Source organism: Callorhinchus milii, unplaced genomic scaffold, assembly GCF_018977255.1.
Source record: "Callorhinchus milii isolate IMCB2004 unplaced genomic scaffold, IMCB_Cmil_1.0 Scaffold21, whole genome shotgun sequence".
In the NCBI taxonomy this organism is placed as follows: domain Eukaryota; kingdom Metazoa; phylum Chordata; class Chondrichthyes; order Chimaeriformes; family Callorhinchidae; genus Callorhinchus; species Callorhinchus milii.
The window spans coordinates 3,964,038-4,244,644 of record NW_024704762.1 but is presented as its reverse complement, the minus strand read 5'-3'; the positions used below and the strand labels follow the sequence as shown (position 1 = coordinate 4,244,644).

Sequence of the window (280,607 nt, the reverse complement as noted above, 5' to 3'; positions counted from 1 at the left end):
ACTTTCTGGAAGGAAAAAGATCTCAAATGTCTAATCATAGCAACGTACAGGACAAGAAAAGACAATTGGCCAACTTACTCAGTCACCTACTTCCCAACTGTTAGTGGGAGTTTTAATGTGTATAAAATAGCTGCCACATTTCCCAACAAGAACCATCATTAGACTTGACATGATATAATAATAATAATAATCCTTGCATTTGATATAGCGCTTTTCACGTCGGGAGGACGTCCCAAAGCGCTTCACAGAGTACACTGTAAAGTGAATTGACTGTATATTTGTGGGCAAACGCGGCAGCCAATTGCGCACAGCAATGAGCTTCGAAAGGTTTCGATGTTTTAGATGGAATAAGGCGATAAATGGGCGTTACCTCTCGCTGGCATTTATCTACAAGTTGCTCCAGGTTACTAATGGTGTGGAGCAGATGGTCTCGCTCCTGCTGCAGAAGGAAGATCTCGTTGCTCAGTTTCTGATCCTCCTGTGAAGCGATCCACACAGACACAAAGAACTTACTCATTGAACATTTCAGGTACAGTATAAAGGTTTACTAGACATTACCTGGTCCCTGTCCTAAACTTGTTCTTCACAAACAAACATGAACGTGCCTTATCCTGCTGCCTATTTGTGTCTGAAAGTTGATCTAGATTTATCTTCTCAATCCCATTTAGAATCTGCCAATCTATCTGTACTTCTATCTGTTCCTCCTCTAAGGACATCTCTCATCAAGGCTGTCCAATAGCTTAAACTCTGCCTTTTTAGCTCAATGGCAATGTTGAAAGTGTTCCCAACGCAACAACACCTGATGTGGTATAATCAGGACATCAATGAAATGACCAACATGTGCCCTTTGGAACTATAGGTTCAAAGGAGACTTTCCTGCCTGTTTGGAACAGCTGGTGTGCTAACAGCAATCAGCAATGCACAGTGCGACTCACGTCTTTCATTAGGAAACATTGGCAACAACCTCTACTGGGGTCAATTTAGCCATGCAGTCGATACTCATTACATTGGAAAATGTGCCACCAACAACACCCCTCCTACCACATGCCCCTCCTCTAGATACCAGTCTCCATTGTAGTAATTGAGCAAATATAATGCCGCAGGCTTGGCTTAACGGACATCACCACTGAGAACGGAATGAAGTGTGGAGAGGAAGGATAAAGATTGGGTAAAGTCCATGAGAGAGTGCTTATACGTGGGTTGAGAAAGATATGGAGCTTGTTGGGCCAAATCGCCTTTACTTTGTGTTTACTGCATTTGCAAGTAGGATTGACCGACTGGGATGCACTGACCTTTGGGGTAAGTGTTTCTGTTGAAGAGTAGGACGGGCTTGTTGATTCACTGGTGGAGAGGATTTCAGACGATTGTGAGGGACTCTGAAATTCACAGGATAGGAAAATAACACGTCAGTTTCAAAGCCTGCAACAGACCACCTCACCAGAGCAGTTTCTTTACTTGTCTCAGTTGGTAGCAATCTCGCCTCTGAGTGAAAAGATTGTTGCTTCAAGTCCCACATTAAGGCCAGAGTTCACTGTCTAGCCCAATACTCCAGTGCAGTACTGGGGAGTAGAACTGTGTTGCATTATCGGAGATGCTAGCCTTGGATGAGACATCAAGGCTGAGACGCCCGGCTGCCCCCCCAAAAAGAAATCTCACAGGCAAAGACTAGATGGAATTTCAGGCATGCAATCTTTATATCAGGCCTCTCTTCCTCCTCCAAAAATAAATAACTAAAAAATAATAATAATTTGGTCACTCAATCCGCGACTGTTTGTGGGACACTGCTGCAATTGGCTGCAGTGTTTTCGCCCCACAAAATATACAGTTAATTCACTTTACCGTATATTCTGTGAAGCACTTTGAGACGTCTCAAAGATGTGATAGGCACTATATCAAAAGGATTATTATTATTATCCACAAAGTTCTCACCACCTTTTACCATGGAAGCTCTGCGATGTATCAGTGAAAGGGTCAGTTACCTGGGTGGACAGGGAGCTGGGTGGTGGGGGAGCTCTCCTCTTTCGGGGTGTCAGGCTCTTCTCTTTTGCCATCATCTGGAGAATAGAAGGACAAGGAGACTCTTAGAACAACGGTACAGCATTTACAACAGAACATCGTAGATTGTTAAATGTCTGTGTAAAGTGACGTATGACACAGCCTCTCCATGTCCCCCGACCTGTCTGCCGCACCATTGGCGGACAGGCTTCTCTGCGCCCACTCTTTGGAACTCCATCCCACAGTGCCTTCGCCTCGCTCCCTCCCTTGTCTCCTTTAAGGCCTGTCTCAAGACTCTCCTCTTTGACCCCGCTTTCATTCACCCTCCTACCCCTACCCTCCCTGTCCTCCACACCCCACTGATGTCAACCCGCAGCTTGGGTCCAAATCCTTGACTGTCCAGTGCCTTGGGATGTCCTCCTGACATGAAAGGCCATTTCCAAATGTAGTTTGTTGTATGTTGCTTGGAGGTGGACAGGGAGAGTTCAACATCAGTTAGTATTAACCAAAAACATGGCTCTTTACCTGTTGCTGTTTTCCAGCTAACTCCAGCTCTGCTAAGGAGTAAAGGGAAAAGGATGTAAGTCACGTACAAGCTACAATATTTTACACTGTGTTTGAACTGTTCTTCCAGCAGCCTGTAGCACACGGGGTGGGAGAGACATAAGGTTGTACCCGTAGCCACTGACTGAGTTCTTCTTCTGAATGAGGATGTGCACAGCGGAGCTTGGCAATGGAGGAAGCATTGAACAATAATAAGGCTCCGCAACTAGTGGCATCCAGTCTGCCCAGATTATGTCAAAGAAGTTTCCTTTAATTCTTCAAGCGGAACCTCTACCATCTTGTGGTTCGAGAAACCAAAGGAGATACATGTCACTCATGTTGGGCTGAAGCTTTCACACAGGAAAAATTCACCTGCCTGCAAATTGTGTCCTTTCACAATGTGTTGGCTAACAGAGGGAATCATTGCCCAGCACCTCATCTCCATGGGTAGATTACATACATATATGGAATTCTCAATTGGCACACAACTTGGCATTATACATATAATAAATAATAATACTTGCATTTTTGATGTAGTGCTTTTTGTGTCTTTCAGACGTCTCAAAGCGCTTCACAGAATATACTGTAAAGTGAATTAATTGTATATTTGTGGGCAAAACGCAGTGGCCAATTGTGCACAGTAGTGTCCCGCAAACAGTTGTGGATTGAGTGACCAAATTATTATTTTTTTTTCTTGAGGGATCATTATCAGGCATGTGGACTAAGGAAACTTGCCCAAGGTTTCGCCCTGCCGGGAATCGAACCCAAGTCTCTCGATTAAAAGAGACCCGTGTCTATAGCTTCTGGTCCTTTTATAATGCTTGCTTTTGATATAGTAGGAGGAGCTTCACAGGATTTACTGTAAAGTGTACACTGTGTATTTTTAGGTGAACCCTGCAGCGAATTTGCACACAACGGTATCCCACAAACAGCCATGAAACAAATATCAATGTTAACTGGGGGATTGCTGGCCAGGACACGGGGGGAAATTCCTTTCTCTTTTTCTTTTGAAATATGGGAGCTTTGAAGTCCACCTGAACTGGCAAACGGGACCTCGGTTTAACATCTCATCCAAAGTACAGCACCACCACCAATGCAGAGCTCCCCCAGCCCTGTACTGGAGTGTCAGCATAGACCATGAGTTTGAAATCCTGAATGTGGGACTTGAACCCACAACCTTCTAACTCGGAAGTGAATGCGCTACCAAATGAGACACAAAAATACTCTAAAGTTAACCTTCTCGAAGCACATTACAAGATATAAATGAATCAGAAGTGAAAATGAATATTGCTATACAGGACAATGAGGGATGTGAACCTAAACAAGAGAAATAAGACGTCAACTAATTTATTAATTAAATATTGATTAATAATTAATTACTAGTCAATCATTAATGGCTAACCAGCGTGAATTATTAATTAATCATTAATAATTAACGATTAATTGATTAGTTGTTGCTTAATTAATATCAATTAATTGTTAATAATGAGTAATTAGTGTCAATTAATGAATTTTGAATTGACCATGAATTCATAGAAACACAGAAATCTGCAGCGCAGAAGAGGCCATTCCGCCCATCGAGTCCGCATCGGCTCACAGAGCAAGGAGATCGATTCAGTCCCACCGTCCACCTTATCCCCACACCCTTACAAGCCACTCTCTTTCATATGCCTGCCCGCTTCTTTCTTGAAAGCTACAATATACTTTGTAGCATCAATTAAATTCATATGAACATAAGGATTGCTCGACAAAAGAAGACCAAGGTCCATCCAGTTTGCCTTCCACCATCCTGGCAGTCGCATGGACATGTCATGTCCCAAACTGTATCCTGTATCCCGAGATATTATTTCCTAAAAGAAATCTATCTCATTTGCTTCTGAAAGAATCAACACTTTCTGCTTCCACCTAGGGAGTCAATAGTGGATCCTAAAATAATTCTTTTGATGCTAGTCTGGATTGTACTGCCTGAAAGGGTGGTGGAAGCAGATTCGATAATAGCTTCCAAAAAGGAATTGATAGATACTTAAAAAGGAACAAATTGCAGGACTATTGGGTAAGGGTCCAGGAGTCGGACTAGTTGGTAGCTCTTTTAAAGAGCCAGCACAGGCACATTGGGCCAAATGGTATCCTTCTGTGCTGTAAGATTTTATGATTCTATGATTTAAAAAAAGTAATACGGTACAAAGGAGATTGGGATGGAAGGAAGGCCACTTACTTTTACTCCAGTAGCGCCTGTGGGGACCCATGTGAAGGAGATGAAGAATCTCTGTGTTGCCGGTGACCATGCTGTAATGCACAGCATCATGCCCCAGAGCATCGACAAGGCCAACGTTAGCCCTGCTCCTCACCAGAACCTCCACTGTCTCCACACTGTCGTTCTCGCACGCCAACATCAAAGCTGTTCTGGACGTAGGAAACAGATTGGACAGCAAGTCAGTTTGTGTATACTTGGCTTACGGATTGTCGGAGTTAAGTTAACCCTTTTATGTTACGCTCTCAATAGTCCAATTCCTGACCCACGCAGGTCCACAGTACCCCAGGGCCTTGCTGATGCCTGACCAGCCAGCTGGGTTCATTGGTAGGATTTGGAAGGGCGGATTTGGAGATCATAAGCAGGGATTCTTCCCAGTCAGCTCCTGCTAACCCTATCAACCAAAGCTCTGGTGATCCTAGCTGGACAAGCAGCAGGAAGCTTGCCAGACGAGCTATGTGATTTTAGCAGGTTAAACTCCAGCAGTACCCTAACCCAAATTTTGGAGTGCCCAAGACTTAGGCTAACACTCTCCAGGATTAGGTAAACAGGGAGAAAGTGCGGATTCCATTCCAGACACGAGGAAATTTCCGTGGGTAGATTACATACATATGTGGAATTCTCAGTTTGGTTTGGATACTCCTAAGGGTGATAGTTTCCACATGAAGCAAAAAAAAATACAGTTTTTTCAAGATGTACCTCTTTTATTGACCAGGCTTTCCCTTCCCCATTGCCTTCAGCTCCCAAACCCAGCTCAGGTAGATATCCACCCAATATGAAAGGTGCTGTTCAAATGTAATGCAAGCAGGTCACTGGGTTACATTACCAAAGCAGCTAAACTACAGGGGGTATTAGACACAGTTTGGGCAAGAGCGAAGTCTTGCCATTGAGAGCACTGTCTGGCAAGCTTCCCGTTGCTTGTCCAGCTAGGACCAACCTACCCGACTGGGCTTTGGCTTGCAGAGTTAATAGGAGCTGAGCTTCAAAAAGAGATATCTCAGAGCTAACCTTATTGAGGCAAATTAAAGACAGATAATAATAATAATCCTTGCATTTGATATAGCGCCTTATCACGTCGTGGAGACGTCTCAAAGTGCTTCACTGAAAATACTGTTCAGTGAATTGACTCTATACTTTCTGGGCAAAATGTATTGTGTTGTGCTTTCCTTCCTGTTGACTATCAGTTGCCTGCCTGCCTGCCCAGATTGCAAGCTCCTCACCTGCCCTGTTTGTCCCTGGTGTTCACATCGGCTCCTCTTACAATCAGCCACCTGCAGATCTCGTGGTTACTCATCTGTGCTGCCAGAATGAGTGGGGAACATCCATCCTGTGAGGCAAGATGGGGAGATAGTTCACTGATCCATTGTCAATCTGACAATAATAATAATGATAATTAATATAATAATAAATATTACAATAATGGGACTGTTAAAATTCAAACATCTCTTGACAGAATGTCTTGTGGACAAGATATCCTCCTGCAAAAAGTAGCTATTTTAGGAAGCTCAAATATATTAAGAAAAGTAACATATATTCATATGTAACATGGCAGTGTTGTTGGTATGGTTGACCCTCACTGAAAAACATTTAAAAATTTACCTCTACAGAGTGATTTAAACTGTAATAACAACATAATAATAATAATAACACTTGCAATTGATATAACGCCCAGAATGTCAAAACAACTCAAAGCACTTCACAATAATTACGTCTGGTAACTGTGTATTTGCAGGTGGACACAGTAACCAATTTGCACAGCAATGTCCCACCAACAGCCATGAATCGTTAGCCTGGACACCAGGCGAAAATCACTCCTCTTTTCGAATAGAATCACCTGATCTTTAACATCCTCTTGAATAAGTAGACAGGACCTCAGTCACCTGAAGGACAGCACCTGCGAATAATGCAGTGCTCACCCAGCACTGAGTGTTGGCCCGCACTGTGCGCTCAAAATCCTGATGTGGAGCTTGAACCAAATTCCTTCTGACCCAGAGATGAAAGAGAGAGAGTGCGTGGCCGACTGAGCCTTTCTGACACCTGGTCTTAAGAGTTAAAACAAGGGTAAAATGTTGGACGCGTTCCTGAGAAATGCATTGTGTGTGGAAATTGGGTGAGAAAAGGTTCTGGTTTAACTCTGATAAGCGGCATGGTCTAACAACCCCTCGTGGCTACCTCATGTAAAGAATGGTCACTTGGATGAGAGACCCGGAGGCAATGCCTTCAGTAGGAGGATAGGAATGGACATCTTACCTCATCGTAGACATTCAAAGAGCCCTTGAAATCACAGATTGTCTGTACACAGCACAGGCTCCCACTTGCAGCTGGAGAGAAAGACAGAGCATAGAGAGTGCAATTGAGAAACATTTCCAAGGTCCAGACTGACTAATGTACCAACTCTACCTGAGATACCACCCAGAGCACTTTACTCTTTGACTTCCATTAATGTCACTCTCAATCAGGCCACTAGGGGCCAAACAGGAGCTGGTGTAACCCTAGAGCTAAAGCCCCAACTCTACAACGAGCAGAGACATGACAGACACACGTTTACGCTCAGTTGTGGGTTATTTTTTCACTTGCAAGCCAAGAAAAAAAATTTTTTTTGCATCAAAACTAAAAGGTGGGATATCTTTGAGTGTGAAACAGAAACATCACCACCTAAAGACCTTCCTTTTTGATCGTGCTTAGGGTCAGACTCCACCACTGTCAAGCGCTCCAGGATGCTACCCCATGCAAAGGGTGCTATATGAATGCAAGCTGTTGCTGTTGAAAGAGAAAGATGGATAATTGGAAAGAGTTGGCCCACAACAACAACAACAATATTACATTTGTATAGCGCCTTTCACATCAGGAGGACATCCTAAGTGTACAGCATTTTAGACTCGAGCTGGGGTCGGGGGGGGGAGAAGCGAGGGGTAGGCGGGTGACCGATGGCATGGTCGAAAAGGAGGATTTTGAGGCGGGACTTGAAGGAGGCTAAGGAGGGAGTGAGGCGGAGTGATCAATGGTGGGGCGGGTGGATCGGGGACGTGAAGCAGGCCGGAGCCGACCGAGCGGAGGGAGCAGGCGGGTTGGTAGGGGGTTAGGAGGTCGCAGAGGTAGGGTGGGGCGAGGCCATGGAGGGCTTCGTAGGTGAGGACCAGGATCTTGAACTGGATCCTCTGAAGGATAGGGAGCCAGTGGAGTCGGGCGAGGGTTGGGGAGATGGGGTCACGGAGTTTGGGGCGGGAGAAGACACGGGCTGCAGAGTTCTGGATTATTTGCAGCCTGTGGAGGGAGGAGTGGGAAGGTCGACAAGCAGGGGGTTTGCATAGTTTGCATAGTCATAAGGCACTGACCTGCATAATGTAGAGCAGTCCTCCCATAACTGTCCATTGTATTTACTGGGCATCTTTCCTGGGGGATGAGGACGTGAGAGAAATGGTGCATTTCTGTTAAAACACTCTTCCTCTATCCCTCCGCCTTGCCCCATCCTTCCCCATCTCGAGGTCACGCCTGAAGACCTTCCTCTTCAACCGTGTCTACGGTCACCTCCCTCCTCCCTATAATTATTATTATTGTTATTATTCTCTGGCCAGCTGAAGAGGGGCAAAATCCACACTCCACGGCCCAGAAATAACTTTTGAGCAATCCCGAGCAATAGGCTGTATGGCAGGCTGATTGCAGGCAAACTTCAGTCATGTGCTCGCTGTCCTGTATCCAGCTCTGTAGTGTTGAGTGTAAATTTGGGTCTATTCCCTGAGGAATGATTACCTGGAGAAGTCTCTTCACACACTGGTGGTGTCCATACCTCGCTGCCAGGTGTAACGCATTCATTCCTAAAGGGAAAAAAGGAAAGTGAATGGGTTTAAGAATAATATTAATTACAATCCTTGAATTCGATGCAGCGTCTCATCACATCGTCGAAACGTCTCAAAGCGCTTCACAGGATACACTGTAAAGTACAGTGACTGTGTACTTCGTGGGAGAAACACGGCAGCCAGTTGTTGTGCACAGCAACGTACCACAAACAGCTGCGGGGTGGGTGACCAATTAGCAGGAAATTCTCAAGTTCTGACTTAATTTGGAGAGCGGTTTTCTGCGGTCCGTAGAAACAGAAAAAGATTCCAAATTACAGCTGGTTTTAAGAATTTTCCACAATTCTGCACAACCTTACATTTGAAGATAAAAATGTTTTTACAGGGCTAAAGGGGCAATCTCACTCAGGGCAAGAAAAGTGTAGAAAATCGGTTTCCGAAGTAGGACTGAATTTGAGGCTCTTTTCGGTAATCTTCTTACAGTGTAAGACACTAATCTTAACAACAACAAAATTACATATGTATAGCGCCTTTCACGTCAGGAGGACGTCCCAAGGCACTGAAAAGACTGAGACGAAGGGAGATTCTGGGATTCGTTCCGCCCTGAGTGGAAATCAAGTTTGTTCGAGAAAACGCTTTGGTTTATTAGCTGAGAAAGCTTTACCTGAGCTGTCCATTGCACTGACATCCACTCCATGAGATAGAATAACCTCCAGGCAATCCACGTACCCCTTCATGGCTGCCAGATGATATCTGCAGGGCAGACAGAGAGAGTCAGACTGGAATAGGTGGCTAAATAGAAAACAGTGGATGTTGGAAAGAGCCTCCAGGTTAACAACTTGCATTTAGATAGCGCCACTCATTGCAGGGAAGCATCCCAGAACGCTTGAATTAAGACTGATAATGAATTAAGGGTTAGAGGCAGTAATAATTAGAATAATAAATAAGAACGATTTTACACTTGATACGAAGTCTATGACATCAAAACACTTCAGAGGCAAAAACAAAATGACTGACTGTGTATTTGCAGATACTTCAGCCAGTTTGCACATGGTAATGCTCCACAAACTAACGTATTGTAAATTCCACGCCACCACTCTTGAACCTGTTATACATAAACCCTGCAATATTCACACAAGGTCACAAGATTGGGATGAAGAAGGCTCCTCAGCTCTCCTGATCCCATCCTTCCAACCATAACAACCCTCTCCTCCTCCCATCACAGCATCAAAGCCATTTCTTAAATGACTCCCTTCCTGGCAATTCTGTTCCGGTTGTTAATTGCCCTCTGGTAAAGAAATGCATCCTGAAGCCTGTCCTGAAATTCCCTTTGCAACCCTGAACCTCTGCCCCCATGTTCTGCTGTATTGGTGATAACTCACATCCCAGAAGCAGGCCATTCACCACCATGTCAGGAGTGGGTATATTAATCATTTCAGTCCCATTTACTTGCCCTCCACCGCCCCCCCCCGCCACCATACCCTGATAGCATGGTTCTGGGATTACATCCTCAGTCCCATCTAAACCCTTCTACACCCTCCATACGGTTCGCTCTCTCTGAGATTTCTTTTCATCGTTAAACAGCCTTAACTTTGCTGAGCGAAATAAAGTGACTCACGCTGATCTCCCATCAGAGTCCTGCTTGGCAGCAAAGAGACTCCTCTTGGTGAGGAGGGAGCCCACTTTCTCAGAGTCATTGTTCTCCACGGCCTGCAGCAACCTCTCGTCATGTTTACTCCAGTCCTGGCTCTGAAATACAAGGGAGACATTAGGTAAGGACGTTCCATTGTACACAGGAGAAATGATGCGTAGGTAGGTTGGAAATGCCCTGATTCAGCACCTGAAAGAGAGAGTCGGGTTAGGATTTCATCAGAAGTGAAATTGGTTGACACTTGAAACTGAAACGGAGAGTGTGGAAAGCGCCATCTCTTGGTTTATTCACCGATTGGCATTGCCACTTGCCGCAAATCCAAGATGGCAGCCTTCACTTTCAGCCATGTTTATTCAGACGTTGGGAGGGGGGTAGCATTTCAACACAAATTTTAACATTATTCCTTAGATAGCAGACAAAATTTGTCTGGGAAAAACAGTTTCAACCCCTTTGGTATTTTTTTAAAAAGAAAAGCAAGGCAATGAGTGATAATAATAGTAATAATCTTTGCATTGATACACAACAACAACTTGGATTTATAGCACATTATCACATCGTCGAGACGTCTCAAAGCACTTCACATGATATACTATGTATTTTGTGGGCAAAATGCAGCAGTTAGTTGCACACAGCAATGCCCTACAAATAGCAATGAAGTCAGTGACCAATTTTAATTGGGGGATTGTTGGCCGGGAGAAACACCCTTCTCTTTTCAAACAGCAGCATGCGATCTTTAACATCCACCTGACAGGCAGACGGGACCTCGGCTTTATGTCTCATCCAAAGGACGGCATCTCCGACAATGCAACACCCCCCCAGTGCCGCATTGGAGTGTCAGCTTAGACGATGTGATTCCAAGTCCTGACGTGGGGCTCGAAACCACAGCCTTCTGACTCAGAGGCGAGAGCGCTATCAACTGCGCCACAGGCTGCAAATGAGTAGTCATTTTCTCTTTTTTTTAACCCATTTCAAAATAATTACAGCGCAGGGGCATGGAGGGCGGTGGAGGTGGTGGTGGGGGAAGAGAGGGTAAGAGGGAGGGTGGGGTTCCTTGACTTGAAATAGACAATGGACAACTGCAAATTGCTGTATAAAATCAGTACAATAATTAAATTGTGCAACACACTCGCCTGCTCACAATCTAACAGCAGATTCTGAAAGGCAGCTTGATTTTATAAGGACGTTGCTGATTACTGAGATGCAATGGGGAGGGAGAGTGTGTGTATGTGTGCAATGCAGATATTCTGCCTTGGTTTAGTGCAGATGAATGGATGGCAGGTATTGCACTGCAGCAAACGATGGAGTGAGAGAGAGAGAGAGAGAGAGAAAGCACACGTACTGACAGAGAGGCAGCACAGAGACAAATGCGCTTCATAACCGATTGCAATAACCTGGCTGCCATACAGCTTCCGTGGTCAACCCAGGCCTCCTCCAGGTCCTGCCGGCTGCTCTTCCCGGTCGGACCCCAGCCAGCCCACCGCGCTCGGACACTTCCCCTTCACCGGCCAGGTGCTCTCCGGCCTCTCCATCCCCCGCAAGTCAGACCGCAGCTCCACGCGGCACCTCCGTCCCCATCGGTCTAGCCCAGTGTCGTTTCCTAAGCCAGCTCGCTGCTAAACACACCGAGTCCACAGCATCGAGCAGGCTGGCCTCCTGATTCTCAGCAGCGGCAGCATTCAGCTCACTGTGTCATCAATCAACGCCTGCTTGCAAATGCGAAGCTAACACTGCCCCCCACCCCCACACTCACACACAGCTCGCAGGGTCACACACAGTGAGGGAGTCTACCAGCCTGATTGCTCCAAAATGCAACAGCAGAAAACAGCAAACAAACAAAACAACACCAAAAAAAAATCCCGTGGATTTAGCATCAAAAATGACAAACCCCAAAATACACAAACACGGAGTTGAAAGTTCTGACACGCGGCAGATTCACCAACGCACGGCAGAGTCGCTCCAGTGTATCCCTTGAGCAAAGCACAAAGTCACCACACTTTACAGGGTATCCCGTAAGGAGCTTTGAGTCGTAATTTAATAATAATGTAAGGATTATTATTAAAATGCAAGGATTATATTTATTATTGACAATGTCCCACATGAAGTGACCACTTTTATCTGAGAGATTGCTGACCAAGCCATTGGGAGAGAGAAAATCCTTGCGTTTGATATAGCGCCTTATCACATCTTCGGACGTCTCAAAGCGCTTCACAGGATACACTGTAAAGTGAATTGACTGTATATTTGTGGGTGTTACGCGGCAGCCAATTGCACACAGCAGTGTTCCACAAACAGTCGCGGTTTGAAGTGACCAATTTTTTTTGAAAGAATGATTACCGCCCGGAAAAGGCGATCTGCCAATTGATCAACAACCGGGTTCCTACTCACTGTAAGGTAAACGGAGGCATGTGGAGTAAAGAAACTTGCCCAACATTTCGCCCTCTGCCGGGAATTGAACCCAGGTCTCTTGCTTGCAAGCCGAGCGCTCCAACCACTGAGCTACAGGACTGCGCATCATCTTTAACAGCCACGCAAATGGGCTGCTCAGCTCGGCCGAAGGCCATCACCTCCCACAATACTACGTTCCCCCAGCACTGTACTGGATGCCGGTCTGGAGCATGAGCTCAAATCCTTGACGGTTCCTCATGCACAGTTTCCAATCTTCACCCCCAACGGCAGGAGTTCTGTGGCCTCAAAGGGCCAGGTTACTTTTGCAGGCGGTTCCAAACAGAGTTTCATTACAGCGTATTGATTTGTTATTAAGTCCGTCACTTCTGATCAGAAACTGGATGCACGGATTTTTATGGACAGTAATCTTACGCGCAGGGAGGCTGTTAACCTTTTGAGAGAAATTTCTCCTCCGCACAGAATCGGATTCCGTTCTGAGGAAAGGTCATCGACCTGAAAGGTTAACCCACTATCCTCTCTCCATAGATGCTGCCTGACCTGCTGAGCGTTCCCAGCGACATCTGATTTTATTAAAGAATCTCTCCTAAGCCCGGGGTCTAAGGTGAAATCACTCCTCCCCGCCCCCCCCCCCCCACCCTTACAACCCCTCCTAAATCGTTGTAAGGTTCACCTACCATTGTGTTCGGCGTTCTGTCCATTTCCCAACTAACCAGGCGTCTGAGGTCACAGAGGGACATGCCGCACAGTTCGGTCTGTGAGCTGGCGGTGGAGACAGGGGTGACATTGCAACGCCCCCTCCCCTGCCCCTACTGAGGTTGGCATCGTCTGTCTCCCACTGGATACTGAGCCGTGCTACGCCTTCTGTCGTTAATGTTCAGCAGCTACACTTTCCCGGGAACAAGCAGCAGCCTTGCTCCCCCTCCAGCTCACTCACTCTCTCACTCACTCACTCACTCCTCAAATATGGCCATAGCTGGCTGGCACCGTGCTCACTGTGCACGCGTGTGGTGTGTGTGTGTGTGTGTGTATGTGATCGAATGTTTAAAGGGACTGTGCCTTCCTGGGGAAAAAGTGGCCCGAAAAAAAACAAACCGTTGGCGTTTGGTTCCGAGAGCGAGCCAGCCGAGCAGAGGAGGTGCCTGGCTACGTTACAATGCGCAGTGCACTATTTTTAAAGTGCCTGGTGCTATCTGGCGCCTAATTTGCAGTATTTCCTAATGAGATTCCTCATAACGAACATGGGAATTCAGCTGATGCTATTTTTGCCTCTTTAACTCACCGTTTTAATCAAACCCGCTTTCCAGCTTTCCCCTCCCCACATCTCTGAATGTTATTACCTTACGCCGACTTGTTCTGAGTTTATCCCCCCTTCAATCGCAGGCCGTGTCCTCTGGTTCTGCTGTTCAGTACGAGATCAAGCAGTTTTCACGGTCGACATTATCTATAATAACCCTTGCATTTGATATAGAGCCTTATTACATCTTCTAAACATCTCTAAGCGCTTCACAGAACATACTGTAAAGTGTAGTGGCTGTATGTTTTGTGGGCGAAATGCTGCAGCTAATTGCGCACAGCACAGTCCAAGTGGATTAAGTGACCAAGATAAAGTTATTATCTTTATATTACCCCCCCGGGGAAAGGGATCCACCAATCGACCAACAACCGTGTTCTTACTTACTGCAAGGTAAACAGAGATGTGTGGAGTAAGGAAAAAGCCCATTGTTTTGCCCTGCTGGGAATCGAACCCAGATCTTCTCGCTTGGCTAACGTCAGGGAATAAGCGAGAGAGGCTGTGACTGAACCCTGGAGGAAATCACAATCCAGGTCACAGACTGTGAAACAGCCTCCCGGAACGAGTGACGGCCACTTCCGCTAGTTAATTGGCCATCACCGCCCGTGGTCTCTAAAATGCTTTTAGTATGTGTCTACCTTATGGTACGCAGGAAGCGTGTTTTACAGTGCCTTGCGCTATCTAGTAATATAGTCTTTGCAGTTGATACAGCGCCTTATCACGGTTTCGAGACATCTCAAGGCGCTTCACAGAATATACTGTGAAGTGAATTGACGGTATATTTGTGGGCGAAACGCGGCAGCCAATTGCGCAGAGCAGCGTCCCACATACAGTCATGGATTAAAAACGACCAATTTATTATTGTTTTGTTTTGGAGGGATTATTATTAGGCTCTGTGTGGAGTAAGGAAACTTGCCCAAGGTTTCGCCCTCTACCTGGAATTGAACCCAGGTGTCTCGCTAATATACTGTAAAGTGAATTGATTGTATATTTTGTGGGTGAAACCCAACAGCCAGTTGCACACAGCAATGTCCCACAAACAGTCATGGATTCATTAAATTAGTTAACTAGGGACTAATCCGCAATATTTCTTAATGGAAATTCCTCATAAAGAAGACGGGCATTCAGCTAATGCTATTACTGCCTCTTTAAATCACCTTTTGATTAAACCCGCTTTCCAGCTTTCTCCCCCGCATCTCTGAATGATACTACTGTTTGCCCACAGAAATACACAGTCACTACACCTTCCAGCAAAGCCAGGGATGATGGGATTTAACTCCCGGCGATGTATAAGAGGATCCCTTCGTAAGGAAAGCAGAATGATATTGGGCTGGGTCGAGGGATTTAATTTGGAAAAGTCCACATTGTGTAACTGGGGGCCGTGGGGCGTGGCAAGGGCGTGGCAAGGCGAGACACGGCGAGTGATGAGGACAAAGGCAGCCCTGAAATCCCGAGTCCTTTGTTCCAGCGTCCGTGTTTTCCCGCCGGAGTCTATATAAAGATCGCTCGGCTCCCTGTGGACTTCGCTGCCTGTGATGTTATCAGGTCAGTTGTCAGCCGCTGATCAGATGCCAAACCTGCAGGTGGCTTACTTTGGAATATGAAATAGTGGAGTCCTGCAGTGTAGTGGTTAGAGCGCTCGCCTCGCAAGTGAGAGGACCCGGGTTCGCTTCCCGGGCAGGGCCAAACCTTACGCAAGTTTCCTTACTCCACACTCCTTTGTTTACTTAGCAGCAAGTTGTTAGTCGATTGGCAAATTACTTTTCCGGGTGTAATAATCCCTCCAACAACAACAACAAAATAAGAATAATTTAGTCACTCAGTCCACAACTGTTTGTGGGACGCTGCTGTGCGCAATTGGCTGTCGCGTTTCGCCCACAAATTACACAGTCACTAAACTTTGTAATATATCCTGTGAAGTACTTTGAGCTGTTTCAACGACAAGGTAAGGCACTATATCCAATGCAATGATCATTATTATTATTGTTATTATTATTATTATAACCCTAGTGTTCTAAAACCCTCTGGAACCCAATCACTAGCAGCAGAGCAGTGGGGATGCTGATGCTAGTGTTTGCTGCTTTGCATTTCGCTGCCAAGGACCGTGAATTTACCGACGACCAATAACCATAGCGTTCATCTGCTGTGATCAAACAGCGCAGAGATCCCGGGCTCCCGAGTGCAGAGTGACAGCAGACAAATGCACTGCTGTTTACGGGCTCGCGGCTCGGTAAAGAGTTTAAGATTCATTGTCGTTGGCGCGAGGCAGCGCTCCTGTATCTCACACGGAAATGAATCCTGGTAATTAGATCATGGGTGGCTCTGTCAATAATTCAGCGGTTTTGCTGCAGCAATAACTGCCAGCGCTACTCAGCCACTACATCACAATAAAACAAGGAACTCTCCTAATAAAGCTCCGCTCGGATGACGTCTCGCTTGCAATGCTGGGGGAGCGTTGTGTTGACAGAGGCGAGTCCTACAGACGTGAGATCCCAGCGGCCTTTTCAAGCAAAGGTTAACAACGTTCAATTTGATTTACACAGCGTCTCCAAGCGCTTGACTTTGTCGGAGCCCCTGGCGGGCAGACTGTGTTGAAGATCCCACAGTGTTGTCGGGGTTAAAAGGACAAGGGAGCTTCTCTCCGTTTGAAATCGATCACTCGTTTCATGGCTGCTTGTGGACATTGCTCTGCGTAATAACTAGGATGCCGCGTTCGCTCATCAACACAGTCACTACACTATGGAGTATGCGTTTTGAGACATTCTCAATGTTGAAGGCGTTGAATCAAATGTAAGGACTATTATTGTTATTGTTGCTCAGGCTCCTCTTTATACACAATTTGGCCCCAAATACAACAAGATTACATTTGCACAGTGCCTTTTGCATCAGAAGGATATCCCGCAGCACTGGACAGTTAAGGGGTTAGTATCAAGAGGGGTGGAGGATGGTGTGGGGGGGGTGGTAGGAGGGTTGGCCAAAGGCACGCTCGAAGAGGAAGGTCTTGAGACGGGCCATGAAGGAGGCAGAGGGAGGGAGCGATTTGGAGGGACTCCGGGATGAGGTTCCAGAAGGTGGGGACAGAGGTCATTGAAGCTCCCATTGAACCTGGGACTCCATCCTGGAGTCATTGCATCTGGCCCCCTTCCTCTCCACATTTAAAGGCATTAACGATCTTTTATTCGCACCCCCTTCTGAGACGTTCTCCTGATGTGACAGGCTCTGTATCAAGGTAAAATTGTTGCTGTTGTGGCTTGGGGCATTGTGTAATTTCTCCACGGATAACCTAGAATTCAGGGTCATTGAGACGATGATTCACAAAGTCAATTTATTCTCCCTCTTTCTTCTGGCAGAACCTAAACTTACCATCCCCTTAATCAGACCGCTCGCCTACCGAGCATCTCAGAGACACACACCGAAACTAGCCGGAATTTAGTGTCCGTTTAATTTATTTTAATGGATAAAAAATGCAGCACCATGTGGGGAACTGGAGATCAAGTCTCCGTAGAGACTGAGTCAAGGACACTGTGCCAGCTAACCATGGAGCCCATCGCCAGGCAGCATCCTGTATGCTACAACCGCAAGTGGCTACAACTGGCCACCAGCACCACGCTACGGTCATGCTAAATGCACGCAAAGATTGCGCTAGGAATCACGCTGATCATTGAATCCCTTTTCTGCGTTGCAAGCTTAAAAAAAAGCTATTCAGCTGTACTGTGACCGCTTTAAAGAACGATTAATACTAAACCATGTGTTTGATCCAGTGCTTTTCATGTCAGGAGGATGGATCACAAGATTGACTGTAAAGTGTAGTGACTGTGTTTTGAAGGGAAATGTAGTATTCGAGCCGTGTATCTGATATTCAGCCCATGTTTAGGAGGCTCCTGAATGTTAATTAACCTTTTCTGGAGGGAGCAGAGCTTACTTTTCACCCACAAAATATGCAGTCATTTCACTTTACAGTATATTCTGTGGAGCACTTATTATTATGTGACACACTTTTGGCTTCATACAAATCTCTAACAATGCTCAGATGGCTCTCAGAGCTTTTATCGGAAATTACTGCCAGGTGTAGAGTTTTGAAGGCAAACCAGGAGCCAGTTTGCACACACTGTAATCAAACAGCTAGGAAACAGACGTGCAATTAAACTGGTGGAAAAACTCCCTACTCTTTTCCAGTAGCGCCAGAGGATGTTTAATACAATCCAATTTAATGCAATTTCCATTTCCATAGAGCCTTTCACTGTTGGGCAAAGCCCCTGACACTGAGGGCTGGGGGTGGGGAGTTGAAGGGGGTGGAAAGGTTCAGTATTAATGCCACAGCAGATGGGAAACACCACACGGTAGCGGGTTTAGTGTTTCAGCCTACGGTTGGCACTGGGTTTGAACCCACAACCTCCTGCCTCAAAGGCGCGAGTGACCGTAAACACACTCACGTCATTTTTCTTGAATTTTGCCTTCAAGCTCTTCATCCTTCTTCACTCTCTGAGCTGCTGCTTCTGGTGATGTGCTGGGAGCTGTGGGCGCGAGGAAGCCAATCGCCAGTCACTATTAACAGATAAACAATGAATTATCCTCGCATTTGATCTAACGCCTATAACATTGAAACACCTCAAAGAGCCACGTGTTTGTCATAGTTATTTGTAGGTAAACGCAGCAGCCAATTTACACACGTTAATGTTTCGCAAACCGGCCAGGAGGTAACTGACTGATTTATGTTGGAGGATTTGTTGGTTGAGACACTGGAAAAAACTCCCTTCTCTTTTCAAACAGCGTCTTTAACGTACACCTAAAGGGGCAGATGGAACCTCAGTTTAACGTGTAGTTTGAAGGAGGGCACCTCCAACACTACAGTGCCCCCCCCCCCCCCCCCCAGCACTGCACTGGAGTGTCAGCCTGGCCTTGGAGCAGAAAGTCCTGACATGGGATTTCAGGACGTATCAGACATCTGACAGCACATGGGTCCTTAGCTTCAAAGATTGGTTTCATGTCTGTAATTGTCTACTAAATCTTCTTACATAACTTTATATTCTTATATAGTTTGGGTCACGACATGTCCAGCGACTGTCAGGATGGTGGAAGGTGAACTAGATGGACCTTAGTCCTCTTTCGTCAGCAAACTCTTATGTTCTTAAGTGCTTGGAATATGCGTCGTGTGGTTTTGTCATCTCAACTCGGTCAAGAACAATGCACTATAGTCGTTCCTGTGTAATGGGAGGATGGATTTTTTTTGAATAAAAAAGTTTATTTTCATATTTTCTCTCCGCAGGCATCTGCTCTCCGCTCCTCAATAATAATAATAATCTTTGCGTTTGACACAGAGCCTCATCATATGTTGTTTAGTCGTCTCGAAGCGCTTCACAGAATGCACTGCATTTTGTGGGCGAAATATACAATCAATTCTTGTGATATCCTCGCAGAGGATCCTCGCGTGATCAGTTCCATGTCTGTCACCAAAGACAATTTCCAGTTGATAAATAGTTCCTTTTTTATTCCTGGGAATACTATTTAGAAATACTGCAATTTAACACTTCCCACTCAATAGTGAGACAACTTTAAGTGCCCTGAAGATACTCTGCAATGTAAAGCGTAAAGGCAAATGAAAAAACAGAACATTTTTGTTTATAACCTTTCAAACAAATCCAAATGACTGAAAGCTTAGCAAAATATTTACTTACTTAGTACTGACTTGGTGAATTCAGTCCTGCTTCCTCATCGCCGACAAACCACACAGTCGCTCAGACTTACAGCAGATCGAGTAAAAGCGATTTGAGACGTCCTCCTGACGTAAAAGGCGCTACATTTAAATGTAAGGAGTATTTATTATTATTACCATTATTATCATCTTAATCCAGTGATGAAAAGTCACGCAGGCCCTTAAATGAAGCTGCTCACCTGTAGCTGAAACCAACACGTCTCTGCGGTGGATCTTCCCTTCCCTTATAGCTTATTCAACACGTGGACACGTTGGTTGAGTCAGTTACAGTGGACCTGCAGGTGCTGCGTATTCTGAGATCTCTCCAATGATTGACAAGACAATGAACTATTCAGGAACGACTGGAAACGTGCCAAGAACGTCCGCCTCCACCAACCAGGTAAGGATGAGGGAGGGACATCGGGCAGGTGTGAGTTGTCAATCTGAGGCTTGACATTCCGCCTAACTTTACTCAAGTGAAAGGTCCCGCCTGTACCTGTTCAGGTGGATGTTAAAGGTCCCGTGGCACTACTCGAAAGTGAAGGGAATCTCTCCCGTTGTCCTGGCCAACCGTCCCCCCAATACAGATTGGTCACTCACTTCATGGCTGTCTGTGGGACATTACTGTGCATAAATTGGCTGCCGCTTTTTCCTAAAGAATACACAGTCACTACACTTCACAGCATAGTTACAATTAAAGCAGCACAGCACACTTAAAAGCACTTTTGAGATGTCCTTGTGTTATAGAGCGAAAGTCTCTCTATCAAATGCTAGGATTGTAATCATAATTATCTTCCAATAAAGCGACAGTTATTTATCAAAGCTTTACTCAATGATTCAGTGATTAAGTAAACCAGTGCACTCATGACGATCTCCGGAAAACACATTCCAACACTACACGCTTCCAGCTCGGAGATCAACGTGTGGGAAAAGAACTGGGAATGGGGATTAGAGCGTCCAGCTCCAGGGCAGGAACTGGCACCAGGGTGGGCTGGATGGGGTTGAATGGCCTCACTCGGTGCCCTCATTTTACCCTAAGTCAACAAAACGTTGCCCCTCACCCTCGGAAAGTAACCTGTCTTTTATTGGTTGCATTGGAGCGTTGACAAGCTGCCACGAGCCTCAAAGGAACCTGTCTCATTGACTCGCTGCCTCCCGTCTGGCTCTTCATACAAGATTAATGGGTCGAAGCGAATCTGAGACAAAGGGAAAAGCAGCCTTGAAAGTGCAAGATTCCTGCAGATCACCAACCCTCTGCTTAACAGCCTAAATGGTTAATCATGTCACTGAAATCCGAGCCCAGGCTCTGAGCGTAAGAGTTTTACGTTGTCTGAACCCAACACTGGGTGAGGCATGAGTTTCAGGGGCTCAATTCACCAACTCGTTCATCACTGTGAGGCATCACTGCGTGTGAGCAATGAACAAGGCACTGGGCTACATTACCAAAGCAGCTGAACTCCAAAAAGTATTAGCCACAGTTTGGCCACGAGCCAAGGCTTGCCGTTGAGAGCGCTGTCTGGCAAGCTTCCTGTTGCTTGCCCAGCTAGGACCAACCTACCCGACTGGGCTTTGGCTTGCAGAGCTAATAGGAGCTCAGCTTCGAAAAGAGATATCTCAGAGGGAACCTTAGAGAGGCAACACTTCACAGAATATACTGTAAAGTGAATTGACTGTATATTTTGTAGACAAAACATCCCAGGAAGTATTTCTTTAGCCAAAGGAACACAGAAAGAGGAAGAAGCCACTCGGCCCACCGAGCCCGTCCTCCCACTTTCCAAAATCCAATGGCCGATCTGCAGCTCAATCCGACCTCCCCACCCTCTCTCTCTCTATATCCCTTGATATTCCTGTCTATCAAGTATTCATCTCTTTAAAAGTTTTCAATCGACTCTGCCTCCATTGGCCGCTGCTGGGGGGAGCGAATTCCTCAGTCCCACCACCTGCTGCTTGAAAAATGGTTCCTCATTTCACTTTTAAAACAGTTTAGCCTCAGGTTTAAGACGATGGCCTCCAGACCTCAATTGTCTCGCCTGAGGAAATACTCGCTCACTACTCAGCCGGTCAAACCTCTTTATAATTACACAGTCAATTCACTTTACAGTGTGTTCTGTGAAGCGCTTTGGGACGTCCTTCCGACGTGAAAAGCGCTATATCAAATGCAAGGATTATTATTATTATTGTCACACATCGATCACATTTTCTTTATGGGTTTGATGGTATCGTAGTGTGTGTGTGTGTGTGTGTGACCACCACAAAGTTAACTGTGACCTATTTATTCCTCAATCCATTGTAATGTCTATTCCTCTCTTGCAAATGTCCTGCTGGAGACTGTCCAACTAAAACCACACCACACAGTTTGCCGTCGAGAGCACAGACTTTTCCACTGTTTATCAGCCCTTTGGAATGTCCTACAGACCTGAAAGGGTAAAACGATGTAATTAATAATAATAATAATAATAATAATAATAATCCTTGCATTTGATATAGCGCTTTTCACGTCGGGAGGACGTCCCAAAGCGTTTCACAGAACACACTGTAAAGTGAATTGACTATATTTGTGGGCGAACGCGGCAGCCAATTGCGCACAGCAATGTCCCACAAACAGTCGTGGATTGAAAATGACCAATTTATTATTGGTTTTTGGTTTTGGAGGGATTATTATTAGGCTCTGTGTGGAGTAAGGAAACTTGCCCAAGGTTTCGCCCTCTGCCTGGAATTGAACTCTGGTCTCTCGCTTGCAAAGCGAGTGCTCTAACCACTGAGCTACAGGACTCCAGGGCACTCACATCCGATCACAGTACAGCCCGGTCTGGGTCATGGGGCAGGACCGGGTTGGACAAACGAGTCACTGGGGACGAGGAGTCATCCCACTCAGCTCCTGCTAACCCCACAAGGGGTGGTCCTCGCTGGACAAGCAACAACAACAACAACAACAACACGATTCCATTTATAGAGCGCCTTTCACGTTGGGAGGACGTCCCAAGGCACTGGACAGTTGGGTCAGGACCCGAGCATTGGGTGGGGGAAATGGTCAGGGTGAGGGGGGGGGGGAAGGGAGGGAGCGAGGAGGGGGGAAATGGTCAGGGTGAGGGGGGGAATGGTCAGGGTGAGGGGGGGGGAAAGGGAGGGAGCGAGGAGGGGGAAATGGTCAGGGTGAGGGGGGAAGGGAGGGAGCGAGGAGGGGGAAATGGTCAGGGTGAGGGGGAATGGTCAGGGTGAGGGGGGGAAAGGGAGGGAGCGAGGAGGGGGTAGAGAGTTGAGAGGGGGGGGGGGTGAAGGCACGGGAACGCTTGGCCAGACAGCGGCATCAGTGGCCAAACTGTGTGTGGGTTTGGCTGTTGGACTCCAGCGGTTACCCCAACGCACGTTCCGGGGTTCCCCCCCAGTCCGGGCTCGGGCCAACCCGGGAATAATATTTTCCGGGATTAGCCATCCAGCGCACGGCCCTCCCCAGAGAGAGAGAGAGAGAGAGAGGGAGAGAGCGCATAGCATTCCAATAATCTATCCCTGGGATTTCCATGTGTAGGAGTGGGATATATGGAATGGTTTGGAGACTCTTAAGCGATGGCGATGGTTGACCACCAACACACACACACACACACACACACACACGGGCTCCCCCGGCGCCACCTGGCGGCAGGGAACGGTAGTGCCGAAGCGGACAGCGCCATCTCGCGGCCGGAGGACAGGGAAGGCGGGAGGGACAGCGCCATCTCGCGGCCGGAGGACAGGGAGGGCGGGAGGGACAGCGCCACCGGGCGGCCGGAGGACAGGGAGGGCGGGAGGGACAGCGCCACCGGGCGGCCGGAGGACAGGGAGTGCGGGAGGGACAGCGCCACCGGGCGGCCGGAGGAGAGGGAAGGGCGGGAGGGACAGCGCCACCGGGCGGCCGGAGGAGAGGCGGCGGCGGCGGCTGCGGTGGCGGGAGAGGAAAGTTGACTGATCGGCGGTTGGAGTCGGTCGTGTTCTCGCTGTGTCTCCGCCGCTGTTGCCCGGGTCCGGCCTCAGGCCGCGCCCCCCCCACCCCCACACACTCCCCACACCCCCACACTCCCCCCACTCCCCCCCAGAGTTATGTCGGTGAATTACGCGGCGGGATTGTCGTCCTACGAGCACAAGGGGAAGTGCGGCCTTCCCGAGGTAGGTCCCCGGCCTTTCCTGAGGGCCCAGGCCGAGGGGAGGGCGCTGGGCGGCGGCTGAGGCCGCCACTGGTTTGGGGGCTGTGGGGGGGGGTACTGCCCTGTGGTGTCCTTTACACAGAAAAAATAATAACACTATTAATAACATAATAGTTCATTGTCTCATATGTTAATAATAATGTACTATTCACACAAAATACAGAATAATATATTATTATGTAATGATGTAGTGAGAGAGTATTTTATACGGAATAATAAGATAATAATACAATAATATTGTTAACTAATATGTTATTAATAATAGAATATTTATAATGATATAATAACAGTGTATTTTGTACATAATAATATATCAATAACCTAATAATACAATGTAATCGTATAATAATAATCAGATGATATCAATATAATAATAGTAATAATAATAATAATAATAATCCCTCCAGACGTCTCAAAGCGCTTCACAGGACCGACTGTAAAGTGTGTGTTGTGGGCGAAACGCGGCAGACGATTGCGCTCAGCGACGTCCCCACAAACCGTCGCGGCTCGAAGTGACCAAATTATTATTGTTATTTTGAAGGGATGAATATCCCCGGACGGTGATCCATTAATCGACCGACAGCCGGGTTCGCTGCTGGTAAACAAAAACTTGTTTGTACTTTAGGAGCAGAAACCAAAAAGAAACCCTCTTCTCAGTCATCCCCGACTCTTATTGTTATTGTTGTGGCACCGAATAATAATAATAATAATTATATAAAATACTGTTTATTGATCCTCACGTTAAACCCAGCGCCTGGACCATCGAAGCGTCCTGAAGTGTTTCACAAAGAGATACTGTGTCGTCAGGTGTAGTGACTGTGAATTCGGTAGTGAGGGGAGAGGGGTTCAGGGGCGAATAGGACTATGTATCCGCATCAGAGTTTGGGGTCGGATGGGGGAGGTAAGCGGGGTCTCCTGGCAAATGATCTGGTGACATGTTTGGCAACCAGTCCGGTTTCCTGAGCCGGGGGGGTCCGCAGTATTCCAGGGCAACTCACTGCTGATGACAGCACAGCTCAGCCTGGCTCGTGGGCAGGACCTGGAAGGGCCGACCAGTCACTGGGGACAGTGAGTCATCCCACTCAGCTCCTGTCAACGTGGCAAAGCCAAAGCCCCAATGGGTAGGGAGGTCCTCACTGGACAAGCAGCGGGAAAGCTCCCAGAACAGTGCACTCAATACAGCTTTAGTTGGTTAGACTCCAGCAGTTACCCCAACGTGCACTCTGGGGTCCCCAAATCTGTACCTAACACTTTCCAGAATTAGGTAAACAGGATGCATCCCTCCAGGGAGAGAGTGTGCGTTCCAACCCAACAAATAACTCCGGAATTTTCACTTGTAGGTGGGATGCACAGAACTCCCAGTTGGCTTTGGATACGCTTAAGCATAGTGATGGCTTTCCACATGTAGTAGTAATAATAATAATCCTTGTATTATTTGACACAGTGCCTTATGTCTTTGAGACGTCTCAAAGCGCTTCACAGAATATACTGTAGAGTGAATTGACTGTGTGTTTGGTGGGTGAAATGCAGCAGCAATTGTGCACAGCAGTATCCCCAAAACAATTTTTTTAATATCCCAAACACATACATGACCAAGGATGTCTGACATGTCCTGTAGCTCAGTGGTTAGAGCACTCGCTTTGCAAGCGAGAGACCTGAGTTCAATTCCAGGCAGAGGGCGAAACCTTGGGCAAGTTTCCTTACTCCACACAGAGCCTAATAATAATCCCTCCAAAACCCAAAACAATAATAAATTGGTCATTTTCAATCTATGACTGTTTGTGGGACATTGCTGTGCGCAATTGGCTGCCGCGTTCGCCCACAAATATACAGTCAATTCACTTTACAGTGTGTTCTGTGAAGCGCTTTGGGACGTCCTCCCGACGTGAAAAGCGCTATATCAAACGCAAGGATTATTATTATATGTTAGACAATCCCCCCAAAAAAATTCCAAGCAGTAGTGTGGATAATGAGTTTTCATTGTAAAAATCCTTCCCAGTATTTGCAAGCTGCTTATAAAAGGATAGCGTTCTGTCTAACTCATTAATCTGGTCTGATATGAACCCAGAGGGGATAGAATAGTGCACTTAATCCCCTTCAGATAAAATTGGACATTCCTTACATAGATGTTTTTAGGCCGTTTTACTGCACACCATTTGGCTGCTCCATTTGCCTGCAAAGTACAGTCATTCCTGTGAAGTGCTGTAAGACGTTTTCATGATGTGATGAAGCGTTTTACCAAATCCAAGGATTATTATTCCTTTGACACACAGTGCATCTCTCCAGCATAGTTTGAGTGTCACTCTGCTTCTTGTTCTTATGGGTACTGAGTTTGGGGAAAGTTAGAACCTTTGTGAGGGTTTAGTGTTTCTCGCAAAGGATGTAAGGAGAGACCTGATCACACTGCTTCTCGGGACAGCCAGCTGAGAGCTGGTCCCTTGTTGCCCGTTGCGGCAGGAGATCTCTAAGCAGGTGCTACGCAAACATAATTTGGTGTTGTTGCAGAGCTTTGATTCCCCCGAAGAGCTGGAGAGGAAAGTGCTGGAGTTTGCGGAGCTGGTTCGGAATGCCTCGTACGCGGTGGCTCACACGGGAGCTGGGATCAGCACGTCCACGGGAATCCCCGACTTCAGGTGCCGGCTCTTTTACTTTCCAAATGGAGCGAACTGCAGCGGGTGAAATCAGGCAGCCTGTGTTCACAGTGTAGACAAATGTGGATCAGTGCGTTAAAAGTTACCCGCTTTCAATGGACGTGTCTCGTGCTCGTGCAGTTCCTTTCTTGAGAGACGACAGCAACTTGTATTTATATAGCGCGGCTCAGGCAGGGTAGCATCCCAGACCGAGGGCCCCGGGTTTGCTCGCTGCCGGGAGAGAGCGTCTGATTTTGGGGGGGAATGGAGATTCCCGGTGTCCAACAGCTTAACGGCCGATTGTTGACAGGGGTCCTCGCGGGGTGTGGACGATGGAAGAACAGGGGCTCGCTCCCAAGTTTGACACCACCTTCGAGGAAGCCAGACCTTCCAAGACACACATGGCGATGCTGGCCCTGCAGCGGGCTGGCTTACTGAAGTACCTCATCAGCCAGAATGTGGACGGACTGCACGTGCGATCAGGATTTCCCAAGTAAGTCCGTACCTTTGTGTTCTTAATGCTTACGTGGGGTTTGGGGTTTCAAGTCTATCAATCCCTGCTTCAAAGCCCCAAGTTTGGACCCTGAGCTCACCATATAGGTGGACCCACCAGTGCAATACTGAGCGAGCATCATTGTGGGAGGTGATGTCTTTCAGGCCGAGTGTTAAACTGAGGTCCTATCTGCCCAATCGTGATCTGGGCATTAAAGATCCTCTGGCACCATTAGGAAAAAGAGAGAGAGAATTTCTCCCAAGTCATCATTCCGCCAAAGAAATTGGTCATTGGCCTCCTGACCGTTTGTGGGATTTACCTGTGCACAAATTGACTCCACATTCGTTTTCGCTTTACCGTAGGTACCGCAAAGCACTTTTTGAGCAAGTTCAAGTGCGATAAAGTACTTTAAAAAAAATTCTTTCTGTTGTCTCAGCTCACTCAAAGCTTCATTGTTCACAGGTCATTCATTCATTGTCACCTGAGATGATGATAATAATCTTCGTTTGATACAGCGCCTAAGTACATCGTTGAGACGTCTCAAAGCGCTTCACAGAATATATTGCAAAGTGGATTGACTGTGTATTTTGGGAGCGAAACAAGGCAGCCAATTGCGCACAGCAGTGTCCCACAAACAGTTGTGAATTGAGTAACGACTCAAACCAAGGATTTTTTTTTGAGGGATTATTACCCCTGGAAAGCGATCCGCCAATCGAGTAACAGCCAGGTTCCTGCTTACTGCCAGGTAAACAGGAGCGTGTGGTAAAGAAACTTGCTTAAGGTGCCTCCCCAACACAAAACATACAGTTAGTTCCTGTTACAGTATATTCTGTGAAGTGCTTTGAGACGTCTCAACGATGAGATCAGTCGCTGCATCAAATGCGAGGACTATTATTATTATTATTATTATGTCTCATTGTCGGGAAACATGGCTCACTTTAGCGTCTCCAAAGCCTGATCACCGCAATGGCTGCAGTTGATCAGCAGGTGGCGCTATCTGCACACCAAGCCACTGCCCCAAACAATACCACGGAACAACGCGGGGGTGGGGGGGGGCGGAGAGCCTATTTGCTTTTATTTCCCGCAGTTTTAAGAAAAATGACAAGCTTTTGTTGATGGAAATTAATTACTGCAAAGCTTCGGTGACGGGAGAGGAGTAATGATCCTTACTTTCAATATTCACCGGTAACAGGAGCGCCTCAAAGCGCTCCCCAGGGTCAGCGACTGTTATATTTTGCAAGAGAACCTGGCAGCTGATTTTGCGCACAGCCACCAAAACCGCTCCGTTAGATAATTCTGAAGCTGGACTCGCTTTCTGATTTTCAACGACGATGGTAAACGCGAGTTGAGCCGAGGCAGTAACCAGGGAAGGTTTTTTTCCCCCCAATTCACTCGCTCCCCCACTCTCCCTATCTCGCCACCCCCCGAAAAAATTTGACTCCTTTTCCTTATTAATGTGAGGTTCTACAATTGTATCTCACCTTAGTAACCAGTGCTTATTGGTGAGCGCTGTCAGCGAGTGATTTGTGCTGCGGATAGAGGAGTGGGGGTGGCATTGCAGAGTAGTCTGGTTATGTTCCCACCAAATGTCCACAAGAATGGTCAAGCAAGGTCAATGGATAGTGATTCTTCATGGAAACTATAGCCAAATGTTTCTCTCTCCTTCCCCCCCCCACACCCCCCAAAAAAATCCAGTGCCCAGCAAACAAACAGCCTGAGATCTTCTTGGTTTGTGTCGTTCACCTGCTGACTGGAAACACTCACTGAGCCATTCGGGACGGGGATGGAATTGTAACATCCCCGAGGACCTCCACTTGTGAACATGGAAAGTCGGTGCTGTGTTGAGTGAGTGCTGAAGCACTGGTGTTTTGAGCTGGGAATTAGGATCAGCACAAACCTCTGACACAGCAAGAGGCCATTCGGACCATTATATTGGTGACAGTCGGCCTTTGATCTTCCAATAAAGCCATCTGTTCTAATCCCAATTTCCTCTACAGGTTCCTATCTAATCCTCTTTTAAATGCCCCAATCAACTGTGCTCCAATAGCAACCCGAAGAAATTTTTAGTACGGTGATAATCTCTTCAAAAAAATAATAATAAATTGGTCACTCAATCCACGATTGTTTGTCGGACACTGCTGTGCGCAATTGGCTGCCACATTTTCACCCACAAAAATATTCGTTCAATTCACTTTACAGGTATATTCTGCGAAGCGCTTTGAGGTGTCGCGAAGACGTGATAAGGCGCTGTATAAAATGCAAAGATTATTATTATAACTTGTAACAAGGAGAAGGAGTTTTCGATTAGTCAAAAGGGATGTTTATGTAAGTCAGCCAATGCTTCGGGACATCCTCCGATGTGAAAGACGCTGTACAAATGTCATTCCTTGTCAGGATACATCTCAGCAACTTTTTGGTTTGAAGTTTCAAAGTTAAGGTCCATTTTATCAAGTGGCTGCACAAGTGATACTTCTAATCTCCTCCCAGCTCACTCAGTTCTCGAGCCCTTCAGAAGCAAGAAACCAATTTATATATTCGTTTAATAGACTTCAATCATCTCACAGCCTCAGGGGTGTTACACAGGGATTCATTGAAAACCTCTCCTCTTTAAAATTCAAGGTTGGAAACAAAACTATTTGAAATTCAATTTGTCGGGCCTTCAGAAGTGCCTTGGGTTTTGATGTATTTAAAATCTACATCGATACGGTATAGACCTGCTGTGCTCTGACAAACTCATGCAAAGGTTGCTGGTGGCAATTTGGTTAATTAAGGTAGTGATAATTATAAGGTGGGATTTGAGGCAAGAAGTTTTAACTGCAATTGTCGGAGTGACCTTTCATTCTAATACAGAACGAGGCCTCATATTTGCACTAAATGGCACTGCCCTGTTGCAGACAGTGTAGATAACGGTGTTTGTCTGTCTATGTCTGTGTCTCGGCCTCTGTGTGTGTCTTTCTCTCTGCCTTGCTGTGTGTGTCTCTCATTTTGTCCTGTGTTCCTCTATCCTGTCGTTTTCGTACCTCGCCAACACATGACTTTTCAAGGCGGTAGAGACCTGCCTTATCAAGAAGGTCTTCATAACACATCACTCTTAACACTGGGGATCAGCCTTGTTGCTCTCCATCTGCGCTGCCTCCAGTGCCTGAGCATCATGAATTCCGACCCAAAGCACTCGTTCCATGAACCTAGCCAAGAAGTCAAAGAATGAAAAAGCAGAGGCTATAGCCGCAGTGTGCCTGATCTAACACTGATCTCAACCCCTAATAAAAAATAGATCTTGCATTTGTTATAGGTTCTTTCAAGTCAAGAGGCCGTTTCACCAGATTTTACTGTAAGGAGTTAGTGACTGCATATCTGTAGATAAACATTGTTCGTGGGAAGTTGCAGACACTGATTGACTATCACTCGTTACCTATGTAAACATCCACAGTGTTTTAAAGTAACTTTCTTACATAAGCGCTGCTGTATTGAATGTAACTTGTTAATGTGGAGAGCCATCTTAATGCATGTTGCGGCTGTTGACGTCCACTGATCACCTGTACACAGGGCGAGCTCGGGTTACCTGTGACCACTGACTCTTTCTCTGTCAACAGGGACAAGCTGTCAGAGCTGCACGGCAACATGTTTGTGGAAGAATGCATGAAATGTGGCAAGTAAGTGATTTCCTCCATTACTGCAAGGTTTATCAGATTGATAAAGGATTTAACTGCAGTTGCTAAGACTTCCTTCTCCCCCGTATGTATTTTCCCACAAACATATCCTGATAAATAAGCCTATGTTCTGAAGTACCCTCTTCTTCTAAGGAGATTTATATTCAGGAATTAATGACGAATGTTAAATAGGAAAAATGTCAACAGTCACCTTTTTCAAACATCAGACATTACCTCAGGGTTCGAATTAATCAGCCCCAAAGAATTAATTACAACAACTTGCACTTACATAGCTCCCTCCGCGCAGGGTTGTGTCTCAGAGCGCTTAACAGTGACAGAGCCTGTCTCCGAGCCGGTGGGGGCTTGGGGGGGTGCATGGGGATGACTAAATGCAGGAAAGTTTTCAGCGGGACTTGACAATCGCGGAACGAAGGGCACGGGGGTCACTGCCCTGGGTGAGGGACGCTATGTAAAGTTGTTGTCAGTTATTGGGAATAGCTTTGCATAGAATTCAACAGGAAAGCAATCAATATATGAGTTTCAAACAATTAAGAAACTGATTCAAGTTCCAGGGGGAAGGACAGGACTCCAGTAAGGTCATCGTGTCAGCGGAGACCCAGGGTGTCAGCCTGGCTCAGTTGGCAGCCTCGGAGTCAGAAGGTTTTGGGTTGAAGATCCCACATCAGAACATTGAACTCTCGCTCCAGGCTGACACTCGAGTGCAGTGCTGAAGGTGCGTTGCATTACTGAGGGTGTCGTCATTCGAATGAGACGTTAGTCTGAGGTTCTGCCGGTCCAGGTGGACATTAGGATCACACGACTCCAAAAGTGAATGGAGTTTCTACGGGTGTCCTGGCCAACAATCCCCCCGGATAAAATTGGTCATTTACAGCTGTTTGTGGGACATTACCACGTGCAAATTGGCTGCCGCATTTACCTAACAAAATACACAGTCGCTATTCTTTACAGTCAATCCTATGAATTGTTTTGAGGCATCCTCTCACCACGGAAGGCACTATATCAAATGCGAGGATTATGATATGTTATTTACAATGTCAATGGGAGCAGTAAATGGCCAGAGTTAAAATTAGAAACATCAATCAATTGAACCCGACATTTGTTCAGTCACTGGAATGAGTCTGAGATAATCATATCTGATAGTGTGACTGATGACAGAAGACAGTGTTCGCTGAACCATAGTCCACTTTTGACTAATTAATGACTGGATAAAGTGGTAAATTTCACGGATTGCCGTGAATCATCCGGGAATTAAGTCACAAGTGCACTGTTGCTCTTTACTGTTCGGGATCCGAATAAACCTCTCCATCCATAAAATTTGGTGGTGGGAGGTGGTCAGTAAAAAGTGGAAAGAAATTCACTGCAGCGAACAAAAGACTGGTAAGCGCTGAACTCCCTAAGTTATGCTGAAAGGCACAGTTAACTGCCTGTACCTGTTTTTCTATAGGCGTGAGTTCCCTCGGCCCGTGCCCCAGCCATTTTACCACCACCAACAAGAATTTGCACCCCTCACGCAGGGTGGTGTCCCAGAGCACTTCACAGTATTGGAGCACAATGTCGAGTCGGTGGGAGGGGAACATTGGCTACAAGATGTGACAGTACGTGCATTTGCTTCAGGGGAGATTGAATCTAGCCGCCTTTGTCTGTGAGCCTGTAAATCTGCTCACTTGACATGTTCTCCTGATAGTGGAATTGATATTCGCTGTATAAAGGAAGGTTGTCCCTGTCTCTGCTATCTCAGTATTCCAGGTGTGGTTTTCTGGTCTCTGCTTTAAACATTCTCTGGTTTGTGTTCCTTTGCAGACAGTATGTCCGAGACACAGTGGTGGGAACAATGGGACTGAAGCTGACCGGCAGATTATGTGACGCTGAAAAGGCCCGAGGCTTGAGAGGGTGCAGGTATGAGCGCCTCGTTTCAAATGAAGAAACTTTCCAAAACAGCAGCAACTTATAATAATAATAATAAAAATCCTTGCATTTGATATAGCGCCTTATCACGTCATTGAGGCGTCTTGAAGCACATCACAGAATACATAAAGTGTATTTTGTAGCCGAAATTTACAATAAAAAATGACATTTGCATAGCGCCTTTCACTTCGGGAGGCGCTGAAACTGGCATTTATATCGTTCATACGGGGCAGTGTCTCGGAGCACTTAACAGGAGCAGAGCTTGATGCCAAACCAGGGAGAGACGGGAGGTGACCATAGGCGCGGTCAAAGGGGAAGGTTTTCAGCTGCGATCCGGAGATGGGCAAGGAGGGAAGGAAGCAAAATAGAAAGAGAAAACATGCACTTTCGCAGAGCATCTAAAGACAAAATGTCATGCTTCCTAATTATCACGTTGAATCTGTTAGGACCCATCATATTTTTCACTCACATTACTATCACAAAGCTATTTTATTCTCATTTATTTTCACCCTAAGTTTGGATTAAAGTTAATTTTCTAAACTTGTTCACATAACCTTTCAAGTCGGGTGGACGTTTCAAATTGTTTCACAGGATTCACGGCGTAGTGTGGTGTAGTGACTGTATTTTGTGGGCGAACGGGGTAGAGACGTCTCAAAGCGCTTTGAGAATATTTTGTGCGCACAACAGTGTCCCACAAACAGTCGTGGATTGAAATGATTTTTTATTGTTGAATAAAATAATTAATAACAAATGACTGAAGTGGGTAAAGTGTCTGTCTGGTCTGTGTGTGTGTGTGCGTGTGCATGCGCGTTTGTCTCTCTATAATGTCTCAATGGACTCAGTGGTCTCAGTTTTCCCTGTCGAGCAAGTATTATCCATAGGTTCCTGTTTGTTGATGTTGTGAACATCGCTGAAGATATTGAATGTCGTTTACAGGGGGAAGTTACGAGATACCATTTTGGATTGGGAGGATGCCTTGCCCGAGCGAGATCTGACGATGGCAGAGGAAGCTTGCAGGTGAATCTCAAAACCGTTCCGTTTCACCAGAAAATCACGCATTATTTCGATTTCATTTGTTTCCTCGGTTTGGAAAGGAGTTATTTTCGGCGTCCCTTTCCCTGATGACCACCGTGAAGGTCACTAACGCAGTAATTCCGATACTCGTTTGCTCGTTCCTGTTCCCTGGACTGTTTTGAACAGACTTAATCTTACGACCTTTAAAAAAAGCAAAGAGAAGCACTGTGTTCATTCGGTTACATTTCTTAGAACTGATGCACTTTTCGTCACTGAGAGCTTTCAGAATCTCCGACTGAACAAAACTTCAATAGAGCAACTGATTGCAGACTCGACTACAGTATATTCTCATCCTCTTTCATATAACTCTCCTGTTGCCTCTGGGCAGAATATGAAACATCTTGTGCAGCGTCCTCTTGACCCACACTGCCTTTTTTGTGTCTCATTCTTGTCCCTTCCCCAGATCTGGCTGGAGGTCTTGTCATTTGCAGGGATTTAATCCTTATTGACAAATCTATTTCTCCACAAGCCTTAATATCCTAATTTGCCAAGCACCTATCCTCGCTTTTGAATGCCCAATCGACTTTGTGCATCTCAGAGAGTAAGGAACTCGGTAAACTGTTGAATTCAACAACGATAACTTGCATTTATATAGCGCCCTTCAGGCTTCGGGAACTAAATAGCCTCTTTTCTTCCCATTGTCTAAGTGCTAAGCACAGAATTTATAAGATAACAGCAAAAGTAAAATTCACATCAGTAGTAGAATTAATTTGCAAAGCCTATTTGATGTAAATTATGCTGATCCAGTGTTTAGGCTTTTGGGATCCTATGACTTGCGATGCTAATTCTTACTTTGATTCTCTACTCTTCCTCCTCTATTTCCCCTCCCAACACACTCTCCAGGAAGTCAGACCTAGCCATTACATTGGGGAGCTCTCTGCAGATCAAACCAAGTAGTAATCTGCCGTTCAACACGAAAAAGAAAGGGGGAAAGCTGGTGATCGTCAATCTGCAAGCCACAAAACTGGTGGGTACTAACTCATCACAGAATTACATAGAACATTACAGCACAGAAACGGGTCAATCAGCCCAACTAGTCTACTGCTGCTATGATAATAATAATAATCGCTGTCTTTGATATAGCATCGTATCAACGTCTTCGAGACGTCTCAAAGCGCTTTACAGGATTACACTGTAAAGTGTAGTGACTGTATTTTGTGGACGAAGTTTATAGTCAATATGAAAAATCTCCTCTGCGCCTTCTCTTTGGTGTGAATTCAGATCGCATTATCACGGCTATTCCTTAGCACTGCACCACCTTACAAAGCAACACAGCAGCTGTGACGTACAGCAACCTACATCCCAGCTGCGGAGCTGAATGTACACAGTTCACATTCTGATGTTTTGAGAGGGTTTAGTTAATTGAACGTGGGGTGTACCAGTGTTTTTTGGTAAAACTAAAGTTGGTTCCCTCTGGTTAAAAGGCTATGTTTAACCTGCCTTGTACTGTGAGGGATACGTTTGTATTAACCCTGAGGTTACCGTTGCCATAGAAACGAGGGCAGACAGGATCCTGTAGAGCATTTATTTAATAATCCAGCAAAAGGACATAGCCATGACACAAATAGAGAACGCAACTAAGTTTAGGCAGTTTTTATAAGCTGTAATGTGTAAGAGCAGTCCTTGGGATTTAATGTCGTGCTGAGAACAGATGTGCTGTACACTACACTTACTCAAAAGTGCTGACAAATGACCTGAATTGTTCTCACATTCTCTTTCTATTGATGATAATAATTATTATTATATCACGTGGCCCGCCGAACATTCGCACTAACCGAGGTAAGTCTGTGCTAAAAGCAGTCAAGAAGCAAGACTTAAAAACTCTTAAAAAGCAAAATAAATAATTTCTAATCATTAATTATTCATCGAACCTCTCTAAGTTTTTATTGAAATCAGTGTTGGCTAAGAAAGAACTTTACGTATAGAATTATAATAAATAATAATAATTTGGTCAATTCACGAATGTTCATGGTACATTGCTGTGCGTAATTTTGCCCACAAAATATACCGTCGATTCACTGAACAGTATATTCTGTGAAGCGCTTTGTGACGTCTCGACATAAGGAACTTTATCAAATACAAGGAATATTATTATATTATAATTAAATAGAGTGAAACGGCACGGAAACAAAACATTCGGCCCAACATTCTTGTGCCAATTTATACTCCATCCGAGTCTCCACCCCTCCTATTCCCCTCTCCCGTTCCTTTTCCTCTTCACTTTAGTGCTTTGCTGATAGGATTGGGAGTTGATGGTTAGATTTCATTTGAGTGACGTAGGTACTGGAGGGTGACCAGTTTCTTTTTATCTGATAGAAGGAAACGGGAGCCACAATGTATTTAGGAGGCGAGGGGATAAATGTCACTCTTGAGCATCTCAAGTCTCTTGTGATCATTAATAATAATAATAATAATAATAATTCTTGCATTTGATATAACGCTTTTCACATTTTCTTGACATCACAAAGCGCTTCACAGAATAGACTGTGAAGTGAATTGACGGTATATTTCTGGGCGAAACGCGGCAGCCAATTGCGCACAGCAATGTCCCACAAACAGACGTGGATTGAAAATGACCAATTTATTTTTGTTTTGGAGGGATTATTATTAGGCTCTGTGTGGAGTAAGGAAACTTGCCCAAGGTTTCGCCCTCTGCCTGGAATTGAACCCAGGTGTCTCGCTTGCAAAGCGAGTGCTCTAACCACTGAGCTACAGGATTCCACAAGATCGGGTTGTTTCCTCCGTCACTCAATGTTGCGCTTGTTTAAATAATATCCTCCTTGTATCACCCAGGACAAGTACGCAGACCTCAGGATCTTCGGCTACGTGGACGACGTCATAACCAAGCTCATGAAGCACCTCGGCATTGAGATCCCAGAGTGGGAAGGGCCGACGGTGGTGGAATATGCCGAAGCTGTTAAACAGGAGGCGGGGTTGCTCCTTCCCACAAAGCTGGAGCTCGAGTGCAAACCCGAAACTCGAGTTAAATATCAAAGCAGGGACACTGAGGAAGACGATAGAGGAGCCCCTCGAAAAGGAATCACACACTCCTCTCAGGAGAATAGCTCTTTCAGACAAGAACCTCACGATGTGGACTGCAGCACATTCGAGACTAAACGTGCAAAGATCGAACCACTCTCTGGATGAAGCGCCGTGAAGTTGTGCGATATCGTGCACTTTTTTTTATACACACCTTTATTTGTAACGTGTGAAGGTGGTTCGCGTTTCTGTTCCACGTAGACTGGATTTTTGATGCTAAAGTCGGAAATAACTGATCGAGGTTTATTTCATCAACTGGCTTGTTCTAAGGGGAGATGTAATTTAAATGTTTTAGATAAAGGTGGTTTCATTTGATGTTGGGCAACTGGTATAGACGGAAACCCATGCTTAAGGGTCTTCAAATCATATTGAGGACACCACATGTCTGTGGCTTCGCTTGGTCGGGTATGGAGTATGCACTCTCTCCTCTTCCCGAGTTGGCAAGACTTGGAGGAGGGGAGAGCCCCCAAATACTGCTGGAGATTAAGCAGCTGAAACTGCACCAACTTGCCCATTGCAAGCACTGGCTGACAAGCTTCCCGTCGGTTCACCTGAGCCGTTGCTGAAACCTTAATAACCAAAGGGTGCGTTTGCACCAGATCATCAACCAACCCAGTCTACAGCTGACAGGAAGGAGCGGGTTTGTCTCTGTATTTTTAAACAATATAAAAAATGGTAATAAACCATTGTAAAAATTGACACTACGCAGAGCTGCCAGAACAATTATTTTGGATGAGTTTAATAGTCATATAGGCACTGCTGTTGGGAGATATAGTTCACCACTCCTCTGTTCTCTGACCCTTCTTCGCTGCAACATCTTTCCCCCTTGTGGTAAAGACTGAGCAGCTCCATTGCCACGATTGCATTTGTATGGAAATGTACAACTCCCGCCTTATTCCCAGTTAGCTTCTGCAGCGAGAAATCGGAAATTGGAGTTGGCAGTAGAAGGAGAATTGCCATGGTTCCTCGGGCTATAATTCAGCAGTCATCCCTTCTGAGATGATTGGCCACATTCACGCCTCGCCAGCGATGGAGCATCAGTCTTGACCTCAGGTGATTTTTCGTTGTCCCGCGCACTGTTTTCACCCACACAGAATCTTGAATAACATCAAAGAGATCTCCGGTTGCTGTGGACTCTCAGGTTTTATACTTGGAATCATTGAAGTGTTCTTAGAGGTTTCCATCACTGTCACTGTGAAGTGCATTGTTATAAATGTAAGTTATTGACGAACACAAGACAGGCATTCGAGTAATAATCTCATGCAAAACATTGGTCGGGCCACAGTCAAAGTACTGGGCTTGGTTCTGGCCACTCAGTTATAGAGCGGAAATCACAGCAGTGAGAATACAGTGTCATCTTGACTCAGTGGTAGCGCTCTCGCCTCTGGTTGTGGGTTGTGGGTTCAAACCCCACGTCGGGACTTGGAATCACACATGCTGATGGACATTAAAGATCACCTGGCACTTCTAAAACAAGGGAGTTTCTCCAGGTGTCCTGGCTAACAATCTCCCAAATAAAATCAGTCAATCTCTCCATGGCTGTTTGTGGGACATTGCTGTGCACAAATTAGCTATCGCGTTCCACCCACAAAAAGCTTGCCAGGCAGCGCTCTCATTGGCAAGCTACGTGGTTTTAACTGTTTAGACTCCAGCAGTTATCCCAACGCACACTCTGGAGTTCCCAAGCCTTGGCTCTTGCCAACCTGCACCTAAAACTTCCTGGAATTAGGTAAGCAGGGTGCGTCCCTCCAGGGAGAAAGAGAGTGCGCATTTCCACTGCAATAAACATCTCTGGGATTTCCATGTGTAGGCGGGATGTGTGGAATTCTCAGTTTGGTTTGGAGACTGTTAAGCACGGTGATGGGTTTCTGCATGTGTCAGACACCACCCGGCTGACCAAAAAAAAACTTTCTGATCTACAGGCAAGATGGGTACCAACTGAGCTAATCTACCGCACAATATCACCCAACCCAAGCGTAGCACTGAATAAGATTAATCGCGGAATATCTGACCCTGTGCGGTGTGCCTGAAAAGGCTCGTGCATTAAAGTTCCTTTCTGCTGCCTGTTTCGGGATCTGGTTAATCCCCTGAGCAAATATATTCCCCGCGTGGTTTGCTAATAAATTGAAAGTGAACTTTTAAGATAATGGATGACTACAGAATGGTTAACTTTTAGTTCATTCATTTCTGGTGACTTCAAGGGTATTGCCTTCAGTCGGTCATCGCAACCAGAGTTGGCAGACGTCACACCTTTCAGATGTTGTGTGCGTGTGCCTCTAGCAAGTTTGGGGAATGATGGACGATAAACATGTTGCTTGCCATTGCCAAAAGGTTAGGCCAGGAGCCGATGGAATTTGACAATACTCGTCCTGAGTCGCGTTCCGTCAAATTCACGCTGAAAGGTGCCCAGGAAACCTGACAGCCTTTCTTAATTGGTGCTAACATTGATTTTCAAGCTGTTTGCTCTGGAGTCTGACTGTGATCACCTTTACCACGCAACAGCTCTTCCAGTTCATTTGAATGTAACATTTCGTAACGTAACATTTAATTGCGCGGTCGGAAATAATTGTTTTGCTACAGGATTAAACTGAAAGTTTTTCTTTCCTCAGTCTTTCTGTGTCGGTGAGCGCGACGGGGAAGTTGGGGAGAAAGAAGAAAGGAAACCACAGTGTTTGAAAAGGCAACTTCTTAAAAAAAAACAGTATCGTTCAATTGATCAATAAAGGATTGATCTTTCTCTCTCGGGGGTGGAGGGGGGGAATAAAAGTGGAGTAGCTCACTTTTGCCCTCTTAATTCTAGCGGTGCTGCTTTTTGATCTGCCTCTGTGTTGGTTTCCAAACTTTCCATTTAATTTAAAGAGAAATCTTGTCTAGTGTAGTTGCTTATTTGTAAACTTATTGATAGACGTGGCATAAAATGTATGGATTTAAATGTCTTTGCTCATTGCTCATACCGTGAGGAATGAATGAATGACTGTGCGATTCCCAACTCGTGACCCTGGAGATTTGACACATCCCTAATTGCAATGTGTCTCATCAACATCACACACATTCACACCGGCCTGAAGGACTGAGGCATCACTTGTTCCCTGTGAAAAGCAATTCCTTCTTTAAAGGATGAGAGAGCTACGGTTAATAATAATCCTTGCATTTGATATGGCTCCTTATCACGCTTTCAAGACATCTCAAAGAACATACTGTAAAGTGAATTAATTGTATATTTTTGTGGGCAAAACGTGGCAGCCGATTGCGCACAGAAGTGTCCCACGAACTGTCGTGGATTGAATGACAACATTTTTTAAAAATGAATTATTACCCCGGAAAAGCGATCCGACAATCGACTAACAACTGGGTTCCTACTTACTACGAGGTAAACAGAGGTGCGTGGAGTAAGGAGACTTGCCTAACATTTTGCCCTGCCCAGGATTCGAACCTCGGTCCTCTCGCTTGCGAAGCGACTGCTCTAACCAATACCCTACAGGACTCCACAATGTGGTTAGAGTAGAGAACTCCAGTTGGGGGGAGCTGGCATCGGCACAGACAGGATGGGGAGCAAGCGTTGGCCTCTGACGTGTATCTTTCCATCTCTCCTGTGTGTTTCCCTGTGATCCAACACTCGGAATGTCTCATGTCCTCTCTTCAAAACACATCAATGCAATTTTAAAAAAACTCAATTTGACGTGAAAGACCCACAGTCCTAATCTCATTTCCATCGACATGTTTTACCAGATGATAAATATTTCAGCAGGTTCTGCTTCTTTAAACTAAGTCTCTGCGTGTAGTTTTTCCCTGAAATAAGCTCCCTGGTGGGTTCAGCAAAAAGCACACCAAGGAGTCTGCGAGGCAGTAAAGAGCACCACTGTCTCTAGCCCTTTATTAATCTCGGTTTTGTGGACGGGCAGATTAAATGTGAAATAGTTTATTCTGTTACAGTAAGGATCTTTGTGGAGTCCTGTAGCTCAGTGGTTAGAGCACTCGCTTTGCAAGTGAGAGACCTGAGTTCAACTCCAGGCAGAGGGCGAAACCTTGGGCAAGTTTCCTTACTCCACACAGAGCCTAATAATAATCCCTCCAAAACCAAAAACAATAATAAATTGGTCATTTTCAATCTACGACTGTTTGTGGGACATTGCTGTGTGCAATTGGCTGCCGCGTTCACCCACAAATATACAGTCAATTCACTTTACAGTGTGTTCTGTGAAGGGCTTTGGGACGTCCTCCCGACGTGAAAAGCGCTATATCAAATGCAAGGATTATTATTATTATCTATTTTTTATTTCAAAAGTCGGTTGATGCGCTGGAAGGCAGATTAACAAACTGGGAGCATTTTATTAAAATGTTTCAGGCATTTTTCTCAACACCGTACCTTTTTTTTTAAAACCGGACAAATAATTTTCATGAAGTGCTCGACAGGAATGAGATATCAGGGGACCTGAAATTCCAATTAGTTTTAGGGTATCCTAGCAGGTCCAAGCAGCGGGAAAGCTTGCCGGACGGACACTGCCCTCACAGGCAAGCTACGTGGTTTTAGCTGGTTAGATGCCAGCAGTTACCCCAATACACACTCTGAGGGTCCCCAAGCCCCAGCTTTTGCAACCTGTGCCTTATACTAACCCGAATTAGTGAAGCAGGATGCATCCCTCCAGGGAGAGAGTGTGTATTCCATTCCAATCCATGGGAAATTCCCCCTCTACGCCTCTGGAACATAAACCTGGACCATGAACTGTCGATCAATCTTTGATTCCGAGGTGAGGTTGGCACCAGTTGAGCCACACTGACACATTAGGAAATTTCTCTCACCAGTTTGATCCCATGCATGTTAAGCAAACGTATTGTGAGCTGTTTTGTCGATAAATACTGTTTTTTTCTGTGCTGAATTGCTTTCAGATGAACGTAACAGCTTAGTGATGTGAAGCGATATGAAATTTATAACCAGTACTTTAGTTTTTGTGCAATGAGATATTGCTATATTATACACATGTTCGCACAGTACTATAAAGTAAACTAAAAGGAAACTGCGAGTTTGCTCCTGTGATTTGCAACATCAGCCGAACGAACATAGGAGCATTCCTGTCGACTCCCAGTCCAACCCTTATGTTTTTAGACAGCAGCTGTGATACAAGATTTATGCATTTATTTTGTAGTTTCTCTTAATGGGTTTCTTAATTAAGAAACCTGGAGTTTCAGAGCATCGGGACGTTCTCCGGATATGAAAAGCGCTATATAAATGCAATTTTTTGTTGATGCTCACTCGATTTTGTTTCTAAGCGGGTTCCCTCGAGTCAGCATGATGTCTTGATACATTTTGTATTCACAAGCACAAAATCACACAAATATACAAGAGCTTCATATGAAAAATGTCCTTCAGCCCATTCGTTCTCATCCTTCCCAAATTCCCAGCCTACCTTCCTCCCATTACAACATCAAGCTGTTTCTTGAATAAGACCAGCGTCCTGGTTTCAACCAGTTTGTTGGGGGTTGTTGGTCAGGACATCGGGAGAAAGTAACTTCTATTTTCAAATAGACCCCATAGGTTCTTTTGCATCTACCTGAACAGGCAGTCAGAACCCCGGTTTAATGTCTCATTCAATGTAACGCTACCCTCTATGTAAATAACTACTCCCTGGTGTCTGTCCTGAAATTGCACGTTGCAATCCTGAACACGTACCCTCTTGTTCTGCTGCCTTGACGTGTCTCAAAGTAACACCACCAAGAACTTGCATTTACATAGCGCTCGTCATGCAGGGTAGCGTCCCAGAGCGCTTGACAGTGGCAGAGCACAACATCAAGCTGGGGGAGGGGTAAGGGGGGAGGTAATTACGGTCGAGGAGTAAGGTCTTCAGGTACAACCTGAAGTTGGGGAACGAAGGCGCAAGGCGGAGGGATAGAGGAAGAGTGTTCCAGAGTTTGGGGGCATAGTGGCTGAAAGTCTAGTTCTGAGTTTACTTTCTCAAACCCATTTAAAATGTTACGTACCTCTGTAAGATCCCCTTTGAGATGGCTCTTTCCAAGGTTCAAGAGCCTTAGTTTATCTACTTGGAGCTCATTCCTCTAAACTGGGTAATCGTTCTTGTTGTCATGACCAGGTGCAGTTCTGCAAGAGTATGACTTCTATGAATCTTAATTCAACTAATATAGCAATGTATCCCGAGTGCCTCGTTTATTGCTACCTCACACTGTTTTGAAATGTTGACGATGAGACAATTAATAATGTACTCCAAGTAAGCTTCAACTTCCCCCTTGGTAAATTCTATCCCATCCATGGAGTACATAATCCCACTTTTACTTCCTAAATATAGTAGCTTGCATTTCTTTGTATCGAATTTCATTTGCCAGTCATCAGCCCATGTGTGTATCTTATCAATCTCTCCGGTTGCTGCCTCCTCTGATTGTACTTTTCCTCTTACTCGGTGTCACCTGAACATGTAACTCTTACTCTGAGTCTGCAAATCCAACTCCTTAATCAATGTAACTTAGGAACAGAAGGAGTCCCAGTACAGACCTGATTCAATTCATTTAAAATCCACATCCACTTTGATACCCAGGACTCTGAGACACCCCACAACATGGAGGGCACTATATAAGTAAGTGCAAGTTGTTGTTGTTGACATCAGTTTGTGAAGAAACTTCCTATGTGGTACTTTGTCAAACATTGGAGTCAAAGTTAGGGTCAAACATCATGTGGTTTCCCACAGTCAATTAAGGATGTCATTTCCTCTTTTAAAAAAAAGTCTGAGGTTGGTCAGACAAGATCTACCATTTCTGAAGCCGTGCTGGCTGTCATTCTTTTTTTAATACAAGCTATCTTCCATTTCTTTCTAATGGATTCAAACCTTGAGGTCAGATTAATGGGTCTGGAGTTGCCAGGCATAGATCAGTCACCTTTCAGGATCATTTCCCCACTCAAATCTCTTCAATATGAAACTTTTTCAGAAATACCACAAAATTAACCCCATTGTGTGACGCATGATATGTGAGGGTGAGCATGTTGGCAGTTGGCCATTTGGCCCATTGAGCCAATTCCACCAAATGTAAAGTGTCTACATGTCCATCTATCTGACGGACAATCCACATTACGATTTCTGAGACACTGTGGAAACTGCGCCCTTAATCCAATGAAATGAATAGTCGGACCCGTATTCGTTGTTCATTCACAAGTTGCATATTTAATCAATAATACATCACTTCTATTTATATTTACAAAGCCCAAGCATGCTGAATAATGTATTATGCTTTCCTGTGTGCACTGAAACAGGGTAAGGGACAATTATCCTCATCAAACACATACAGTTCAATATAACACTGGCTAGATCCAGAGGAAAGCTTCCTGGACACTGCCCCCACAACAATTCATTAATAACAATAACTTTGTTTGATATAGTGCCTGTGATGCTGAACATCTCAAAGCGCTTTATGGGGAATTGCATAAAGTGACTGCACAAATGTGCAGGACGCCTCCATTTACAATTGCGACATTTACTATTTCCAACACTATTGACTCCAACACCTCTCGAGAATTACCAATTTAGTTGTACTTAGTAATAAATCATAGGTCTGTGCTATGCACTGGTATTCTGCTAACAACCATGGACCCCTCAAACTCATTACATCCATATACAGTATTGTCAGTTGGTAGTGCTGTTGCCTCTACGTCAGAAGTGTGTGGGTCCAACAAGCTACATGTTGTGACTTTGAACTCATAGTTCAGGCTGACACTCCAGTGCAGTGGTGGAGAACGCTGAATTGTTGGAAGTGGTATCCTTCAGATGAGATGTTAAGTCATGTTCCCGGTTCAGGCAGACGGGAACATTCTGGTGCGTTCATCTACAAATACCCCAAATTCACTGCGCTTTACAAAAAAAAAACTCCCGAAGTTCTTTGAGAAGTCCTGACATGTAAAATGCAAAGATTATTATTTTCATTAGTATGTATTGTCAAGAGTGAGAGAAGAGACCAACATTGTACCAGTTTGACCTGGAGGCTATCATCACTGCACCAATTTGCTCTCTATTTTGAGTGAGTGAGTGGGCTCCTGGCATCAACAGCATCTAGAGCAGTGCAGATTTGTCCAGATGGCAATGAAACTAGTACATCGATATGTGTTGGTCTCCAAGGAAGTTTTAGGAAGCTGGTACCACCCCTCAGCAAGGAGTTTGATTAACTCCAGTGAGCTGGAGGCAGCGATACCAACCCCAACACATATTCTCCTCCGGACCTGTTGGATCAACAGATAATGAAGGTACGTTCAGTCAGAGTTGGTATTTACCTGTGATAGCTGGCAAAGGAAGCTCCGTAGTGGTTAGTGCGCTCGCCTCAAATGTGAGAGGACCCGGGTTCGATTCTTACTCCACACACCTTTGTTTACCCAGCAATAAGTCGGAACTCGGTTGTTGGTCGATTGGCAAATCACTTTTCTAGGGGTGATAATCCCTTCCACAATAAGTAAATAAAAAGTAATAATAATTCGGTCACTTAATACACGACTTTTTGGGGCACAGTGATGTGCGCAATTGGCTGCAGCGTTTCGCCCCCAAAATATACACTCAATTCACTTTACAGTACATTCTGTGAAGCGCTTTGACACATGTCGACAATGTGATGAGACGCTAATATCAAATGCAAGGATTATTATTATTATTCCTTCTGGACTGGTCTCCTCAGTGGACACAGACCCCAGCTATGCATGGCAAGGTGTGGCCCAATATTGTTTTGTCAAAGTTTGAATGAAATAGTCACAGTGGGAGCAGCAAAATTACTCTGTGCATCTAAAATTAATTTAATGAGCTTTGAAAAAATGTAATATTATAGGATTATTTGGTATTATAGGATTATTGCTAGCTCCTTGGAGTCAGTCATGCTTATGAAACCCAACGTATAAATGTTGGGCAATATAATGGCTTCCAATAGCATGCAGGTCAGTAGTTGCACTGTGCATCATTACACTGGTTTGTAACATGAATTGTTCCTGGCTGAATTAGTGCTGGAAAATAAACTCAGACAAGACACGTTATTGTGGTTTAACTGGCTGCACGACAGAGCACAGACAGGACGTGGAGTCCTGTAGCTCAGTGGTTAGAGCACTCGCTTTGCAAGCGAGAGACCTGAGTTCAATTCCAGGCAGAGGGCGAAACCTTGGGCAAGTTTCCTTACTCCACACAGAGCCTAATAATAGTCCCTCCAAAACCAAAAACAATAATAAATTGGTCATTTTCAATCTACGACTGTTTGTGGGACATTGCTGTGCGCAATTGGCTGCCGCGTTCGCCCACAAATATACAGTCAATTCACTTTACAGTGTGTTCTGTGAAGCACTTTGGGACGTCCTCCCGACGTGAAAAGCGCTATATCAAATGCAAGGATTATTATTATTATTATTATTACCAGAGACAAAAAAATTATGACTTGAGCAATCCGTTCACGCAGACAGACAAAGAGACTGTTATCAACAGCCACAAGATTACGTTTGTGTAGCGCCTTTCACGTTGGGAGGATAAAAGCATATCTTAGTTGTAAATGGCGTAAGTTCTTAACTGGACGTTGTGTCTTGCAAAAGTCAGAAAGGAATTCGTCGATCTGGACGAGGTTCAGTTTTTTGCTCAGCTGAAACCACAGATGTTTTCTGCTGTTAAATAGTGTGCTCTGAGTTCAGAGTATAATAGTGGGGAGCAAAGCAGTAAGTTGTTACAAGACAGCGGTTGAGACATCACGATAGATTTGTGGCTAAATAGCTGGCTTCCCAGGGGTCTCAGGAAGTCCTGTATCTGCTGAGTGGGACACATCACATCAGTTCGCTTGCTGGGCTAGGTACCAGATGTTTCCATCCTCGCCTGGAGCAGATGAGATTTTTTTTTTGCTCCGGAGACAAAGTGGAGTGCGATCGGAGTAACTGTCCTTCCACTTCCCTGCAAACCTGTCTCTGATGGTTAGTCATCCCACTGCAAATGAGTTTGATACCCAAACTCATTCATTCCCAGAGTTACTCCGCTGGTCACACTGCCTTCAGTTTGCACCTCAATTGGGCAATTTGGCTGTACAAACGGTCAACGGTGGGAGGAATTGTGTTTGTATCTGAATGTGGAGGGAAATGTGCCAATGGATGTAACACTCAAAGATACTTTTCATACTTTTCTACCCACTAAAGGCACATTGTAACTGTTCATTATGGCCACTGCTATATCATCTTTGAATTGCTATAAATCACAAGAAAGGTTAGGATTTTAAAAATGTCTGTTTGATCTTATCCTTCCATAATACCATGTTCCAATTAGAGATTCAAGCTGCATCAACTACAGTGTCTAGTGATCTGTTCCAGCTGTTGAATACTCTTTGCAAAGTAATATTTCCTGGTATCTGTCCTAAATGCCGACCTCCTATCCTGTTGCCTTTGATGTATATATGTGATGTTTTCTGCATGTTAAGCTCTTCAAATACTTCTAGGCTTCCTCGTTTACGATAACGAAAAACACTTGATTACCTAAGATTCTCTCATAGCTCATCCCTCTAATAATAATAATCCTTGCATTTGACGTAGCTCCTTATCACGTCGTTGAGACGTCTCAAAGCATTTCACAGAATATACCTTAAGTCACAGTGACTTGTTGATCTTATGGCTTTCCGCTGTCAATTTGGGATATCACTTTCCCACAAAAGATAGGTATGAGGCAGGTAAGGTCTACCTGTTCTGCGGTTATTTAGGCTGTTATTTGTTAGGCTATTTTTATGTAAGCACATTGACTTTATAGTTCTGTCAGTTTTCTGTCAGTGACCTGATCAGCCTCTGAATTTAGCAATCTCATAAGATCTCACAGAACTACACAATGGGCACAGAAAGACAGTCTCATTCCACAGAAGACAACTAATCTTCAGGAAAGATTTAATAACTTTGAAATGAAACTAAAGATAAGAAATTGAAAACATGTAGCAAAACAACATTTAATTGAAAAAACATGGAACAAAATTTTGGTTGTGTGTCCATTGTCAACACCATTATGTTTCTAACATAATAACTCATCAGTAATTAGACGGGGATAACTTCAAATGTTAAATTAATTGCAGTTATTTCAGAAAAGGTTCAGTGGCTTCAATGGTTAACAATTGAATCACTGAAAAAACAACCTTTATCTCAACGTATTTCAACATCAACATCCACGTAGCGTAGCATCTCAGAGCACTTAACAGCGGCAGAGCTTGACTCCGAGCCGAGGGGAGGGAGTAGGTGGCCATAAGCGCAGTCGAAGAGGAACGAATTCAGGCGGGACTTGAAAAAGGGGAGAGAGGGGACAAGGCAGAGGGATTGAGGGAGAGTGTTCCAGAGTTTCGGGGGGTAGTGGCTCAAATCGCGACCTCCGATGGTGGGGCGGAGGGTGCGAGGGACGAGCAGGAGCCTGTTGCCTGTCGAACGGAGGGGCGGGTGGTGGATTGGAGAGTGAGGTGGTCGGAGAGGGAGGGAGGTGCCAGAGTACGAAGGGATTTGAACAGGAGTGCGAGGATGTTGTTATAAAACAACATTTACAGTTGGAGGAGAAAAGTTTAGAATAGGAAGAAAAAAAATCTACGAGTTAAAGAAAAAAAATAGAAGTTTAAATATTTAAATTTAAATATTATTATTATTATTATCAATAATACATACAGCGTCTTTGATCTGATTAGGGTCGGGCAACAAGGGCTGTGCAAAATAAGCTTAACCCCTTCCCCGCCAAGCTCCAACAATTTAATAATTGATATCCCTGATATCCAGCTCCCCAACCCAACCACCCCCCCGCACCCCCCCCCACCACCACCACCACCCCCAGCTATGCAGAGGCATATAGGTTGTCTCTCAGACCCTCATTTCACTGTATATTAAAAAAATGAACAAAATTGGAGTTGCAAAAGAAAACCAGAATCCTACAAACAAAAAGCATCCAATGTTGCTACCAGACTAGTCTACCATTAAGATACGTTTAAGATTTCTGCCCAAAACATGCTCACAAGTGTACACACAAGTTAAAGAGTTGGCGCTCGTGTCCTTTCCTGTACGTTACGTGCACAAGTCTCTGCAGCGAGATCTTCTTCACACATTGTAATAGCCCTTCGCCTGACAGAGCTGATCTCTCAGTGCAGCAACCAACTAACACAAACCTGTCTCGTCAGTGAATAGACAGAAGGGGGAACTGACAACTGGAGGAGAACACAGACACATAGACAAGACAGTCGCGAACACACAACATGGCTACAGACCCCACACAAGTCGCAGTCTCACCTAAAGCTAGATCCGAATGCAAAGCTAACAAGTTATTCTGGTAGGACTGAAAACGGTGTTAAAATAGGAGCATTATTCACCGAATTTCCACCCACCCACAATAAACGAGGTGCTCAGTTGACGTGCTGGATGGAGAGGGCAGGGGCTGGTTTACTTGGACATGGATATGATGACTGGAACCTGTCCTTTTTTCTTACTGGGTGCCATGTTGGCCAACAAGGGACGCATCCTTCTGAGTGGAGAGAATTTCACCAGCAATTCCTTGAGTCCTGTTCTGAATTCCCTTCTCATGAGGCAGTAGAGGATGGGGTTGAGGCAGCTGTTGCTGTGGGCCAGGCAGACAGTGATGGGGAAGACGTAAGCTTGGGTGATGTAGAAAGCTTCTGTGAAGGGCACCAAGTTGAACTTAATGATGATACTCCACGTCGTGATGGCCTGGTTGGGTAGCCAGCAGATGAAGAAGGACAGGACCACAATGGCCACCGATTTGGTGACCTTGGACTTCTTTCTGGGGTTGTTGCTGCTCATTTTCTTGCTGTTGACGAAGCGCAGCAGGAGGAGGTAGCAGACCGAGATGATGACCAAGGGGATGACAAAGCCCAGTAGGACCTTGAGGGTCTGGTAGAGCCCCAGCCAGAGCTGATGGTCGCTGTGGAGGTCCGAGAACCTGACCAGGCACAGCTCCTCGTCTGAAATGGCGACGGTGGTGGAAAAGATGGCGTGGGGAATGGTGGCTACACAAGCCACCACCCAGATGTATAGACACAGGAGCTTATCAGAGCATCCAGCAGATCGCTTCTTCATCTTGAGGGAAGAGACAACCGAGCAATATCTAGTGATGCTCATGACTGTCAGGAAGAAGACACTGGCGTACATGTTCATGAGGGTCACCGAGGTGACAACCTTACACATGACTTTGCCAAAAGGCCAGCTGAAGTCCATGGCTGTGTCCACAGCCCAGAAGGGTAGAGTCAAGACGAACTGGAGATCCGTGACAGCCAAGCCCATGACCATGATGGTGGTGGTGGACTTCTTCTGGGCATACTTGGACCTGAGCAGATACAGGGCCAGGAGGTTGCCCACCAGCCCCAGGACACACACCAGCCAGTACACGATGGAGCTGAGGATCCTGATGACTTTGGTGCCATCGCTTTGGATCTCGGTGTCGGCCGACAGCAAGAAGTTGAGGAAATCGGCCACCGTTTGGTTGGTCTTGTTGTTAAAGCGGAAGAAAAAGATATCGTCGTGAGCACAACAGGTCAGGTCCGACATAGTGGTGGTGGGTTGGGGGGGGAACGGAAGTTTATTCCCCCTTTTTTTTTCTTCGTTTTCCTCTTAATCTTCCCTTCTCTCCTTGCTTCTCTCCTCCTTTCTTTCTTTCTTTCTTTCTTTCTTTCTTTCTTTCTTTCTTTCTTTCTTTCTTTCTTTCTTTCTTTCTTTCTTTCTTTCTTTCTTTCTTTCTTTCTCTTTCCTTCCTTCCTTCCTTCCTTCCTTCTTCCCCCCCTCCCACCCCCTCCTGCTCCTTCTTCTTTCCTTCCAAACAAAGCGCCTCTCTTCAAGTGGTTTGCATGATGTCCCGAGCCTTTACGCGTTGCCAAGGAGCCTTGCGGATGGGGTATTGGGTGACTGGCGCCTGGTATATTATATTATATTATATTATATTATATTATATTATATTATATTATATTATATTATATTATATTATATCTGATCTCCCTTTTTTTTCCTTCCCTTCCCACCCACCATCCCTCCTGCTCTCTCTCTCTCTCTCTCTTTCTCTTTTTCTTTCTACCTCTCCACCTCTCACCACTCACAATTTCAGACCGACTGACTGCAACCCAGTCCCAGATTCCTCACCTCTTTAAAGGGAGGGAGGAGAGGGGGTGGGGGAGTGGGGGGGGGGGGGGGAGAGAGGGGGTGGGGGGGGGGAGAGGGATGTGTTTGGTTGGATGAGTCACTGGTGCATCATCCATCCAAACTGATTATTTTTGATATCTTTTTTATTATAAAGAAGGAAAATTTGGGACGATTTACAAAAATTCATAACTGGGATGTGGGGGGGGGGGGGGGGGTTGGGTGGGGGGGTTCCCACCTCTGTAGTTTGCGAGGTTTTGCCCCACTAATTTATTTAGCACATTGCAAAACAGACAGAGAGCGCATGTTAGTTACTGTGCGCTGTGATACTCTGCATTCGTAAATCCGGACTAAAAAATAAAGCAATCGTAGTTTTTTGGGGGAGAATGAGCCGTTTTTAAACTAATACTTTGAACGAGAAGACAGAACCTGCATTTGGCTGTGAATGAAGGACACCGATGGTTTATACCGAATGTTGTCATTTGATTTGGGTCTATAATGCGACATTGCGAATGGCACCAGTTTCAGTGATAGGACTGACTGTGTGCGGCTGATTTTAACAGTTTATTCCCCCCCACACCCCCCCCCACACCCCCCCACACCCCCCCACACACCCCCCCACCCCCCACACCCCCCCACACACCCCCCCACACCCCCACACCCCCCCACACCCCCACACACCCCCCCACACCCCCACACACCCCCCCACACCACACCCCCCCACACCACACACCCCCACACCCCCCCACACCCCCACACCCCCACACCACACACCCACACCCCCACACCCCCCCACACCCCCACACCACACACCCCCACACACTCCCCCCACACCCCCCACACCACACCCCCCCCACACACACCCCCCCTACACCCCGCATAACCCCCTTACACCCCCACACACTCCCCCACACCCCCCACACACCCCCACACCCTTCCAATACTTTACAAAATACATTTTAAATCGCGTCTGAAATCCTTTTAATGGGGAACATTTACACACGAGAAGAGTTTATCAATGAGATTTACGAACCTGCGCAAAATAGTGGAATTGATCCGATTTTCGCATCGTGGGGTCAACCTGGTGTTTTCTTTATGGGTTCGATGGTATCGTAGTGTGTGTGTGTGTGTGTGTGTGTGTGACCACCACAAAGTTAACTGTGACCTATTTATTCCTCAATCCATTGTAATGTCTATTCCTCTCTTGCAAATGTCCTGCTGGAGACTGTCCAACTAAAACCACACCACACAGTTTGCCATCGAGAGCACAGACTTTTCCACTGTTTATCAGCCCTTTGGAATGTCCTACAGACCTGAAAGGGTAAAACGATGTAATTAATAATAATAATAATAATAATAATCCTCGCATTTGATATAGCGCTTTTCACGTCGGGAGGACGTCCCAAAGCGCTTCACAGAACACACTGTAAAGTGAATTGACTGTATATTTGTGGGCGAACGCAGCAGCCAATTGCGCACAGCAATGTCCCACAAACAGTCGTGGATTGAAAATGACCAATTTATTATTGTTTTTGGTTTTGGAGGGATTATTATTAGGCTCTGTGTGGAGTAAGGAAACTTGCCCAAGGTTTCGCCCTCTGCCTGGAATTGCACTCAGGTCTCTCACTTGCAAAGCGAGTGCTCTAACCACTGAGCTACAGGACTCCACCATCAGGTCTTTGGCTTACAGGATTAAGGGAGATAGATGGACACGTGGGAATGAGGGTTTGGCGAAAAGGATGGAAATAACATTAAACAATCTGCCTCGATTTATTAATCCGATAGGGCAGACTTGATCACTGACTGCATGAGCTTCTCCAGTTCCTATCTTTCTGCCCGTTTCCATAAACGGGCAGAAAGATAGGGGCTGTGATGTGGTGAAAAGTTCTAAGTGCGTTCGTATAAGGAACAGTACAGTGCAGTGTTTCACTTCCCTCTGTGGGAAGAATTGTTTTCTGATTTCATTCTAACTGGCTAAGTTCTAGTTTGAGAAATGACGTCTTCTCTGTTTCCATAAAAATTAATACATAATAATGTTCCTTGCATTTGATATAGCACTGAAATGTCTTGACACGCTTCACGGGATTTACTGTAAAGGGTACAACTGTTGAATTTGTTAGAGATCGCAGCAGCCAAGAAGTCCCCCCAGCACTGCACTGGAGTGGTAGGCTGGACATTAAGCTCAAACCCCCAACATGGAGGCTTGAACCCACAACCTTCTGAATCAGAGGAAAGAGTCCTACCAACCGAGCCTAAACATCCATAAGATCACGCTTCAATTGTCTCTTCTCCTTTGTAAACCTTCCCATATTCTGCAATATCTACTCACTCTGGGCGTACAATCCCATGGATTGATTTAGACACCCTTTGTCGTACTTTTCTCACAGCACAGCACATCCAACTACCGTTCTATAGATCCCAGATTTGGACACAGTCCAGTAGAATACCATAAGGCACTGCAAGTCAACTACTGGCTTGTCCACATCAGGGGCTGTGATGTGGTGAAAAGTTCTAAGTGCGTTCGTATAAGGAACAGTACAGTGCAGTGTTTCACATCCCTCTGTGGGAAGAATTGTTTTCTGATTTCATTCTAACTGGCTAAGTTCTAGTTTGAGAAATGATGTCTTCTCTGTCTGTGACCAGGGCTCTCTATCTCTCTTGGTGCTCCTCGATCTTTCCACCACTGTTTGCACTGTTGACCACTCCACTCTTCTTAGCGATCCCTCTGTTTTGGTCCATCTTCATGGCTCTGGACTTTCCTGTTTTCACCCTTGTCGGTCTCAGGGCCATCAACATGTCTCCTCGAACGGGTTCTCCTCCTTCCCCCAAATGGTCATGTTTGGTATTTCTCAGCACTCTATCCTTGGAACTCTCCTTTTCCCCATCTCAATGGTCCAATTGTTGACATTGGAGTCCTGTAGTCTATTAGTTAGAGCACTTGCCTTGCAAGTGAAAGGATCTGGGTTCGATTCCCAGGCAGGAAGGAACCTTAGGCAAATTTCCGTACTTCACATGCCTCTGTTTGCCGAGCAGTAAGTAGGAATCTGGTTGTTAGTGAATTGGTGGAACACTTTTCCGGGGGTAATAGTCCCTTCAAAAAAAAAATAATAATTTGGTCACTCAATCCACGACTGTTTGTGGGATTACTGCTGTGTGCAATTGGTTGCCGCATTTTACCTACAAAATATACAGTCAATTAAATTTGCAGTATATTCTGTTAAGCACTGTGAGATCTCTCAACAACGTGATAAGGCGCTATATCATTTGCAAGGATTATTATTATCATGGGCAGGCAGTCTACTTCCATATGTACATAGACAGCTACCTTTCTGCACTCACCCTCATTTCCAAGGACAACTACTGACTAATGATCGGAGTGCCATCAAGTCCTGGAAAGCTTCAGCATTCTCCAAGTGAACATCAACTAAACTGGGGTGCTACGCAAGTGTAAATTGTTGTTGTTCTAAGCATCTTAAGCATAAGTTTCAGATGACATCAATTGTTTTGGGCCCCTTTGCCAAAGGAAAGTGTCTTCCACTATCTAGCTTATCAACTGCTTCCAATATTTTAAAAACCCCAATTAGATTACCCTTTAATCTCCTTATTGCTAAGGAGTATAGTTGAATTTTACTCAGCCTTTCATTATAGTTAAGTTGTTTCATCCTATTAACTTCTATCTCCCTCAGAACCTGATTGACCTGCAATACATTTCCAGGATTCTCAGTGTTTCATTTTATCTCCTGGACGTTGACATTGGAGATATATGCATTGTTGAAACAAAAAATTGAACCATACAATCAAATGGAAGTTATGCAACAACAAGAACAACATTTATGTAGCGCCCTTCATGCCGGATGGCATCTCAGAGCACTTATACAGAGATTATTCATTAGAAAGACAGATTATCTGATGTTATTTCCTGCAGAAACCTCAGCCCGGTGTCAAAGTCAGTGAATATCAGTGAAGTTATTGGGTAATGTGGACTGAATAATAGTAATCATTAATAATAATCCGTGCATTTGATATAGAACCTTATCGCATTCTTGAGACATCTCAAAGCGCTTCACAGAATATATTGTAAAATGAAATGACTGTAAAAATGTTCAAATTCCTTAAAAAAATAAGAATAATAATTTGGTCACTCAATCCATGACTGTTTGTTGCCACATTTCGCCCACAAAATATACAAAATATACGGTCAAGTCACTTTACAGTATATTCTCTGAAGCCCTTTGAGATGACGCAAAGACATGATAAGGTGCTATATCAAGTGCAACATGATTATTATCATATTTTGTGGGCGAAAATCCCACAAAGTCGGGAGTCAATCAGTAGTGCTCCAATGCATGAAGGGCACTGTAAAAATGCAACCAATTCAGCCAACTCATTTGCACCCAAAAAAAAGTTTAGGTATAAGTTCAATCTTTATTTATGTACTGCACACATGAAACTCTGACTATGATCAATGGAACAAAGCCTGTATTGATCAAAACCTTAGAATACCATAACAGATTGCACTTTTATAGTGTCTTTCACTTAGATTGAGCATCTCAAAATAGCTGGCAAAGACCATAACAAGACCTGAGCAGGGAGGAAAGATGGGGAACGTTAAGGCACAGTCAAAAAAAAAAGCTTTAAAGAAGTGAAGGAATTTTTGGAGGGGAATTGCGGAGGGCAGAGACATAGTGACTGAAAGCTCAGCTCCCAATAATGGGGTGAGGCAGTAAGGAATGAACCGGAGACCAAAGTTGGCAGAGCAGAGGTCACAGGCAGGAGATTAGGACTGGAGGAGATTGCAGAGGTTGAGATGGGTCAGATCGTGAAGGAATTTGAAGTCGATCTGCTAGGATACCAGGACTCAACCAGGAGCACTCCGATACACTACCTGCGTGAAGGTTGTGTCTCGGAATATACTTCACAAGCGCTTCACAGAAAATACTGTAAAGTGAATTGACTGTGTACTTTGTGGGCGAAACGCGGTAGCCAATTTCGCACAGCAATCTCCCACAAATAGTCATGGGTTGAGTGACCAAATTAATATATATGTATTTTTTGGAGGGATTATTACCCCTGGTTAGCGATCCGCCAATTAACTAACAACCAATTTACTGCTATGTAAACAGAGGCAGGCAGGGTAAGGAAACGTGCCTGAGGTTTCAACCCCTCTGGGAATCGAACCTGGCCAGGTCCTCTCGCTTGCTTTGAATGGTATTTCACTTTCAATGGGGGTAGAAGTCTAATGTACACTGAATGTTTTAAAAAAAAACTGTTCCTCTAACTAGCACTTTAAAGACTTGGGTTAAAAAAATCACTACATGTAGCGATCACAAATATGTGAGACCTGCATGGAGCATTTTGGTAGAAAAGACATCTGCCACTTCCTGCAGAACAGCCTACAGACTATAAACCTGATCAGCAGGATCACCTCCCTTCTCTTCAACCGTGCCTTCACCTCCCTTCTCGACTCTCTACCCCCTCCTCGCTCCCTCCCTTCCCTCCCCTCACCCTCACCATTTCCCCCCTGTTCAGTCCCGACCCAACTGTCCAGCGCCTTGGGACGTCCTCCCGACATGAAAGGCGCTCTATAAATTTCAATCTTGTTGTTGCTGTTGTTGTTGTTGATGTCCCGGGATTTCAGAAGATTAACTTTACAGGGTCATGGAGAAATTTTACTGAACTTTGTCTGTTATTTCATCACACTCTCCCCCATTCGTCCCCAGACTCCTTATTCTCTTGGATTCGCTAACTCGGGTAGAGTCAAAGATAGGGACAAACTGTACGTGGAGCAATTAGACCCATAGTCAATCCGTCGCTTACTGTGGGTTATGGAAAAGACAGCACAGAGTACCGTGAATGTGATGCCCTGTGACGCAGTGCCAAAACAACTTGATACCCTGGTCTAATTGGATTGTCATTGGCTTGCCATGGCCAACAACAGCATAGAACAAATTGTGAACAGAGACAGTACAACTGTGCTGCGTTCGGAACGTTTTTATGATGTAGTGCAGCCCTGCCAATTTCTGTAATGGGTTAGCCTTGGAAGTAAATCTCTCAAAGGTTTACATCTTCATGCCCAGAATTTACCAACACAAAATCAGTGTCCAATTGTAGACATGTTGTATTATTAGGATTGGGGATAAAGTGGTATGTGATCTCATTATATCTCTCCCCCCCCACCACCGTCCAACTGGGAAAAGCCCCGCAAACAGAGTAATGAATGTCGCCATTCATCCCAGGAATGTAATTGTAACAGCGGATATTCATTAGGTTCTTGAGATTTATTGCAATTTCATTCACAGTAACCAATAAGGGGTAAAATTCATTTCAGGCAAGTTCCTTTGATAGGAAAATAAAGTGGCCAGGGATGGAATTGAAACCAGAAAATGCATTTATTTATTTTCTCCACGACTGTCTTAAATGATAATAATTCAATCCAAAAGCTTTTTAAAAATGTATCCAGTTAAAACTCGGCTCGTTTGAAGGAAACAGACTTGGAGAGAGCTACAGTGTAGTTGTTGCTGCTCTTTCAATAGCTAACCCAAGTGTATTTACTTCAAAATAGTTGGCAATTGTATTGCTTTCTTGTTTAATCGATCACTTAAAAATTGCAACTCTTAACAAGGACAACGGAAAGGTTTATAAGGGGATACGCAAGACTTGCAATTGTAAGGAAACAGAAATTGGGGTCTGAATCTTAGTCGTTCTCTCTCTTACTCTGGTAGACTGAACATACTCGGTTTTATACAATCTGATGCTAGAGCCATAGTAATAATCCTTTCATTATATATAGCGTCTTTTGTGGGCAAAAACGCCTGAAAGTGTGGTCAAAGAGGAATGTCTTGAGACGGACTATGAAGGAGGTGAGGGAAGGGGTGAGTCAAAGGCACTTTGGGATGGAGGTCCCAAGAGCTCCCAGACCCACAGCAAAGGGCAACTTGACCTTTCATAGAGCCGTTTACAGCTCTCTGAGAGACTATGCAATTTGAACGGCACTAAACATCCATAAGCTGTTACTCTTGCTTGAGGTAACATACCCTTACGAAGAACTCTACAGAGACGGAATGGGAACCCGAGCGGGGTGGGAGATGGGGGCACGGGAATAGCAGGAAGATGACCAAAAGCATGGTTGAAGAGCAAGACTTTCAGAAGGGCTCTGAAAACAGAGAGGGAGAGTGTGAGAGGCAAGGATTTTGGGGAGAGAGTTCCAGACAGTAGTAACAAAATGGGTAAAACAACAGCCTGCACTTATACGTTAATAATAATTTGAACACAAGTGTGAGGATCTTGAAGTCAATCCATTCGGTGATGGGGAGCCAGTGAAGCCTGGGCCAGAACTGGTGAGATGTGGGTACGGTCAGTATGTGGTTGGCAGAGTTCTGAACGATCCTTGCGTTTGATATAATGCCTTATCACATTTTCGAGACATCTCAAAGTGCTTCACAGAATATACTGTAAGGTGATTGTATGTTGTGGGGGCGAAACGTGACTTGAGTGACCAAATTTGTATTATTTTTTTTAAAAATGTTTGAAGGCATTATTACTCCCCCGAAAAGCGTTACGCCAATCAGTGAATAACCGGGTTCCTACTACTGCTAGGAAAACAGAGGTATGTGGAGTAAGGGAAGCGTGCCTAAAGTTTCACCTCGCCCTGACCGGGAATCAAATCCAGGTCCTCTCGCTTGCGAGGCGAGCATGCTGACCAATACACTACAGGACTCCACATATAGCTGTTATATATACCAGGATTCTAACTTCTAGATTACAACTGATTGCATGTTTCCTACTCTAACTCTTTGCTCGAGACTGTGGGACTCATTTCCTTGGTCGTCTTCAGTTGGCAGCAACCGTCCTGATTTATCTCATCCTCCCCCCAGTCTGTTCAGTCTGGTTTGTGTCCTGCTCCTTGCTCTTTTGTCCAGGTTCCTCAATAAAAATCTTCACTTTACCAAGCCACGTTGCCTCATGTCAGACAAAAAAAAAGTGGGTTTTATCGTCTCCCAATAAATATTGGATAAGCTTTATTTATACTCAACAGCATCCTATGCACTATTTCCACCTCTTTTCTGCAATAACACAGTGCCAGAGGTTGAGAAACAGGCTCTGATGATCAATGCTATGGTTGTCTTCTTCTGCCAATTTTGTCCATTTTTCTCCACTCTTCCACTCGAAGGGTGTTGGCACTCACTGCGGTGCTATGCTACGGGCATGTTAGTTGTCTTTGATAAGGACTTTCGCACTCCTATAGCGTTGGTTAGAGAACTCGCCTCGCAAGCGAGGTGACCCGAGTTCGATTCCCACGCAGAGCGGAAAACCTTAAGCACGATCCAGATACTCTTAAGAAATACCGCAAATTAGATCCCTATATGCTAGGAGAGAGAGAGAGAGAGAGCGCAATATCTTTTAGTTTTCTTTAATAAAGCTTGAACCAGGGACAAGAGGTTGGAACAAGACCATTTTCACAGCAATTGATCTTCTGATGTAAAAAATTTACAATGATGCCCCCCCCCCAAAAAAATAGAAGGCTAAACAACTGTGAAATGGAACAAAAAGTTGCAGGGTTTTTCAATCATTTTTATATCTGCGATTATCAATGATTTACATATAAAGTAGGAAAATGAAAGTGACCTCAAGGTCAGAGAATGAAAAATGAGAGTGACCTGAGTGATTCAGAACCAGAACGCTTTCAGGGTGTATCTTGTGATCTTCTGGCATGGATTCCGTCACATTGTGGGACCAGGGCAGGGATTAATAAACATCACTACTGCAAAGCAAGTCTTTCTCATGTTCTCAATAGCCGTGGCATTTACTCTGCCTCTGAACACTGTTCAGCAGCTGGTGGAATACTTCTTTATAAAAGAGTTTTTTGTTGCTGCTAAAATAGCTTTTCTCCAGCTTTCTCTAGGAACTAGGAACAGGAGGAGGCCATTCAGCCCCTCGAGCCCGTTCCGCCATTCTATCAGATCTGTGCCTCATCTCCAATTAGCTGACTTTTCCCCATATCCCTTGATACCCTGACTTAACAGAAATCGATCCACCTCAGTCTTGAAATTTCAATGGTTCCAGCATCCAAGGCCTTTTGGGAGAGAGAGTTCCAGATTATTTAATATTAATGTGAATCTATTTTAATAGAGGCAGACAGATATTTCAGCTCATCGTCTCTATGCTACCTCTTGCCTCTGTGTTTTCTTTAGTTGCATTTTTTTAATATCATTTCCCAACGGTTTCTTCTTATCCCCACGATGTTTTTCTTCCTGCTCTAGCGCAGTACAGTTAGCCGTTTCTTGAGGCTTAACTACTTTGACCGCTCAGCCAGTGACGCAAAAAATGGGCTTCCATTGCCAAAGGACTCATTAGCCTTACTTGTGGGGAAGAGATTAAGTATTTATCAAGATCATCAACCGCGCACAGCACATTTCGTCGAGAGTTGTTTTGATTTCTCCTCTTTGGACTCCTCTTCGGAGTCCTGTAGCTCAGTGGTTAGAGCACTCGCTTTGCAAGTGAGAGACCTGAGTTCAATTCCAGACAGAGGGCGAAACCTTGGGCAAGTTTCCTTACTCCACACAGAGCCTAATAATAATCCCTCCAAAAAAACAAAACAATAATAAATTGGTCATTTTCAATCTACGACTGTTTGTGGGACATTGCTGTGCGCAATTGGCTGCCGCGTTCGCCCACAAATATACAGTCAATTCACTTTACAGTGTGTTCTGTGAAGCGCTTTGGGACGTCCTCCCGACGTGAAAAGCGCTATATCAAATGCGAGGATTATTATTATTATTATTATTATTATTATTAATTACATCGTTTTACCCTTTCAGGTCTGTAGGACATTCCAAAGGGCTGATAAACAGTGGAAAAGTCTGTGCTCTCGATGGCAAACTGTGTGGTGTGGTTTTAGTTGGACAGTCTCCAGCAGGACATTTGCAAGAGAGGAATAGACATTACAATGGATTGAGGAATAAATAGGTCACAGTTAACTTTGTGGTGGTCACACACACACACACACACACACACACACTACGATACCATCGAACCCATAAAGAAAACACCAGGTTGACCCCACGATGCGAAAATCGGATCAATTCCACTATTTTGCGCAGGTTCGTAAATCTCATTGATAAACTCTTCTCGTGTGTAAATGTTCCCCATTAAAAGGATTTCAGACGCGATTTAAAATGTATTTTGTAAAGTATTGGAAGGGTGTGGGGGTGTGTGGGGGTGTGGGGGGAGTGTGTGGGGGGTGTAAGGGGGTTATGCGGGGTGTAGGGGGGGTGTGTGTGGGGGTGTGTGGTGTGGGGGGTGTGGGGGGGTGTGTGGGGGTGTGTGGGGTGTGGGGGGTGTGGGGGGTGTGGGGGTGTGGGGGGTGTGGGGGGGTGTGGGGGTGTGGGGGTGTGTGGGAGTGTGTGGGGGGTGTGGTGTGGGGGGTGGGGGGTGTGGTGTGGGGGTGTGGGGGGTGTGGGGGGGTGTGGGGGGTGTGGGGATGTGTGGGGGGTGTGTGGGGGTGGGGGGGGGTGTGTGGGGGGTGGGGGGGTGGGGGGGGGGAATAAACTGTTAAAATCAGCCGCACACAGTCAGTCCTATCACTGAAACTGGTGCTATTCGCAATGTCGCATTATAGACCCAAATCAAATGACAACATTCGGTATAAACCATCGGTGTCCTTCATTCACAGCCAAATGCAAGGATTATTATTATTATTATATTATTGTGTTGGATGCTGGTGTTCCTCTACATTTTAATCCAGCTAATGTCACTGTTGTCTTTTCTCCCAGAGCTCTTTGATGCTCCTGTTCGAAAAGAGAACAAAATAGGGATTAAAATGATTTCCCCTTTTTCAGATTCAGCCTTTCTGTGTGCCGGTGACATTCAGTGCAACTGTTTATTCATGCTCCTTGTTGCATATCGGAGGACATCTCAAAGTGCTTCACAGGAATTATTATGAAATAGAGTGACTGTGTATTTGTAGGCAAACACTGCAGCACAATTGCACACATCGATATCCCACAAACAGCCATGAAATGAATGACCAATTCTTTAATTTACTTGTTTATTTTGAGAGATTATTGGCCAGACACCGAGTGAAAACTTCCATCTCTTTTACAATAGTGCCATGGGATCTTTAACATCCACCTGAACAGATAGACAGGACCTTGGTTTAATGTCTCATCCGAAGGACGGCACCTCCGACAATGCAGCAGATTCTCAGCACTGCACTGGATTGACAGCTTGGATGACGTGAGTTCAAAGTCCTGATGTTAAACTGAGGTCCCGTCAGGTTGGACATTAAAGATCCCATTGGTGCTCAGAGTGACCCTTTAAGAGAACTAACGGCAACGAAAGAAGCAGGCTATACTTTCAATTTGATTTTTATTGGATGTACATGAGCTCTGAAAATTGGCCAGATTTATTAGTTTGTGCAGTGATGATAATCTGTGGTAACCTTGATATTAATAATAAAATATTTTGCAGTGGGGGATTTTTACATTAGTTATTTTGAATTGTGTGCTGAACCCTGAACAACAACAACAACAACAAGATTCCATTTATAAAGCGCCTTTCACGTCAGGAGGACGTCCCAAGGCGCTGCACAGTTGGGTCATGACCCGAGCAGGGGGGAAATGGTCAGGGTGAGGGGAGGGAAGGGAGGGAGCGAGGAGGGGGGAAATGGTCAGGGTGAGGGGAGGGAAGGGAGGGAGCGAGGAGGGGGAAGAGAGTCGAGAGGGGAGCTGAAGGTCAAAGAGAAAGGTTTTGAGACCGGCCTTGAAGGAGGAAAGGGAGGAAGCAAGGCGAAGGCACTGGGGGATGGAGTTCCAGAGCCTGGGGGCTGAGAGGCTGAAGGCCCGACCACCGATGGTAGGGAGGTTGGGGCGGGGGACGTGGAGCAGACCAGAGCCAGAGGAACGGAGGGTACGGGCAGGTAGGTAGGGGATAGTAGGTTGGAGAGGTAGGAGGGAGCAAGGCCGTGAATGGCCTTGTAGGTGAGGATGAGGATCTTGAAATCAATCCTCTGGGGGATGGGGAGCCAGTGGAGGCGAGCGAGGGTGGGAGTGATGTGTAAAGATCCCAACTGAAGCAGTTGGACTGGAATACATTGCCAATCCTCAGGCAACAATTTCAGCTTCAATGTTGTATTGAAGCACTGTGCCCTTTGTAGGAAATGAAGTGAATGTGACTTGCTACGTGTCACACAACACTCGGAGTTAGAGACGTCCGATTTTACTGTTGTTTCAATGAAGTGAAATAATAATAATAACCCTTACATTTGATGTAGCGCCTTAGCGAGCCGTCGAGACGTCTCAAAGCCCATCACAGAATGTATTTTGCAGGCGAAATGTGACAACCAATTGCGCACAGCAGTGTCCCTCAAACAGTCGTGGATTGAAGTGACCAAATTATCATTATTTTATTTCTATTTTTACAATACTGTATACCATTAAATTTTGTTATCTTGCTCATATTGTACCAACTCAGGTAAAATGGAGGGTGTTGGATACCACAACCACAGCTAGGAGGAAGGTGAAGATGAGGTGGATGAACAAGCGGAGGAGGAAGATGAGGAGGTGGGCGAAGATGAGGACGCTGTTATGAGGAAGTGGATAATGAAGAGGAGGATGAGAATTGGATAGGTACCTAAGAAGGAAACATTTACAGAGCATTGGGTAAGAGCAAGAGACTGGGACTAGTTGATAGCTCTTTCAAAGAGCTGGCAGAGGCACGAAGGGCCGAATGGCCTCCTTCTATGCTATAAGGTTCTCTGGTTCTATGAGAAAGTTGAGGATGAAGATAAAGATGAAGATGAGGTGAGTGAAGAGGATAATAATATTAATAATAATCCTTGCATTTGATATAGCCCCTTATCACATCTTCGAGACGTCTCAAAGCGCTTCACAGGATATACTGTAAAGTGAATTGACTGTATATTTTGTGGGCGAAACGAGGATGATGAAGATGAGGAGGTGGATGATAAAGAGGCGGATGAGGAAAGCGAGGATGAAGCTGAGGAGGAACAGGGGAAGGTGTGCTGGAGGATATGGAGTAAGAGGAAATAAAGGAGGATACGGGCATAATACATGTGGAGGAACAGTTCAGCTAAACAAAGCAATTTGTTCAGATTAGATGGCTACGTCTCACAGAGGAATCCTGTTCTGTATTTGTTCACAAAAATCATCCACAAACAAATATAGAGAGCCACATGTAAACAATGAGGGAAGAGCATTGATGGAGTCCTGTAGCGCAGTGGTTAGAGCACGCACCTCTAAAGCGAGAGACCTGGGTTCGATTCCCGGCAGGGGGCGAAACCTTGGGCAAGTTTCCTTACTCCACACGCCTAATAATAATCCCTAAGAAAACAATAATAAATTCGTCACTTCAATCCACGACTGTGGGACACTGCTGTGCGCAATTGGCTGCTGCGTTGTGCCTACAAATATACAGTCAATAGACTTTGCAGTATGTTCCGTGAAGTGCTTCGAGACGTCTAGAAGATGTGAAGAGCGCTATATCAAATGCAAAGGTTACATTATTGATGGCACTTAATCATATTTGGAGCTGCTCCTGAGCAGAAAACAACACAGGGAGAAACGAGAAGATTAATTTGTTTCTCAAAGAGATGTCCGCGATTGTCGCATTATGAAAGGTTACAATATTCGGTTCCCTGTTTCAATAGTTCAGCAGCTCATTGATTGGCAACTCATAATTAACACTGGAGGTAAATGATGATCTTCAAGAAAGGTCATAAAAGTGTGCAGGTCCACTAAGCTGCTCTGCTAGCTGCCTGCCCGTCAGACTCCACAGCCTGGGATCGTGGAACACCTCCGTCCCTCCCCTCCACCTCTTCCCTCCCTCCCCCCTCCTCGCTCCCTCCCTCCCTCCCTCCCTCTCCCTCCTCAGTCTTCCCTTCCTCACACACTCCACTCGACTCTTCCCCCTTCCTCCTCCTACTCTGCACCCATCAAAACCCAAAGCTCGGCATCATCTAGCTTCTTCTTTCTTGCCTTGCCTTGTTTTATAGAATCGTTGCATTTTGCAGCACAGAACGAGGCCATTCCCTATTCACGTCCGTAGCCCCCGTCCCCGACCCGTTCCCCCCCCTACTGTCGTGGTTACAAACCGTCCATTTTCTGAATCAGCAAATGATTTTAAAACATCTCCTGATCTCAAGAGGACAATACAGCCTCGAAACCACTGCAACCACTGAAACCACTGTTTAGTTACCCTTTAGTTTTACGTCCTTCGAATGAGACATTAAGGTCCCATCTGTGCCTGTCCAGATGAATGTTAAAAACCCCGTGACTTTATTCAAAAGGAGAAAGGAGCTCATGCGTGTGTCCCGGCCAACAATCCCCCTGATAAAATGAACCATACGTTTCATGCCTAATTGTGCTCAACAAAATGCGGGAGTCACACCACTTTACAGTAAACCCTCTGTAGCAATTTGAGATGTCTTGATGACGTGATAAGTTTTGTATCAAATGCGAGCATTCATAGTGTTCATTATCATCGGCTTCAAATCCCTCACATTTGTGACACTTGCATAGAATACAAAAGTAGGGTATTTTGACGAGTAGCAATGCCTTTGGAATTGAAAGGATTAATGCGGAATAAAGTCACGTACCAAACGGTTGCAAACAGCTTTTGATCAGGGCTTTATTCTCTTTTAAGTGGGTAGAAAAGGAATACAATGAATATCAAGTGAGGGAACATAAAAGAGGAATTGATTGGCGATGGAATAAGGATGATTGTGGTCACAGAGGTCAACCATCGCTGAAAGTATTAAATAAAAATCCACAGAGAGATTTGAACGAAGAAAGAAAATAATAGTGATGACAATAATTATCCTTGCATTCGGTACAGCGTCTTTCATGTCAGGAGGACACCCCGAAAGCATATCACATTGTAAAGTGCAGTGACTGTGTTTTGTGCAGAAAAGCAGCATTGAAAATTAATATGCTTTGATAGCAACTTACAAGCCAATACCTCAGAAGGTTTTGAATTGACGTCCCATTTCTATTCCTGAGCTTCCAGCCCATGCTAACAGTCCAAAGGATCCTTGCATTGTAATAATATTAAGTTAATATGATAATTATTATTGCCCCATGTGAAGGGCGCTATATAAATGCAAGATGTTGTTGTAATAATTGTTTGTGGGATGTTGCTGTGCGCAATTGCCTGCCGTGTTTCGCCCACAAAATATACAGTCAATTCATTTTACAGTATATTCTGTGAAGCGTTTTGAGACATTTTAACGACGTGATAAGGCGCTATATCAAATGCAAGGATTATTATTATTGCGCCTTATCACGAATGTGAGATGTCTCAAAGCGCTTCACAGAATACACTGTAAAGTGAATTGACTGTATATTTCACGGGCAAAATGCAGCAGCCAATTTCACGCCTATTTTAATAATTTAACCTAACAAATTATTATCATTGAGAGAACCTTATTACAATGAGAGATTGTGTTTCTATATATATATATATATATATACAAGGTTGTTAGTCTAGGATTTACAATTTGAAAAAGAGCTTTTTCAACTAGAAGAACAGAGTACACTCTGAAACCTTCTGTTTGCACTTGCGTTGAGATTGTGACTTATTCATACCGACATCTAGGTAACCTGAGACGCAACTGCAAGGCACTGGCCCATTAGCAATGAGAGAACCACAGGTCTCGTCGTATACATTTGGGCTCCCGGTAAAATAGTTCAGTCTGCGAAAAGCATTAAAAAAAATATCATTGACCGCTGAGGTTTAATGTGCCATGTCATTTCACTTCACAGTGCTAAGGCTTGCATTCGTCAGACCATCTAGCATTAAGCAACTAGAGAAAGAAGAAAACTTCCAATTTTATAGCATCTTAAAGCACTTCGCATGGATCACTGTCAGCTGCAGTGACTGGTTTTACAAGGCAAGTGCGACTCATCACATCATTTTGGTGTCTCAAAGCGTTTCACAGGATTTTTTTAACTATGTAGTGACTGTGTACGTTGTCGGTAAATGTGACAGCAAATTTGCACACAGAAGCGTCCCACGCGCAGCCATGAAGTGAGTGACCAGTTTTATTTGGGGAATGGTTGGTCAGGAACCCAGAAGAAACTTCTTTCTCTTTTCGAATAATAATAATAATAATAATAATGATAATAATCCTTGCATTTGATACAGCGCCTTATCACGTCTTGGAGACGTCTCAAAGCGCTTCACACAATATACTGTAAACTGTACATTTTGTGAGCGTAACACAGCAGCCAATTGCGCACAGCAGCGTCCCCACAAACAGTCATGGAATTGAGTGACCAACTTATTATTTTTTTAAAAAGGAATTATTACCTTTCTATTCATTTAATTCAATTATAAATGATTAATTTAAGGAATAAAGACATCTGATCTTTAATATCCATGTGTACAGGAAGACAGGGTGTTAGTTTAACACATATGTAGCACTCTGGCAATTAGATATCGTAAGTTGCCAGTGTGACCGGGTTTAGTGTGGCATGTATTTGATAGAAAGCTGTGGTCCGTCGTCACTTTGAGATATGTGGTCAGAACCGAAGGACAGTCACGTAAAGGAACCTACTGAGTTCGTAATAAATCCCTTCATGGTGGGGAGGGAGAGGATTAGGGGCTTATCTCAGAGTCTATTTATCTAGCGGAAAACCACACGCTCTATGAGTATTTGAACATTGTTCAACGTCTCCTGGTATTCTTTGAATCAAAGTTTTTATTTAACTTAAAGAGCAGAATTTTAAAAAGGTTGGCAGCACAGTCGTCCCTGTGCTTCAGTGAAGCTCCCTCACTGAAGCTCTCTAGTTCTCTTTCCCCATCGTGTCTGTGCCGGTGCTTTGTCCCTCACTGGAGCTCTACAGTACCAGTCGACCGCCCTTTCCCTGATCGTGTCTGTGGTGAAACTCGCTCCTCCCTCAGGAAATCTCTATTTTAATTGCAAAACCCATCTAAATCTTCGCACGTTTTAATAACCGACTTTAATATTTGATTAGAATGAGTAATGTGCAGAGGTGAGAGTGCTTCAATAATTGTGGTGTGTATCCTGCAGATATTATTTGACTTCAATATTCCACTATATTCCATTAGGCACTTTGTTGAGCGTAAACACCATTAACAATGTAAGAGATCAAAGAAAATGGCCGTTGGTTTTGAACCACATCCTTTCCTGTCGAGCTCAAAAAAGCTGCTCTATTTCTTGCTGTTTACTTTGATGAACAGTCACGGCGAATGATGGATTTAGTTGATCCAGTGGATTGTGATAAGCGTTAATAATTGTTCCCTGTCAGCCAGGACACCGGGAGGAACTCCCTTCTCTTTTCAAATAATGCCAGAGATAATTAACGTCCATCTGAACAGCAGAACAGGACCTAGGTTTAACATCTCATGCAAAGGATGGGACCTCCACAATGCAACACTTCCGCCTAGCACTGCACTGGAGGGTACCCTAGACATGGATCTTGAATCCACAACCTTCTACTCCAGAGTCAACATTTTCTTCTCCTCCCTATACTTATCTCTTTTCCTCCCACCCCACCCGCACCCTTCCCCTCTCCTGTATCCTCTCTTGATGTTGCTCTTCTTCCATCATAGTGGTGGTTGGGGAGGGTGGGGGAGGTAGGGAAGGGGCTTCAGTGAATCCAATGCAGAATGGAACCTATCTTCCCACATTGCTCACCTCTGTCATCTCTCACCTTGACAAGAGCACAGACACACGGAAGGACAAACAATGTCAATTTTGCCCTTGGCTTCATACACTTGTGAATTCTGATTAGCTCACGAACTCCAGACTCCAGAAGTATTTATCAAACCAATGCTTAAGTGAAGTGAGTATTGATTCAATTCCGAGTATTGATTCCGTTCTCCAAACCCCTCCCTCCCAACCCCTGTAACTCCCCCCATTGATGATTATTCTTGCGCATACCTCGACAACAGAGCTTGAGAGAGGGAGGGAGTGGACGGAGGGGGAGGGGGCGAGAACCACAGAACAGCAAAATCCTGCCCGTGCTCAATAACGACTTGCATTTATACAACGCCCCTACACATATGGTAGAGTCTCGAAGCACTTTACAAAGAAGAGTAGGACACACACAATGGAGAGGGGGTTGGGGAAGTTGGCCACAAGCCAGGCGAAAGTGTTGATTCCCACGCGGGTCACGGGACACAATCAGCCGTCGTTTCAGATGCACAGACAGACAGGAATTTGGAAGCAGAGTGATGTTTCAAAATTGGCTTCAAGGTGACACCAGGATCTCAGTTGTTTTCCTTCCCAGCTCAACAATTGTAGTGTCCTCAGCTAGCTTGTGCCTTTTTGAGATCAGCAAGCTAGATGTGGACCAGGGATTGGACATAGGAACATAGACAGTATCAGCATAGAGGAACGATGTTCAGCCCATTCCTAGATCCTACACCAAGGCCTTGACATCCTTCCTAAAGTGTGGTGCCCAGAATTTGACATAATACTCCACTGCTTACCCGTGTCGGTAAATCACCCACTTTGTTATGATTCATCCCTTTTTACAGCTGTTGGCTCACATCCCAGCCTGGGCATTTATTATTCCCTTGTGAAGGATTCCATTGATCCAGCCTCAATGGGCAACCTGGCTGACCACCATATTCCAGGATCCATTTAACCACTATGTTGAGTGCGGAGGAAAAAGCGACACAAGTGAGGCTCCAATGAAGAAGGTCCTTTCGGCCCATTTGATCTCATCCTTACAACAACAACAACAACAAATTACATTTGTATAGCGCCTTTCACGTCGGGAGGACATCCAGATTACCAACCCCACCACCACCCTATCCCAACATCAAGCTCAAAATGACTTCGCCTCCACAATGCCTTCCCGCTGTTGACAACCCACTTTGTAGAGCGATAATTCTCAAAGTCTGTTTAAAATTGTGCCACTCATGATGTGCGTCCAAGGCCCAAGGTGGCATGAACAATCCGTGAATATTAAACTGGGGCCAATTTAAGATACTTCATTAATCACAATTGCCAGATTCCTGTCCATTTCTGTACGGTTCAGGACAGGTCAGCGCGATCGAAACAAGCTGAACATTTACCATATCACTGGCTGCTCTTAACACCTTGAGCATTCCTCAGGTATAATGTTGAGAGAATTAAATCTCTCAATTGCAGCCAACTTGTGCACTGAGCAGCTTCTTCTGTGAGCGCTATAAATCAGGTACATTTCCTTCAAGTTCTAAGGTCAATTCTAAACCGTGTTCATGCCCCAAGACAACCTCTCAAGCAATAAAACAATCCATTGCTCTAACCTTTCGAAGCACTCGCCCATTAAAAACTGCGAGTTTAATCCCCATTGGGGTCTAACTTGCTTGGGTCTGAATTAAGAGATTTAGTAAGTAATCAATAATATCTTAAGTAATATTAATAATCATCCTTGCATTTGATATAGCGCCTTATCATATCGAGACCTTGATGTTGGGATGCGATGGTGGTCTAGTTGGTAATCTGGACGTCCTCTCGATGTGAAAGGGGCTTTACAGATGTAATTTTGTTGCTGTTGTTATGGTTGTTATCACGTCTTTGAGACTCAAAGTGCTTCACAAAGTATACTGTGAAGTGAATTGACCATATATATCGTGGGCGAAATAATAATACTGTGTATCATTATATATTATCACGGAGTATGTCAGCCTGGCTCAGTTGGTAGCACACTTGCATCTGAGTCAGAAGGTCATGTTTCAAGCCCCATGTGGGGACATTGAACTCATAGTCTAGGGGTGACACTCCAGTGCAGCGCTGCGGAGTGCTGCAGTCTTTCGGATGAGACGTTAAACTGAGGTCCTTCCTACCTATTCAGTTGGACGTTAAAGATCCCATGGCACTATTTCAAAAGAGAATGAACTTCCTCCCGGTGTGTCCTGGCCAACAATCCCCCAAATAAAATTGGTCACCCAATCCATGGCTGTTAGTGGAGATTGGCTGGCAAAAAATACCCAGTCACTGCACTTTACTGGAGGAATTTGGGCCAGGGATTTATCAAGTAATAACTGATTTCTTGAATAGTAATATATCATAAGATATTATTTCGGAGTGTGTCAGCCTGGCACAGTTGGTAGCACTCTCGCCTCAGAGTCAGAAGCATCGCATCTCATCCATAATTACTATAATATTCCTTGCAAAAAAATGCCATAAATTCAATGACACGATGAATCTGGAGGAATTTGGGATTGTTAAGATTCACCTGACTAGACAGGACCTCAGTTCACGTTCTGAAAACTACACCTCTATCAATACAGTACTTTCTTCAACCTCAGAACCACGTTGGGAGTGCCAGCGCAGACTATGAGCTCCAGTCTAGTCCTTGAACCCTGAGTTGGAAATGTTACCAACTGAGACAAGCTAACAGTGTGAGTGTGGATTGACGACGTTCTGACGAAAGGTCGTGGACCCGAAACATTGACTCACTTTCCTTTCTCCATAGATGCTGCCTGACCTGCTTTGTTTAAAGTGTGGGCTGTAGTTTTGGTACAGTGACAGACTGAAGCAATCTAAATGTTAATCAGGCGCTGTAGGAAGGAGCGATCCAAATAAAGCATCCAAACAATGATTTTCAGTGCGCAAGGAAGACATCACGTCCGTTTTTCTAAGATGACGATCATTGTTACTCCCACTTTCCAGCTATTTCCTCAGAGCTCTTAATATTTCTCCTGTTCAGCTCCATTTTGAATGATTCTGTGGATCAGCCACTCGCAACAATGAATACCAAAAGCTTCGCAAGCGAGAGACCTGGGTTCAATTCCTGAGCGGGACAAGGAAACCTTAGGTAAGTTTTCTTACTTTACAATATATTCTGTGAAGCGCTTTGAGACATCTCAACGAGTGATAAGGCCCTATATCAAATGCAAGGATTATTATATTATTATTATAATGGGGAACCCGAAACAGAATACACAAACTGTTGCCTAACCAATGACCCAAACAATGCCAACACAGCCTACCTACTTTATATTCCATATCCCAGCTTGTACATCCCAGCACAGCATTTCGCAACCTGGACTTTCAAACAACCGGGCTGAGTGAACATGGGAAATTGATGGGAATGAACATGAGGAGAGATATTGTCCGACTGCTGTCATGTACACCAAATCTCCTTCAGAGCTCTTAGAACATAAGCAGAAGTCAATAAAAGGTTTGAGATCTCACTGCTGTCAACTAATGCTTTGTCTGGTTGACCACTAGAGCGTGTGACACAGTTATATACAGACATAGCCAAGGATAGCAAGCGCATTCATCAATCTTCTCACAACTTACTACATTCAGCCTTGTTGTGTCCTGAAAATGCCAATGACCACCTGTCAAAGTCTCTCAATGCGTGGAGTGACTTACCTTCCATATCAGCCACCAATAAGTAGTGCATGTGAGCTATTGGGAACTCAGCTCATAGTCCAGGCTGACGCTCCAGCACAATACATTGGGAGAGGGCTGCAGTGTCGGAGGTGCCGTCCATTGGGTGATGCGTTAAACTGAGTTCCCACCTGCCTGTTCAAATCCTGTGGCGCTATTCGAAAAGAGAAGGGAGTTTCTGCCCGGTGCCCCGGCCGACAATCCTCCATGAAAAATTGATCGTTCACTTCATGGCTGTTTGTGAGACATTGCTGTGCAAACATTGGCTGCCGCTTTCGCCCACAGATAAAACTGGCCACTTCATGTCATGACTGTTTGCGGGACCTTCCTGCGAGCAAAATGGACACTGCACTTGATCGCACCAGACAGTTAAAAAAAAGTTACTGCAAATAAGCGTTTGGAGGTGTTTCGATTGCTATTGGCATTGCAAATAAAAGCAAATTCATCACCATTTACACTATATAGACAGAGTAAAGCAATTCTCCATTAACAAGCAGATGAGATCAGGGCGTATTACAGTTTACTAGGCGACTCAGTTAATAACCTCCAAAATATTCCCAAACATCTCCAAAAATAATTTCCATTTTAAAACCACAGTCGAAGCTGAAAGTCTTCAGGCGCGACCTGAAGATGGGGAAGGAGAAGGCAAGGCGGAGGGATTGAGGGAGAATGTTGCAGGATTTCGCGTGTCATGGCTGAAAGCGCAGCTGCCAATGGTGGAACAGAGGGTGCGTGGGACAACAACAACTTGTACTTATATGGAGCCCTCCAGGCAGGGTAGTGCGTCAGAGCGCTTGAAAAAAGCAGGAGGCCAGAGCCAGTCCAGCGGAGGCAACTGGTAGTTGAGTGGGGAGTAAGCAGTTCGGAGAGGGAGGGAGGTGAAGGGATTTGAAGACAAGTGTGAGAGTCTTGAGGTCACCTTACCAGGTCTTCAAAACGACTCAAAGCATTTCAGAGGATTTGCTATAGAGAACAGTGACTGTATTTTGCAGGCAAATCTGCTTTGAATTTGGTTGACACAGCGCTGAGGCTCTTACTAAAAAAAAACACAAGAAAATCAGGAAAATGTATTTTCTGTACATTCCCGCATCAAAGGAACATCAGACTGATCAGAATGATTGACTCCTGGCAGTGATGAGTAGCTGGGTACCTGGGAGAGATAATTATGAGGTGCGGGTCATTACAGGAACCCAGTGCTCCGTTTACACGAGCTCGCTTTTTTTCCCGATATAATTTCTTTTCATTTGCTTACACACACACACAAACCCAACAGCACAGATGAAAGCCTGGCCACCGATGGCGGAAAGGAGGGCACGAGGGACGTGCAGGAGGCTGGAACCAGTGGAGCGGAGGCAGCGGGTTAGGGGGTAAGCAGGTCGGAGAGGCAGGGAGGTGCCAGGGTATAAAAGGATTTGAAAACGAGTGAGAGGATCTTGAAATCGAGCTCTCCTCCCTGCTGGTGACATCTCTGCCGAAGGAAGAGGCAATACGTGTAGCAACGGTTGTGTTGTTTTCTTTGATATTGTGGGATTGGATTGTGCAGCTCTTTGAGCAATCTGCGATATAAATAAATGTACAGGACACAGTATTTGACCACTCTTCCTGGCCCATTGCTATAGCACTGGTTTAACGCAATTCATATCTGCTTCTTTAGTGCTCCCAAAAGGAAACCATGCAACCATAATGTTCCTCATGATTTTAACAAGGTTTTAATATGACTGTTCTTTGCAAAGCAGCCATCGTTTTGAACCAAGACGCACTTCAGAACCACCACAGCAGATTGCACCAGTGATCCATGTTGATTTCAATTTACTTCACAATAAATTCTGTGAGCGCTTTGAGATGTCTCAACAATATGATAAGGTGCTTTATCAAGGATTATTACTATTATTATGACATGTTATGGAGGGGGAGTAGAGGGTTGGGACATGTAGATACCAAAATAATCCTTACTCATGTGGAGTATAGACACCGGCGTGATGTGGCCAAATTGTTTCAGCGCTACACATTCTTTGTAAATCTTTGTAAGGTTGATGGCCCGTGAAATTATATAAAAGTAAGATGGGCCGGAAAGTATCAGGCCCAGGTGTGCCTGTTCAGATTTCTGTACTGTTCTGATGTGAGTCAAACAAAATTCCAGAATAGTCTATTCTTCCCTCTTGACTGGCTGCACTCTTTGATATGACATTTGTACGTTCTCCGCAGCTCAGAAAGTCTCACCAGCAATCAACTGTATCCTTATGTGCCCCCCTGCCCTGTATTTCGAAGCTGGGCTTACACATGATAACTCTCCTTGCATTTTTATATGGAGCATTTCACATCAGGAGGACGTCTCAAAACTCCTCACAGGATTTACTGTAAAGTGTAGTGACTGTGTGTTTTGTAGGGGAAGGCAGCAGCCAGCTGCCCCACAAAGCAACGCCCCCACAAAACAGCCGAGAGCGCCAATGTCGTTTGCGTGAAGGTTCAATACCTTGGGGGAAGCTATCAGCCATGTGTATGGCATAGAATTTTGTAGGTGAAGGTTTGCAAAGGGTGGTCAGTGGAATGTTAATTCTGTGTCCTGTGGTATTGCTGGAATCGTAAGCCTTGACATTGCTTTTAGTGTTTCTCTTTTAGGAGTTGAGTTCTAGCATTAAGTGAGAGAAGCCTGAATAATGCAGATGGCTCGAATACTCTGTAGCTTGTAGCGAATGTTGATAAATTTAATTTCTCTTCCCCTTTCTCTTACTGCTAGCAACTAACATAACAGCTGAACCCCTGGGCTTTGCACGTAAGATGGTCAATGCTAGTTTCTAACCTCCCCCGCTGAGCCTCAGAAAAGGTGAACCTTTAGTAATACTGTATATCATTATGTAGCATTACAGAATATGTCAGCTTGGCTCATTTGGTAGCACTCTTGCCTCAGAATCAGAAGTTTGTGGGTTCAAGGCCCACATCGGGACTTTAAATTCACAATTTAAGCTGACACCCCAATGTTTCGTCCACAGTCAATTCAATTTACAGTATATTCTGGGAAGCACTTTGAGATGTCTCGAAGACATGATAAGGCGCTATATCAAATGCAAGAATTATTATTATTATTGATGCAGTGCTGTGGGAGCACTGCATAGTGTCAAATGTCTCAAACGAAGGCACCCCCCACCATGCAGTGCTCCCCCACCCTCAGCACTGCAATGGAGTGTCAGCCTACACTATCAGCTCAAAGCCTCAAAAAAAGTACATATATAATGATTTCTTTAAGACTTATTAGACATTGTAATGGTGTCACGACATTTTGGTCACCGTGTACACATAAAAAACTCTTCTAAACCCCTTTTCTCCTTTGGTATCTATCATGCATGAATTCCCTCATTGACTTACAGACCAGGTAAATATTTCTTCACCATTCACTCTATCAAAACCCTTGTAATAATAATAATAATCATTCCATTTGATAGAGCGTCTTATCACGTCTTCGAGACATCTCAAAGCGCTTCACAGAATATACTGTAAAGTGAATTCACTGCATATTTTGTGGGCGAAACACGACAGCCAATTGTGCACAACAGTCGAGTGACCACATTTTTTTTGAACGGATTATTATCCCCGGAAAAAGTGATCCACCAATCGACTAACAACCGGGTTCCTACTTACAGCTAGGTAAACAGAGGAGGGAAAGGAGTAAGGAAACTTGCCCAACATTTCGCCCCACTTGGGAATTGAACCCAGGTTTCTCGCTTGCGAGGCAATTGCTCTAACTACTGAGCTACAGGACTCCAATTGTATACAGACCCTTTGCCACTTTGGAGGTTACCTTATTAAAAATTTAAGGGATTAAATGCAACATGGAATATCACAGTGCTTGTTCATTCTATTTTTTGCTCATTTAATCCATGAGTATCACAGCAGGATGAATGCCAGTTTCTCTCGAAATCAGCACATTTATTCCTGGCTCTACAGTGTAATGTATAAATAGAATAGCCCACCTGGGAGGAAACACAGTTGTAATGTATAAAGAGTTGAGATATTATCATAGACCACGAGAGTACAACTTAAGTAGTTCAACATCATAGCCCCGAGTGTCTGATACAATTGTCTGATCCTCTGCACCAAGAGATGTCTCCTTGTCTCACTTTGGCTATGGGTTCAAGCCCTGTGTTGACACTCGAGCTCACACTCTAGACCAGACTCGCAGATGTATTATCTGAGTTGCCAGATGACATGTTAAAGCCAACTGTCCCCTCTGCCTTATTAAAGATTCCATCGTCGAAGAGGGAAGAGAGTTCCTCCCAGTGTCCTGCTGGCAAACATCCCCTGGCTGTTGGTGGAACAATACAACAGGCAAAATAGTTACTATTGACTGCCTGCAAGAAACAGTCACTACACTTGATAATCGCTGGGAGGAAGAGCTGTGATGATGGGGTCATATCCCTCTAGTTATCTTTAGTTATCGCTGTATGGATTAACACATAATAATCCTTGCATTTGATATAGCGCCTTATCACATCGTTGAAACATCTCCAAGCGCTTCACAGAATATATTGTAAAGTGGATTGACTGTATATTTTGTGGACGAAACACCAGCAGCCAATGGCGCACAGCAGCGTCCCACAAAGAGTTGTGGACATCACAATTTCCATCCGGTACAGCACAGAGCATTCAGCCCATCCAGTCTGTGTTAGTGTTTATCCCCACTGGAACTCACCTCCTCATCTAATCCCAACTCTCCCACTTGCTCCGCACACTTTTTTCACATTCACTTACTCGTTCTCTCGCTCTCTCTCTCTCTGGCTGAATGAGAAGAACATGCCCTCTCGCCCAGCCTGCTTCATTTCAACTTGATAATGAAATCCAATGATCTGCCCCAAAGCCATTATTGCTGGTCCGATCCCCTTTGTCACCTCTTCGTTTCTCTAAAGAGTACTTTGAAACAATTTATTCCTCTCGACCCAGTTAAGGCACCAAATAATCTAGTCCGACGCATTAAATTAATAAGCAAGGCTTCTGCCTAACTTGATTTGAAACCAACAATTAGATTGTTCTTGAGCAACAGAGGAGCTTTGATTGAATATTAAAGTGTAGGTCCTCACACAGGTCATCCACTCGGTTTTATATGAATATCAATTTCTCCTTTATTGTGCTTCCAGCAAAACTATTGCCCCATCCATTTCCTCCGCTCAGCAAACACTGGCCTGGTTAATGTTCCCCTCCCCATCCATTCCCGAGTCCCACCCCCCCTCACTCCATCCTCTCTCTCCCTGCCTTGAAAACACGCACTTAGACTTAGCTCTTGAATTGCTTCATCAAGGTACATTTCTTCATAGAGATGGAGGGGAATCCTGAACAGGGTTCGATGATGGGTAGGGTGGGCGGGGCGGGGGGGTGGCGGAGGGGACGGTTGGCTTGTGAATGAATGCACTGGCAGAGGTTTCCAGACATATTCTGAAAGCAGAGAGAGAGGAGGGAGGTTGCAGATAGTGGCTGGGGTTGGATGGAGGAGTGGGGAGACATGAAGCCAGAGTTAAGCTTGACATTTGACTCTTTGATTTCCTTCTCTCGGGGTACCTCACCCAAATTTAACAATAATAATAATAATTCTTGCATTTGATATCGCGCCTTATTACCTCGTTGAGACATTTCAACGCACTTCACAGAACATACTGTAAAGTGGAATGACTGTGCATTTTGTGAGCGAAATGTGGTAGCCAATTGTCCACCGCTGAGGGCACGATCTAAGTGTGGTTGGTAAAGTGTGGAGTCCTGTAGCTCAGTGGTTAGAGCACTCGCCTTGCAAGTGAGAGACCTGAGTTCAATTCCAGGCAGAGGGCGAAACCTTGGGCAAGTTTCCTTACTCCACACAGAGCCTAATAATTATCCCTCCAAAACCAAAAACAATAATAAATTGGTCATTTTCAATCCACGACTGTTTGTGGGACATTGTTGTGCACAATTGGCTGCCGCGTTCGCCCACAAATATACGGTCAATTTACTTTACAGTCTATTCTGTGAAGTGCTTTGAGACATCGAGAAGACGTGAAAAGCGCTATATCAAATGTAAGGATTATTATATAACACTGCAAACGTGAAATTAAACTGTGTTGTAAGACTGCGTCCCAGCTCTCTATCAGAGGTTAGAGGGCCGCATGGATTTACGTTCTCGATATTCTGCTTGATTGCAAGGCCCAAAATTATTACTTTTTGTAAGAAACTCCAACATCGCCACACAAAGTCCCAGCCCAGACAAAACGAGGTCCAAGTCCCAACGTGTAGCTTGTACCCACAGCGTTCCAAGTCACAGACTCTCCAATGCAGTGCCAGGGGTTGCGTTGCTTTGTTGTAAGTGCTGTCCTTCAAATGAGACGCAACGTTCAGATCCCAGTCTGTTCACAGAAAATACCGTATAGTGAGATTCCTGCGCCTTGGGACGTCCTCCTGACGTGAAAGGTACGATCCGAATCTAATCTTCTTTGTTGTTGTTACTGTGGATGTTTAAAAATTCTGTGCTGTCTTGAAAAAAAAGGCAGTATCTCATGGCAATGTACTATATCAAATGCTAGTATTATTGTAAATGGGCTTGACTCCCTTCCCCTCGCTTCCTCCCCCACAATAAGTATAACAGCTTGGGGGTGGAATAGATGAGAGATAGCACATAAAAGTGTTAACTGTCTCAAACCGCCACTTGACTCACTCATACAGTAAAACGATCAAATCTCTCAGCACCGTTGAACCACTGAGCCAGAAGTTTAAGGGGAAACCAAATGCAGTAAATGGATTTACCGCAGCACTTCAATTATCGTTGATCCCTATATTTAGATTGAAATGAGTTGACATTACACCATGAAACACTGACCAATTGAGAAGTTTTTTTTTTACAGTGTGGGAGAGCGATCTCCTTAAGTGCTTTTGGCCAAAGGGAATGTCTTTGTCACAAAGATCCTGGAATAATAATAATAATCCTGGCATTTGATATAGCGCCTTATCATGTCGATGAGACATCTCAGATTGCTTCAGAGAACATACAGTAAAGTGAATTGACTACATATTTTGTGGGTAAAATGCAGCAGCCAATTGCGAACAGTAGTGTCCCACAAACACTTGTGGATTGAGTGACCAAATTATTATTATTATCTTTTTTTAAAGGGATTATTACCCCTGGAAAGCAATCCGCCAATTTATTGATAACCGAGTTCTTGTTTACTGCGAGGGTAAACAGGTGTGTGGAGTAAGGAAACTTGACTGAGGTTTCAAAATGTGTTGCCCTAGAAGCAGAATCAAGTAGAATCCAGTGGATCATTTTCTTCATGGGATTTACTGCAGAGTGGATGACTATAGATTTTGTTGGCAAACACGGCAGCTTGCCTCGCAAACCCTACAAGTATGTCGGGGGTGTGGGGGGAGAATAGTTAGGCACAACTGTGAGAAACTGCCTTCCTTTACACCACGCCCACGGAATCTTTAACGTCCACTCGAATAGACGGGTTTTACGTCTCATTCGAAGGACGGCGTTACAACAAAGCAGGGCACCCCCAGCACCGTACTGGAGCATCAGATTAGACTCTGAGCTCAAAGCCTCAACTTCGGAGCTTGAACCCACAATATGTTGAGCCAGAGGCGAGAGTGCTCCTGCCGACTGAGCTGGGCAGACACACAGAATAGGCCAGTCGGGAACATGGACTTTCATAGCCTAAATAAAATGGTACAAAATGTCCTTTTCTTTTTTTGTTCAGGGAGCGGCGAGCGGTGCAGGATGGCAAGAGTCAACACTTGAGAACCGCAGAGTGTACACCGGGATAATGCTTGAGTCTAACCACATAAAATCACATATCTTGCCATTTAGAGGACTGTCTTGCAAGCTTCTAACTCCTTGTCTAGGGTCCTGGCCTCAACAACCCTTCCTGGCAACCAGTTCCAGCGGCTGATTCCCCTCTGGGCAAAGACAGATTTGTCGGTGTGTGTCCTACGCTTGCGTTCCACAACTTAATCTGTGACCTCTTGTCACCTTGGCACATCTGAAGTTCCTAGAACTGCATAAATCATCTTCCAAGTAAATGCTGATCTTCAATTTGAAGACAATGATCTTCAAGTTAGGACCATGAGAAGTTGGAAGAGTGTAGTTTGGGATACGTTTTGTCCACAAAATATACAGTCAATTCCCTTTACAGTATATTCTGTGTAGCGCTTTGAGACGTCTCAAAGACGTGATAAGGCACCATATCAAATGCAAGGATTATTATTATAACAAGTGACTGCCAGGATGGTGGAAGCGAAACTATATGGACCTTGGTCTTCTTTCACTAGCAAATTCTTATGTTCTTATGGATGTTTGGAATACGCAGGGACAGATATGTATTGGAATAATGCTGAGGTTGCTTTATATCTTGATCAAGCAAACATTTGTGCTTATGACTAGATCAAATGGTTTACAGAGAAGCCTGATGTGTGACAGATAAATTCTTTTCAAATGTGAATTTGCTGCTGAAAGACCTGGATTCTCTGGACGAATCAAAGGAATGTCAAATGCAAGGATGGTTTTGTCTAAAGTGAAGGAGCCGGGAATCAAAAGAAAACATCTTATGCGAACTTCAGTCAACTTCACTGAATGGGAGGTGCCAATTTGATCTGGGCAGATAGGCAGGCTAGGAGGGAGGAATACCTGGGGTGGAATACAACTAAGGCAAACTGTAATAATAATCCTTGCATTTGTTGTAGCATCTTATCACGTCGTTGGGACCCCTCAATGCGCTTCACAGGATATACCGTAAAATGGAGTGACTGCGTATTTTGTGGGTGAAACAATCTGCAGCATTCACCTTGACCAGAACGATAGGACCTCGGTTTAACGCCTTGTCCAAAGGGCAGACTTGCTAATACGATTGCTAATAGAAATTGTGATTCAGTTGGAACATGATTGCAGCTTTACAGGATCAGATAATTGAGGAGAACACATTCATCGCAGCTTTCTGATGCCCTTACCAGCCTCAATTTCCTGCCCATTATTATTGCTGTAATCCATTCCCTTCCTGTCGCATCAGGTGGATGCTGGATGTCTCTTAGTGACTGTAGGACATCAATCAGATCAAGAGATAGATGTCTACAAGAGCAAAGGAATCCACTAGTTACTGTCCATGTTAAAAAAAAGTCATTCTTTTATGCAAAAGGGAAGCCTAATAATAAATAATCCTTGCATTTGATATAGCGCTTTCCACGTCTTCTAGATGTCTCAAAGCTCTTCACAGAATAGACTGTAACGTGAATTGACTGTATATTTGTGGGTGAAACTCGGCAGCCAATTGCGCACAGCAGCGTCCCACAAACAGTCTTGGATTGAAGTGACCAAATTATTATTGGGGGGTTTTTCTTGAGGGATTATTATCAGGCGTGTGGAGTAAAGAAACTTGCCCAAGGTTTCACCCTGCCGTGAATCGAACTCAGTGCTCTAACCACTGAGCTCCAGGACCCCACAAAGTGTAGGAACATTCCTGTTTTTACAGTGACCTACTGTTGTCTCTGGAGATAAGAGATGTCATGTCCCACGTTGGGATTTGAACTCACAATGTTTAAGCTGACACTCCAATACAGCACTGTGGTTGTGTTGCATTATCAGAGGTGCCGACCTTCAGATGAGACGTTAAACCAAGGTCCCGTCTGCCTGTTCAGGTGGTTAAAGATCCCCACGGTGTTATTTGAAAAGAGAAGGGAGTTTCTCTCTCCCGGTGTCCTGGCTGACAATCCCTCAAATAAAATTGGTCCCTCACTTTATGGTTGTTTATGGGACACTGTTGAGCGCAATTGTACTGCTGCGTTTACTTACAAAATACACAGTCACTTCATTTCGCAGAAAGTACTGTGAAGTGCTTTGAGAGGTAGATCCTGTGAAGCGCTTCCAATGTGATAAAGCACTATACCAAATGGAAGACGATTATTATTATGAGATGTTCAACTAAGGTCCGATCTGCATGTTCAGGTGGGCGCTAAAGTTTCTAACGGCTCGACGCAAAAAGTAAAAGGAGTATCTCCCAGTGTCCTGGCCAACAACCAACCCTAGCTAACCCTGGTCATTCACTCCATGGCTGTTTGTGGGACGTAGCTGTGCGCAAATGGACTGCCAAGTATGCCTGCAATGCACATTCACTACACGTTACAGTGAAATCCTGTGAAAGCACTTTGGGATGTGCTCCAAATGTGAACCAAATACAAAGATTATTTATTTATTAGTATTATTATTCTAAGTGGAAGCCAGTCGAATACTGGGAGAGCTGACTGAATCTTTTTAAATACAACTACGCAGTATCTTAGCACCCTCAGGAAAAATATTCCCTTCTACCCCAGTCCCTCTCCGCCCAACACCTTATACCACACCACTATATGGAGCACATAATATGGTTCTCTTCATTCATCTTTTTGCTTAAGCCCAGTAAAACCCCCATTGAATTGAGCTTTTGAATCTTTCAGGGCATTAAAAGGGGGAAATTGGATGAATATTTGAACAGATTGTTTTTGGAAAGTGAATATACCGAATATATATAAAAGCAGTGGCAAATTGGGTTGCAATGGAGTTGGGTTTAATTTAGAATCTTAATGTGTTATATTAATTTGAATTATACTGTTATTTGGGTATTTTTTATCTTAATATGTTGTATAAACTTATTATAATAATGGATTTATTGTATGAATTAATATTGATTCGTTTATAATAGTTAATTTAGTTAATTAACCCCCATTGGAGCTGTGGCCAGTGTGGCCAGCGTGTGTGGGCTGTAAGTCCTCTAAGCATTTTCCGTGATCTTTTCTGCTTCAAATTCAATTAAAGCAAAATATCATAGCCTATCATTGACGCTATTGTATCAGCTTGATTATGTGGCACAGTGCAGATAGGTTTCATGTTTCCAATGGATTGTAAAGGGCACAATTTGTAAAAAAAAATATATATTTTATTTTTAATCACATGGAGTCTGCGAACAAAGCCAATGACTCACCCTAACAGCGTCAAGGCCCGACAACACTGAGTGCAAAACCCACGTCTGCAATGTACGCGAAGGAAGGTGATGCTTGAAAAAAGGTAAGGCAGGGCTCTCGACGTAGCATTGGGAAGTTAACTTGCTTCGAAGGTCGTTAGAGGTCACACGGAACGGCAACCTAAAACCTCCATTCGGTTCCACTCCATTCCATTGGCAACTTTGATCATTTTTTCATATCAAAAAAATTAATAACTAATATATTTGGTCACTTCAATCCACGACTGTTTGTGGGACGCTGCTCTGCGTAATTGGCTGCCGCGTTTCGCCCACAAATATACATTCAGTCCGCTTTACAGTGTGTTCTGTGAAGCGCTTTGGGACGTCCTCCCACGTGACAAGCGCTATATCAAATGCAAGGATTATTATTATTATTATTCTGTGAAGCGCTTTGAGACGTCTCGAAGCCGCGAAAAGGCGCTGTGTCAACTGCAAGGATTATTAATATTGACACTTTCTCTTCAAGTCCTACAAAGAATCTAACGTGGGTCCAATTTGTGGTGTTTCTTCACAGGGGCCACGGGGAATTCCTTAATAAAGTTGTCGCTCGGGGGAGTTGTGTGTTATGAACAGAACACTTTGCCACAGCAACTTAGAGTCACTTTGTCATATGACAAGTCCCTGTTCCCTTAAGAATCTCGTAAATTGTCCCTGTAAGTCTGAAAGGCACGTGTCGGGTTTGTGACAAGCTTCTTTTCCGGTGGCAGCAGCGTAGTCGAAGCCCACAAAGGACTCTGCTTCTCTCTCGGTCTTTGCACAGAAGAGACACGAGAGATAATTACAGAGATTGATGTCCTGCCCGCTGTAAAACCCGGTGCCTTTGCTCAGCATCGCGCTGCCTGCAAATAATTGATTGATAAGTGTAGCAGAGTCCCAGGCTGCTCAGCTGGTTGTCTTCTGCAGTTAATATGAATGTTTCGCCATCAGTTACTGACAATTAAATATCATCAGACACATTCTAAGCTGCCTCAGGTCCTGATTGACATTAACCCACAGCAGAAAAATTGTTGTGAATCGGTTAGCGCTCGTCACAGGTGGTATTGTGATGGCTGATGCTGTCACAGGGCACTCATTATTCTCCTCTGTTCTTTCCCTCAGATACGGAGCGAGATTTCCATCACCAATGGCGTACCAAGTCACTGTCACTAAGCTTAAACTCTAACCATTCCATGGAGGATCGATTGGAGTAAAAACAGAAGTGGCTGGGAACACTCAGCAGGTTAGGCAGCCTTTTTTTTGAGGGTTTATTACCCCCAGGAAAGCGATCTGCCAATCGACTAACAACCGGGTTCCTACTTACTGCTAGCAAAAGAGGCGTGTGGAGTAAGGAAAGTTTGGAATGGAACGTGCATTCTCTCCTCAGAGCAGCACATGCTGCTTGCCTAATTCCAGAGAGTATTAGGCGCAGGTTGGCAAGAGCCAAGGCTTGAAGCCCCTTAGATAGTGCGGTGGAGGTACCCGCTGGCATTTAACTAGTTAAAAATCACATAACATGCCATTGAGAGCACTCTCTGACAAGCTCCCTGCTGACTGAAGACCTTCCTCTTGAGTGACCACATTTTTTTTATTTGGAGGGATCATTGGGCGGTCCCTTTGTGGGCTAGCAACCAGTGAGTTACTCATCTCTCCAGTTGTAACCACCGCGCAGCTTGAGTTGAGCTTCTCTGTACACGGACCAGCTGTTTATAGGGATGCAGCAAAGTCCTATTCCCTCACTCCCATTAAATGGAAAAGGCGGTTGTGTTCATGTCCCACAGAATATCTTCCAAAGGTTATTTGTTTTCAAAAGAATGAATATACTGGAATCTACACTTGTACGTGACTTGACTCCTAACACATCATTATCTTTGCACATGAATATTTCCTAGCAAGTGCTTGCACTGAGAAATTACTTCACAGTGGCTCAGGCGGTGTAAGATCCTACAAATGCTAAGACAAAGGTATAGCATGTGGTTGAGATCCAAATGTCTATCAGTAATTACTAAGAATAAAGGCCAAATGTGTTCCAAGACCAGTTGCAACATACAGTGCCAATACTATAAGCTTCCAGCTACCACCTTGGCTCAGTTGTTAATCTCTAACTTCTGGATCAGAGATTAAAGGTTCAATCTTCAATTTGGGCCTTGAACTGACAAACTAAACTAGGCTGACACTCCTAGTGTGTTGCTTGGCGAAATTCTGCCTTGTCGGAGATACCATCAATAAAAAAAACTAATAAATTAGTCACTCAGCCCACGACTGTTTGTGGGACGCTGCTGTGAGCAATTGGCTGCCGCGTTTCATCCACAAAATACACAGTCAATTCACTTTACAGTATATCCTGTGAAGCGCTTTGAGACGTCTCGAAGACGTGATAAGGCGCTGTATCAAATGCAAGGATTATTATTATAAATCAAGTTATTAAATCAAGGTCCCATCTGCCCATTATTCAAGTACATATGTTGAGCTCTACCTCGTTTGGAGACTTAAAGCATGGTGCATGTCAGACCAAAACTAACCAAAAGTAAAATTAAGTGAGCACATATTCCACGTTATTGTGTTTCATACGAACCTGTCCTCTCCCTCCACTCGGTAGGTTGTGGTCTGCTCCACGTCCCCGCCCGGCCCACCCCACCATCGGAGGTCGGGTCTTCAGCCTCTCCGCCCCCCACTCTTTGGAAGCCCATCCTGCATTACCCTCGACTCACTCCAGTGCCTTGGGATGTCCTCCCTATCGGCCGGCGTTATACAGATGTAATTTGTTGTTGTTGTTGTACATTCTGTTCTCTGTTTCTCTTCGTCTCCCAGAACATCAGAACGTTGGCCAATGTTCTGTTGGCTTGAATTCTACAAACCTGTCTCATCTCTGGGGTTCTGTTTCAGAAGTAATTTCTACCTAATATATTCCAGCACCAGAACAGTGCTGAATTGAACTAATTAATTACCGTCTTTCCTGCCTTTTGCAACATGAAATCATCTGAAAATGTTCTGTACTTAACTAGGATTCGCAAGCCTATCGAGGTGATCCATAGTCTCAGAATATTTTAATGTAACAGACGGTAATTACACTGGATTTCATTAACAATTACAGCCTCATTTAACTGAGACGTGTTTTTGTGTAAGTGCTCATTAGATTACATAGTGGGAGCGTGATGATCAATTCTAACTGAATTGAAAGCAGATTAAAATATTCAGATGCAATTAAATTGCCCCAACATAACTAGGCTTCTATTTGTAAATTCACAAAACTTTTTAGAAATATATTTCAGGCAGGAGATTAAGAACACAATTATAGGAGCCGCCTCGATGGTTGGCCAGGACATCGGGAGAAATTCTTTCTATTTTATATCGGTTTAAAAGAAAATTCCAAATGTTTCTTTCTTAACTTTTTTTTCAGACCTTTCCCTCTCCACCTGCCCACCCCCCCCCCCCCCCCCCCCCACCCCTGCCCCTCTCTCCCACTCCTCAGCGCTCACCCCCAGCTCGGGTGCCAAACCATGAGTGTCTTCGGACTCCTCCCTCCTGAGATGAAAAGCGCTGGATGAACGAAAACTTGTAATGTTGTAATTGAATCCTTTTTGCAAGGCGTCTATTTCAAACCCTTCTGACCCGGACTCTCCCTTTACACAATAAGCCTTGGCCTGCTCTATGTCCCTGGCTATACCTGTCCTACCATCGGCATCTCCCCTCACTCTCTGGAACGCCATCCCTGAGTCCCCTTCAAGTCGCACCGTAAATCCCACCTTCAGACCTACCTCTCCTCCTCCTGCCTGGCTCAGTGTTCAACCCCCATCACCTCGCAGCTGTCTTGTGTTTTGGCTGAGTTCTTCTTGTAGCTGAAATTATCTGCTTTGATCTTCCGCCAATCCGTCTTAAATCAGTAATAATAATCCTTACATTTGATGTTGATACATCGCGCTTTCATGTTGGGAGGCCATAGCAAAGTGCATCACACGGTTTACCATAAAGTGCAGTGACTGTGTAGTCTCATCCGAAGGATGGTGCCTCTATCAATGCAATGCACCCTCAGCACTGAGCTGGAGTATAAGCCCAACGAGTTCCAAGACCTGATGTGGTGCTCGAACCCACAATCTTCTGACTCGGAGGTGAGAGTGCTACTGACTGAGCCAGGCTGACACATTTAACCCCAATAGCATTTTATTTCAATGAGAAGACATTTTAGAAATGTACAAAGAGCGTGCAGTGACCATCAAGGACATTAGAAGAGTTACCTATGTACAAAAATCCCCTCCGTCCACAGACAGGACAATGACGTACGAAACAAGCAATCAAGAGCAAAGCCCGACCTTGGATCATGGATCTTCTAATTCTCGAGTTGTCCTATTTAACTAATGGCCATTTAGTTGAGTTGCTTCAGATTTCCTCCATCGCCTCTTAAAGCACAAAATATTCTTTTCCAACAACAGCGACCACGTATAGAGTGTCCTTCAAACGGGGCAACATCTCGGAGAGCTTAACAAGGCAGTCTCCATTTTTCGGTCTCCTTTATTCCCAAGTGGCCTGGAACTTTACTGAGCATTTCACTCCTTTGGAGACCGAGGGTATTAAATGCCTTTAACTTGTGCAGCTCAAGCACAACGCTCACTGATCACATTGGAGGAAAGTTGCTCATTTGCTGTCAGGAATCAGTCAGACTAGACGGTGAGCTTACACTAGCGCTGATCAGCCTCACTCTCTGCTCCACATAGCTGACTGCCACAGCGTAGAGCAAAATACCAACTATGGTTTTGCCCACTTACTGGTTTGAAGCTTAATTTGAAGCTAATTATTAATATTAGCATGGAGCGGGGTGGGGTCAAAATTGTGGCATGTGATATTATTACCCATGATGATTATCACATCAACTCTCCACAAAATGTGGCCAAAAGCTAATGTTTTTGTTAGGTATCACATATGGTGGGGTGGGGGGGGGGAAGATGGGGTACTTGTGACACGATAACTGAGCCATGACTGTAAAAAAAAGCCTAAACCACAAATAAAAAAAAATCCCAGAGATTTTACCCATTTCAAATACAAATCTTGTGCATCGCAGTGAATTTGGAGATTGAGGGCCATTTTACCAGTGGTCGGTTCTGGATCCTTTATTTTTCACTCGAAAACGGGCTAGAGTCATTATATTTCATCGCTGTGGTCAGGGAGCAGTTCAGAAGGTCCGTAGTCAGTCTTCACCGAGTGTCCAAGTCCATGTCCCACATCGTGGTCATCGAGGCTGAGGTCCGCCATGGCTTTGACCTCCAGTGCTGTGACCTCCTTAGCGATGGTGGGATCTTCTGGGGAAGAGCTGGTCCTGTTGGTTTGGTGAGGGTTGACTTCCTCGGCAGGCTGTGTGTCCTTGGCTTTCCTGCCCTGTTTGCTGGCTGTGTCGCTCGTCTCTGAGCTCCGTTGGTCACTCCATTCGTCGTCTTCCTCCGCTGGGGGTGGCTTTGAGCATCGGTCGTCACGTGGAGCACTCGGGAATACTCAACGTCATGAAGGGACCTGGAAAACACTGCGAGGAAAAGGCGTACAGTGTGTGGAATTCTATATAAATGGCTCGTAAAACTGGATGCGGTCTAGTGCACTGAAGCACCAATACATTTCGCTCAGTAATAATAATAATAATAATAATAATAATCCTTGCATTTGTTATAGCGTTTGATCACATTGTTAAGATGTCTCAAAGCGCTTCACAGAACATACTGTAAAGTGAATGGACTGTACATTTTGTGGCCAATTAAAGAAATAGCTTGATGTTGAATTCGGAGGATGGTCGGGAGGGTATAGGCTGAGATCCAATGGGATAAAGGGACCTTCTTCATCCCAACGTCTCGTGAAGTTCACTTCCAATTGACCCAACTTGGGTTCAGGCTGTTGCTCTCCACTGCCCTCTGGTGATGCTGTGCCAGTACTGCCCTGTGATGGAGAACCACTTTGCCCACTCGTTCTTACCTCGTAATGGGGTGAAGTCATCTGCTGGGGCGCTCTTACTCTTGCTGAAGGGAGTGATGCTGGGGAAAATAACTAGGCCAAAGGACAGCAGCAGGACCTGGAGAGGAACAAGATCAACAGGACACCATTCAACGCCTCCCAGCAACACATTTAGGGTAAAGAGGCATACAATACAATACAAAATTACATTTGTGCAGTGCCTTTCACGTGGGGAGGACGTCCCAAGGCGCTGGACAGTCAGGGATTTGGACATGTCATGATCTTGGCTAACAGGGAAGTTTATATTTATATCATACAGTAAACCTCATACAAGTCTGATCAGTTGGGACCGTACATTTAATAAGTTAAATTCTAAACTATTGGAACCAACGTGGTTTTGAATGTCTAGTTTATTCTGACAATTGAAGCTTCTGACAGGTTCATAGAAACAGTTAGTAAGAGGTTTGTCAAACTTGCACAGAATATAAATTCTTGAACCGGATTTGGGCAGATGGAAGACTTAGGCGATTGGTTATACGATTGATACAGATCAGAATTATGCGACACAAACTCGTACCATGATGCAGGTTCCTGTCTGCGCAGTTTTGCTCGATGAATGCATGATGAGGGACTGGAGTTTCCTCAGTTGTGCCATTATTGTTCTGCAACGACAAGGCTACATTACTCACACTTCAGCAATGACATTAGTATATATTTTGGGGGCGCCGCTGTGCGCAATTCGCCGCCACGTTTCGCCCACAAAATGCGCAGTCAATTCACTTTACAGTACATTCTGTGAAGGGTTTTGAGACGTCTCGACAACGTGATAAGGCGCTGTATCAAATGCAAGGATCATCATCATTACTAATAATTAGTCCTTGCATTTGATTCAGCTCGTGCAGCATCGAAACATATCAAAGCCGTGGGCATGGTGTGCTGGCAATGGGTGCCAATGGATATGGAGCTGTGTAATTGTTCCAGGGCACTGGCGGTGGGTACAGGGGATGAAGCATGTCAGCACTCACGTGTTGTGCTTCTCAAGCTGAATGACTTTCCTCTGTAGTTCATGGTTGTGGACTGTACAGGCTGCCATCCTGAGAGGCAAAGAGATCATTAGAGAGTCCGGAAACCATTCCCAGACACTTTCAATCCCCTGATATCCTTGGCCCTGGATTTTTGACTGTTACAACAACATCTTGCAATTATATAGCGCCCCTCACGCAGGATAGCGACCCGGAGCGCTTGACAGTGGCGGAGCACGACACCGAGCCGGGGGGAAGTGGTTGGTGACTGTAGGCACGGTCGAAGAGGAAGGTCTTCAGGTGCGATCTGAAGATGGGGAAGGACGGGGTGAAGCGGAGGGAATAGAGGAAGAGTGTTCCAGAGTTTATGGTCGGTGTTCCCATAATGGCAGTGAGGGAGCGAGAAGTCGTCGCGTTTGCTATTCACAAAAATACACATTTTTTCTGCCAAATTGATTGTGCTCTAACCCCAGCGATCTCCCACAGTCTGAGTCAAACACACTGCTTGCTAATGGTTTATTCACATTGTAAGTGTGGAGTGGGTTGCAGTGGATCTTGTTCGGGTGCCATTGCTTGAGGTACATGGGTTTCCCTGCAGGAGAGGCACTGAGGGCCCCAAAATTCCACCTAGTCTGAGCTGCTAGCGCCATTATTCACGTCTCAAATGCTGAATATGCTGAAATTCAGCCTTAGTTTCAAAGCCAGTTGACAGTATCGTTTTTAAAAACTCCAGAAAGGAATTAAGGCCAAATTAAGACTCGATTTAAGAATCTTCCACAATACTCCGTGGGCTGAAATTTTAGGGCAACATTGGGCTTAGATTCATATATTGTATTTGGCGGAATTTCAGGGAGTGCATGTCCTTTTTAGGCACTTTTTCTGGTAGGAACAACGGCAACTTGTGTTTATACAGCATCCTTCACGAAGGGTAAAATCTCGGGAGTGTTTCGAGGGACAGGGTTGGACATCGAGCAAAGGAGACAGGGGAGGAGAGGGAGGTGGCCATTGGTGCTTTCAACGAGGGAGGATTTGAGGTGACACTTAAAGATGGAGAGAGAGGGGGCGAGACGAGGGGAGGCAGTAGAGGGAGAATAGAACCTCCTGCGTGGTTGTGTTGGTGAGCGTGTTTCTAACCTGCTTTCCAGCCCATCGATATACTCCTTCTTCTTCTTGCGACTCTCTTGCGCGGACTGCTTGTTGCGGATTTTCCTCCTGATCTTCTTCAAAACACGCTCCTCGTACTAAGGGAGGAAAGAGCTTGCGTTTTTTTTAAATCGGGTCTTATCACATAATTGCGTCTCCGAGCGCTTCGCAGTGTGAGTTTCACTCTAAAAATGCCACATGCAAGTCACCTACATTGGGTCCCCTCCAAGTGTAGTGACTGTGTGTTTTGTGGATGTCAAAAGATCCCATGGCACTATTCGAAAAGAGAAGGGAGTTTCTCCCGGTTTCCTGGCCAACAATCCCTCAAATAAAATTGGTCACTGACTTCATGGCTGTTTGTAGGACTTTGCTGCACCTTACCATACACAGCCAACACATACACAACCCATACATACACCCATACAACCACACTCAACGCGCGCACACACACAGTACACACACAGACAACACACACAGTACACACACTGACAAAACACACACACAGCCAACGCGCACACACACAGTACGCACACAGCCAACCCACACACACACACAGTACGCACTCATTCAATACATAACAACAACAACAAGATTCCATTTATAGAGCGCCTTTCACGTCGGGAGGACGTCCCAAGGCGCTGTACAGTTGGGTCAGGACCCGAGGGGTGGGGGGGGAAATGGTCAGGGTGAGGGGTGGGAAGGGAGGGAGCGAGGAGGGGGTAGAGAGTCGAGAGGGGAGCTGAAGGCACGGTCAAAGAGAAAGGTCTTGAGACCGGCCTTGAAGGAGGAAAGGGAGGAGGCGGCGGAGGCACTGGGGGATAGAGTTCCAGAGCCTCGGGGCTGAGAGGCTGAAGGCCCGGCCACCGATGGTAGGGCGGTTGGGGCGGTACATACACAACATGCACAAATAACCCTCTAAAGCACGGCAGAGGCAGGGCTGAGTTCACATTTTATCTGGACGTTGTTTTAGGAAGCTATGTTCTGACTACCTGAGAGCGAGGTGGTGCCTGTATGTTGTGTGTGTGTGATAGGTGTGTGTAAGAGTGCGGAGTGTACTTTGGACAGAGGCAGCTGTGAGGGGAGCAGGATTCCCTCCTTCACCAGTAGTTTCTTTTCATCCTCATTGAGGACCAGCTCCTGGAGTTGTTGCTGTTGTTGCTGTTGCTGCTGCTGTGGAAACAGGGAGATGCCCGAGTGAGTGAGAGAGAAATCCATCGTTCTTACACGGTGAGACAGAGCGGGCGAAGAAGTACAGCAGGTCAGAGTTTGTGAGGTGTAGAGAATGGACAAGAGAGTGGGGCTGGAGGAGACCGGGCTGCATTTGGTCAGTCAGGCAGGTGTCTGACACATGTAGAAACCCAACACCATGTTTAAGAGTATCAAAACCAAACTGAAAGTTCCACACATTTACGGCGTTCACACATGGAAATTTCCCGGTATCTGAATGGAATGTGCTCTCTCTCTCTCCCCATAGAGATACACTCTACTTAGCTACTTGTGGAGGTTGAACTATGTAATGTGAATAACATGAGGATAAATCGAGGAGCGGGATAACGGGATTCAAAAAAGCGTGAGATCAAATAGGCTGAAGGACCTTCTTCACCTGGTGCTCTCTTGCAAATTTGTTGATTCTATAAGCCTCAGATGTGATTCGGAGTGAATTCCTAATCCAGGGAAAAAGTCTCACCATTTCGTTGGTGCTGGCCAGCAACAGGTCCTTCACAGTGAGCGGGAAGAGGTTGTTTGCAGCGGATCTTGTGGGAACGCTCCTGGTCTCTTCATCAAAAAGGTCAGAATTCCAGTCACCTGGACAATTAATAATAATTAATAGCAATGCAATATAATTTCATTTATATAGCACCCTGCAAACCATGAGGATTCCTCAAAGCGCTTCACAAGATATACTGTAAAGTGGGGTGACTGTGTGTTTTGTGGGTGAACGTCTACAAAAGTAAATAAGGCCACCTTGGCATTCAGTGAATCACTGATTAAGCAAATCCACTAACCACTGAATGTAACATGTCAGTCTGTGAGTGTATGCATGTAAGTGTATGTTTATGTGCGGTGTATGTGTGTGAATGTGTGTGTGAGTGTGTGTGCAAGGGTGGATGTTTTTGTGTGTGGTGTATGCATGCAGACACAGGTGACAAGGTGTGTGCGCGAACGTGTGTGTTTGTGCAAGAGGTTGTGTGTGCATGTGTACATGACTGTGCGTGTGCACACCCATGCAAATGAATACCTTTAAACATGTTTCAGTAAAATTTGATCCCATGCTCTCTCTCTCTCTCCACTGAGTGCACAACGAATGCTTTTGTGTCATTAGTTCCTACACCCAAGCTTAGACATTTACAGCGTAAAAGAAAGCCATTTGGCTAATTGTGTCCAAACTTCCAGAAGCTTAAAGCTTCCAGGCATCTAACATTTTTTTTTAAATTGTATTAATAATAATAATCCTTGCATTTGATATAGCGCTTTTCACGTCTTCTCGACGTCCCAAAGCACTTCACAGAATACATTGTAAAGTGAATTGACTGTATATTTGTGGGCGAACGCGGCAGCCAATTGCGCACAGCAATGTCCCACAAACAGTGGTGGATTTAAAATGACCGATTTATTATTGCTTTGTTTTATTGTATTATTTTAAAGGGGAAACCCAGGCAATTTAGAGAGATTCAAAACAAGATTATTATTATTATTTCTCATTTTCTTTTGAGCACAAAGCCCCAGAGACTTGTTTTTAGTCTCATTAGGGACTTTGTTTTTCAAAGAAAATCTGGAAACAGAAAGGATGCTGTTCATTTCATGGAGATCTGTGAGTGTGGAAGCAATGCCAATACTCAGTGCAAACAGCGTCTGCTGTCACCATGTGGTCAGACTGAGGTACTGCCCAGTTATAAAAAATAATAATAATAATAATCCTAATCCTTGCATTTGATATAGCGCTTTTCCCGTCGGGAGGACGTCCCAAAGCGCTTCGCAGAACACACTGTAAAGTGAATTTACTGTATATTTGTGGGCGAACGCGGCAGCCAATTGCGCACAGCAATGTCCCACAAACAGTCGTGGATTGAAAATGACCAATTTATCATTGTTTTTGTTTTTTTGGAGGGATTATTATTAGGCTCTGTGTGGAGTAAGGAAACTTGCCCGAGGTTTCGCCCTCTGCCGGGAATTGAACTCAGGTCTCTCACTTGCAAAGCGAGTGCTCTAACCACTGAGCTACAGGACTCCACAGTTACAAACTTGCTCTGAACCATCACAATGACGGTGATTCTTGTATTATTATAATCAGCAAAATAATAATAATAATAATAATAATAATAATAATCCTGGCATTTGATATAGCGCTTTTCACGTCTTCTAGATATCTCAAAGCGCTTCACAGAATACGCTGTAATACGCTGGATTAGGAATTCACTCCGAATCACATCTGAGGCTTATAGAATCAACAAGTTTGCAAGAGAGCACCAGGTGAAGAGGTCCTTCAGCCTATTTGATCTCACGCTTTTTTGAATCCCCGTATCCCACTCCTCGATTTATCCTCATGTTATTCACATTACATAGTTCAACCTCCAAAAGTGACGGTATATTTTGTGGGAAAACGCCCTGTCAGAGTCCTGTAGCTCAGTGGTTAGAGCACTCGCTTTGAAAGCGAGAGACCTGGGTTCGATTCCCGGCAGAGGGCGAAACCTTGGGCAAGTTTCCTTACTCCACACGCCTGATAATAATCCCTCTAAAAAATAATAAATTGGTCATTTCAATCCATGGCTGTTTGTGGGACATTGCTGTGCGCAATTGGCTGCCGCATTTCGCCCACAAATATACAGTCAATTCACTTTACAGTCTATTCTGTGAAGCGCATTCAGACGTCAAGAAGATGTGAAAAGCGCTATATCAAATGCAAGGATTATTATCCAGGGATTTGGGGATAATCTCCTGACGTGAAAGGCGCTCTATAAATGTAATTTTGTTGTTGTTGTTGCAGGGATTCAAACCCAGCTCTCTCGCTTGCGAGGCGAGTGCTCTAATTACTGAGCTACAGGACTGCTAAGCCTATTGTATGTAGCGTTTTATCAATTTATCATTGTGAAAACATCTTAAAAGTGCTTCACAGGATTTTGCTGTAAAGTGTACTGACTGTGTATTTGTAGGAGAATGCGGCAGCCAATTTGCAGATTGCTAAATGCTGCAAAAAGCCATGAATAATTTTATCTGGAGGATTGTTGGCCAGGACACCAAGAGAAACTCCCTGAACCATGCTTCCCGGTAACCTGATCCCAGTTGTTAAATACCCTTGAGATAAAGAAATACTTCCTGGTGTCTGTCCTCCAAATGCTCTTCGCAACTAACCCCGAATTTGTGCCTTGCCGTAGATAAAAGTATTGTTCTCAATTTGCTTTCTCAATCCCATTTAAAACCTTGTAAATCACCGTACTATAATGGCCCACTGAGGCGATGTGTGTCCCAGGCTGCTAATTGCTGGTTTCACTTACCGAGTCCTATGGAGACATCCATATCTGGGAATTCTGCTCCTGTGGGTTTCAGGTTAGTGACTGGGTGACAGGTATCCTGGGGACACATTGCCTCAGGCTGTATTGGCTCACTGAATCTGTCTCTGTCTGAGGGCATGTAGTACGGGGGGCTGTCCATCTGGTCCGAATGGTGATCTTCTGATATTCCGCTGTCGCTGGCCGCTGGGGACCACTGGGGAGAGTCTGGCACAGAATTGGCCAGGATGGAGTTCAGCAATTCCTCATTCCTGCTCTCATTCACGGAATTATTCATGATCTATGTGTGGTGTGGGGGGCGGGTGGGAAGGAAAGTGGGGGAGAGACAAGGAATCTTTGAGTTAGTCGCAACTTGCAAAGGAACCTGAAGGAGCTTTCAGACATATCACATTACACTGCAGGACAGAGCAAAGTAAGAAACGTGTGTGAGGAAGAAAGCAATATCTCAATTAACAGTTTGGTATACTGCCTTTCAACAACAACAACAACAAAATTACATTTTATAGGGTGCCTTTCACGTCGGGAGGACGTCCCAAAGCACTTTCACATTAGGTAGGCATCTCTAAGCGCTTCATAGGATTTAAAGTGAAGTGTAGTGATCGTGTATTTTGTAGGCAAATGTGGCAGCCACTTTGCACACAGCAATGTCCTGTTTTTGTATGACCGAGGTCTCGTCTGCCTGTTCAGGAGGACATTAAAGATCACACGGCGCTATTCAAAAAACCTCTCTCACCCGGTGTCCTGGCCAAGAATCCATCAGATAAAATGAGTCACTCACTCCTGGCTGTTTGTAAGATTTTGCTGTGTGCAAATTGGCTGCTATTTCACCTACAAATACACAGTCATTGCACTTTACCGTCATTCCCTGTAAAGCGCGTTGACATTATGAGCACTGTATCAAATCCAGAGATTATTATTATTATTAGAAACCAACTCAAACAAAAGGCAAGAGGCTGAGAATGAGTGAGAGCAGCAGGTACATTAAGAACATAAGAACTTTCTAGGCGAAAGAGGACCAAGGTCCATCTAGTTCGCCTTCCACCATGCTGGTGGTCGCTTGACATGCCGTGTCCCAAACTATATACTGTATCCCGAGATATTATTTTCTCGCAGAAATCTCTCTGAGTTGAAATAAACGACATGTATCCTTACACTCTGCTCTGCCATCGCCCAGTTGTCTGTGCCCACTCTGCAGCCAGTTTCGAACTCCTGGTTCCAGAGAATCCCTTCCTCCTGGTCAAAGAGCAAGTCCAGCAGATCCACATTGTCCAGGTCAGGAGGCAGGCAGCCCGTCGACATCTGTAGGCAAGACAAAAGCCAGCTCTTACTCACAAGGCAATGGGATTTGAAGGAAATAACAATAATAATAATAATCCTTGCATTTACATAGCGCCTTTTCACGTCATTGAGACATCTCAGAATACACTGTAAAGTGGATTGACTGTACAATTTTTGGGCATTTTAATAATTATATAGATTGTTATAAAATTATTTTATAATTCACTGGTGAGACATGTTTGACGGGCCTTTTCCTGCTTCTATAAATATAAGTGTGTATTAAACATATAATATATAAATATACTATATATACTTAAATTTAAAAGTATATATGATATCCACGAACAGATCTGATGGTATTGACACATCTGATCTGATCTCTTGATCCTCAGTCCAGAGTCTCAGATTCTTTATTTATTGATCTGATTTCAAAATATTACACTCACCTATTGAACCTTGTTCACTGCAGAGTACAAAATAAACACGCCTTCTTTACAATTATATCATCTCAACAAAGAATCTCAGTGACTTTATCACCCACCCCATATTTGGTCTTAAAAAGTCGGGGGCTTTTCTCGCTCGAGCTAAGAAGGTTAGGAAATCCCAAGTTTTTCAAATGGATACAACAATAATAATAATCCTTGCATTTGATATGGCGTCTTATCGCGTCTTCGAGACGTCTCACCCTCCTTTCCCCCCTGCCCTCTACCCTCCCCAATCCCGACTCCCAGTTCAGGTCCGAAACGAAACACTGACTGTCCAGCGTCTTAGGACGTCCTCCCGACGTGAAAGGCGCTATACAAATGTCATTTTGCTTTCTCAAAGCACTTCACGGAATATACTGTAAAGTAAATTGACTATATATTTTGTGGACGAATGGGATAAATGGATAGATTATTTTTATAGAGTATAGAGTAATAGATTATTTCCCACGGTTGGTCTACAACAAGAGGGCACAGAGAATTATCACCAGGACACCGGGAGAAACCCTCTTCTCTTTACAAATTGTGCCGCTGGATCTTTAAAGTTCCATCTGAACAAGCTTAACATCTCATCCGAAGGATGGTTTAAGATTGTGTAAAAACGTGGAAAATTCTTAAATTTGGTCTCAGTTTGGAAGCGTGTCTTCCCCAATTCTTAAAAGAAACTGACTTCCAAATGGAATTTGAGTTTAAGAATGTTCTCGTAATCTTAAATATTAAGGCGGAAAATGGCCGTAGGGGCTAAGACTGGGTGGAATTTGGGGCCTGCGGGTTTTCTATAGATTGAAGAAGCAACACCCAAAACACTGAAAAAACTCACTGTTTTAGACATTTGATATTTGACTCATTTCTTATTAAGAAAAATGTTCAGAAACATGGCAAATTAAGATCATAATGAAAAAAAAAGCTCAGGGTTACCGGAATTTCCCTGGTTTCTTATTAAGAAATATGTTAAGAAACACTGCAAATTAGACCCTAATAAATAAATAGTCCTAGGATACTATAAAATCCCGAACTCTTAAATCAGTCAATGGGTCTGTGCATTGTCAATCTCTGTCTGAACTTTGCCCCAGTTCTTTTTGCAGCTCAATGTTTGAACAACAATGATAAGCGAAGACCAAGGTTGCTTGGTTTTATTTTTTAAGGGAACTTAACTTCAAGGAGCATTTTTTAAAAAGTTAAAAGGCACTCACTTTGCTCGGTGACCACTCGGTTTTGTGAATGGCTGGTGATAAGTACAAAAAGCCCTCTGGTTTGTTTTCCTGGGGGTCTTCAAAAAGCGATTCCGTGTTCGTCCACTCGCTCCGAGGTCTCCCGTTGATTTGATCTGGGACAAAGTTGAAGTCCAACAAAGCAGAAATAACGTCAGCTGTTGCAACATCGGTTCCACTTCCAATTGGACAGAGCCGGGCTGCTCACAAATCCAAAGTGCAATTGGAAAACTCCACTGGCATGTGCTTCCTCGGCTCTCAGTGCCTTGCCATCAAGATAGGAACAGGAGGAGACCATTCAGCCTTCTCCGCCATTTGATAAAATCACGTGTGATTTGCAACTTAATCCCTGCCCTATCACCATACCCCATTATCCCTCTGCCCATCAAATATTTTGTTTTGCCCACAAAATACACAGTCAATTCACTTTACGGTATATCTTGTGAAGCACTTTGAGGCATCTCAACGATGTGATAAGGCGCTATATCAAATGCAAGGATTATTATCATCTAGCTTCCTCCTAAACTTCAGGACTTGGAACCCATATAGTCCAGGCTGACACTCCAATGCACTGGTGAGGCGGTGTTGCATTGTCAGAAGTGCCGTCCTTCAGATGAGACATTAAACCGAGGTCCTGTCTGCCTGTCTAGGTGGACCTTAAAGATCCCATGCCACTATTCGAAAGGAGAAGGGAGTTTCTCTCTCTATCGTCCTAGCGAATATTCCAAATAAAATTGGCCACTCAGTCTTTGTTTGTCAATGGGACATTACTATGTACAAATTGGCTGTCGCATTCACCCAGAATTTTGCTTTACAGTGATGCGTCTCAACAACGTGATAAGGTGCTATGTCAGATGTAAGGATTATTATTACTGTTAATCTTATTTTTATTATTAATAATAATAAATATTTCAGTTGTTTTGGCATCTACAATCTCTCGGAATAACAAACTCCACACTCCCACATCCCACATTTAACTGGTTTAGCTCTGGTTTTAAAATGATGTCCTCATGCTTATGATCATGTACAATAAATAAATCAGCCACTGGGAAAGAGAGAGAGACAGGATTCATTATTCAATTGATGAATATTCACAGACTTACATTCATATTCATCTCTGTGCCTCTGGGATTTTGCCCGAGTTCTTCGTGTATGAGCCTGGACAGTGAGTGTCGACTGCAGAGCCTCACCTGCGCATATTTACAGTTGTCAGCCTGGCTTAGTCGGTAGCATCGAGTCAGATGGTTGTAGAGTGAAGCTCCATATTGTGCACTTGAGCTTATAGCCGAGGCTGGCACTGCAGTTCAGTGCTGTATTGTCAGAGGGGCTATCCTTCGGAAGAAATATTCAACCAAGATGTCTTCTCTCTGTTCCTCAGGTCCAGACTTCTCCATTTCCCAGCTCACCCACTCCTCAGTTCTGCCCTCCACAAGCTCCTGATCATCCAGAACGCCTCATTCTCTGTGACACTATTCTAAATGGCACAGGATGTTTCTCGCAGTATCATCACAAACAATCCTACCAATTAATTGATGATCCACCTCTTGGTTGTGTGTGGGACCTTGCTCTCCTCAAAATGACTGTCACATTTGCTTCCCGAAAACAGTCACTACAGTTGATAATAATTACTCTTAAGTGAATTAGGTGTTTCAATGTATAAGGTGCTGTAAAAAAAAATTTGTGTGGGTCTGTGGACTGCTTTAATTTCTGCTTTGCTATTATTCATTTGGTGGGGGGTTATTCTGATTTGTATGTGGATGAAACACTTGCTTTGATTCTGAAAGGGATTTCAGTGTTTCTCGAGCTTACAAAACACTACCATTTCTCACACTACTCTCTTTGAGGTGGACCCGCAAATCCTGTGAAACCATCAAAAAAGAGGAGGGTCCATGTTCACTTCTTATTCACTATTGCAAAATATGTGTGTCGTTTTGGCATTTTAACAATGATAAGCTGCAATCAAACCACAGGTTTTTTCTTTTTTACACGCTTCATAGGGTGGAGATTTTGGAAGCTCAAAGTACAATGTTCAGATGCAGTTCAATAAATTCATCGCTGATCCTATAACCAAGAGAATTACAGTAAGTGATTCCAATAGGTGCTTACAATGGACCCATTGGTCTGGATATCACTCCCTACAGCACACCAGCATAAACATTTCACCATTTGTTCAAAACATACAGAGATGTTCACAGTGAAGGGAGTTTCTTCCACTGTCCTGGCCAAATATCCCCTAGGTAAAATTGATCATTCACTTCTTGAGTGTTTGTAAGACATTGCTGCGCACACATTGGATGCTGCATTCATGTACAAAATTACAGTCACTACACTGTATACATATTATCTTTGTATATCTTAGAACGTCTGAAAGCAACGTAACCAGGAGACAAGTGGAAAATCAATAGGATTCAGTGACACACTTCAAGAGATTCCAAGCTACTAAACATTTCTTTGTAAATCAATAAATGCTCAGATGGTATTTTGGCTACAAAGGAATTCCCTTTCATCCAGCAGGCTTGTTCATTCTAACATATACAACAATAATACTACATTTTACAGGTTTGTAAATTCATGAAAGGAAGTTTTCTTAGTGTCCCGGCCAACAACCTTCCAGATAAAAGTTAGTCATTTACTTCATGGCTGTTTGTGGGACATGGCTGTGTGCAAATTGGCTGCCTGCCACGTTTGACTATAAAATATTCATTACACTTCATATCAGTTTCATGTGAAACACTTTGAGACATTGCAACACAGTGAACGCTATATCAGATTCAAAGATTATTGTTTTTATTGTTATTAATTTCCCTTCTGACGGTGCAGACTGATACTTCCCCAAGAGCCAATGCCCTATTTCCAAGTCAGTTGAATTTGGTTCCACAGAAGTCATTGCTGATGATGTATCAAACTCTGGTCAGGCTGCACCTGGAGAACCATTACGGTTGCCACAACATAAGAGGCGCTCCAGATCCTAGAGGCTATGCAGAGGATAGCAACAAAGCTGATCTCCAGTGTTGGAGGGATCTGTTGAGAGGAAGGCTTAGATAAGGCTCTTTAGCCCTGTAACGAGAGGAAGGTCTTATAAGGATAATATGATGTTAAATGGAATATAGAAAGTAAGCCAAGAACAAATGGTTCAGGGTTGTGAAAGGCAATTTTAGGACTAACACGAGGGAGTATTTCTTTATTGAGGGTTATAAGGCTCTTGTTACAAAGCTAAAAGAGTCCTATCAACAGTTGGAATTGGTTACCAGAACAGGTGGTCAAGCCCAGGTCACTGAACTGCTTTTTTAAAGTAAAATTTATATTGTAATGGGAGATGGTAGAGTGGAAGCTCGGGAAGGATTGAAATCAAACGGGCTACAACTTGCATCACCAGCTTCATCCGAACCTCTTTGGTGATCTTCAGATTCTGTGCGAGAAAATGAAGTAATTCTGCAAACAGGCTCTAGGATGGAGCTGGTGAGGACTGTATTGAAACAGATGTAAAAATGATAAATAATATATTATTAGATGTAAAAATGATAAAGGTATCAGAGGGCAGGCAGGCACAGCACACAACACAAGTCATCACAGCCATTAATCTAACAAGCTTCTCCAACATCAGGAATTGTGGCGAGTTCAATTTTCTTTAATGTATGAGTCCCCGGATTTGGTTTACAAAATGTGGTCATCTTAGAATGTACGATAATTATTATGTGCTGGTTGTCAACGTAAAGCAATGAAATATTATAATTTTTAATGGCGGAGTGGAGTGGGGGGGGAATGGAAAGAGAGACAAATTGCAACAAATTATCTCTGGAATTTCTGTGTATAGGTGGGATGCATGGTTTAGATATAAAGCATGGTGATGGGTTTCCACATGTGCTGGACACCCGGCTGACCATAAAAACAAGAAGGAAAGGAGAGGGAAAGAAATAGATTTCAAGCCATAATCTAGCCCTCCGTCTGCTTGTGCCCCACCCCAGGGATGTTCACTAACCACAGCCCACAAGCAGACGGAAGGCTAGATTATGGCTTGAAAAAGTGAAAAAGTGGCACCAGAGGACAGCTTACCTTTAACAGATGACCAAGTCTCACAAGAATGAGCAACAGGTGAAATCTCTTTTTATTTGGTAAGCCAGATGTCTGGCACATGCGGAAACTCATCACCTGCTTAAGAGCAATCCAAACTAAACCGAGAATTCCATGCATCTCACCTACACGTGGAAATTCCCGAGATAGATTGTTGGAATGGAATGCGCACTCTCTCCCTGGAGGGACGCATCCTGCTGACCTAATTCCAGAAAGTATTAGGCACAGGTTGGCAAGAGCCAAGGCTTGGGGACCTCAAGAGTGTGTGCCAAAACACTGATTGTCCAGTGACTTGGGACGTCCTCCCGACGTGAAAGGTGCTATACAAATGTAATTTTGTTGTTGCTGTTGTTGTTGAAGTAACTGCTGGAGTCTAACCAGCTAAAACCATATAGCTTGTCTTTGATATTGCTGTCTGGCAAACTTTCCCACTGCTTGTCGAGCTAGGACCACACTATCCGTTAGGGCTTTGGCTTGCAGGGTGAACAGGAACTGAGTGGGATGACCCTTGCCCCCAGTGACCGGTCTGCCATTCCAGGTCCTGCCAATTAGCCAGCCTGGCTATACTGTTATCAGCAGTGCCCTGGAGTACTGCGGACCTGCCTGACTCAGGAACTAGACTACTGAGACCGCCACAGAGGATGGGCTCGAGTCCGGTATTCCATTGCCGGACATGTCAGTTCAGCCCCAAGGAGACCGTTTACCTTTCCCCTGCCACAGGCGGACAGTCACTAGTTGGTCGCTCGACATCCGACAAGCCCGGATTTGAGCCCTGACTAGTTGGTTAGAGAGAAATCCCTGCGAGCTTACACAATAATAATCCTTGCATTTGATATAAAGCCTTATCACGTCTTCGAGACGTCTCAAAGCGCTTCACTGTAAAGTGAATCGACTGTATATTTTGTGGGCGAGACGCGACAGCCAATTGTGCACAGCAGCGGCCCACGAACCGTCGAAGACTGAAGCGACTCAATTTATTATCTTTTTCGAAGGAATCATGACATCTGTTCGGCGCCTTTCACCTCGGGAGGACGTCCCAAGGCGCTGGGCGGTCAGATTTTCGGACCCGAGCTGGGGGTCGGGATTGGGGAGAGCGGGAGGGGGTGTGTGTGTGTGGGTGGGTGGGTGGGGGGGTGTGGGGGGGGCGGGAGCGAAGTGATGGAAAGCACGGCCGGAGAGAGAGGAGGGTCTTGAGATGAAGGGGGCGAGGCAGGGTGGGGGGTGGTGGGTTGGGGGGGTGGCGAGGGGAGGCACTGCGGGATGGACTTCCAGAGGGTGGGTGGGGGTACAGCGGCGTAAGGTCCACCCGCCAACGACGGGGTGGGGGGGGTCGCAGAGGTAGGGGAGCAGCGAGGCCAACGGCACTGATGATGGGCTACGCAGCGCAGCCCGGCTCCTCCTCCTCCTCCTCATCTTCATCGTCATCGTCATCATCTTCATCATCATCATCAGGACCTGGCGGCCACCTGCTGAAATCTCGCGAGAGTCCCGGGGGGGCGGGAGCAGACGCTCGAGCGGGAGATGCTGCGTCACGGCGGCCCGCGGGCCAACCCGAGCCCCTCCCCCTCTCCCTCCCTCCCTGACTGACTGACTGGTCGGCCGCCTCCTCCCTCCTCAGCCCCTCCTCTCCCGCCCCTCCCTCCCTCTCCCTCCCTCCCTTCCCCTCCCACACGCAGAGGCGTTCACTCGCTTACGCTCCGAGTCTTGATAGGCCGCGAAAGCCTCGGACTCGCGTACTCCGCTCCCCCCCCCCCCCCCCGCGCTCCGCCGCAAGAGCCGGTCTTGCACCGCCCGCCCTCAGTCCGTCCTCCAGCCTCAGCGGTAATGCGAGTGTGAACGACGAGCTTCTCCCCCCACCCACCCCACCCCGAGCCCAACACCGGACATTTTGTTTATAAAAGCCGGGCCCTCCCCCTCCCTCACTCCCTCACTCTCTCCTCCCGCTCCCAAAAGAAAAAGCCCACCTCAGGTCTCGGCCCCGGTGAAGAGGCGCAGCAGGTGCCGGGCCGCACGATGTTCGCCAAGCGGAGGCCAGAGCTGCCCGCCCTGAGCATCCCGCCCACGGTGGTGGAGGGGCCGTCACCCACCAGCGACGGTAACGCCGAGTGAGTACCGGGAGCCCCGGCGGCGGTGGCGGTGGGTGTGGAGTGAGTGGGGAGGGGGACGGACACCGCCTTCACACGGTTACTCGGCGGCTTCTCCCCACCGGTTAAGGTCTTGTCCGCTTGGACTTTTAATGCGGCAGAAAATTAGGCGGGTTTTTTGTTTGGGTGGTGGTGGTTTGGGGGGAGTAGTGGGGGGGGAAGGGGGCGCGGGAGGGGTTGGGATTCGTTACACGTTCAATAACGGCTGTTAACGAACCGATCTTTCCTCGGAAAAGGCCATGTGTCACTTCCCCCTCCGAAAGGGGGGGAAACGGCGCCCAACACTTCAGCCGAGCGGCCAACGTGTGTTTCACAAGACTGGGCTTAACAGTTAAGTGGACTATAGACAGAGAGAGAAAGAGAGGGAGAGAGAGAGAGAGAGGGGGGGGTGGATGGAGGGATGAGTGGGTGGGTAGGTAGAGGGAGATAGAGAGAGAGATGGATAGAGAGAGAGATGGATAGAGAGAGAGTTGGATAGAGAGAGAGATGGATAGAGAGAGAGATGGATAGAGAGATGAATAGAGAGAGAGATGGATAGAGAGAGATGGATAGAGAGAGAGATGGAGAGAGAGATGAATAGAGAGAGAGATGGATAGAGAGAGAGAGATAGAGAGAGAAAGAGAGATGGATGAACATAAGATTGTGGGATGTCAAGGAGGAAAACTGGATGTGGTGGAAGTCAGAAATAAAAAAGGAAAGTGCTGGGAATCTACCCCACCTCACCTCTGAAAGGGAAACAACAACAGTTACATTTGCACCGCGCCTTTCACGCCGGGAGGACGTCCCAAGGCGCCGGACAGACAGAGTTACCGACCCGAGCTGGGGGCGGGAGGGTTGGGGGAGGGCAGGGCAGAGGAGGGTCTTGAAGGTGGCGAGAGAGGGGCCGAGACGGAGGGACTGCGGGATGGAGTCCCAGAGGGTGGGGGCAGAGTGGCGGAAGGCCCGCCCTCCAATAGTGGGGCGAGCGAGGCGAGGGACTTGAAAAAGGCCAGAAAAGTATATTATTAAATCTGTTCTCATTCGGGGAGGCGATTGACTTTGTTATGGCCTTCCAGTTCTTTTTATTATATATATATATATTTTAAAGGAAGGTAAAATTGAGTCATGGGTTTCTTGAATTGGGGTCATGCAAGCAAGGGTAAGTTTATATATTAAAAAAAAGTAATTCTGCTTGTATCGTTTCTTAAAAAGAAGTGAAAGTGGAGGGTGGGGGAATCTTGTTGTGGTTTCATTTTCTGAGTGCTCTGCGTTGCACATCATTGGAAAGTGGTTCTAAAAAAAATTCAACTATGAAAGAATGTGGGTGGACAGCATTGAGTCCAAATATTCGTTCAACTTTCATGCGGGCACGTGGGTATGAATAGTTTGTTCAAAACTGGTCTCATTCTGGAAGAATGACTTGCAACTCATTTTTTGTGTTCACTTTTTTGTGTATGATTAAGCTAGAGATGATTCGCTCCATTGAAATTGCCCATGGCTGAAAATGCTTTAGAGAAATTCATTGAATAGATCGTGCTATTTATCTTTTACAACTTTAATTTGTCACAGAGGAAATTTCTGAGAAAAGATTGTCACTATTGTGTATTCTGTGGATATTAGATCTCGGTCATTGGTTCTTGGTTCTTTTGCAGGTTCCATACAGTTGGTAAAGCTGCCAACTGCATCATCCTGTGTGTACCTAATCTTTGGGTTTCCTTCTAGTCTAAATATTTCAAGCAAATCTCCCTGCCGCTGGTTAAAGCTTGCTCATCATCAGGAATACAATTTGTTGAGATTATTCAGGGCATTTGACTAGTAAGAAGTAAAATTTGAACATTAAGGTGGTATTTGAGAAGTATGTTGCAAAGGGCGATTGCATTTGTTCAAACCAAACCAAGATCTATACTGAAAGAGTGCTTTACGACACCAGAGAACCATACTGAATGCCTTCATTCTGAACATTTTTCTTAACTGGCTGATATCTTTCACCTTCCAAATTCTTTTAAGTACTTCCTGCCACATTTATCTCTACGTACTTTAGATATGTCTGTATTTTACATCTATCTGATCAAATATCTCTCCCTTCCAGTTGTACATTTGACTGATAGGATTGCTAGTTGCACTTGATTCTGCCATCACTGTCATGATGTTTAAATTGGTTGAAGTGACCTTCATTTCAGTAACAGAATGAATTTTGTTTTCACACATTTGAAAGCCTGTGGAAAAGTGAAAGTACTTTGTTTAAAAAAAAATGTCAGTTGGTAGGACTCTTGCCTTTTAAGTCAGAAGGTTTGAGTTTAAGCCTCATGGTGAACAACAACAAAATTACATTTGTTTAGTGCCTTTCACGTTGGGAAGACATCCCAAGGCGCTGGACAGACAGTGTTTTGGGCGGAGGGCAGGGAAGGAAACAGGGTGATCGAAGGCACGGTCAAAGAGGAGGTTCTTGAGATGGGTCTTGGAGGGGGCGAGGCTGAGGGACTGTGGGCTGGAGTTCCAGAGGATGGAGGCAACGTGGCAGAAGACCTGCCAAGAGTGTGGCAAGCGAGGTGGGGGATGTGAAGCAGGCCGAAGCCCGCTGAGCGGCGGGAGCAAGCAGGATGGTAGGGGATTAGGATGTCGCAGAGATAGCAGGAGCAAGATCGTGGAGGGCTTTGAAGGCGAGGACCAGGATCTTGAACTGTATTCTCTGTGTGATGGGAAGTCAGTGGAGGACGGTGATAGGTCACGGAGCCTGGTCCGGGACAGGGTGTGGGGAGGAGTTGGGGAGAAGTTTAAGCTATAAACTGGGTGAGTGCTGCATTGTTGGAAATGCTGTCCTTCAGACGAGATACTAAACTAAGGTTCTGTCTACCCTGTTCTAGTGGAAGTTAATGATCCTGATTGGCTCACGTCAGCGCCTCCGCACCTCAGGCGCTGACACCATCAGCATCCAAGGCTGCACTCTCCACCTCTCAAAGCCAGTCAGGAACCTCGGCGTTTTGTTCGACCCTGAGCTGTCCTTTCTCCCTCACATCCGCACTACAACTGGCACCGCCTTCCATCACCTTCGGAACATCGCCAGACTACGGCACTACCTCACCCCTCACGCCGCTGAAACCCTGGTCCACGCCTTTGTCACCTCAAGGCTGGACTATGGGAACTCTCTCCTCGCCGGCCTTCCCGCCACCTCCCTCCACAAGCTGCAGGTCATTCAGAACTCTGCAGCTCGTGTACTGTACCGCACCAGGCTTCGGGACCACATCACTCCCACCCTCGCTCGCCTCCACTGGCTCCCCATCCCCCAGAGGATTAATTTCAAGATCCTCATCCTCACCTACAAGGCCATTCACGGCCTTGCTCCCTCCTACCTCTCCAACCTACTATCCCCCTACCTACCTGCCCGTACCCTCCGTTCCTCTGGCTCTGGTCTGCTCCACGTCCCCCGCCCCAACCGCCCTACCATCGGTGGTCGGGCCTTCAGCCTCTCAGCCCCCAGGCTCTGGAACTCCATCCCCCAGTGCCTTCGCCGCTTCCTCCCTTTCCTCCTTCAAGGCCGGTCTCAAAACCTTTCTCTTTGACCGAGCCTTCAGCTCCCCTCTCGACTCTCTTCCCCTCCTCGCTCCCTCCCTTCCCTCCCCTCACCCTGACCATTTCCCCTCCTTGCTCCCTCCCTTCCCTCACCCTGACCATTTCCCCCTCCTCGCTCCCTCCCTTCCCTCCCCCTGACCATTTCCCCCCTGCTCGGGTCATGACCCAACTGTGCAGCGCCTTGGGACGTCCTCCTGACGTGAAAGGCGCTTTATAAATGGAATCTTGTTGTTGTTGTTGTTCTAGCACTATTCAAAAATAAGAAGTTTCTCCCAGTGTGCTGGCCAACAATCCCTCAATACATTTGGTCATTCACTTAACATTTGTGGGACATTGCTGTGTGAAAATTGGCTGCTGTGTTCGCCTACAAAAGACAGTCACTACACTTTACAGTAATTCATCATGTGAAGCGTAATTCAATCATGTCCTCCCAACATGAAAAGTACTATACAAATGTCATTTGTTGCTGTTGGAGTGTTTTGTGACGTTTCAACAGCGTGATAAAGTGCTATATGAAAAGTAAGGAGTATTATGTAAAACTAGGGACAATTTTTGTATAACATTTGCATCCAGCTTTCTATTCTGCAGACAATTGGTGAAACGCATAAATATTCCAGTTCCAGAAATCCAGTACTGCAATGCTGCAGTTTCCTAAATATTCTTTGGGTTGTTAATTTTGATGCTGGTATTTGCAGCAGGCTTGCTTCTTTCTCCAACCAACCCCTCCCCAAAGCTGTAGCTCCTAGGCTTCATACCAGTGGAATGACATCATATGTCTGTATGTATGTTGATTTTAAACAACTGGTTAGGTTAAAAAGATATAGAGAAGGAATGGGAATGCGTTGCTAACAGTGTGGCCCAGTTCTCTTTTATCTCCTTCATCTGCTGGTTTCAAAAGGTGAAGGATTCTCGTGGCACTTTACCATTTGCTGCCATTTCCCAACCAAGTTTCCAGTTGATCGATTGCACAATCTGCGCTCAGTCTCTGTTTAAAATATCTCAAGTCATTCTACTGTCGTAAACCTACTACAAAGGAAATTAAACAAATACATTTCTGTTAGAATTTCTGCTTGCTGCCAGTAGAAATAGTCTCCATGGCAGAATTGTTCAGTTATACCAGCTGCTGCTTTTTGACAAGCAACCTATTAGAAACCTTTTGTTTTTACTCCATACAATATTATTTGAAATTATTGTTAATGGGAATTGTCAAACCTTGCTCTGTCATTACTTCAACCAGTGTGGGTCAGTGTATACATTGGGTTTGGTTAACCACGTCCTGTCTGCAGGCAGAAGACTGTTCTAGATTAATGTTTAGTTCACTATATTTAAATCTATACCACAGCAAAAATGTACTCCCAATAAATTTAGTGCTGACAGAACGTGATGTTGGTATTACCGCAGGATGGTCATGCACCTTGAATTGCAGGTTGTGATAGTTTTCAGATAACTGTGGTCTTAAATGGCAGTTCTGGTCTAAGTCTGGTGGAGTTGTCCTTCAAAGGACAAGTCGATACTTCAAAGATAAGTTCTTCCTGCACATTTGACTTGTTTTTGCAGTGCAGTATCACTTTTAACTTGAAGAACTGCACCGACTTTTCCTGTGAGATAAATCGCGGAGAGAAGTTAATTACCGTAGGGATTGTTGTATTGTGTTACAAGTTTAATTTTCTCTTTTTAATGGGACTACTCTGAGTCAAAGGTGCTTCCTCTAGACATTAGTTCTTCATTTTAGTTCCCCTTAGCGGATGGTGGAAGGAGTCGCTAGCGTAGTTTTGAATGCACATTATATGTGTGTGTGTGTATATAGTAATATGAAACCGTGCACATGCAAAACAATGGAGTCTATAAGCAATACAATACAAATTTACATTTATATAGCGAATTTCATGTCGGGTGAGTGTCCCAAAATGCTTAACAATCCAGCAGAGGAGGAAGAGGCAAAGGAATTTGCTGTGATGAGTCATTTACTGAAGCTTCCAGTCGACGGAAAACTGCTGTCAATATAGATGATCAAAACATTTCCAGCGTTGTATTGAACACAGGCGAGGCCAAAATTGGCATATTGTGTGACCATTACGATACCTATTAAAAAGGATTCTAAACAATGGACACAATTTCAGAGATTAGCATCCAGGATGGTTCTGGGACTATTAATGATTGAAAGTAGGAGTAGGATGGCTGTTTAGATACATTGAGATTTGGATGGGTTGTGGGGCGAGGGGAGAGAAGTTCAGAGTACTTGATGTTTGAGATCGAATGGGGAGGGGAGAAGTTTGTAAGGGAAAGATATCCAGGTCCAGTTGAAAATTGGTAAAACTTTTTTTTACTCCCAATTTTCACCAATACTCGTACGTTTGGATGAAAATTAATCTTGTTATTTCTAAACTACAACGACTTGCATTTATATAGGGCCCCTCACTCAGGATAGATTATTACTAGCACACTCTGTGAAAGATTTCTTAATTCATGGAGACTCTATCACATTCTGATAATTGAAAAGGATTTCCCCTCAGCAAGCTTGTTTGAAGAGAAAGAACTTTCTCAACTAGTATCACGTAGCAATAACCAAATTAACAGTTGCACTGCCCCTGGCTGCGCACAAACCAAGTCACAGTGGAATATAAAGCTCCATTTCAACTCTTTACCTTCAACTAATTCTTTAACTAATTAACTAACATGTTGTATAAACGGAATGTATTTTTTTTAATTTAAAAATTTAAGGGATGTAAATCAATTCCCAGTGATCTTGATAAAATCTCCCAAAAAAGTGGTCCAACCTGAACTTTAATGTTGATTTTTTTTTCTATTTCTCCCAGCAACTGACAATGCTCCTGAGCTTAGAAGAGTCTGTGACCACTGAACTGATAAAACTTACATTTGATTAAATAAAGCAACTTCTGTCAGTTTCTCAAAGCACTTGTCAGGTTCTTCCAGTTCAGTGTTTGTAGGCAAACACGGTAGTCAGTTTGGGCATTGCAGTATTCGATAAACAGCCATGAAATGAGTGAATGTCCAATTTATCTTGAATATTTTTGGACAGGACATTGGGAGAGACCCCTTCTCATTTCAAATAGTGTCAAGGGATCTTTTAACAATTGCCTGTTCGAAAGTGTTTGTTTCTAGTTCACAGAAAAATGGACCGTGTAGCCAGAAACCACAAATAGCTTTTCTTTTGCAGGGGAGTGTTCTGACTAAAACGGTTGCACTTAGATACTCAATTTAGAGAGGTAGCTACTTCCTGTCTCTACTGTATACAGTGATGAGATAGGCTTATAATGTGCTGTAGCCCGTTAAGAGTTTCTGCACTGACTACACCTAAAACTATTTAAAATAAATTTGTGGTGTGTTGTAAATGGCCTAGCACTCTTCGGCTATAGAATTGTATGAGAATATAATTAGGTTCATCTATGCTCCATTCCCACTAAGATTAAATAGTCTCTTTATTCACCACTAAAACTCATGGTTGCTTATGGTATCTGACTCATGGTTGCTTATGGTATGGTATCTGAAACGTAGCAACTTTAGACCTGTATGTTATTTTCACCGAGGTGTCAAACTGTTTACTGGTGGGAGGAGGTGTGGGGGAAGAGGGGAAAGACCAGATGGTCAGCCACCCACATTCCACACGCCATCATTGTACTTCACATCCAGACTTTGCTGAAAGGGTTTTGTTCTGCAGAGCTAACCTGGAAGCCTTGCAGAAAAAGCTAGAGGAGCTGGAGCTTGATGAACAGCAGAAAAAGAGACTTGAAGCCTTTCTAACCCAGAAGGCCAAAGTTGGTGAACTGAAAGATGATGACTTTGATAAGATCTGTGAGCTGGGTGCTGGGAATGGTGGCGTGGTCACCAAAGTTCGTCACAAACCATCCGGACTTATTATGGCAAGAAAGGTGAGCAGTATTTAGAGATTCGTACAATAGGAACATGCGTGGGAGGTAGTTGCATGTAGTGGTTTGTTGTGTAGTTATATTTCCAGTACTTCTGCTGACAAAACGTTCACTGGATTTTGAATGACCAGTGAACATTTCAAGAGCCCAAACTCTGCAGGAAATGCAGATGTTCCTTCAAATATTATGTACAGTCCAACATTCATCGGCTCTTTTGTTTCTAAACAACGGATTATAAGAGTCCTGGGATCTTAAGAACATAGGAACAAAAGAATTAGGAGCAGGAGTAGGCCATTCGGTCCCTCGAGCCTGCCATTCAATAAGATCATGGCTGATCTATTCTAACTCCACCTACCCGCCTTATCCCTATATCCCTTAATCCCTTTATCCACAAGAAATCTATCAATCTCAGTCTTGAATATGTTCAAGGACTGAGCATCTACAGCCCTTTGGGGTAGAGAATTCCATAAATTCACTACCCTCTGAGTGAAGAAGTCTTTCCTCAACTCAGTATCCCTAATTTTAAGACTGTGACCCCTGGTTATAGTTTCTCCAACCGGGGGGGGAAAGTCTCCCACTATCTATTCTGTCGTGCCCTTTAATAATCGTATAGGTTTCTATAAGATCACCTCTCATTCTTCTATGTTTTAGAGAATATAGGCCTAAATTGCTCAACCTATCCTCATAACTCATCCCCCTCATCCCAGGTACCAACCTAGTGTATCTACGTTGTACCCCCTCCAAGGCGAGTACATCCTTTCTTAAATAAGGAGACAAAACTGCACACAATACTCTCGGTGTGGTCTCACCAGGGCCCTATACAGTTGCAGCAAGACTTCCCTACTCTTATATTCTAACCCTTTTGTAACAAATGCCAACACACCGTTAGCCTTCCTAATTCCTTGCTGTACCCGCAAACTAATTTTTGTGATTGGTGTACAAGGACACCGAAGCCCTCTGAACGCTAACACTATCTAGTCTCTCCCCTTCTAAAAANTAATCTGCTCTACTGTTTTTGCCACCTAGGTGGATGACCTCACACTTCCCTACATTATACTTCATCTGCCACCTATTTGCCCACTCACTGAGCCTATCTCGTTGCATTTTTTCAATGTCGTCCTCGGTGTTTACTCTCCTTCCTAGTTTAGTGTCATCCGCGAATTTGGATATATTAAGTTCGATGTCCTCATCTTGATCGTTGATGTAGATTGTAAATAGTTGAGGCCCAAGCACTGATCCTTGTGGCACTCCACTAGTCACATTCCGCCATTAATCTTGGTAGATTAACACAAATCCATTATCTACCACTGCTTCTAACCTATCTGTGGGTAGGTTGAATTTGGCATTGCAGTATTTTGGGGGATGTGGATAATTGGAGCAGATGCACTGTAGAAATCTGATTATTAAGAACTGTAGAAAGCCATTATAATTAGTTAATTACACCATGGTTCGATTTTTCCATTAATATGGTGGAGTAAAACAGCAATGGGATCATCTAACTCCCTCTTCTTCTTCTGCAGCTGATTCACTTAGAAATAAAGCCAGCTATCCGCAATCAGATCATCCGTGAGCTCCAAGTGTTACATGAATGTAACTCACCATATATTGTGGGCTTCTACGGAGCATTTTACAGTGATGGAGAAATCAGTATATGTATGGAACACATGGTAAGTGCTGATGCTCTTTATAGGAAACAAACTTTTTTAAGTCTTCCAAATCTTAAACTGAAAGCAGCAATTAAGGTAGAACGAGTGGAGAATAGAAATGTAACATTGATGTTCTTTGGATGTTACATTGCCAGCCTGGCCTGTGGGAGATCTGCATTCCATCTGACTTCTGTCATTTGACTTCGATAAGCTCTTGGGTAATTAAAATTGGCAGCTAATCAAGGTCCCACTGTATGTGCAAATATCAAAATATTAACTAGTGCCTATTACTATTCCACTAGTAACCGAATAAATCCATTTATGACCCTTGCTGTGAGGTAAGGTTGCTGTTGTGAGGATTACTATTGCAACACATCATCAGTGGATTAAACAAACATGTCTCTCACCGGGGTCTAAATCTATCTGATGTTACTTGTTAGTGAGTGAATAGTCTGACTCAGTGAATTCTGATTTGCAATGCTAGAAAGAACATAAGAATTAGGAGCAGGAGTCGGCCATTCGGCCCCTCGAGCCCTGCCCCGCCATTCGATAAGATCATGGCTGATCTTCAGACCTAACTCTAATTACCTGCCCTATCCCCATATCCCCTAATCCCTCTGTTTTTTTAAAATCTTATCAGTCTCAGCCTTGAAGATATTCAAGGACTGAGCATCTACAGCCTTCTGGGGTAGTGAATTCCATAAATTCAATGCCCTCTGAGTGAAGAAATGTTTCCTCAACCCTGTTCTAAAAGGCTGACCCTTAATTTTAAGACTGTGACCCCTGGTTATAGATTCTCCTACCGGGGAAACAGACCCTCAGTGTCTACTTTATCAGCGCTTTAAGAATCTTATATGTTTCAATAAGATCTCCTCTAATTCTTCTGTACTCTAGAGAATGTATCCCTAGTTTATTCAGCCTATCCTCATAGGTCATTCCCCTCATCCCAGGAACTAACCGAGTGAATCTACACTGCACCCCCTCGAGGGCAAGTGTGTCCTTTTTTAAATAAGGAAACCAAAACTGCACACAATACTCTAGGTGCGGTCTCACCAGGGCCCTATACAGTTGCAGCAAGAGCCAACGTCGAAGGTTCAAATATCCTGTTGCTGTGAATGTTCGCCTGTCACAAGCCAGCTATCCCTGTGGTAATGTTTCTGACAGCATCTTAAAACCTAAATGGAAGGGGAAGTATTCAAATGAGAAAGTAGCTGTCACTTTTGGCATTGTGACATCGCTGCATGACACAAAACGACAACAACAACTTGATTTATATAGCGCCCTTCACGCCGGACAGCATCTTGGAATGCTTAAAGGTAGGGCATTTATTACCAAAGACCAATGCTGTATTGCACTAGACAGCTTGGTTATCTAAAGAAAATTAAATGTACTGTATTACTCTATGTAAACAACATGCATGTGAGCCTGCGCTCTTGAGAAGAGAAAGCCTGTGTCAAACTCACAATTCACTTCTATTTATTGAACTGTTCAATTCCAGTTTCAAGTGTAACATTTCAAAGATGGTGACAAATGAACTAAAGAGGAGGAATAAAATCTAAACAATGAATATAGTTCCTGTTTTCTCAGTCCTGGTGTGCAGACCCATTACTTTTTAATGCAATTCATTGTGTAAATGTAAACAGCAATATCTATTTGAAAAGCTTTCTGTTAAGTTGGACCATTAATAATGCAGGAACCTTGTTCTGCAGAATTGAATGTAATGATAAATGGGAAGATTAGGCTGGAGGACTGATGTTGTTCTCCTTGTAATATAATACGTGCATTTGATATAGAGCCTTATCACGTCTTGTAGACGTCTCAAAGTGTTACAGAATGTAGTGTAAAGTGAATTGACTGTATATTTTGTGGGTGAAACACGGCAGCCAATTGCCACAGCAGTGTCCCACAAACAGTCGTGGATTGAGTGACCAATTTTTTTTAAGGAGTTATTATCCCCTGAAAAGCGATCCACCAATCGACTAACAATTGGGTTCCTACTTACTGCGAGGCAAATGGAGGCATGTGGAGTAAGGAAACTTGCCCAACGTTTCTCCATGCTGGGATTCAAATCCAGATCCTTCGCTTGCGAGGCGAGTGCTCTAACCACTGACCTACAATACCCAAGTGGGGCATGCTTTCATCTGAGTTCTGTTTTCTAACTTGCGCTTCTATCTTGACAGCAAATGAGAACATCGGTACTTCAAATTGAATTTATATTATAGTATTTATAACAAAAGTATCAAATGTAAAATAGTTTTGAGCTTTAATATTTTGTGTTACTCTTAAAATGTGGAACTAATGTGACAGAAGCTAAAGCAAGGGCTTATTTTGAATGGTTGACCTTCTATACATATCACTTTATACTTTTCAAAAGGGGCACTTGGCCTGCATGTCTGGAGTTAAAGGCTTGAGTGACCATTTTTCATCATAACAACTTTCATTTTCATAGTGCCCTTCACGCAGGGTAGCATCTCGGAGCACCTTGGAAAACAAGTTTTCCCATTATATGTGAACTGAATACAGCACAGCAACAAGCAATAAAATTGGCTTCTGTGTCTGCATGGTAGAGAATGGTGAACTTGAGTCCGGATTCTTGCTCCCGATCACTATGCAGTATGTGTGCACATTGGTTGAGCACAGGAAAAATCTGCCAACATTCGCTCAAACTAGAGTGGCCGATTGGGTGAAGTTCTCAAGATTTGCGAGCGTGTGTGGGTGTCTGGCCCAGCTTTGCTGCCTCTCTTCCTACCTTCAAAACCCTCCTAAAAATGTATCTTTTCAAAAGTGCTTTTGGTTAACATTCTTAAATTTCCCTTCCCCCGCTCCTTAAAATTATAAGAAAAATGTTCATCTTACATGAAAGGCTATAGCAATCTAAGCAGTGTTTTCCACCCATTCCCTCACAATATGAACTTTCTAACCAGCAGAGGGCACACTTCATATACCACAAAACGTCAGCACTTTCGTGAAAGTTTAAGTAACTGTTCGAAATTCTAAAATTCTAATTCTGCACTGAATAAGATACAGTTAAACATTTTGTCTTCTGAAAGGATAATGGGATTGGAGAAGCTTTAATGGAAGAACTAGCAGTAGCTGAACGGCCTCCTTCCTGTGTTGTAACTTTTACAATTATCAACATAGTTTAAAACCAGTGGTGGCCAACCTGTGGTCTGTCTACCCCCACCCCTGTGTTTGACTGTTAGTGATTTAATAATAATCCCTCCAAAGCCAAAAACAATAATAAACATTGGTCATTTTCAATCTACGACTGTTTGTGGGACATTGCTGTGTGCAATTGGCTGCCGCGTTCGCCCACAAATGTACAGTCAATTCACTTTACAGTGTGTTCTGTGAAGCGCTTTGAGGCGTCCTCCCGACGAGAAAAAAGCGCTATATCAAATGCAAGGATTATTATATTATGGCATCATCACAAAATATTCAATCAAGAACATTTTATTTTGTTGGCCAACCATAAAGGTTGTGGGCCTTCTCTCTCCTCCCAGCCCCCGCCTCCACAAAGGTTAGCCACCACTGCTTTAAATTAACATTCATGCAAAAAAGCTGCATTGTCCCATCTTAAGAAAATATTCATACTACAAAATGATCTAATCACGGCGCAAATACCTGAACATTTAATTACCAAATAGGAGATTATAACCGTTATTGCCTAGCCGTGCTCCTAGATAAGGTTGTGAGTGTGGAGGTTCATCTCAGGATAATCTGGCAGAGCACGACTTGTTCCAGTTACTTGTGAAATCGTGACTTGTGGAGCCCTGGAAGAATCCACAGCTCAAATGTAAATTGGCGTCCGTCGTTTTCTTAGTCGTTTAATCATGATTGAATTTTTCTAATGCACTTTCACTTGCATTCAGGATGGTGGTTCTCTGGATCAGGTGCTCAAAGAGGCCAGGAGAATTCCAGAGGAAATCCTGGGTAAAGTCAGCATTGCAGTAAGTATAGTAATGGCTGGGAGCACATAGAGAATGAACACAGAGTTAGAAATGCACTCAGTATCCATAATGGAGCAAAGAGAAATGTTCTGCTTTAATTTAACTAAATGTCATGGTTCAAGAATATTCTACAGTACAATAATTCATAATTTTAACACTACAAAACTTTATAATTTTAACGTCACAGGATTTTTTTTTAGCAATTGCAAATAGTATGTAGTGGTGACAGGAGTCAAGAATGTTGCATCTTCAAATGTTCTGCATTGACTCCTTGGATCTCTCTATGCCACGTGTTATTCCCTGGCTGGAATCTGATTCCCAGACCTCTGCCTGTGCCAGCCTCTCAGTTGAGAATAAGAGTAAAATGCTTTACTGACCTTCTGGTTTCCTCCCTCTTCTTGGCTTGGTACACTACACTCCCCCCACTTTCCCATTCTATTTGTGCTGAATTGTTACGATCCCCCTCCCAAGCCTTCTAAGAGGTTACATCAAATGCAAGAATGATTATTATTCCCATATCCCTTCTTGTGCCCTCTCCTGGAACCAGTCAACTTGACTTCCCTTTTCCTCACCTTACCAGCTCATCCGATTTCCTGTTTCAGCATAGAGCTGCTGAAGATGCATTGGTGACTAAAGTGTCAGCATGGCTCGATTGGTAGGGCTCTTGCCGCTATTGAAATTAACTCCAGAATGATCTCTCATAATTCCTGAACATATTTCCTTAGCAACAAAGAATAGTAATAATATAGCAACAGTGACAGATGCTATTAACATTGATTTAGCAAATACTGCAGCTGAAGCTTAGATGAGATCACATGCAAGTGCTGTATTTTCAGGAATATTTTTGTTTGAAGGGTAATTGATGTAACCCACAACTTAATGTGCCCACTTTAATATCCTATAGCCTAGCTGCACCAAGCTTGTCAGTTCGAATTGCAGTAGACTTTTTTCTGCATACTCATTTATTGTGCTTGTACAGTTACTTACTTATCAGACGGTCCAATAACTAATCCTCAAGTTATATTTACACATCACCTTTCATTTTAAAAGTCTTGAGACACCTAACAAACATAGTGGAGCACCAAGGAAGGAGGCAAGAGATTAAGAATGTGTTGGCCACTTCTACCCTCAGACTTACTATTTTCAGTGTTGTAATACTTTGATCCATTGAAACAGGAGCAGGTCAAGCAGCACATCTAACCTGTTTGTGGAAATGTGTGTTGGAAATATTATGTTGACAAACCAGGAGGACTCCTAATTTATCTGTGGAGATTTTTTTCCAAAACAGTTAAGTCTGTTACGGAAATGCAGTGTTCATTTATAATTCTCACCAATCATTTCCGACCATCATTTAGCAAGCTTTTTTTAAAAAAATTGCCATTTGAACATTTGTCCTGTACCAATTTTGAATGGTGTGAAATTAAAGTGCCTGTTTCAAAGTGCATTTCTTCTTCAGGTTCTTCGAGGGTTGACGTATTTAAGAGAGAAGCACCAAATCATGCACAGAGGTGAGATGGAGATGAGATTTTCCTATATTCCTATATTACGTGACTGCTGCTCTTGAGGATGACTGTGGGATCCGGAGATCAGCATTCTAAGCTTTAATTAAATCTCTAGAATGCTGCTGGGGAATATTTTATTGGTTTTGTCTTTATTTTAGTAACTAATACATTGACTTCGGACACAACAACAAAATTACATTTCTGTGGCGCCTTTCATGTCCCAAGGCGCTGGACAGATAGAGTTATGGACACTCTCGTTTTACCTTAATGATTTTTTGTGAGTTTATAGCACCCTTCTTCACATAGGAAAGCATCTAGGAGCACTTCACAAAGATAGGGGTGGGTGCTGAGAGTCGGAGAGGGTGATGGAGGATGGAGATTTGAACATGACTTGGTTCTAGAAATAGTTTTTTAGAATTTAAAGACCAATAGAGAGGGGGCTAGATGTGAAGCAATATGGAGGGGGGAGACATTAGGTTCACAAACTAATTCATTTTTTATTGTCTTTATTTGTAATACGTAGTTTAACGTCAAAATGCCAAAATAAGAGCAGTAGTCTTTTTTCCCTACTTTGCCTCATTCTTGTTCCTTTTCTTCCAAACTTCAGACGTGAAGCCATCCAACATCTTAGTGAATTCCCGTGGTGAAATTAAACTTTGTGATTTTGGAGTTAGTGGTCAGCTGATCGACTCAATGGCAAACTCCTTTGTGGGGACTCGCTCCTACATGTCTGTAAGTCTTTGTAGCTTCTCTACAGTTTAAAAGCATAGGGCTGAGATCACAGTGACCCACTATTCTTCCCTATGTGTTAACATTCGTTTTTATATTCTTCTGCGTGATGTGTGTGTTGCATTATCAAAGCTGTTCGTTTCTAGCTGTATTGCTCAGATAGCTGTGACGGAAGATGGAAGCATTGCAAAATGTAATGCTCGCCAGATATTTAACCTACTTTGCAGGGTCCTCACCAACCTTCCCCGACCCTCAGAACTTCTTCTGTTCTGAGAACATCACTGTAATTCTAAAATGAGCCTTCTTATTTTTAGTTACCCTTTCAATAACCTACCTTTAGACGGTTTTCAAATGTTATATTTTTATATGGATCCACAATTGTTCCTCCCAAAACTACCAATGTAGATTAGAAAGTAGAACTTGAGAAATGTACAGAAGTACCTCTGTGCTCTCTGAAATTATAGCCATTGTTATATAAAAAGGGTTTAGTACAATTTAATTTGAGAAAATGGTAGTTGCAATCTTTGTAGTACAGACAGGTAGTATTAAGTTGAAATGAAAAGGTTGATGAGGTGCAATTTTAGTGATGATGGGAGCACCAGCAGAATGAAGATGTAATGACAGGCTAAATCAACCCTTTTCTTTTGATGGGAAGATAAAAATCATGTGACCTGGTTGGAATTAGTATTTGCTCCATAATCACTGGACAGGAATCAGCAAAGCCATTGATTGCTGCAATAGCGTTGATTGAGATTTCCATCCAAAAATGAGAGCTGACAGGTTAGTCTAAATCAGGGCAAGGGGTTTGAGTAATTGACAATCTCAAACTTTCTGGTGGGTTAATCGATTCGGTGATTATAGTCATTACATTTTACAGTCATTGCATTTTGGTCATTACATTTTCATTTCAAGACTCTTTAGGGTGAATTCCACTCAGTTAAAAGGGTGCTAATGCGATAAATGATAATTTATTATACAGCAATACAAATGGCATTGAAATATCTTATGAACGGCCACCTCCCCTGCACCATCACATTCAATGTCTTCTCCATTCCGTCACCTCTTTGACAAACCTAGTAAAGTTTCAGCACAAACTCAAATCTATGCAGGATGCATCTGTCTGTCCATAGAGATTTGATAATAGCAACAACAAATTACATGTGTTTAGCAGCTTTCACGTCAGGAGGGCATCCCGAGGCACCTGATGTGGAGTTGTCTAAAAGCAAACCTAAATTTAGAGCAATTCAGATTTAGTACAGATTGCAAACTGTGAATGGTTAATGATATTGAAGCGGTGAAATTCCCTTCTCTTTCCACAACTGGGGTCATTAACTTTGAGAGGGTGAAAAGAAGAAATGTGAAGTTTTTTTGTCTCCCTCTGCTTACATTCCCTGCCAATTCCTATCCTTTTTCTGTCTGTCTGGACATTTCTTGCCTCTCTGGCTTCCCATTACCATTTAATCATTTGCTGCCGTTGCTTTCTTCTGTGGTAACGGTTACTGCTTAGTCATTATCCATTAACATTGAGAGCAGAATTGCCACACAACTAACTGCATTAAGGGCATTCCGTTCTCTTTTGCCAGAGAATGAACCCACCCTACAAATACTGTACCATTACTTTTCATTTCTTTTTAAAAATCTTACCATGTATAGGATATTGCATTGTTGCCATGTGATATCATTTGTGCCTGACATGCTGGGTCTCAGTTTATGTAAGTTGCTACACTTTTTTTTCCTCTTTGGCAGCCTGAGAGATTGCAAGGCACCCATTACTCTGTGCAATCCGATATCTGGAGTATGGGGCTATCCCTGGTGGAGTTGGCCATCGGCAGGTATCCCATCCCCCCTCCTGATACGAAGGAGCTCGAGGCCATCTTTGGGCGGCCTGTGATGGATGGACCAGCAGGAGAACCTCACAGTACGTCACCCAGAGCATGGGCTCCGGGTCGTCCTATCAGTGGTAAGAACAAGACAGATTTGCTTCTTAAGCTTGTTTTTGGAATCTATTTTACTTTAAATCATCTTATTTTGTGCTGTTTGAATCTACTGCCAATCTTTGCTCTACAAACATCAAGTTGGCTGCATCCAATAACTTTTCTTTCACCAGCTTTAGTGATTTCACACATTTCCAGTCATCAGATACCAGATTTTTTAAAAAATGTCACTGCTAGAAACAGTCTATGCTATGCTATTAGTATTCCCACTATTTAAATCCTGACACCATGACTAATCCAGGATCATTCACTTCCCATAATTGAGCTATCGTCCTTTCAGAAATGGGCAAGCACTTTGAGACAAGCTGTCAGTCCAGAGATCTGTATTTACAACAGGGGTTTTATTGAGAAATCTGAATAAAGCTGCCATGAACCAAAGCATAAGATCTCAGTCTTTCCCATCCCATTTTAGCTCCTCTCGTTAACTCCTCTCGTTTCTCTTTTCACCCTGCTCCCTTTGTACTATTGCAAATATTAGTGCTCCATCTTGCTCTCTCAGCAAGAGAAAATTAGTGACCACTATTAGGAGACTTGGGTCTCCTAATTGCTGTGCGTGATTGGCTAGCGTGTTTCGCCCACAAAATAAAGTAAATTCACTTTACATTATATTCCGTGAAGCGCTTTGAGACGTCGTGAAGATGTGATAAGGCGGTATATCAAATACAAGGATTATTATCATTATCGTTGTTATTATTGGGTGCTTCGGACTCTTAACACATAACTACAATCAAGTCAATCTCTTCCAGTGTTCATGCTTCCAGGTGCTAGGAAGATCAAATCTCTCAGTTGTAATAAGCGAAATCTTTGTATTCTTAATAAGTTGTATTGCTAGCAGGCTGTATTAAATCCGATTCTTGCATGTAGCTGTGTGATACAAAAGAAAGGGAAGAATGAATTGCTTCAACTGACTCACTCTCTTTTTATTGTACAGGACACGAGAGTCGGCCAGCCATGGCTATTTTTGAACTTCTGGATTATATTGTTAATGAGGTTTGTGCTTTCCCAGCATCTTTATACTGTGAGGTTCATTAGCAAATCACATGCTGTAATGAAAGAATATCTCCTCCCCTAAAGTGTTTGTACAAAGACATTTTCCATCGACTTTACTTTAGCCCAATTGCAGTCATCACTAATGTACAGTCCATTTTTTTGGTTCTATTCCAAATAGCTTGAGCAAAGTGAAGTCTGCATCTGGGGAAGATTAATCAGATGTGTACACTCTGTTTTTTCAAGATGACTATTTGGAAGAGTTTATTTTCAGTATTGTGTAACTTTTAATAGTTTTACTGTTGAGGTTGGTTGCCTAATAATGCATGTTAAATTTGCTAAAACTTTGCATAAACTGACTCCTTTTTGTCAGAAGTAGCATGTTGCCCTCTGGAAATTGCATATGATCATTCTATGAAACCACCGCTCGTGATCCTCTTCTCCCTCCCCCCCCAACTGTATCTTTCAGCGACTCTTGATGTGTTCTGGAAGGAGACACATGAATTGGCCTGAGTTTTCAGTGCGTGAGACTATCTGGCAACATTGGGCAGGAAGAACTTTTGCCGTCCTCAAGAGAGCAAACTGACTGTTTTATTTTTCATTCCAGTCTCCTCCAAAACTCCCAATTGGTGTCTTTACACATGACTTTCAAGAGTTTGTGAATAAATGGTGAGTTGTACTGGGTTGCTTACAGTAAATTCCATCTTGTGAACATTATGATTCCTGGTAGTGATCCTAATGAGCCTTTCAGGAATGGCAATCAAGCCGATGTTTAATTAGTCATTAAGCAAGCAGCCATTTTGAAGTGGTCAACACAGCGTCAACCGTTCTCTGGTATTCTAGCATTGTGCTGAACCATTGATGCATTTGGGTAGGACAAAGGCAAAGTTGGGATGGGGTCATCAAACAGGACATTAATAAGTTGAGAAGGCTAGCTAACCTTTCTTGTTATTCTTAATTTAGAAATTAAAAATGAAGCTGTGTAGGTGGAGTTAATGTCCACTATTGTTGCACAAAGAGTAGTATGAAGTTGTGAACAAAAAATAGTGCTTTATGCTGTTGCTGGATTGGTGCTGTGTTATTGAAGGGTGTGCGTGCATTGGAGAATTAGGATTTGACCTCTGGAAGGTCTGCTTTTATTTTGTTAGTCATTTATTTACATTTGGGATCTGGAAGCTTTTGTGAGGAGAGGGGGAGTGGGTAGCTGCAAATAATTAATGCTGTTGGCATTGCAAACAACGATGCTGTGGTGAGGAGATTGAGCGGCTTTTTGTAAAAGCTGTGGGATTGATTAAAATGTCTGTGAGGATGGAAATAAACCCTTTCGTTGTGATCTTCGAAACAAAGAGCTGTAGAGATTTGGGTCCTGTTTTTTATATTAATCTTAAAGGTTTGCTGAACACTTTTTTGGTATTGTTCATGCGCTTTCAATTTCACACTCAGCACATGCAACACGTTGGCGTGCGAATGCACGCTCCTCTGAAACCACATGGTGGAGTAATCAACTTATCAGAGTTTGGAGAGGTTTTAAATTGAAGGAAATGTGTTTATATTTGATTGTGGGCCTGCAATGAAATTATGAAAGATCAATATTCACTTTTAGTTGTAGAGAAGAGTTGATTTAGGTGTGTTGAACAGCTCCGATTATCATTGGTGGGGGGGGGGGAGAATTTCTTTTAATGTTTGCTAATAAGATTTTACTTAATTTTAGCTTGTTCAAGAATCCAGCTGAAAGAGCAGACTTGAAACTTCTTATAGTAAGTACAACATTTTCGCTGTTGAGCCCTTTAGAAGTACAGTAGATAGACGATTGTCTTCACTAAAAGACGAGCCCCATTGTGAACCAGCGAATAGCGCAGATTATTGGATATCACACAAGTATAAATACAGTGCAAACTGAAGTTATTCCATAAGGAGTTATTCTGTCATAGCAGTACATACTAAGTTCTTTGTTCTCTCACACATTTTTTAAAATGTTTTTAAGAGCTGTGGGATTGATTCAAATGTAAAATTAAATTACCTTTTAAAAATTAAATTGAATTTTTAAAAAATTAGATCTTGAAGACTGAGGCAGATGGATTTTTGTTAGGTCAGGGTATCAAGGGATATGGGGCAAAGGCGGGTAATTAGAGTTGAGATACAGATCACCCATGATCTAATAGAATGGTGGAGCAGGCTCGAATGGTCTTTCCCCTGTTCATTATTTTTTTCTATTTGAGTCGATCTAATTTTCTATTTTATCCTAAATCATAATACACTTGAATCTTTGTTTAACATCTGCTTGAATTGTTAAATGTAATACGTTATTTCCTTTTGAAATTTTCGAAGTTCTGTTTTCTACTTTGATCTATATTTGTTTTGCAGTTTGGCTGTTTTGGCTTTTTTGGCAGCTTTGCGATGTATAGTTACCAAATATGCAGCAAGTCCATCCCTGTTGTTGGGTGGGGGGGGCAAGAAAGCTCTTTTAATTGACTGCACCATGTGATATAAACAGATCATACCATTTTAACTCTGATAAAATTCCAACATGTTTTGACATTTCCTCAAGTGAAAACCAGAATACTTTTGATATCTGCAAACCTGAGTTACGATTCTTTGCTTACACACAATGCAGCGATGCCCTTGCTGGAACTGTGAATGGTGAAGTGACAATTTGAGGGCACCAGTTATGTATTCAGTCTCATACAGATCATTGGAAATCTCACACTTTTGGTGTAATCATGCTCTTTTGAAATTAGAAACACTATAATTGTGTTTCATTAAGGTTCAAGTCTCTGGTAGCTGTCCTGAGATTTCCTTTGTTGTTCGAGTCTCCAATATAATAATAATAATAATAATCCTTGCATTTGATATAGCGCTTTTCACATCGGGAGGACGTCCCAAAGCGCTTCACAGAACACACTGTAAAGTGAATTGACTGTATATTTGTGGGCGAACGCGGCAGCCAATTGCGCACAGCAGTGTCCCACAAACAGTCGTAGATTGAAAATGACCAATTTATTATTGTTTTGGGTTTTGGAGGGATTATTATTAGGCTCTGTGTGGAGTAAGGAAACTTGCCCAAGGTTTCGCCCTCTGCCTGGAATTGAACTCAGGTCTCTCACTTGCAAAGCGAGTGCTCTAACCACTGAGATTGGAAGAACATGTGACAGTCTACAATAGTATCTTGTAAAATTTCGACTTCTTTTATTCCTTCACAGACTCACACCTTCATTAAACGCTCTGAAATCGAGGAAGTGGATTTTGCTGGTTGGTTGTGTAAAATCATGGGACTGAACCAACCCAGCACCCCAACACGCACCGCTGTGTGAAGAACGACGGACGCCCCCCCCCCCCCCCCTCCCCATTGCTCCCATCCACCTCCACCAACGTCTGTCAAGCGCTGCCATTTTACATACGGCACCAATTGGAACTCTCCATGCACTCAGAAACTACATGAGGAGTTTTGCATCCAGGCAGTGTTGGCTATTTTTTTCCAAAGCAATGTCTTTCTTTAGCTGGATCAATAACTTGGTTATATTTTTGGGTTTCAACCTGGTCAAGTATAAGCTACCCTGAAAGATGTCCTCTCTGAAAAGTAGTACCCAGCCTGTACATGACGGCTTTCCAAAAGATGCAGCAGGCTTATCCCTCGAATAACTGAGCCATGCAGATGAGACAGGTCCTAGTTCAATCCCTGATCTTGCTGAATAGTTGGTGTTCTAGGGATGCTGCTATAGACTTCAGGCCCCCAGATTAGGTAGAGAAAAATCAGCAAAGTTAACTGTTGCCTGATTGTTCAGCCAGCAACTTCTGCTGGAGAGACGTGTGTGTAGATACCGGGTGAGTTCCGTGTTGGGTTCTGCAAGCGTTTATTGCACTTGCACATCAATAGCAGGTATATGGGTGAGGTATCGGAGGCAGTTGTTATTTGTGGACCATTAATCCAGTAGAAAGTACAATCTTCAGTAGAGAAGAAAATAAAATTATAGCTAACGGTACTTTACACTTAAGAGTAACTGAACTTCTGAGAAGCCTCATTAATTCATCCATTTAAAGTGAACAATTCTTTTTCCCTTGAATTCTGCTAATAGTCAAAGTGCACAGGTTCAGTTAAAAATATAACATAGTTCACACCACTGATGTGTCTCAGGGCACAGGATCAGAAAATTGATGTTCCCCTCTTAAATATTGATGATGGCTGTAATGTCTTCCTCCCACCCACCCCCAAAAATTAGCAAGTAGGGTTATGCAAAATTCTGTTATGTCATAAGGGTATACAAATTGGAGTAGCACGCTTACATTTTGTACAGCATACGGGTTTGTTTAGAAAGCAAGGAATTAGCAGGTAGGTTGCCAATCCTTGTCAGTGAATTAACCTCTGGCTGCTCTTGAACTTTAGATGCTGAAATAATTTTCAAAAAGGTAAAGTGGAATAGTGTAACTGAACTTTCCATTGTTGCCGACTGTCTTAGTGCTCTAGAATTCAGCCAGTGATGGACTGGGACAGTAAATTAACATCCAGTACTGTATTCCTTTCTTGATTAATACATGTGCTGATAGCAGAAGGAATGATTTATCTTCTAGAATCTCTTCCAAAGCTGAAATTGGAAAAAAAGGAATTTGTTGATGAGAATCCTATTATTTTTCATAATGACTGGCTGCCCAATATCAGTGCATGCATTCAGTCTGTCAATGATTGAGGTGCACAACAAATGCCCTGGTTTGATCTCCAGTCTGTGCTGAATTAGCTGATATCACTTCAAGTGGCAGTAAGGCTCTGTAGTTGGCCTCTGTATCGTAGACTGAGTGAAAAATCAACTAAGGTTACCACTCCTGATCACTATCCAATGACCCCTCCCTACTGTAAATGCACATGTATTGGGAGAGGACAGGATCAGGTTTGGCATAATACCTCCAACCCACACTCAGATCTGAGGATTCAACACTTAGGTACTTGTGCCTGTGGAACTGTAGCCAGCAGAAAGAAGATAATAAAGGGAGAAAATAAGAATCACAGACTGATCATTATATAGTGAGCAAATTTCAGTTTCACAATCTAACCTCCACAGTTTCACTGCCTATCCAATGTTTAGGTAAATACGTAGGGTAGATAGCTTAATCTATGAAAATGTGCGCTCCAGTTCTGTGCAACATTTTCTTTGGCTTTAGTAAGTGTTTAGTTAGGCTGCTTTGTTTCAACAAACTGGGATAATTTTGTCTTATTTTGCTGGGCAGTTACCTTGCCGACCTGCCCAGGTAAGTGATAAACATTTGTAGAACTCATTTACACACCCTGGTTTAAAACGGTTACAACACTGCAATCGGGCTGCCCTGTATCATCAGTCAATGCATTCCTTCATTCAAAAAACTTTCTAATTCGCTTGTTGACATTTGTGGATTTCTTTCTGTTCATTTTTTTAAAAAAACAAAGTTCCTTCACTCAGCTATTTAGTCTTTAAACAGACTTCAAAAGATTTTTGTCCCCTTTTATATTCCCTGTAAGAATCAGAAGTGCCAAAACTAAATCTGCAGGTCTTATGAACTTCAGTGTATTTTTGAAAGTGGTTACCTCACATCTTTTCAGTATGTACAGAGCACTGGTAAGTTTCAATATACTTGTCCTGCCAGGACAACATTTTCCATTATGGCTTTGGGCTGAGGAGTCTTAGTGAGGAGACAGACTTGTATCTGATAAATGCATTCAAATGACATGACCAGAATTCTTCAGAAACCAGACTGTCTAATCTTCAAATTCAGTTCTGAAAGCTACAGTGGCCTAACTACTCTTCCTAAAAGTGGTTAAAGAATAAATCCAGGGTTGTGATTATGTCTTAGCACTGTACTGTTTAATTGGTAAGTTGAGCTGTAAGAACGTATGGGGTCTACCAATGGCAACTTTAGGTTTGACTGTGTGTGTTAGGAATTGATCTTAAAGAGGGAAGTACTTCCTTTTTAAATTCCACCTAAAGGAAGACATTGCTTTTTTTTATCCAACTGCTTTTCCTTCAGTTATCCAAATTATAGTTGCTTCGTGGGGGGTTTGTACAGAGAATTTTAGCATGATCTCTGTTCCAGTTCTCTTACTATAGGTCACTTTTTTAAAATTTGTTTTACTTTGCTACTTTACTGCTAGCTGGCTTGCAAGCTGGGGGGAATGTGATTTACTTTGGATCAATAGGGATTGATTTTGCAAGTGTTGGCTTTATAAGTGTTCTGTTACTGGTTTCTCATTGCGGGTAAAATGTGTACAACAAACTGTGATGTCCCTCTCGTTATACAGCATTCGTTTTCAAACCGTCTTCTAATTACCTGGCTTACTTTTAAAGATTTTGTGTAATGTATTCAGCTGATGTTTCTGAACTAAAACAATCTGGTTTGTTTTGAAGTATACATTTCACAGAACTCAGTGCTGCTTAAAGTTGTGTGTTTGCGGTGCCTAGTTTGGTTCAAGGATCTTTTATCCCAGATTTCATTCAAAATTCGACCCCTGGTTAATGAATGAATATTTTTGAGGATAAGAATCTAATCATCCATGAAGTGAACAAGCCGCCTCTGTCAACCACTAAACACTCCAGAGGGGCCAGCCCACCAATCTATTGTGCATGTGACTATTGCCTGTATACAGGAAGGGAAAAGTTTAAACATTGTTTCCTGCTGATTTTTGAGAAAATTGTATAGACCGAGAATTATGCCGTGCTTCCCAATTCCATTTGTTTTGTGGGTCGGTGTACGTAATTTTAAGAGGATGCATCCTCCCACTTGAAAATAGTACACGTTAAAATCTAATTTATGTTCAATGTTTCCATTAGAGAAGTAGACTAGACTTATGAAAGACAATAAATGGGAATATAATTGCAATCATGCCATTATAAGAAGTGGGTTGGAATCAGGAACAGAATGCATTTGTGAAACAAATTAGAAAAGGCAAAGTTCCCACAAACCTGTTTCGTGTATTATTTAAAGGGGAACTTACACCCAAATTGTTTTTCCTTATTTTTTTAAAAAAGGCCATTTATGCTTCTGTTACCAAAATATACTGTGTTTTGAGGCAAATTGCGTCTTGAGTGCACTTTGGGGGGAAATGTGATTCCATTTAAAAGTGCCTGGGGGAAAAAATGAACTTTAATTTAAAAAAAAGTTATGAAACCAGTTTCATCTACTGAGGCGTAGAAGGTTAAAGAAACGCACTGTGATTAGAATCATGGAGTTCAGTTTTGTGTTGGGATCTTAGTTTTCTGTGTTGTGCTCCTGCATAGTTCTCCTATGGGATTGTATATGCCTATGCCTTTAAATAAATACATGTATGCTGTTATTGTTAAGGCACTGGTACATATTGGTGTATGTCACTATATCAGGTTTATAATGTGTCTAATGCACTTGTTCCCTTTTGTGAAGCCCGTGGGCATCTTGTGCTACTGGTTGTGGGTTAGAAAAATAAATCACTGTAATGTAAGAAACTGATCTGGCTTATTAAAACAAAGTGAAATATCACCAGTAGCACGAGTACTATACTGATTGTTTTTAAGCTTTTTTTTAAAAAAAGAGGGTTTTGCAGAGCAAATGATGTGGACTGAATGTATAATTTAATCAAATGTTGCAGAAGTTATTGAAGTGGCAATTGTTACATGTAAATTAGCAGCAAAATGTTATACTGTTTTTTGTCTGAGGCAAATGAACCAAGGAGAGCTATTTCTCTTGTTATTTAAGATTAGTACAGACTGTGTTTTATGATGGAATGCTTTTGTTAGGAAATACCTGGGTTTTGCTATAGCTGTGGCGCTTGATCATGAAGTGAAAATGGCTTGTTCACTCTCAGCAGTCTGTCAGTGCATATTTTTAACTTTAAGAAAAAAAATCCATTGTAAATAAATGGCACTTTACATTAAGCTGGCGAACTTTTGTTCTTATGCTTACAACCAATTAAAACTAGTTAAATGCTTGGTGAACTGTTATTGAAGCATTTCCTTTTATTTGTTCACCACCTTAAATATCTCCGTGTTGCACTTCACTGTAAAGTAGATGCTTAAAATTGCAAGGCAAGATAAAAATCTATGCCATGGCTGTCTACAAAATACAGCCACTGCACTTACAGTAAAGCCAGTGAAGTGCTTTTGAGACGTGTTCCCAATGTGAAACGTTGTTGTGTCAAAAGCAAAGATTTTATAGGGTTATTTATTATTTGGGATGTGAAAGAAATCGGCTCCGATTCAGAAACTCGAGTAAGATCTAAAGATAAGATTGTAACTTGGATTTCTGATTTGATGCCCTTGCCGATTTATCTGGAACAAGAAGTCACCTTTTCAAAAGCTGCCTCATATCAAACCACTTGATTTACCTTGTTCTGGGATCTTTCCCTTCACCCCCACCAATACATACACAGCTGTGTATGTAGAAGCAGGTTAATATTTGTGTCGTTTGAAGGATGAATCTAGAGCAGATTGGCTGCTGAATTTGCCTTTTATCAATTTACATATTCTGTATTATACATGTTCATTATTTACAATGTGTCCTTTTTATTCATTGTCAATGGATTTTGGTTCCAGCCACCTTATGATTTAGGTGAATGTTGAGACCACCATTGGCGGTTGGGCTTTCAGCTTTTCTGCCCCCACCCTTTGGAACTCCATCCCACAATCCTTCCCTTCGGTTGTCTCCTTCAAGGCGTCTCAAGACCTTCCTCTTCGACCACACTTTTGGTCACCCTCCTACATCCACCCTCCCTGTCCTCTGCCCCTTTTGATCCAAACCCCCAAACCAGGTGCACATTCTTGACTGTCCAGCGCTTTGGGATGTACTCCTGAAGTGAAAGCACAATATAAATGCTATTTGTTGTTGAGTTATTATTTTCCTAGCCCACTTGCCTTTTCATAGGAACGCAGTTTTTTTCCCCCAATATTTAGATTTAGATTTCCTGCCTCAAATTTTTCGCAAATCTAAGTTAATTGACTAACTTGTCACATTGGTTCTTGAATGCTGCCTGCATAACTTAGCTGCCATGTTTGTCTCTATAACACTCACCTAACATTCCTAATTTATCTTACTTTCTAAGCACTTTTGAGATGTTTCTTTTACATGTAAGGCTGTATAAATGTAAGCAGCCATTATTGCTCTGTGGCACAGCCAAACTAAGGTCTTGCCTTCCCACTCTGATGGTTTAGATGTTTGTTAAAGATCCTAAGACATTATTTCAGAGTAGGGAGTGTCCGGGCAATATTACTCACGTGTACAAATTTACCAAAAACAACTGAATTGGGTCACTTATCTCATTGCTATTTATGGTGTATTGCTGCAATACTTCAACCGCCAGTATTTATTTACATAACAGCCCATTACACTTTAAAGTAATTCACTGTGTGAGGTGTTACGAAACGTGTTGACATGAAGGCACTATTTCAAATGCAAATATATTTTAATTTTGACTTTGTAACACACTTCCAAGATATTAGTGGAGAAACAGAAGATTTAAGTTCTGTGGCTTGAAATTTTTGCAATCCTGGAATTAGGATTACAACGATTCCAGTTCCTTTTGAATAACACATTCTAATGTAATAGATTAAGTATTTAGCCAGAAGCTTCAGCTGCAAGGATAGGCTTCCATTTCCCGGGAACCCAAGTGAGTTCTCCACCGTGCCTTTAAAGAGAGCCTTCATAGATCTTCATTTGCAGATTCCTTCAAGGATAAACATCAGTCGCAGTTCAATCTGCTCTGAAAGCTTTTGCCTTGCACATTCTTGGCACTCTGCTTTGGGTTGTAGCCTGGAAACTCAGATTATTCTGTGAAGTATCCTTCAAAGTTTTTTTTTGGATAGTCACAGCCGTCAGATCTGTAGGTTGAAATCTTCCATAAATTGTATGCGTCTGTTTTATGCCAACCCCATCACCCCCTTAGTCTTTGAGCCTTTCCCTCTACCATTAGTTCATACTGTAATATACCAATAGTTCCAGGGAAGAGTTGGTCAAACATCATTTCAATATCTGAACATAGACCCATTTCAGACCTCTGGCACAGCCATTTCAAAGTAAAACTACCCAGTCCATCTAGTAACAATAAATCTGATATTTTGATCACTGATGGAATAAGCATTGCACTTGAGTACTTCATTCATGTGTAGAGAGAGAATCTTGCTTTTGGATACAAGACCTTTCTTCACACCAAGTCTCTTCTACAGGATTACCAATTTGGAGCTCCTGGTCTCTCTCCCCTCTGTCTACCATCTCTCGCCCCTCTGCCTACCTCCCCACCATCGGTGGTCAGGCCTTCAGCGTCTCTGCCCCCACCCTTTGGAACTCAATCCCAGTCTTTACCTAATCCTCTCCCTTGCTTCCTTCAAGGCCCATCCCAAGACCCTCCTCTTCGACCGCGTCTTTGAGTCACCTTCCTACCGCCACCCTCCCTGCCCTCCACCCCATGTGCTCCCAATATCCTCGGGTTCAAATCCAACTGTCCAGCGCCTTGGGACATCCTCCCGACATAAAAGGTGCTGTGTAAGTAATTTGTTGTTGATATCAGAGCTAAACCAGTTAAAAGTAAAATCAAAATGTTTCCTAATGCAAAGGGTGGTGATAATGTGCAGTGCGTTGCTGCAAAAGGTCTTAAATACAGAATAGATCAGGATTCTTCAAAAATTAAATATATACTTGTGGAGTAAATATACTCTGAGGCACTAGTGGATGTGAAGAGCGAGCTGTTGCTGTTTTAAGGTTATTAAGCGATATGGAGAAAAGGCAGGGAAAAGGGGTAATAAATTTCCTATGATCTCATTAAATGACAGAAGCGATAATGGCAGATTGGATTCCTGTTCCATAGGAGAAAGAAAAACAGGTTGGAAGGCAGTAAGATAATAACACACCACCATGTGTTTCTTGCTCACCCTGCGGTTGACGTCGGCATTTCTCTCGGGAACAGTGGTGTACACAGTTTAGAAGGGTGGTGGTTTTTCACTATTAATTAACTTTAATAACCTGTTAGATCAAAAAATTGTTTTGTTGTTCAGCAAAATAATCCCATAATTGCCTTTTATCATCAGTGTCTTATGTTCTTATTGTCAGTAGACATGGAACAGATGATAACAATAATAATAATAATAATAATCCTTGCATTTGATATAGTGCTTTTCACGTCGGGAGGACGTCCCAAAGCGCTTCATGAATCAATTAAACTGATCAGATCATTGAGAATCGGCAACTGACAGAAAGGTACTTTACATTTACATTGACTTTAATGTGACATTGTTGCTGAGATTTCTTCAGTCCCTTCAGCATATTATAAATACATTTTAAAATTCTTTTTGGTAAGGAATATATGCGCAGTACACTGAATTGGCTTGTTTTAGCAGCACAGCTTTAAATGTAACTCTGAAACCGGGAAGTGTCATAAGAAACCTAACTAAGCACTTCTAGCAGGATTGCACAAATACATATGTTGATGATTGTAACTGTGCTAATTCGATTTAACCCATTTCCTGGAGACCTGATGGCTTTGAGGGCAGAGTGGGCATTGCTGACATCTGAAACCAGGAAGGGAATTAATTTAAGATCATCAAAGCCCCAACCATTTATTTAATCATTCTGATTTAAGCACTTGATCGTTGAAAACCCACTGTATTTGTTAGTGGATTTTAATGATTTGTTCATGTTTACGCTGTGTACACAGAAGCTGTCAGAACTGTGTGTGGCAGACAGCTACCCACCCATCACATGGACTAACAGTTGTATAGGGAATCAAGTACATATACCATCCTGTCTGGGTGGGTCTGGGAGCATTCCCTCCTCAAGCAGAACTTGGAAACAAGTTTCAGTAATAAATGCTCTCGTGAGCAGACATTTCCTGCACTATATTTTCCTTTTAGTAATGTGGACTTGCTTCTCTATGAGCACACACACAGAAAATATTTTAAGACGAGTATGGAAACTATGATAAGTTTCAATATTTTTCTTGGTGTGTGTGTGTGTGCACGGCAACATTTTATCCCAGGATGTTTCTCCTAGGAATTGTTGATATGGCACTAAGTAAGTGAGTCCAAGAGTCACAACCATATTATGCGATTGATTCTTGGTCTCATTCATCTCCAAAATTAATAGATCGCATTTTTTTAATCACAAAATTATAATAATAATCCTTGCATTAGTTATAGCACTTTAAATAAACAATAAGTGAAAATAATTCAGTTTCACTTAAGCACCATAGGAAAACAGCTTAACAGACAAATATTCTTGGGATTGCGGCAGACTGGTCCTTATGCCTCTCTGTATGCCACTATAGGTCATTATGCTCTGTTTTCCTTCAGAGAAAAATAGCCCACCTCCACCACTACCTCGGCCCCCAGTCCTCTCCGGTACAGGCTCCGTTATACCACTGTTCCAAACATTGCTTGGTGCACTGGCTCCCCATCCCCCAGCAGACTGGATCCAAGCCTTGACCCTCCCTACCCATCCGACCCTTCTATCATGGACCCTCCCTCTGCTCAAACACTGGCCTACTTCATATCTGCTCCACCCCACCATAGTTTTCAGTGACTCTGTCCTGCTCCGCAGTCCCTCCTCCATCCCCCCCACCCCCCCTTCAAAGCCTCCTTTATTAACTTATCTCTTCACCTTCACTTTATCACCTCCCCTCCCCATCAAGTTCTGAAGCAATTGTGTGATCACTTTGAGACATCCTCACAATGTGAAAGGCACTATATAAATGTTATTGTTATTATTGTGGTGTGTGACATATAACAATAATAATTATCTTGCACCTGATGCAGTGCATTAGCACATCAAAATGTTTCAAACTACTTCACAGGGCTTCTCTGTGAAGTTAGTGACTATGTATTTGTAGACAAGCGTGACAGCCAATTTTGCATATAGTGGTAACCCAAGAAACAACCATGAAGTGAATGATCATGTTTTTTAATGAGGCTTTGTATTTATAAAAAAGGGAATAACAAAAGAGGGATATAATATTGAGAAGTATGTTGGCCCTAACACTCCGAGAAACTCCCTTCTGTTTCTGAACTAGAGGTGGGACCTTGGTTTAACTTCATCTGAAGGTTAGTTAGACAAGTTTTTATTCAACTTTAGGTTAGTAGTTAGCATAGATTATAAAGATATACTCCAGTTATATTTCCCAGCCACTCCCTGTTGAAATTGACTTTCCTCAGAGTAGGAACAGCTTCTGATTTTCCTATCATGCAAATATGTTCTGTAAATATTTACATTAGTGAACAAAATACTACTGGTGACTAGTCGGTGATCCTCATCTCCTCTCTTCCTTGTCGTTGGAGAAAAGAGATGTGCTAAAATCCCTCTTCCTATCAATAATGTAAATCTTTTTATAAAGCCTGTTCCTGTCCAAGACTTGCTACCTGGAGAGGCTCTCTGACAACTTATGACATTGCCGTCCAAAATGTCTTCCTTCATCTGACAGGCAATCTTCTCGTGCAGTCACCAAGTTGCCCCATCTTTACTGCAACTTGTCTTTTTCTTTTCAATCAATAATCCTGCATCCTAGCTCCTCTGAAATTTATCCTCTCGTGTCTCTCCTAAAATATAAACCCAATAACCTGCGCGTATTGTACTTTTCATGTACAATGAAAGTGTCAAAGATGAGGAGCGCTGGGCAGGAGAAAGAAGGGAGAATTAAAGTCTTTGCCCAAATGTTTGTATTTTTAGGAAGGTTTTGGAGGCAGTGAGAGAGGAAATGAGGCAAAGAGGTTTTGAAAGAGAGTTCCAAGGTGTAGGAGTAAGATGCTGTGACTGAGAAATGAGCAATGAATCAGAACAGTGGGTGGTAAAGACAGGGTGGCTGGGTTGAAGGAGTTTGCACAGCTAAGTGAGACTGTGAAGCAATTTGAAGGTCAGGACCAAGAACTTAGTTGATCCCCTGGGCTACTGTCCTTCGTACTTTTCCTCCTCCCCACATTTCGACCACAAAATATAGTGTCAATTCACTTTACAGTATATTCTATGATGCGCTTTGAGATGTCTCGAAGATGTGATAAGGCGCTATATCAAATGCAAGGATTATTATTATTGCTTTCCATTCTCCTGCCAATGAAGCATTCTCACAGTCCTGCACCAGAGTGTCAACCGAGACTAAACCCAAAGAGATGGGCTTGGATCTAACTGTAGGATTTTGTACCGATTCAAATGTTTGCAAACCCTGCTTTTGTGAAATGTAAGTACCATTATCATCTCATTTCCTAGAAATGTAAATATGTCTGATAAGGAAATATTTCACCTCTCCACCCTGGCAGATAAGACACTTTCTGGAAAAACTCCTGTACCTGAGTAGGTATTCAAAACAATGCATACTTGACTGAAGGTTAGATAAATAATTTACTCCACCCTCTTTGTTCGTCAGTATTCTTTGAGAGATTTGAACTGCAAAGCTTTCAAAGAAGCTAGAAGCTCTCCAGTAACTCACTCAAGCAGCCATGTTTCATGTGTGATCTCTATGGTGAGCATTCCTGATCGTGATGCTCATCCCGTCTTCCCCTATCACTCATGCATGCAGATTTCCAGCAGGGGTCACTGAACAGCCACCAGGAACGGGAAGCCTGGCCAGTTTCCACCCAGCCTGGGAACTCTCGTGCAAGTTGTACTTCTTACCATTGTCATCGCAGTTCTAATTCGGTTGTTACCATTTCCACCTGTTCGTTCCCTGATGGATCAGTGTGTGAAACACTGTCACGGGAGGGAGGAGTACAGAGCAGGAAATTCCAGTGTTGAATTCTGATCTATTTCTGAGTTAAGCACTGTAACCTTAAAATTGATCTGCTAGGAGATAGGGGATCAGTGGAGTGGATGATGTTGATGAGCCAAATACAGAGTTAAAACTACACCTACAAATGAAAATAAGCAATATTTGTGTCCTCCCCTCTTAGGCGTCTCTTCAAAACTGAAGAGCCCATTTTTGTCTTAATTGCATTGTTCATTCCTTATTTTATGGGGATCATCCTTGAGCTCTCCTCTACACTACCTCTAAAGTCTGGGCAACTCCCTTATGTCACCAACAACCAGAATTGTATCTTGGTGTGGTCTGACCAAAGCCATATGAAATGTTGGGCAGGTTTCCTTGCTCCACATGCCTGTCTGGCTAGCAGTGGGTGGAGGCCCGGGTGTTGGTTAATTCGCGGATCACTTTTTCGGGGATAATAATCCTTTTTAAAAATAAATACAATGGCGATTTGGTCGCTCAATCCATGACTGTTTGTGGGACACTATTGTGCACAATTGGCTGCCATGTTTCGCCCACAAATAGTCAATTCACTTTACAGTATATTCTGTAAAGCGTTTTGAGACATGATCTTTGCTGCTTCCGCTGATTTCACTGTTCCTTATCCTCACCTTCAAATGTCTCTCACAGCCTTGCCTTAGTAAAACTCTGCGATCTGCAGTTTTATTACCCAGGCCACTCCTTCCCCTTTGGCAAATCTGGCTTGCTTCATGCCCCCAACCCACTCCACCCTATCATCAGTGAGCCAGCTGTCAGCCAAAACCCCTCCACCTAATCCCCTTCCTCTCTGCTTTAAACCGTCTAACCATCTAAAGACCAATCTGCACCTACACCCTACACATCTCCCCTCCCTGCTTGTTCTGCCATCAATCTCTTTGTCAAATGCTTTGAGACATTCTCTCAACTTGAAATATAGTAATAATAATCCTTGTATTTGATATAGCACACTAACACTTCTGAGGTGACCTAAAGCACTTCACAGAATATATTGTAAAGTGAATTGACTGTATTTTGCGGGTGCAATAACAACAAACAAAAGTGCAAACATTTATATAAGTGCAAAAACAGCTTGTAAGACCGGATTGGAATTTGTTTTCGTTTTCAATTTGAAAATAGGCTCAAACATCTTCTGGCTGGGGCGGGACATCACCATAGTGAAGAGCTGCCAGGATCTGCTGTTTGCAACACAAGTTGTCAGGAAGTCCCACCCTTAGACTGATTCTCCTAGATGATTGGCTCCGAATGATGCCGATCACTAATACCTGTCCTTACGTGACCTTAAGAGCGTAAAGAGAAACGGGGAAACGCACAAAACCAATTATGTGGGTGGATTACGCCCTCAAAACTTTTTGAAACTGCTCATGATTTCTCAACTTTGGGAGCTATGCATCTGCTTAAAACAGCGGGTAAGTTGGTTTCTTACATCGGTGTTTGTACAAAAGTAGGGAGACCATATTCTGTAAAGCAAATCTGGAGACATGTACATAATTTTTTTAAACTCGCCACAATTCTTGTTGCTGGCAGTATTGGATAAGCTAGTTGGCTGTGTTTCTTTGGTGAGTGTAATGTCTTAGAATTTGATTGTGCTTGCTCAGTTTGTTGATGAACTCAAGACACGGCAAATTTGGTCAAGGACCCAATACCGTTTGACTGTCCGCGGAACTGTGTATCAAAATGCTTTATGAAGCAGCGATACGATGTAGGACTGTAAATGAAGTTCCTATCCTCATCGAGTGCCATTGAGTGAGTGCGGGGGTGGGACAGAAGAAAAGCTTTAGCATTTCGGAAAGTTGGCATGTGGACATGGAAGGCGAACAGGTTCAAACTTGATTGAGATTCCTCCTCTCCATCCCCACCCTCAATGTCTCCTTTAACAACTTAAAATTCACCACTTGGACCAGGTCTGAGAATCCACGAGGGACCCATCAATCCATTTCCCCAACAGGTGTCAGTGCTGTCAGGAGAATCCTGGAGAATGGGATGGGGGAGGGGTAAGAGAGAGAACCAAATTCATCAATGCCCTGACAGTAGATAACCTGGTTGAGAAATCATGGAAGAAGGGAAGAAGTCCTCAAGGTAGAGAACAATACCAATAACTTTGAATTAAATAAATTTATCAATTCCTGAAGTCCTGGATGGTGACTTGAAATTATAACATTACATCTAGTCCTGAAACAGATGGGGCTGAAATGAAGTCGAGACATAACTGAAATAGAGATAATTTGTGCTGTGTTAACTTTGGATTTATTAAGATAGATGCATGGATGAGCATTTGGCTTTTTCACAGAACATAGGAAAGCCATTCGACCCATTGTATCGGTGCAGGGTCAACTACTCAAATACCCTCCCCATTGATCTCCCCTGCTCCAATGTTCACAAAATTCAGCTAAACTCATGCCCTGATTACCAAAGTCCTTGTCAAACTCCATTGGTTCCCTGCCACATTGATTACACAATCCTCACTCTTGTATTTAAATCCCTTCATGCCTTGGCATCCCACCTATCTCTCTCCAAACTGTCCTCTCCCTGTACTACTACCTGCTGCCTCCGCTCGACTGGCTCCAGCTTCCTCCTTGTCCCCCCGGACCCTCCCCCGCATACTTTGCCACTACGTTCTGGAGCTGTGGAACTCCTTCCCTCAATCCCTTCGCCTTGCCCTCCCTCTCTCTCCCCCCATTTCAGGTCGCGCTTGAAGACCTTCCTCTTTGAACATGCCTACCGTCACCTTCCTGCGGTTTGGCATTCGGCTCCGCCACTGTTCAGCGTTCTGAGATGCTGTCCGGCATGAAGGGCGCCATATAAATCCAAGTTGTTGTCTTTTAATATAACTCCTTTCAGTCCTATTTATCAGTCCTTTTCTCTCATTCCTGTAATTGACTAAAGCAGTTTAATGATATATGTTCAGCAACACCTTTAAGGAAGAAAGGGATCACACCCATCACACCAGTCCTTACCATGCTCCTTTGACTCCCAATCACTGAATGGAGCAATTTCAAGATCCTTTCATTCGTCTTCAAATCACTTAATTCTCCTGGCCTGTTTACCCTCCGCTTTACCACCCACTGCCTCCGTTCCAGCCTACTATTTGTCCCTCACACTCTCCGTTCCATCAGAAGTGGCTGTGCCTTCAGCAACTACGCCTCAAATTCTCTCCCTCAATCCCTCTGCCTTGCCCTCTCCCTTACCACCTTCAAATCTTCCCTGAAGACCCTCATTTTTGATCATGCTTACAACAACAACAACAACAAGATTCCATTTATAAAGCGCCTTTCACGTCAGGAGGACAGTCACCTACCCCCCCCCCCCTCCCTCCCCCGTTGGCTCATTGTCAGACTCTGCGTGAAGGGCGCTATATAAATGCAAATTGTTGTTGATAGATATCTAGTTATGATTGGGATTGAAAGGATACTTATGGACAAAGATGCAAGGAATAATACTCCTTGCACTTGATATCATTTGCAGTCGTCCGATGCTGCCTTGTGTAAAGGGCGCTTATATAAATGCAGGTTGTTGTCATAGATCATGTTGTCAAAACAGAATTGACAACCCCCTCTCCCCGTCCTCGGCTACAGTTCTGCAGGTAGCCGGATCTTACCCAACCGGTCATCATTCATGTGTGAATAAAGACCGCCAGTGGCATCGGTCTGCGCAAGAGCAGCTATTCTTCCTTTTTGCTTTAAAAAAAATAACAGCAGCAACAACAACTCGCTGACAGTTTACTTGAAACCTTCCCCTTCCCCCAAACTCAGCTCAGCGCTGCGCGGTGACAGGGTTTGTGCCGTACCTCCCCGGGGACTCACAAGCCAGAGACGTCAACATCCAGACAATGTGAAGACTGCAACAGGGCAGTGCCCCTTTAAGACTCATTCCAATGGCTTTAAGTCAGAGGGGACTTTTGGGGGGTGAGGGGGAGAGGGTGGAGGGGGAGAGGGATGCACAACACAGGGAGACTCACTGACTGCTGCAGGAGAGAAAGGCCTTTGCATTCTAGGGCACGAGCAGCTCCCATACCCTATCTTTGGGGGGAGCAGGAAACAGAGAGGGGGGAAGGGGGGCGGTGTGGTGAGGGGGGGGGGTGGGGGGTGTAGGAGAGTCTGGGAGGGGCTAGGACCCCGGCAGTGGGAGGGTACAGCTTTAAGAGGGGGGAGGGCCTGCCCGAACCAGGAAGGGAGTCAGTCACATACGGGCTACTGGTAGATAGTAACAGTGAGAGGGAGGGAGGGAGGGAGTGTGGGGTGACACATCCATAACCCGGGACTGAACCCAACCGTACCAGACGCCGGACCCCCACCAGGGCCACCACCAGCGGCAGGTAAACCCCTCAAACCTTACACCTTTACCTTTTTCCCCCCCAAAAAAACCCGCCCCGGGTGTGAGGCCGGGGCACGCCGTTCGCCGCACGCTGCTGTGCGGAAATCCAGGCGCCGGCCGGCTTCTCCCTCCCTCTCGCTCGCTGTGCCTCGACTGTCCTCCTTTACCACTGGTCTATTTGCTTACGTTTTTTTTTGCCGCCACCCCCCCTTCTTCTCCTTCGACTCGGGAGCGGGAGAGCGCATGCGCTGGCGCGGTGGGCGCTGGGACTTGGCGTCTTTCCCGCCCGCTGGTCTCGGTAGCGGCAGTGGGGGGCGGACTGCAGTTCCCATAGTGCAGCACGCGGACGTTTGGGGGGGGGTCAGAGAGCGAGCGCGAACGTACGCGTGCGCAGACTTCCTCCTGGCTGGCTCGCACTGTCGCCCAGGAACGCGCATGCGCATCGTCGTCCGCCGGCCGATGATGCTGTTGAGCCGCTCTCGCGCGCGGGACTCGGTTGCTCCCCTCCCCCCCCTCTCTCTCTCCCTTCTCTTTTTCAAACCCCAACCGTCGTGCGGGGCGCGAGCGCCCAAGCGAGTGATGGACGCGGGGCGCCGACCAATCAGGGAGTGAGGGGTTGGGGGTGGGGGGGGGGTGGACAGGGCAGAGGGGGCGCGCGGCGAAAGGGGCGGGAATGAATTGGTGGCCGTTGGAGCCGGGGTGAGTCTGCGCACGCGCGCTTCGGCCGAAGGCCACACGAAGCCGCTGAGCGATTGCTGGTGTTTTGAGCGGGAGGAGGGGGGCGGTTATGTGGGCTGAGGGGCATCGCCTCCCCCCTCCTGCCTGGCTGCCATTAGCCGCTCCGAAATGTCCTTCCAAGAGCTTGAAATGGCAGCGGCCGAGGGGCTCGAGGGGAGGGAAGAGGCGGGGGAGGGGGTATGTGGGTGGAGGGGTATTGCCTCCCCTCTTCCTCACCGAATAAACCGCTCTGAAATCCCCTTCAAGAGAGCCTTAAATGGCATCAAAAGCAATTCCTTTTTTTTTAACCTTTATATATATATATATATATTAAAAAAAGCGGTGAACACACCGGACTGGTTTGGGGGTTTCTGTTGGATGGCGGTGAGAGATCAGAGAGGAAGCCTCTGGGGGTGGTGGGGGGGGGTCTGTGACTGTCCTCTCCACCCTTCCCAGTGACCTTCACTAAGTTGTGATGCCCTCTCAGGCTTTGTTCACTACAGCCTCTCCCCCCCCCCCCCCCCCCCACTCTCCCTCGCCAACCAAGGTCCTGAATAGGCAAACCCTGTGGGGTTCAGGAGGAGAAGGGCTCTCTTTAAATTTGAATTGACTTTCGTGTGGACCTTTTACAACATTTACATGTAAATGGGATGTGGTTTTTTTTAATGACTTAAGTTTGGAGGGGTTGGGGCCGCCACTTGCAGAGTCGCAGCACCCCCCCCCCCCCTCTTGCAATGTTATTTTGAATATATAGTCAAATCAGGTTGGTACAGGATCTTTGTGGGCTCCCGAAGTAACTCCTAATAATAATAATCCTTGCATTTGATGTAGCGCTTTTCACGTCGGGAGGACGGCCCAAAGCGCTTCACAGAAGACATTGTAAGGTGAATTGACTGTATATTTGTGGGCGAACGCGGCAGCCAACGGTTAAACACTGGCCTCTCGTTTGATGTTGAAAGGCATTTGGATGAATGATACATTTAGAAACTGTTCAGTTTTTAAAAGATGCGCATTTTGAAATGCCCTTTAAATTGATGCAGTTTAATGGACTTTTAATCTTCAGTGGAGATTTATATAGCTTAAAGAATGAGTTGCAGCCTTGGCTGCTCACTTAAAAATCGAGTTACTGCAGTATATCAATCGTGTTTGCTTCGGTTAGCTACGGGACAAAATAGTTCATTATTTTTGTGGATACCCATCCGATTTAATATTGCGTTTATGCCAGGTACAAGCAATCTTTTTGGAAACAGTTTCTATCAAAGTATGATGATGATGATAATCCTTGCATTTGATAGAGCGCCTAATCACGTTAAGAAGTCTCAAAGCTCTTCGTAGAATATACTGTAAAGTGAATTGACTGTATATTTTGTGGGCAAAACACGGCAGGCAATTGCGCCCAGGGGTATCCCACAAACAGTCATCGATTGAAGTGACCAAATTTATTATGATGTAGGATGATGAAAGAGGAGAAGGTGGCCAACAGCAGAGGTGGTTCTTAAGGCATGTATTGAAGGCAGAGGAATAGAGGTCAGAAACTCTGGTATAGAGTTCCAGGGAGTGTGGGCAGTATTGCTGAAAGCTCAGTAACAATGGTGCGCTTGAATCAGGCGGGAGACATTATACAGGCCAGTGTGGCTGAGTAGAGGGACGGGTAGGGAAGCAGGAGGTTGCAGAAGTAGGATGGGGAATTGCCATGGATGAATTTGAAGGTGAGGAGGATTCTCAATTCGATCCGCTGAGGGATTAAGTTAACTCAGGGAGCCGATGGGATTGATGGGCTGCGGAGCCTGGAGCAGGAGAGGAAACGGGCTGCAGAGTTCTGGATAGTCTGCAGCATGTGTAGAGAGAAGATGGGGTTCTGGTGAGCAGGATGTTGGAAGAATCAAGCCTGGATGTACAGCAGGCATGCTTGAGGGTGCCTAGAAGGAGAGGTAATGGTAGAGGTGGGTAATGTGGTGGAGTTGAGGGAAACTCAAATGAGTCCTCCTAGTGTAAGTTATAACTGTGTTTACCAAAGTTGTGATTAGTTTGAGTGCATTGTTTTAAGTTGTCGAGGATGTGATAATAAGGAAAAGAGTACTCAGGAAAGGAACTTGGAAAGTGAGCCAGGTTTATAAGTTTTGTTATTTTAAAGCGCTCAGATGTTATGCTATGTGAATGGCGCTGTATAAATAGAGGTTGTTTAGCTAATTCGTTTTTTACTGATTGACAATGTATATTATAGTGTGTAACATAGCAAACTAGACTGTAGGGGAAAGTACTTATTCTTCCATTGAATGTTCCAAAGCTTTTATTTTAGTAGATTTACAATAATAATTCTTGGCTGAAGAGGCATTTGCTGCACTCAATGAGGATTTTATCTAACTGGAATCAGACATGTTATGCTGACATTGGATAGATACCTGACTTTAGGGTAATTTGTTTTGCAGACCAATCTACTGCAATAGTATTCTATTCATTTCCTTCTGCACCTGTAGTTGAATGAACGGTTACAATTTGCAAACTGGAAACATAGGCCCCCACCTATGTGTGGCAAGAAAGCATAGTAGTTAACCTTGCGATATCCAAGTATCTGTATGTCACTTGAGCTGTGGAAACACATCATCTATGTAATCTTGCAAGTTTTTTTTAAAGTATGCATTATTCTATAGAACATTCTTGGCCAAAATGTTGGCTGGACATTCATGGTGATAGTACAAGGTGACCAAAACGTCTTTAATTTTTCAGCTACCCAATTATCTAAAAAAATCATCATTTCTTTAAGACTCATTAGACATTGTAATGGTATCGGGACTTTTTAGTCACCCTGTACAGCTAAGCCTTTTTATCTGCATAAGTAAGCTAAAATAGCTGGATTTAATGTATTTGCCGGTATTAGTGGAATAGTTTATGCATTTATAACTGTCATAGAGCTGTAAAACCCAAATTCATTCACTCTGCAATGAGAAAATTGTAGCTGTAAAAGTATATTTTACAGTAGACATTTTGTCTTTTAAAACTTAACTCATTTATGTACAGCAGAGGCTTTGAAAATGAAACATGTTGAAGCATTGAAAAGGCCTAGAAATCTAGAGGTAGGCTTTCATAACTTCTGAACACTACCAGCCTACTTCTAAATAGTCGTATTTAGCTTGATAGTTTCTTCACTTAAATAGCACTGTCTACCAACTCAATCCAAGGCTAGCTGACTACCTGGGAATGATGGGCCTAAGTGACAAGTTGGCCTTATCAGTGGGATGTCTTGGTAGTGTTGTCCTGGTTGAACTGAAGACTGTCTATTTTTCTGATTATTTGATTAATGAAAAAAACATCACGAGGATTAATTGATGCCTGAGAGTTTGTAGTAGCCCAGTAGCTGAGTGTCCTACTAAGACTGCACCAAATCCGAAAGGGTCATTAAATCATAATAATAATAATCACAAATTAACTGTTGAGATATTTTCCGCATTGGCTTTTTGTTTCCAAATTGACATTTCAAAAATAATACTAGTGTTTCCTTGTCTGTCCAAGGCATTAATGGACTTGGAAGGGATAAACAGTCACAAGCAAATAAATATTTCTTATTTCTGACCCTCCCCCCATCAGCACTAGTAGGGATTCCCCCCACACACGCACACACACACTCCCCCACATATTGGGGGAGAAAATCTGAGATTATTTCCCTGCGCCACTTTTGCAGAACCTCTTTAATGTTACCTTGGAGGACATTTGCAGAAATTTGAAGAGATCCATCTGATTGTGCTTTGCAATTTAGAAATGGTCTTTTGGGTAGAGAAGAAATTATAAATGGAGAAGAAAATAGAAGTCTTTGTTCATTACAGCCTCTCCCCCCCCCCCCCCCCCCCCCCACCTCGCCTCTCCCTTGCCAACCAAGGTGAAGTTGGAGATACTCAACTATATTTTACTTAATTGGGACGGTGAATACGAAACTACCAGCTGCCACCACCCAGGCAGTACAACATGTGGTTGAAAGATTTTGTATCCAGAAATCAGGCTGTAATGATGCTAATCCTTGCATTTGATGTAGCGCCTTATCACATTGTTGAGATGTCTCAAAGCGCTTCACAGTGGACATGCTTAGTCGCTGTAAAGTGGATTGACAGTGTATTTTGTGGGCGAACATAGCAGCCAATTTTACAAAGGGCCGCTTAAAGGCCTGTGCTCTAGTTGGGACATTTTGGAAGATCAAGTACTTAAACTGCAGTAACTGCATTCTTCCATGAATTGCTAGCCATTGTGATCCACTTCCAGAGTGGAGATCCCACGGGCAGACATAATAATAATAATAATAATAATAATCCTTGCATTTGATATAGCGCTTTTCACGTCGGGAGGACGTCCCAAAGCGCTTCACAGAACACACTGTAAAGTGAATTGACTGTATATTTGTGGGCGAACGCGGCAGCCAATTGCGCACAGCAATGTCCCACAAACAGTCGTGGATTGAAAATGACCAATTTATTATTGTTTTGGTTTTGGAGGGATTATTATTAGGCTCTGTGTGGAGTAAGGAAACTTGCCCAAGGTTTCGCCCTCTGCCTGGAATTGAACTCAGGTCTCTAGCTTGCAAAGCGAGTGCTCAACCACTGAGCTACAGGACTCCACTTGTACTCTGGTAAAGCCCCTATTGCAGCACAGATCCTTTAGTAAGGAATTTCATTCAGAAATGCTACAATTTGTACCCTGTTAATGTTTCTCCAAGATTGGCAACCTATGTATTTTATTTCCTTCTTCCCACCTATCTCTGAAGGAACTGCCTGAGTATGGTTATGTGGGGGCCAGCTGTGCCATTTTTCTTTTATTAGCCTAAAGACGCAGAGTACAGGATTTTTAATGGTTTTATGGAGCAGACTGTTTGCCACGACACAAGAAAAAAATCTTTTTCTTTAAATAGTACCATTGCATCTTTAACTTCCACAAGCAAGAGAGGACGTAGTTTTAATATTTTATTCGATGGACAGAATTTCTGTCAATGCATTGCTCCTGCTATGTATGCAGTGGCGTTAGTCTGAGTTCAAATCCCAACGTGGGACTTGGAGCCCACAACCTAAGTGGATAAGGACCTCTGCGCAGCTGGCCATATCAAACTGGGCAAAATGATGTGATCCTTCAGATTGGTCAGATCAATGGATGTAGTAGAGCTGCATTCCAAAAAGGTAAAAGTAAGTTTTTCTGGTAGAGTTTACTTAGAGCTGCAAATTGCTGCAGTGTTTCTTAACTAGCAAGACCATAAGAATTGATTAAATCCTAACAACTGCCTTAAACAATGTTGTACACAGTGCATTGAATAGTCTCTGTAAACTGAGGACAAAACCTTGTTCTACTCCTCCATGGGTCATGTGGTTATTTTATTGTAAGATTGTCACAAACTGGTGATCTGTCTTCTTTGAGTTACATGATTCTAGCCCCGTAGGCAAGTTGGGGGTTGAGCCTCTCCTTGGCAAAGGAAAAACGAATATTGGCGCAGCTAAGAATCTCTCCAGCTAAGAAATATGCAGCAATTCTTGTAACTGGTCCTTTCAGCTCTTGACCGGATACATTCCTCACCAGTCCCCATGTTGGTATCAGTGGGGCTGTGTATTTTCAACTACCCCTCGTGGTCTTCTGCATGGCTCTGACTAATCCTTAAGCACGTCAACATGTATAATGCTAGAAAGGAGCAAAGTTTTGTTCTTGGGGTTGATGCTCACCTGAATTTTGTCAATTGGTGAACCGTTCACTTGTCCATTCTAATGTCTATGTGCATTGCGGAAATGCATGACCTGAAGGAATTCTTACTTAAGTATTTTGAATGCTGCTGGGCTGTCTAATAGATTGTATTGAAATGGGTGATCTGCGAGTTGCTAAACTGTGTTTTCCCAATAAGCTTTTGATTGATTTCTCTCCATTTGTTTTTAGCTATTTTCTGGGGTGAGTGACTAGAAACTAAGCTGTTCTTTCCTGAAAGAGAGAGTGGCAGACATCATTACTTTGGTCTTCCCTTTCTCTCCTCCCTGAAAGAGAGAAAAATCTATCCAGCTAAGGATATGCATTTCTCGTTGAGATGAGCTGTTTACATTCTTCTTATTTATTTAGCTTGGTTGCTGGGTATTTATACAGGGTATATCGCCATTTCAGGCAAACGTTGTTGCAGGTCTTAAGAGAGGAAAGGCCTGACTTCACTTGGCCTTGGCCTTTTTGCCAGAAAGTCCAGGGGTGAGATCATCCAACAAGCATGTTGCTTTGTACGACGCAGAACCAATATTAAGAAACGCGGAGCTTGCTCTATAGATATTTTAGCTGCATCATGAAAGCGACTTACAATTTCTTGAGCTATTAACATAATGAGTATGTAAGACTACAACTTTCTGGTTTTTTTTAGATGGGGGGGTGTCAGGGGTTGAAGAAGGAGATCTAGCACAGTGTACTGAAGCCACAGAATGTTGGGTCATGGGTTAGTATTTGCAATACTTGTATATTCTAGTAAACTAGTACTGTACTTTATTTCACATCGTTTTATTAATTAGGAAAATGTAAAAAGTACATGCGAAAGATGTCATTACCATGGTGCATGTAAGGTCTTTTATGTTTCTTACATTGGCCTGTAGACAATTAACATAAGTAGGCTTCTATTTAAAGGTTCATATGAACCATGTTCAGTTGTTGGGATGTGGAATGCCCTTCCAAGTAATGTGGTAAAGGAAGAGTCCATTGTGGGGTTTCAAGAGGAAAGGAGACAGATACATGAAAAATAGAGGCTTGAAGGGTCATAGGGAGAAGGCAAGGCAGTGGGATTGAATGACCACCTTGCTCTGAGATATAGTGCAGAATTGATGGGCTAAATTCTGCGCAGTAAATCTCTGATTCTAGAACTGCATCCTTTTTAGGTAACAAGTGCTTTCCAAATAGCGTGCCTTTTACCATCACAGTTCTTGATAACATATTGTCATGTCTCCCACTATGCAGTCAGTCTCTGTGTGAAAATTACACTCTTTGGCCAGTTAAACCAGAATAAGTTTATTAAGAGTGATTAAATAAAACAGCAATAAAATGCACAAGGCCCTAAGTACTATGAACCAAAAGAATCGAAAAGGTGTCTTAGATTAACTTATCCAAAATGCTTGATAAGGAATGAAGTTCTTGTATTTACTGTTTATATCCAGAAGTGCTTCTTTTGATCTCAGGTGTACAGAGCTTCAAACATGAATTGGGTTTAGACATCAATGCTTCAGTTTGCAAGGCACAATGGGTGCTAACCTTATTCCATTTTGCGAATCAAAGTGCATTGAATTTGAAAAGCCTTGACTTTTCACAATATGGGAGAGCTGTTAATTATTTGCTAATTTTTGTCCATTAAAAGCTTGTATGTATCCCGATTGTCAGTGCAAAAGGTATCTGGTCTTTATGATCTTAATTCAATTAATTCAGACTCATTCATAGCTGATAGTTATATTCACCCTTTCCACCCCAAAATAAATCGGGCTTGTTTCTGTCAGGAACAGCTCTAATGGGAAGATACTCATTGCCTTCCCTAGTTATGTACATTAGGAACCTAGGTCCACTAGTACTAGGATTTTTCTTGAGTTGTATTGTATTGTATCATATGAGGAATCTTGTTCTCATTCCTCCTGGGCTTCTTCCAATTCTATTTTTTTTGTTTTTTTAATGTAATTTTAAAAACTAGGTACAGAGAATCGAAAAAAATGCTTTTCGGAGTAGATATACAATTAGATTTTGTACAAGGCAGAAAATAATAATAATAATAATAATAATCCTTGCATTTGATATAGCGCTTTTCACGTCGGGAGGACGTCCCAAAGCGCATAATAAAATAAACGTGTTACCTGAATAAAAGGAAGGAACTTACATTTTCACAATATCTTCAGCGTTATTGTCTTAAAGTACATTACAACAGTTACTGTCTGGTGTAGTGACTTATTTTTATAGGGGATCTTCCAAGGAGAAAGAATAGTTTGTGGAATCTGGAAGACATATTATCAAAAAGAGAAGACATTCAAATTGCTTCATAATCAGATGAATATGGGTAAAATGGCTGCATGAAAATGGCCATATATTGAAAATCTGATTATCTGAAGTTTAGAGAAAGATTAAGATTATCAACAACAACCTGCACTTGTATAGCACCCTTCAGGAGGGGAGTGGCACCTCGGAGCGCTTGCTGATGGTGGAGTAGTGCGATGAGGGACGTGCAACAGCTTTGAAAATCTTAGCAGCTAAGAGCCAGATGCCCAGACATGTTCAAGACCTGTAAAATGGTCTGCATAAACCAATTATGAATTATGGTCAATTAGCATAATTCATATTTATGTAATTCCCACATAGGACATTCACTGCAAGTTCTACGACTCTTTGCTCTTTAGTTTCTACACCCTTTTCCCATCCCCAACCCTCCCCTCGCAACTTCTGAAGGGTCTGACTCACTCTGGGGTATGGTTCCACGGAGGCCGGCTGCCTCGCCCAAGCAACTATTCTTCATGTGTGATCCTGGGCAGAGTTCTGATTGGCAGCACAGCAGGGTTGGATGGGGGCGGGAGATCACCACAAGATACGTCTCTGAACTGACTCCGTGCAGCCAATTTCTAACAATGGACCACTTGTGCTGAAAGCCCTCATTTGAGAGTTAGCTACAATTCTGTGCGTCCTGTGACTGTGCTTAAGGCGTTGAAGAGGAAAATGTATCGCGTTGTTTAGCTGGGGTGTATCACTGATGTGCAGGGTCTACATTGCGATCCTCTAGGCTATTTTGTGTTCTTTCAGGCTCCTGAAGATTCCTCTGGAATTTGGCACACAAGCTGATTCTCTACCTTTTGGCCGCAATGTTTATGTTTTTGGTTCACTCCTCCATCCTGCTTGCCTTCGATAGCCTCCAGAAAAGATGTGAAAGGCGCTATATCAAATGCAAGGATTATTATTAATAAACATGGCACAACTTTTATCAAAGTCCTTAAGAGATTTGAGGGGGGTGGGGGGCGAGGAAGAAGCTAGACATTGTCGCATACAATGACAGTTGATCTCAGCCGGGCTCTCCCTTGGTTTATAATCTCAACATTTCATTGTATGTTTTACGTTCTCACCCCTCCAATTATCCTTTTATTCATCTTGTTCCTGTTAGCAGGGTGGGGTGGAGGGTGGGGAATTAACATGAATTGACAACCAACTACAGAACTGGTTTAGTATATGAGTCAGTGATACAAAGCTTAAAAGCGGTCTTAATTGAAAAAATAATATTTTCACATTTTTTGGTTCCAAATATTGCAATATTTAAACATTGGTGCCATTACTTGAGGGGTTATCAAAGTATATAAAATATTGAACCTTGAAACCGGAGTAGACCATCAGAACTTCTGCCATCATATTTTTAATCCCCGTTTGTTTTCCTGCTTTTTCTTCATATCCATTAATACCCTTACACGCGCAAGTATATATTGGCGTTTTAATTGCCTCAGTCGATTTGCGTTAATGGCTTTCTGGAACAGTGCTTTCCAATTTTTCACAATCCTCTGTGCGAAGAAATATATATCGGTTTCACTTTGAACCACAAATTATCTGTCTGGCAAGCTATGCAGCGTGTCGGACTGACTCAGACACTCTTGCCGCTGAGTCAGAAAGTTATAGGTTCACACCCCAAGACTGACTTGGAACCTGGGGTGTGCTGCATTGTTGTAGGTGCCGTCCGTCAGATGAGATGTTAAGATGACAAGGTCCTGTCTGCCTGTCCATGTCCAAGTGTATCAGACTCCTGGCTGAACAAAAAAAAAGGTGTGCTGCAAGTCAAATTGCTTTCGGTTTAAAAAAGCAATACTTTTTACCAAACTATAACTGAAGAAATAGGACACATAGTTGCAGGATCAGCTACTGTCACTATGCAAAATTAATTTAAAAGCTTGTTTTTTTTTAAAAAAAGCACAACTGGACATGTAGTATATGCAGTAAAAACAGGCTTGTTACTGAGGGCCTGATGCTCACTGGGGATAAACATCAGAAATCTATTGTAAAAAAAACTCCTCCCGCAGTTAGAGGAGATGGCCTTTTCTGGATGAGATTGCTTTCCCCACGGTTTCCCCATGTGACAGCAAGGTACTGAATTCTTTGGGGAAAAGGAGAAACATTACCCTTGATCTGTTTAAATTGTATTTCCTACCAGGTGATCGTGGAGCAAGGAATTAATGGCAGTTGTAGCAAAGGCCGCTTAGAAAACTAGCTGCAAGTGGGATTCATGCTGACAAGTAGATGAAGATTGAAATAAATTAGATATTGCTTTATCTTGTGGCATGATTTATTTATTTAAATGAAAGTTGCATTTTGCTTTTACAGCATTTGTGTTCATCTTTATTATTGAAGATTAAACCCATTGTCACATTCTTTATTCACGCAGGATAAATGTAATGCTTCTTGTGTTTGAGATTAGATTGTTCTGCCTTCTCCCACCTCCGCAACATCGCCCGGCTCTGCCACTGTCTCACACCGCATGCTGCCCAAAACCTCATACACACATTCAGTACATTGAAGCTTGACTATGCAAACTCTTTGCTTGTCAGCCTCCCCAACTCCTCCCTCCATTGGCTGCAGATCATCCTGAACTCTGCAGCCCGTGTCCTCTCCCGCATCAGGCTCCGTGACCTCACCTCCAACCTGGCCCGACTACTGGCTTCCCATCACGTAGAGGGTACAGTTCAAGATCCTGATCCTCACCTTCAAAGCCCTCCATGGTCTTGCTCCCTCCTATCTCTGAGACCTCGCCCACCCCACCATTGGCGGGCGGATCTTCTGCTACTCTGCCCCCACCCTCTGGAACTCCATCTCGCAGTCCCTCCGCCGCAACCTCGCTTGCCTCCTTCAAGACCCATCTCAAGACCCTCCTATTTGACTGTGTTTTCGATCACTACTTCCTCCACCCTCCCCAATCCCGACTCCCAGCTTGGGTCCGAAACTTACTGTCCGGGGACTTGGGATGTCCTCCCGACATGAAAGGTGCTATATAAATGTAATTTTGTTGTTGTTCAATTAACTTCGAGATTATCTTTAATGGGCACAGACGGGCATCTTGTCCTGCCTCTGGAACCATTTCCTGGACATGATATATGAGCATTTTTAAACCAAAACGGTCTCTTGTACTCAATTACGTCTTCAATACTAAATATTTTTCTTCAGGCACATGTGGTTAGAGATAAATTTATAAAAATCAGAAAATTATCCTATAGTGCTATAATAAATGACTTATTGTCCAAAACTGGATTTATTAAAGAAAGCAGCAGTAGTTCTTACAAAGTACTATAAGAAACTGTGAGCTGGGAGGAGGGAAACACGCTGGGGATGAGGTAGTAAGAGGTGAACACAAAGATAAAGACAAATTTGATTGCCTGCGAAAGCATCACTACACTTAACAGTAATTTCTTGTGCTTTAAGACTTTTCAACATACACTTGTGTAATGAAATATTTGATTACAACGAGTGTATCTGGTTTGAAAGGCTATGGGGTACACCCTGCTAAAACAGCATTTCACGTGGCCATTTGTTTATAGTAGTTTCTGTACAATACTTCTACAGAAGCCAAGGAGCACATTTCAATTCTCTGCGATGAATCAGATGGTTCAGCTGACTGGGAGATTTCCAATAGCTTCACAACCCTGAATCACTATGCAAACCTGATATCAACTACATTGGACCTTGACATTTGACACCTCAGCTTGACATATTTTTACTCCTAGACCCTGATCTGCCTTACCTTGAGTATTGTATGTTCTGTACCTGCTGCTGTTGATCTTAAAATACCATTAAAATCAAAAATATTAAATCCAATGTAGAATGTTTCTTAAATCTGAAACATCCGTTGTAGATAACCACATGATTTGAAATAGGACTGACTGTGTCACACTCAAACCCACATAAGCAAAAAAAAGAGACAGTTCACTACAAGCAAGGGGGTCGACTTATTATTCCAGGTATTTTATCTCGGCCAATTCGTACTATGGTGTCCATTCTGGTCACGTAATACTGTGTCAACATTGACTTTAGATCAACCCAAATTTACTACAGTACTGAATACCAATTGTTGGAAGAGTTTTATTTTGCAACTGTTGTACAGCTTGCCAGAACTCACTGTTGAGGCTCACACAAGCTTGATAGATGAGGGATAAAGAGGTGTGCACATGGATATCTTCCCCAATTGGACAGGGGATGGCAGGTGAGAAAGGAAGGGTGACAGGGATATGAACCAGTTAAAAATTCCTTTAGGAGACCGTCATCCTTTCAGACAGAAGCTAGAGTGTAGAGGTATAGTTTCATTAGAACCACCACTTCTTTTAGGCGAAGAAGAATGGGAGTGGGTTAGACGTGCTCTGTCCACATCGTGCTTTCTCCAGACTCAATAGAAAATTAAAGTCTCTGTCTCCACTGTGTAAATGACCCCATTGAAATCGCTGGCTTAGTTTCACTTCCTAGGCGATGCATATCTACACCACAAAATCATCCATAATGAGGCAATAAATTGGAGCTCCTCCTGTTAAGGCCAGAGGATGTCATCTGTGGGGAGAAAACCAGCAATACTGGTAACATAGGAGCTGCCTCATTATGGGGCAGGGCAGAAGGATTTAGCAAACCCAAGAATTGGGGTTCCCCGATATTGCAAAAGATGGATTTTTGTTGTAATTCAGCCGCGGGTCTCTGACATGTGGAAATCCATCACCGTGCTTAAGAATATCCAAACCTGGATTAAATGTTTCATGCCTCTTCTGTTTGTGCAAGAATACCAACTACATTCAAGTCCCTTCCTTTGGTCAAACCACTGATCTATTGTGGAAAGGCGAGGCTTTCACTTATGGTATTGTAGCTAGGAGATCTGGAGAGGGTACATCAGGGACAGACTTATAGTGTTGGCAATTGCTGTCTTGTCAACCACAAAATCTTGTTCCTCGATTGGTCACTGAAAACAAATGGCTGTAGGAGACATCATGGTTGACTTAATCTACCATTGTCTTCAGAGTTAGGGAGTGATTAAGGGATTGCTATCCAGATACTGGAGACTGTTTTAATAGAATGAATAACCTGCAATTTTATAGTGTCTCATCAAGTCAAAACATCTCAAAGCACTTCACGAGTAATTACGGTGGCGTTTTTTGTTGTCATGACAGCCATTTGCACTAGCAGTCTATCATCAGACATGGGGCATTTGCAACAATTTATCTGATGGGTGGGTGGCACAGACACCAGGAGACACTCTTTCTGGATAGTGTGGAAAGATCTTTCAAGTCCAAGACTGGTCCTTGGTTTCAATATTTTTGCTGAAGGACAGAACCTCTGACAATGCAGCACTCTCAGTATCAGATTGAAGTATTAGCTTAATAATAATAATCCTTGCATTTGATATAGATCCTTATCAGACCTTTGAGACATCTGAAAACGCTTCATAGAATATACTGTAAAGTGAATTGACTATTTTTTGTGTGGCTAAACACAGCAGCCAATTCAGTCGTGAGTGACCAATTTATTATTTATTTGTTTGAAGAAATTATTACCCCCTGGAAAAGTGATTCGCCAATCGACTAACAACCGGGTTCCTACTTACTGCTAGGTAAACAGAGGCATGTGGAGTAAGGAAATTTGCTCAACGTTTCGCCCTACCGGGAATCAAACCCAGGTCTCTCGCTTGTGAGGCGAGTGCTCTAACCACTGAGCTCTAATCCACAATGTAGTCTATAGCTATAAACTCTTAAGTCTGACATAGACTTGAACCCACAATCTTCAGATCCAGAGTGCTACCAAGTGTTGTGCTGAGTTGTCCGAGTGGCAGTGTGGAAAAAATTGCTTGAACACGATAAAGGAGGGTTTCCAGCAAATCTAGAACCACTCACCAGCATGAGTCACCACTGTTGAGAGTGAATTCAAAGAGAAAATGTAAGTTTCAAAATTTTATTTAATATGCATGTGGTGCCTTCAATATCTGATTCATTCAACTTTTTTTTTGTTTGACCTCCCCAGTACCCAATAAAGCAAAGTACATATTTTCCATTCACTGAAAACAACTGGTAATTTTTTAGAGTGACCATTCGATCAACCTAAACCATGAGAGGTTCAGATTAAAGACCATTTAATCTCATCCTTCCTAGAATACAGGGTAACAGAGTAACACAGTCATCTCGGAGGCCGCATGACAAGTGAAACATGAAAAAATTGCCAAATTCTGAGCTCTTGTGCCATTGCCTTGCATGTGCAGGTAGCGCAGCTATCGGCAAGATTTGCTGCTGACAACAACTTGCATTTATATTGCGCCCTTCAAGGAGTCCCAGAAAGCTGAGAAGTTAATGGAGTATTTTATTCCAGTGTTAACAGACAAAATCAGTGATTGTTTAGTCACTGATTGAAACCTGTTTATCATGCACCCGCCCTTATTTTAAGAAGTCCATCTTGACAGTCAACTTTTCCTTAGTACACAACATGCAATATGTCAATGTTAAAGATAGGTTGTGAAGTTTCTACCCAGTATCTGATCTTAATAAATAGAAACCGTAAGCTTTGAAAACCATTGGAATTCCAGATAAATTTAATTTATACCCGTGGAGTATTTTGTGTATTAAATAAAAATGGGTGGAAGACCAGGGTTTTAACTGCACACATAAGAATATAAGACCTCGCAGCCCAATGGCCCTGAGGGAAAGAGTCACTGGATGTTGGGTGAGGACAAGATTGTGTTTGGCTGCGATGTCCTCAACATTTATTCAGAGCAGTGACACTTGTTTAGGCTCCTTCCGATATGACGAATAGTCAGTTGGATAACTACAACCAACACGAGTCATTGGCTTCAGAAAAGGAGGTGGACATAGGGCAAATATTTGTACATGTGAGGAAGAAAGTTATTTTATGTGGTTTTAGTTCTGTTTCTCGTTTGGGTTTGGATTGGTCTGGTTATAACATAATAATAATCCTTGCATTTGATGTAGCGCCTTATCAGGGCCATTGAGACATCTCAAAGTGCTTCACAGAATATACTGTAAATCAAATTGACTATGTTTTGTGGGTGAAACACAGTAACCAATTGCACACAGCAGTTGAGTTGTGAATTCGGCTGTACCTAGTTGGCTGTGGATGCTGGATCCATTCACATCTTCAAGACTGAGGTGCATAGATATTTGTTAGGTCAGGGTATTAATGGATATGGGGCAAGGGCGGGTAATTGGAATTGCGGTACAGATCAGCCATGATCTTATAGAATTGCAGAACAGGCTTGAGGGGCTGAATAGCCTACTCCTGTTTCTATGTTTCTAGTTGGGCAATTGAGATGGTCTTCTTTTCAGGAACAGTCGACAAGCAGTCTTCTTTCTTAACTCCCTCTGCCTCTTTGTCCAGCTCAAGGCTTGGCTTGGCAGGAAAATTAAGCTAACATATGTCACATTCAGCATCTCGCTCTTTCGAATCTGATGGACCAAGCTTGTGCCGAGAGAGGGATTTTTTTCTGTGGGTGTGAGATGGAAAGAAAAGCTTGTATGTGATGCCCTTTGCAATTGAATAGTTTGCCATTGTTCTCTGTCTAAGCTCACACATGAAGATTGGCTGCTTGGATATAGTTTGGGAGAGCTGCCAGCCTCATAGAAGTAAAGTATGAGTCAGCACTTCTGAAGGGAGGGGTACACATTGAAAGAAGAAGAAAAACTGCTGATTTGTGTTTCATCTCCCTCCAATAATTGTAATTATCCTTTTTGGGAGTGGGTAGGAACATAGGAAAGCAGGATGAGACGGCCATTGAGCAGGTTCTACTAATTTGTAGGATCTTGTCATCCCAATGTCTATCCTTTGGTCATTATTCCTTAATGTAGGTCTATCTCTTGTTTAGACACCGCTGTTGATTGTGTCTTTCTAGCTTTTTGGGGGCAGAACATTCCACATCTTCACAAACCTCTGAAGAAATACTTCCCAATGTTGGGCAGCTTTGGTCTCCTTGGGACTGAGCTGGCTCCAAGGTGCCATGCTTGCTTAGAGAATGTCAGAATCTAGTCAACCCTCTGTGGCAGTCACTGTAGTCCGGTTCCTGTGTCAGGTGAGTCCAAAGTATTGCAAGGTGTTGTTGATGACAGACCAGCCAGCTTGGAGCATTTGCAGGACTTAAAGGGACAAACTAATTACTAGAGGTAGGGTTTCTTCCCATTTGGCTCCTGGTAACCCTGCAAGCCAAAACCCTAATCATTAGGATGGTCCTAGCTGGACAAGCAGCGGGGAGCTTGTCAGATGGTGTTTGCAATGGCCAGTTATGTGGTTTTAGATGGATAACTCCAGCACACTCTTAAGTCCTCCCAAACCTTGGTTCTTGCCAACCTGCAGCTAATACTTTCCGGAATTAGGTAAGCAGGATGTGTCCCTCTAGGGAGAGAATACGCATTCCATTCCAGTCAAAGTGAGATTTCCATGCACATGATAGCGTGCATATGAGAAACTCGGTCTGGTTTGGATATTCTTAAGCCCTGCGATGGATTTCCATGCATATCAAATAGCCAGCTGACCCAACCAAATCTGTTCAATCCATTTTTTCCTTCTTTCCTCAAGTTCAGTCACTGCACTTTTATATAACCTATCTATCATCTGGGACCATCCTTGGTAACCTCCAATGGTACTCTGTCTGCCTCTCAGCCTTTGAAGTGGGTTCCAGGTGTGAAGACACTGCGTTGTGACGTCCTATGCGCCTTGGGACGTCCTCCTGACGTGAAAGGCGCTTTATATGGAATCTTGTTGTTGTTGTATGCCAACCTTATTCAGTCCCCCTGGAATTGGATCAGCTTGCAGCTTTTGGCAACTCACCATTCTCAGGGGGTAAAACCTTTTTCCTTTACAGTCTTGTTGACACCCCCACTGTAAGCCGAGTACTTTTCATAATTTAATTATCCCCAGTGTAATAGATCCAACTACATGCCACCTAGAAAGTAATAGATGCCTTTTAGGAAATCCAACAAAAGAAGTCTTATCTATGGGGAGAGAGCGAGGGAGTGGGATTCAATTCGATAACTCTTTTCCAGGAGCCGGCACAGACACAATGGGCCAAATGGCCTCTTCTGTGCTGTATAATTCTGTGATTCTAAGCTATTATAGGAATTGCTGTATTTGATATATGCCTAAGGCAAGTGACCTTTGTACTGTATATGTATTAATGCTTTCAAAACGTGTACAATTAGATTTGGTGACGAGATAATTGTCTGACGTTATTTAAGAAAAATGCCTGGTTGCTATTCACTTGGTTAAAAAGAAATAACAATTTTGGATCTTGTGGGTAGCTCTTCACTTCTGTTGCTAATAGTCTTTTTATAAAACTTCTCATTTTAGAACTTCACACAAAACGTTTGATGTGTAGATTGCCTACAATGATTGTGAGAAGAATATTATTCCTCCTCTTCTAGCTTATTGTGTTTCCAAGCCACTATGCTGAGTGTTCGTGATTTTAAAAACTTTCAGCAGTGCAGTTACATTTCATGTGAATTGCTGTGAAGTTACCTGACTTTCGATTGCACAGTGCAGTTTTTGAGAGTATTGTACTGAGAAAATTCCAAAATGTAAAGTCACCAGGGAAAGCGCCATTGCAGACCTGTTGGGTCTTTTCTGGTGCTATAACATTCTGTGACTCTAAAATGAAGTTCCCCTTACTACTTAGGGTATTGCAGCCTATAATTGTCTGTCATAGATCACAAATTCCGCCCACAAAACACACAGTCGATCCCCTTTACAGTATATTCTGTGAAGCGCTTTGAGACGTCTCAACGACGCGATAAGGCTCTGTATCAAATACAAGGATTATTATTATTAAATTCATAAAGTTTGTCATATTATAAGGATATACATTTTAAGACACTATGTCCCCAGTTCACTTTTAGACTCAGATGAAAGTGATACCCTAATTATCGATTGCTAAGAAACTTAAATTTTTTACCTCTTATTGCTGTTTTGCTGTTTTCGGTACATTGAGCTCATAGTCTAGACTAACATTCTGCTGTAACGCTGGGGGTTGCTGCATTGCCGGAGATGCTATCCTTGAGTTGAGATGTTAAACTGAGACCCTGTTCAGGTGAATGTTAAAGATCCTTTGATATTATTCAAAACAAAGTATTTTCTCCTGGACAACAATCCTCCAGATAAAGTTGGTTATTCACTTTGTCATTGTTTGTAGGACATTGTTGTGTGCAAATTGGCTGCCATTCTTTAAAGCGCTTTGAGTGACAATATGAAAAGCAAGGTTATTAGTTATTATTATTAGCTCACTATTATCATTATTATTCAGATCATTTGTGATAAACTGCCACAGGTTTAGGTTTCCTTCTCTTTCCCTCTCCCCATGTGGTACCTTTCATCAGTTGCACTTCATTAGGTCATAGACCTTGGGAACCACACAGTTTGTATCTGAGCCATGTGAACAAGATTACCTGAAGGGAAATAAGAAAGGAATGTATTTAAGTCACTGACATTTGGCTAGACTGACTCACAGTGTTATCATACAGGTTCAGGTCACCAAGGTTTCTGTTTATTTGAAATCTTAACAGACTAATAGAATTCTTCGAGTAGTTTCCTCGGCAATAAATATCTGCTGTGCTTTTGGAATTTGCTCTACAATTGCCAGAGGTGAAACTCTGTAAGCATGCCATCTGTGGCGTGTTGAAATGGCTTTGAGCGTTTAGGTTGTTCAGGATTCATTGATTTTAAAAATGACAACCTCACGCACACTATTGGATATCTATTTCTTGGCATTATCTTGTTTGTGGGAAACTATTGTGTGCAATTGGCTGCTGGGTTTCTCCCGCAAAATATACAGTCAATTCACTTTACAGTGTATTCTGTGAAGTGCTTTGAGACGTCTCGACGACGTGATAAGGCAGTATGTCAAATGCAAGAATTATTATTATATTATTAGTATTGTGTACACCAAGGTTCATTGTATACATTTCTTTCTTATCTATTCTTGCGTTCTTGCAGACCTTGTGATTTGTGTCGCTAAACCCTTTTGAAATCCATTACTCTACTCTTTTGAGATACAATGCTCGTAAGGATTTGTTATGAGATTTTTACACGGATTTTTATCATGTTAGTAGTGTAAGTTGGCATGAAAATGCTAGCACTGCCATCTGCTTTGATTCTCTTCTCTAAAGCCACTTCCATCAGGACCCATTCCCATTGATAGACTTGCTTTAGAGAAACTCTGTGTCAACAGGCCATTGCAGTGTCCGAAGAGAATAATAATCTTCCCACAACATGCGTGACTATTTACTGGCACGAGTCCACATTGGTAGATTCAACACGTGCTCTGCCACTGTCAAGTGCTCTGGGACGCTGCTCTGCGTGAGGGGGGGGGGGTTAGGGTTAGGAATCTTTCCTGACAATTTTGAGGGGGTGGAGGGGTGGGGGTGCGGTAAATGTACCTTGTGTTCTGCTGGTGTTGAATACTACTGTACATCGCACTAGCTTGTTCTGGCACTGAAATCAGTTGCTAATGTTTAGTTTCAGAAAATTTGAAGTCTGTGCCATAGTACAGTCAGATCCTGCTAAACTGACCAGCGAGTTTACCAAGCACATTTGTGCTATAATTAGGGAATTATAAAGTAGAAATTTTAACACAAAAAGGCGAAGGCAGCATGATGAAAACAAGGGATACTTGCATTTAGTATAACATCTTTTATGTTGTACGGCCATCTCAAAGCGCTTCACAGGTTATATTGTAAAATGTAGTGAATGTATTTTGCAGGCGAATGCCTTAAATACCTATGATTTTGTAGGTGAACAAAGGTAAATAGCATCAGTTTAATTGTTGCTTGGGAGTTGGTGTTTGCTAATAAGTACACAGTGACTACAGTTAACAGCAGTTGCCTATGAAACGCTTCGAGATGTTGCAAGATTATGGGTGTTAAATCAAGTGCAAGAGTTGTTATTTTAAATGCAGCGTCCATCAAGCCAATTAGTTCTTCTACACTTATTTTTCAGTTCAGTTTTTCCTTGAAAGTAATCATTCACATGCACAAGGGTGAAGACTCCTTCAGTCCCAGGCTCCACCACCAACTCCCACTTCCTCCTCCTCAAATCTCAACCAAACATTATTAAAAGAACTGAGACCCTACCACTCAATCCACGACTGTTTGTGGGATCCTGCTGTGCGAAATTGGCTGCCGCGTTTCACCCCCAAAATATACAGTCAATGCACATCACAGTATATTCTGTACATAAGGACATAAGAATTGTTCGACAAAAGAAGACCAAAGTCCATCCAGTTCGCATTCCACCATCCTGGCAGTCGCTTGCACATGTCACGTCCCAAACTGTATACTGTGTAAAGTGCTATGTAATTGTACCCCCAAAATGTAAGGTTGCAAGTTAGTGTTACAAAAGCTGCGTTATGGGGAAGTGCTGTGCTGTTTAGCAAGATCCTTGATCATCTTTAAAACACGGTGCAAACTTGCTTTTGGATCAGATATGATATCTCTAGCCAAGTATGCAGAGCAAACTCTTCCAGGAAGTGAAACGAGGCGGATCTCCCTAATATGGTTAAAAAGTGGCCCTTCACCACTTTGAGATGACCTCCCCTCTCTCTACACCGAGCGTTGTATCTGCCAGAAACGGATGCTTGACTTCCAAAAGGTATCTCTTACTCCTGCGGGCGTGGAAAGCATTCATCTTGATCTCATTGTTTTTCCTGGAGATGGCTGCTGGATATCAAGTGCACTCCTCCTGATAATGCATGCAAAATATCGAGGTCAAATATCCTTTGATTGAGCTTGAAAGGATGGAAAATCTGGCAGACCTGCTTCAAATTATCGTAAACCCGAAAGAGGAAATGCTTTCTAAATTTGATAAAGAGTTTGGGAGGGTTAGGTTTTTTTTTAAGACCGTTTTATGGAACTACATTATACCTTACATTTTGTTTTTTTGACGTAGAAAAATCATTTTTTAAAAAAGCAATCATTTTGACCAGCCCATTGTCGCCCCGGTTTAATATGGATATTAATCAAGAAGGGCTGTTGGCTGAATGACCATCTGTCTAAGCCCTAGTGCTGGTTTGCATTGCTGACCTTGAACTGCGATTTGGAAAGTAATATTTCAGTGGGATTTTCAGCAGCACAAGGTCACTTGTTCTTCAGTCTCGACCCTGAACCAGAACAGCATTATGTCAGGTGTGGCCATAGAAGATACCTATCCCACTTCCCCACCCACTGCCTCTGCTCAGTTTGCTCCGGCCTCCTATTCATCCCTCGTTCCCCCGTGCCACCATCGGTGGCTATGCATTCAGCCACTACGCCTCGAAGCTTTGGAACTCCCTTCTTCAATCCCTCAGCCTTGCCCCCTCCCTCCCCACTTTCAAATTCCACCTAAAGACCTTACTTTTTGATCGTGCTTACGGTCACCTCCCTCTCCCCCTGGCTTGGGGTCAGACTACCACTGTCAAGTTCCCCGGGACGCTACCCCGCGTGAAGGACGCTATATAAATGCAAGTCGTTGTTCTTGTATATGAATTTATTTGTGTGGGTGTAGAGGCAAAGGTTGTTACTGTTTTACACGATTGCACAGTTAAAGTGTGTTTGTTCCAAGTACTGCCATGCTATCTATCATTTTGATCTGGCGAAGACTGACATTTTCTTTAGAACGTATAAGAATATTAAGGGCATTTCGTCCACAGTAAAGGTTTGCAAATGTTGTAATGTTTATGTGTGGAGGAGGTTGCAGTAAGCTGGTGATGATGCAGATAGTTTGACTTATCTATGTGAAAATGGCTTTGCAAGAGTTACACAACAACGTGGCTGTGGATGAGGGTTGTGAGTTGGTGGTATTAAAGGTAGGAAATCCCCTACAATGCGGTCCCACCCTTCAAACTGGTGGTGGTGGAGGAGAGGAGAAAGAGAGACAGACACGTACACTGACGCTTTATGTTTTAAAATGGGGGAAAGGGGGTTAGAAAAGGCCTAAAGAAGGTGAATCCTAATGTTGAGAGGGAGAGAGCAGTAGGGAGGGGCAGAGGCAGACGAGGTCACTTTGCTTGCACAACGCTTGTATGTTTTGGGCAAGTGCCAATTTGTTTGCTGACAAAGTCCGGGTTTCTCTGCGTCCTGGCACAATGAGTGACACCATAGCCAATTGCAGAACACATCTCGTTGACTGATATAAGTTTGACTCTGACACAGCGTGTATGTGTGTGTCATTCTACACCTCACGGGTTGGAGTTGCTGTGGCATTAACATGAGGTCAACCAGACTGTTAAAGCCTTAGCAGTCAGAAAGGAGCTGGCATTTGGAAATGAATCCGGGGCAACTTGTAGCCTTCACATCTGTGTCAGATCATCCGTTTATTGTTTTAGAGGCTGCGTGAGTGGGTGGTCGACAGCTAAGCTAAGGGATCGGTTAGGTCAGTAGGCGAGACCACGGAGGGATTTAAAGTTTAACTTGATCTACTGGGGGAACGGGGAGCCAATGAAGCCGAGCAAAGATGAGGGGATTGGCTCGCCTGGTGCAGGAAAGGACACGGGCTGCAGAGTTCTGGATGTCTGTAGTTTGTGTAAGGGAGAGCTTCAGCAGTTCCTGTATCACCCTTGTGCCTCAGGGCATTTGTGTAGTTACTTATCCTGGCAGTACACAGCAGATGAATTAACACCAGTACATGTGTTTTAAAAAATTAAAGGATATGAAATAAGGGTGGGGGGTGAGAAGGGGAATTAGATGAGGAGACTCGTGGGGAGAAAGGCGATTTGTTAGGCTGAATGGTCCATTCTATGATTCGAGATCTACAATCAGTACCTTTTTAGTTGCTTTTTCTGTTTGGCCTTTCTCCTGGGTTCAACGTGAAGACCTCCTGCATTGGCCGGTGTCAGCAAACTCGCCACCCACCGGGATTGAAACCTGTGACCTTGAACAAGATGAAACGAGATAAAGCGAGTCAGGAACTCCCTTTATGGAATTCCAGAGAATGGGAACAGAAAGGCTTTAAGCCCCACCCGCCGATGGTGGGGCGGGTAGGGAGTGGGACACGAAGCAGGCTGATGCTTGCTGAGTGAAGGGAGTGGCTGGGTCGGTAGGATTTGAGGAGGTCTGTGGGTTCTCCCTGACACTGCAAGTCAGGTCACTTGGCATTGTTTTGCCTTCCCCGTTCTTTTAACCAGTTGTGATGGTCACTTGGTAAAACCATCTCAACCCCGGGCTCTTTCTTTCCGAGTCATATACTAATTTTTTGTTTCTCTAATGCCGTGTCTTTGTCCTCAAGTTGATAGCGCAGACTTTAAATTCGATCTCTGTTTGTCCCTTTATTATCTTTATTGTTCCTTATTTGAAACGAGGTTGCTTAACCTGTTTTTAATCAATATATAAGAATTTATGAAACTATCACACGCCAAATAGCTCAATCTGGATGGCTATTCCTTGCTTGTACTTGAGGATCCTTTGGAGTTGACTGGGTGAATGGGTAGACGACAGTGAGTCTATTCTAAATAGATTTGGCTAAATTACTTATTCAGTTTGTTTGTTCTGGACGCAATAATGAGACTGGAGTCTTCAAAGAATATTGGGAGAAGAGTGAACTGATCAGACAGGCTAGCCAAGTCCTTTGATGTATTGACCCTGGATCTCGCTGGATGAGATAAAGCAAAAGGAACCTCAATCCTAAATGGATATTGTCATAATGCTGCAAACCCATTATATAGAGAAGGTTGCAATGTTCCCACTGACAGGATGATAGAGCGAGATACTTAGTAATGTGTTTGGCGCTGAAACAACACAACAATAATATCTTTCAATAACACAATTTATATAGCGCCTTTCACATTGGGAGGACGTCCCAAGGCGCTGGACAGTCAGGGATCGGCACCGAGCTGGGAGTTGGAATCAGGAGGGTTGGTAGCCAGGGAGGGTGAGGGTAGAAGGGTGATCAAAGGTGCGGTCGAAGAGGAAGGTCTTGAGCTGGACCTTGAAGATGGCAGGGGAGGGGGCAAGGCGAAGGGATTGTGGGAAGGGATGTGGAGTCTGTAGCTCAGTGGTTAGAGCACTTGCCTCGCAAGCAAGAAACCTGGGTTCGTTTCCCAGCAGGGCAAAACCTTGGGCAAGTTTCCTTACTCCACACGCCTGATAATAATCCCTCAAGAAAAAAAATATAAATTGATCACTTCAATCCACGACTGTTTGTGGGACGCTGCCACGTTTCGCCCACAAAAAATACAATCAATTCACTTTACAGTATATTCTGTGAAGCGCTTTGAGACATCTTGAAGACGTGAAAAGCGCTATATCAAATGCAAGGATTATTATTATGGAGTTTCAGAGGCTGGAGGCAGAAAGGCTGAAGTGCAGGTGCATGGATCATGCCAGAGTCTGCTGACCTGATAATAGGGAGTAGACAGGTCGGTATGAAAGATATGTTAGCCGAGCATTTTAATAAAAGCATTTTTTAAAATAATATTGTAAGGGCTATCTCTTTTTCCCCTCTTTAATGCGCACCACTTTGTGCCTTTACTGATCTGATTTGATGGGTCCTTTAGGTTTATCCCTGCTGCTATCTGCTTGCATTTTTTAATGATGAGCTTTGACATCTATTAACCAAGAGTCTAAAAGGTTTGCAGAAGTTTGGCTATATGCCACTTCCTATGATATCTGCTGTCAGACTGACCAAAGCAGTTGGCGCAAAATGATCATACTCCCAAAATTGATCCAATTGCTCCCATCTGCCTCATGATTCAGGTGCATGTTAAGTGATCCCCACCCCCATTTCAAATAAAACCGGGAGTTTCTCCCAGTTGCTCTGGCTTGAATCCCTCCCTCTATATTATGTACAGAGTCAAAATAATATGACTATCTCTAATGTCACTCGTATATGGCCTTGAAGCTCGGTGGCTGTTGCAGATGGGATCAAGAAATGGAGCATGTTCTAGCTCTTTGGTGTCCTAGTGATTTAAAGGATTTCTGAAAGTGTCTCACCATCTAATGTACCTTACACGATACTTCACAAATCATCCTGATGGCTTGGACCCATCACAGGCATTTCCAACCTCTGGTGCCTTCACTGCGGAGAACTGCATGGTTTATATCTGCTTGACTGGAGAGTACTCGCGTTTCCATAGCAATGGCCAATTCAACACGGAAAAATGATTTGAGCGGTTACGACCCTGCGTTGGGAGTTAAGTTTAACTTCGGTCACTTCTCAGGCCTATTACAGTCTTGTTTTCTTTCAGTTGTTTCTGATCATAGACTCACTGACCCGCCCAGGTTGCAGCGTTTCTCCATGGAAACCCTTGTGTACCTGGCCGGGTTCCTGCTCTTCGTGTGTTAAGCGCAGGCCATTCAACCATGGGCAATGCACACTACAGGAAAATCAAGGGCTGTCGTATGTTTGCAGGCATGGGCTTTCCAGCAGGGAACATTATCATGATCCTGAGTGAGGATCAGCTAGTTTTTGAACCTGCCCTTTCTCAGAATACTAAAGATTATAGTTGCGTTCAGTTTAACACTGGAAATGATTTCTTAATTTAGTAGCAGCCCAATGTGGACTCTTACCTCGGGTTGACAGTGCCCTTGAGATTTAATTCCGGCTTACGATAGGAAGTCTGGCACGCCACACATGCTTGTGCCATTTGCTGTTCTACATATCAGGGTGTACCCTGTGATACAGCAGTGTTTCACTCTCTCTACCTTACACAATAATAATAATCCTTGCATGTGATATAGCGCCTTATCACGTTGTTTAAATGTCTCGAAACGTTTCACAAAATATATTGTAAAACGTAGTGACTGTGTATTTTGCGGGCAAAACGCAGCAAAGAATTGCGCACAGCAGTGTCCCCCAAACAGTTGTAGATTGAGTGACCACGTGTTTTTTGAGAGAGATTATTACCCCCGGAAAGCAATCAGCCAATCGACTAACAACCAGGTTCCAGCTTACTGCTGGTTAAAGGGAAGCATGTGGAGTAAGTAGACTTGTTTTAAGGCTTTGGCCCCGTCCATGAATCAAACCCGGGTACTCTTGCTTGCGAGGTGAATGCGCTATTCACTGCTGCAGGACTCCACTACATGAGCTGCTCTGGATTGTTGTAGAGACATCATTAGGTCTCCGCATGAATGAATACATTGAGAACTGTATCTCACATGGAAATTTCTTAACTACCTAATGCAGCCCTGGATGGATAGCTTCCCCTTCCTCCAACAAGATTTCTATAGTAGTGTAATGGAGTCTTTATAGTACAGCGCACCATCACTTTATTGGCTTTACGTACTTGAAGAGAAATCTCATTGAATAGGGAAGTGTCTTATTTCTGATGGAAGCGAGCCTCCTCACTTGAAATTTTGAATCATTCACCACAACCCTTGTGGTTGGGTAAACAGTAAATTTTGTATGTGTCACGCTGACCCTCTTGGAGCTTCGCTCAGATCCCAATTTTGAGGAATTTGAGACTGGCGTTGACAGAATTCTGCAGGCCTGTCTCCAAGATTTGCTATTTACTTTTGTGAATATTTACAAATTAGACCCGCTTTTCATTCGAGTCATGAATTTCATTATATCCAAGCAAATCTCAGGTATAATAAAACACATTACTTTTTTCCATTTGTTTGCCTAAAGGTCTCCCATAGAGCTATTGGAAAAGAGAAGGGAGTTTCTCTCTTGGTGTCCGGGCCAACAATTCTCCCCCCCCCCAATAAAAAATTGGTCACTGTTTGTGAGACATTGTGTGTGCAATTGTGCTGCCTCATTTGCCAACAAATACCTGGTCATTCCATTTGACACTAAATCCTGTGAAGAGCTTTGAGACGTCTTTCTGATGTGATAAGGCGCTATATCAAATGCAAGTATTATTATTGTTCATTCCTGCAGTGATTCACAGTTCATTTGTGAAGATGTGAAGAATCTGTATTAATGGGCGATGGAAACCTCAAAAATGCTCTTGGTCTTTCCTTGTAGCGTATAAAGTTCTTTTTTGATAACCTGGTCTCTCTGTCTCCACTTTCTTCCATTGAAGCCAATGGGCATTGAGACCTCCTCTCATTTTCCTCCTCTGCCCGATACCACCCTCTGCTAACCCAGTATAGACTGAGCAATGAATCTGGGACCCTCCTGAACATGGCTTGGTACACGTGAGGCAGTGTCAAAGTACATGTCAAAATTCCAAAGAACATTCAGGGTCTCATCTGTGGATGAGAAGCAGTAGTTTACATATGTTAGACTTTGAGCAAATACTCCCAATAAATACTGATTAAGTATTTCACCAGTGGAACTGCTAAGTGCTAACTATAGTTTGGTGGTTTGTGGAGGCTGATTTTGTGGTACAGATTTGTTCTAACGTTGCTTTCTTTACACTGTGAACATGGCGTGTACTTCAGTCATGCGTTTTATTGTATCTGAGATTTTCTTGTCAATCACTCTGTCACGACTGAAAGTTTGATGGTCTATGACTGGCTGTGAATATGATTCATACTATCTATGATTGACAGGATCCCTTTTTAACAGCACACAACAGAAATGGTGTATTAATAATAAATAATATCTTGGGATACAGTATATAGTTTGGGACATGACTTGTGCAAGCGACTGCCAGGGTGGACTTTGGCCTTCTTTCCTCTAGCAAATTCTTATGTACTAACAATTGGGGCCTGGAATTTAGTTTTCACAAATTTCATTTATTTGTGAATGAAAGAAACTTTATTTTATAAAAAAATATTCTGGGAACAGATGTGAAGACAGCTTTTTTTTAAAAAAATGGGTCTGACTTAAAAACTTTCCATTGTATCTAACGGTTAGATTCAAGGTCATTGAAACACAATTGAACTTCAATCCACGACTGTTTGTGGAACACTTTGCTGAAGCATTTCGCCCACAGAATGCACAGTCAATTCACTTTGCACTATATTCTGTGAAGCGCTTTGAGATGTCACTATATCAAATGCATGGTTTATTATTATTTATATAACTTTTCGCACCTCTTCCTTGTTCTAAACCTCTATTTTGCCTCTGTGTTCTCGAGGGATATGCACAGAGGAAGGGGACTTGTTCTTTATAATATTTAGTTGCTGTAAATTTCTGTTCGAATACAAGGACAACCATTGCAAAAAAAAAAGGCGGTTATGAACAAGTGGGGGAAGGTATTCTTCTGTACCAAATGACTACGCATCCTTAGTATTTGTGGGTGTTTCATTGGAATATATACAGCTCAAGAGATTTGTGCAATTCTATGATCGTGACAAATCACTGCTGGTGGGAGTTTATATTTTTCGGTCAAGTGTTGCTGGATTTCAATGCGGAACATTTGTTGTGAAACAGGAGAACGCACCATAGTTGCCATCACACCTGAGAAACCTAGAGATATTTGATGATACTCTAAATTTTGTTGGAGTGGCATGTATTATTTTATTGGGTTTTAAAACAAATTGTTCACTTTCACTTGTTATACAGTCAAACGCATACCCTTGCAATCAAGTCTAAGCCCACACTGACCTAACCCACACCCCACTGAGCCCCAAAATGGTTGGAAAAACATCTCATCTTGCTTAGGTTTTCCTCAGCAATTTCCTCTATTTTTCACTCACTTTCATTCTTCACCAAAGTGGACATGTAAACCTTGCCTTAGTGTCCTCTCCCGCACCAAACTCCGTGACCCCATCTCCCCCATTCTTGCCCAACTCCATTGGCTCCCTATCCTTCAGAGGATCCAGTTCAAGATCCTGGTCCTCACCTACAAAGCCCTCCATGGCCTCCCTCCATCCAACCTTACCTACCAACCCGCCCCCTCCCTCCGCTCAGTCGGCTCCGGCCTGCTCCATGTCCCCCGATCCTTCATTGGTGGGAGGGCCTTCAGCCACTCTGCCCCCTACCTCTGGAATTCCATCCTCCAATCACTCCGCTCACCCCCTCCTTAGCCTCATTCAAGTCCCGCCTCAAGACCCTCCTCTTCGACCATGCAGTCGGCCACCCCCCTTCTCCTCCCCTCTCTTCTCCCCCCCACCCCCCCCACCCCCGACTCCAGCTCAGGTCTGAAATGCTGCACACTATCCAGCGCCTTGGGACGGCCTCCCGACGTGAAAGGCGCTATACAAATGTAATCTTATTGTTGTAAGGAGCAATGTACAGATGACAAATTTGGACCCAAGGATTTGGACCCGAGCTGGGGGATCAGGAGGGGTGGAGGGCAGGGATGGTAGAGGTATGAGTGTGACCGAAAACACAGTTGAAGAGGAGGGTCTTGAGATGGACTTTTTAGGAGGCAAGGGAGGGGGCGAGGCAAAGTGGCTGTGGAATGGGATTCCAAAGAGTGGGGATCTCAGCCAAGACCAATCCTGTCCTTGATGAAAGGCCACCTCAAGTGGAAGCCATTGGTTCTGGCAAGGAATGGAGAACTTTTACTGTTTCTCATTCCCACCCCGCCTCTGTTCCATAACACAAGCCCAATTATTTCCTGAATTGCCGCTCTGCCTAAAGTCAGCTCACTGCACAGACCGGTTGGTGATCATACCTGGGATGCAAAGATCTAAAAATACCAATGAATACAGTGTCATTGTACAATCAGTCACACTATGAAATGCCTCATGCAGTGCATGTGTACTGGGAAAGCCCTATTTATGATGATTTTTAAAAAAAAGATTTTACAATACAATTTGCTCGATTAAAATTATAATGTCACTTGAATTATATTGCTTTTTCTCTGTTTTCTACCTGAAGAGGAAAATTGCACTGGGTTAGTCTTAATAATAATATTAATCCTTACATTTGATGTAGCGTTCATCATGCCGTCAAGACGACTCAAAGCGCTTCACAGGATATACTGTAAAGTGTAGTGACTTTATTTTGTGGGTGAAATGCGGTAGGCAGTTTGCGCACAGCAATGTCCCATAAACAGCCATGGAGAGAGTGACCAATTTTATTTAGAGGTTTGTTAGCCAGGACAGCGGGAGAGAGAAACTCCCTTCTCTTTTCGAATGGTGCTGTAGTCCTCCAGAATGTCATTCAAGCAGCTATTCACATAAGATTCGCTCATACGGAGTATATTAAGACTCACTGAGTATATTACTATTGCAGTGGAGTTTTTGTCATGTACAGGTATTTCCAGGAACTGTCAGCACAAAATGATCAGGAACTGGAACTTGGCCAATTTATATACTTGTTCTTCTACAACACGGTAGTGCACATTAATAATCCAAAAATTATTCAATACATTAAATAATTTCAACCATGGAAAGCCAAGTTCATTAACAGCAGAATGACTTTGAAATGCTAGAGGAATGGTCGAGGCATTTCAAGGCAGATTTAAGTCTTAGACTCGTGGGATCAGTCAGTTTCTCTCCTAAGTTCAAGCCCTGAGGAATAAGTACCGTCCATTTGAGCCAAGTCCACTTGAGCCAACTCAAATCGGAGAATCTTCTGTTCTCTGAATCTCACCTCTCCTGTTGTGTAGGAGTGATGCAGCTACTTCCTAAAGAACTAAAATAGCTTCTTATTTGTCTGCAAATACAGACTCTAGTTACACGAGATGCGGCAATTTCCATATCACAAATGGTATGTATCAGGTGGAAGAAATATCGTTAACATTTGTTTTGAAATGTGCATGTGTTTCATGGAAGGACGTGAGTATGCAGAATGTGACAGGTCAGAAACGGACAATCTAGCCCATGGACTGAACGCTGGTCCGGGTGTGCTTGGCTCGCGACTGTTCTGAGAGAGAACAAGCAAGAGGCGCAGAGGCTTCCCAATACGGGCAGAAGGGTTGTTGTTAGTAGCTCTCCAGTCCGATTGTGCACCAACTTTTTAAAGGAAGCTTCAGAGCATATTAGATGTAGCATCGGAGCAGGCGCAAGGCTGGGGAGGTCACCCAAATCTAAAGATAAAATAATAATCCTTGTATTTGATATAGCGCCTTATCACGTCTTCGAGACATCTCAAAGCGCTTCACAGGAGATACAGGTAAAGTGAATTGATAGTGTAACATGGATTGACTGTGTATTTTGTGGTACTCTTCTGCTCAGAAATGATGGTATATTTTGCCCTAACTGGCACAGCAAAAATTCCTTGATGTACGACCCCTGTTTCAGTGCGGTGGGAACCAGACTGCCTTCAACAACAGGTTTTGCAGTTCCAGTTGGATTGCCCAAGGCCTTCGGGAAGACACAAACATTGATCCCATCAACACCGAGCATTGCTTACCTCTGTTCTCCCATCAATTAAAATTAGCACTCCAATTAGCGAGTGGCATGCTATGTGCAAATTCATTTGCCATTTCTTGATTTCGAGTTGATTATAACTTTAAAGGCATACAGGCTGAAGGGTTATGTCAGGCCGTGCTGTTGATTTCATCCGGGGCAGGCGTTGAGCTGCTAATTTGCTAATTGCCTCCATTCCCTTTGGCAGGGGAGTGGAACAAGATAGGAATAATTCTTTCCTGAATTATTTACAGTGACCCCTGCTGGATAATACTCATGTGGGGGCAGGATTTCAGTTTGGAACTGCCTTCCTCACTCCCTTCGTCTCGCTCCCTCCCTCCCCATTTTCAGGTCTCTGCTTTCTTTTCAACCGCGCCTTTGGTCACCTTCCTCCCCCTCCCTCTGGCTCGGTCCCGGGATCCGTTACTGTAAAGCGCTCTGAGACACTATCCGGCATGGAGGGCGCTACATAAATCCAAGTTGTTGTTGTTGGTTGGTTGTATTGTACTATACTGCCTTCCAAACAGCTTGTCAACATTTATTGTGGTTCATCATCCACTGGTGGCAAATAGTTATTTTCATCAAATTATCAAAATGATAATGATAAGAAGCCTTGCATTTGACATAGCGCCTTATCGCGTCCTCGAGGCGTCTGAAAGCGCTTCACAGAGTACACTGTATATTTTGTGGGTGAAACGTGGTCAGCCAGGCTTTAAGAAATGGTTTATTTCTAACGACAGCCCTTCTAACATCAGTAAGTGAACATGAACGTTCTGTACGAGCAGTGAAGGTAGCTGGGTAGTGAGCTGGTTAAAAGTTGCTGGTGCTTTTCCAGTCTCTTTACCGAGCGGGCTTGTAAACGTTGGCAGACGACGTTGGGTGGGGTTGACCAGCTCAAACTGGAAAGGCCGTTCGCAGGGTGTAATTAGTGGCAGCGTTAAGCATTGCAGGAATGTTTTTAATATCTTCTTTTTCGCATTGCTCCGAGCAGGTTATTGATATCCCCCCACCCCCCCCACCCCGCACCCGCCCCCGCCCCCGTTTCTGCTTTGTTTAAGATCCCCTTTTCGAGATCACCGGGGCGTGGAGGTTATAGGTCCAGAAGCCCCCTTGCCTTGCGTGCTTCGGCTTGATGGCGCAAGGACGATAAAGCTAGGAGCGTCTCTTGTGTGCAGCCGTTTTCATTCCGTCAAGCTGAAGCTTTATTTTTAACTGATCTCTTTCCCCCTCCCTCCCTCCCTCCCTCCCTCGCCCACCCATCATGTGATTCACTGGGTGTCTGCGTTGCACTGTTTTCGCAGCCTAGCCTGGAAACACAGAAATGATTGAGATTCTCTCCCCCCCCCCCCCCCCCACCTTTCGTTCTTATACTGTTAAGGCAGGTTTGCTGAAATTGCCTATATTGGACGCTGTGTTATTTTACATTTTGGTTTGATTTTCTTTTCCTGTGCGAAATGCTGAGCGAGTTTACCCGAGCCTATTCTCACACAGCCTGAACTTGACTCCGTGCCAGTATTGTGCCATACACGGTGGGCGTGCGTTGTGTGGGTTGGGAGGGAGGGGGGGGGGGGGGGGGGGAGAGGGTGGGGTTGTTTTTCACCTTCCTCTTTGGAAAGTATCAAATTGTAAGCGCAGCGTCAAGATTTTGTGTAAAACTATGTCCAACCAAACTCTTTGCAAACTGAATGTGAATCGGCCGAGAAGCATATCTTTTGGCACTACATTACTTAGTCTCGGAGATATTTGGACCCATGTTCTTTCCCTTCCTCCCACTCCCCCCCCCCCCCCCCCCCACCACCACCAAACCCCCATTTTAATTTCTTTAGTTATCACGTTAGGCTTTTTTTAATCTTAAATGTTCCGAGATAAAAAAATTGGTCATTCACTCTGTGACTTTAGTTTGGTCACTGGATCCACCACACTTTGGGGGAACACTGCTGTGCGCAATTATCTGTGGCATTTCGCCCACAAAATGTACAGTCAATTCACTGTGTGAAGCGCTTAAAGACGTTTTAACGAATTGATAAGCTGCTATGTATCAAATGCAAGGTTTATTATTATGACGAGTTGTGGGGCATCGCTTGCGCAAATTGGCTTTCACCACACTTACAGTAAGTCCTGTGAATCACTTGCAGGGGTGGGGAGGAGGAATGAGGAGGAAAAGATGACCGAGAAATTGAAACAAATGGATTCAAAGAGCACAAGGAAAAAATGGATAGAAAAAGAAACTCCAGATCAGCTGTGAGGCTTTCTTACCTGTGAACAATAACTTGGGTATTTGACAAGATTTAGCGCTACACTCCCGAACAAATGAATTCTGAATGTGCGTCCTTCCACAATCCCCACCTAAACAAACACTAACTCTGTAGCTTCGGTGATTCCCAATTTTTTAATGCCATTTTTTTCCCATCAAACTTTAAGAACTGTTTTTCTGCTCCTCGCTCTTTGTGGTTCTGTCGAACATATGTGCTCAGAGCCATCCATGGGTTAGAGAACGTGTGCTATGCATTAGATCATGCACGTGGAAACATCCCGCACTTGAACACTCAGTGTATTGGGCTGAAAAATGCATAGACAGTTTGATGTGAATTATCATGATAATTATTGTATTGAATATATTATGAAGCATCGCTGTTCTGTGCTGCACTGTGATCCACAGACCTTAACCTGGGTCCTTAATAAAACAAGTCAAGTATGTTAGGTTGATAATGAAACGTTTGAGAAGTAGGTTGTAGAGGTATTGCTAGATGTCTGATTCTGAGAAGTAGACAACGTGTCGTCTATTATTAAGAATATGTGTGGATCTCTGATGGTCCAGCATAGGTTTGTGTTGATCTACGTTGACTATTGCAAGGCCATTGTGCCCCATTTTGGTGAATGACCCATTCCAGTCAATCTCTAGGAGAAGGGAGACTAAGAAAGAAGAAGCCAGGAACTTTCATATCAGTGTCAAAAGAAAGGCAGCAGAGGTAATTGCACGCAAGCAGTATTGCCCAATCTCGCAGCAAGTGGGCGGAGAATTTTGCCGTCTTTTGTTTATTTACTTTAAGCTTTGAAATGCCATGAGCCTCTTAAGAACATAGGACAACGGGAGGAAGCCATTCAGCCCATTTGAGCCTGTTCCACCAGTTTAATGAGATTTTATCAGATCTTTCAAACCCATTGTTTTTTGTCATATCACTTAATACCTAGACTGTCCAAGTGTCTGTTTATCTCTTTTAAACATACCTATTGATTCTGCATCTACTGTCCTTCCCTCTAGGGGCCTTTTGAAGAGATGTTTCCATCCCTGGAACGCTTGCCCAGTCAGGCCCTGTATCACGGTTTTGTATACAGAGCAGTTGCACTATGGACCGACCCACAGTATACTGGGAAGAGCATTCAGGTGCAGAAGCATCTTCTAGCAGTGATTTACTGATGTCATCGACAGTGTTATCAGTGTCCTGCTATCGTGATATCCATTATACAATACAGTACAAAATTACATTTGTATAGAGCTTTTCATGTCTGGAGGACATCCCAAGGTGCTGGGCAGTCAGGGATTTGGACCCGAGCATGGGGTGGGGGGCACGGGCGGGGGGTTTGAGGTAAGGGAGGGTGGAGGGCAAGAAGCATAGGAGGGCGGCTGGAGAGGAGGGTCTCAAGATGTGCACTGAGCGTGCGTTGAGGCAGGCTGGGCAGGGTGGCGTGGAGCAGGCCGCAGTCTGCTGAGCGGAGGGAGCAGACAGGTTGATAACGCAGGATCTGAACTTTATGGAGCCGTGTGACTGGGTCTGACTGTACTTGCGTTTGGAGAATCCCGCGTTTTGGATTTGCCGTGAAATTTCCCAACCGTAGCCTCAAGACCCAAGGCGAAGATTGTGCAGAATTTTTGGAAAATTCTTAATTTGCAAGGCGGTATTCCACACGTCTTTAAAAAAAAGTATAAAACCTGTAATCTTCTGATTAGTATAATCTGCACAGACACAATGGCCCCAGTCTGTGCTGAAATGTTCAATGTTTCTATGTATAGTTCAGGACTGTCTTTATCCAGGAGTCAAGAGGGGAGGGTGTGGGGGTGGTGGTGGGGGGGAGGGGGGGGAATGGCGGGGAGACAGAAAGAGAATCTCCATCCAAATAGGATAATTATTTTGTTTTGTACTGTACAATAGTGAACATTGTGTGCCTGCCTCCGTCGCATATCCAACTTGTTTGTTAATCCTAGGCTTGTGCTTATTCTGTAATTGCTGTGCACAATTAGCTGTGCACATTTCGCCCACGCAAAAAAAATAGTCACTCCACTTTACAGTGTATCCTGTGAAGCGCTTTGAAGCGTCTCATTGACGTGATAAGGCGCTGTATCAAATGCAAGGATTACTGATAATACTCGAGATGTTTGCTGAGCAATTATCTTGTTTTATCTTATAATCCTCTAATAGAAGTTGCTAAAAAAAAACAGCACTTCATAGGAACCTGTTGATAACCTGGTGAGTAATTGCGCTTCAATGAAAATGCAGCCATTTATTACATTCGCCATAAAGTGTCTCAAAATGAGCCCAATCCCACACTTCAGATACATGTTGATGCTATATATACTCCTGTTTCTGGTATCTAGAATATCCCAATACTTCCTGAATCCCTTGGAAGCTATCTTATCCTTTCCCAAGTTGCAGTTTGAAGCTCATTCCTGTGCAAGTAGCTTGATGGGGCGGGTGGGGGTAAAATAAAACTTTGTGTTGCCTCTTTCGTGTCTCACGTTCCCAATGACTTAGCAAGTTTATCCCGTGACCAACTGATCAGGAAGGGTCAAGGTTCAATCCCCAATCGTGCTGACATCGTTCAACTGGCCCTGCAGGATGGGTTTCACAATTAGCCTTGGTGGCTTCAGGGGGAAATTCAGACACAGTTCCTGTTGCTGATTGCTGTCTTGTGACCCGAGAGCGTGCGTTGGGGTAACTACTGGAGTCTAACCAGCTAAAACCACATGGCTTGCCATTGAGAGCACTGTCTGGCAAACTTTCCCTCTGCTTGTCCAGCTAGAACCACCCTTACCCATTACGGCTTTGGCTTGCAGGGTTAACAGGAGCTGAATGGGTTCTATTTGCTTGGAACAAAATAGATTGCAGAAGTTGTGCAGGTGTAAGTAACTAGTAGAGTTTTTTAAGAATGTTTCTGCCTCAGTAATATATAATATATGGAGGAAAGTATTGCAGTATTATAAAATGCAAGGTTGTTATTTATTATTAATATCCCTCTGTGTTATAATCCTCTCCTAAAATCACTCATTTCTGCTGCGGAATCATTTTACTTGAGGCAATCTCCCATAGCTCACCCAAGTGATCATGTATTCCTAATGGGATGATAGATAGTGAATGTAGGCAGCCTATCTGATCATTACAGTTGAGCCCAAAACATAAACCTCACCCAACATCCACACAAACTCCGTCCTGACTGACATCTATTTTCCCCCATCCTAGGGAGCTGAGGACAAGTGGAGCATCTCTGCCCTGTCTGAGACCAACTAATTAAGCACAGACTGGGATCAACTAAACAGGTTAGTTAACACTATCTACAGTAGCGGCCTCACCACCATCAATACTGACCTTTGAATCATAAATAGTGATGCAACTTGCTAGTAATTACTCATGCAACACTTTGTGACGTTTAATGTGATAAGACACTATACAAATTACAGTTCTCAAGTCAGCTGGCTCAGTCAGTAGCTTTGAACCAGGCATTCTGGTTTCATGACTTGAGCTCTTAATCAATTGCTGACATTCCAGTGCAGTGATGGGGCAGTGCTGCATTGTCGGAGATGCCATCCTCCGAATGGTATATTGAGGCCCTTATGTTTTTCTTGTTGATATGCCACGATTGAGAAAGGAAGGGAGTTTGGTGGAAACAAATAGAATGATCTTGCATTAAAGAAAACACATAAATCTTAAAAACAAATGAAATTTAGGGTTAAGGGGACATAGAATCCTAGTTTTTGTTTATTGCTAACATCCTTCTGTTTTACCAGAATATTTTATTAAGAGTGATAAACCAAAACCCTCAAGAGTATAGCCATGTGATGCTAATATCTTTTCCACGTTGAATTCTCCCCTTCCCTCATCCTCCTAAGGGTGTTTTGGACTAACATCTAATGGCATCCTCAGTTTTTCACCTTAATGTTGTTCATGTACCTTGATGGTAGTGTCAATGGGGTATTCACTGCGGGAAGGAGAGGGAGGTTGATCCCATCCAATGCACACGCAAGGAGTCTCTGGACAGTGATCAGCAATAGGAACCCTTTCTGATTGTCCGTTCCCTTAACCAGTGGGCACTGACCTAATTGCCTCAAACCCTGCCCCAGCTGAGTTCAAGTAACTCAGTACAGTTGAGAGGCCTTCTGTATAGATGGCCTGGTGTTGCCAGCGACTTTGTTGTGTGCTTGAATCTGTAATATACAAGGGACAGGCGTCATCACTGTCTGGAAGATTAATTGTCTTCCAGGTGCTGGTTTTGTGGGGAAATATAATCACATTTGTATGATCCGAACTAAACCGCAAACTGTTGTTTGCGGATGCCATGAATATACGTAAACATGGATGAAATTTCAATCCGCTGAGTGTGTAAGAATTATACTGATTTTCTTTGTAATAACCACAAAGTGTTTTACTGTGTCCTCTCCCTGGGTTGCTATTTTGATCAGTGCTGGCTGGACAAACTGTTATAACTAAACTGTTGCTGGGTCTCGCAACAACCAAATAGCTATTGGTGAATGTCTAACATGCCGGATACAGTTGGATCTCCACAAGCCCATGCTGACCTATATAGGTCTGCATCGTGCCTTTGATGATCTGCATATATAATAGGTACTATGAGTCCCTCAACCCATCCACTCCACCATCAACAGCCATGCCACTATTAGTCAATGGGCGGATCACTTTCCAGGGTAATAGTCCCTTTAAAAAAATCTGGTAACTCAATCTATGGCTGTTTGTGGAACACTGCTGTGCGCAATTGGCTGCCGCGTTTCATCCACAAATGATCAATCTATTTCACAATATATCCTGTGAAGCGTCTCAACAATGTGATAAAGTGCTATATCAAATGCAAGGATTATTATTAGTATTAAAGTAATAATAATAATCATTGCATTTGATATAGCGCTTTATCACATCGTTGAGATGTCTCAAAGGGCTTCACAGGATATATTGTAAAGTGAATTCATTCTATTTTGCGGACGAAAGGTGGCAGCTAATTCAAATTTTAAAACATTATTTCAGTTTTAATTTTAGCCAATTAAAAGTTTCCTGCACTTCCCTCTCCTCCTATCCCCCTCCCCATAACACCGTTAATGCTCAGCTGGTAAATCCACTGAATTTCAAGTGAAATGATTCAAAAAGAATCCAGTCTTGAATCCCAGTCTGTGTGGATCTCAGTCAGGGCAGTATAAAAGACTCTGTTGTGTCCGTGGGACTTGGAGAGGGAAATCAGACAGGTTTCTTGCTGCTGTTTGCTCTCTTACTTTTACTTTCTCCCCCCCCCCCCCCCACACACACACACACACACTCACACATATACACACACAGGAATTTTAAGTGGAGAATTGGTGCGGTGGAAAAAGAAAAGAGCATTGGCTATGACTTTTTTTAGGATAGAACAAATTGGGAGAATTTGGTGCATGGCGCCCAGTTTGCGTATTTTTAGGTACAAATTTTGTGACGAGGAAGCCGAGAGGAGTAAAAATGCCGTCCCATTAAAAAAAAAAGCTGTTGCCTGACTCTCTGCGGTCTGAGCCCTGAGATTCACTTTAACATTCTAAAGCCGAGTGTCGCTGGACACCAGCCAGAGCCTCTCTTATAAAACCGTGTGGCTCGATGTCATGAGGCCACGTTGAACTTCTCTCTTAAACAGTAGTGTGTGTGCGTGTGTGTGAAAAAAGGCAACTCGAGTAAGCTCAGTGCAGTGCCATTCCTTGTCTGTGGGCTGATCTGCCCAATCCGTGATGCAAACCAGAATGTTCACATAGCACAGTGTTCCCAGGTCCCAGCGTGGTGCTCCAGTGGCTTTGAAACCTGCCCAGCTTGCATGCCATAGCTGCCAACAACGCAAACCAAGGCATTCCTCCGGGCAACTTATCAAGGGCGATGAAGTGTAGGCAACTGCTCTGTGACTGTGCCGTGCCTAGGAACCGTGGGTGACACCATCAACGTAACAGGTTTGAGCAGTTCCTAAGCATTTCTGAACCTGCCACTGAATGAAAGAAAGAACCATTTTCATAGTGTGCCCCGGGGTAATCACTGTGAATGATGATGCTCATTGCATATGCATTAACTCGCATTATCTCAAAGTGCTTCACAAGGAATTGCTGTCAAGTGTGGTAACTGTGTATTGGGAGGCAGATATTGTACTGTACCGCTGTCAGTTTGAGCATAGCATGAGGTAAATGGCCAATTTATCTAGAGGAATGTTGGCCAGGGCACCGAGAGAAACTCCCTTCTCATTTTGAATAGGTTTGTCGGATCTTTTAAGTTTGACCTGAATAGGCAAACAGGATCTCCAGTTGACTCCCCTTCCCCTGACTGTTTGAGAAAAGCTTCCCGGGGGGGGCGATCATTGTTGTCACGGTTGCGAAATCTTGTCCACTTGATCTGTGCAAATTTCACACAAGTACAATTCTAGGTCTGTCCATACAAACCTGCATTGTGCGTGTATTTGTGTATGGCTTCGTGTTGACCTTGAGCTCAGAAGTGGAAATATTATCCACATCTGTCATCTTTATGAGCACAAAAGACATGAGATTAGGAAAACTGTCAAATTCCTACATGCTGTTGTCTTCCATTTCAAAATATGTTACAAAATATGTTCCCTATCATTATGTAAACTTTGGCAAACTACAGGGCAAAACCACAAGGAAAAAGCATTGGTGGTTAGGAAGGAACAAACCATTTGTGATGAACACGTTGAACCCGGCTCAGCCATTTTCCCCCGCCCCATTTTGATACATGTTTTGACACCCTGGCCTAACAAAAGTCTAACCACCTCAGTCTTGAACATTTGAATGGATCCAGCGTCCACAGCCTTTTGGGGGAGAGAGTTCCAGATTTCCACTGCCCTTTGTGTGAAAAACTGCGCTCCTGATTTCACTGCTAAATGGCCTAGCTCTAATTTTTAGATGATGCCCCATTTTATTTAGTTAACGCCAGTCCCTACTCTTTCCCTCTCTCCCTTCACTCCCCCCTCCAGTCTCCGTCAAGTGATGGCATCGGTGTCGAATTCAAAAAGCTCCAGTGTGCAAAAAGTCTTAAATGCCTTCTCCCACTGCACCCCAGCCTTTCTTACTGACGGGTCTGATATAGTATTGAACCTCACTGTGGACACACACTAAATAAATCTGAAACAAGATAGGCTCTTTTTCTACATGTTCAGTCTTGCTTGACTGGCAGTCATCTCACTGCCTGGTTTACGGGATGGGTCTTTGGATCGTTAGTTGCTGTAATTGGATGGATTTGGGGATTATGCTTTTCCATCTCTCGTACCCGAGCATTTGTTTGATTTTGCAACCGTGCCTGGAGGTAATCCTGGGTCTGTCAGAATTTACGTGGTCTGCTAGTTTTATAGTATAAATTGTGTTGATGGCTTTACAGACTTTACAGAGAAAAGTCCTTCCATCTTGCTTTTGATTCACCTGCTTACAGCACATCCAGTTAAATTGCTCCTCACCACCAATGCCATATTTAAGATGAGACATTAAACTGAGGTCCTGTCTGCTTGTGCAGATGGACGCTAAAGATCCCATGGTGCTATCCGAAAAGAGAAGGGAATTTCTCCCGGTGTCCTGGCCAGCAATTCCCCCAAATAAAGTTGGTCACTCACTCCATGGCTGTTTGTGGCGCATTGCAGTGTGCATATTGGCTGCTGCGTTGGCCACAAAATGCAGTCAGACCAATTCACTTTGCTGAATTAGCTGATCTGAGTTCATGGAGTAGTAGTAGGGGTACTACAATTGCCTTCAGTAGCCCATCAATCAGGATTCCCGCTTGTGATAGCTATCCAGTGCTCCCTTCCTGAAAAAATACACTGAGCTAAACTTTCATATGCACACACTCTCTCACCCCCCACACACCCTGTTCATTGCCTTGCCAACACTCATTGTCCAGGCTCACACATGAGTAAAGGCTAGCGAGTTGGTGAAGTAAGAACGTCTCAATAAAAGTGAAAAGGACTTTGGAAGGGTAGAACATTTGTTGAGGAAGAAACATTTTAACGACATTAATACTCTAGCTGTCTGGTGTATTCGAATCACTGTAATTATTTATTCGTCTCTGTGCTAATGTTTGGCACATTAGCAGTGCACATAACTGATATGGAGAGATCATCGTAGCATTAAGCACCAACTTGCAGTAAGACTTTATCCCTTATTATATAATGTCCACTGGACCATTAAAGAAAATCAATCCGGTATAATATCTGGTTTCACTGAAGTGCTGTGTTTACTATCCAGTGCATTTGGAAGCCTCCTTAAAACGAGGATTAACAGACCACCATTGGCGGTCAGGCCTTCAGCCTCTCTGCCCCTGTCCATTGGAAATCCATCCCACAGTCCCTTTGCTTCGTCCCCTCCCTGGCCTCCTTCAATGCTCATATCAAGACCCTTCTCTTGACCGTGCCTTGAGTCACCTTCCTGCCGCCCGCCCCTCCATTCGTCCTGATCCCAACCCCCAGCCTCCTGACATTGCATAACGTGAAAGACTCTGTGCAAATGTAATTTGTTGTTGTTTACCGTGATCTGTTCGAGGCAGAGCATTTTGTGAGCTGGAAAGTCTTTAAGTATTTGCAGCCTGTGTCGCTGGGTGATGCTCAGGTGAGACTCACAAAAACAAAACCTTCCTTGGAGGATTGCTCCAATGTAGAAACTCTTATAGGGATTCTGTATTTTTTTTAAAGAGATGAAATTGACTTACAAGCCTGTTTTTCTCCTCTTAGTGAAATTCCATTATTATTATACGTTCCTGTAATCCAACATGTATTCGTCCACGTTATGCCAATCAGTACTCAATTGCAATCCCCCAGTTCAACCTATTCTTAGAGCTGAGCACACACAGCTTATAAATTTCACGAAGCTATGAAAATCATCATTGCATCCAATGATCGGGAGTCCTGATTTATGCTTTGTACAGAATTTTTCATTATTAAAATAGCTGCTGCAGCGCAGGACTATATTCATTTTGCGAAATGTATTTTGTGCATTTTACTTTCAAGCCTTTTAGGCAGAATAATGGATTTATACTCTATAAAGAGCGATATGTCTCACTCCATGTTCAACACTGAACACTACCAAGATAGCTACCACACCAGTTAAGTGCAAAATGAAATTCCCTGTATTGTATTGTCTTATCATAGACTTAACCCTGGTTTGAAAGACTGCCTCTCAGAATTTTTAAGAGAGAAGAAGTTTCTTCAACAACAAATCACATGTGTATAGACGCCTTTCACGTTGGGAGGACGTCCCAAGGTGCTGGACAGTCAAGGATTTGCACCCGAGCTGAAGGTTGAAATCGGAAGGGGTGGGAGGGCAGGGAGGGTGGGGTTAGGAGGGTGACTGAAGATGCATTCGAAGAGGAAGGTCTTGAAGGAGGAAAGTGGGGTGGGGTGAGGGTCTGTGGTTGGAGTTCCAAAGGGTGGAATAAACTCAGAGAGTTGTTAGTGTTTGGAATTTACAAATTCCACTGTGAATCGTTACTGCGGCCGGATCAATGGAACCAAATGAGCAGCTGAATAGTCAAAATATTAAAGAGCTGGAGATTGGAATTAATACAAATGGCGATATGGCACAGACACAGTGGGCTAAATGGCCTCCTGTGCAGAATAGGTTTGTTTCTATGAATTAAACCAATGTAAATTTATAGTCTTTTAAGCTGTCAGTTTTGCTAAGTTCCACATTGTTGGCAGCTTGGTATGTTTCTGAGCTTAATAAGAACTACGTTGCAGCCCTGGGCATACACAATTCAGTCGGACTGTTAGAACTAGTGTCGAGAGAGCTATAATTCCATCAATCATGTCTGGTTTAAAGCCAGTTTCCAGAGGTGAAAGGACGTGTGGAGAATACCATGCCATTCCCTTATATGGATGTGATCGAGTACACACTTGTACCCTGCCCAAAACCAAACCGAAGCATGAACAGACTGGATGACCTTCCATCATCGGAGGTTCACCATTGAATTCCAGGGTGAACTGCTCACTTCATTGTATTCACAACAGGGAAATCAGATGAAGAATACCCTTTGGCCCATTTGATCCAATCCAAACAGAATTCCAGTCTCTTTCCGGTAACCTATTTCACCTCTGTGTAAAGAAATAGTTTCCTGTGTCTGCCCCAAAACCTACCACCTGCTCACTTGACCCCATCACCACACCACTCCTGCCCACCCAGGTTCCCCTGCTAGCTGACATCATCAGCATTTCACTCTCCTCTGGCACAGTATCTCCCCCTTTCAAACTCGCCACTGTTGCCCCTTCCCCTCAAGAACCCTTCATGTGACCCCTCCAGCTTCTGATTCCTCTCCAACCTGCCCGTCCTCTCCAAAGTGCTGGAACAAGTCGTCGCCTCCCAGCTTCGCTCACCAAAACCAAGCCTCAACGCTGGGGCTTATTTTAATGCTTAGCCTTTTACGAAATGAACTCACTGATCCCACTAATGCTCCATTAACTCAGTGATGGACTAATAACCACAGATCTCTCAATACACAAGGCAGCCATTTGTGTGTCTAAAATGTTGTTCCTTCCTTCCTTGCCGCTAATTGCCTCCTCAATTTTTCTCCCCTCTCAAAGACCTTTTTTCCTTTAATTGGGGGTATCGTTGTCTCACTTATCTTGGCCAAGTGGCCATTATTCATCTGAGTGTTGACATACTGCTGAACTGTGAGGGTGCGTCGCAAGATCTCTCAACTCGTAGAGCAATTGCTCAACAATCTCTTAACTTAAAACTTCAGAATTATATTGAAGCCCATCACTGAAAATCAGCTCATCATTTTCACCCACAAAATATGCATTCAATTCACTTTACAGTATATTCTGTGAGGCGCTTTGAGACGTCTCGAAGACGTGATAAGGCGCTATATCAAATGCAACGATTATTATTATTATCATCTCTTGGGGTAAATTGATGGAGAAAGGGACCCAGTCAATTATTGGAATCCGCTGTCTCTTGCATTTCTCTTTAGAGGCGCCTCCCTCCATTTCATCTGACCCGTCAGTAACCTGTAAATAATATTATGTTTCTGGAAGGGAAATTCAAAAATACTGCTTGTGCGTCCTACACACGTTTCTCAAATAGGGCATCCAGCCCTCAGCAGCCAAAAGGTTGGACCACCGATGTAAGGGAACAGTTTCAGGTTGGGAACAGTTCCAGTTCTGACAAAGGGTCGTGGACCCGAAATGTTGACTCACTTTCCTATCTCCGTAGATGCTGCCTGACCTGCTGAGTGTTCCCAGTAACCTGTAACCTGATGTCGGACCTCCAGATTGCATGTTCAAAACTGGGCAGTTTGTTTTTCGATTGTTGGCGGACCAGATTGTCTCCCACGAGTCATTTTCAGCCAGAGAGGTTTTTGCGGGGAGTTGGTGTACTTCCTTCTCATTTAAGAGTAACTGCTAACGTCAGTTTATTTGGATTCAGTCTTTAGCGCGGTTCCTATGTGCCTAATTGAAATAATCTGCTATTCGAACCATAAGAGAAGTGCTTCCAGTAATAAGTAAATAGGGTCCAACCGCCAAGCTCTCAGCCAATCTCTGGTTTATATTTTAAGGGGTGATGCAATGTCATGGCTAGGAATGGGAGTGGTATCTGATGGTATCTTCGTGCATAGTACTGGGTGTAATGTACTGCACAATCTGAGATCCACAGATACGTGAGTTCAGAATAATTGTGGGCATTGTATTTTCTCTTCAACTATCACCATTGATAGCTTGCCATTGAGAGCACCGATTGACAACAGATCGTTTCTCTGAACTTTTTTAAAAAGATAATATGAGGGAAATTGCGGTAGTCCTCGTTGTTCTCTAGCTATGTGTGGGGGGAATGGGGTGGGGGCGCAGACTTCTTGCTCCTGACTGTTACTTTGTGCTCCTCTCAATTTGTTAGAAACTCTGTGTGTGTGTGTGTGTGAAGATGTCAAGGGAGGAAGTGATCAAACTTGGCTGTGATACCTCTCTCCCCGCATGACAAATAGTCCACAACACTCTGTCTAGCCACCCACGGGATAGCTGCCAACACAAGATCCAAGGAACTGTACTCTACTGTCAGTTGTTGGCTTCAGGACACGAGGGGAGAGAATTAGGACTAAAAAAGCTTAGCTTTGTTGTACATTAAAAAAAAATTCCTTGCATTCGATATAGCACCCACACGTCACGAGCGCCTCAAAGTGCTTTGTGGTATTTACTGTAAACTGTAGTGACTGTTTATTTTGTAGGTTTTGGAAAAATGTAGTGTAAACTTCAATAGGGATTTGCTCTGCTGTTTTGCCGTGAAAGTGACTGGACGCCACTTTGAGGATTGGAATGATTTCGAAGCGAGAATTGTACAGGGCTCGCGGTTTGATAATTCTCACCCTTAACGGGGAGAGTTCCGCTGGTGGTGAATGTCGATACGATTCGTTAAAAAAAGATTGAAGCCTGCGGCCAGCTCGCCAATAACATTTTTAAAACCTTGAGTGCCAATAGGAAAATTTCAACTTTTATTTGGTTAAAAGGTTTTGAATTTTGTTTCAAGAACTTTAATATTTCAAGAAATACATTTAATATGTACAATATATATTACAAGACAAGTTAGTGCCAATTCAATGCTGTTTCTGATTCGATTTTGCGAATACACACACGCAAAGTCTATTTCAAGGTCTACCTCCTATCTCCCGTGAAGCATTTTGAGATGTTCTGCTCAATCACAATACAATACAAATTTCAATTTATATAAGTCTTTCACGTTGGGAGGAAGTCCCAAAGCGCTTTAAACAATAATGGCTTGCACCCAAACTAGGGGTGGGAGCTGAAGGGGGTGGCAGGAGAAATATGACCAAAAGTGCAGTCGAAGAGGTAGATCTTGAAATGAACTGTGTGTGTGCGTTGGTGTGGTTGTGTACTTTGTGTGTGGTGTGTGTGTGCGTTATGGGTGTGCGTTTGTGTGTGTGTGTAGTGGGTGGTTGATTGTGTGTGAGTGTGGGTATTAAATGAATTCTGGCTCAAAAAAGAATCAGAAACGGCAGGGAATTGACCCAATCTGTGTAGTGGGATGATGAGTCACCTTTGCAAACTTTTAACACCAACACAGGGGAGTTTCACTTCTAATCTGCTTGAGTTTGTTCTGCATCTTAACGAGCGCACGGATGGTCACAGTGACCTACACCACGATCAGTGTGTCATTTGTTCCTGATGTGGTGACTCACCGAGATTTAAGCTCTCGTAACTTTCCTTCGGTCTCTTTTTGCCCACCCCAAACACACGCAAAAATCGTAACAAACGCTTTTTTATTAAATGATGGTTGTCCCTTTATAATGGATGAGCGTCTTTCTCCTGCTCGCGAGGTGTGATTCCACACTCCAGGACCGCAACCAAATGCTTTGACTGTGAATGTCGTAGGCCTGTACTCAACTATGAGAGGCGTCACAGCCGAGCCCGATCCTGCCCTCACCTGATCCGTTCTCACCCAACATCTGGAGTCCTTGTAGGAGAGATGATGGTTATTGATCAGGAGCAGCCTACTAAGAGCTCAGCTGAGATTAAATTTGGAAGCTCAGTGATCTGTCCGGCCTCGCTAATCATTGGATACATTTGCTGAACTACCAAAGGATTGAATGGTCTAAACTCTTAATTCTATTAAAATTCTTCTGCAATTGGTCCATCACTGTGTTGGATATTACTGCCATACAGGCTAAGGCTGTTCTAAGATCTTAAATATTATAATATAATAATAATCCTTGCATTTGATATGGGGCCTTATCGCGTCTCTGTTGTAAAACATGGGGCTCGATGTCATGAGGCCACGTTGAACTTCCCTTTTAAACAGCTGTGTGTAAAAGGTGACTCGGGTAAGCTCAGTGCAGTGCCATTCCTTGCCTGTGTGCTGGTCTGCCCAATTCGTGATGGAAACTGGAACGTTCACGCAGTGCAGTGTTTCCAGTGTCAGGATGGGGCCTCCAGTGGCTTTGAAACCTAACTTTTGAAGCCTAACTTGCACTATGTAATTACCAGCAATGCAAAACAAGGCAGTCGTCCAGGCGTGATTCTGTGAAGTGAATAGACCGTATATTATGTGGACAAAACGCAGCAATCAATTGCACACAGCAGTCCCACAAACAGTTGTGGATTGAGTAACCAAATTATTTTTTTTATTCCCCATCATGCAAGGAGACAATGCAGTCCTGCAGACCATTGGTCTTTGTAATTGGTTCTTTGTGCTTATTTTGAATACTGTATTAAACATCATTCTGGTGCTCACTCTCTACTGTTTTTCTTTCTCCCTCCAGACTTTTACTCATGAAAATGGCAGATGGAGTAGATGGCCTTATAGGTATCCCATTCCCTGATCACAGTAGTGATCTTCTCGGCAGTCTTAATGAACAGAGGAACTTTGGCTATCTGTGTGATGCCATTATCATAGTGGATGGCCAAGAATTCAGGACACATCGATCTGTCCTTGCAGCCTCCAGCCAGTACTTCAAAAAGCTCTTCACATCAGGGGCCTTTGTGGACCAACAGAATATTTATGAAATAGACTTCGTCACAGCAGAAGCTCTCTCAGCACTATTGGAGTTTGCCTACACAGCAACTCTGACTATAAGCACTTCGAATGTAAATGAGATATTAAATGCCGCGAGACTACTGGAGATCCAGTGTGTGAGCGAAGTCTGCCACGACCTCCTGGCATCAAATGCTCTGTCCAGTAAAGAGCTGGCGGATTATGTAGATCAAATTGATCCCAAAAACCTCCACCGAGCAAAAGAATATCTTGAGTACTTCCAAAGCAGCCCCGCCAATGGACACATGGTGGGCCAATGGACAGAACTTGAACTGGAAGAGATTCAAAGACTGCACTACAAGAATGGAGTCAGTGAGAGTCTGGCACAGAAAGAAGAAGGGATGGTGTATCCAGACACCATGTTGAACGACCAGCCCAAAGAAAACAGCGGCAGCACCAGGGACAAGCCTGTTTATTGGCTTGAGAGGGAACCGGTGATGGATCCTTCGTGTTCTCCTTCGCAGAATGGAGACTACAGTGGCTTCCAGGATGAAGAGGGGCTCTTGGACCATCCAGAACTCCTCGACCACCAAGAGCTCGGCATGCATTCACATTTTACTCCAAGTGACATCAAACAGGAGATGAACCTGGAAGAAGATGAAGCCCTCTCCTCCAGGGCTTTCCTCGAGCAAATCATTAACTCAGTAGACGCCTCGCACGGCAAAGTCAAAGACGAAAACGATCTCGAAAGTTACTTTAGTTTTTTCAGCCCCTCGCACGAGGGCGAGGTTTACCCATCTTGGTCCAAAAAGAGCGAGAAGAAAGTGAGGGCGAAGGCATTCCAGAAGTGCCCCATCTGTGGGAAGGTGATTCAGGGAGCAGGGAAACTGCCACGCCATATCCGGACTCACACAGGAGAGAAACCATACGAATGTAACATTTGTGCAGTCCGATTCACAAGGTAAGTCAATGATTGTTTGCTTCAAGGCAATCCTGGCAATCAACACAACAACAACAAAATTGGATTTATAGAGCGCCTGTCACGTCCCAAGGTGCTGGACAGTCAGAGGTCAGGACCCTAGCATGGGGGAGGGGTGGGGTAGGGGTGAGGGAAGGCAGAGAGGTGGGAGGGTGACTGAAGGCACGATCGAAGAAGAGAGTCTTGAGACCGGCCTTGAAGGAGGCAAGGGAGGAAGCGAGGCGAAGGGAGACTGTGGGATGGAGTTCCAGAGTGTGAGGGCAGAGAGGCTGAAAGCCCGGCCACTGATGGTAGGGAGTGTGGAAGACATGGAGCAGGCCGGAGCCCGCTGAACGGAGGGAGCGGGCAGGTTGGTTGTGAGTCAGCAGGTCAGAGAGGTAGGAAGGGGCAAGGCCAGGGATGGCCTTGAAAGTGAGCACGAGGATCTTGAATTCGATCCTGTGGGGAATGGGGAGCCAGTGGAGTCGGGCGAGGGTGGGAGTGATGGGGTCACGGAGCCTAGTGCAGGAGAGTACACGAGCTGCAGAGTTTTGGATGATCTGCAGCTTGTGAAAGGAAGAGTTGGGAAGGCTGATGAGGAGGGAATTTCCATAATCGAGCCTTGATGTGATGAATGTGTGGTTGAGGGTCTCGGTAGCCTGAGGGGTGAGGCAGTGGCGGAGTCTGGCAGTGTTGCGGAGGTGGTGGTAGGCAGTGCCGGTCATGGTGCGGATGTGGGTGAGAAAGGACAGTTCAGGGTCAAACAAGATACCCAGGTTCCTGACTGACTTAGTGAGGAACCTAGGTTAATCGCTGCTATTCAGGGTGTTTGAGTTTCAGAATACATTGAGCCAGTGGTGATGGAATGTTGGACTTGCTGTATCTGTCTCCATCCCAACAACAACAACTTGAAGTTATATATTGTCTCGTTTGCTTTTCACAATTACGAAAGATCAACAGAAAGAAACTATTTCTAGTGATTGGGCAGTCATAGAATCATAGAATTATACAGCACAGAAGGAGGACATTTGGCCCGTGGAGTCCTGTAGCTCAGTGGTTAGAGCACTCGCTTTGCAAGCGAGAGACCTGAGTTCAATTCCAGGCAGAGGGCGAAACCTTGGGCAAGTTTCCTTACTCCACACAGAGCCTAATAATAATCCCTCCAAAACAAAACAATAATAAATTGGTCATTTTCAATCCACGACTGTTTGTGGGACATTGCTGTGCGCAATTGGCTGCTGCGTTCGCCCACAAATATACAGTCAATTCACTTTACAGTATATTCTGTGAAGCTCTTTGGGACGTCTAGAAGATGTGAAAAGCGCTATATCAAATGCAAGGATTATTATTATCATGTCTGTGCCGGCACTTTGAAAATCAATCCCACTCCCCCGTGCTCTCCCTATAACCCTGCACAAACTTGTCCTCCCCAAATAATTATCTGCTCTCAAGACTCTCTGGAATTAGATAAACAGAGTGCTTCTCTCCAGGGAGAGAGAGAGCAAATTCCAATCCAACAATCTTATCTTAGGAATTTCCATGTGTAGGTGGGAATGCATGAAATTCTCCGTTTGGTTTGGATACTCTTAAGCATGGCGATGGGTTTCCAAAAGTGTCAGACACCCGGTTGACAAAAAAAAATACTGTTCGGGGAGTCAATATAGAGTGGCGTGAATTATCACTAACTAGGTGGGGCACAAATGGGGTGTAGAATGTTTTTTTGTGTGATCGGTATGCAGATCGTCCTACTGTAAAAGAATGTTGAAGCCAAATTCATTCATGAGTGCAATCAAGGGAAATTGGGTTAATATCTGAGAATTAACAATATTAAAGAGTATATCGAAAGAACCCGACAATGGGTTAAATGCAATTGGCTCCAGTTTGGGGGAGTTAGCGACTGCACAGAAGCGAGCACAAATAATACGACTAATAATAATCCCCAATGTATTAATTATAAAAAGATGCTCAATAAGGAGGAAAGAGCAGGGAAGTAGGACCGATTGGGCAGCTCATCCAAAGAGCCAGTATAGACACAATGGGCCAAATGGCCTCCTTCAGTGCTGTAATATTCTAATATTCTAGATAAACGTTACATTAGGAGTCCTTATTTTTAAAATTGTTTCAGGTTAGGGACCTGAATGCAAAAAACGCAAAAGGTTTACAATTGATTGTTCTGATGCAGAAGTCGTTCTCTTTTTACTGCATTCGGGTCCAAGATGTTTCTGCCTTTTACGCTAATGTTTTCATATTAATTGTCCAGTTCAGTCTGTTATTTCATAGAATCACAGAATCCTACAGCACAAAAAGAGGCCATTCGGCCCATCGAGTTTGAGCGGCTCTTTGAAAAGAGCAATGTAATGTCAGTCCCACTCCCCAGCCCTTTCCCCATGACCCCGCAAACCCGTCCTCCTCAAATACCCATCCACCGCGTTTTCAAAAGTAGTTACCGAATCGGCCTCGACCGCCCTTTCAGGCAATGCGTTCCAGATTCGACCAACTCGCTGCGTGAAGAAATTTCTTCTCACCTCTCCTCTGCTTCTTTTAGAGACTATTTTGAATCTGTGACCTCAAGTCACCGACACACCCACCAGTGGAAACAGTTTTTCCCTTTCTAACCTATCAAATCCCCTCATGATTTTGAAGACCTCTATTAGGTCCTCGTAACCTTCTCTGCTTCAATGAGAATAATCCTAACCTCTCCAGCCTTTCCTCATAATCAGGGTCCCTCGTTCCTGGTACCATCCTCGTAAATCTCCTCTGCGCCCTTTCCAATGCCTTAACATCCTTCCTATAGTGCGGTGCCCAGAACTGGGCACAGTATTCTAACTGAGGCCTAACCAGTGTTTATATCGGTTAATCATAACCTCCTGACTCTTGTACTCTATGCCCCTATTTATAAAGCCTAGTATCCCATATGCCCTTTTTACAGCCTTATCTACCTGTCCTGCCACCTTCAATGATTCATTTACCTGCACCCCCAGGTCTCTCTGTTCTTTTACCCCCTTAAGATTGTATTACCAGTCTGTATTGCTCCCCTCATTCTTTCTACCAAAATGCATTACTTCGCATTTCTCCACATTGACACTCATCTGCCATGTGTCGCCCATTTTACCATTCTGTCTATGTCTTCCTGCAGTTGGCTGCTCTCCTTCTCACTGTTTCCCACCCTACCTAACTTTGTGTCATCTGCAAACTTGGAAATGGTGTTTGCTATACCCAAGTCCAGATCATTTATGTATATTAAGAAGAGCAGTGGTCTTAATACCGATCCCTGGGGGACGCCACTGTACACTTCCCTCCAGTCAGAAAAGCAACCGTTCACCACAACTCTCTGCTTTCTGTCTCCCAGTCGGTTCTGGATCCGCTGCCACTGTCCCTTTTATACCATGGGCTTCTATCTTTCTTACAAGTCTTTCATGTGGCACTTTGTCAAATGCCTTTTGAAAGTCCATATAAACTACATCAACTGCACTACCTTTATCCCCTCTCCGTTACCTCATCGAAAAATTCTATTAGATTTGTTAGACAAGATTTGCCTTTAACAAATCCGTGTTGGCTGTCCCTAATTAACCCATATTCTTCTAAGTGAAGATTTATTCTGTCCCGGATTATAGTCTCCAGGAGTTTCCCCACTACTGATGTTAGGCACTGGCCTGGAGTTCCCAGGTTTGTCCTTCTGTCCCTTTTTGTACAGTCTCCAGTCACATTGGCCACTCTCCAGTCCTCGGGCACCACTCCTGTGTCCAACGAAGATTGAAAAATTGTAGCCAAAGCCTCCGCTATTTGTACCGGTGCCTCCCATAGTAACCTCGGCTGCATCCCGTCCAGACCGGGCGACTTATCACCTTCAGCACAGTCAACCTTTTCAGTACTTCCTCTCTGTTTATACTTATCCTATCCATTTCCTCTCCCCTCTCCTCCGATACTGCGGCATTTGGTGCATCCACTTCTTTTGTGAAGACAGATGCAAAGTACTCATTCAGCACATCAGCCGTGCCCTCTGCCTCCACAATAAGATTTCCCACTCGGTCCTTAATTGGCCCCACCCTACTCTGGCCTTTTTGCTTTGATATGTTTGTAAAATACTTTAGAATTTCCTTTAATGTTACCCGCTAACCTTTTTTCGTATAATCTTTTAGCCCCTCTTATTTCCTTTTTAAACCTCTTCTGCACTTCCTATATTCGATTTGGTTGTCTTCTGTATCTTGGGTTTGACATTTGTCATACGCCTCCTTTTTCTGCTTCATTTTAGATACAATTACCTTTGTCATCCAGGGAGGATTGTTTTACCCGCCAATCTTTCTTTCCAATCCACCTTGGCTAGGTCCCTTTTTAACTCACTGAAATTTGCGCTCTTCCAGTTGAATATCTTCACCTTAAATGGTTCCTTGTCTCTTTCCATATGTACTCTGAACCTAATGATGTTATGATCACTATTGCCCAGATGCTCTCACATTGAAACCTGCTCCACTTGCCCTACTTGATTCCCCATAACTAGATCTAGCACTGCTTCCTTCCTTGTTGGGATGGAAACGTACTGATAGGAATATTTCCCCCTCCTTTCCCTTTGAGCTGTTGTTTTGTCAGTCTATGTTGGGATAATTAAAGTCCCCCATTGTCACGACTCTATTGGCCTTGCATCTGTCTGAGATCTGCTTGCAGATCTGCTCATCTATTTCCTTCCCACTATTTGGTGGTCTATAGTACACCCCTACCAGCGTAACAGCTCCTTTTTTGTTCCTTAACTCTAATCAGATAGATTCCGTTTTGGGGCCCTCCAGCACCTCAACCCTTTCCACGGCTTTAACCGTATCTTTGACTAACATTGCCACAGCCCCTCCTTTTTTTCCTTCCCTATCCCTCCTGAATACATTGTAGTCAGGAATATTCAGCTCCCATTCCTGTCCTTGTTTGAGCCAAGTCTCTGTTACTGCTACTACATTGTATCCCCCTATGACCACTTGAGCTGCAGCTCACCAATCTTGTTTGCTAAACCAGAAATGGTCCCAATGATCCAGAAACTTGAAGCCCTCTTTTCTGAACCATTTCTCCAGCCAAGCATTCATATGCTTGATCCTGCCATTCAGGTACTTATTTGCCCGAGGTACAGGGAGCAATCCAGAGATCGCCACCTTGGATGTTCGATTCTTTAGTATCTTCCCCAGATTTTGATATTGACCCTGAAGAGTCTCAGCCCTTTTTTACCAATATCATGGATCCCCACCTGGACCACCACTTCTGGATGTTCTCCTTCCCCCTGAAGAATTTTATCCACCCTTTCTGCGATGTCTAAGACTGTTGCACCAGGGAGGCAACATACCATCCTTGACTCCGGTCTTTAAGAGCTTTTAGAGCTGGGCTTTTAGACTTTGAAGAGAGATAGTGGTCTTAACTCCAAAGTGCATATATACTGTGAACCGCTCGGATGTTAATGTTTCTGTTTTCCTTAAAACCTGCGAGTGTTTTAGCTCTTAAACTCCACTGTAAGAAAGGCCAGTGAAGAAGTATGTTGGGAGGTCAGTAATGAGTGGTGGGTCAGTAATCAGGTCAGTTCAGACCAGTTGCACAAATTGGATCGAGGAGGAAAAAACATTTGTTGACTAGTAAGAGCCACACAAGTGGAAATGGAATCTTGAGGTGCAAGAGATAGGAGGATTGTGCTGTAAGAGCAGCCACTGAATAATTATCGTAACCCATTGAGCAACTCATAGCCTTCAGATTTCCAGTGAGTGTGATTAGAAAAAAAAATTGGTCACTCGATCCACGGCTGTTTGTGGGACACTGCTGTGTGCAATTGGCTGCTGCGTTTCACCCACAAAATACACAGTCAATCCATTTTACAGCAATAATAATGATCCTTGCATTTGATATAGCGCCTTATCAAGTCTTTGAGAGCTTCTCAAAGCGCTTCACAGTGTAAAGTGAATTAATTGACTGTATATTTTGTGGGTGAAATATATTCAATATATTTTGTGAAGCACTTTGAGACGTCTCAACGATGTGATAAATGCAAGGACAGTATTATTATTGATAGATTATGCTCACTAACCGGGAATCATGGCAATTGCAGCACAGGAGGCAAATCGGGCCACCGAGCTTCAACTAGTGCCAACTCCATCACTGAAGCCAGCTGCCCAAACCCCAATTCTCTGCTCCTTCCACCCTTTTTATATCGTCTTCAAATATTTATTCAATTCCCTTTTTNCCCTCCTTTTCACTATCTATATGCTCCCTCTTGGTGACATTATCCGCCGACACGGGGTCAATTTCCACAGTATGCGGATGACACCCAACTCTCGCTCCCGTGTCCTCTCCCGCAACAGGCTCTGCAATCCTATCATCCCCATCCTCGCCCGATTCCACCGGCTTCCCATCACACAGAGGATACAGTTCAAGATCCTGGTCCTCACCTTCAAAGCCCTCCGTGGCCTTGTTCGCTTTTACCTCTGCGATCTTCTAACCCCCTACCAACCTGCCCGCTCCCTCCGCTCAGCGGGCTCAGGCTTGCTTCACGGCCCCCGACTTGCCCACCCCACCATTGGCGGGAGGGCCTTCTGCCACTGCCCCCACCCTCTGGAACTCCACCCTGCAATCCCTCCGCCTCACCGCCTCCTTCAAGACCCGTCTCAAGAAAGTCGCAACAAAGATAACAATGTGTTGGAACAAGTGTTTCAATAAATATCTTGCAAAAATTCAGATTTGTTTCAAAATGCACCAATGCCCCTGATCGCACTCAAGGATCACCAGAAACCGAACACTGCACCATCGTAACTTCCTGAGGAGCCCATATAACGTACCAGGAATGTGCTAAATGCTCCCAATTCAATTTCAGTTACTGAGTCACTGTCTCTTCGGTTTCTATTCCTCCCTTTCTCCTTGGAAGCTATTTTGAAGTACTATGCCCCTGGGGGTGGGGGGGGGGTGGGGCGCGAGTGTAATGTGGGTTCTCCTTGGAGCTGAACTGGTGCCTGGCAGCGGAATTTCGGAATCGAGCCTCTGTGGCGGTCTTCAATCCGGGTCCGCAGTATTCCAGGGCACTCGCTGCTGATCACAGCACAGCCCATCCTGGCTCATGGGCAGGACCTGGAAGGGCAGACCAGTCACAGTGGGGGGGGCAGGGAATCCTCCCACCCAGCCCGTGTTAACCCTGGAAGCCAAAGCCCTAACGGTCCTCGCTGGACAATCAATGGGAAAGCTTGCCAGACAGAAGCTACTGATGTGTGTTTGGTGGGTGAGAGCAAAACCCACACAATACCCAATATGGCTATTATGCACAAGTGCATCTTAAGAGTCCGTGATGGGAGGCTATTTTACTGGTGTGATGGGCATTGCAGCTGACCCTTATCCTGACGTGTACAGACACACACGCATGCACACGCCTGCAGTCGTGCCAATCAAATCGAAAAAGTTTGCGTGACAGAGAAGTTGAGCAAACAGAGACAGAAGTAACACACCGGGAAGAGTCCTAACGTAGTTTTTACAATTAAACGTTCTGTTATTTCCACCCGTAGAATTTAGTAATGTGTATGTCTGTCTGTGTCAAGTTCTGAATGCACTACTTGACCTCCGGTCAGTTGGTCAGTCTCCCTCCAACAAGCGACTGGCTGGTTGGTCATTCACATCGTGGCTATTTCTGGGAAGTTTGCTATGCACAAATTAGCTGGCACATTTGCTTTCAGAGTGCAGCCACGACACTGCACATAAAATACTGCAAAGCTCTTTCAGACACTTTCCTGACGTGAAATCGCTCTGGGACACTACCCTCCGCGAGGGGTGTTATATATATATATATATATATATATGCAAGTTGTTGTGTTAAAATGCAGATACTCAGCAAGGATTGTTATTGTCACTGCATGTTGAGGAAATACCTTTTTTTAAAAAAAAATCCCTCTCTGGCTATGCCTTCGGTATATTGACTATTTTGCCTGTGAAACCTTTTTTGCTACATCATGAATTCCAATTTTAAAGAGACTATTGTTTCCAGGAATTTGGGCACTTTCCCAGGCGCAGAGCAATGCTACATAGTCAAAGGGTTTGATTAACAGCTTTTTTTTTCTAAACACGAAGTGCATAATTATCTGGATTGAGATTAAACTTTATAGGTTTGAGTTCCGGTCTAATTGATCAAATACTGTATGGAACATCATGTTTCCTGTGTTGCTGGTACCACGCAATGCTTCTAGGAAGCACAATAGACTGAAGCAACTGAGAGTGTAGGATAAGCTGGCATTTTGTTCATTGATCATAATTATTATTATAATAATAATCCTTTGATATAGCGCCTTATCACATCGTTGAGACGGCTGAAAGGGCTTCACAGAATATATTGTAAAATGGATTGACTGTTTATTTTGTGGGTGAAATTATAATCCTTGGATTTGATAAATAGCACCTTATCACATCATCAAGGTATCTCAAAGCACTGCACGTGATTTTTACTGTAAAGTGTAGTGACTGTATTTTGTAGACAAATGCAGTAGCCAGTTTGCACACAGCAAATCCAACAAACAGCCATAAAGCGATTTACCAATTTTACTTTCATTGCGTTAGCTTTTTGCAGAAGATATGTAAAGAAGCGCAGACACATTTGGGGTTGAAGAGTGGATTTTGGATGTTTTGAGGAGCTGATGTTTTTAGGAACTACCCAGTTCCTAAAAGGACCTTGATTTAGCTACCCAGTTCCTAAAAGGTCAGCACATGCAAGAGTTTTTAAAGGGTCATTTTTAACCTGATTTAAGCAGCAACTGTGCAATGCTCAGTGCAATGCAGTGCTCAGCCAGTTGAACGTGATGAAGATTAGTTCACAGAGCGGAGTCCTGTAGCTTAGTGGTTAGAGCACTCGCCTTACTCCTTAAGTTTCCTTAGTAAGTTTCCTTTCTCCACACACCTTTGTTTACCTAGCAGTAAGTATGAACCCAGTTGTTAGTCGATTGGCGGATCGCTTTTCTGGGGGTGATAATTCCTTCCAAAAAAATTGGTCACTCAATCCACAAGTGTTTGTGGGACACTGCTATGGCAAATTAACTGCCATGTTTCACCCACAAGGTAAACAGTCAATTCACATTACAGTATACCCTGTGAAGCACTTTTGAGACGTCTCGGAGACGAGATAAGGCGCTACATCAAATGCAAGGATTGTTATTATTACCATGCAAATCAGGCTTCACTCCACATTGCTGGCAGTCACGCAGTTTCCCCGCCAGTAATACAAACAAGACGGGGAGAAACCTGGCAGTACTTTTGTTCAGAGAGATGAAGTAGGTGGGGATCCTGAACAGACCCGTTGTGCGAGCTTTGCAGTCTTTTTGGTTCAACTTCCCCGTGTCGAATAACATTTCTAACCTGTTCCTCTGCTTTGTGTTTGTAATGTTAGACAGGACAAATTAAAAGTTCACATGAGGAAGCACACAGGGGAGAAGCCCTACACGTGTCTGGAGTGCGGAGCCGCCTTCGCCCACAACTACGACCTGAAGAATCACATGCGCGTTCACACCGGTCTACGCCCTTACCAGTGTGACAGCTGTTTCAAGACCTTTGTCCGCTCGGACCATCTTCACAGGCACCTTAAAAAGGACGGCTGCAACGGCACCCCCTCCACAAGGGGACGTAAGCCTCGGGTGAGGGACATCGCTATGTCAGTGTCTGGAACCTCAAGCGACCCTGGTTGCAGAGAGGCCGACACGGAAGGGGCGATTGACGCAAGCATGGAGCTGGAAGACAATGGCAACCCAAAGCACTTTGAAGATCCATCCCAAGAAGATTGTTTCAAGATTTTGGAGAACGACGAGCCTGAAAGGCTGAATGTAGATGAGGATTTGATCAATGTTAGCAAACAGGAGCTGTGCAAAAGCTAAACCAAATCATGGAAAAGTGTGGGTGGGGGGGGCAGGGGGTCGGGGAGGGGGAGAGAAGCGGGGGCAGGGGAAAAAGGGGCACAAACCTTCTATTAGTAGTTCCTCATCCTTTTTAAATGGAAATGGGCGAGAAGGAATTTTTTTTCTACTTTAATGTCAGAAATTGCTTGGTAGTCCAGTTGCTAGACTTCTTGTTTTACACAGTTTAGACAAAGGAAATCACTGCTAGAATCTTAAGGAGTTGACCAATTCTGTGCTTCTCAGGCACAGACACTCCTGAGTATTGATGCACATAACGCAGACCCTTGGTTGTCTATTGAGTTGGGGGGAGGTCTGGGGGCTGAAGGGGATTGTTCTGCAGTACAAAGTCAGATGCTTGCTGACTCCATGAAGTGATAAATGTATTGACGGACAAGCGGGATACAGGTACTAACCCAACCATCGCCACGGAAACTCAAATTGATGTTGGTCAACTACTAATTTTAATTAGGAGGCAATGTTCAATTATGTTTTTTTTTAAATTCATAGTTTGGTGCAAAGTTGCTTTTATTTTCTATGTACAGAACCTATTCACAGCTAAATACAGTACAAAATGCAGGGCAGAAAAAGATTGATTACAGCAAACCGCAAATTCCGTAGAATTTTAAGTCGATATAGTTTCAGATTCAGGTTGAATAATATTTTTTTTAAAAAAACACAACCTTTTTTGCTGTTTTCTTGCAGACTGGTTGCGTAAACCTAATGATTGAGCTGTTTTCGAAAGAGAGTTTACTTCGCATAGAGCGCGCGTGTGTGTGTGTGTGCGTGCGTGTGTGCGTGTGGCACTCGTGAGTTTGAAAAGATTCAGGAGCGAGACGGTATGGGAAGGGCGAACACCTTTTCAGGTTAGCAATAAATTTGGAAGGCATGGCACTTTTATACAGAGGGTTCAGTCCATAACTTGACCAGGATTCTCTGTAAAAATGTTTACAAATGATATCCCTAATCAATCAAATATGGAGAAAGGGAAAAGGGTGAGAAAACTACTAATTTTGTATCATAATTATATAGACCCTCTAAGCTCATTGCACTTATAGGCCAGAGTAGGTTTGGGCTGCAATTGTACAAGGCTCTTACCCAATGTTGATCATTTTAGTCCATATGTGACTGTACGGGGAAGGAGCGAGCTGGAGAAATCACTGCTGGGAGCCTTAACGTATGTGGATTACAGTTTTGTTGTAAATTATGGATTTGTTCCCTGGTAGCAAAATCCATCAACTCCCACCTACAGACAACTTAGCCAGGTGCGCTGTGCTGTTGTGAGGAAGGATGGAAGCCAGGAGGAGAAAAACCTTCATTCCAAATCAATAGTGAGTACTTTTTGTCAGGCAACCCGTAGCACACAGTAGTCTTGTCTCACGTCCTTCATTTGCAGTTAACTACCATGGGTCAGGTTCTAACAAATCCTCTTGCTTGACGTAAAATCCTAGGTACATTTTGACCTTAAACGGGGAACACCCGGGTATGAAATGTCTGGTCATTACCCACTTCCCTCTTCGTAATACATTGTACCTTTGGGGGGAGGTGGGGGGGGATGTCAGATTGCTATAATTAGTCCAGTCTGTGTTTAAAGAACCGCCAAGCTCACGCCTTGAGTAACCTCTGCTGCCATCTGACTTGGTGCGTGCTGTGGAACATCAGAGACGTTCGGCTCGGCCTGAAATTGTACTTCCACTCCTCCAGACTAGATTGTCCAAAGCTACTGAACCATTGCACAATCTTGTCTGGGAGAGTCCGCCGTCCACTCTTTGACAGCAGGCGTTTTATTTTTCGGAGATCGGTAGACATTTAGAAGACAGCCGAAACATACTATATCAAAGCTCTGTATATCAGGCAACACTATGCTTAGAGTTGAAACCAAGGTGGAGACTAAAGTTCCCACTCTCTCCACGTGCTATCCAAGGAATAGCTTCCCTTCTACAGTACATCTGCCTATTACAGCCATGTCAGGAATCTTAACCCACACACCACAATATCCTCACCAGCTGGAGCTGTGTGCCTGTCACCTCCATCCATTCCCATTCCCATATGGAGAATCATAACAACATTGGATGCATCTCTCTGGCTAACAAGTCCTAGTGTGGGTGTGTAAATAATATATATTTCGCTTAAAAAAAAATTTTATTTAACGGAACGACCTTCTTTTTGATAACTGTGGGGCAAGATGTGTGTTTTGGCGCTGTGCGGAAAGGGGCAGAAATGGGAGCTTAGAGGGTAAATAAAGCAGATGAGATACCACTACAGATAACATTTTACCACATTCCTTATTTTTTGCACTAAAAAAGAAATCTTCAACGTGCGCAAACAGGCACCATTCGAGAGAGAGAGAGAGAGAGAGAATACATTGTTATTGTACGTGTCTGGTTAATTGAGTAGTTCAAAGTCAAAATACCGATTCAGTCAGGTGGAAAAAAAAATATATATAAAACCTATATATTATATCAAATGTGTGTTCAGAGGAGTGATGTATTACACACATCATAAGCCCTCGTTTTGGGAATTGTACAAAAACATTTTAATATATATAAATAATGGTTTCTCTATTAAATATGATTTCTCTATTGTAGAGGGAGCTGTAAGAAATACCCTCACTGGAGGAGGTGGGTGTGTCGGAGAGTATGCCAGAGAGAAGGCTCGTGTATTTGTGCAGATTGTTAACTTCTCGTATCCAATCGATGAATGTGATAAAGTGTTGTTTAAATTGAACGTCAGAGACTTGGAAATCTCATGAAACACAACATTAGCCCAACGTGTAGATTGTGAGAGGTTGGGAGAGTTGGAGAGTAAGATTCTCCACCAAACTTAAGACTTCTGTAGGAAGGTATTGGTTAGCTTAATCTGGACTTTTACACAACCCAGTCACTGACCTTATTGAAACCAATTATTTTCAATCTCATCCACTGGCGCTTGGCTGTGCTTTTACGCAGAGGAGAATTGGGTCAATAGGTTTCAAAGGTCTCATCATGTCGGCTTGATTGGGGAAGGGGAACTTTTTCACAACCACTTTGTGCTTCAAAAAGAGCTGTTTCTACCATCCCCAACCCACTCACCCCTCCCCTTTATTTATATACCCCTTTATTTAAATTTTCTTCCATTTCTCGAGTCTGTCACTGTGGTCCAATACCACACTTCCTCTTTCGTTCCCTCTACATCCTGTTTATTAGAGTTACATTTTGCCTCTTGTTGAATCAAACTCTCCCATTAACCAGCTCTTTCACACCCTTGGTCATCAGATCGGCAGGATCCAGTTGTTGAAATTCGAGCACATGTTAGTCAGTCCAGTGGATTTCTCATCCTTTTTCTCATCACTTCCCTCCCTCTGCCCCCCCCCCCCCCCCCCCCCACAAAGTCGCTGTAACCATGTACCATTCAACTGTACGGCAAGTGAAATCGGAGTGTAACTTACATATCTGGGAACGTATGTGTGTAACGGCTCACTTCACAGTACATCTCTTTTCTCCCCTTTATCTCCGGGAATCAACTTCCTTCCAAAATCCACCAGTGGCGATTCCACATCATGTGCAAAGTGCTTGAGGAGTGGCTTGAGAAGCAGTGAGACCAGGAGGAACCAGAGCTGATTTGAACTCAGCAACACACTCCTGGAGTGTTTGTGGGTGTGTTTTTTTTTAAAAAAAATATTGTGTCGCTTCCTCCTCCCATCTTTTGCAGGACGATCTGGGATGTGGATTTTCTTTTTACTAATCCTATTTAAAGGCAGTCAGCCATCAGGAACCATACTTGTGATGGGGAGGTGGTGGCGGGGGAGAGAGAGGGGGGAGACAGCACATTATCGTCCCATCTACGAGTGGGAGATTAAAATGAGAAGCGTAGCACCCTACAGAGGCCAGACCCAAATCCCAGTAACTGACACAATATCAATCAAGTGTGGCCCAAAAAATTTCCTTTTAAGACAAATACAGTCAGTGTTTGATTAGAACACATCAGCAATTTGGTTCGTTGCTTCCCATTAGATTGATTGTAAAGAACATAATCGATACGATTTTGCCCTGTTAGGGCTGTTCAAGGTTTTCCAGAATTATACAAAAACAGCAATTTGCATTTGTTATAAAATGCTTATCAAATAAAGGCAACATTTTTATTTTAAAAAAATCTCGATACACCTGTGTGTTTAAAAAAAAACAACTCCTTTGAAGGATGAGATCATAATCTGTGACTTGTGACCTTGTAAATCATTACTTTTTAACTTTTTTTAAACATATTCTTGGACTCCTCATACAGTACTCAGAAGTAGGCAGCCCAGTGGGATAGACCAGCTGATTTTGATGAGGTGAAATTCTCTTCTGTCCGTGGCTGAAAGGTTATTTCCAATGCTTTTCTAAATTGTGATATAAATTTAGGTTCCGTCCACCTTGGGACTGGGGTGCGGTTAAAAGGACCACATGCCCCTCCTCACACACACACACCACACACACACACAAATACACAATACACCACTTCACAAAAACCCTCTAGAAAGGGCTTTGATGCTATAGGCACATTATCAAATGCAAGACTTATTATTCCAAAGTGGAGTATTTAAAAATTCTAATTAATTTGACTACTATTATGATAGTTGATGGGATGTTGCTGCCATATTTGCCTATATAACAACATTCACTTCACGTCTTTTAATCAATATTACTTTGCAAAGGCCTTCGAAACACTTGTGTGTAAAAGACGCTATCTAAACTCAAGTTATTTGCTTGTTACCATTATATCTTAAGAGTACTGTATGAAATGAGATTGCACCAAACACTAAAATGTGGGTTACAATCGCAATTACGACCCTAATTACACATACCAAAATCATCCTATATTAAGCAACATTCCATCCGTGTAGCCAACAACTCGCCCCGTATGGACCAAGTGGACAAAACCTTGAAGGTTCAAACAAAAAACATTTTAATTCCAAATGGTGTTGAGCAGGTTACATTGGTTGACGAGTATTTCACAGCTGAAGGTGGTTGCCTTAAATGACCAAGTTCAGAACTAAATGCACTTTTTAAAACGTCCAAAGATCCTGCATTCGGCCGCAGTAGCGACCTTCGCATGAGGAAAGCAATCGAATGGGAACAACGTGAATTAGTTTAGTGGGACATTACACACTGGTGCATCCAGGTGCCAACTGCCGTGGGGGGCAAAATTTCAAGAATCTAGCTTTACCCCATCAATTTAGTCGTAAGGAGCTTCCTACAGAAAACGGACCCCCAAATTAAGACTGCGCTCAAGAATTTGCTACATTCTGCACACTCCTAAATACTCAGAACTGGAGTAAATCTAAACCCAGGTGGAATCCCCCTCTCCCCCCCCCCCCCACCCGTTATCTTCACCTATGGGTGGGAATGTCAGGATGTTTCTCTAAAAGGACGACTTTTTAAACTTTTAATGAATCGCGTTTTGCACCAAAAAAACAAGATTGGCTTCAATACAAATCCGTATTATATCATGTTAAAGATTGGCCTTACTGATGTAAAGTTTCCTTCCCCCTCCCCCATGTCATGCCCAGTGGCTGAGTATCAATCAGCAGTTTGCCAGATACAGATTTTGACGTTGGATCTGGAACCTTGGCTGCCGATAAATTGGTCCTTGACTTTGGAGTGTCATCCGCTATTTGGTTAGGGTGGATTACTTGGCTGATTTTCTCTCTCTCTCTCTCTCTCCCTCTCTCTTTCCTCCTGACCCTGTTGCATTGAGGCCAAACATTTCGTGTAAAAAAAATTCTTGTGTGAGTATTTCCTGTACTCTTTCTTCCCACAGCCTGGATGAGATTGGGTAACCTGGCACAGAACTTGCGATCGAACCTGGGGCGGCCGTGCTCGCTGAGCCTTAAAAGGGATTCCTTTTTTTTAAAAAAAAAGATATATATTTTGATTCTTTCCCTTCCAAAATCAAGCGTGGCTTTAAAGATGACTGGCATGATTTGGGGAAGCTAAACAGGTTTCTGACGGCTCGCTTCCCAACGTTTATATTATACCGACTCAATATGATCAGCTAACATTGGATCGGACGGCATTGCTGTTGTGTTTCATGAGTTTCCATTTCCGCCCCCCCAACCCCCCTCCCCAGAAAAATGAACCAACGCTTGGCACGTGAATACAGGAGCCTTTAGACATTAAGTGTGACATCTCATGTAAAATTCATCGTTGATCAAGCACAGAGGAAACATTCCATACTTTATGCATCGTCTCAAGGTAGGGAGGGAGAGAGAGGGAGAAAACGAGTGATTATTCTAATTGCACATTGGACTATCGGTAAATGTTATTGTAACTGAGAACCACTAAATCAATCAGCATAGTCCAAAATACTTAGTTTTATACTGAAAAGAAAATCCAAAGAAATCGAGTACTGTTATGCATATACTTGTACACTTTGAATTTTTCTGCCCATTTTTTTTTAAAAAGGGTTTGTTTGTTTGCAAGGGTTTTTTTTTNCTTCCTCTCTTTTTAAAAACAAAAGTTCACATTTCATTTCAGTGCACACTGAAAACTCCTTTTGAATTTTACTAAAAAAAAAAAGAAAGTTCCTACGGGAAGAGTTTAATTTTTTTAAAAAGACATATACACGCACATACATAAATACATACATGTACATGTTAAAGTCTAAAGAAGCAGAATAGGGCATGTGAAGATTAAAGGAATTTACTCTACACAACTGGCAGCTTGGGAATGTTTTGGGAATTATATTTATAATGCGCTTCGGAATACAAGCAGGGCTGTGGAAATCTATTGCAATCTCTTCTGCCAGTTCTTGATGTCTGGTTCCTCTGACCATTCCAGGGTAGGACTGGGACGGAGGGGGTGAAATTCTAAATAAAAATAAAAAATCTCTCAAGTGTAATATATATTTTTTTGGTTTTTAAATGTTTTTAAATTGCATTAATTTTTAGCGAAAGTAGAGTAACGTTATTTATCACTTATTCATGAATATGGTGTTGAACCCTTTAAAAGGGCCTGAGTATAAAGTATAAAGTTTTGTGTTTGTTTTTTCTCCCTATTCTTCCCCCCTCCCACATACCACTCCTCAGCTAAGATGGGAAGCTCTGAAGTTCCACCCAGTGCCTATAACAACCTGCAAAGGAAAGAGCTCTCTTTCAGCCAGTGTTGCTTTTCTCTCCTCTCCTTCCCCCCCCCCCCCCCCCCCCACCTCCATAATGTCATGGCTAAAATGGACACCTACCTTGTGGTCTGAAACCCAGGAGCCTGTTCTCTTACCCCCCCCACCCCAGCCCCCCACATACCTCGCCTGAGCCACATCGCCTACACACAGCATTCGCTGTGTTTACTACACAAAATAAGACTCCGAAACCATCCCGATATGATAAGCTTCACTTGCCAATAAAGCCTTCGAGGCAATTGCGTTTCAAATCAGACAATAACTTCCCAAGGTCAGTGTGTGTTTGACCCCACTCTTACATTGGCAACACTATGGAGTTTTTTTATATAGACAGTAAGACAGTATATAAGAAAAAAGCCACTCACCACAGCTGTAAGATGTACTAAACAGCTGTGAGGGGTTTGAGATACCTGTTCCGAGACGAGGATGGATCTGAGTGACCCATTCCTACCTTCAGTCCAAAACGGCCCCTGACTCTTTATCAAATTCTGTGCTGTATAATTCTATGCTTCTAAACATCATTCAAGATTGTGAGATGCCATTGGCGCCTGATCTCTGTGCTCATTGACAGCCTCGGTTACCTGGAATGTTGCGTTTTCAATTACGTTCTCTCGTTGACTCATTCCTCGTGTTTCAGTTTTCAATGTTAAGTTCAAGATTTCAAGTTCAATAAGAATTTTCCTTCTTTATTTATTTTTCCTTTTTTTTTAAGAGAGAGAGAGACTGCCCCAGACTTTCGGCTGGTCTCCCAATGTCACCCTCTTTCTCCTCCTCTCTCCCAACCCCAACCCTCCCCCCCCCCCCCCCCACCCCCCCCAATGTGCACAGACCTCGAGAACTGGGCAGGACCTAGCCTTGGTAGTTTATTCTGTATTTGCTTGCTGTGGCTGAAAGATGTAATGCCTTACTGTTATAATTTTGTAATGACTGCTGTACTGTAACGGATGAGGGGTATTTTCTCAGGTTTCTATCATCGGGTGGGGGGGGGCGGGTGGGATCCAGGGTTTGAAATTTGCTCGTCGTAAATTTACAAGTGTGTTTTGTTGTTGATCGCATCCTCAAAAAGACATCAGTTTGACAACAAGATGATCTGTGTTCGTTCGCTTGTTTCAGTTTAATGGGATTCTTCCAAAGCCTGAACTGAGGTTGGGAAGCAGGGCCACTAAACCAGTCTTTCTTAACTTTTCTCTTTGTTTTTTCTTCTCGTGATGGCTCGCTTGCGGTTGTGAAAAATGCCTAGACTGTAGGCCTCACTGATATCTCTCCCATTTGAGATGATAACTGGGCTAAGACATAGCCTGGGTTATCATCTGTGCGATCAGATCAGTGCTCGAGTAGAGAGGAAGTAGATCTATGAAGAAAAGTTTTAGGGTTCATTTTAAGGCAGTTTTAAATAACATTTTAGACTGATGTCGGCTTAAGTACTCATTGGATACCAAACCTTTCTCTTCGAATTAATCCAACATCTCGAAAAAGTGATAAGGCGCCATATCAAATGCAAGGATTGTTATTATTATTTAAATCCTCACCGGTCAGGAGCAGAACACGATAAAGGCCTTATCTCACCACCGATGGCTTTTCAGTTCAGCACTGCTCAAATAAAAAGGCAATTCTTTGTATTATAACTATCTCCCTCCCCCCCCCCCCTCCGATCTTCAAGAAGTTATAATAACGTCTCCCTTATAGTCCAGTGCATCCAAGCAGTAACTCAGCGTTGCATTAGCTGTGTTGCTAACAGCTTTACTGCAAACCTCCAGCGAATGATCACTGATCCTTCTCCACCTCAGCTGATGGACAGTCTACACACTTCCTGTTCCATTACACGTCGCCTACATTAAAAAGCTTGACAGACTCCAAACCGTTTATTGCAGCGAATTAGTTGTAAACTATTTGATATTAACTCATGGGCTCTTGTTAATTGTTCTTCACCAGGTGTTCCTTTTTTTTGTTTGGATGCTCAGCATTACTGGTGTCCCTGGGCCTTTCTGAGAAATGATCATTAATTGTGAGAAAACGCTCAACCCTTGTATTATTACGTAGTTCTGCCCATTCTGACTGTCCTGTGTGGCTGTGTGTCCCCTTAGCAAGTTCTTATCACAATGATAAGTGTTTTGCGAGCCACCTTGATTTTTGGGGCTTGTCTTTTTGCTGGTCGGCAAACATAGTATTTTAATTCTTATTTCCTTCCTGACTCTCAACTCCTGGAAGCCGTTATCACTTTTTTCACTGGGTCTTAAACCATCGATTCCTGGTTGCACAAGATCTCTGTAAGGTCATTCAATTATGGAGACGATTTTGAACGAGCAAGTTTCAAGCCCATTTTTAAAGTTTAAAAACACATGTTTTCACTCCTGTTCAGGGTTAGTTTTGCAAAGCAATCGAAGCTGTATGTTACTTTTTTGAAAATTGTACTGTAACTTGTTCAATGAAAATGTTTGTTATTTTTATTTGCACTAATAGATGACTTTTGAGTTTTTCCCCAAGATGTATTGGTGTGAATTTCTTTTTTTTTAATAATATATAAAAAATAATTGTGTGTCCTTTTCCCTTCGTGGTTCCCTATCTTGTCTTAAACTCGCTCGACTCGTTGTAATAACTGCAGGGAAGCCGTTTACCTATTTTAATTCACCTTTCAAACAATCTTCAAATTATTTTATTTATAAAACTTAAAAAATGGACAATCCAGTCACGTTCTCTGTTTGTTCACAAAGCATTTAAGGTGAAATTTAGTCTTCAAGTACACAGCACACTGTTGTCTAAATCTCATCAGATATATAATAATAATAATAATCCTTGCATTTGATATAGTGCCTTATCACATTGTTGAGACATCTCAAAGCGCTTCACGGGATATATTATCAAGTGAATTGACTGTCACAGTGGTGTCCCACAAACAGTCATGGATTGAGTGACCAAATTATTTATTTTGGAGGGATTATGACCCCCAGGGAAGCGATGTAGTACCTACTTACTGCTGGGTAAGCAGAGGCACGTGGAGTAAGGAAACTTGCCTGAAATTTCGTCTGCCCGGGAATCGAACTGGGGTCCTTTCGCTTGCGAGGCGAGTGCTCTAACCGCTAGACCACAGGACTCCACAGATGGGTCTCTACAACAGATTTACACGCATTAAACTGGAGCACGTTACAAAAATAGGAAGATGATCGGGTTGAGAGACTCTGCGCTCTTCGACAGTGTCTCCGGTTCTACACTGCGCTGAAATCTGGATGCGAGAAGGATTTCTTTGCACTTCTGTTATGACTGCTCCACGGCACCATCTGGTCGTGATCATCTGGAACTACAGGTATCCTTTTCACCCAAATAATTTTTTTNCAGGGAAGAAAATAACATGCGATTTTCTTATTCCTGCCAAATGCCTCAAAGCAATTTAACTCAACACTGGTCATTGGTATAAAGTATCATCGTTCGTTGTTTTGAAGGTGTTGTGCGGCAGCCATTTGCTCCAACAATATCCCTCAAAATAGCCATGAGTTTGATCTGCAGGATTGTTGGCAAAGAAACTTGTTTTGCTTGTCCAAAAGACGTTTCAAAAGATGTTTAATACTCACCTTAAAAACAGGCAACTGGAGCCTTGCGGTCATCTCGGATCTGAAAGGTGGCACCGCTGCCAATAATAATAATAATCCTTGCATTTGATATAGAGCCTTATCACGTCTTCGAGACGCCTGAAAGCATATCACAGATTATACTGTAAAGTGAATTGACTGTATGGTATGTTTTGTGGGTGAAGCAAATGCAGTGCTCTCCATACTGCTTCGGAGTGCCATCCCAAGTGGACAATGATCTCAAGTCCTGACAGGTTTGGTTTCACAACCATCTGGCCCACAGGCAAGAGTGCTGCCAATTGAGCCAAGCCTTTTTATACAAACGCAATCCCATGTCCTGGGCCAGTGAGCCTGGGTAGCAACCGTCCACACCACGCATGTACATTCTACCCACGAGCACCCATAAAACTTGAAGGAATGTAGTACTGATTGATTCAATACCTTTCCCCCCCCCAACAATGAGGGGCTGTGAATGAGTAATTCATTGATATGCGAGATCCATAGCAACTGGACTGGGTGCGTTTTCCAGGTAAATTAATACCCACTGAGTTCAGATTAAAAACTGGGAACTACAAATCCTAGCAATCTGCACAGGAAACAGACCCTTTCACTGGATCAGAGCGTTCCAATCAGTGAGATGTGAACCATACATCAGGAAGTTCCCAGGTTTAATCCCCAGTCTGTGCTGAGTGACCAAATGTCATTGACCTCAGTCCCCTGGAATTAGGCGCCTCCCCCCCCCCCCCTCACCACCACCCCATCACGGTTAAATAAACCACTGATACTCACTAACGAGAATCGTACATAAATAGTCGTCATTTGTCAATGTCTGAAGGAGGGCTGGCACTTGGAACTGTATCTAGGTAGAAGGAAATGAGAGTAAAATGTTTTGTGGATAGGAGGGTGGGAGGGAGGCCACTAAAACTGCTGGAAATCTGTATCAGGTCAATAAGCATGGTAAACTTTTAGAAGAAGACATTCCACCAAGTTCCAACTCATTTCACCCACGAAATAGAATCACTCCACCTTGCAGTATATCCTGTGAGGCGCTTTGAAACATCTCAGTGATGTGATAATGCACGATATCAAATGCGAGGAGTGTAATAATTATGTTTTCCTTGAAAGTCCCCTTTCTCTGCATGGTATGTTGGTTGACTTGCCAGTAGGAAAATGGGTGACTGTAAACAATGGGGATTGGGATAACAACCCACAGGGTAAATGTGTTCAGATTTAGGTGGTGGCCCTTCGTTATGTAACTGACCAGCAATGGGAAGGATTTATTAATGATTCTAGGTGTCCGGAAATCATTTTCTGTGCACACAGCCTTGGTTTGAATCTGTCGTCTCTGTCCTGTGTCAGTATAAGAATACACAGAGAGGAAAGATAGGGAGAAGGCCCAAAGACCCACTAAGTCAACTCCTTGAATAAATTCCTCTTCACTCCCCCCACCTATTTCCAAATACCTTTTAAGGCATTTTGATGACATGATGAGACACTGCATCAAGTGCAGGTATTATATTACAATCTGGCACTCTGTCTGGTTTAGATACCTTTAAGCATGCTGTCCAAATACGTCCACATATGATTTGTCCCTAACCAGGACCCACGTGCCACATTTGGAGAGGTGCAAGGGGCATTTTCTGTCTGATGTGGTCCTGCAATGATATGTCTTATTTAACAAAATGCAATATAATTTACGTTTATAAAGCGCCTTTCGCGTCGCGAAGGCGTCTCAAAGTGCTTCGCTCCGCTGGCCGGGCGCTGAGTGCATTGTTGGCGTATGTCTCTGAAGGGTACTTTAGTAGGTGCAGCACACAGGGGGTGTGATTATTGCTTCACAGTGTTAATCGCAGCAGCGTGCAGAAAACAAGTACGCCGATTGCATTCCTCCCGCGGACTTCTCTCCTGTTTTGTGTTACACGGCTCGTGTTAAACTGTTTAATACAGATATAAAGTTGCAACGATCCATTGTCATGTATAATGAAAATGCAGTCAGTCGTCAGTCAAAAAAAATAGTGGTTGGCTAAAAAAAGAAGCTAAGGGTGAAACTTTGGACAAGTTTCCTTATTCCACACGCCTGATAACAATCCCTCAAAAAAAACAACAATAATAAAATTGGTCACTTCAATCCGCGACTGTTTGTGGGACGCTGCTGTGAGCAATTGGCTGCCGAGTTTCGCCCACAAGTATACAATCAATTCACTTTACAGTATATCCCATGAAGCGCTTTGAGACGTCGAGAAGACGTGAAAAGCGCTATATCAAATGCAAGGATTATTATTATTATTGTATCTGCAAAGCAGGAGTGTCATTCTTCATTGTTCCACAGGAGGACCCCTGCGCTTCTGTCTTGTTAAGTTGATCTATTTGTGGCCAATTGATTTAATAAATTCAGAGCCTTGCATTTACTTGACTGCAAAAGCCTTTGGAACATTTTAACCTGGATTCGCTCTCATTCTAAATGGACGCTATTAAGTGTTGTTATGCTTACGTAGGGATGTCTGGTCCAGAGAATCCAATGGAGAATTCTTGGAAAACTCAGCCAGTTAAAGTGAACATTAAAGAACCCGTGACGCTTGTTTGGGAAGAGTCAGAAGTTTCTTCCGGGGTCCTCCAGATAAATTGATCATTCGCCTCATTGGTGTTTGTGGGGCTTTGCTTCCAAAAAAAGGCCACTTAACACTTAATGATAATTACAGTACTTGTAGCATGTCATCACGTTGCCCCAAAGTATTTCATGGGATTTTCTGACCGTGTATTTGTGGGCGAAATTGGCAGATAACTTGCGCACAGTAATGCCACAAATAGCCATGAAATGAGTCACTGATTTTATCTGGGGGATGATTGACTCAGGAGAAACTCCCTTCTCTCTTCAAATAGCGCCATGGCATCTTTAACGTCCACCTGTACAGGCAAACTTAGCTTAGTTCTATGGGTATACATAGTTTTTTTTTACCTTTCACATAGGGAGGATGTCTCAAACCGCTTCAAAGAATTTACTGTAAACTGCAGTGACTCTATTTTGCAGGCAAATGCCAGGAGTCCATACGTTCCTCTAGTTCTGCCTTAAAAAAAAACTCACAGCTGCAAAGAATTGGAGAAAATTTTTTTTTTTTTTTTTTTTGCGAACCGTCGACCAACACATTTAAAAATCCCAACAGAAACTTTTAAATTGAAACGATTTAAAAGTTTGATTCTGTTTATTTAAAAAAAAGTTGAATTTTATTTTCCACCAGACAACAGGGAGAGACAAGGCCTCGGTTTAACGTCTCATCCGAAAGGTGACATATTACTGCTGCAGATCCCTGTGCAGAAACCACCAACATTGCCATATTGGCGTGTTTGGTTGCCAGGCTTCTCATGATAGATTACTTCTTTGTTAAATACGGGGCTGATCTGCTGTAATCTACACAATAACTGAAGTTTGAGCCTGTAATCCATTCGTAAACAGGAGCAAAATCTCCTTTAATTACCCAAATCAACAAAAGCACATCAAATCTTCTTTGCTGTCAGTGCTGGCAATCAGATTAGCAGTCTGTGCGACACTGTTGTGGATAACATTAGGAAAATCCTCTTATAGCAATAAATTTGGAAGTGAATGGAGACCAGAATGCTTACTCTTAAAGGGACCTTATCTCGCAATAAAGTGACTTATGTAGAAGTCAGTGACTAGGGGATCTAAAAGAGAATTTAGGAGGAACTACATCACGCAGAGGTTAGTGAGATTGTGGAACTCGTTGCCCGACGCAGTGGTAGAACCAGGTAGTATATCTGGGGGTAGGGAGTCATCCCACTCGGCTCCTGCTGACTCTGCAAGCCAAAGCGCTAAAGGTAATGTTGTCCGAACTGGAAAAGCAACGGGAAAGCTTGCCAGACAGTGGTATCAATGGCAAGCTATGTGGTTGTAGCTGGTTAGACTCCAGCAGTTACCTCCAACACACACTCTGGGATCCCCAAACCTTAGCTCTTGCCAACCTGCACCTAATACTTTCCAGAATCAGGTCAGCAGGATGTGTCCCTCCAGGGAGAGAGAGGGAACGCATTCCATTCCAACAATCTATCTCGGGAATTTCCAAGTGTAGGTGGGTTGTATGGAATTTTCAGTATCCTGGATACTGTTAAGCACGGTGATGGGTTTCCGCATGTGTCAGACACCCAGATGACCCCCCAAAAAATCAAGAGGAAGCTAGACTTTCACATGAGGGAGAGGGGAATACAAGGGTGTAGGAGGGAGCAAGGAACAGGTGAAGACTCTTGTGGAATGCCTAATAATAATAATAAACCTTGGCTTTGTTATAGCGCCTTAACACGTCGTTGAGAAGTCTCAAAGCGCTTCACAGAATATATTGTAACGTGAATTGACTGTGAATTTTGTGGGCGAAATACAGCAGCACAGTAATGTCCCAGAAATAGTCATGGATTGAGTGACCATTTTTGGGGGGCGCGGGATTATTACCCCCGGAAAGCGATCCGCCAATTGTCTTACAACCAGGTTCCTACTTACTGCTGGGTTAACATCATTCTGGGTCGTAAGCCTCCTTGGTTTTCAAAATCTTTCCATTTGATCTCTCAGACTAGCTTCAAAGATGGCTTTCTTAGCAGCCTCCCTAATGTCCCTTTCCAGGTCGGTGAGCAATTACTGTCGCCAGTTATTAGTAGGAAAGTAGGGCATCACTTTTTAATTCTCTGATGGACATGCCTTGCTTCTGTGTGAGTTCTCCAGCGCCGCATTCCTATAAATCTCACTCACATCCCCTCAGAAATACCATCATTATTCAGGTCTATCCGGGACTTTGTGGAGAGAAAATCGCAGGTGAAAAAAATTTGGAGCCTTTCGGAACTTCAGATAAACTGGTTACTCACTTTGGCTTTTGTTTTGCTCAAAATGCTGCCACATTTGCGAACTGTGGAGTCCTGTAGCGAAATGGTTATCACAGTCACCTCGCAAGCGAGAAGACCCGGGTTCAATTCCATGACGGAGCAAAACCTTAGCCAAATTTCCTTAATCCTCTGTCTAAGTACGTAGGAACCCGGTTATTAGTTGATTGGCGGATCGCTTTCTGGGGGGTAATAATCCTTCCAAAAAAAAATGGTGTCATTCAGTCCAAGACTGTTTGTGGGATGCTGTTGTGCCCAATTGGCTGCCATGTTCTGCCCACAAAATACACAGTCACTTTACGGTTAAGTGAATGCAAATTAAATACAAATTCACTTTACAATATATTCTGTGAAGCACTTTGTGGCATCTCAATGATGTGATAAAACTATATCAAACGCAAGGATTGTTATTATTATTTTGTTATTATAATTAAATATAATCACTTGAGTATACACTTGACGTGAATTATCTGTGAAGTACTTTAAAATGTTTCAATGTTATATCAAAGGCAAGAATTATTATTAAATTGGAACAATGAGATTGAACTCTATAATGGAAAAAAAACCTGGTTTCAGTGATGCAGAGATGTGACACAGGATTCGGGGAGGAGGTTATAAGGAGGAGATAATTCTCTTTAATCCTTTAAACAATATTAGGGAAAATCTGCTGTAAAAATTGGAATTTTTTGGATGGGATTAAGTGCAGTTATAGTGCTCCTTAAAGAGGTTCTAATGATTAATGCTCTTCTCAATCACTCTAAATAACTAATGGAAGCTGACTGGCTCAAGGATATCCTGTTTTTTAATTCAAAATTTAAAATGCTTTTCCTCTCATTCCAATCCATTTATAATACTAAGAACCTTTGCATTTATTTTATCCCTTTTTTGGTCAACCGGGTGTCTAACAAAATAATAGCATTCACTTCACCTGGCTCTATATATTTATGTTAAACACTGCCTAGTGCAGAAGGCAGTCAAAGGTAATTTTTTTTATATACATGTTTTGAAAGTGTAGATGCAAAGCAAAGGGATTTAGGGAGAGAGATTCAGAGAGGGGTGACACTCACCCACTGACATTCTCAAAGCTATATCAAATGCTGGCAACTATGAAACTGCTTTTATTTTAATAAATATCAAACTGAATATCATAAATAATAATCAATGCTGTAATGGGTTAATTAATAGCGGTAACATTGAGTTGCTAAACGTAATGTAATTTGGGCCCTGGTTTACACCATTGCTTGCAGGACTAGATTGCTGCCTTGTAACCTTGTCTCAGTGAATCGTTGTGGCCTCATCATGTTTAGTCTGAATCTTGCCTGCCCGATTTCTTAATGAGTTGCCTTGCACTGCGGGCAAATGTATTCTGTTTCTTTGCTCCTAGGCATGCAAACTCATCACACATTAAGGTTCAGATCAAAGCTAAAAATTATATGTTAGATCCATATAAATGAAATTAGGGAATAAACCAACTAAATTTAAAGATAATTTGACAATTTAGAAAGATTTTTTTATATACAGAGCCTTATTTATACAAGTGTCAAGGTTAATGATTGTTTTCAAAAAGTATATATTATAATAATCCTTGCATTTCCCGGGCTTGTTCTGTTTCATATTTAAATATGAATCCCAAACAGTAAATCCATGATTGCAAACCATATTAAAAAAATGTGTTTTATTTTCTTCCAACTTACAATGAAAATCACAGACAATATAAAAGAATGGTTTCTGTTGACCCAGTAATGTTCTTTTGTAAAATAAGACAGAAGGTGTATTGGTAACTGGCAATTGGAAATTGTTGTTCTTTTAATTGAATCCACTTGTAAATTCAGGGACGATTTGATGGGACTCGACATGTTTTGAAGGGACCGTGTGAAAGCTGAATCCTACTTGGACTCTGCTCTGTGGTTTGTGCCCAAGGTACAACAGAAAATAGAAAAAAAAACTTGAAGGTCTGTAACCGTTTCAAGCAAATTTTAAAATAAGGGTTGAATCAGACACACTGAAAATGTTCTCAAATGTTTCTTTCCAAGACTCCAGGACTTCCTACACTATCCATTTGGGAAGGTGAGTGGGAGGGTCTAAGCTTTATGTGAAAGCTATTCTTGAACTTGCCATGTAGACTCATGGTTGGGGGCAGGGGACAGTGGCCTACTTGAACTGTAGTGACTACAAGTTAACAGGGCCCTGCGTCATTTGTGATTTGCCCACCATTTTTCCCTCCCTAAATACATTTAATGCTTGCCAAACAGTGGCTAGCCCTGACAGGGTAGATTAGAACCCTCCCACACGGTGGGGGCAGATGTTTCCTTCCTTCCTGCCTTAGCAGGTCGTGAAGTTTCAAAATTCCAACTGAAATTCTCAAGAATCAAATAAGATCATTCCTTCACATTAGTAAAATCTACTGAAGAGCCAGTAATTGTGGGAGACCCCCATTAATAACCTTCCACGTGTCCCAAGGTAAAAGAGCCAGGTGTTGTCCATCCTTCTCTGTAATACTTGAATTGCCTTGGTGTCTTGCTCATCCGGGAAATGTAGTCTTTTTCTCATAAACATGACAAGAAATTGACTGTGATGGGTCGATGTGTTGTTCCAAGTCCAGTAGAGCGTGTTATCAAGGCATGCGTGAAGATTAGCCGGGTGGTATGAACAAAAGGCACGAGTGGAATCCCCTATTCACAGTGATAGCCAAAATTCACTGCCAATCTGAAAAAGGAATCAACTGTTGTAAATACAGTATCAGACTTAATATCATTTAAAAAACACGATCAGTGTCCCTCCCTTTCATGTCCCTAGACCTCCTTACCATTGTATTCCGCCTCCAGCCCACAGGTAATAATACTAATAAGAATAATAACCCTTGCATTTGATATAATGCCTTATCACATCGTTGAGACATCTCAAAGCACTACACAGAATGGCAATAAAAGCGACAACCTCAGAGATTCCAAGCGCTTTGATACGTTACCCAACGTGAGGGACGCTATATAAATTCAAATTATTGTTCTCATTTATATGGTTCAAAGTAAATTGCACAGACAGAAGGATAGAGGAGAACACATTCCCTATTCATTCTGCTCCAAGACTGGACAATAGAAAAGGACATTTCTGGGCCATTCATCCAGCCAATTACGAGGACTTTGCTAAAGGAGACTACCAGCGAAGAGGAGCAGGGAAAGCTCAATGGTTTTTGTCTCCCCTATTCTCAAGAAGGAACCTAAGATTCTCAAGGTACATTTCTCTATGTAGCCAAGAGAAAATTCACAAAATCAACTTAACCAATGTGTCTAAGCTGTGAGCTGTCAACAATGGGATTCACTGTAAGGTTGCTACTCAAACTCAAATGGCTGTCCTGCCACAATTAATGTAAGTTAATATTGCCTCCAACACGACAGACATGCACAATCAAGATTTGCTGACCTTAGTTACTACATTAGAAAGTAAATCATTTTGTGAAGCACTTTGCCATTTTTTGATGTGAAAGGCTATGTAGATCCAATCTGCTGAATTATCCTAGTATTTATAATGATAATATTGTCTGCTTTTTATCTCCTTTCGGACCTAGGTGAATGCTAAGGTCAATTATTTTGTCTGCACTGATCAACTCAAAACAGACCAGAATGTGGGAACAAACTGGGAACTTTCTTGCTCTGCTCTGCAAAGCTCAGTACCACTTCACGTAGATAATTTATCAACAGCAATTGAAGGACTGTGCTACTGTTTCTTTTGAAAATAATTTCAGTAAAAGCCCCTTCAATTAACACAAGACTCACTTTTGTCATGAAGCATTAAAGTGAGCCTGGAATTATCTCTGAATCCTCCTTCTGGCTCCTCTTCGCTGGTAGTCTCCTTTAGGAAAGTCCTCGTAATTGGCTGGGTGAATGGCCCAGAAATGTCCTTTTCCATTATCGCTCCGTCCATGTAAAACATTTGTTTAACGAGAAGTTGTGTCTGATCCTATTCCTCCCATTCTTATCCTACAGAGCAAACAAAAAGATATGCCTGAAGAAAGCATCCCACTGCACTTGGCTGTAACACCATCTCTCAGCAGTAATAGGTTTACTCCCTGGTCCACTATGTGGATTCAGTACCATTACTGAGCATTCCTTAGTTAGATGCAGCAAAGGTTTACTACAATCTTAGATGGTTCAACTTATTTTTGAACTGCTTGTGACACATGCAGTCAGCAGTGCCTTGCAATTTATGTTTGTTCTTCAATCAAAAAAGTTAACAAAACAATAGCAACCAAACACATGAAATAAACATCAGAACAAAAATGTGAACAAAACTGATAACGAGAGTAATACATCAATAAAAACAATTTAATCAAAATCATTAGGCTATTATTGCAGTGGCTAATGGGGGTGGAACTCAGATTAACATGACAAGCTCTTGGGCAAGGAGCGAGGAGGAAGTCAGCCAAGGTGAGACTTTGGGCCCACAACCTTCTGACTCAGAAGCAATTGAGCCAAACTTACCCTGGGCTCACATATGGATGCTTAACTGTTATTAAACAAGTTTAATAAGTTGGTATCTAACGCACTAGTAATAATTGTTGCATAATATTAACATCTTAGTACTTAACTTTCAAAGCCTCTCTTTTTATCGGGTTAATAAAAGTTAGCATTCATTGCTCACACTATGACATTTAAAAAGTAAGCAAATCCTTCAAAAATACCAAGCCATGTAATTGCACCTTGTTTTTGAAATAAGGGTAAGTGTTCCTGATCCACTGGTAGATATCACAAACTAAGAGCTTTTTCTCCTTGGAAGATACAATACTCATGGAGATGAGAGCAATGTACGACTGGGCAGGTTTGTCCCAGTGCTCCTGAGAATCATTGCTCAGCTCTTCAGACTCATCCTCTTTTGTTTTTTTTTGTCTTCCACTAACTCACTGGATTTCTTTGGGAAGTCACGAACAGGCAAGCCAGCCTCCCTTTGATTCACTTGGATTTGGGATTCGGGATTCACTTTTGCAACTTCAGTCGAAATCGCTGGCTCCTTATTTCTGAAACATTCTTCATCTTTCTTGCTTTCTGCTGAATTTACTTTCCTCCCCTTGTTAAATATAAGATAGTCAATGCAAAAAGTGAGTCCTGGCTTTTTCTTCTCCGTTTCCATCTCACTTTAGTTTGGTTTCAGGATGAACTCAGGATTTTTAGTCTGCAATCTAATAATTTCTCTTGGATTAGTACTTTCAATTATCAGAAAATTACTTTCAGCAAAAAGAGGGTGTTGTAAATGAGGATTTAGAGGAATTCAAACCCAATAAATTGAGAGAAAACAGATTAAAAAAGAATTGCTGAGAGTGGGTTTCCAATGGGAATAATTAGTGCAGATTAGCGTGTTGTTCAATGTGTTTTCACAAACCTCCTTCCTTCACAAAGCACATGTTTGTGTGTCAAGCCTGGGGGTTTCGTAGGTTTGTTTCTTTAATTAAAATCATTAATATTGTAATGGCATCATTGACTTGATTGAAGAGGTCTTTTGAGGTTAGTTCTGAATTTGCAGGCAGAGTAAACTAGCTAGACGATAGCTTCCTGTTTTCTGAGTTTGATTGGCTCGCTTCAAGCGTTGCTTAGATGATGTTAAGAACCGTCTCCAGATCGCACCAGAAGACCTTCCTCTTCAACCTCTCTCCCTGGCTCAGAGTCAAGATCCGTCACTGTTCAGCGCTCCAAGACACTGCCCCCATGAAGGGCGCTATTATAAATTCAGGTGGTTGTTGAAATAAATTTGTGCCGTGGGACACGTTCCTGATCTTGGCTTTGCCATTAGAATGAAGCAAAAAGATCAGGGACGAGATACTCTCTCGCAGGTTTTAGCACCTGGTTTAAGAAGGTATTGTCACGATGCTGAGAGCAGGTTGGAAGAATGAGGGTAACAATTAAGAATCTTTGAGGCCAGGTCACTTTTTTAATTTTAAAAAAGCTTGATGTTGTTACAGGGGATGGAACGGGAGGTAAAGTATTCTGCAAAGATGAGCGATCAAAGGGCCATCTTCATCCGAACCGATCCAGCGATCTTTTGAAACGAGACGGCAGTTTCTCCCGGCGTCCTGACCATCAATCCCCTCGATCCGTCATTCGTTTTCACGGCCGTGCGCAATGCGGGACCGCCTTGGCCGTGTGCACAGCAGCTGCCGCCGTTTGCCGCAAAGGCAGTCACTACACACTGGGGCAGCGATTACAAAGCGCTGACATCAGACACCAGGACTTACGTCAAACTGTTGTCTTACAAAGGCCGTCCTTCAGATGAGACGTTAAACCGAGCTCCCCGCCCGTGCCCGGTCCCCGCCCGTGCCCGGTCCCCGCCCGCGCCCGGTCCCCGCCCGTGCCCGGTCGGGCGGACGTTAAAGATCCCGTGGGGGGAATTATTTGAAAAGAGAAGTTTATCTCTCTCTCACCCCCTCCCCCCACCCCCACCGTGTCCTGGCCAACAAATAAAATTGTTCGCTCCCTCGCTCCACGGCCTTTTTGTGGGACGTTTGCCCTCAAAACACACAGTCACTACACTCCACAGTGTTATCCTGTGAAGCGCTCTGAGACGTCGCGAAGACGTGATGCAAGGATTATAAACGGTTTCTCTCCTCACACTCTTTCTCTCTCTCTCTCTCTCTATATATATATATATATCTCGCTTTAACGTACCCTAATGGCGGTGGCCGGGGCGAAAACCGAAGCCCTCGGCCACTGGGGCGGGTGCGGCGGCGGCAGCGCGTGAGAGAGCTTCCAGCGGGCGACGGCGAGCGCGAGGGAGACGAGTGCGCCTGCGCGGGCCGCCCCGCCAGTGACAGTTAAACGGTCGGCGGCTCGCGATCCACCCCCCCCCCCCCCTCCCTCGCGCTTTCAAACCCCAGCCCCTCCCCCTCCCCGGGCTCAACTGCCGCCACGTGATTGGCGGCTTTGAACTGGCCGCGTGACCGGCGCGCGGGCGGCCAGGAGGAAGGAAAGTGGGCGGGGCTCGGGGGGTGGTGGTGGGGGGGGGGGAAACATGGCGGAACAAAGGGCAGCCAAGGCAAGTTGCGGCGGGCGGCTCGGCGTGTTGAAAGCGGCGTGCGAGGAGGCGGGGTGGGTGGGTGGGGGGGGCGCGTGGGTCCGTCCGGCCGTCCGTCCGCCCCTGGGGAGCTGGCAGCGGCCCCGCGCCCGTCGGGTCCCGAGGGTGGCACAGGCGTGCGAGGGAGCGAGGGGAGGGCAGGGTTTGCGAATTCGGTGTCTTTTGTCTGTCGACTTCTTCTTGGCGAGGGGGTGGTTTTAACTGTTGTTAGCTGTTGGGTCTGAGGGGGGCGGCCTGCTTTGCACCTCCACCCCGACCGACCGACCTCCGTTCTCCTCAGCTCGGGTGCTCCCCCCACCCCACTCCCCTCCCCTCCCCATCCACCGGTTGGCTTCTTGCTTTCAAATTTCCCGCCCGCGAGGCTCCAGGTGAAACTCCTGGGGGGGGTGGGAGTAGCGGGAAAGGCAGAGCCCCCTCCAGTGCTGGTGACCTGACAGCAGTCAAAGAAGGAGGAGGGAGGGTTGGTTGGTGGGTGGGTGGGTGGCCACCCTACTCCCGGAGGCGCAAAGCAACCTCTGTCCCCCCCTCCGAAATGTAAGCACGCCAGCGTGCCGCACCGCTTGGTCCTTGCTCATCGCCCACCACAGCTTCGGGTTCCAACCACAACCCCTTCCGCCGTTTGATTTATAAAGAGCGCCTTTGCCGCGTCTTCGAGCGCGCCTCGAAGCGCTTCGCGGGACGCGCCGTGTGAGGTGCATTGACTCCGCGGGCAATCGCGTTGCGTTCGAGAGCGTATCAACAGGGGTTTCGCGACTCGCACGTCGTTCTGTGCGCGGAGCCATTGGATTTGGCAGCGATGGGCTGCCGGTTACATGGTTACCTCCCAGATGGAAATACGGTAGTGAGGGACTTCCTTAGTAGTAATGGCCCTTTTGCATTTGGTATATATTGCGCCTTATGTTGTGGAGACATCTTGAAGCACTTCACAGGACTGTACTAGGAAGTGCGGTGACTGTATTTGTAGATAACTGCTGCAGCCGTTCTCTGCACAGCGATATCTTACAAACTGCCATAAACTAATATATAATAATCTCTGCATTTGATATCGTGGGTACCTTATGTTGTTGAGATGTCTCAAAGCGCTTCACAGGATATACTGTAAAGTAATATCCAATTTTTATAGCATAGTAGCCAGTGCATTTTTGTTGCAGAAATAAAGAATTCTACCATGCTGCAGTTCACAGTATGCATTGCATTCTCCCCCCAAGGGCTGACAGCATCAAGCTGGATAGTCAGGTGCTCTACCTGGTGGATCTCGTGCTGAACCTCAATGTCTTGTTTGACTCCTAGCTATCCTTCAAATCCCACATTTGTGCTCTTCCCCATTCAGCTTTCCTTCCCTCCATAACATTACCTGCTCTCCATAGGCCACTGAGACCCTCATCCATGCTTTAGCACATTCTAACTGGATTGTGCTAACACCTTGCTTGCTGGATTTCCCAGCCCTTTCCCTACAAAGGCTACAGTCTACACAGAACTCTGCAGCCCATGTTCCCTGTTTCACCAAACTCCATGAACCTAATTCTAATCAAATGCAAGGATTATTATTATTATTATCCTTGCTTGGGGTGGACCGGGCTTGGTATAGCATGAGTTGTAATTTTATGGACCTCTCCAACTACTATTATACTGGACTTATGCTTAACTTCAGTATGCAGAGAACTGATTCAATTTGTTAATTCATTTTATTTTATTTTTCCCCAGAATATGATACTGGGTTTCAGGGTATCTGAGCTCCAGGTGCTCTTGGGGTTTGCAGGACGCAATAAAAGTGGGCTAAAACATGAATTGGTCTCGAGGGCATTGCAACTGGTAAGGACCAACTGGACACCGGAGGTTTTTGAGAAGATCCAGGAGTTGCATGTTATTCGCCACAGTTCAAGGACCATGAATACATCCTATCATCAGGTTGTGACTGCTCCAACATTTCCTTTACATTCTTCAGAAGCAGCCTTGAATGCCAGAACATCAGTTACAATTTGTCATACAGGAAAAGATGATGCAAAATCCAGACTGAGACTAACAAATCTGCCTTTCTACGAGATATTAGATGAAGTGATGAAGCCTACTAATCTAGGTAGGATTAATATTTTGCTTACAAAATTGTAAACATAAGCCTGCTGATTTACCCAACATCCTTTGAGTCCTGGATTTAACAAATTGTATCTATGCTTTATCCTTGTACAGTTGATTCCTCTATATAAATTAATTATATAAAATATGGTATGACATCTTGATGAGCTTTGTTTTTTAAGATTCAACTCTTTTAGATTGCATCCATGTAAATTTATCAAGATAATTTGTGAATTTTTCTAGCTCCAATAAAAATGAAGGTTTCTTACTCCAATAAAAATGGTGTTGTGTTTTAAATTTTTATCCGAGCTCACATTAAGTGTGATTATGAAAGATCAAGTTAATATAAATGGACCGTGATGAATTACTGTACAGTCTGGTGTTTCAGATCCTCCTGGAGCTTAATGTTAGTTTGCACAACTATTTTTTCGGCCAGAGGCCTTCAATTTAACTAATTTCTGCTTCAATTGGTGTGTTACAATTTAGCATGTCCATTCAATTTCTTTCTTGAACCAATTATAGCTAATAATTGTATTATATAATTATGGTCTCTATTGCCTGGCCTAAAAACATGTGCACCAATTTTTCTGTCTTTCACTTTTCTCTTCTCTCATATGGACCACCAATGTAGCTTACTGCCCTATTTATTATTCCACCAAGCATCTGATCAATTTGTCCTATTTTTATCGACTTGTGAAACAGATAATTTATGTTACTTATTTCCTACGTCAGGGAAAATGGTTGTTAAGGAAAATGGCCATTGTTCACGACCACAACTCTTTAGTGGATTTTCTACAATTTATACTAGCTACTGTGAAACCAACAACTGCTCAAAATAGAAAAGAAACCTGCATAAACTGGATTCAAGTGAGGAAAATATGCTTTCTGCTTTTCCCAGGATTCAAATACATCTGAAATGAAGATATAGTGAGACAACATGCATATTTACATTAAAATGGTCATCTGGTTTTTCGGAATTTGTCATACCTATCTGACAAATTTGTGAACTACAGTATTTGCTACATTGCATCTCTAATATTTACATTTGCTATAGTACCTTTCATATCCAGAGGATGTAAATCAAAGCACTTTGTAGGCTTTAATGTTGTATGCAAATAATTTTAATTCCTTGATTCAGTTGTTCTGACATAGTCACTCTAAATCATATCTTTTGAAAACAAAATTCTACTTCTAACAAAGTTATAACCTTTCTCACTGATTTAGCCAATGTAAATTAAACTATCGTTTTACCAAAACTCCCATTTTAAAAACAGTATAAAGATATTCTTCTAAACGTAGTCCAGGCTGGATCCATATGTGCTTTCGAGAGAGAACTAGATGAATGTCTAAAAGGACTAATTTGAAAGGATGTGGGGATAGGGCGGGACTGAATTGATAGCTGTTTCAAAAAGCTAGCATAGACATGATAGGCCAAATGGCCACCTGTGCTACATATTTCTAGGGTTCTTTGTTTTAAAATATTACATTTTTGGTATCCTATATATATTTTCTAAATAGATAACAGGATAAAATGTTAGCTTTTCAGACATGCACTATAGAAGTAGTGCCTTAAGTTTTCAATCTGGAATAGATGGGTGTCTTTAGAGTGATGAATGGATAACTTTGCTCATGCATAATTATGAAAATAACCTCTGATCTTTTCCTCTAGTCCCAAGCAACAATGAGAGGATTCAAGAGAATCAGTTCGGTTTTACATTAACTGAAAAACATAGGCAACAGATTATCTGTGGGTAAGTGCACTACAAAACATTTTAGTTCAACTACTTAAAATGTTATTTCATGACTAAAATGTTACTTCACAAAATTGAAGCAGATTAGCATCCGAACATATTCCAGAGGGTTTGCTTATTTTTTTTGATTAAGCCGGGTGGTGTTTGACATGCGGAAACCCATCACCAAACCAAACTGAGAATTCCATGCATCCCACCTATACATGGAAAGTCTAGATTGTTGGAATGAAACGCGCACTCTCTCACTGGAGGGATGTATTCTGCTCACCTCATTTTGGAAAGTATTAGGCACAGGTTGGCAAGAGCCAGGATGTGTCACAGGTCCACAAGCTCAGTCCCCTAGTCCTGTAGCTCAGTGGTTAGAGCACTCGCCTTGCAAGGGAGAGGCCTGGGTTCGATTCCCGGCAGGTCAGGGCGAAACCTTGGGCAAGTTTCTTATCCCATATGCCTGATAATAATCCCTCAAGAAAAAAAATCATAATTTGGTCACTTCAATCCATGACTGTTTGTGGGACACCGCTGTGCGCAATTGGCTGCTGCGTTTCGCCCTCAAAATATACAGTCAATTCACTTTACAGCATATTCTGTGAAGCGCTTTGAGACGTCCAGAAGATGTGAAAAGCGCTATACTGAATGCAAGGATTATTATTATTATTTGCAACAAAAATATTTCTATAAATCTCACAAACTAATCTCTTCTGTCTCTGAAATATTTTCTTTGTCTCTTTTACTGACACATTTTACACTGACATTCTTTACGCTTTATCATTACTTCACTGTACTCATGGCATTCTAAATGACTGTTTCGGAGGCATCTGCTCCTGTTGGCCAAAAAGGGAAACATTTACAAAAAGGTAATATCACCCAACGGGCAGGAAAAACAAAATAAATATTGCTGACAGCTCCTAGCCTTTTTGTCTCCCATAACTTCTACTTTCCACACTAGTAACTATTCTTGCCTTCAGACAGTTCTTTTCTGCGTGTATTTAAATCATTGGAGGTGAAGTTTGAAGAGGAAGTGTGTCAAAATCAAATTGAGTAGTCGGTGCCTCCCTACCTTTTACTTGTGGGAGTTGTGCATTTACTCCATTTGTTAAAACCTGCCTGAGATCTTGTTTTTTTAAAAAAAAATTAGGAAATTGTCTGTTTAAATCTCCAAGATCTTAAAAATCTCCGATTAAATGAATAGTGCGTCGTGGGACTGGTTAAACTTGTAGAGATGCCTGTGGCAGCCCAAAGGCCAAAATGTGCTTTGAATACAGCTTTGACTCAACAGTGCTTTGACTCATTTTTGTGATGACCCCAGAAATGGATAAACTATGTGCAAGTGGGACTTCATTTATTTTAGTCAATATTTTTTTAAATAAATTGGAAAAGTTGGTAAGTTTTTCTTCTTTAAGCCACAGGTTTTCTGCACGTTTTCTGACCCAAAGAGTGGGTCAACCAACTGTTCACAGACTTTTTCAGATGTTGCTCAGTAACGGTTTGCTTGGAGTTGTTCAGGAAATGCGTAAATTGTAAGATTCTGCAACAATTGGCAATCCAGTATAGAAATGCTGCTCTTTGGTATCTAAAGCTATTTAGTTTTTAATCTGCAGCAATGGATCCTGTTTACGTCTGTGTGGGCCTCTGAATGAACTGTGCATTTGCCAATGTGCATTTGTTTCTTTCATTAAGATTGACACACTTGATTAATAATAATCCTTGCATCTAATATAGTGACTTATCTTCGAGACGTCTCAAAGTCCTTCACAGAATATACTGTAAAGTGAATTGACTGAATATTTTATGGATGAAACGAGGCAGCCAATTACTCACAGCAGTGTCCCACAAGCAGTTATGGCTTGAGTGACCAACTTATTAGTATTTTGTTTGAAGGAATTATTACCCCAGAAAAGCATTAAATGCATTTTTGAAGATATTATGGAATATACTATGAAATCTAACTTTACTTATTTTCTCCCAAGATTTTCAAAGTCTGGTGGGCAGGCAGTTCAAGTACAGTTAAGGTATGTAGTATAATACTTTACAAAAGAACATTTGAGCTTTATTTTTAAAATGTATTTTCTGCACCAGTTTCTCCTCATATCTAAGGCACTGATCATCCACTGGTACATTACCTAAGAGGCCATTATTTCATATTTTTTGCTTTGGCATACAATTTGGCTGCAGGAGGCATCACAACCAAGTCCAGCCATGTCCTCACTCAATATCTATAATAATAATAATAATCCTTGCATTTGATATAGTGCCTTATTACGTCATTGAGATGTCTCAAAGCGCTTCACAGAATATATTGTAAACTGAATTGGCTGTGTGAATCTATGTACTCCTCTTGCATTTTAAAACGTATTCATAAAGTTAACAACAACAAATTGCACTTGTATAGACGGCACTGGTCACTGGACAGTCAGGTATTTTTGGACCCGAGCTGGGATTGAAGGCACGGTCGAAGAGGAAGGTCTTTAGCCAGGACTTGAAGGAGGCAAGAGAGGGGCAAGGCGGAGGCATTACGGGATAGAGTTCTAGAGTGTGGGGGCAGAGACGCTGAATGCCCGATCTAATTTGAGGCTGCTGTAGGCAATCGGGAATAGATTCAGAGTAGATATTTTCCCTTTCCAGCCCAAATGCATCCCAGCTGAGATTAGCTAACCCAGCACAGACTGGGATTTGAAAGTTCAAGCTTCTCAGGGTACTGCATTTGAACTTTGTCTAGAATAGAACATTTTATTGTTTCAAGGAATTCCAGCCACACTGATTCTAATTCATGTAATTAATGGAAGTACTTTTTTTTATATATAGATATAGGGTATCCTATTTATTTATAAATTCACTTTACAGTACATTCTGTGAAGTGCTTTGAGATGTGAAAAGTGCTATATCAAATGCAAGGATTATTATGCTAAAATTAAAATCTCAAACATTCATGTTTTTAAATATATTGGTTGTGAGGTTTGTATTTAATTTTACAGGATATGAATTAGGAAACACCCACCTAATAAACCACTACTATCTGAAGCTGAAATGAATTTGCTCAGTATCAAGCTGAATAGAAATTATATTTGTTTGTGCCTTACATCACCCCAATATACGGTCAATTCACTTTACAGTCTATTCTATGAAGCGCTTTGAGACATCGAGAAGATGTGAAAAGCGCTATATCAAATGCAAGGATTATTATTACTATTATGTCATCGTCTCAAGTGCTTTACAGTAATTGCTGCTAAGTGGTGACAATTTTTGTGGGCAAATGTGGCAGCGATTTTGCATACACCAAGTTTCCAGAAACAGCCTCGTGGTGATTAACTATTTTATCTAGAGAATTGTTGGGCATGAGCACTGACACCGAGCCAATAGTACGATGGTATCTTTATTTCCCAGAGGTAGACTGTTACCAAACTGACAATTATTTGAACTATAATTGTTTTCAAATTATAGTTGTTCACAGTTTGATCAAATCCTAGTTTTCACTGGTCATTCACTTCATGGCTCTTGTGGATCAAATACTGTCACTGCGTTTTCAGAAATTCACTGCAAAGCGCTTTTGATTTGGTTTTGACTTTACATTATAAGAAGTGCAAAGATTATTTTTTTGCTATCAGTCTTATTTTATGCTCATTTTATTCAAACTTTTACAATGACTTTGTGTCCTTTGTTGCCTGTATTTTGCTTTTGGGATGGGGTAATCAGGAGAATAGAGATTTGTTTTTGTTTGCATTCATTTTTCCCAAAGGTTTTGAAATTATCATCATAGTGATTATTGGATGAGGACAGGTGGGCATCTGGTGGTCAAAGCTGGAACCACAACCGAGTGTTGCTGAATACAGCACTATGCACTCCCAATAGAAATGCCGTGGACAGTAAAGTTTTTTTTTATTTTTTGAAAAAGATTTAATCCAATTCAAATGATAGGCAATCTGCAAGAAAATCAGAGAATTTCTATTTTATGTTGCATGTCTTAATGCTTCCTCAATTTAAACATAAAGATTGGACCCAGTGGAACATTAATCTGTATAATTTGCAGATTTAAATCTCATTCTGTATTGAATTAGCTGAGTGCAGCACTTTGGTGATAAAACTCAGTTAGGGAAGGGCAATACTTGTACAGCTTAATTGTACTGCAATTGAGCCTATATACAAAAGTAGTTATGTCCTTTTTTTAATTTCTAAAGCAAACCTAATGAGCTTAATATTGGTTTGAGTGTTATAAGTATGAGTTCTGTTTTTTTTTTAAATCCTGCATGCTCGGGTAAAAGGGTAGGTTCTTGTGCTTAAGTTACTAGGGGCAGGAGGCTAGAATCATTGTTATCCTAACTTTCCTTTCTTCTCCACTCCTCCCTTCACCTCCCACTCCCCCGGGTGCTGTCAGGTACAAAACAACCCAAACATTGCAGCCTTGTTAATATGAGCTTGTTAATGTTAACCTTTGAGCATTTCGTGAACTGATTTATATAGGAGGAACTTGCATTTGATTACTTGTGGTTTCGGTTTGTGCGTATCAGTGGGGAGAGAGTTGGTTCAAGGGAATAGATTAAATTTTTTAAGCGGAGATCAGCTTTTACTAGACTTATAATCTATTTTCCTCCCTTTCCTGCAACAAAGCTTCATCAGAAAAGGAAATATTATGCTCAGTAGTTTATCACAATAAGAACAAAAGGAAGCGTTCAATTTCTGTGACCCATTAGTTCTGGTGGTGAAGACTTGATCTTGCTTCAGAAGGCATACTTTTTGAGTTCCTAGCCTGGACTGACACTCACTATCCAAATGGATTATTTAGCCAAATAAATTACTCTCACCAACTTTTGCCCAAACTGTTACCCGACAATATCAAACAATAGAGGAGGAGGGGAAATTCCTTCAACTGAAGTGAACTTCATACTGTCTGAACAGAGTAGAAGCCGCAGAGTTTATGATCTGGCCTTTCCTGAAGGAAAGACGTTGTAATCTTGGAAGCCAAAGTAGGAAATTCTAAACCGTGTGGTTTTTTTTTTCTCCAATTTTCAGGATTTGCCACACGGATACCGAATTTATACAAGAAGATCAATATCCTCCCTACCTGACAGTCTTAGCAAATTCAAGATTGTGTCCTTTTACGGTAAACTACTACCTCCTTATTGTACATATAGACTATATAAAATAATGTTTTAATTTGACATCAGATTTAAGCAGTCAACAGAACTATATTTAATCTGGATAAGTGTGACATTTGTCAGCCAGGGTTAGAATTGTCCTTGATGGTGGATTACATGAAGGGGAGGGGGTAGGGAGAAGAAATCGTCCCAGTCTTTCATTATTGATTGCTGTCCAATACCCTAGGCTGGGCAAAGAGGAGAAATCTGTTCTTACTTTGATCAAATGTAACCTGTTTGGTAGGTTGTATAAGTGACCAGCAAATTATATAACTAAGCACAGAAGACCTAGCATTATCGAGTCACTGGATATGTAACCCAATGATTCATAAGAACATAAGAATTATGAGCAGGAGTAGGCCATTCGGCCCCTCTAGCCTGTCCCGCCATTCAATAAGATCATGACTAATCCATTCTAACTCCACTTACCCGCCTTATGCCCATATCCCTTAATCCCTTTATCCACAAGAAATCTATCAATCTCAGTCTTGAATATGTTCAAGGACTGAGCATCTATAACCCTTTGGAGTAGAGAATTCCATAAATTCGCTACCCTCTGAGTGACGAAGTTTTTCCTTCTTCTCCTGAAACGGTTTGCTTGAGTTTATTTTTTCTTGGATACTGTTAATTGGCCAATGAAGGTAATTGAAGGATATGGCTTCACTGACGCAATGGACATTATATTTTAGCTTTATGCAACATGTCCTGTATAAACATAATGTACTAAATATTTTGTGCCTGTGTCTTGGAGACCTTGTTCAAGCACAGTACTTTGTGCAAGGTCAAGTGCAGGAGTTTCTAATACATTTCCTGAGTTAGGAATGTGTTTTGCAGCTGCATGCACCAACTTGTACATAACAATATATACAAGTGCAATATATACAAGTGGCTTATCAGTTTTTCAAGAATATAGTCTTAGAAATCTGAACGAGTAGATCACATTGCCAATTCAAGTCTTTCAGGCATTGACGTGTACATGGAAAACCGCTGCTAAGCATACATTATATGGCCTGAATGTTCCTGCTCAAGGCTGTCTTGTTCATTGCAATGTTTCTTATAGTTCATTAATGTGAGGACGCTATAAAGAACCACATATTTTTAAATATCTGTTTACGTTGGAAATACAGTTCTTGCAAATGGCATGGAACTAGTAGAATTCTGTTGTAATGTGTATTTGCTTCTCATAGGATTGAGCAGTGGCCCCCATGCTCCTCACTCAAATTCCCCCAAATGAACCAAAATTGACTCTCAACTCTTCAAAACAGTGGTACTAATCAAACTAGTTGACTATCAGGTCATCAATGTCATCATCCTTTCCTGCATGTTTATAAGCCTATCTCTGGAATATTGAATCCCAACATATTATCATAAGCAGCTTTTTGTGTAGGTTTTCTTTCTCTTAAGCCCCACCCTATGTATTCCATAATTCTTCTTCAACAATGTGCCATTTATATCACTTCAGGCAGTATGGATATGTAACTGGGATATTGATCCACATTTTCTTTCACTTCCACTTCCAAAGTATTACATACAGAAAACCTGCCATGACTCCTACAATCTTAATTTTCATCTTGTCTATTATAACCTGACGTTTTCGGAGCCAAATAGTAATGTAATAGCACAAGCCAGAAAATCTGCCATTGAATAGTGCTAGAACTTTAAGGATTTGTTTGTAAGCAGTGATTACTTGCACAGCTTGCATTTATTTTGCAGCAGTAACTGATGTAGCAAAACTATAATGATCATCGCAGAGCAAATAATTTTGTAAACAATAAAAATGCTGATTATTTGTGAATTAATTTCACCTTCAGAGAAAGTTCAAGACATTTTGTTACAACCAAAAAAACATTTTGGATTGATGCTTGACATATTGCTTGACATTGAATTGATTACCAAAAGTGCAACCTTGTGAATGTTTATTTTAAAGAGTTATTTTTCATCGAATAAGCCTAGCCTAGAACCAAAAAGGCCGTGTCGACCCATCAACGTTACGGCACTGCTCAACTTGACGTCAGATGCAACCAACTACTTAACTGTCTTTTGGGGAAACTTTGCCAAGGTAAACCCTATAAATATACCATGTAACTAGTTATGATTGGTAGTCTTTTTTTCCATTTATGCAAACCTTTCATACTGGTTTTACAGCTTCTATTTTAAGAGACGCACATGTTCTTAGTACAGCTTAATCCTGATAAATAGTTTACATTTTGGCAGGAATCTAAGCCATGCTTACCCAAGCTAATAATTTATCCTGAATCACTTTGTTGAAGTGCGAAAATTTATACAGACCCACATGCAGAACCCTCATTGTAGCACTTTCTGGTATAGCACTCGTGTAGAATTAAACCTGTGCTAAGCAGATATGCAATACATCGGGTTCTAGCACTGGCAGATTTACTTTCCAGGCTGAAACTTAGCTGATTTCCAGGTTGTTGCTGACATGCCTTCTCTATGCACAGGAAGCGGTGATGAGGTCACTTTGCCAGGGAAAACTTGCAAAGAGCAGGAAATTACATCAACATCATCCTGACATCCCAGAAGTTAGTCTTTTAGCGGTTTGCTCATAATGAGGGCTCTGAGATTTTGGACCCAGAGGCCTGGGTACAACAATGTTCATAATTGTAATTCTTTGTTTTGTTCTGGAACCATTTATTCTTGTATGCTGGCAAATATATACGTGTGTCAATTCAATCAAGCATCGTCGTCTACATGTCATGTAAACTTTATTGCAGCTGTTGGGGGTGAACATTCTTATTTTATCTTTTTATGTGAGCAGGTTTGTGCCTGTTAAATATAACTACTTTCACTATTCCTATTATAGAGGTACTCTGTGGTATTGTACCTGGTGAGGCAGCAGACAACAGCAGAATTAATACACAAGCTTCAAGTAAATGAAACAAGATCTTCTGAAGTTTCCGGAGAATTAAGTAAGTAACTTTTCTCCCCAACCAATTCTCTCCTAAAGTCATTTGATTGTTTTCTATGATTGGGCTATGGATTCCATTGCTGGCTTCAAAGGTCTCACTCCTGGCTTTATTCATATGAGCCTTGACCATGAATGTTGGCAGGCTATTTGAACATGACTTACTTGGTGCAGACTGTCTTTACAGTTATCCCAATTCTGTCTGCGTCTGTGCACCCTTCACACATAGCTCTCTGGGGAGCATTTGGGAGCAGGAATCCTGACTATGTTGATAATGTGAGTTTTAACATACAATGATTAGTTGTCATATTGTTTTGTTAACAAATAGTTCAGAGTTTTTTTTTTTACCTTAAATAAAGGTTTAACTGACGAAAAATGTTGATCAAACTTTATCCCGGTTGTTTTGGCTGGAAGAAATCATGGACGTTTCCATATGGTTATTTGTGCTCCAAAAGTTGGAATGTTTTGCCCTAAGTAATATGAATGACAATAAACGTTTTTCAATGTGTTTTAAGATTAGAAATCTTCCCCCTTTCCACTGTGGTTTTCCATTAAGCAGGACAGAAGCTTATCTGCAATGCTGATAAGTTGGTGTGATAATGTTTGCAATTTTAGTTGTATCATTTTGGTAATGGTTTATTTTTTTTATTAAAGTTCGAAAAAAGCTTCGACTGGAGCCTGAAAATGACATTACCACCACTGGCCTCCGGGTTTCTCTGATGTGTAGTGTAAGTAGGTATATTGCCACTGAATCCCTTCATAACATTGAGGAATATGTTCCACATTTATTGTTTTACTTAACTTAAATGCAGTCTTTTTCCCCTTAAATAACTTCAACTGTACTGGGGATTCGTATCAATACAGATGTATGTGGAGTGTTTTAGCTCAGTGGTTAGAGCACTCGCCTTGCGAGACCTTGATTTGATTCCCAGCAGGGTGAAACGTTGGACAAGTTTCCTTATTCCACCGGCCTCTGTTTACCTACCAGTAAATAGGAATCCGGATGTTAGTTGATTAGTTAGGTTAGTTGACTTGGCTGACCACTTTTCCGGGGGTAATAATTCCTTTAAAAAAAATTGGTTACTCAACTCCTGTGACTGTTTGTGGGACACTGCTACCACGTTTCATCCACAAAATATACAGTCAATTAACTTTACAGTATATCCTGTGAAGCGCTTTGAGTCGTCTTGAAGACGTGATAAGGCGCTACATCGAATGCAAGGATTATTGTAATTGTAAAACACTTTAGATTGCAAAGCAGGGACATAATTCCCCATTTATTGATAACGGCCACACAGCTGTGGAGAGTTGGTGAATGGAGGCCATATGTTTGTTCCACAGAAGGCCCCTTCCTTGCCTTCACCACAAACAGCAGCAACAACAAGATTACATTTGTATAGCGCCTTTCACGTCAGGAGGATATCCAAAGGCGCTGGACGGAGTACAGCATTTCAGACCCGAGCTGGGGTCAGGGGGGCAGAAGTGGGGTGGCCAATGGCATGGTTGAAGGGGAGGGTCTTGAGGCAGGACCTGAAGGAGGCTAAGGAGGGGGTGAGGTGGAGTGACTGGGGGATGGAATTCCAGAGGTTGGGGGTAGAGTGGCTGAAGGCTCTCCCGCCAATGGTGGGGCGGGTGGGTCGGGGGACGTGAAGCAGGCCAGAGCCGGCTGAGTGGAGGGAACGGGCGGGTTAGTAGGGGGTTAGGAGGTTGCAGAGGTAGGGTGGGGTGAGCCATGGAGGGCTTTGTATGTGAAGACCAGGATCTTGAACTGGATCCTCTGAAGGATAGGGAGCCAGTGGAGTCGGGCGGGAATGGGGGAGATGGGGTCAAGGAGTTTGATGCGGGAGAGGACACGGGATTATCTGCAGCCTGTGGAGGGAGGAGTGGAAGGCCGACAAGCAGGACGTTTGCATAGTCGAGCTTGGAGGTGATGAAGGCATGAACAAGAGTTTCAGTGGCCTGAGGGGTGAGGTAGTGGCGGAGTCGGGCGATGTTACGGAGGTGAGGGAAGGCAGAGCGAGTCGTGGCTTGAATGTGGGGGAGAAAAGACAGTTGAGGGTCGAACAAGACACCCAGGTTCCTGACTGGCTTGGTGAGTTGTAGTGTGCAACCACAGAGGTTGATGTTGCCGGAGCCTGAGGCGCTGGCACGAGCCAATCAGGAGGGCCTCAGTCTTGTTCACATTCAAGTGTAGGAAATTTGCCCTCATCCAGGACTTGATGTCCAACAGGCAGTCTGTCAGCACAGCAGTGGTGCTGGAGTTGAGGGTGGAGGCAGAAGGATAGAGTTGGGTGTCATCCACATACATGTGGAAGTTGACCCCTATCTGCGGAAGATGTCACCAAGGGGGAGCATGTAGATATTAAAGAGGAGAGGGCCAAGGACAGAGTCCTTGGACAGTTTGGGAGCTGGAGGAGAAACCGTTAGAGGCAACGAAGTGGAACGGTGAGAGAGATAGGAATCGAACCAGGCAAGGGCAGGTCCATGAAGATTGAGCAAAGCGGAGAGGCGGTGTATGAGGATGGAGTGGTCGACAGTGTCGAAGGCGGCAGAGAGGACGAGGAGGCAGAGGGAGCCCTCATCACAAATGTTCAGATTGTCATTAGTGACTTTGACCAGGGCTGTTTCCATGCTGTGGGCAGCGCGGAAGCCGGATTGGAGGGGTTCAAAGAGGGAATGGCGAGAGAGAAAGGAGCGGAGCTGGGATGCGACGACTCGTTCTAGGACCTTGGATAGGAATGGGAGGTTAGAGATGGGGTGATAGCTGGAGAGGAGGGATGGGGTGATGACGGCTGTTTTTAGGGGGATGGGAACTGAACAGGGAGAGGTTGATGTCATCAGACAGGAGGGGGGGCAGAAGGTGGAGCTGGGAGACGAGGGAAGAGGCTTGAAAGCAAGCTATTTACAGATGGTGTGTGATCTGGTGAGAAAAGAATTCATGCTGTTTTAAAAAGAATTTGGAACAAGTTTTTTATAGTGCCTTGATTACATTCTCATTTTTTATTTCCTCAAGCAGCCCAATAGTTAGATCCTTTAGGTTTTATTAGAAAGCACCTGGTTCAAAAAATTTTAGCAGGCACTTCAAAAGTGGCTAATGTCATTTTAGTTTGCTTCCTCGCTAAATCACCCGATGCCCTGATTTCAATGCAAGGCCTACATGAATATTCAAATCTCTGTGGAGTTGGGGAGAGAAGGAGATATTCGGATGCAGATTGAATGCTGACAAAAGTTCTAATCGTAACAAATGCTTCCTCAGTTACCGAGGACTGCCAATTTTGAATGAACATTGACTAAAGTAGTCTTGATAGGAAAATGAGAGACCATTGCACAACTAATTTGTCTGAAGATCTTGTTAATAAACTAGATTGGAAACAAAACATATGGTTTGTTTTAAATTTCCAATTTCATTCTTCAACAGCTGGGCAAGATGCGCCTTTCAGTGCCCTGTCGAGGTATTACATGCACACATTTACAATGCTTTGATGCAGCCCTCTACATTCAAATGAATGAGAAAAAGCCTACATGGATGTGCCCTGTGTGTGACAAGCCTGCTCCTTATGAACTGTTATTTGTAGACCAGTGAGTATCTTTTCTTTATATATAGAATTGGTCATTTATGCTCAAGTTCTCAGGAAGGCTTGTTTTGTGAATGGGACATGCTTCTTGCTGTGGATTCCTGATTGGGTTAGTTTATGGAGGATGGAGCTAGGGAAACCAGCAAGAAAAGCATTTCAGACATCTCTTAGTGATGATGCGAGTGTGAATAAAAAGACTAGATTGCGTTAGGAAATAAACAGTGGGAAATAAACCTGTAAACTTATTGCTTTTCAGACTATTCTTAGATATTCTGGAGAAATGTCAAGATTCCACTGAAGTTCAATTCAAGGATGACGGAAGTTGGTCTTCAACGAAACCTGAAAAACAACTACAGAGGAATTGTAGCCTCAAATATTCAATAGTGGAATTAGAAGGTTTGTTTCAAATCTTTTGTGACTTTGTGCTTTGCCATTGATGGATACCAGCAATTCTCAAGTTGGTGAAATCCTTTCCTAACTTTTTTGTTTTGCTCCAAAATCCAAATAAAGCATGTTTTTGCGAGGAAATCAGATCTTTTTCCCAGGCCGAATCAAGTGGCTAAGCAAAAGATGTCTTGTTTTATTCCCATGGCCATATTAACCATCATCTTTGACCTCTTAATTTAGAATGAGAAACACATGTGCTAAACTCCTAGGACAGAGGAGTGAAAGCCAGAGGGATGGATTAAATACCTTCCTTTGCAATCTGGTGTGGACTCGATGGTCCCAATAATCTCCGGTGCTGTAAATTTCTATGATTACTTTAGTGTTCAATGGCTCACTTCTACACAGATGATTTTCATGTCTGACTGATTTCAATTTTACATTTTCAGATTCTGACAGTATATTGCCTAATCCTGTGAACTACAAGGGTGATGTGGACATTATTGACCTGACTGTCGACTGTTGATCAGGTGAAGATAGACTACCCCAAAAAGAATATTACTGTGAATGCTGGAGAGAGTTTACTAAGAATGCAGGACATATTGCGCTTGTCGAAGACCTGCTGAAAGAAGTCTACCTCTGTGGTTGCAGACTTTAGTTCCTTGGAGCCCCTCCAGCCACATCTACCTCCTAAAACCATTGGTACAATGGAGAACATGATCTCTTCAGAGAAGCAGCACTCCTACTAAGGGAATGCTCCTAGAAACTGATGTGAAGGACTAATGTGTAGTTTGGGAACCTATCCGGAGAACTGTGGCAATGTATTACAGATCAGTGGCTCCTCAGCAACTGGTCATGTTCTGCAAACCTAGTAATTGACAGGCGAATGTGTAAGAATTCAGATTATTGAAGGGTTTCGCCATTACTACATTCTACGAATTTAAAAATGTCAAATGATTAATTGCTTTGTTCTAGTCTCCAGGTTCCTTTTTGGAACTGCATCTTTGTTGATGTGTTAGAGGATTCTTGCCATCATGCCTCATTTTTTTTTAAAAAGGCCAACTTCATCTGACCTTTTTTTTTCTTCAATTAATTTATTTTTTTTAAAAAAACTTTCAACAGTGATATAAAAGTATTTCTCTTCTGCTTCTCTTTTGAAAGCACTAACTTGGATTCCTCAAGACCCGGGCACATTATCACAAATCGCTGTTCACCGTGTGTGATGCTGGATAGTGATTCCCCATAATTATAATAATAATAATTGCCAGAAGCCTGTGTGATCACTGAGGGCTTCATGGCTGACTCAGATAAGTTACTGCCCATCCACTTTCGAGCAGGCTTCATTTTATACTCGCACGGGGAACTTACTGATTTTTGCTTTTTTCACATTACCCAGCCCAACAGCACTAAGGTCAATTGTGGGACTCCAACTGCTGCTTTTGCTAATGAGGCTCAGTCAGTCAGAGAATCAAAACTGTGTGGTCTGTGTGCCTTTGTGCCTTTACCCTCAGTCCCATTAGGATAGTCTTTGTCTGATTCTTCAATCCTCTCAGCGATGTCAGCACTCACTGTTGAAATACTGAGAAAGTTAGAGGCAAGAAGAAAGGTGTTGGTCATAATTCTCTGATGTCCTTTTCTAAAAATGTGTAGTGATGGAACAACATGTTATTTAAGGGTGTTCAACCATCCAATGACTTGCATATGCAATTACTCACATATGCTAAGGCTTTGGAGCAGTAGGAGCAAATGTTAAGGCACTTAATATGCTGTGCTCTGGTGTGAGAGGAGTCAGATCCTTGCACTTATAAACCTCTCAGCCAAGGTTTCGAGCATATAACCTCTCCTTCCCTCTGTCAGGGAATGGTATGGAGGAATTTGCTAAAGCAAAGAAACTGAAGAATATAAGATTAGGAAAAGCCATTTAATTCTAATTGTCATAAGATTTTTTTTCTTTCTTCTTTCTATTTCTACATAGAATCTACTAGCAACTGTAGTTCGGCCATATTTATTTTTACCATTATAGGATTCCTCCCTCTCATCTCTTTTCCTCCGTATATCCACCCTGTTTTCGGTCAGGATAAGACAGGCCAACATTTGGCTTCTGATTTATTCCTTGGGCCATCTGCTGGGTGAAGCACTTAAGTTATGCAGGAAGGGTCAGCTCCTTCTGATCAATGTCTTTCTTTTTGCCAAAAGACTAGAAACTTTGATTTGGTGGAAGCCAAGTGCAAATGTCAGCACTGCGATAAACTAGTTTGAGCCGGTGTCATAGCTCCTGGGACGTCATCGATTCATTAGATTTTTTCCTTCTGTTAATGTTGTACAGAGACGCCCATTGTTTTTTAAGGCTCGTCTTTAAATATTTCTTTTGGTCATAATGTTGCAATTCAATATTTCAAATTTTGAAAACCAAATGATTGTTCAAGCAGGCAAAGCAGATGTGCAGCATGTTTGTCTTTGAATGAATCCTGCGGTTTGTAATTTAACGTGGTTTGAAAGGGGAGGTGTAGCTTTTAATAATTTTAGGTTCAGTTATCTCGTGCTGCATGGTCTGCTCTGCGTTGCATTAAATTTAAATTATAGCTTTCTGAACATTCATCTGAAAGGAACAGCAAAAGTTCGTACCAAATTGTGTTTTCGTACCAAATGGTGCTGTTGCTTCAGAATCTTACTCTTGTCACTTCCCCTATAATCCTTTGACCTGATTTATTGAAATGGTAATATTGACAACCAAATTTACTTTGCAATTGCATTGTATTTGCACCATGTTTCAGCCCCAGTATTTCTGTTCATCCTGTTGCCCGAGATCAAAGGAGAGATTTGGATCGGTAACATTGATCGTTGTAATTGGAGAAAAAGATCACTAGATGGAATTTTGCATTAAATAAATCTTGTAAAGCGTGAAGGTGTTTGAGTGTTGAAACAAAGCAGCTAATCAAAGTAATTCAGATTTCTAAGCAAATTCCTTACCCATTGTTTTTAAAAATTTGCCCATCCATGATTTACAAAAGGCCTTTCAGACATTTCTTTAAACTATAAACGTTGATGCAGCAGACTGCTGTTGAACTTACAATACAACAACACATGGACATTTTGCATAGAAAATCCCTGCTAAGCAATGAAGCTTTTGTTTTTTTTAAATCCAGAAATGTAAAATTCCAGAAGGGTTTTTTAGCAGTAACTTTTGCACACTTTTTCAAAAGGAGTAAAAATGTGTTTATTGCACAGAATGTTTTTTTAAAAAAAGTGAAAAACAATATTCAGATCTGTGGTTCAAACCTTTCAGACTAACGGCATATGTTCTATACATAACCTTACCATTTAGCATCTACTGGTGAGGTAATTATCAGATGTCTGGAAAGACTACTGGGATTGATTTTTAATAAATATAATGCACTTTTTAGTAGATATAAAAAAATTACAACCTATTCATCAACCAATAATTTTATTCTCTTCAAGCATACATTTTCTGGCATCTTTAATGCCTTGACGTTTACAAAGCCTAGAACTCTACATACCTCGAATGCAAAATCAAGAATAGACATTGGGTTTTACCTTAAAATTGCCATTGTTTAAGCTCGCTTCAATACAATGGGTTTAAAATTGATGAGCACAAGGTCATTGTTTAAGATAGACAGTGTACTATTTTGTCGAAAGAATGGCATCATGTTGAGCCTGTTTCCCTTATATGTCCAATATATTGCTTGAGCATTTTTGAATGTAGACAAGTGCCGGATTTCTAAATAAAAACATCTTGTTTTCGTTTTCTCACAAATTGGTTCCCAGGGTCAGACTTCGCTGAACAACTCATTTCCGAAAGTACGTTCAGCATTAACAAAATGATCATCTGTACTGTTTACTTGCTTTCAGAAAGTTGAGATTTTGTAAGTGTTTTAATCCCACAGACCTCAAGTACTTAATGCAGTCAGAAGAAATTGCAGCACAACTTCTCGGGTGAGAAAGAAGGGTTTTTTCTTTGTTTGCGCCGTGAGATGGCTCAAAGATGCAATGATTAGTATTGTAACATGATTAACTCACTAATATCTGCACCTTCCCCAGTCCAACCATAGGGTTTGACAGATCATTTGAAAGATCTGCAGCACATCCCTTCTCAATCATAGTTAATGGGATTAAAATACTGTAATAAGATGCTTCAGTCCTTTATATTTGTTCTGGGATGTGCTTTCACATTTTCTTGCCTTCTGGTACCACTCCCAAGTCTTTATTCATGTGATGCGAATGGGTGTTGGTGGACTATTTTAAAGCAGTTAACAATAGACACAGTCACTCTAATTTCACCCTGTGAAGCGCTTGAAGACGTTCTCCCGGCATAAAAGGCACTGTATCAACTGCAAGGATTGCTATTAAACTCCAAACCAATCTTTCACGTCCTCCCGACGTGAAAGGCGCTCTATAAATGAAATCTTGTTGTTGTTGTGATCTTATGGAGATGTTAATTATCTGAATTTTTGGGGGGGTCAGCCAGGTGTCTGATATGTGCGGAAAGGTGCTCCAGAGTACCCAAACCAGAATTCAATCCATCTGTAAAATATTGAGCGAAAGTTGGTTAAACTCAAAGGTTTGACCACGCCATTGGCCATCCCCTCCCTTTTCACACCCCTTCCCCCCCCGACCCCAGCTCGGGTCTGAAATGCTGTACTCTGTCCAGCGCCTTGGGACGTCCTCCCGGCGTGAAAGGCGCTATACGCATGTATGGAGTCCTGTAGCTCAGTGGTTAGAGCACTCGCTTTGCAAGTGAGAGACCCGAGTTCAATTCCAGGCAGAGGGCGAAACCTTGGGCAAGTTTCCTTACTCCACACAGAGCCTAATAATAATCCCTCCAAAACCAAAAACAATAATAAATTGGTCATTTTCATTCTACGACTGTTTGTGGGACATTGCTGTGCGCAATTGGCTGCCGCGTTCGCCCACAAATATAGTCAATTCACTTTACAGTGTGTTCTGTGAAGCGCTTTGGGACGTCCTCCCGACGTGAAAAGCGCTATATCAAATGCAAGGATTATTATTATTAATCTTGTTGTTGTTGTTGTTGTTTGCGGGGCCCAAGAACGTGCGTTCGGGTAAACCATCCAGAGACCTTTCTTTTTTTGATCGTGCTCACGCTCGTCTCCCCCCGTCCCCCCCCGTCCCCCGGCTCGCTTCCAGCCTCCGCCGCCGCCAACTACCCCCCCCCCTCCGCGCGCGAAGGGCGCTTATGATATAAATGCAAGTTGTCGTCGTCGTCGCGGGTGACGGCCGGGAGTCTAACCAGCTCTCCCCACCACCCCCCAGCCCACCCCACCCAAAAAAAAAAAGCATAGCTTTGCGAGGACAACCCTACCCTTAAGGGGTGCAGGTGAGTCAGGGGAATGGTCTCTGCACACACACCCCCCCCCCCACCCCCAGTGACTGAAGCCACACACACACACACACACGGATAATGAGCTGCAGGTTGCGCCGCGCACCTGCGGGGGGCGCTGTGACCGGGAGGACCCGCCGCTCCCTCCCCCAACCCCCCCCCCCCCCGCACAGCGGGGACACGTGACTCTCGGGCGGTGGTAAAAGACCCGACGCTGACGTAGGCGTTCCTTTTCCATCCTCCCGTCCTGAGAGGCGGTTAGAAACGGCCGCCCGACGCGCACGCCAATCCACCGCCATCCGGCAAAATGGTGAGCCAGCCCGGTCGCCGGCCGCCGGCACCGTGCGGGGGGCGGTCCGGGCTAATTTCCTACCGGGGGATTGGGCTCCGTGTGCCCACCGGGGAGCCGATGATCGTCGTCGTCGCCGAGCCTCAGTTCACAGGCCGCGGCCGGGGGGGACAAAGGGGTTATCGCCGGGGCCGGAGCCTTAAGACACGGCCTGAGGGAGGGAGGGAGGGAGAGAGGGAGTGGGAGGATTCCCTCTTGTTACCGTGGATACGGCGGGCGGCGCGGGGCGGGGGGGGTTTAAGGGGGAGACGCAGTCAGGCCCGAGACCGGTAGATGACCGGATGGCTCCTGAAACTACCAGAGGCTGAGGGAAGTCGGAAGGCCGCGCGACGCGACGTGACGTGTCCGCCCGCCCGCCCACGGGTTTTTTTTTGAAAAAAAACGGCCCCGGCAACGCAGCGCAGATTGGACCCCCCCCCGGCGGCGGCGGCGGTGGGGGGGGCGGCCATCCCCAGAGACTCCCCCCCCCCCCCCCGGTTCCAACAGCCTCGGGTTTGCTTGCTCTCTCCCCCCCCACCTCACCCGCCCCCACCCCCGCGACCGTGTGTCATCGCCGGCCTCTGCCACGTGGAGCTGCCACGGCGGACCCCGGGGCCGCGCCACCCGCACCCGTGGCGGCTCCTGCGGGGCTTCAGTTGCTGTGTGTGTGTGTGTGTGTGTCTGTCTGTCTCTCTCTCTCTGTCGTTCTCTGTAGCCATTTTATTTTATTGTGTAGCTCATCATCATCATGTACCAGCCTGGGTTAATTCGCCCTCTTTATTTCTATTACACCCCCACTTCCTTTCCATTTCCCCCCCCACTTCCCTTCCATCCCCCCCCCCCCCCCACTTCCCTTCCATTTCCCCCCCCCCCCCCCCTATTTACATAAGTCATGGCTATGGTATGTCTTCTGTGCGGTCTGTTCTGTTAAACCTCTGGTGTTTTGCCCAGTTGCCCATCTCTCCTTCATGTGTCATTACCCCCCCCCCCCCCCCCCCGCCTTTGGCAGGTTGCGCAACTCGTGGGAGACGTCATCCGTTCACCGGTTCACAGTGTCCGGGGGTGGGGGGGGGTTGCGACAATAAACCTCAGGGTTAAGAAAGCGGGGGTTGGAGATGGGTATGAATCAGCAAGGGAGGGCCACCTGTTTCTGATTGCTATCTCCTGTATTATCCTATTTATTATATTCCATTACTCCCCCCCCCCCCCCCCCCCTCCACCGCCAACATTCATAGGAATGTGCTACGACAGTGCTTTATGGCGTATGTTCTTTTTTTTCGTTGGGTGGGGCTTTGTGCAATGTTATGTAATCTGGATTTCTGGCTTCAGTGGTGTGCGCTCAGTGATCTTTGCACGGGGATCGTGCTGCTTTTTATGCCCTAAAATAGACTACGTGGGCAGGTTTACAAAAGGCTTTTCGAACTGCAATCATTGAAAATGGTGTGTAAATACAAACCGCTGTCATGTCATGGTCAGTAATGTAATGGTATTGTTTAGCAGCAGGTGCGCTAAACCGCTGTCGATTCTAAATGATGTGTTGGTTTTGAAGGCAGAAATGACTGGTGTGTGTTTTTTCTGGGATTTTGCTACAGGGCTTAATTGGCTGCTGCCCTGTTTGTTTATTTGCTGTTTTCTGCAGTCGGTGGTGTCCTGACAATAATATTCTTTTCCAGGTGAACTTCACAGTAGACCAGATCCGTGCGATCATGGACAAAAAGTCCAACATCCGTAACATGTCTGTGATTGCTCATGTTGATCATGGCAAATCCACCTTGACTGACTCTTTGGTGTGTAAGGCCGGGATCATTGCCTCTTCCCGTGCAGGTGAAACCAGGTTCACAGATACGCGTAAGGATGAACAAGAAAGATGCATCACCATCAAATCCACGTAAGAAGCTTCAGCTTTTGTTGTTGCCTTTTGAATATCAAATGTTTTCTCGGCTTTTTCTTCTTGGCCTCAGCTTTTGTGCTTGAGTCGCCTGAGCAGATATTGTCAGCTTTTAACACCTCCCTGTCAGGATCAAGAAAGTGTATAATGACGCGATGCTCTTGGTGACAAATTTATTAAGACCTTTTTGATTTAATAAAGCTTGGTCTTAATTTCCCCTTACTCATGTGAATGCAGTGACTCATGCTGAAGCTTCCATTTCCACAAGCATTGGAGCCTTCTAGTATCTTCCCTCAGTGATCATTTTGTCATGTGTAATGTGTACATGGGCAAGCTTGCCTATCACGGCTGAGCAATCATATCTTGGTGCTGCACTTCTAGTGAGTAGGAACCTGAAAGCCTGCTTATTTTGCTCCCAGGGTTAGGAATGTAGGGATCAATTGGGCATGCATTGAGCCTTCGGAGGAGCAGGGTTTCACATTAGATTGTATTTGCTATCAACGCTAGTGCTAACTGATACAGGATGTATGGCAAACTATGAAAATCTTGTTCGGTGGTGCACCCACCCTCTGGAACTCCATCCCGCAGTCCCTCCGTCTCGCCCTCTCCCTTGCCATCTTCAAGGCCCTCTTCGAAGCTCCCCCAGCTTCCCACCCTGCCCTACCCCACCCCGACCCTCAGCTCGGGTCCGAAACTCTGTCTGCCTTGGGACGTCCTCCCGACATGAAAGACACTATATAAATGCAATTTTGTTGTTGGATATGAGGATCTGCATTAAAATGATTGTTTGGTTTCTTGTGCAGTGCCATCTCCTTGTACTACGAGCTCCAAGAGCGGGATTTGGCCTTCATTAAGCAGTGCAAGGATGGCAGTGGCTTTCTCATCAACTTGATTGACTCACCTGGACACGTTGACTTCTCCTCCGAAGTGACAGCTGCTCTGCGTGTGACTGATGGTGCTCTAGTGGTGGTTGACTGTGTCTCTGGTAAGTACATTGTTCATGTACAGTTTAAAGGCTCTCATCACCCAAATAATAATCCTTGGCATTTGATATAGTGTCTTAATCAGGTCTTCGAGATGTCTTCACAAAATATACTGTGAAGTGTATATTTTGTGAGAGAAAATGCACGAAATACCAGGAAATAAACAGCTTTAGGGTTAACCTCAGAAGTCTTCACTGATCAGATTTTATAAGTAATGAGCAAACGATCACCTGCTCCTTTTGTTCTCATTAGAGGTTAGAAAGTGCTCTGCCAATCAGTGTGTTGTATATTTTCAAGACTACTTGTTGTGCTGTCCACAATTCTGTTACCCTATCCTAGGTAAAGCCATGTATATGACCATAGGCTATTGCAGCCTAGATTCCAGTTATTTATCTTCTGTAATTTTACAGATCCTGCTAAGATCAAATCTGTTTTGTAGTGTGTGTTTTTTTGTCCCAAAGGTTACATTCTTCCGACATCCTGCTGGGGGTTCTCTGCTTAGTACCGTTCTCACTGCTAAAGGTGGACCCCTGTAGGTATGGAACCTTCTCGCTGCTTATGGCACCTCAGTCTTGAAGCACTCGTCTGCTGTACCTTTGAAACAGAAGCCTGTGTTCTTGCTTTGGATTCCCAGCCAGTTGAGGAAGTGAGAAGAATCTGGCTAAGAATGGAAGTTCCAAGCGAGAACTTCCATTCTGAGTTCTATTTCAATACTGGTAAGGGCTAGAATTTGAACTCTGGTCCGCTTGGCTCGAGAGTTTCCAGTGACATGACTGTTGCTATTTTATTGCCAAGGGCTGTAAGCTCCATTATTGCAGGCAACGATATTTTAGGATCAGCTAAGCAAACCAATTGAAGTCAAATTAAATTCACTCGGTTCAATTAGAATTCGAGAGCCAAGTCGGCATCTACACTTGATTATTCAAGAAATCATCGGACTGAATAATCCCGATCACAGTTGTTGCTGCAATTACAAATGTTTCTCTGGTTCAAAAATCAGATTTTTTTTGTACTAGGAAAAGCTACTGTAATTGTAAGCGAGATGTCCTGAGAATGTGCATATTTTGATGTAGGTTGACCTCTGGTGCTTTGTCCCAAGTGGTTATGACTCACGTGTGATCCTTACAGATCAGATCAAATGAGGTTTTGCATACCATCTCTTTCTTTCTCTTCTGTCCCCTTCCCCCAAAAGTATGAAGTGTTCGTGAAAGAGAGAGAAAAGTCACAGTCAACATCTCCATATACATCTTCCAGTGTGGGTGACTGGATAGTAATCGAGAGGGAACCATGGCTTGCTCAACTCAATTGTGATCCCACTACATTGGCAGTCATTGTTCTGCCCTAGCTCCAAAATTGGTCTGAATCTTCGTTGTGGATTACATTGAGTGTTATTATTTAAATGACCATTGAACTCGATAGCTAGCTTTTTTTAAAAAAAAAATCAAATGGCTTTGACTATGAAGTGCATCCCTGGAATAATGGCTGTTGTTCACAGGGGTGTGCGTGCAGACAGAGACTGTGCTGCGTCAGGCTATCGCTGAGCGGATCCGTCCCGTGCTGATGATGAACAAAATGGATCGTGCGCTGCTCGAGCTGCAGCTCGATCCCGAGGAGCTGTACCAGACCTTCCAGCGCATTGTGGAGAACGTCAATGTCATCATCTCGACCTACGGTGAAGATGAGCATGGCCCCATGGGTAACATCATGGTAAAAAAAAAATCATAATAGTCATTTGATACTACGCCTTTCATGTCAGGAGGATGCCTCAAAGTGCTTCTTGTAATATACTGCAAAGTGAATTGGCTGTATATTTTGTGGGTGAAATAACTATACATAATTGGGGTAAGGTGGGAAGAGAGAGGAACTCTCCTTAAATGAACTGTTACTTAATTTTCAGAGAGCGGAGGAAGACAAAGTGAAATAGTTATTTTAGCTGACTGATTTGAGGACTTCTCATGCCTGCCCTGAATAAGCTTAGACAAGTAGTCAGTGAGTTATTTTCACTCTTTTGTTGGGAGGCTCATCAAAGTTGAGTATGAACCTGTTGATGCCCAAAAATTGGGATCAGGCTGTTATTTTTCCCACTCCTTTTCAGTCCTGGGTTACTAATGTTTGCGTCATCTCTAACGGAGATTAGCAATCAGACCTGGGGTGCTCCTTGCCTTGTGGCTCTGCTAGATATTTGGGGAATGGGCTCACAACATTTTCACACCAGACCCTGTTTGTTTCCTCAGGTTGACCCAGTGTGTGGCACAGTTGGGTTCGGCTCTGGTCTCCACGGTTGGGCTTTCACCCTGAAACAATTTGCAGAGATGTACGTTGCCAAATTTTCCGCCAAGGGCGATTCTGCTGTCCTTCCTCCAAATGAGCATGTCAAGAAAGTAGAGGACATGATGAAGAAGCTGTGGGGTGACAGGTGAGACTCTAGCATCATGTGTTGTACAGAGCAATCGTGGTTTTGTATAGTTCTGTTTGTCTGCCATTGAATGGGTCATTCATCTGCTCTTATACCTCTGCCGTACCTGGTCAGTGGTTATCTGAGTGAGATCTGTTTTTTTATGTTTCATGAAGAGAAAAGGAAACCGCATACAAGTCATATCAGTCAGGATCACACAATTAATATGAGTTATGTCAAACTTACATAGAATATAAACTCTTGAACAGGACTTGGGCAGGTGTATGACTTGGGCGATTTTATACAGATCAGACATGTGTGAGGTATAATAATAATTCTTGCATTTGATATAGCACATTTCACGTCTTCTAGACATCTCAAAGTGCTTCACAGAATATACTGTAAAGTGAATTGACTGTCTATTTGTGGGCGAACGCGGCAGCCAATTGCGCACAGCAATGTCCCACAAACGGTCGTAGATTGAAAATGACCAATTTATTATTGTTTTATTTTGGAGGGATTATTATTAGGCGTTTGGAGTAAGGAAACTTGCCCAAGGTTTCACCCTGCCTGGAATTAAAACTCAGATCTCTCGCTTGCAAAGCGAGAGACCTGAGTTCAATTCCAGGCAGGGCGAAGTCCTGAGCTACAGGACTCCAGTACAGGACTTAATGTACCTCACTGTTTCTCAAATGGCTGGGTTCACATCATCTTTGCACCTGGCATGGCACCTTTACCCCATGAAGTGTTTTCACAGCTTTACAGTATTTCCTGTGATTCAGATTGCGCTTACTAGAAATGGTTGAGTTCTATCAAACTAAATAAACTCCCAGGTTTCTTGTAACTTGTGTAGGACTTTTTATGGAATTTTTTATTATTTTGTCCATTATAGGTATTTTGATACTGCTGGTGGTAAATTCAGCAAGTCTATGACCAACGCTGAAGGCAAGAAACTGCCAAGGACCTTCGTACAACTTGTCCTGGATCCCATCTTTAAGGTAAAACAATTGTAACTCGTGAATAATGACAGATAGGGATCATATTGAGCTGAATGTGATGATCAAACTTTTTCTTCACTTTGACCTGATATTTGGTGATGAAAACTGATGACTGATAGCGCAAAGCTCAGAACAGATTCTTGTATTATATATCTTTCCTAAGTAAGATGGTTACTTACTGATTTCCTTTACAGGAGAATTACTTTCAAGTATTGCTTGCTAATGCCATAAATGTTGGCATGAAAGTTTAAAGAATATGCACAAACTCATTCTGCTTGTGTAGCAATTCTGATGGATGATCCTTGTTTTCTTCTCAGGTCTTCGATGCCATCATGAATTTTAAGAAAGAAGAGACTGCAAAGTTGATTGAGAAACTGGACATTAAACTGGACACCGACGATAAGTCAAAGGAGGGCAAGCCTCTGCTGAAGGCAAGTAATCCGAGTTAATTACTCAGAGGAGGGAAAGACTTATTTTTCACCCAAAGAATATCTTGAACTACTGATAATGTCTTGATAACGTTTATCCATTAGGATTCTGTGCCAAGTTTATCTGGGGAGGACTATGGCTTGTTTCCCATGAGAACATGTCGCTCTAGTGCGAAACATTCCTAGTGCTGTATTGTAGTTGTTTGTAGTGTCGCTAGCCGAGAGTCTGAGCAATGCTCTGTTCCCATACACAGGCAGTGATGCGTCGTTGGCTGCCTGCGGGTGACGCTTTGCTGCAGATGATCACCATTCATCTACCATCTCCAGTCACCGCACAGAAATATCGTTGTGAGCTTCTGTATGAGGGACCCCTCGATGACGAAGCTGCCCTAGGTAGGTTTAATTTAACAGAAGTCTTTTACATGCTAACCAGGGGAATTAATTTCCCCTCCTGTCAGCGGGAGTTAATTTCGCCTACGTATCGTACTCGGGTTTGTTTTTTGGCATTTTCAGGAGGAGGTGGTCTTACCTCAAATTCTGGGTTTTAGGTATCAAGAACTGTGATTCCAAGGCGCCACTGATGATGTACATCTCCAAGATGGTGCCCACCACCGATAAGGGCAGATTCTATGCCTTTGGACGTGTCTTCTCCGGTGTTGTCTCCACTGGCCTCAAGGTCCGAATCATGGGACCCAACTACACCCCAGGCAAAAAGGAGGATCTTTACCTAAAGCCTATCCAGAGGTTTGTATTTTTTATTTCAGCGATTTAATAAGATTCTACTAATGTACGCTTTGGTTCAATTCTCCCCCTCTCTTCTCTCCCCCCCCCCCCCCCAGCCTGTCTTATAGAATTCGTTATGCACAACTAAATGTGGTTTCCTCGTTTTCATCTTAAACATTGCAGTTGTAGCACTTTTAATCTTTTTGCCGCTAAAGAGTATTCACTTAGTTTTATATTCCTCCCAAGTTCAGCTTAAACGTAGATTCTGACAGTTTCTCCCAGAATCATAACAATTCCTCGTGTTCATTGCCAATTCATTTTCATTGCAGAACTATTCTGATGATGGGGCGTTATGTGGAGCCTATTGATGACGTCCCTTGTGGAAACATCGTGGGTCTTGTTGGCGTTGACCAGTATCTGGTGAAGACCGGTACCATTAGCACTTACGACCAAGCTCACAACTTGAGAGTGATGAAGTTCAGTGTTAGTCCTGTCGTGCGAGTTGCTGTTGAAGCTAAGAATCCATCTGATCTGCCCAAGTTGGTCGAAGGTCTGAAGCGTCTCGCCAAGTCTGATCCAATGGTGCAGGTAGGTTTTTAAAAGAAAATCACTCCTGCTGGGTTTTAAGTATTTTGAGTTTTTGAACACTTCTCCCCCAAGTTTTTCCAAGATCTAAAAACTGTTTGATGTAATTGTACAAATGCTACAAAATACTTTTTAAATGGGTTAAATGGCACACTCATCATCCAACCTTTGTGGCCTCTCTAGTGCATCATCGAGGAGTCTGGTGAACACATCATTGCTGGTGCCGGTGAACTTCATTTGGAAATCTGCCTGAAAGATCTTGAGGAAGACCACGCTTGCATCCCCTTAAGGTAAGCTTGATTGGTTCACATTGCAACAAACGGTGTTACTGTTTGTTCCTGGAACTATTATGACTGCAGTTTTTTTAAATTATAATCTATGTCTTTTTTTAATCAAGAAATCCGACCCTGTTGTGTCTTATCGTGAGACCGTTAGCGAAGAGTCCGACCAGACCTGCTTGTCCAAGTCTCCGAACAAACACAACAGACTGTACATGAGGGCTCGTCCACTAACCGAGGGTCTGGCTGAAGACATCGACAAGGGCGATGTTGCTTCCCGGCAAGAGCTCAAACAGCGAGCCAGGTATCTGGTTGAGAAATACGAATGGGAGGTCGCCGAAGCTCGTAAGATCTGGTGCTTTGGACCCGACGGCACAGGCCCGAACCTCCTAGTTGATGTCACCAAGGGAGTTCAGTATCTGAATGAAATCAAGGACAGCGTTGTCGCTGGATTCCAGTGGGCAACCAAAGAGGTGAGTAACATTTCCATCCAAATATTCTGAAGTGCTTTGATATGTCTCAAAGACTTGATGAGGCGCTATAAATATTGGTTGGTCAGGATTCTTCCTGTCTCTTGTGGTTGGTCTCAATTGATGGGAGTAGAGAGGGCCTTACCATGTTTGACATTAAGTCTAGTAATTGACTTGAGGCTGATTCTAAATGGTTGGTAGTTTATTGCTCATGTTAACAAAAGACTCATTTTGAAGTTTTAACAAAATTATAGTTTTATCTAAAACTAATTTTCTTCAGTTATTTGGAACGAGTAAGGAAGTGTTTTGGATGGGTTGTTCACAGTATATAACTCTGTTTCCCCCCCCCCCGTTTGCTTTTCAGGGTGCTCTGTGCGATGAGAACTTGCGTGGAGTGCGGTTTGATATTCATGACGTGACTTTGCACACTGATGCTATTCACCGCGGTGGTGGCCAAATTATCCCCACTGCCAGGAGGTGTCTGTACGCCTGCATGCTGACTGCCCAGCCTCGCCTCATGGAGCCCATCTATCTGGTTGAGATCCAGGTATTGCAATAGCTTATTCTGATTTGTCACTAGAGGTGCTCCACATAAACTTATAACCAAATATATTATAATAAATGTATATTATAATCAAATATATTATAATGAAACAGACTGGAGTGCTTTACAAGATAAAATTAATTGGAAATTAAGTAAATGTTCAATAGGCCTGCTGTTCTATGAAACCTTATCTGATGCTTACAACTGCTTTTGTGGTTTCCTTTCTGTAAAATTCTACTGCTTTGGGCCTTAGGATTTGATAGTTTAGGAATTCAGTACAGAAAAACAAACGAGAATACTTTGTCCTTGCAGTGCCCAGAGCAGGTGGTTGGTGGTATCTATGGTGTACTGAACAGGAAGCGTGGTCATGTGTTCGAGGAGTCTCATGTTGCTGGCACACCCATGTTTGTTGTCAAGGCTTACTTGCCTGTAAATGAGTCCTTTGGTGAGTGATTTGTATTCCTTCTTTGTGTCAATTCTCCCTAACTTTTGCCAATGTTGAATTCGCTGAACTGTTTTTCTTGTGCGCATTGATTTACTCGGCTAGAAGTATTTCTCTTTTAAGAAGTTTAAGTTCGAGGACTTGAGCTCCCAACACTTTGTAAATGTTGCACTGCTGAAGGTAGCATCGTAACTTTTTTTTATTTTCTGACAGGTTTCACGGCCGACCTGCGATCTAATACCGGTGGCCAGGCTTTCCCTCAATGCGTCTTTGACCACTGGCAGATCCTGCCTGGTGACCCCTTCGATCCCAGCTCCCGCCCATGTCTGGTTGTGGCCGAGACCCGCAAGCGCAAGGGTCTGAAGGAAGGTATCCCGGCTCTGGACAACTTCCTGGACAAATTGTAAAGAGTTCCATCCGTACTACATCATTGGAAACATCTGGCCAACTCAGTGTTGACTTCTCTGAACTATTTAGCAAATTTAACATCGCCAGATTGGACATGGTGATGTATTGTAGCCCTGCGGTGAGATTCACTGTAAAAAGAAATGGACATAGTGGTGTAAATTAAAAACTGAAGGTTTACCTCATAACCGGGTTTCTCTTTATTGCATTGAGGCCCATCTTGTGCCATGCTTAGCTATACATTTCATTCATTTTCATTCAGTTGTTGCCGGGTCTGATATCTGTCAGTACTCAAATCTGTCAGTACTCAAGTCTAAACATATTGTGCTTGATTTACGTGGCGCATTCCAGTCCAGGGCTTTCATTGTGGGCACTTTAAGAAAGAAACACTATCCTGGTATAACATGCACACCGTGCATTTTTAGTGCAAAATAATTGTTGTAAAGAGTAATTGAGAATGCAGGAGTTTGCAGCACAATGGAAGTGATTTGCTTGTGACTTACCTAGCCTTGCGAGAGACAAAAAAATGCAGTAGGTTGTATTGGTATCTGAATAATAAACTTTATATGATTGCAATTGTGTACTCCGCTGTCAGTTTTGCCTAACTTTTTTTGGCATCTATTGGGGATTTACTTTCGGATATGAGTCCCTTTGGTGGTAAAGCTCAAGTAAACATTTCCCTTCAATGTCCCAAATGTCTTTTTAGATGCTGCAAAGTAGAGATTTTGATCTTTCAGCATGTGAGGAAGACTCTCAGCCCTTACTAGGACCTGAATTTGTCCTCTTGTCCCTTCCCCTTTGAGATTTTCCCCTCTATCATGGAAATAAACTGAAGCAAAATATGTTTGGGAGTTACTAGACATCTGATAGGAACTGGGACGCCTGATTACAGCAAGCAGCATGCATCAGTGCTCAGTCCTCTATGTATAAAATGAAATGTCAATAAAAAATTTAAAAAGTAATTTGTCTTATGTAGGAATCTTAATATGAATAGGTTATCCCATACAGTTCTAAATTGCCATGCCATCAATACACTGTGTGTGTATTCGTGCACGCATGCAGATATTTTTTAATATGTTACATGTAGAAATCTGTATGCATCACCATGCTTAAGTGTCTAAATCAGACTGAATTAGTTAGCCCACAACCCTATCAGTTAGGCATTTGGCTTGCAAGGTTAATGGGAACCCAAGTGGGAAACATTCCCAGTGAGCAGTCTTTCCCTCCTAAATTGATGAGTCAGGCTGTCTCGTCTGTCAATGGCAGTGGCTTAGACTACTATGGACTCTAATTATGTTGATGTATATAAAATGTGTGCTTTATGAATGCAGATGTGTAGACGAGAGTGGCCATTACTGCAGAGGAGTTGCTGACTGAACAAATGCTGTCCTGTAGCGCTCTTGTTTCTATATCTTGCAGAGGGAAGTGAGGAATCTGGGGTTGTTGTAAAATTTAGATGAATATTTCGGCACAGAGTAGTGTATGTTTGGAGCGCTTAGGAAGGAATAAGCTTGAAGGGCCTGCCCCCCTCTGCCCTTTGTTTCATTCTTTTTGGTTTAAATAACTGGTAGAGTTCCCGAGCCAAGGTGAGTAGTATGTATCAGCAACTGAAGGAGCCAAACTCTTGGCTTTGCCCGTTAGCCTGCAATTCTACAGGTTTTCATATATATGTGTTGCGTTTGTTTTTGCAATTTAAATGGCAGTCATTGCATATATTGACCTGCTCGGGTCAATTTGGCAATTAAATGGTTTGTGGCTCAGTTATACATTACTTGAATCTGCCACTCGTATATATCTCTTAGATTGTAAATTTCAGGCCAAAAAGACCGGTGATATTTCTAGTCTACTTGCTCTAATCCCTTCCTTACAGATGCATTTGAGCTTCCTTTTAATTGCATGGATGCTTTCTACTTCAGCCATAACTTCCAGCATTTGAGTTTCACATTATCACAGCTCTTTGTACAAGGTTGGTTGTACTAAACTCTCGTTTAGATCTGCAGGTGGCTCCCTTGACACTTATGCCCCTTGTTATGGACTAGCCAATAATAATAACAACAATAAATGAAAACAGCATATTTTAAGTCCTTAAATCTTATTGAACTCCTTCATGATTTAAACATGCCATCAGGCACCTTCTCAAATGCCTCGCCTCCACAGAAAACGCTGCAACTCGTCCAGTCTTACCTTTTTAGGTAGGCAAATTCTCCTCAATGTAAACCAGAGTGTTCTGAATAAAATTGATAAGGCAAAGGAGTGCGGCTCTCTGCAGTTCTGCCATCACACTTTGAGATGGAACAAAGGGGAACTTACTGCTGGGACACATTCTGCCTGAGAAGCTGAGAACTCTGCACAAGACATGTATTTGATGTGAAACCTGCCCGTCAGCTGGATGGTAAAAATCTCATGACACTTCCCGAATACAGTTGGTCGCTCACTCCACAGCCGTTTGTGGGACGTTGATAATAATAATAATCCTCGCATTTGATATAGCGCTTTTCACGTCGGGAGGACGTCCCAAAGCGCTTCACAGAACACACTGTAAAGTGAATTGACTGTATATTTGTGGGCGAATGCGGCAGCCAATTGCGCACAGCAATGTCCCACAAACAGTCGTGGATTGAAAATGACCAATTTATTATTGTTTTTGGTTTTGGGATTATTATTATGTAATGCGTGCAGTCGTGCTGTGGCGCTTACACCGTCGCTCCATTTCACGGTAATTGCTGCGAAGCGCTTCGACATATCCTTCTGACATGATACGGCGCTGTATCAAATGCAAGGATTATTATTAAGACAAAAGCGTGTGGAGTCCCGTAGCTCAGTGGTTAGAGCACTCGCTTTGCAAGCGAGACACCTGAGTTCAATTCCAGGCAGAGGGCCAAACCTTGGGCAAGTTTCCTTACTCCACACAGAGCCTAATAATAATCCCTCCAAAACCAAAACAATAATAAATTGGTCATTTTCAATCTACGACTGTTTGTGGGACATTGCTGTGCGCAATTGGCTGCCGCGTTCGCCCACAAATATACAGTCAATTCACTTTACAGTGTGTTCTGTGAAGCGCTTTGGGACGTCCTCCCGACGTGAAAAGCGCTATATCAAATGCAAGGATTAGGATTATTATTATTAAAAGGCACTTGACCAGGTGCTGTGAGAGTGATTGACACCACAGCCTAAGATCAGCCCCACCCACCCAGTGAGGGGGCGGGCCTGAGGGGCAGCGCACGACGTCATCGGGCTGATGGGCGTGAGGCGCGGCCAATCAGGAGCGCCCGGTCTGGGATCGGGGCTGGGAGCCAATCAGGAGCGGGCCCGCTGGCCGTGGGGGCGGGCACGAGGACGCGGTGACGTCAGTTCCTGTCCGGCCGGCACAGGCGATGGAGCTGAGATGGCGGGTGAGTGAGTGTTGGCGGTTCGGGGGCAGTTTCGGTTAAAGCGTTCAAACTCCCCCCTCCACACACACACACAGCCGCCCCCTGGGCCTCGGGGGGGCTCAGAGACATCAGGGAGGCTTCAGGGCAACTCCCAGTCTCCTGGCGGGCAATACCCTCGTCAGCATCGGGTGAGGCGGGAGGGGGGGAGGCAAGGGAGGAAGAGGAAGGTGGGAGGGGATGGGAAAGGCAAAGGAGGGAGATGAAGGTGGGAGGGGAAAGGCAAGGGAGGAAGAGGAAGGTGGAGGGGAGGGGAAAGGCAAGGGAGGAAGAGGAAGGTGGGAGGGGAAAGGCAAGGGAGGAAGAGGAAGGTGGGAGGGGAAAGGCAAGGGAGGGAGATGAAGGTGGGAGGGAGGGGAAAGGCAAGGGAGGAAGATGAAGGTGGGAGGGAGGGGAAAGGCAAGGGAGGAAGATGAAGGTGGGAGGGGAGGGGAAAGGCAAGGGAGGAAGATGAAGGTGGGAGGGGAGGGGAAAGGCAAGGGAGGAAGATGAAGGTGGGAGGGGAGGGAGGGGAAAGGCAAGGGAGGAAGATGAAGGTGGGAGGGGAGGGAGGGGAAAGGCAAGGGAGGAAGATGAAGGTGGGAGGGGAGGGAGGGGAAAGGCAAGGGAGGAAGATGAAGGTGGGAGGGGAGGGAGGGGAAAGGCAAAGGAGGAAGAGGAAGGTGGGAGGGGAGGGAGGGGAAAGGCAAGGGAGGAAGATGAAGGAGGGAAGGAGGGTAAAGGCAAGGGAGGAAGATGAAGGTGGGAGGGAGGGGAAAGGCAAGGGAGGAAGATGAAGGAGGGAAGGAGGGTAAAGGCAAGGGAGGAAGATGAAGGTGGGAGGGGAGGGAGGGGAAAGGCAAGGGAGGAAGAGGAAGGTGGGAGGGAGGGGAAAGGCAAGGGAGGAAGATGAAGGAGGGAGGGAAGGAGGGGAAAGGCAAGGGAGGGAGATGAAGGTGGGAGGGGAGGGAGGGGAAAGGCAAAGGAGGAAGATGAAGGTGGGAGGGAGGGAGGGGAAAGGCAAAGGAGGGAGATGAAGGTGGGAGGGAGGGAGGGAGGGGAAAGGCAAGGGAGGGAGATGAAGGTGGGAGGGAGGGAGGGAGGGGAAAGGCAGGGGGAGTGGCTCTTGTGTTTTTACATACCTGCCCGGGCATTGCTGAAACAAAGCTTTCTAAGACAGTGCAGAGGTCGGTCGGGGCTTCTTTCCTGTGGACATGTTGCCTTTCCAGTTGGACGTTAAACACGGTTGATTTTTAATGTGGGGACATGTCATTTCGTTGCTCTGTGTTGAAGCTGCTTCTGGTGGGAGAGAGATGATGGCCCACTTGTGTCGGTGTTCTTTTGATTGTAAATTGTTTTGTGTGTGTGTATTGTAAGGGCCCGGGAGCTCAGACACCCTTCGCGAGAAACGGTGAGCCTTGCCATCCTGACTGTGGTCCATCTTCATCCAAATTTCCCCCCAAATTCAACTCATCACTCCTCTCGTATTGTTTATAGGTTGTTAACTGGTACATATTAGTTGCTGGGTTTCTCTTCATAATTATTAATCTGATTCTGTAAAATTCTAAGACAATTTTTGGCGTGAAAGCTCCTTTATAAGCATATTGTGTGATGGTGAGGAGAGAGAACTCTTGTTGCTTGCTGTGGGAGATTGGGGCAGCAGCAGAGATCTCTCTCAGTTTGGATGTGGAGCCCAAGTATTCATTTCCTACCAAGAGCTGTGAATTGATCCAGGTATCAGAAGGAGATCTGGGCCACATCAGAGTTTAGTTATGCTTTTGTTTATCATTTTGGATGTTGTGCCGCACAGCTTTCAGCAGTAGACGATAGGAAGTCAGAGTAAGTTTTACACTGCCACTCCAGTTCTCTGGTGGGGTGAGGGCAGGAGGCAGGGGTGATTGTTGAGAAGAACTTTGTGCTCGTGGGGTCGAGTTGCATTTCTCCTAATTAGTGTTAGTTTTTTTTTCCCATTGAGGCACACATTTCTGTTACTACACCATAGAATGAATGGTTAAAGGATCGTGTCTGAATGGAGTTTGAATTGATCATATCACTTGAGTTTCTATTGCAGCGGTCAGTCACTTGGGCACGGTCCAATCTCAGTACTTGTAGCTAATGGAGAAGATGGAATAAGAGGGGAGAAGTTGGGAGGGAGAAAATATATTAGGCGTCACAAGTAAGTGGTCAGCAAATCTGCTGATAGATCTTTCAGATGTGTAATCTTTAATTTTCAATTGGATCAGAATTTTAACATCACAGCTGTCAGAACCCGAAACCGCTTTGGGGCAAAAGGTTTGGCTCATGATTGGGTGTGGCTGTGACTGACGTGGCCTTGGAATGCATCTATGACAAATATTCTCTTGAACGGAGTGTTCGATGCATATAGAAACCAGTAATTAGAAGGTAAAATAATCTCCGCCTTCATGAAATATGAACAGTTCATTAAAATGAGGTGACGTGCCTCCTCAGATACAGCCCAACATGGAGCTGAACTTGTACAAAAATTAGGCCATGAGTTCATTTACTGAATATTACATTGAAATGTAGCTAAACCGTTGATTTTCCTTGTGACAATTTACATTTATATTGTGCTTTCATGTGGGGAAGATGTCTCAAAGTGTTTCACACAGCTGAGTTGGATGAGCTTTGGGGGTGTGGCGTAGACTCTGGGCCAAAGGTATAGGTCTAAGGGCGTGTTTTGAAGGTATCGGAGGAAAAGAGCAAAGTGGACGGATTCTGGGGTGGAGTTCCAGAGAACAGGGATAGAATGGCTGAAGCTTTGCCCACTGATGGTGTGGCAGATCAGGACCTGAAGCAGACCAGTACATGCTGAGCAGGAGAACCAGCTGGGGCAGAAGGGTGACATGAGGATGGAGCAAGGCCACAGAGACATTTGAAAGTGGAGATGAGGACCTTGAATTCGATCCAATGGGGCACGTGGAGCTGAGTGAGGATGCAGATGATGAGATTGTGTGTGTGTATGTGAGAGAGAGAGAGCTATGATGTAATTGGGTTAGTTTTAACTTTTGAAAATTCTCTTTTTTTTAACAAAACAATGAATTTTCCTTAAACAGTCTGTACCCACCGAACTGCTTGCAAAACCTTGCACAAGTTGTATTTTACCTGGATGTTTAGACATTCTTGTCACAGATCATTTATATGCTGGTATGTGATACCCAGAAACTGGATATGCAACATACCTTAGGTACAATATACTCTGCAGAGATTCTGTAGGCTGTACACAGCAGGCACTCGGATCTGCAGTCTGGGAAATGAAGATCATACTACTGGATTTTCAAGGCTTTTAATAATAATAATTCGCATTTGATATAGCGCCTTATCACATCTTCAAGACGTCTCAAAGAGCTTCACAGAATATACTGTCAAGTGACTTGACTGTGTATTTTGTACAGACTATATGAGGCGGCTAAATTGTGCAGATTCATTGCCTGGAATCAGTTTGAATATTGACCCAGTGGACCAATATGTTCTTTTCAGCCTCTCTCTCGCTCATTGCCTCTTGCTCTTGAGTGACCTTATTTTCACAAGTCGCATCTAACAAAAGCTGAGGTGTGGCGGGCTTGGTGCAGTGAACATGTTTATGTTGGTTAGCATCATTAACCCATCTTGATATCCAATGGATATTTCCAATGATGTTCCAATGACATTTATTTCCAATGATGTGGTGCGTCCCTGCTGCGCAAGAGAAGAGAATAACTCGGTACTTTGCTGGAAGCTCATAACATAACATGTAGGAGCAGGAGTAGGCCCTTCGGCCCGTTGAGCCTGCCCCGCCATTCAATCATGGCTGATCTTCTAATCTAACTCCAGCTAATAACCTAACCCTGTCTTATCCCCATATCCCTTAATCTCTTTTGCATTAAGTTATATATAATAACACTGTACGGGTTGGATAATCTATGCTCTGCATTTGTTTAGGAAATGCTGAGTATATTTGATCAATCAGTAACTTGGGAGTGTTAAGTTAGATATATTTTCATGCAGTGCATTGTTAGAACATGTGGTCCTTCACCACAAGTGGTTACAGAAGATAAGAGCATAGCAATGTATAAAAGGAAACTGGATAAATATTTGCAGAGGAGCAAAATAAATAGATATACGGAAAGAACAGGGAATTGGGATTAAAGTGGGTGGAGGAGCTAGTGCAAGCATAGGACAAATAAGCCTTGTATGGGATGGTCTAAGTGGCTTCCTGTGTTGTAATTTCTATGCTGTAAATTTTGTGCTGTGCATTCATGAACCTCACTTATAGTTATATTAGGCATTGCATGCTCAACGAATTAGATATTGACCGCAGCAGGGAACTGGAGGCAGCAACCAGGGTTACCGTGAATACTCTCCATGCTTTTGCTGCATAGTTTGGTACCTTCCAGCACCCCGTCTCTGGAGCCTCAGGCATATTCTGTGTACAGTTGATTTCCCTCAGAACCACCCAAAAACAATTCTACCAACAAAAGAGTCTCAATTTTATTCTTCAGTTTATCACATCCAATTTTTTTGTAAAACGTTCCCCCCACTGGCCTCTTTACTCCTGGTCTGGCCTCCTCTTGCGAGGGTGCTGCACTGGATACCTGTTGCACGCCCAAATGGTTGGTTGTTCATGTGTGAGACTTGGCGGTGAGTGTTGGAAAGGCCTTTCGACGAGAAGGAGTCACGGCCATGTCCTGACCTCTGGCACAGCCAATAAACGGTGCAGGAATCTCGAAGACTTGATAAAGCGCTGTATCAAATGCAAGGATTGTTATTGTTCTACCCCCACCGCCCTGGTCTTCCCCCCTCCCACCCCCAGCCATGGCTGAGCCCAGCAAACTTGTTTTGAGTCGGTAATTGGTTAATAAGTGACTTGCAGCTCAGCATCGTGGAAAAAAAAATGGTATGCGATGGGAGTGAGTTCACGAAACAAAGCAGACTTTAGTGAAACTGCAGACAGTTAACACAGTGAACACAGGAGATAAAAGGGTGTAAGATCACTTTGCACCAATAGGGCACACGCTGCAGCTTAAGATATAAAAGCCCCTCGAGTCAAAGCGTGTGCTGGTGACAGGAATGCGGTGGTGAAGAAATGAGTGGGGGAGGTGTTGGTCTCAAGTGAGCTGGTTTGAATCGTGCTCTGTTCAGCGATGTGGTTTGTTAAATGGAAGAGCTTGAGGAGGGCCCCCCTGATGACTGAGTGGTTATACGCTCGTTCCTCTGACGCATGCTCACAGTTTTGTCTCGCAACCCCAGGCTTGACACCTTCATTCAGTCTGTTCTGCTCTTTGCAGTGCTCAGTTTACGGTCTCTCAGCCTCTTAAAAGTATACCTCCCTCTGAAGTTGAGGTATGTAAAGGTTTTCTAAGTAAGTTATGTAAAAAATGTTTTTCTACTACGGTACTTTGTGTCGGAGTGTATTTCTCTTTGTTTCTCAGCCTGAGTTACGTTGTTTCGTCTGTTTCTCGTCCAGATTGACTGCTGAAATGGGAGGAATTCTCTTGGGGAAAGCTGCGTGAGTTGATATTTTTTCTAACCTGGAGAAGCTACTGGATCTAACTCAAGCCATGGCAGTTTTCAAGCAAGACAATGTGGAGAAGTATTATGAGATGGGCGAAGAGCTGGGCAGGTGAGATAACATGGCTTAATTATAGACCTCTCTTCTCTGTCTTTGTAGATCAGTAATAGTGATATTGTCTTCTAGAAATACTCGTGAAAATGTATGAAGATGTTTATGTCTGTCCAGTGCCTTGGGGATGTCCTCCCGTCGTGAAAGGCGCTATACAAATGTAATTTTGTTTTGTTTGTTTGTATGTCATTGGTTTAGCATGTGCAATTAAATCAGGAAACATTTGTCCTTATAAATGTAATCAAATATAAAATGTGATATCTTCCTCGAGACCCGATCAAGATGGGGTGTGGTTCTGTATGGGGGGTGTCAATCACCCAGAACCTTTTCAAAGAGGATATTGCAGTCTTGGAGAGTGTGTGGCAGCAAACTATTGAACCAGAGACATAGAGGGCATCCCGGCTGAACCTCAGCATGTGTCCAGCTGATGACTGCACTGTCCTTTGCGGGCTGATTGTGGCACTCGCATCACATTCAGCACAGGCTGAAGAGGTGTGATTGCTTTAATAATGTACAAACTACCGACTGTGACACGCACACATCTGGACCTACAGACGTGAAGCTTGGTTTAGGAAAGGTCTGATATATAACGTGAGCATCAACCTCACTTGGGCAAATGTATAATGAACCGCAAATGTGTTGTTGCCTAGAACTGCCCTCATCTGTCAAGTTCACTAACACACCATGCGTTCCAATTTAACCCCGATAGACAGATCCGCAGGCTGATGCGCTTTTGCGGTAATACGGTCTATTCATTGTTTGTGGACTGTGTTTGTTTTGATGAGCTAGCTACTAAGTACAATAGCTTGACTGCACTTAAGATGTCTTAAGTATCTACAGTGTTAAATTTCATACTGAAACAGCTGTCTTGTTAATTCAATAGATGATTGGCATTCTTCCAATCTCGTCGTCATTGCCAGCCAACAGAGGTCTTGCCCGTTTTACCAGCTTCTAGTTTCAGGCTAGCTCTGTGAAATTATTCGAGTCTCGGCCATTCTTAGTCAATGAGTCATTCATTGCATTGTCGACTGAAAACCGACCAGTGCCTTTATAAGGACAAATGTTTCCTGCAGGATGTGTTTACTGTGATTACATTGCACATGCTAAAGTAATGACACACATAAACATCTTCACATAGTTTCAGGGGGATTTTTAGAAAACAAAAATGCAATTCCCAAACTACACATTCTTTAAATACTCCCATCCTCCTCTCTACCTAACCCCAGCTCTCCCTCCCCCCCACCCCCCGATGTTTGCCCTGTTATTTGTATTGCATGTTTAGTCCTGTTCAGGGTTATTTGGATTTTAGCTGCCTCCTTCCTTACTGTTGTGTGGTAGGATTTTTCTATGGGAGGAGAGAGTGCCTTGAATCACATATTTTGCTCTTAAACCATCATGAAACAAGGCCGGTGTATTTTGAATGTAAAGTGGGATTTGTAAGAAGATTAATGCACAGACGACCGACTAACACATCTGGACCTGCAGGCGTCCAGCTTGGGTTTGGAAGGGACTGAAAAATCACCTCAGTCAGTCGAATGTGTAAGAAGACACAAATATATTGTTGCCTGTTGGGGTGGTTGGAAAACGCTGAACTGCTTTAACTGTAAGGCTTTCTTTGTACAGGACCTTCTTTACGTGGATATTTTCTGTCCCTCAACTGTCACAGAATCTTACAACACAGAAGGAGGCCATTTGGCCCATCGTGGCTGTGGTGGCTCTTTGAAAGAGCTGCCAACTAGTGTCACCACGTCCCATTTTACCCCACATCCCTGCAAATTTTTGCTTTTCAAGTACATATCCAATTCTGTTTTGAAAGCTACGATCAAACTGCTTCCACCGCCGTTTTGGGCAGTGCATTCCAGGTGGCTTTATGGGGACAAATGTATCCGTTAATTACAGTGACTGTAAGTCTTTGCTGTTTAACGGTGTGTGTGTATCTCTCTCTCTCTCTCAGTGGCCAGTTTGCTATTGTGAGGAAATGCCTGGAGAAAAGCACGAGGGTCGAGTATGCGGCCAAGTTCATCAAGAAGCGACGCCTATCGTCCAGCCGACGTGGGGTGAGTCTGGAGGAGATCGAGCGGGAGGTGAACATCCTGCGGGAAATCCAGCACCCCAACATCATCACCCTGCACGACATCTTCGAGAACAAGACTGACGTGATCCTCATCCTCGAGCTGGTGTCGGGAGGCGAGCTCTTCGATTTCCTGGCGGAGAAGGAGTCGCTGACTGAGGAGGAGGCCACTGAGTTTCTCAAGCAAATCTTGGACGGGGTTCACTACCTGCATTCAAAGAAAATCGCTCACTTTGACCTGAAGGTACAGAGCTTTCAGACATCTTCACACAGTTCATTCAGTGGTTTCAGGTTTCCTCAATTAGTTGCAGATCAATTGGGGAAACCCAGATAGGGCATTTGTCCACAGAATACACAGTCAATTCACTTTATAGCGTACTCTGTGAAGTGTTTTGAGATGTCTCTATGATGTGATGAGGCGCTCTATCAAATGCCAGGGTTGTTGTTGTTATTATTATTATAATCCATGCACCAATTGCCCAGATACTTGCAGCCTTTCCGTGTCTGAGTTCTTTGTTTTCCTTTCTCAGCCTGAAAACATCATGCTCCTGGACAAAAACGTGCCCAATCCTCGCATCAAGCTGATCGATTTCGGCATTGCGCACAAAATCGAGGATGGGAACGAGTTTAAGAACATCTTCGGAACCCCAGAGTTTGTGGGTGAGTATACAGCCGTAATTTGTTTGTTCTCCAAGTAACTTGCAGAGGGAAGAAAGGGAGGAAAGCGGGAAAATTGATTGATTGAATCAGTCTTTCAAGGAACCCGCGCATGCATGATGCGCTGTAATTTCGGATTGTCCTAAGGTGTTTTATTGCACTGGTTTTCTCCGATTATGAAGCGTGTGCTTCAGTGTTCATGCAATGCCATCACTCTGAGACTAAGAGAAAGGCTGCGTAAGATCAAGGTCTGTTCTGTGTTAGTCTCCATCATTCGTTGCTGACTTGCTCTCGGGCTCCTCACCAAGTGGCTGTTTATTTTGTAAGCCTGGACTGTGCGCTTGATGCAGCGCTTTGCATTAAGCAGCATTCAACTTAACAGCTGCATTGTTCTCTTCAGCTCAGAACAATAAAACATGTTTGGGAGAGAATAGCAGACTGACCGCCACCCCCCCCTTTCTCTTTTCCTTTCAGCTCCCGAAATAGTGAACTATGAACCCCTTGGCTTGGAAGCAGACATGTGGTAAGTGGGCACAGCCATTGCTGCGGTCTTTAACCCCATTCACCGCCACAGCACGAGTCTATGTTTGAACAGGATACTCTCCAGAGAACATTGGCTCAGATTGTGTTTCTATTCAAACAATCAGTTTAATGTCCTCTTGTTGCTGTTTCTGGGCAACTTACATGTCAATTGAAGCAACCTTGAGTTATACCCGGGTCATGCTGACACGCTGACCAGTGTAATAAGTTATGGTTTACGTGAATTTCACCACTCTTCCTTTCCATTCTATTTCAGGAGTATTGGTGTGATTACCTATATTCTGTAAGTATGAGCTTGATATTTAATATTCCTGTTATCTTTTATAGGGTGTTGTAACTAAACTGTATTCATCGTTTGTTTGTTGCTAATTTGTCTGGCTCGATCTTAAGGTTTGCCTCGTTCTCAACTACTTTGCTCGTCCTATCACGATCATTGAGTCAGGAGGTTCTAGTTTGAAACCACAGTCGAGACTCGGCAACAATGGTGTGCAAGTGGAGCATTTTGTTCCTCCCTGTGATAATTGGTTTGCATTGTGCTGCAACAGTGCACACGTGCCTTCAATGCATTATTTCCCCAAATGTTGTTATGGATTGAGACAAACTCAATCGCACTTCAAACTTGTTTCTCTCCCCTGCTCCAACTCCTTCATTCCTGGTTAATTTTTCTTCCACAGGGCTATAGTTCTGTGGGCACAAGTTCACCCTCCTGTACCTCGTCCATAACCCGTGCTACTGAGCCCAATAGTAAACTCCTCGGCTTCACTACACATCACACATTGGACCTGGGCCCTTTTTGGTCTGTGCAGCTCAGAGAGTAAACGCATGTGAAAATCCTCTTCAGAAACCAATTTGGCGCATCTCATTCAGATAATTTGAGTCAAAGATCTAATGTTGGACCATCACTGGGCTAGAGATTTTTTTTTGGTGCCATAGAATCGAGCTGTTTCTGGGGATTTTCTTCCCACATTAACCTACTTGCACCATCTTTGCTGCTGAGAGGCGTTTTAATGATGAGAATTTCTTCTTCCCCATCCCCTCAACAGGTTGAGTGGCGCTTCACCATTTCTGGGTGAAACGAAACAAGAAACGTTGACAAACATTTCTGGCGTGAACTACGATTTTGATGAGGAATATTTCATCAACACCAGCGAGCTGGCCAAGGACTTCATCCGCAGACTCCTCGTCAAAGACCCGAAGTAAGCAAACAACAACAGATTACATTTGTGTGTGGGCAGTCAGGTATCTGCACTAGAGTTGGTGGTTGGGATCAGGAGGGGTGGAGGGCGGGGAAGGTAGGGGGTAGGAAGGTGACTGAAGGCACGGTCGCATTTGGAAAACTTAACTGTCCATTGAACAGTATATAATAATAATAATAATAATACTACTACTACTAATGCTTGCATTTGGTATAAAGCTTTACCATCACCCCCCGGGGGGTGGGGAGTAGAGGTGACCGCGGACACCGTTTAAAAATAAAGGAAGATCGGAGGAGAAAGCAAACGCAAGAATAGGTATCCTGGAATTGTTTTATGGTCTTTCCCTGTACGGTTTCAAGACTAATTCTTCATTCTTTTGCAATTGTAGGAAGAGAATGACCATCGATGACAGTTTGCAGCACCCGTGGATTAAGGTAATTTTATTTATGCATTATACTGAAGTCCTACATTAGTCCAGTACGCTAGCTGTAATTCATTTGTGGAACATGCATAACATCTGTGTAACACCTTGGTAATGCCCATGAAGGTATGAGAGGGGGAAGGGACAAGGGTTTTCTCGTCGTGGGGAAAGACTTTCCCTAGGCTGAGATTATGAAGTTAACGGAGCAGTGTGCAATGGGCTTTGGTTTCTGTAATGTCCCCATTGTGACTTCCAAAGGCTCCACCATTATTATCGAATCCTACAGTACAGAAGGAGGCCTCTCGGGCCATCGTGCTTTTGACGGCTTTTTGAAAGAGTTACCAATCAGTCCCACTTCCCCGCAGTTTCCCTGTAGCCTTGCACATTTTTTTCTTTACAAGTAAATATCCAATTTCTCTTTTGAAAGAGAATTGGACAGTTACTTGTTGGTCACTATCTGTACCAAACAGGGTCTGGTTTTAATGCTGGTCAGTCTCTAATGTCACTGTCAATGCTAAGATTGTTTAAAACCTTTTTGACAGAATTGCAGCTCATTCCTTTCATCTGCACTCTTCTCTACAGGTGATCAAGCGAAGGAATGTCAGAAAGGAAGATCAAGGGAGGAAGACTGAGCGGCGTAGACTGAAGACGACACGTCTGAAAGAGTACACGATCAAGTCGCACTCGAGCATGCCTCCAAACAACACCTACGTCAATTTCGAGAGGTTCTCGAAGGTCCTGGAGGAAATCAACGCCGTGGAAGACAGCATTCAGGAGCTGGTGAGAAACAAGAAATCTTTCAAGGAGGACATCGACGCGCTCATTTCAATCTACGACGAGAAAGAGTCCTGGTACAAGGAGGAGAATGACAGCATCAGTCAGGACCTGGGGCAGATCAAGAGCGAGATGCGCAAGACAGAAACTCTGCGAAAACAGGCCCAGGACGAGGTTAAATCGACCATGCTCTCCACCAACATCCTCAAGAGGAAGTACTCCAAACTGGAGACCCGTTACGATGCGTTAGCCGCAGAACTGAAGTGGGTGGAGGAGCTCCTCAAGTCTGTGGAGCAGGAGCGAATGCAGGGAGGGGTTGCTGACGATGGCCGATTTGGGGGGATATGTTAGTTCCCATTGTATGGAAATCCGTGTTCGACCCCGGGAAGCCTTACTGAACTTCCTGGGATCCTTTTTAGCCATTGTCTTAACTGTGTCCAACTTGCAAGTTTCCCAACCGCGTACTTGTGATGTTTTGGGGGTTTCTTGCCAAAAATGCCACTGAAATTCCAATCTTAAAAAGCCTCTCCTTGAGTAAAATACCCTTCCCAATGGACCAAATATTCCACTGCCCACAGTCGTGCTCTATATCTCTGCTTCCCCCTCCTTACACTTAACAACCATTGAGTTTCTGAGGAGCCTGGCTCTGTTTGAGGTGAACATCTCGATGGTTTGAAGATTCGTTCCAAATCGCACCGTTTGCCGAGGGGTCCCCTTTAATATGTGATACTAGGATCGGGCATTTTATTTTCAAAGAGGAAGCTTCTAACAAAACATAGGATTTTCAAAAGAAAACACAAAAGTCTCAGCTTTTAAGCTACTGTTAGGATCTGACCATTTTTACTCTTGCTGCGATGCCAATATTTCAGCCATCAGTGTCGAGCTGATGGGTGGGTTGCTCTGATTCGGGTGGGAGGGTCAAGAGCTCAATTGACAGATACCGAGAAACCAGAGCTCAACCCTGTGCAATTCACTTCACGTCAAATGATTTCGTATGAGATCAGATGAGCATTTTCTTTGCTTAAACTTCACAGGGTGCATTCAGTAGCAAGAGGTATAAAATGGTCAAAGGACAACGTTTGGTATATTGTGAAATGCAAGGATGATTATGTTACCCGCCCTATCTTAACTTAGGATGTGCAACTAAAATGGCATCAATCGTATTGCTCAGCATTAAGTGCAGTCAGAATGGCTTCATTTGTCCTTTTAGTGAGGTTCCCTCGTAAGTGAATGCTTCTCCTCAGTGTCTTTCGCGTGACAATTCGGCACATGCAATATTACCTTTCGAAAGCGCTGCTTGCAATTCTTGCAATTGATCAAACTTGATAGAATTGATCTCAATTATTTGACGCCTAACCTGCAAAACCAGACCTTGTGTCATGGTGTTTCCCTGAGAGGAGAGAGTATCAAATGAACCCATTCCAGCTTCGATTCAGCTTGTTTTTTTATATAGTTTATTTTGCCTGGTGGGTGGGTGGCGGGGAGAAGGGGAGGTGGAGATTGGAAATGCAATATGAAACGTTTTTAACGAGTCCCTTCACAAACCCTTGGGTGAACAGCATTCTTTTACGTTTGTACTCTCGACGTGCTGTGAGCTCAGCACCTCAAGCTCCGTGGCAAAATTTTGGCGCTGGCAAAATTAAATGGTGCTGTTTTTATTACTGTTGTGTTAGCGAATCAACCCCGTTTATTTAAACATGTGCACATAGGGGTTTGCTGTGCGTGTTAGACATTGCAATCACATGCACCGATTTTTAAGGTTGATCTTTTTAACAGGTTTAACATGTTAAAAGATTAGGATGGGATAAACCTTAAACACATTAAGATTGTGAATTGGGCTGCTTGTTTACATGGACACCTCAAACACTAGCTTTAATCACCATCAGTGTGAGATTTATTATCTGACACTCTCTCACCCCCCCTCTCCCCCTCCCCCCCCCCCCCCCCACAGTTAGTTGTATGGGAAATTCAGACAGTAGTCGCTCTTGCTAAGACACTTCATTCCCCTGCTTTGTAAAAAAAAATTGAACCATTTCGAACAGACTTGTGAGTCACTAGTACTCGACTGTCTTGCTATCCATAATGGAGCTTGAACTCAACAACAACAACAACTTGTGTTTATATAGTGCCCCTCACTCAGGGTAGCGTTCCAGAGCGCTTGACAGTGGCGGAGCACAATGCTGGGGCTCAAAGCGCTCTGGGAAGCAACCCTGCGTGAGGGACGCTATATAAATGCAAGTTGATGTTGTTGGACTGAAGTGAAATGATTTCCCAGTTCTCACTCCTTGTGAGGCTGGACTGTATCCTCTATTTAGTCATGTGTGTTGAAGGATCATGTACATACATGGTGTATGGGTGATGGGGCATTGCATAAACTTTTCCAAACTCAGACCATAGCATGGCTATAGATCCCAACACACTGTAGCTTTTAGCCCTTTTGCATTCGCTCTTATCCCATCTCAAGTCTTAACGTATGAATTATATCTTCTGCTAAAGTGACAGTGAACGTGTTTTGATTCAGGCTCTTATTTTTTAAACTGATACACTAAATGCTTCTGAACTGTATTATAAATGCACTGTTTCAGGATGAATGTCATGATTATGGGAACAAAAAATGTATTCGGTCAATTGTACTGTGTGAAGACTTCAGTATAGCACATAGTATGTTTGTGTGTAACCTGATTTAGCAATAATACTGTATAATGCTTTAATATCCATTTATTGCCATCAAAACACTTCTTTAAATGCCATATTTATTATGCTCAAAAAAACTCCACAAATATCTGAAGTCAGCAAATTGTTTTTGTATTTGGAGATTTGAATTTGCCCCGTGAAATGCAAGTGGGATCAATTAATTTATTGTTTGTACAAAACACTGAGAATATTAGGACTTCAACATCAAACTCTAGACCTACAGTAATAGTCGGTAACCAACATCCAGCTGTTTGTTATCATTCCGTTTATCTTCATACCGTAAAGCTTAGGCTGTGTCAATGGTCTGTGCCCAATATTTAAAATTGTGCAGTTGAACTTGTATCTGATCATTATTGACCACTGTTTGGTCTAATTGCTTACAGTACTGATCGTGTCTTAAGTGCTGTTCATTAACATGTATAGGACCTGTATCAGAACCTTTTGGTTATTCTCAAGCCAGAATAATGACTTGGGACCATTTGCTTGAAGGGGGAGATTGGGTCAGACTGGAATTAACCTCCTCCATTCCTGGAAGAAATTTAGCAAGGATATTCACTAAATGAACTTCCTCTCTCAGTATGCATTCCACGAACAAATTGGTTTTATGTTAATAAAACGATTCATGTCTTAACGATCCTTTTTTTGTGACAGTTAATTCTGGCCTCACCAGTTCTGACCAGTTGGTTTTTATTTGAAGATGTTTTATTTTCAAAGGAACGGCACAAATTCGAACAGTTATTTGGGAACCCAACACACAGATTGAACTTGGAAAGGAGTTTCCGAGGCTGGTCAACAGCGGTTGAGTTACATTTAGAACAGAAAATGGCATAAGTTGAGAAGAGCTTTAAAAGAAATGGTGTGCAAAAAGTGGACACGCACTACTCCGAGCTGTTGGGTCTCTTGCAATCTTGGGTTTGCCATTGCAAGGTCCTGACATTCCAGTGAACTTAGGTCCTTGTAATTATCTTCCTTGGAGGGGAAGTAAGTGGGAAGTAAGTAACTGTCGGTTGAAGGCTTACACACCAGCACTCCTGCTCGCTGGTTCATTTATAATACCGCAAAACACATTTTGGCTTCCGTAATATTTTACACTCTGCAAACCCCGAGGTTTGCCTGAATTTAGCCCAACGGGAATGTCTCTCCCGGACAGTGCTCCTCACTGAGGAATGGAGACTATCACCTGGGCAGACGTACAATTTTTTTCCAGCCCCATTTCCCTGACGTATGAACCATGTATGCAGGTTCAGGTTGTATGTTCATATGTACGTATCGGATCCCACCACCAAACGTCGGAACGCATTTAGTGGTAGGAATCTGAACCTCGTGCAGCTAAGTTCGTCGGGGATTGTTGTACAAAAACCCGAGCTGTGCAGTTGGAACCTTCTTTAATGTGCTCCGGAATTATTCTTAACGCATGTAAAGCGTATCGCAACGGAAAGACGGGCCTTTTCTGTTCATTGAGGTCGGCGTGTTCCAATGACTGGGCGGTGGTTAGCATCTGGTGTCGATGTGGTTTCACAGTTTGGGCTATTCAGGGGTGACAACATAATGATATACAAAAACATTGCCTGTATTTAAACACCACTCTCTGCTGTATCCTCTCACTTTTTTTTGTAACCGTTTACGTAAGACTGGTTTTATTGTTTGTCTCCCGAGACCAAAGCTCGACAGCCACGTTAACCCGGAGAAAGTATTGACATTTTGTAACCGTGCTGTTTTAAAATGGTCAATGAAAAGGTCTGTTTGATACACTCAACATTTGTAATAAACTTTTTAAAAAAACACTTCAATTGTGTCTTATTTAAATCAAACTGCTTTCGGCCTTCTCCTAATTATGGTTCTCTCACTTGATTCCTCTGTCGTATCTAGTTTGTGTGCGTGTGTTTACGAGTCTCTTTCACCGACAAAATACAACAACTTTGCACTTATACAGCGCCCTCCCAATAAGGCAGCGTCTCAGAGCGCTTAAGACACGACTGTAAACCTTGCAAAACACTTTGAGATGTCTCAATGATGGTATAAGCCGCTCTATCAAATACAAGCATTATAATAATTATTATTATTATTACATCTATCCGTCTATCTCACAGTTCTCTCGCCCATCTTTGAGTTTCACACATATTTTTATCTTATCACTATGGCTTTATATGTTTCTCCACGTGTCATATCCATATAGTCATGGCACACTCAGTTTGGTTTGAATACCCTTAGCATGGTGATGAGTTTCCTCCTGTCTCAGGACATCTGGCTGACCAAAAAAAGTATGTCCCACCCACTCATCAGTGCCATACAAATGCCATACATAAACACACAAGAATTTGCTGGACGAAAGAAAGGCCAAGATCCATCCAGTTCGCCTTCCACCATCTTGGCAGTCGCTTGACATGTCGTGTCTCGTCTCCTGAGATATTATTTTCTAACTGAGAAATTTGGAAACTTTCTACTGTGAGCCATTCCTCCTCTAGAATTCCCCTCTTCCGTCAAGATTTAAACCCCAAACAGAGCGAGCGAGAGTCCTCCTTTTCCAGGACAGTAAAAGCGTTCCCCTGTGATGTACGCGGGAGAATACGACGCAAAATTACGTTTGCGTAGCGCCTTTCACGTGAGGAGGACTTCCCAAAGCGCTGGGACCAACCAGTCCTCACCGGTTAGACCATCTCATCAAAAGCACCTCTAAAATGTGCCGAGACCAGGAGGCAGCAACAGCCCCTAGAGACTGTGAAATAATATAATAATAATAATCCTTCCATGTGATATAGCGCCTTATCACGTCATTGAGACGTCTCAAAGCGCTTCACAGAATATACTGTAAATGTAATGACTGTATATTCGTGGGCGAAACGCGGCAGCCAATTGCGCACAGCAGTGTCCCCAAAAACAGTCGTGGATTAAAGCGACCAAATTATTTTTTTTGAAAAGATTATTACCCCCTATTTAAATAATTATTTAAATATTTATTTATTTAAGTACGATGATATGGGGGGGGAGTAGGAAGGTGTATGGTTTGCTCATTTAAAGCCCCAAATTCCACCTATTCCTGAGCCAGTTTGAGCCATTTTTGCCTTAAAATTTAAACCGGGTGAAGCCGGATCACAATTCTTAATCCCCGCTCCGGTTTCGGAAAACCAGGTTTTCCGCATTTCTTTTTTTTTAGATCAAAATGGCTTCCAAACCGAGACTGAATTTGAGGACCATTCTCCGGGATTTAAAAATGTTAGGACGTGTAATAATAATAATAATAATAATAATAATAATAATCTCTGGGTTTGACACAACGCCTTTGTATTTGTGTTGGTGTTTGATTCCCGGCGTTCGACACAGTGACCTCATCACGTCGCCGCGGGATATGTACGGGTATACAAGTGTAGTGACCGTGTGTTTTGCGGAGGTTTGAGAGCCAGGGAGTAAGCAAGTTGTTATTGTGGGGGTGGAGAGCAAACTCCCCCCACCCCCCCATCCCACTACCCCCCCCATCCCAATAACCCCCCTCTCCATCCCACTAATGCCCCTCCCTATCCCATTAACCCCCCCCTATCCCACTAACGCCCTCTCCCCATCCCACTACCCCCCCCATCCCACTAACCCCCCCCTATCCCACTAACGCCCTCTCCCCATCCCACTACCCCCCCATCCCAATAACACCCCCTCCCCATCCCACTAATCCCCCCTATCCCACTAACCCCCCCTCCCCATCCCACTAACCCCCCCCTATCCCACTAACCCCCCTCCCTATCCCACTAACCCCCCCTCTGCATTCCACTAACCCCCGCTCCCCCTCCCACTAACCCCCCTCCCTATCCCACTAACCCCCCCTCCCCATCCCACTAACCCCCCCCTATCCCACTAACCCCCCTCCCCATCCCACTAACCCCCCCTATCCCACTAACCCCTCTCCCCATCCCACTAACCCCCCTCTGCATTCCACTAACCCCCGCTCCCCCTCCCACTCACCCCCCCTCCCCCTCAACCCCCTCCCCCTCCCACTAACCCCCCCTCCCTATCCCACTAACCCCCTCCCCCCCCCCCCCCCACACCCACACACAGGATGGGGGTGGGGGGGAGTTCCTGTCCCAGTGTGTGCAGCTGTGAGTGTGGCTGAGCGATGGTGGTATAGTGGAGAGCAGAGCTCTCGGGTTCCATTCCCGGCCATCGCAGGTCTTTTTCCCACGTCACAAAGGAACCCACACGGATACATTGTATGCGCCGCCCAACACCGCGCGCCGTCACACGGCAACAAAGTATCCGCTCATTCACTCCCTCACTCACACACTGTCCTCACCCATTCATAAAACAATACAACTCTTTTTTTATTCTCTCTCTATCCCCCCCCACTCCCCCCCCCACTTCTGCGCAAACCCGCAGTAGGAATCAGCAGCTGTTTGCCCCCCCCCCCCCCGCCCCCTGCTGGGCAGCGCCTGTTAATGGCACCGCGAGTGCCTGAGAGTTACTTCACTTCTCCCCACCGACACAGCACTGCGATTCCAGCAAAAAAAAGGACTTGTGTTCAGCAGTTGTGGGCCTGGCCTGGCCTGGTCTGGCTTGGCTTGGCCTGGCCTGGCCTGGTCTGGCTTGGGTTGGCTTGGCTTGGCTTGGCCTGGCTTAGCTTAGCCTGGCCTGGCCTGGCCTGGCATAGCTTGGCATGGCTTGGCCTGGCTTGGCTTGGCTTGGCCTGGCCTGGCTTGGCCTGGCTTGGCCTGGCCTGGCTTGGCTCCAATGTAAGGCAGCGCCCCGGGTTGCGAAATCTTTCACAGATTGATTCGCTACAAGTTTTATTTAAATAAAGAGAATTGCAGCCGATTGCATTTAAAATTGTGTCTTATTTTGTCTGTCTGTCTGACTCAGTTGGTAGCAATCACACCGCTGTGTTAGGAGATTGTGGGCTCCCGTGTTGGGACTTTGAGCTATATATTTGTGGGCGAACGCGGCAGCCAATTGCGCAGAGCAGTGTCCCACAAACAGTCATGGATTGAAAGTGACCAATTTATTATTGTTTTTGGTTTTGGAGGGATTATTATTAGGCTCTGTGTGGAGTAAGGAAACTTGCCCAAGGTTTCGCCCTCTGCCTGGAATTGAACTCAGGTCTCTCACTTGCAAAGCGAGTGTTCTAACCACTGAGCTACAGGACATTGTGGGGTCGTGCCCCGGAGTGCTTGTGACACTAACGTGACGGATGAGAGGTGACCCAGTTACTGGTTGGGTTGCATTGCCTCCTTGCATCATAGCGACCAGACTTATGCGCAGTACTGCACGTAAGGCCTGACCAAACCACTGTAGGCAGATTGCATTATCCAACTTGAATCAGACCTGAAATCAACTGATTTGGAAACATTTGCTCAGCGTCCTGTTTGCGCTGCTTATTGCTGACTCATAATTTTTTGACAGCGTGAGCGATGAGTCAACTGACCAACCCTAGATCTCGTTCAACTTCCCCCTTTAACAGGTTGTGTTCCACGCTGACCACTAAAAGTAATCCTTGCATTTGATTTAGCATAGATCAGGAGGACATCTCAAAGCACTTCAGGGGATGTCATGCATAATGTAGCGGCTGTGTATTCTGTACACAGCCAATTTGCACACAACAGCAACAATTTGCATTTATACAACGCCTCCTCGCGCAGGATAGAGACCCAGAGCGCTTGATGGTGGTGGAGCACGACCCTGAGCCGGGGAGAGGTGGAGGTGACCGTAGGCGCGGTCGAAGAGGAAGGTCTTCAGGCGCGACCTGATGATGGGGAAGAAAGGTGGGGCCGAGGCCGAACAGTTTCCAAGAAACAGTCATGAAGCGAACAATCAATTTTTATTTTGGAGGAGCACGCAAAAACTATCCAAATTGGCTATGATGAGGAAGTGATATTTCATTTCCATATTTATTTAATTTGTGGATCTGTTTCTAAAGAAAGGAACAGACACACGAGCTATTGTGAGCACATCTGAGACTCACATGGTAACATCGGTGCCCCTGCACCTATTAAGCTCTGACCATCTGTTTTTGTTATGGTCCTTGGCTCAGTTTGTTATAACCCCATATTGGCCCTTTTGAGCTCAAAGTGTCTATGTGAACACAGCAACCAATTTGTGTACAGCAAAGTCCCACAAACAGCCACAAAGTGAATTTTATTTGGGGGGCGGGCTGTTGTCCAGGACACCAGGAGAAATTTTTATCAAACAGACCTCAGTTGGTAGAACTCTCGTCTCTGAATTAGAAGGCTGTAGGTTCAAGCCTCACGTCGGGGCTTTGAGCTCACAGAGTGCATCCTGACCCTCCAATGCTGTGCTGGTGGTGTGTTGCATTGTCGGATGTGCAATGTTTTGGATGAGATGTTAAACTGAAGTCCTGACTGCCTTTCCAGGTGAACATTAAACATTTAGACATTAAACAACCCACGGCACTATTGGAAAAGAGAAAGGAGTTTATCTTGGTGTCCTGTCCAACAATCGCCCAAATAAAAACATGAACGTTGCTGTCTACAAATTGGCTACTGCATTTGCCTACAACTACACTTCACAGTAAAATCTTGTGCTTTGAGATGTCTCAATGACATGATAAGGTATTATGTCAAATGCAAGGATTATTGTAAGGAACATAGGAACATTTAATTTTAACATCACATCTCTTTCATACTTTACCAATAATAATAATAATAATAATCCTTGCATTTGATATAGTGCTTTTCACGTCTTCTCGACGTCTCAAAGCGCTTCACAGAATAGACTGTAAAGTGAATTGACAGCATATTTGTGGGCAAAACGCAGCAGCCGATTACGCACAGCAGTGTCCCACAAACAGTCGTGGATTGAAAATGACCAATTTTTTTTTTTTTTTGGGTTTGAAGGGATTATTATTAGGTGTGTGGAGGAAGGAAACTTGCCCAAGGTTTTGCCCTGCCTGGAATTGAACCCAGGTGTCTCATAAAACTGTTACTTTACCAACTATATCATGTGGGGACAGTGGGAGGAAGAATGTGATGAGGTTTTCCCATTCAAACTGATTTGTGAGTCAAAAAGGTTCTCTTTGAGCAATTGACCACACGAGAAACAGAAGTTGTCACAATGATCCATCATATGATTGAATTTCTTAAGATGGAGAGTTTCACTTCTGTCATTATAGCTGAGAAATGAGAACGAGAACACGACACAGGAAAAGAATGGTCAAGATCTTGTTTTGCCCACAAAATATACAGTCAATTCACATTACGGTATATTCTGTGAAGCGCTTTGAGACGTCTCGAAGATGTGATAAGGCGCTGTATCAAATGCAAGGATTATTAATATTACTTGAGTTACAGAGGGCGTCAGTGTTGCCTGAACAAACTTGGCTGTATCATGCTTTGGGCTCAGTTGGTCCACAATTTTGCCTCTGGATCAGAAGATTGTGGGTCCAAGCTCCATGTCTGGATAAAGTTCCATCTCTGCTATCACTCTAACACTGCAGTGGGGGTGGAGGTGTGGGTGGGGGGTTGCTGTCTTT

At 43.7% G+C, this 280,607-nt stretch overlaps 9 protein-coding genes, 1 long non-coding RNA gene and 2 other non-coding genes across 21 annotated transcripts in view; 8 read left to right on the top strand and 4 right to left on the bottom strand.

The window, feature by feature from the left end:
* ankrd24 (ankyrin repeat domain 24) overlaps positions 1-13,442 on the bottom strand; it is a 20,403-nt gene extending 6,961 nt beyond the window's left edge. The window contains exons 1-13 of one of the 3 annotated variants that reach the window (XM_042342883.1): positions 13,315-13,442; positions 10,202-10,332; positions 9,248-9,336; positions 8,540-8,604; positions 8,125-8,182; positions 7,040-7,110; positions 6,010-6,116; positions 4,754-4,941; positions 2,521-2,552; positions 1,980-2,054; positions 1,293-1,376; positions 371-478; positions 1-5 (exon numbers count right to left, since the gene is read on the bottom strand). The exon at positions 1-5 is cut by the window's left edge and continues 43 nt beyond it. In XM_042342883.1, coding sequence (XP_042198817.1) covers positions 1-5; positions 371-478; positions 1,293-1,376; positions 1,980-2,054; positions 2,521-2,552; positions 4,754-4,941; positions 6,010-6,116; positions 7,040-7,110; positions 8,125-8,182; positions 8,540-8,604; positions 9,248-9,336; positions 10,202-10,332; positions 13,315-13,377 — 1,076 coding nt within the window. In that variant the 5' untranslated portion in view covers positions 13,378-13,442. Of the gene's footprint in view, positions 6-370; positions 479-1,292; positions 1,377-1,979; positions 2,055-2,520; positions 2,553-4,753; positions 4,942-6,009; positions 6,117-7,039; positions 7,111-8,124; positions 8,183-8,539; positions 8,605-9,247; positions 9,337-10,201; positions 10,333-11,573; positions 11,675-13,314 lie in introns of those variants that run through there. The other 2 variants (XM_042342882.1, XM_042342884.1) reach the window with 2 other exon arrangements.
* A 10,246-nt stretch (positions 13,443-23,688) lies between these two features.
* sirt6 (sirtuin 6) lies at positions 23,689-36,928 on the top strand. The gene is made up of 8 exons (XM_042342794.1): positions 23,689-23,763; positions 26,307-26,434; positions 26,742-26,924; positions 30,518-30,577; positions 32,396-32,491; positions 33,437-33,517; positions 34,418-34,541; positions 36,368-36,928. Exons 1-8 carry the CDS (start codon positions 23,698-23,700, stop codon positions 36,719-36,721), a joined length of 1,092 nt encoding a protein of 363 aa, XP_042198728.1. The 5' UTR covers positions 23,689-23,697; the 3' UTR covers positions 36,722-36,928.
* Positions 36,929-49,004: 12,076 nt separating this feature from the next.
* LOC103183576 (relaxin-3 receptor 1-like) lies at positions 49,005-50,126 on the bottom strand. Its single transcript, XM_007901144.2, has one exon. The coding sequence runs from the start codon at positions 50,124-50,126 to the stop codon at positions 49,005-49,007; it is 1,122 nt and encodes a 373-aa protein (XP_007899335.2).
* A 37,854-nt stretch (positions 50,127-87,980) lies between these two features.
* On the bottom strand, positions 87,981-100,673 carry LOC103183529 (cyclic AMP-responsive element-binding protein 3-like protein 3-B). Of its 4 annotated transcripts, none has more exons than XM_007901079.2 (11): positions 99,733-100,672; positions 98,612-98,745; positions 96,811-96,957; positions 95,644-95,938; positions 92,838-92,956; positions 92,207-92,317; positions 91,142-91,248; positions 90,011-90,079; positions 89,563-89,647; positions 89,007-89,103; positions 87,981-88,566 (listed from the first exon to the last, which is right to left on the bottom strand). In XM_007901079.2, the coding sequence occupies exons 3-11, from the start codon at positions 96,955-96,957 to the stop codon at positions 88,244-88,246; spliced, it is 1,353 nt and encodes a 450-aa protein (XP_007899270.2). In that variant the 5' UTR covers positions 98,612-98,745; positions 99,733-100,672; the 3' UTR covers positions 87,981-88,243. The 4 variants fall into 4 exon arrangements, with proteins under 4 accessions (XP_007899270.2, XP_007899269.2, XP_007899268.2 ...); XM_007901078.2 differs by having other exon boundaries at positions 92,207-92,320; positions 99,733-100,671; XM_007901077.2 differs by lacking the exon at positions 98,612-98,745 and having other exon boundaries at positions 99,733-100,673.
* On the top strand, positions 94,766-94,838 carry trnas-uga. The gene has a single exon. It is a non-coding gene; the product is annotated as a tRNA-Ser (tRNA).
* Positions 100,674-104,607: 3,934 nt separating the features above from the next.
* LOC103183530 (dual specificity mitogen-activated protein kinase kinase 2) lies at positions 104,608-126,427 on the top strand. Its single transcript, XM_007901080.2, has 11 exons — positions 104,608-104,805; positions 112,073-112,283; positions 113,801-113,947; positions 117,799-117,876; positions 119,333-119,384; positions 119,986-120,110; positions 121,854-122,067; positions 123,033-123,091; positions 123,696-123,757; positions 124,800-124,845; positions 126,289-126,427. The coding sequence occupies exons 1-11, from the start codon at positions 104,714-104,716 to the stop codon at positions 126,397-126,399; spliced, it is 1,197 nt and encodes a 398-aa protein (XP_007899271.1). The 5' UTR covers positions 104,608-104,713; the 3' UTR covers positions 126,400-126,427.
* Positions 126,428-132,460: 6,033 nt separating this feature from the next.
* On the bottom strand, positions 132,461-142,173 carry LOC121850538. Its single transcript, XR_006085640.1, has 2 exons — positions 142,133-142,173; positions 132,461-132,894 (listed from the first exon to the last, which is right to left on the bottom strand). It is a non-coding gene; the product is annotated as an uncharacterized LOC121850538 (long non-coding RNA).
* Positions 139,120-201,480, top strand: LOC103183531 (zinc finger and BTB domain-containing protein 7A). 3 transcript variants are annotated; one of them, XM_042342681.1, is made up of 4 exons: positions 139,120-139,198; positions 179,386-179,462; positions 190,417-191,589; positions 200,963-201,480. In XM_042342681.1, the coding sequence occupies exons 3-4, from the start codon at positions 190,427-190,429 to the stop codon at positions 201,441-201,443; spliced, it is 1,644 nt and encodes a 547-aa protein (XP_042198615.1). In that variant the 5' UTR covers positions 139,120-139,198; positions 179,386-179,462; positions 190,417-190,426; the 3' UTR covers positions 201,444-201,480. The 3 variants fall into 3 exon arrangements, with proteins under 3 accessions (XP_042198615.1, XP_042198614.1, XP_007899272.1); XM_042342680.1 differs by lacking the exon at positions 139,120-139,198 and adding an exon at positions 142,009-142,104; XM_007901081.2 differs by lacking the exon at positions 139,120-139,198 and adding an exon at positions 142,784-142,802.
* Positions 201,481-224,010: 22,530 nt separating this feature from the next.
* On the top strand, positions 224,011-243,783 carry LOC103183532 (E3 SUMO-protein ligase PIAS4). 2 transcript variants are annotated; one of them, XM_007901082.2, is made up of 12 exons: positions 224,011-224,056; positions 225,800-226,172; positions 227,838-227,919; positions 229,887-229,928; positions 232,924-233,014; positions 234,976-235,107; positions 235,508-235,588; positions 235,870-235,975; positions 236,626-236,699; positions 239,390-239,550; positions 239,803-239,942; positions 240,380-243,783. In XM_007901082.2, exons 1-12 carry the CDS (start codon positions 224,033-224,035, stop codon positions 240,454-240,456), a joined length of 1,383 nt encoding a protein of 460 aa, XP_007899273.1. In that variant the 5' UTR covers positions 224,011-224,032; the 3' UTR covers positions 240,457-243,783. The 2 variants fall into 2 exon arrangements, with proteins under 2 accessions (XP_007899273.1, XP_007899274.1); XM_007901083.2 differs by lacking the exon at positions 235,508-235,588.
* Positions 243,784-245,517: 1,734 nt separating this feature from the next.
* On the top strand, positions 245,518-255,940 carry eef2 (eukaryotic translation elongation factor 2). Its single transcript, NM_001292733.1, is given in 16 exon segments — positions 245,518-245,599; positions 247,291-247,505; positions 248,309-248,490; positions 249,984-250,195; positions 250,723-250,904; positions 251,776-251,881; positions 252,199-252,312; positions 252,564-252,702; positions 252,858-253,053; positions 253,362-253,620; positions 253,801-253,900; positions 253,903-253,907; positions 254,015-254,368; positions 254,730-254,912; positions 255,222-255,354; positions 255,565-255,940. Coding segments are annotated over 16 exon segments (2,577 nt in total). The 5' UTR covers positions 245,518-245,596; the 3' UTR covers positions 255,759-255,940.
* Positions 251,933-251,999, top strand: LOC121850563. Its single transcript, XR_006085657.1, has one exon. It is a non-coding gene; the product is annotated as a small nucleolar RNA SNORD37 (small nucleolar RNA).
* Positions 255,941-259,102: 3,162 nt separating the features above from the next.
* dapk3 (death-associated protein kinase 3) lies at positions 259,103-272,379 on the top strand. 2 transcript variants are annotated; one of them, XM_007901086.2, is made up of 9 exons: positions 259,103-259,151; positions 264,631-264,786; positions 266,741-267,101; positions 267,388-267,517; positions 267,989-268,037; positions 268,311-268,337; positions 269,098-269,250; positions 269,639-269,684; positions 270,254-272,379. In XM_007901086.2, the coding sequence occupies exons 2-9, from the start codon at positions 264,725-264,727 to the stop codon at positions 270,794-270,796; spliced, it is 1,371 nt and encodes a 456-aa protein (XP_007899277.1). In that variant the 5' UTR covers positions 259,103-259,151; positions 264,631-264,724; the 3' UTR covers positions 270,797-272,379. The 2 variants fall into 2 exon arrangements, with proteins under 2 accessions (XP_007899277.1, XP_007899278.1); XM_007901087.2 differs by lacking the exon at positions 259,103-259,151 and adding an exon at positions 264,397-264,506.
* The last annotated feature ends 8,228 nt before the right edge of the window (positions 272,380-280,607 follow it).

What these genes read in the sequence shown, in the direction of transcription:
- sirt6 (XM_042342794.1), top strand. Translation starts at nt 23,698, where the DNA reads ATGTCGGTGAATTACGCGGCGGGATTGTCGTCCTACGAGCACAAGGGG. An exon ending in ACGGGAATCCCCGACTTCAG is followed by an intron (nt 26,435 to 26,741) that starts GTGCCGGCTCTT and finishes GATTGTTGACAG; the next exon opens with GGGTCCTCGCGGGGTGTGGA. An exon ending in GAATGCATGAAATGTGGCAA is followed by an intron (nt 30,578 to 32,395) that starts GTAAGTGATTTC and finishes GTTCCTTTGCAG; the next exon opens with ACAGTATGTCCGAGACACAG.
- LOC103183531 (XM_042342681.1), top strand. Translation starts at nt 190,427, where the DNA reads ATGAAAATGGCAGATGGAGTAGATGGCCTTATAGGTATCCCATTCCCT. An exon ending in TGTGCAGTCCGATTCACAAG is followed by an intron (nt 191,590 to 200,962) that starts GTAAGTCAATGA and finishes TTGTAATGTTAG; the next exon opens with ACAGGACAAATTAAAAGTTC.
- dapk3 (XM_007901086.2), top strand. Translation starts at nt 264,725, where the DNA reads ATGGCAGTTTTCAAGCAAGACAATGTGGAGAAGTATTATGAGATGGGC. An exon ending in GGCTTGGAAGCAGACATGTG is followed by an intron (nt 268,038 to 268,310) that starts GTAAGTGGGCAC and finishes ATTCTATTTCAG; the next exon opens with GAGTATTGGTGTGATTACCT. An exon ending in CTCCTCGTCAAAGACCCGAA is followed by an intron (nt 269,251 to 269,638) that starts GTAAGCAAACAA and finishes TTGCAATTGTAG; the next exon opens with GAAGAGAATGACCATCGATG.
- LOC103183529 (XM_007901076.2), bottom strand. An exon ending in CACAGCTGCCTCTGTCCAAA is followed by an intron (nt 91,249 to 92,206) that starts GTACACTCCGCA and finishes TTCCTCCCTTAG; the next exon opens with TACGAGGAGCGTGTTTTGAA. An exon ending in CAGCTTGAGAAGCACAACAC is followed by an intron (nt 89,648 to 90,010) that starts GTGAGTGCTGAC and finishes TTGTCGTTGCAG; the next exon opens with AACAATAATGGCACAACTGA.
- LOC103183576 (XM_007901144.2), bottom strand. Translation starts at nt 50,126, where the DNA reads ATGTCGGACCTGACCTGTTGTGCTCACGACGATATCTTTTTCTTCCGC.
- LOC103183532 (XM_007901082.2), top strand. Translation starts at nt 224,033, where the DNA reads ATGGCGGAACAAAGGGCAGCCAAG. An exon ending in CGGAACAAAGGGCAGCCAAG is followed by an intron (nt 224,057 to 225,799) that starts GCAAGTTGCGGC and finishes ATTTTTCCCCAG; the next exon opens with AATATGATACTGGGTTTCAG. An exon ending in GCAGTTCAAGTACAGTTAAG is followed by an intron (nt 229,929 to 232,923) that starts GTATGTAGTATA and finishes TCCAATTTTCAG; the next exon opens with GATTTGCCACACGGATACCG.
- LOC103183530 (XM_007901080.2), top strand. Translation starts at nt 104,714, where the DNA reads ATGTTCGCCAAGCGGAGGCCAGAGCTGCCCGCCCTGAGCATCCCGCCC. An exon ending in ACCAGCGACGGTAACGCCGA is followed by an intron (nt 104,806 to 112,072) that starts GTGAGTACCGGG and finishes TTTGTTCTGCAG; the next exon opens with AGCTAACCTGGAAGCCTTGC. An exon ending in CAAGAGTTTGTGAATAAATG is followed by an intron (nt 123,758 to 124,799) that starts GTGAGTTGTACT and finishes ACTTAATTTTAG; the next exon opens with CTTGTTCAAGAATCCAGCTG.